The 288,358-nt window shown below is 42.6% G+C and overlaps 2 protein-coding genes across 2 annotated transcripts; both read right to left on the reverse strand.

Moving 5' to 3' along the window:
* Positions 1-81,583: 81,583 nt before the first annotated feature.
* On the reverse strand, positions 81,584-195,520 carry PRR12 (proline rich 12). Its single transcript, XM_070944435.1, has 14 exons — positions 195,435-195,520; positions 173,499-173,611; positions 172,411-172,572; positions 167,069-170,544; positions 160,438-161,044; positions 154,002-154,321; positions 153,080-153,196; positions 152,503-152,636; positions 151,105-151,532; positions 150,002-150,127; positions 148,831-148,928; positions 147,067-147,195; positions 91,923-92,018; positions 81,584-84,915 (listed from the first exon to the last, which is right to left on the reverse strand). The coding sequence occupies exons 1-14, from the start codon at positions 195,518-195,520 to the stop codon at positions 84,775-84,777; spliced, it is 6,033 nt and encodes a 2,010-aa protein (XP_070800536.1). The 3' UTR covers positions 81,584-84,774.
* LOC139317476 (uncharacterized) lies at positions 128,309-132,286 on the reverse strand. Its single transcript, XM_070944546.1, is given in 5 exon segments — positions 128,309-128,353; positions 128,593-128,846; positions 130,567-130,625; positions 130,627-131,018; positions 132,134-132,286. Coding segments are annotated over 5 exon segments (903 nt in total).
* Positions 195,521-288,358: the final 92,838 nt, after the last annotated feature.

The following is a 288,358-nucleotide window of genomic DNA, read 5'->3' on the forward strand; positions in this document are numbered from 1 at the left end:
AATATATACATGCGGATCATAACGGATTTTTACCAAAAAGACAAAGTTAAGTACCTTGGAGTATATTTAACTTCAAGATGTATAATAATAAAAGAAGTTTATTATAAATTAAAACAGCAAATTGAAAGAGATTTGGAAAAATGGAAGAATCTTCAACTATCATTCATGGGACGGATTGCACTGATAAAGATGAATATATTACCAAGATCGATGATTAAAGAAAGAGAAGACTCAGAATATTTTAAAATATGGAATATTTTTATTATTGGTTGGAGAAGAGATATAAATGAATAATTATATAAGTATGTAAAATATGTGATGAGTTGAATATTATGTTAGTGATGAATTGATATTGTGGACTGGATAAGGATCAAGATAGAAGTAATGACAACTATACAGAAGAAGAAAGAACTTTGGAAGATAACACCAAGATGTCACAGGGAAGAGAAAACTGATGTATTAAATGTTTGTTTGTCTAAAAAATAAAAAAACTTAAAAAAAAGAAACAAACACTAAAGTAGAGCCATTAAGATAAGGAGAATCAGGCTAAAAATAACTCACCAAGGCAAAACCAGAACTCCCTTTTTCCTGCCCCCTTGTCGCAGAAATAAAGGAGATGGACTTCGAAATCAAGAGAAACTTTATTTTTGGCCAAAAATAGGTTCAGACAGATAAAATCATCTGTTTGTTTCTGGACATCGTATTGATCCAGACACGCAACTTTATAGTTAACAAAAACAGGAAGTATCTAAGAACTGCCTCTTTAGCTAGCCCCCCTCCCCTAATGCCTGTGGTTTGACTTATTGAACTTTGCAAGGGTAGAATGGTGAGATAACCTGCAGTTTGGCTTCTTGAACTCTGCAACAGTAGAGTTCACTGTTCTGTTCTGTTCTGTTCTGTTCTGTTCTGTTCTGTTCTGTTCTGTTCTGTTCTGTTCTGTTCTGTTCTGTTGTTCTGTTCTGTTCTGTTCTCTATTCCATCCTATTCCATCCCATCCCATCCCATCCCATCCCATCCCATCCCATCCCATCCCATCCCATCCCATCCCATCCCATCCCATCCCATCCCATCCCATCCCATCCTATCCTATTCTATCCTATCCTATCCTATTGTGTTATCTATTTTCTGTTTTCTGTTCTATTCTGTTCTCTATTCTGTTCTGTTCTATTCTTTTCTATTATGTTTTCTGTTTTCTGTCTTCTCTTCTCTTCTCTTCTCTTCTCTTCTCTTCTCTTCTCTTCTCTTCTCTTCTCTTCTCTTCTCTTCTCTCCTCTCCTCTCCTCTCCTCTCCTCTCCTCTCCTCTCCTCTCCAATTTCTATATTGAACTCTGCAACAGTAGAATAGTGAGCTAACCTGCGGTTTGAGTAACCCTGCGGTTTGACTTTTTGAACCCAGCATTTGTCTCTTATATGTACTAATTAAAGGACCCTTAGAGATCATTTAGACTGACCCCATATTATTTCACTTTTATATTTAATTTCATTTTACGTTCTGCCTTATCCCCCCTTTAAGACTCTATTTTACTTGATTACAATTGAGTCTTCTCTATTACAAAGCTTAATCAGCAAGGCAAGCATATAATATTTGGCATAACATAATCAATGCAGGATTAGATATATAGTAATGCAAAGGAAAGACAAGTAATGCATATGAATTCCAATCTTATTCTCTAAAGCACTTTCTCTCATTACTCAGTTGAGAGTTGTACATATGTTCCTGCAACAGAAACTTCATTTTCATCAAAGAGATCAGGGTCAATGTTATGGTCAATAAGGCTTTCCATCAAAATCAACTCTTTTTCAACTCTTATCTCTTTTACTGCTCTTTTAGCTAATTGTCTGAACAGGGGAATTGCACAAGGAATAAAGGCCAGGCCTGCCACTGCACATAGCAACATGAAAAACATCTGCTAATCCAACCGGACCCAGGCAACCAAGAGAACCACACTGTGAGGGATCTCACGAAGAACGATGGTTCGTTGAGGGCGCTTCCAAGAAAAGGTCAGCACGCAAGGATGCAATCAAATTAAGTCTTTATTTAGAAGTAAAAGTGGAGTAAAATAAGGTCCCAGGCATGGAGGCATCCATGCCTGGATTGAGCCCATGGGTCAGTCCCATAGGGGACTAGAACAAGAGCAGGGAAAAAAAGGCAAAAGGGTAAAAGCAAAAGGGCAAAAAGGGAGAGAGCAGCCCCTGTGCAGGGGTTCTTATAGGGGCCCCTGGCCCCTCCCTTACAAGGTGTGTGAGGGGGCCGGAGGGCCATTAACTTTCCCCAATGGGGCTGCAGGGGCCGGAGCCCCTTGACCCACCAGTAGGATCAAAGGTGTCTCTTTGCCCCCATCTGGTGGCCTTTGAAGAGACTGCCATGGCTGGCACAAAACACCTAACAATTCCTCTTCTTGCCAGCCAATGACAGGTGACGGTGAATATGTCTGAGAGGGCAAGCAGGTGTCATAGACATACAGATGCATCGTTTACAGGACCAAACACAAATGCTTACACAGAAGGTTGTGTCGGTCAATGGGCACAGGTTTTGTAAACAGGTCAGCTAACTGGTCGGTTGTGTTACAATGTTTGATGTGTACAAACCCAGTTCTGGCAAGCTGCCTGACATTCTTGTAGCGGATGTCTATGTGGCAGGACCTAGAGCCCACCGCGTATGCCCCTGAGATCCCAATTGCGGCTGTGTTATCTTCCTGAATTTGGATGGGCAGAGTAGGAGGTGCCCAAATGCTCGTTACCAGAGCATTGAACCAAATCAAGTCATTTGCAGTGTCTGATAGGCTGGCATATTCTGCCTCGGCCGTGGAGCAAGAAACAAATTTTTGCTGCCTAACATGCCAATGGATAGGACAGCCATTTAGCAGTATGAGGAAACCAGAGGTGCTCCGTCTACTCTTGGTGTCACCAGCCCAATCTGCATCTGAGTAAACGGACAGCTGGGCTGGCTTCCCCTTCTCTGGCTCCAGCATAAGGAAGGCATCGGCAGTGCCCCTGAGGTACCTAAGTACCCTCTTGACAGCATTCCAGTGGAATTCCTTTGGGTTTTCCACGTGCCTGGACAATAGATTCACGGCTAAAGCTATGTCAGGCCTGCTCCAATTGCTAATGTATAGCAAGGAGCCAATCACAGATCTGTATAACTTATTATCTGTGAACTCAGGGCTGTCCTTGTGAGTGTGACCATAGTAGTCACTTTTTATGGGGCTACGCGTTGGGTTAGACTTCGCCATTTTGCATCCTCAATCTTTTCTTTTTGGGATAATGCAAATCCCCTTTTAGTGGCCAAGATATGTACACCCAGGTACCTGTCAACCCGCCCCAAGGACTTCAGGGTAAACTTTTTCCCCAGGGCCTTGGCAAATTCATCACACCTATCCTTGCCAGGCCCTACGTATAGGAGGTCATCCACGTAAACCAACACCCGTTCTGTATCACCTTTGGTGTCACATGTAAAAACGCACTCATCTGCATGAGATGCCCTGAAGCCAATTCGCTCTAAACCCTTTTTGAGGCAGTCGTACCAGAGTTTCCCCGACTGCTTGAGGCCATATAATCCCTTTTGGAGTAGCCATGTGTTTCCCCCCTCCTGCTGGTAACCAGGAGGGGCCCTCACATAGATCTGCCGGTCCAAGTTGGCATGGAGGTAGGCCGTCTGGATGTCAAATTGGTAGACTTCCTTCCCCAGAGTGGCTGCAGTTACAAGGGCGGCCTTGACGCTTTCTGCCCGGACAGTTGGAGAGTAGGTCTCTATGTAGTCCTCCATGTAGCGTTGGGCGAACCACTGTGCTACCAAGTGGGCCTTGTACAGATAGCGGCCATTGGCAAGTGGTTTGGCCTTGAAAACCCACCTTGTGCCAATGACCTTCTTCTCCTTGGGTGGCTGCCCAGGGGTGAAGACCTTGAGTTTTCTCAGGCTCTCCATCTCCTGTTCCATTGCGAGCTGCCACTTCTCCTGTTCTTCGATGGGCAGCTCCTGGATGTCAGAGAAAGTCTTTGGGGTGACCACGACGCTGTTGACGGATGCGACATGCCCAATGTCAATTCTCTTTGGTGGGACCCCCTTGTTGGACTGCTTTGACCTTCTGACCTCCTGCCACTCACCACCCTTTTCCTCTGCGGGTTCTTCGCCGACTGGCTGTTCACGACTGGGATGTGGAGGCCCTCGGTCCCAGGCGTTGGGCATCATGGGCCTCTGGAGCATCACTGGAGGCGAAGAGTCAGGTGAAGATGGCATGTCTTCCCCCTCAGGACTGGACGGCTCATCCTCCTCATCTGGACCAGGTAGGCTGACCTCTTCGTCCTGTTCCTCGCTCTCGTCGGTGGCAGGGTCTGTGGTTGTCTCAGGTGGTGTCATGGTTGGTGCGGCTTTGCTGGGCCGGTTGATGTATGGGCCCAGATCATTTGAGTGGATCTGGGTCCAATTGGAGTCCTCTTCGAAGGAGGCAGATTGGGAGGTCACAGTCCTGCCCCCTTCCCCCAGGAATCGATAGGCCTTGGAGCCAGGGGCATAGCCCAAGAACCTCAGTCTCTGGGAGATGGATCTCCCCTTCTTCCGCAGCTGCTTGGGGATGTGCACCCAAGCGTAGGAGCCAAACACACGCAAGTGTCCCAAATTTGGCTTCCTACCGTGGACCAGAAAATATGGGGTCTGGTTCACAAGGCTGCTCCAGGTGCGGTTCAGGGTGTAGTTGGCATAGTGTACCACCTCCGCCCAGTACGATTCCGCAACCCCAGCATCCACAATCAGGCTGCGCACCATGGTCTGCAGAATGCCGTTATGTTTTTCTGACACACCGATCTGCGCAGGAGTAAAAGGCGCTGTACAAAAATGGTGTATGCCCTTGTGCCTTATCCAGTCCTGGAATTTTCGGGACATGAACTCAGCCCCACAGTCGCTCTGCAGCTGCGCGATCTTTGTCTTGTACTGAGTTTCCACGTAGTTGTACAATGATTTTATGGCATCAAAGGCTTCAGACTTTTCTGTGAGGGTATACACATGGCCATACCTCGAGAAATCATCGACGGCAGTGAGGAAATACTGCCTTTGTCCTAGGGACGGTGTAAATGGCCCAACCAAATCAACATGTATTAATTGATATGGGTATTGAGTTTTACGCAGTGACACCTTAGGTATTGGGGCGGCCTTCCTCTTTGCCCTCTTACAGATGGCACAGTCCAGAAACACCTCACAATCCTGGAGATGAATCCCCTCAGCGAATTCCCCCATCTTTTTAACCACTGGGAAGCTCACATGGCCTAACTGGCCCCCACGGAGAGGGTTCGCAACTTGGGTGTCCTCCTGGACTCACGGCTGTCTTTAGAAGAGCACATGACGGCCGTGGCCAGGGGGACTTTTTATCAGGTCCGCCTGATTCGCCAGTTGCGTCCCTTTCTGGATCGGGACTCGTTAAATACGGTCACTCATGCTCTCGTTACTTCCCGCTTGGACTACTGCAATGCTCTCTACATGGGGCTCCCCTTGAGGAGCACCCGGAGGCTCCAGCTGGTCCAGAATGCGGCCGCGCGGGTGGTTATGGGAGCGATGTGGCGCTCCCATGTGACCCCCCTCCTGCGCGAGCTGCACTGGCTCCCGGTGGTCTTCCGGGTGCGCTTCAAGGTTTTGGTTACCACCTTTAGAGCGCTCCATGGCATCGGACCGGGGTATCTACGAGACCGCCTTCTGCTACCAATAGCCTCTCACCGACCAGTACGCTCCCATAGAGAGGGGCTCCTCAGGGTGCCGTCGGCCAAACAGTGTCGACTGGTGGCCCCCAGGGGGAGAGCCTTCTCTGTGGGGGCACCTACCATCTGGAACGAGCTCCCCCCAGAGATACGGAAGATCCCGGACCTGTGCACGTTTCGCCGTGCTCTCAAAACTTTTCTATTTCAGCAAGCTGGCCTGGCCTAACTCCCATCTTTTAAATTTTTAAATTTTTTAATTCGTGATTTTACAAATTGGGTGTTTTAATCTGTGTTTCGGCCGAAATATTTAATAATTTTAAGGGATTTTTTAATATTTGTATTATCTGTATTTTATCTTGGCTGTTCACCGCCCTGAGTCCTTCGGGAGTAGGGCGGTATAGAAATTTGATTAATAAATAAATAAATAAATAAATAACCTCCGATGTAAGAGGTGGGCACATTTAGTATGCAGTGGCTTTCCCACTGACACCCCCTTGGCTCTGGTTGCCTTGGGCGGTGCTGGCACCTTAGGCCCTTCTTTGGGCTTACCTGCCTTAGGTGCCTGCTGAGGCTTGGGTTTCTTGCCCGCATTGGCCTTGGAAGGCCGTGGTACTGGTTGAGGCGGCGTGGGCACAACTGCCTCAGTCTTGTGCATCTTTGACAGCCTGGGAGCTGGCTGTGGAGCCTTTCTCTCTCTCTCTGCGTGCAGGCCCCTTCTGGGGTGGCACCCTGTGAGCTGTCTCCTGTGGCTGGGTACTCGGGGGAGAAATATGGCAAACCATTTATAATGGTAACATTCCCAATGACCCTTTTGTCTCGAGTGACATGACCTCCCCCTTTGCGAAACAATACCTCCACCCTGCCATCATCACATAGCTTGGTTATGCTTAACAGGTTATTGGCTATAGAGGGAGCGTGTAATACACCTTCAACATTGCCCAGCCCTGGTACAGAGACAGTGCCCTCCCCAACAACCAAAGCATTGTTACCATTTGCAACCTTAACAGAGGAGTTAATTCTTCTTAACCTCTTAAAGCCTTGCCTCAAGTTAGCAATGTGAGATGAAGCCCCAGAGTCCAGTAACCAGAGGCCAGTAGGGCCATCAGCCTTTGTGGCGGGGGTGAAATAGCTAGTATTCACAAAATTGCCCTTAGCACCACCTTTGCCCCCACCAGGCCCCCTTCTCTGCCCCCTGCCCCTTCCTTGATTGGAGCCACACTTAGGTCCTTGCTGGTAATGGGGGCAGTCCTTCTTCAGATGCTCCTCAGAGCCACAGATGAAACACTTGGGTAGAGCATTAACCTGCTCTGAACTCTGGTGCCTTCTGTTGATGCGATGAGTTGTGGCCCAGGTGTACTCTCCCGCATCTCTACGCCTCCTGTCTTCCTCATTGAGCCTCCCTGTGAGGTAGGACAGAGTCATGGCTTCCTTTCTGGTTCCCTCTAGTGAGACAATAAAATTGCCCCAACTTTTGTCCAGGGATGCCAGAATGACAGCGATCATGTTGGCCTCAGTCACGGGGTAGTCCCTGAGCACCAGTTCTGCCCTGAGTGCCTTCAACTTTCCCAGGTGCTCAGCCATGCTAGCCCCAAATTTTAGCTTGGTGTTATAGAACTCCATTGTGAGTCTTGTGGTGGAGCCCAAGCTATCACTATTAAATAAGCTATATAACAACCCCCAAATTTCACCAGCTGTGAGCCCATCTGGTATGCTAGGGTACAATTTAGCATCCAGTGAGCTCAGTAGAGTGGTTTAGGCTCTCCTGTGGTACCACTCTTCTTGAGGTCCCCAAGGGAAAGGTGGGGGGTCTAAAACCATTTCTAGGGTCCCCTCTTTTAAGAGACACACCTGAATCTCTTTGTTCCATATATTATAATTTTCCCCTGCCAGATGTAATTTCTGAAAATTATTTGGAAGAACAGACACAGCTGGGGCAGAAAATGCTGATCCCACTTGCTGTCCAAGGTAACTGCTTTGGTTCCATTGAAGTAAATGGGAGAGGGATCCCTCTGCTGGCCGGTGTAGGTATTTTTCTCTGATTATTCTTTTCTTTTTCGGGTGGAGCGAACTGAGCATGTGCGAACTGCTGAGCATGCTCAGATCTCATTCCAGCCCAGGAGCCGATGGAGGCGGACCTCTCCCTCTGTGCTTCAGAGCCAGGCCTGGGCCCAGGCCTGTGGGGCTCTGAAGAGTCTTCTGGAAGCCCCCCTGGTACTGGAACACTTACCAGGGGGCGAAGGCTGCAGGATGGGGCCAGAAAAGCCCGAAAATGCTGAGGATCGCCTGGAGGGGCCCACCGCTGGTCCTGAAGACTCCGGAGGAGGCATCCATCTTGGGAGGCGGGAGGCTCGGCTGGAGGCCCCCTGAAGTCATCCAGGTGAGTCCTCCATTGCCTCGGGGGGGTGTTGGGAAGGCTGGAGCCCCCAGGGGTTCTTCTGGGGCTCTCTGGAGGCCTGGGCCCTGGCTGGGGGGCTCCAGACTGGACGCCCCCCCTCGCTGGTCCCCTGGGGGTGTTGAGGGAGGCTGGCTGCCCCCGAGGTTGAGGCCTCGGTCATTCTGGCCTCCAGGGCTGCGACGAGGACTTGGATTGCAGCCCTGATGCCCGCTGCAGCAGGAGCGGCTGGGCAGACTTCAAGGCTTGCCTGTGGGGGGGGAGCAGTTTGCATGCTGCTTCAGCTGGCTGCCATCCATTGCTGGGCCTTGTGGCCTAGCTGAGGCCTACCAAGCCTCGCTGGAGTAGGTGGCCTGGGGGCCGCCATGTTGCTTCCGGTTGGCCCCGGAAGCTGCAGGTCACGATTTGGCGGGAATTTTCCTGCCAAAAGCTCCGGGTCCCCGGGGTCCCCCAGGGTGGCCGGCGCCATGTTGGGGAGCCTCCTGGGCGCTGGGGAAGGACTTACCCGGTGTCCAGAGGCCCCCTGTGCTGGTGTCCCACGTGGCTGGGCTCCTGGCGTCCCTCGGGTTGCTAGGAGCGATCGTAGCAGCTCTCTGCATTCCTCACCAGTGAGCTGGTCTACGCTGGGGGTGGCCTGGTCCCTGGCCGCATCCCTTGTGTCCTGGCAGTCCTGGGTGGACTGCTGGTCTTCCATGCCTTCCTCTGTGGCTTGCAGCTGCAAGGAAGCATGCGAAGGGGTCCCTTGCATTCCGCTGGGTCCTCTGGGGGCATAGAGATCATCTGTACCCTCCTCTGGATCGAAGCTCGCATCAGGGACTGGATGCAGGGCTGCCAACCTTGCTTGGAGACTCCTGGTCATGACCGGGGAAGTCCTGCCATCCATCTCTTGGGGGTTCTTGCTGGAACCTCCTGGCATCTTGCTTCTGCTGGCTTGGAAGCGTTGCCTCAAACCATCCTCGGCTACCACTTTGTGAGGGATCTCACGAAGAACGATGGTTCTTTGAGGGCGCTTCCAAGAAAAGGTCAGCACGCAAGGATGCAATCAAATTAAGTCTTTATTTAGAAGTAAAAGTGGAGTAAAATAAGGTCCCAGGCATGGAGGCATCCATGCCTGGATTGAGCCCATGGGTCAGTCCCATAGGAGACTAGAACAAGAGCAGGGAAAAATAGGCAAAAGGGTAAAAAAGGGAAGAAGCAGCCCCTGTGCAGGGGTTCTTATAGGGGCCCCTGGCCCCTCCCTTACAAGGTGTGTGAGGGGGCCGGAGGGCCATTAACTTTCCCCAATGGGGCTGCAGGGGCCGGAGCCCCTTGACCCACCAGTAGGATCAAAGGTGTCTCTTTGCCCCCATCTGGTGGCCTTTGAAGAGACTGCCATGGCTGGCACAAAACACCTAACAAATTATGAATTTTTTGTGGCTTTGGCTGTTATTGGCAAAGGGACTAATGAGTAATAACACCCTGAACAGTAGTTCCCAATGTTGTGAGAATGCCCAAGTGACCCCCCTTACCCTTAAGGAAGGATCTGGGGAAGTTGGAAACCCCAAAGAACAAGACAAGAACGGATTACAAGGTGTGGACACTTTGGAACAGGTCCACTCCCGCCAATGACGTATCATCAATAGGTGGGGTTGGTACCCTGAACCTAAACCAACCCCAAAACCTAAAGACAAGCGTCTGTCAATCCCAGAACAGAGTGGGGTAGAACAAAGGGAAAATGGGCCCCTGCAACAACTGAGAAAAGGGAACTACTGTACATGTTAAGAATACTGGAATTAAGTCAAAGCTTAGTTAATCTTACTTACTTACTTTATTTGATTTATATACCGCCCTACTCCCGAAGGACTCAGGGCGGTGAACAGCCAAACAGTAAAAATACATAGATACAAAATTTAAAAACAAAGTAAAATCGAATTAAACAATTTGGCCCAGACAGATTAAAACACCCCAATCATTTAAAAACCGATTAAAATTTGCATAATTAAAAAGAGGGAAAAGATTAAGCCAGGCCCGCCTAGTGGAATAAAAAGGTCTTAAGAGCGCGGCAGAAGGTGCAGATCCGGGATCCTCCGTATCTCTGGGGGGAGCTCGTTCCAGATAGTAGGTGCCCCCACAGTCTGGACTCTTTTGACCCTGCTCTAGGTCAAAAATGCTGGTTGTGTTTGTCTGCTGGACCTTCATCTTACAATGCTGTTCCAGTTGAGCCAGATCTGTGGGTCAAGACCAGGGCCACAATATTCCTTGAAAAGGAAATTAGATGGAGAACCAAAGCAGCAGTAGCCAAATTGCAAGGAGACTTTTATAATGCCTTCAAAAAGCTGGGGATGAGCTGCCTCCCCATTGTTGGTCCTATAGCCACTGGTGTGGAAATCATAGGGGCACTCTCTCTGTGTATAAAGCAACATCAGAAACCAGGTATACCTGTAGGATCCCTGAAGGGAGAACAATGTCCATCAGAAATACACCTTGCTCCTAGAATGACACTTATGGATGTAAAACTAACTCGTGGTATTTCTCCTTCTGCCCACCACTTATTTCAGCAAAAGGTCACCTTCTCAATACCACTATGTTTCCATTAAAAAATGGGGAGAATGGAATGTGTCTCAGGAAAAGTGTCCGAGACCATTTCAGCCACCCCGATTTACAATCTGGCTCTCCATTAGGTCCAACACAGGCTTAGGTGTCCTATTTCCCCCTGGAAATACAAGCTCTCATTACCTTTTTGAAGGCCCAATTCTCAGAGAAAAGCAAAAGGACCCTACACTAGAAGTCCCATTGCAGCCTCTAACTGGCATGCTAGTGGCAGGGACTTTAGGGGTCTGGACTAATGAGAAAAACCAACGGGCCCATGCATTTTCCATGAACATAGGTGTGTGTGTAGGGAAAAATGGAGTTTTCTTCTTATGTGGGAGAAATGCGTATTTGTGTTTACCTACAAACTGGACTGGAACATGCACACTGGTACACCTTTTCCCCAAAATAGGTGTTGTCAGTGGAGAGCACACTATCCCTGTTCCCCTTATGGGGCATGTTCAAAAAAGGGTGCCACTCTTGGTCCCACTATTAGCAATCCTGGGGATAGGGACAGCTGTTGGAACAGGTGTAGGTGGAATGGCACACTCCATAACACAGTTCAGGCAATTGTCAGAGGAGTTCCAAGAAAGCCTGAACCAAATTTCTGGGACCTTAGTTAAGGTCCAAGACCAAATAGATTCTTTGGCAGCAGTGGTCTTACAAAATCGCCGTGCCATAGACCTTTTAACCGCAGAGAAAGGAGGGTTGTGTGTGTTCTTGGGAGAAGACTGTTGTTTTTACATGAATAAGTCAGGAGTGGTCAGAGAAATTGCCAAGGATTTGCAGGACCGGGCATTCAAAATGGGTCAGAAGTTACAAGCTACAGAAATGTGTGTTAGGTGTTTTGTGCCAGCCATGGCAGTCTCTTCAAAGGCCACCAGATGGGGGCAAAGAGACACCTTTGATCCCACTGGTGGGTCAAGGGGCTCCGGCCCCTGCAGCCCCATTGGGGAAAGTTAATGGCCCTCCGGCCCCCTCACACACCTTGTAAGGGAGGGGCCAGGGGCCCCTATAAGAACCCCTGCACAGGGGCTGCTCTCTCCCTTTTTGCCCTTTTGCTTTTACCCTTTTGCCTTTTTTTCCCTGCTCTTGTTCTAGTCCCCTATGGGACTGACCCATGGGCTCAATCCAGGCATGGATGCCTCCATGCCTGGGACCTTATTTTACTCCACTTTTACTTCTAAATAAAGACTTAATTTGATTGCATCCTTGCGTGCAGACCTTTTCTTGGAAGCGCCCTCAACGAACCATCGTTCTTCGTGAGATCCCTCACATAATTGTCTCCTACACAACTTATCCAATCACAATTCCTTTAATAACCACATCAGGAAGAAGGTTAGGGTTATATGTGACTTGGGAAAAGGCAATATTAGTTTTAGGTATCCCACGGAACCACCTCTTATTTGTTAAATACAATATCCACAGTCCTAGAGCTAGAGCAGTACCACAGAGAGCCCACTCTCAGGCTTCTTCAAACATAAGTACTTACAGGAGTTTTGTATTGCTCCCTGTCACAGTCAATGATTTTAGATTCAGTACCTGTCTTTTTGGGGGAGAGGTGATTCTGGCATATCAGATACAGGAAATCACAGCTAATCACAATAACAGCAAGCACGCTTATTAAAAAGAGAGTTAGTACAGCTATGACTATATATGTTAGACCTCCCATTCCCTAACAAGTGTCAGGGTGGGTTTTTTTTTTAAAAAAAACTATGGAATGTTAACCTTTTCTCCAATCTTCAGCTGTACGTAGAGGGTCAGCTTCCGGTGTGACACCAGTAAGGCCTCTTCTGCCCCGTATGTAGCCTGTCCGTTGCCGGTAGGACAGTTATAGGGGGCGCTTCCTCAACCGTACCACTAGAGGTCGGGCCTGGTCCTGGCTTGCTTCCCAATACTCCTCAGCAGCTGGCTTAACCCGTGTCCAGTGAATCCAAGACTTGGATTCCAGTACTTTTACTGCAAGTGGAGAACACATGACCACAGTATACGGGCCCTTCCATCTGGGTTTTAAACTTTCTTCCTTCCAGTGTTTTACCCATACTCTGTCCCCCACCTGAATATTACGACTAAAGGTGGTCAGAAATGGTGGGCTAAGGGACACACAGTACTGTTGGATTTCTTGTATTTGCTTATTTAATTCTCCCACCATTTGATTCTCCCATGAGGTTCCTATCTGGCTTAGGTTCCCTATATGATCTTTCAAGTTAGCATTGATAATTGGTGGCCTTCCATACATCATTTCAAAAGGAGATAATTTAATTCCTTTTCAAGGAGTACATCTCACAGACCAAAGTGCTAGTGGTAATGCATCTATCCATTTAAGATGAGTTTCAAGACACACCTTTGTCACCTTTTCTTTGATAGTCCTGTTAAATTTTTCAACGCGACCAGCACTTTCAGGTCTTAGAGCACAATGAAGTCTCCAGTGGGTCCCTAAGGATTTTGCTAGTTTTTGGATTACTTGGTGTATAAACTCAGGACCATTGTCTGATGATATGAATGAGGGAACTCCATATCGGGGCACAATTTCTTTGAGTAGGATTCTAGCCACCTCACGTGCCTGTTTTGTCCAGTATAATTGCATACCATGACTAGCATTGCCTTATAAAGTCCACAGTTGGGCATGTCTGTGAAATCAACAACTAATGAATCCATAGGATAATATCCCTTGGGCTGACTTCCAGGTGGGAGTCTAGGTCCTTGCCTTGAATTAACTTGAGCACATGTATTACATCTTTCACTTGCATGAGCACATAGTGAGTGAAGGCGATTGATGTAAGTTATGCGCTGAAGTGCTTCTGCTAACGCAGTCTTGCCCATATGTGTTGTTGAATGGGAATCTTTTACTACTGGCCAGGCTAAATTGGCAGGCACAAAAATTCTTCCGTCTGGGAGTACATACCACTCTCCCTGCTTATGTCCTTTCAAGTCTACAGTTGCCTGGAGTTCCTCTGCTTTAGAATATCTGGGGCTCAGTCCCCTTGGCAATTCCAATGCTACACAAGCTATCATGTCAGGGAGGGCCTGATCATTTCGGGTTGCTGACAGTCTTGCTTCTCTATCAGCAGCTCTGTTTCCTCTGGCTATTTCACCTTGCCCCTTCTGATGTCCTTTGCAATGCATTACTGCTACTTTCTTTGGCATTTTAACAGCGGCTATGAGTCTCTCAATTAGAAGGGGATGTTTAATTTCCTTTCCTGAGGCTGTTAAGAGCCCTCTCTCCTTGTAAACGGCTGCATGGACATGTAAAGTGAGGAAAGCATATTTAGAATCAGTCCAAATATTTACACTTTCATTCTTTGTCCTTTCAAGTGCCCTGATCAAAGCCCACAATTCTGCTGCTTGGGCACTAGTGCCTTTTGGAAGTGGTCCACTTTCTATGACTTGGACAAGTGAGACTACTGCCTATCTTGCATAGCGTTCTCCTATTGAGATGAAACTTGACCCATCTGTAAATAAATTATAGTCTGCTGCTTTCAGGGGAACATCAGTTAGATCAGGCCTGCATGAGAATTGACTTTCAATGACTTGCATACAGTTGTGTTCAATTTCTGGACCTGGTGCTGGCAATAACGTGGCTGGGTTGAGAGCATTTGTTTGTTTTAGTGTCACTTGTGGGGGTTTTTTTTCTTCTATTTTTTTTTATTAAAAAGTTTTATCAAATATTACAACAATTTTTCCCCTGCTGTTGTTATTAAATTTAAAATCAACTTAGTCTCTATAACAGTACAATCTGTAATTATACCTAAAAAGAAGAACTGTGTAGTAAATTTTATCTTCTTTTTGAGAATATTTTGAATAATCCACCATATTTTTATCCAAAATGCCTTAATTTTTTTACATGTCCACCATATATGATAATACGTGGCATCATCACATTCACATCTCCAACACTTGGGTTGCACACTTGGATACATACAGGCTAGCTTTTTAGGATCTAGATGCCATCTATAAAACATTTTATAAAAATTCTCTCTTAAGTTTTGGGCTTGCGTAAACTTCACATTTCTAACCCATATTTTTTCCCACGTTTCCATCATTATTGGTTCTTCAATATTTTGTGCCCACTTTATCATACAGTCCTTAACTAACTCCGTTTCTGAATCTATTTCTACCAATGCATTATACAACCTTTTTATATGCATTTGACTTTGATCTCTAATCTGTTTTACCAAGTTCTCCTCATTTTGCAAAATACCAATTTTCTGATCTTCTCTCCATCTAGCTTGCAACTGTACATATTGAAACCATGTTTGAATTATCCTTTCTTCTCTTAGTTGATTCAAAGATTTTAGTTTTAGTATACCTCTTTCCTTGTTAAGAAGCTCTTTGTATGTAATCACATCTTGTTTTTGCTCTACACTTATATTCTCTTGTTGGAATCATCCTGGTGGGCTTCTCATGAGTCAGATTAGGAAAAACACAAGGACAGGTGTTTTCTCGGGATGAGAGAGCCTCGAGCTGACTCCAGACCTCTCTTTTATTAATCATCAAAATATAGCGTCATCAGAAGGCGTTATTATGGCTACACATCTCATATTACATACAAGAGATAGAAAAACATCCATATAAGTTTCACATTCTTACCAATTACAGTAAATCACGTGAATTCTAGGAAAGCGATACTAAAGGTAAAACAAAACTTAACTCTGGTTATTTGGTGCCAGTTACTACCAGGCGAGAGGCCCATCTTCTGATTACTTCACTCCTCAGGAATGTAGCACAAGAAGATAGGAGATGTCTCTGCCTTTGCAGGCACAGCCTATGTTATTAACAAAGAGAGAACGAATAGGGCCCTTCAGAGAGTATCCATATGAACCCGCTTTTCATAGTCAGAATATTTCGGTGCTAAGCTCCATACACGTGTCCAACCAGTTAAACTGGTCTATACATGTACTATGGCCACCGCATTCCCACATTCTCTATCGCGTGTCTGGGTATTGCCCACATTGGTAACTTCTCATTTAGTTTATACTTATACTTTTTCCAGACACGCAATAAAGCATTCCTTAATATGTGACTTTTAAAAGTCTTATCCACTTTCTTATCATATAGTAAATAAGCATGCCACCCGTAAACCAAATCATATCCCTCAATATTCAATATTCTTTCTTCTGTTGAGTTCATCGAATCACTCATTGTTGATAGGGCAGCTGCCTCATAATATAGTCTTAAATTGGGCATTTTGAGACCTCCTCTTTCACGTATATCCTGCATTATTTTTTGTTTTATTCTCGGTCTCTTCCCTGCCCAGACAAAATTATTAATACCCTTCTGCCATATCTTCAAATTTTCATCTTTTTTAAGTATTGGTATCATTTGAAAAAGAAACAAAAACTTAGGCAAAACATTCATTTTTACAGCTGCTATTCTTCCTAACAAGGATAATTGTAATTTTTTCCAATTTTCCATCTCTCTCTGTATTTTTTGCCACAACGGATCATAGTTATGCGTGAATAATTTTGCATTTGATGTCATAATATAAACCCCCAAATACTTAACTTTTACTATTTCAAATCCTGTTAATCTTTCTAATTCATCTTTTTGATTTGTAGTCATGTTTTTAGTTATTATCTTCATTTTCCCTGAATTTATTTTAAATCCAGATACTTGCCCATATTGCTTAATTATATCCATTAAACCTACAACCGACTGTAATGGTTGGGTTAAAGTAACAACCAAATCATCTGCGAATGCTCGTACTCTGTAATCATACTGCCTAATTTTAATTCCATTTATTTTGTCTGACCCACGTATCTTACTCAACAAAAATTCCAAAGTCAAGATGAACAATAATGAAGACAAGGGACATCCTTGTCTTGTTCCTTTTTCTATATTAAAAGTATCTGTTCAACTACCATTAATTATTAATTGCGCTGTTTGTTTCTGATATATTGCCTTAATAGATTGTGTAAAATATTCTCCAAACTGCATCTTTTCTATTATTTTCAATAAGAAATGCCAATTCAATCGATCAAATGCTTTCTCCGCATCAAGAAATATTAGCATCGCAGGGATTTGGTTGTTCTTCCCCAAATACTCTAATAGGTTAACCACTTGCCTTACATTACTCTTCATTTGTCTACCATTTATAAAACCAGTTTGATCATTATGAATCATTTGTTGCATGACTGTCATTAACCTATTTGCTAGTATTTTAGCAAAAATCTTGTAATCTGTATTTAAAAGTGATATAGGCCTATAATTTTTTGGCTGAGTGTGGTCTTGCTCCTCCTTTGGAATTAGAGAAATAAAAGCTGTCCTCCAGGATGAGGGTACATCTCCTCCAGATTGTATGTTAGTAAATAACTCTTTGAGTGGTCCTACCATTTCTAACTGCAAGTGTTTATAATAAGCAGCTGTCAAACCATCCGTCCCAGGGGCTTTACCCATTTTCAACTACTTAATTGCAAGCATGATCTCTTCGGAAGTTATTGGTTGATTTAAACCCTCCCTTTGCTCTCTTGTAATTATAGGAATATTCTCTTTCTGTAAGTATCTATCTACATCTATACTTCGAATTTTATCACTAGCATACAACCTCGTATAAAATTCTAAAAATGGTTTTTTAATCATGTTTTGCTGATAAACCTCTTTACCTTTATATTCTATTTTCTCTATGGTCCGTGACTTTTGTTTTTTCCTTAACAGATATGCTAACCATCTCCCTGGTTTATTAGCATTGCAAAAAGTATTATGTTTAGCATATTGCAAATTAGTTGCGACCTGATCTGCCATTAGCATATTAAATTGCCCTCGAAGTAAGTTAATTGCCTCTTTTATTTTCTTGTCTGCTGGGTTCAATATCAAAGCTTGTTCTTTTTTTTTTAATTTCCTCTTCTAAGTCCTTCCTTTTTTTTTCCTGTTTACGTCTATGTTTATTATTCAGATATATCAAAATACCTCTCATATATGCTTTACTTGCATACCAAACCATTTCCATAGATGTACCCTTATGCATATTTATAATAAAAAATTATTTCATAAATTTTTTACATTCTTTTACATTTTCCTCATATCTAAACAGATTTTCATTTAACCTCCAAGACCTCTTAAATCCCATTCCATACTCTAATTCCATCCAAACTGGACTATGATCCGTTAAAACTCTTGGGCAGATCTTCATCTTCTTCACCCTGGAAAAAAGATCATTAGTAATTAATATGAAATCAATCCTAGAGAAAGATAGATGTCTATCAGAGAAAAAAGTAAAGTCTTTTTCTTCAGGGTTCCTCTCTCGCCAGATATCTCTCAACTCCATATCATCCATCATTTCAAAAAACGATTTTGGCAATCTGGCATGCGTTGAGATATTTTGCAAGAGCCCCTTCTTATCTTTTTTAGTGTCCAAAACTCCATTCCAATCGCCCAATAAAATGCATGATTTGTAATCCCATTGTAGTAACTTGGAATGTAAAAGCTTGTAAAATTTTTCCTGTTGTTGGTTCGGTGCATATACTCCAATTAAAAGTATTTTTTCTCCTTTTATTAAAAGTTCAATTGCTATAAATCTTTCTTGATCATCTGCTTCAATTAATTTGGCAATTAAGTCTTTTTTTAGGTATATAACTATACCATTCTTCTTCTCAGGAGCAGATGCAACAAAATGTATACCTAACCTTGCATTTATTAAATATTTTTGATCTTTACTTCTAATGTGAGTCTCTTGTAAACAGATTACATCATTTTTAAACTGTTTCAAATAATGAAATATTTTTCTCCTCTTTTGTGGTGAATTTAGGCCATTAACATTCCAAGTCAGAAATCTAGTTGCCATTCTTGGCCACCTGAAGCTTTTGGAGCATCTGCTGGAAATCTCCATGCATTTTACTTTTTGGTCTTGCTCCTCCCACTGCTTCTGTTTTTGTAGTGTCTTGAATCATCTGTAGTTGCTGCAATCTTAATTCTTCTTGACGCTTGGCTGCCGCTCGGGTCTGTCTTTGATCTTTAGGTTCTTCTATTTTGTCGAATACCTCCAAAGCTTGAGCAGTAGTTGAAAGTTGTATTCAATCTTCTTGAGTAATCAAAGCTCCCCTTTGGGCCTGTGCCAACGATTCTTCCTTCTCCCCCTTTCTTGCCCCCTCTGCTTCTGTCTTCCTTCTAGCTTCTGGGGACTGTGGGCATCCAGCCTTTAGTACATTGGTGTAAAAATCTCTTGCCTTCCACACTGAGTTAAGACGATATCTTTCTCCTGAATAGTTCACCACTAGTCCGGCTGGAACCTCCCATCTGTACTGTATCTGACAGTTTCTCAGTTCTTCCACCAGAAAGGCGTAATCCCTTCTGGCTCTCTACATTTTGGGGGGGATTTCTTTCAGTATTAAAACCTCCTGCCCCTGCACTTGAAGTTTATTTTTAAAAGTGACTTGTAGGATTTCTTTGCGTATTCTCCTTGTTGTAAAATAGACTACAATGTCTCTTGGTAGATGTTTCTGTCTGGCAACCCATGAATTGACACGGTAAATTTTGTCAATTTGCCATTCAAGATTTGCTTTTTGATCTCCCATTATCTGTGCAAATGCTTATGAAAAGATCTCTCTCAAATTCACTTGCTTATTTTCTTTGAGGCCTCTTATTCTCAAAGCAAATTCCATATCTCTATATTGTATCATTATCACATCGGCCTCTGCTCTTTCCATCTTATTCTGGACCTCTCCCATTTTATTTTCCAAGTTCTCATTAGACTGCTTAATTTCTTCCACTTTTTCATCTATTGCTTCAATATGGCCTGCCAGACCTTGAACTGCCATGATAATATCTTCTCTGATTTCTTGATTCCGTTTTTGAATAATCTCTTTAATTTGAACTGTCTCCTCAGCAACATCTCGAATTTTATCCTCAAACACCAAAGTAATTTTTTTTTTCTGTAACAGAGGCTTGTGTTTTAAGGGCTTCCTGCAACATTTCAAGTGTTAATATTGGTGATTCCGTTGGAACAGAGAGAGATTGCAATTTGGATGTTTGAGCTGGCGAGGTCCCAGCACTTTTGGGGACAATAGTCTTTACTTGTTTTGAAGCCATTTTTAGTTTCCAATTTGAATTTATTTAGCAGCCAGAACAACAAATCCACCAAATCCAAAAATTCCCAGTCTTTAAATAATATCAATCCTTTTTTTGAAAAATCACTGCTGTAGTCTTTTTAGCCTTTAATCTTTTTTTTTTTTTGAAGCAAAAATCTCTAATTTTGAACAGGGGCTTCCAGCGCTAAACGAAACTTTCCTCTTTAACTTTTGCTTTCACGCCCCATTAAGGCTCAATCGCCATCTTGGTTTCACTTTCTCCCCTTAATGAGTCAGAAGGAAGTAATACACATTTGGAGTTAAAGTTCAGTACTTGCAAATCTGATCTCTCCTGAGTTTGCTCAGCCTGCTTCCGAATGATGTTTATTCCAGGCATTGTTTGCAGGGGTGGTCGCGGCGTCTTCTTCTGCTTAAAACAGAAACGTCCCGGATCCGGAGCTCTGTCGGGTTTCCAGGGAGCTCTCACCCTTCGAGCCCCAGAATTGTTCCTGGGGTCCTTGGGGAGCTCTACCTACGCCCGTCTGCTCTCTTCCTCCCCTTTTCCCAGGGAGAAAGTTTTCAAGCCGCTAGACAGCTGATTTGCACTGTTCTAGCGGCTTTACGAGATCGCAGGGCTGGCACTCACAAAAGGAGCGTCTTCGGCGCCTGCGGTGCCACCGGAAGTCCTCACTTGCGAGTTTTGAGTAAGGAGAGCTTGATACTTATAGATTCTGGGGTTTGTCAGCCATAAATGGCCTTTTGTCTCTAAAACTCCTTGAATCGCATGACTAGTGTGAACGGTAGTTGGCTGTCCAAAAGTTAATTTATTAGCTTCCTCTATCAGAAGAGCAGTGACAGCTAATATTTTTAAGCAATGTGGCCAGCCCTTTGCTACTCCGTCAAGCTGCTTTGATAGATAAGCGATCGGCTGTTGCCAGCTTCCTCTTTCTTGTGTTAAGACTCTGAGGGCTGTATTATTCTTTGTATCCACATATAAATTAAAAGGCTTCTCTAAATTAGGGAGTCCCATGACAGGAGCCTGTAATAGTTTTGATTTTAAGGTTTCAAATGCCTGTTTTTGCTCCAGATCCCAGACAAAGGGTGCTTTTTCTCCCCGCTTTATGACTTCATAAAGTGGTTTAGCCAGCAGAGCAAAGTTTGGAATCCATATTCTACAATAGCCTGCTGCTCCTAAGAATCCCCGTAACTCTTTTCTATTGGTTGGTTCTGCAATTCGACAGACAGCTTCCTTTCTTTCATGTCCAATTGATCTCTGTCCTTTGCTTACAATGTAACCTAGGTATTTAACCTGGGGCTTCACCAACTGGGCTTTCTGCCTTGAGGCACGATATCCCTTGTTCATTAACAGATGAAGCAGTTGGTTGGTATTGTCCCAACACGTTTCCTTCGTTTGCTCAGTTACTAATACATCATCTACATATTGGAGTAATACATCTCCATCTTTGTAAGGCTGGAAATCTTCTAGATCTGAGGCTAAGGCTTCGCCAAACAGGGTAGGTGAATTTTTAAATCCTTGGGGAAGCCTGGTCCAAGCATACTGCCTTTTCCGACCTGTTACTGGGTCTTCCCATTCAAAAGCAAACAGCTTCTGACTGTCTCTATGTATTGAGATGGTAAAGAAGGCATTCTTCAAATCTACCACTGAGAACCAACTGGCTGAGGCTGGAATCAAACTCAAAAGAGTATATGGGTTGGGCATACTAGTATGGATAGTGTCCGTGCAGTCGTTCAGAATTCTAAGATCTTGAACTGGTCTGAGAGAACCATCAGGTTTTGGAATGGGCAGTATGCGGGTGTTCCAAGGGGATTGTATTGTTCTTAGAATGCCTGATCTCTTAAGTATTTGGTAATATGATCTTGTATTGCCTTTGTAATGTGGCGTGGATAGCTTTTCTGCTTAAGACGAACAGGCACTGCTAGAGATTTCAATTGAACAATTATGGGAACATGATGAGCAGCGTGTCCTGGTGGGTTATCTTCTGCCCATAACTCTGGTACATCAAACTCCTGCCAGGTATTGGGAATTTGAGCTTCTTGAGCTAACATTACTCACCACAATTCATCTGGGGGGTGCCTCATTATTAATGACATCTTATTTTCAGCAAAGAACAGAATAGCTCCCATTTTACATAGAATGTCACGACCCAAGAGGGAAATTGGACACTCAGGAATATAGAGAAACTGGTGTTCTATTTTTCTTCCATTTAAGGAACATTTCAGGGGTTTCAGCATGGGGTGACGATTTATAAAGCCATTAACCCCTTGGATATTTATTACTTCATTAGAAATGGGAGCCAATGGCTTTGTAATTACAGATCTGGATGCCCCTGTATCTACTAGGAAGGTTACATTATTGCCCCCTATTTCCATTCGGACCAAGGGTTCATGGGGGGCTTGACTGAGCCCTGGTCCCCTTCAGTCTTCAGGCCTCTCATCTATTGCGGCCATGTAAGGATCGCCTCTCCTTCCAACTTAAGAAAGTACAAAGTCTTGAAACGTAGTTGTTCAAAAGGATTCTTTTATTAAGCAGAAGTGAAAGCCATCCAGCTAAAGCACAATCTGAATACCCTTAGGCAAAGCAGTAGGATTAAAGTGGTAGAGACCCCTCCCTTTAAGTCAGAATGCAGATTTTAGCCAATACACAAGTGTGAAGATGTTTTCTTTACTATTTCCTTTGAGAACCCAAACAAACATGCATTCCCACCACTACCCTTTAAAGTGAGACAACCCACATGGCTATCATAAAAATTCCTGCAGGTAAAGGGAATCTCAGGCTTCCTTGGCGCCAGGATATAGGTTGTAAAATATCTGATGACACAGGCCATGCTAGTAAATCGAATCCAAGTCCCCCCTTCCTCCACTTCAATGGCAGTATCACTTTTAGGGATCTGACAGGCCAGGCCTATGGCTTCCGTCCTTTCTTGGAAACGACTTTGCCCTCTGCCTTGGAACCCACAGGGACGCATTCCTCTCCCTCTTCCTCTTCTCTGAAAATCATAGATTTTGACCTCTCAAGTCAATTGACCACGTCCTCTTCCTCTATTTGGTCCACGTTCTCTATTTAATTCGACCTCAAGTCTTTTGGGACACTCTTGTTGCCAGTGACCCTTTTCCTTACACCAATTACACCTGTCTTTTTCCCAGGCTTTGGAATTGTTTGATAAAGCAACTGCCAACAATTCAGCCTTGCGTTGCATTCTCACTTCCTTCTTCTTTTCCTCTACTTTGTCTCTATTCACATAGACTTTTCATGCTATTTCCATTAATTGACTAATGCTCATTCCCAAGGCTCCCTCTTGCCTCTGGAGTTTCCGCTTTATGTCCGGGGCACTCTGGGATATGAAGGCTAGGGCTAACATGTGGGCATTCTCGGGATCCAGGGGATTGATTGGAGTGTAAGTCTTATAGGTCTCAACAAGCCTTTGAAAGAAAGCTTCAGGGCTTTCCTCAGTCTTTTGTATTACTAAGGAGGGCATGGACATGTTCACTGGAGGTTTAGCAGCCTGTTCTAAACCTTTTAGGATTAATGCCTGATAATCTTGGAGGTAAACCTTGTCATTATAGGGGTCCCACTGTGGGTCTTGTCTTGGAAACCGTTGGGCTAATATAGCCTGGAGGCCTCCTCCATCCATGGGTTTTAAAATCTCACTAATGGCATTACTTAATCTCTCTCTCTCTTCACCATTAAGGAGAGTGGTCATCAATTGTTCCAAGTCCTGCCAGGTAGGATTGTGGGTTTTTACAATGATTTTAAACAGTTCCACAACCTCTTGAGGTTTAGCTGACAGTGGCCCATAATGTTGTTTCCAATTTAGTAGGTCTGTTGTTGTAAACGGGACATACTGAAACAGAGACTGAATCTCTGCCTGGCCCTGTCCATCTATAATTCTTTGATCTAATTGACAGAGTGGGGCCAAGAACTGGCTTCTGGTTTGGGCAGCAATGGAAGAAGTCCACTGAGGCGACAGAGAAGGGAATTTACAAGAAGCCCTTTCCGTCTTAGGTGTCTCCTTCTGCTCTTCATGCCCTACTGTCTCTTGGACTTGGCCACTAGGTGTCTCCCTCTGCGTTCCATGTTCTACTGCTTTTTGGTTTTGGCTATTATCATCATTATCAGTTGTTTGTTTTCCTTGCAGAAGAAGGGGGGGGGTGTATGGAGGGGGCTTTTCCTCTTCATAGGGTGCAGTTTTTAAGATAGGTTTCCTTTCAGGGTCACTCTTCCTAACCTGACATTTGGGATTTCCTTTCACTCGAGCCATGCAGACTCGCATGACTTCTACTTTGCATTTACGAAGCCAATCAGGATTCTGTTTCACTACTATTTGCCACTGGTCAATATATTGGTACTGGTCTGGGTGGCCACTTTCTGGGTCTGTTACTATCTGATGTACTTTTGAAATGATGTCAGGGTTAAAGCTTCACTCAGGCTTCCAATTTACATTAAATGCTGGCCAATCATTTTCACAGAATTTCTTTAAATCATCTGGATTGGCCTTGGGGTCTCCATAATCTCCACTAAAACCTTTCTTAAAATTCTTCAACATACATTGAAGAGGTGTTCGTGGAACACTCTCTTTTCCACCCATTTTCTAAACACTGCCACTGACCCAAGATGCCGGACACTCAACGGTCATCAATGGGAACTGCAATGGCTTAACCACCCACACAATTCTAGAGTCTCATTAAGATACGCCAGTTCCGTTAGGAAGGGACGTTCTCAGACCCAAGGAGGTGATCAAACTCCCTCTTCTACTCTCAAGGAGTAGGTCTTACAATTCCCACAATACTTGCCTGCAGGCGTCTTCTTTTCCTTTGCCGGCTTTATTAGTTAGTTTCTCTAGATTTCGTGAGGTTCTTGGACCGGTGGAGGCCAACGGGTGTCCAGAGGGTCGTCTGCTTCCTTCCAGAGAAAAAATTCTCAGTGGCGCCTGAAGGGTGGGCAAGACGGTCCCCCGTCCACCAGGTGCTCCGCTCCGTCCGTAGCGAAAAATCGCTTCCTATCTCCTGGCTGGCTCACCAAATGTCGCAGAAATAAAGGAGATGGACTTCGAAATCAAGAGAAACTTTATTTTTGGCCAAAAATAGGTTCAGACAGATAAAATCATCTGTTTGTTTCTGAACATCGTATTGATCCAGACATGCAACTTTATAGTTAACAAAAACAGGAAGTATCTAAGAACTGCCTCTTTAGCTAGTCCCCCTCCCCTAATGCCTGTGGTTTGACTTATTGAACTTTGCAACGGTAGAATGGTGAGCTAACCTGCGGTTTGGCTTCTTGAACTCTGCAACAGTAGAATAGTGAGCTAACCTGTGGTTTGAGTAACCCTGCGGTTTGACTTTTTGAACCCAGCATTTGTCTCTTATATTTACTAATTAAAGGACCCTTCGAGATCATTTAGACTGACCCCGTATTATTTCACTTTTATATTTAATTTCATTTTACGTTCTGCCTTACCCTGACAAGATTAACCCCCAGGATAGGAAAGACAAAGGATTAACCCATTAAGGCAAGAAGACAGGATCCAGGGCAATCACTTTAACTAGAGGCACACAAATAAACCCATCAAGTTGCAGGAGCTTCAAAGGGGAATTAAGCATAAAAGACAGAGTCACACCCCCAATCTGCTTGCAAGCCAGGAACGCTCAAACTGTGTCACTACTTTTCTTGCCTTCCTACATTAAAAGAATTCCACTTTCTGGCAGCTGCTTCTGCATCCATTTCTTCTCAGCGTCTGTGGTGTGTCCCAGCTGGGAACAAACCAGGGAAATTTCTTCCAACAGGCTCAATTGTGGTTGTAAGTCGAGGACTACCTGTATAAGCTAGTTTATTACAGATATAAGAAAGATCATTTTTAGAGTAAATTATGAGAGTAAGTTCCTGAATCCTTATCAGTTGGGGAACTGAACATTATTACAATAGACTTCAGTTCCCAGAATTATCAACAATGACCATGCAGGATAAGGGATTCTGGGACTCAGTTTCATGCATCTGATCTACTTAAATTGGGAAAGATTGGAGTACAGTAGAATGTTCTTGTATTAATTATCAACTTGTTTTAGATATATTTATCCAAAGCAGATAGGCAGAATTGCCTAAGTTGATCTCCAAAATTACAAGAAATAAGAAAAATAAACTTGATTAGGGAAAGAAGTATTTGAAGGAAAAATATGCTGACCAGAATACATCATGGATCCCTATCTCCCTCCCCACATCCCTTTTTTCTTTTACTTCTCATATTTACGTTTCATGTTAGCTCACCAAATAAGGGTCTAGATTAGAACCATGCATTTGATGATCGTAACATCTAGTCTGGCTGTGAATCAACTCTGAGATTGACTTAGGTCATTGCTTGAAAAAAATTCATACTACAGTAAATATTTCTTATTTTTCATCCTCATACTGCTACATCTCATATATTTTTGTATTAAGAACTTTTCTTACTGGTACTTATATTGGCAGGTACCTGAAAAGGAGGCCCTTTGCTTGGGAGAACCAAATCCCCTATATGGAAGTCTCTGCAAAGATCCCATTCAATGTGGATGAGTCTTTTCATGAGTTGGTCCGAGCCATCAGGTAAGAGGGAGGCAGTTGTGGTTGAAGCAAATGCTCTGAAAGAACTAAAACTCCCCCAAATTGAAGAAAACTCTTTTCTATGACAACATCCCTCAGCATGAAAGTTTTTTTCTGATTAGATATTTGCTGATTACTTTCTTTCTTTAGGAAGTTTATATTCTGTCTTTCTGTTTATTTATTTATTTATTTATTGGTTCACTTTATATGCCGCCCTTCTCCGGAGACTCAGGGCAGCTTACAATGCGTTAAGCAATCGCCTTCATACTTTTGTATATACCTGCTTAGTAGGGCTTTCGGCCCCCCCAAGTGGTGTTCTTTTTTTATACAAAGTCAGCTTATTGCCCCCACAATCCGGGTCCTCATTTTACCTACCTCGAAAGGATGGAAGGCTGAGTCAACCTTGAGCCTGGTGAGATTTGAACTTGCAGTAATTACAGGCAGCATACCTTGCTGTTCTCAAGGTAGTTTACATTAATTAAAATTAAAAACAATAAAACATCAGCATAAAAACAATGCAGTTAAAATCAAGCCAAAATTACAATGATACTGCTAAAACAAAATCAGTTTATTAGCTAAAAGCTAGGTGAAATAAATAGATTTTCAATCTTCTCCTAAATCCCGGAGGAGATGGGCTGAAGCGCACTCTTTGGGAAATGAATTCCATAGCCTGGGGTCTATGGAGAAAAAGGCCTTTCTTTTTCCCTTCATCTAACATTGTCTTCTCTGACTCTTCCCATGTCTCTCACTTTCCATTTAGCAGCCAGAAAGAGATTGATTGGATCAGAAACCTGGTTGGTTTGCTTGCTTGGTTGCTTATAAGAGTTTTTGAAATGTCAGGTTGAAGGCCTCATGAAATTAATCTCAAGGCCATTAAGTGGCCTGATGTATGTAGGTTGTCTGCCCAATATTAGCTATTCCATATATTTTTATAAAATAGGGTGGTGGTGGTGGCGATAATGATCCATAAACTTTCTTGTGTGATGCAACTTCCTCTCTGAAAATGTGTGTTTCAGACTGTGGCAACATTTCAGTTGCAGCTAAGCAGCTGTGTCCAATATCCCACTTTGGGCCTGGGAAGCTGATGTGGCTACTCAGTAAAGATTCCAAAACAAGGGGGAAGGATGGAGCTAGAAGGCCAAAGCACTAAATTGAAGGGTTGCACTGACTTTGGTGGACCGCTCATTTTGCAGGGTTCACCATAGAGATTTCTGGTATGAAAGCATGTTGGGTTCTGCTTTCTACAAGTAGTCCTTAACTTATGATCAGTTGAAGTTACAATGGTCCCAAAAAAGGTACTTATGATGATTCAAAGTTCTGACAGCTAGATGATATATCCATACTGTACCCTCAATCCATAATTATATTGCTTGGAGATTTTAATGCTAAATTAGGTCCATCTTTGCATGATTTTGCTCAAAAGAAAGGATTCCCAAAGGAATTTCTTGATAATCATTCTCAGTGGCTTTCTAGAGACAACAAAAGTAATACTGCTGGTCTCTTTAATTTTTAAAGGTAATCTTCAAATCTTGGGAGGTAAGGATAACAACTATATATACCCTTACAGATACCACTCAGCCCACTCAAGTAGCGTGCTAGATCTCTTCTGTGTATCAAGAGATAAAGTTGACCTCTTTTCAGAGGTTACCGTACATTTAGGTGATGAAAGTGATCATCAGCCTGTGACTGTGACATTACGAGGTCACTCAGATTTAAGATTATATAACATGGCTGACAGATGGCTCACTAAAAACTTAGAGGTGACCCAAAATAAAAGGTTAATTTGAGGTAAAGTTGATACAAAGGCAATATCAGACAGTCTTAAAACAGAGAATACTGCTAACTGGGCCAGAAGAATCCAGTCATCTACTACCGACTGGCTGTCAGCCTCCAAAGCATTCTTTAATCTCTGCAATACGTGGTGTAGGGTTTCCTGCCTGGGCAGGGGGTTGGACTAGAAGACCTCCAAGGTCCCTTCCAACTCTGCTATTCTATTCTATTCTATTCTATTCTATTCTATTCTATTCTATTCTATTCTATTCTATTCTATTCTATTCTATTCTATTCTATTCTATTCTATTCTATTCTATTCTATTCTATTCTCTGAAGAAACATTTAATAACTAACCCCCCTGCCAAAAGTTTTCAAGTGGGTAGATCTCACTGGTTTGATTTTGAATGCCGGTTGTTGAAAAAGAAATTGAAGGCAGCCATGAGATGCGCTCAGAGGAGTCCTACTGCTCATATACAAGCTGAGATGCTGCATATAAGAAGAGAATACAAAAGAATTCGTAAAATTAAAGAAAAAAAGTTTTGCCATTTCAATTGGGTTAGAACTCGAGCTGGCTGCCAGAAGTCATAACTCAGTAATATTCTGGCACTCTGTAGAAGGAGTCCTAAAGCAGGCTGTTCTGGATTGAGAACGGCGGATAAGAGACCAAGATAAGCAACACGGTTTATTCACAGCAACAAGCACAAGGGTTAAAATGTAACCTAACATCGGTCGTGCGCAGCCGCTATTTATATTGCAGCTGGGCTCGCACGGCCAATAAAACACTTTAAAACATTCACACCTCCCGCCGGCTGAGCTATCAGCTCAGCCGATCAGGAAGCCTCCCGTTGCTGGGCGGCCGCTCATCAGATCGTAACACTCCTCCCCCTTTAGATAGTACAATAATCGTCCAGATAACCCGGGCGCCTACATATATGCCCGGACCAGCGCAAATCGCCGTCCAAGCGATCAGGGGGTAACGCCGTCTCTGGTACTTCCTGAGATGTCATAGACGGAGGTAGCTGGTCTGAAGACGGTGGAACATTTGATGATCGTGCAAGAACATCTATGGGTACCTCTGGCAATGAAGGAGCTGTAATTACAACAGGTGAACGTGAAGACCCCAACGACGGAGCCTCTAGAGTACTATCGTCCACCGGATCAGCCGTTGGAAGTGCACCAAACATATCCGGCTCCTCGTTACCCCGGGTCCGAGCCGTAATGCGACTCCTTAGCTGGTTTATATGGCGCCGCCAGGTCCGGCCATCCTCAAGTTCGACCCTGTAAGAACGGGGTCCCGTGACTAAAATAATACGTCCAGGAAGCCACAAAGGATCACCCCCATAATTCCTGGCATAAACGCCATCACCAACCCCGAACACCCGGGGCCGGCTAGAGGAATCCACGGGTGCCTCAGGTGTATAGTCCAGATGTAGCCTATCTAACACAGTCCTTAGTCGCCGGCCCATAAGAAGTTCGGCCGGGCTACGATTGGATACCGGGCACGGGGTCGAGTGCTGCGCCAAAAGGTACCGCTCCACCTTCTCTTGCCAATCACCGGGGCCGAAACGGGCCAAAGCGTCCTTGGCCGAGCGGACGGCCCTCTCCGCCCGGCCGTTACTGGACGGATGATAAGGTGCCACTAAGGCGTGACGAATACCCAACCCCATCAAAAACATCTGAAATGCTGCCGAAACAAATTGGGGTCCATTGTCCGAGACAATTACATCGGGAAGTCCATGTGTGGCAAATATGTTACGGAGAGCCTTGCTCACAGCGTCCGACGTGGTTGATGCCATACGAACAACCTCCACCCATTTAGAATACGCATCAACCACGATTAGAAAAGTCTGGCCCTGAACCGGCCCTGCTAGATCTATATGCAGCCTGGACCACGGATTCCTGGGTATCTCCCATTCCTTAGGTGTGGCAGCCAGGGGCCCTGGCCGGGATGACTGACAAACTTGACACCTTGCTACCCAATCTATGATGGCCTGATCAAGCTTAGGCCACCAAACATAAGTACGGCCTAAGGCCTTCATTATCTCGATACCAGGATGGCTATCGTGCAGCCGTTTCAGAATAGTTGGCCGCAATACAGGGGGAACCACCACTCGGCAGCCCCATAAAAGGCACCCCTGGGAAATAGAAAGCTCGTGTTGGCGGATGGAATATGGCTTAACCTCCGTGGGTAACGGCCCACGCGGCCATCCCCTACGCACCCAATCCATGACCTGTACAAGGGTAGGGTCCTTAGCGGAGTGTTTAGCTACATCCGCAGCCGTCACAAGGGAAGGAACATCATCTATCAAAAGAACCAGCTGGTCCAGAATGGGATCCTCTACGGCCAAAGGAAGGGGGCAGCAGCTAAGGCCGTCCGCATTTCCCAAGGCGCTCCCGGGGCGATAAATTAACTGATAGTTAATTAAGAAAACAGACCACCGCACCAAACGCGGGGAGATAATCTGGGGAGTAGGCTTATCTCCGGCCAGCAAGCCCAAAAGTGGCTTGTGGTCCGTAACTAATTGAAAGGAACGGCCGTAAATATAATCGTGGAACCGCTTTACGGCGGCCACGAGTGCCAACACTTCTTTATTCAGTTGACTATAATTCCTCGCTGTCATCGACAGAGTTCTGGAATAATAGGCAACTGGAGCTTCGGACCCATTGGGTAAAACATGATTCAGCACAGCGCCGATGCCATATGGGGAGGCATCGCAAACCACGGTGAGGGGTATATGGTCACTATACTGGACCAACACGGCATCAGAAGTAAGTAAATCTTTAACAGCCCTGAAAGCAGTAGCTTGGGCTTGCCCCCACTTCCAGGGGGCCGTTCTGTCCAATAGCCGATGGAGTGGTTCCGCCACAGACGCCTTATGCGGCAAAAATATGCTATAGAAATTAAGCAGGCCCAGAAAAGCCTGAAGCTCAGCCCTACATGATGGCGTTGGAGCATTCTTTATGGCATCGACCTTAGAAGGTGTAGGATGAATGCCAAACTTATCAACAAGGAACCCTAAAAATTCGACCTGGGGAACGCCAAACTTACACTTAGAGTTTTTAAGTTTCAGGCCCTTTTGTTGAAATCTGCGTAGCACCTGGCGAACACGTTCGATGAGGTCGTGTTTGGTGGTAGCCGAGATCAAAACATCATCGAAATAAGGAACGACACCAGGGATTCCCTGGAGCAACCGCTCCATAAGGCTCTGAAAAATGCCGGGAGCTACGCAGACCCCAAATTGTAATTGGCGGCACTTAAAAGCGCCCCGATGCATGACAATTGTTTGGGCAGCGGCCGTGGCGTCATCAACAGGAAGCTGTTGATATGCCTGGGACATATCCAATTTAGCAAAAATAGACCCTTGACCCAAAGAATGTAAGAGGTGTTGAACTACCGGGACCAGATACGGGTGGGCCTGCAAGGCCCGATTAAGGGTACACTTAAAGTCACCACAAATACGGATGAAACCATCCGCCTTAGTGGGGATAACAATAGGGGTCTCCCATCGAGAATGATCCGTAGGCTCAAGTACACCCTGAGCCAGCAACTTATCTATCTCCACATCCACCTTAGGGCGAAGGGCAAAAGGGACCCGTCGGGGCTTAAGGCGTATAGGTGGCACCTGGGGGTCTAAATTAAGAGATATGGGGGGTACCCTTATATTTACCCAAGGTGCCATCGAAAACCTCAGCGAATTCTGTCGTCAAAGTTTCGAAATCATCACTAGACGTGGTATGGATGCCGTCAATGGAAAGCCCCAACGCCCCGAACCAGTCTAAACCCAAAAGGCTAGGGAGCCTGCCCTTGACTACCAAAAGTGGGAGGGGACCTGCAAACTCCCCCCACTCCACCATAAACTGGCTGCAACCCAAAATGGGAATGCCATTTCCTTGGTAGTCGTGGAGACGAGTAGAACAGGGTTGCAAACGGTCACAAGCGAAGGACGGCACCAGCTCTTTAAGGGTCTGCCAGGCGATGATGGACTTAGATGAACCAGTATCCACTTCCATCCTGCACGGTTTTCCTTCGATACGAACAGTCAGAAAGATCTTCTTGTGACCCGAGACAGCATGGCTGCCAGACGAGAGAAGATCACAGCGGGAAATAGCGAAACAAGAGTCCTGAGGACCGTTGAACCCTTCCCGGCCTAATTTAATGGAAGATGGTACGCCCGTGACGTCCGCGGAGGATCTCGAACGGCAAACCTTTGCCAGGTGACCTTTCTTTCCACAGTGGCGGCAAACGGCATTTCGAAAACGGCAAAAAGTACGAGGATGTGAATCCCCACAACCCAAACAAAACGCTGGAGCCCGTCCTTTGGAAGGTGGGCGTCGATTGAAGACCGACGCCTTGAGGTGGTCCACCTCCTCTTCGCTATCAGCAACGGTATCAGAGCGTTCGTAAGACTCCCCTAGCTGTATGGCTGCACAATGAGAGGCCGGTGGAACATGCGGGAAGTTTCGAATTTCCGCCGCAGACCGGTCAGACATCTCAAACGCAGCCGCTTCCTCAACAGCAGTCTCCAAATTGATGACAGATTTGGCCAAAAGGCGGCGCTGCAACCGCAAATCGCGCACGCCGCAAACTAGTTGCTCGAGGAGGGAGTCATCAAGGTTTTCAAACTCACAATTTATCGCCTCAGTCCGAAGGGCGGCGAGATAGTCATTGATGGACTCCCCTTCCTTTTGCACCCGTTGTCGAAACATGAAACGGCGAAAAATGCGGGAAGGTGCGGGTGCATAATGGCCCTTCAATTTAGCCAGCAAAGTAGGCCAAGAAACGGTGGACAGCTGTTGGGGCGCTACAAGCGCCCGCGCCGTTGCAAAAATCTGCGGCCCACACGCGTTGAGAAAATGGGCTCGCTTCCGGTCATTGGAAAAGTCAGTATAGTCATTTGCCTGCAAAAAACACTCGAAATGCTCAATATAAGCGTCCCAAGTTTCTGCGCTGGGCACAAAAGGCGTAAAGATAGCCAAATTACTCATTAGAAAGAGTTGCAGGCCCACAAGGAACGAGAGAGAAGAGAAAAAAAATGTTTGCCTCACGTAGTTACCTTCCGAAATGCCAACAACAAAACAATTCTTCTCTCATGGCCGTACTCAGTGGGAGTCATCCATCCTCGTCGCCAGTGTTCTGGATTGAGAACGGCGGATAAGAGACCAAGATAAGCAACACGGTTTATTCACAGCAACAAGCACAAGGGTTAAAATGTAACCTAACATCGGTCGTGCGCAGCCGCTATTTATATTGCAGCTGGGCTCGCACGGCCAATAAAACACTTTAAAACATTCACACCTCCCGCCGGCCGAGCTATCAGCTCAGCCGATCAGGAAGCCTCCCGTTGCTGGGCGGCCGCTCATCAGATCGTAACACAGGCGTCCTCAAATTTTTTAAACAGGGGGACAATTCATGGTCCCTCAGACTGTTGGGGGGCCGGACCGGCTGGGTGGGCATGGCTAGGTGGTCATGTGACTGGGTGGGCGTGGCCAATTTATTGATATGGCTTTTTATGTTTTACATCTATAGTTTTTATATAGTTTTATCTCACTGTTGTGTGCCACCCAGAGTCACCTTTGGTGAACTGCTCTCATCAGGAACTAAGGCAAAAATATTCAGAAGGACCCAAAAGCTAATGCAGCTTCTATAAAAGCATTTGCAGGACTGAACTATTCATATAAAAACCTGGGCGAGATTGCATCATTGCAGATATTCAAATACCTGGGAAGGGAGTGGAGATAAAACCTCCCACAGCAAAGCCCATAAAAATCCTGATCTTGAGTGAGACATAGACTGGATCACCTTATTTCAGGAGTTTAGTGGCATCTTTTATTTTATTGAAAGCCGAAAGGCTTTGTGATTAGCACAGTCCTCAATAAACCCCTTCCTCGTAATATGAACTCACTGGTTCTGAAACATGAAGCAAATCTGTTTGTTCTTTAAAGACTTGAAGAGAAAGATTCCATTGCTTCTTATTGTCCCTTCTCCTGGCTCAGGGGTCTGCAACCTTAAACACTCCCTCTCATCTCTCTTTCTCTCATCTTTTTCTCTGTCTCCCTCTCCCTCCCTCCCTCCCTCCCTCCCTCCTCTTTCTCTTTTTCTCTCTCCCTCTCCCCCCTTTCTTTCTCCCCTCCCCCCGTCTGTGTGTGTGTGTGTGTGTGTCTCACTCTCTCTCTCGCTCCCTGTCTCTGTGTCTCTTCCCACTTTCTAGGAATGCCCTGCCTGCTTTCCTTGGGGCTTTTCGCTACCCGTTTTTCTTCCTTTTGGAAATCTGGGCTTGCTGAGGAATGAGCGGCGGAAGCTTCCCTCCTCCTCTTGTGACCCCCCTGGCTGGCTGTGGCAGAGGGAGACTGGATGATGGGTGAGTGTCTTTAGCGAGGGCCAAATCAAGCTGAGTCTGTCTCTCCCCTCCCCCCCTCTCTCTCTCTGCCTGACTGGCGGGAAACGGCGGGCGGCTACTTCCGGGTTTGCTCTCCGCCCAGAGAGAGAGAGAGCACTGCCAGGGGCAAGTGGGGCAGGGAATGGGCTCCTAGAGGAGGAGGGGATCCAGTCTCGCCCATTGTGAAGTGTGCTAGCTTTCGCTGTGCTGTGCAAAGCACTGCGAGAGCAGCAGGCAGGCATGGAGGGGGTATTGGGTCATCCCCCTGCCCCACGCCAAAGGAAAGACAGCCGGGCTTCTCCTTCCCTCCTTCCCTTCCCCCTGCTCCCTTCCACTCAATCCTACTTTGGGACAGAGGAGCGTGTTGGGGCGACTGAAGATAAGGGCGACGGCTGGGAAGGGCGGGGCTTAATCACCACTGCTCACGGGCTGGATAGATTGTGTCGACAAGCCGTTTCTGTCCCGCGGGCCGTAGTTTGAGGATGCCTGTCCTAAAGGAACAGAGATTTGCATTTTTTTAAAATAATTTTTTTTTTATTTTTAAAACAAAAACATAAAACACATCTTTTCAAAACGAAGCTTTTGCTCCGGACACATATTAAAGCAAATCATTAACAAATCTTATTTTTCAATTAACACAACTAAATATTTTAAAACAAGTATTTCCTTCAAATCTATATAACTATGCCATTATCCCCAAAAACCCGTTACTTAAATCTTAAATCCTAACCAATTATTGATCCATTTTCTCTTTCATTTGCTTAGATGGATATATTTTAACAATGTAAATCATACAATTATATTAAACATTCCAAAAATTTTAAATTTCAACATACCCATTTTTTTTCTAACTATTAAATTCAAAATTTATACTTTTTATTTCTATTATTAAACCTATCTTATTCATTTTATCTAAACTATCACTCTCAACATACATCCCCTCACTTTAATTATCCCACCTCATTTTATATTTTCCTAAAATAAACACCCAACATTATTATCTTTGTTGTTAAACCAATCATTTTTATTTCTTGGTTATTAAACACAGCATAACCATTTATTTTGGCTGTTGAACACAGCATATCCTTTTTTATTTTTTGGCTGTTACACAGCATGCCCTTTGTTTGGCTGTTAAACACAGCATATTAATTTTTGTTTTTCGGCTGTTATTCAGTTTGGTTTGGCTGTTACACAGCATAATCATTTTGTTTGGCTGTTCAACACAGCATATTATGACTTTTTGGCTGTTAAACACAGCATATTCATAGTTGGTTTAACTATCAATCTCTACTTAAACCTTTCTTTGTTGTTTCCATCCATCTATGCATTGCTTTTTCACAGAATCTTATTTTTCTGTATCCTTTTTCATGACATTCATGACATTTTAACATTGAGACATGGTTCTTGCTTAATACATATCTTTAACTGTATTTATAAATTCCTTTTAACATTTTCAATTAATCATATTTATCCTTGTTCTTTTCCTTAGCATTTTGACATTAAAACATAGTTCTTGCATCAAGCATATCTTTACATGTATTAATTAATTTCTTTTAACATTCTTAATTTCTATAAAAACCTCCATTTTATTATTACAATCCATCTTTACTTTATTTTATTTTTAATCACATTATCTTCATTTCCTCGCATGCAAATGTATATTTCCTTCCATTTTCCAAATTTTTAATTTTTTTCTCCATAAATCACATTAAATCTCTTTTCTTATTTTTATTCCAGATATGATGTATCAAGTCTTTTTCTTTTGAGGCTGCGCTTAATCCTTCTTCTATTCCTGCGCCAACATTTAAATTGTTATTATTTCAACTGTAGGAGTTCCATTGTAAATTTCTTTTCTTTTCACCATAATCAACTGCCTGCATACAGGAAAGAAAAATCCTCCTCCACAGAATTCGGTAATTTTTATCTATAAAACTCAGAGTTTCCCATAACAAAGGAAAGTTACAAAATTCCTCTTTACGCCAGATGGTGTCTCTCTATAATCCACATTTTCCATTAGTCATGCAAGACTCCATTTTATTTATTATTATATAACCATCCAATTTATTTCTTCTTATTTCTTCTTTTAATTAAAAAAAATATCAAATCTTCTTTTTTAAAATCCAGTTCAAATTTTAAAGTGTTTAGTCTTTTAACCATATCTCCAGATTAATTCTCTTAGTTCTGTTCCAAAATTAGTTGTTTCTCGGGTCTTTGTCTCTTTAAAGTTGTAGTTTTAAAATGTTTTTCCAAAGCCCCTTTGTTGCATAGCCGCTGTTTTAGGCTAGGGGTCTTCTAATTATTAGTGATGTTCCAAACGTTGTTACAAGCCTGGGCTGTTGTCACTCACCTGGCTTCAAAGAGCTCCGTTTTTCTCTGCTTTCCTCCAGCACTTTTCTTGCCCGGTTGTCACAGCTTCATGGCAGCCGCCATGGCTGCCGCCCCCTGCTGCTGACTCACAGAGGGTTCCCTCCGACCTCCAAGGAACTTGCCTGTTCCTCTCGGTCGTCCGAGGCACCCCTCTTCTTCCCCCGTCCCTGCAGGACGGGTTCGGTACGAAGATCCATTGGCGGCGGTTCGGCAGCCGGGGTTTTCGTGGGGCTCATCAGAGCCGCTATTTCCCTGACTGTCTCGCTGCGACGCCAAACCGGAAGTCTGGAGATTTGCATTTGATATACCAATCTCTGCTGAGGACTGGGAGAACTACTATCAATGTTTCTTTGCTTCCACGGAACCTGTAGAGAAACCGTCTTTAAGCAGTGGTTTAGCAATCCCTGGAACTCCTCCCCCTTGGCCACCAGTCTCGGTAAGAGATAAAATCCATCATTAAAAGTCTAAAGAGTAATAAAGCCCCAGGTGAGATGGCAATAGTTGTCCCCTGTTATGAAATGGGGTTGAGGGGTACCCCGGACTGTGAACCAGCTCATGAGCAAACACACTGAGACTGAAATAATTCTGACACAGGCGTCTTGTGTAAAAATATAATTTACTTTAAAACATTTAAAAAGCACTATGTCTTTAAGAAAGCACATTAAAAACAAAGTCTTATCTGGGTATGTGAAGCAAGGCTATCTCCCTAGATCCCTCTCCACAATACCGAAACAGTTCACAAGAGAATAAAGCTAGCATGAAGGTAAGCAGCTTCGGCGTCGATACATCATCAAGGCAATCAAAATGGGGGCAGCACAAACTTCACAGCTGAAAGTCGCCTGAAGTAAAAACAGTTCAAACAGCAAACATTGCTTGAAGCTTGTGGGAGGAAAAAGGTCCAGCAGCAGTCCCGATGATAGCTTGCGTGCTTCAAAACAGCAAAAGGCAAGCATCCGTGGGAGTTTCTCTGCAACGGCGTCTGGAGTCCTTATCTGCATTCTTCTCCCATCTGCGGCATTGCACTGAGCTTCCTGCAGGAGCTGTGCATTTAGGCCTAAACCAGAAGTCTAGGCCCGAGTAGCAAGCAAAAGGTCCTTGCTTATATGGGGAGTTAACCTGCAATTAACTAGGGCAGGGAAGGCTTGCAGGTAATTGCCAACAGGAGATGGCTTGATTGAAACCATACTGTTTGTGAGTAGGCAGGTAGCCACAGCAATCCTGGAAACACTCGTGACAATCCCCTTCTCTGCGGCTATTTGACTGGTTAACAAACATACATTCTACATTGGGTACATGTACACATCAATGGTAAGTACATTCACATAGTCATCGACATTTTACCCAGAAGATAGAGGTGTTGGTCACGGGGCAGCGGTTTGGTAAACACGTCCGCTACCTGTTCCTTGGTTTCACAATACACAGTCTTAATGAAACCTGTTTTCACCAATTGCCTCACATGTTTGTTTTGTATATCAATATGGCGCAATCTCTGGCCTACAGCATCGGCTTCCAATATGTTAATGGCAGCCATGTTGTCCTCATAGACTTTTATAGGTTGCATGGGCTGCCTCCATAAGCTTACCAGAAGATCATCAAACCAAACTAGGTTATTGGAAGCTTTGGACAAACTCACATACTCAGCTTCTGCTGTGGAGGTTGCAATTAGCTCCTGCTTCCCAGAGTACCAATACACGGGGCTACTATTTAGGTATACAATGTACCCCGAGGTACTTTTTCTAGATCTAACATCCCCTGCCCAATCGGCATCTGAAAAACAACTCAATCTTAATTCTCTAGTTGCTTCTGGTTCCAATAACAATGAATAGTTCACAGTACCCTTTAAGTATCTCAGGAGTCGTTTAATTCCGCTCCAATGGTACTGTGTGGGATGTTCAGAATGTCTAGATAACACATTTACACTTAGACTGATGTCCGGTCTAGTCCAATTTGCAATGTACAACAACGACCCAATCACGGACTTGTAAAGGGTCTTATCTTCAAACTCCGTGCTCTCAGTGTACATATTCTTAAGGAAGTCTGTTGCCATAGGGGTATCGCATGGCTTCGCCTCTACCATGCTACACTTTTTAAGCAATTCCTGAATTTTATCTTCCTGAGAGAGCCGAAACCCCTTCTCGGTTTTTACGAATTGCACCCCTAAAAACCTTCTTAAAGGTTTTTCCTTTTTGTGAAAAGTCGCCCTGCATTTTCGCAAGTTATCTTCAGCAATCAGTCTGCCAGATAACACTTCTAAAGATAAGTTATTACAATCAACATTATCCAGTTGCGATATAAAATTATCCCAGCTAGGATCAAGGGAATTGAGTATAACAGTAATGAGGGTTTGTTCAGACACTGTTTCCCCCCTCAACATCAATTCCTGCCTTAACCTGTTTAACTCACATAAGTGTTCATTAATATCTACTCCTGCCTTCAACATTGCGGAATAGAACTCCCTATAAACTCTGTTTGTAACATGGGAGCTTTTTGAACAAAATAGCTTATGCAGTTTCACCCAAACTTCTGTTACGGTCAGGTTACAAGGTATACTGGGATATAGTGCAGGGTTAATAGACATCAATAAAATACAAAAGGCCTTATGATGTAAAAGATCAACTGCTAAGGACCATGGTCTAGGTGGGGGTTTTAACAACAACGATAAAACATTCTCTTTCATTAAAATTACTTGAATACTCTTAACCCATTCCTTAAAATTTCCTCCACCCACACTTAAACTTTTAAAATTAGGAGGAAGGACCTGTACATTATTAAACATGGAAACAGACATTAATTGATGTTCAAAATGTGGTCCATCCTGGAACGGGCAATAAGGCATTGGAATGGAAGCACACAGCACAGTGTCTTCCATCTGGCATTCTGACAATCGTTCCTCCCCAATGGGAGGGATTAAAACTTCAGGTTGTGCGGATGCAAAGCTCATCCTGGTTTGATCACAAAAGCTCGAGGGTCCTCTCTGGTGCACATCTCTAGGAATTTTTGGACGCGCTCCCAAATTCCTATCTTCTGTTGAGGCAGCCTCCGGAACCGTCCTGGATGTCGATGTCATCACGGATGGATATATCCCACTCGTGGCGTGCGCTGAATTAGTCGCAGACATCAGGGGTACTTTGGTATGTGCAGATACTATTTGTTGAGCCGATGGCACCTGCAAACCATCGCCTAAAATGGTTGCCAAAGTTTCTATCACACTTGCAACCTTGCGCTCAACATGAGAGTCTCTTAAATTTTTAGCAGAAGTCACTGACGTCATCAAGGGAGCTAAAGTCTTTATGGCCTGATCTATGATGGCTTCAACAGCAGGTGGCGCAATATCAACTTGGCCATGCTGGTTTAACAAAGAAGCAGGAACATTCAAATCAGGCAGTCTGTTATCCCCCATTCTCCACTTATGGTCTGAGGTAGGGGTTTTAGGAAAAGATTGAAAGTCTCTTACCAATCCGGTGTTTTCTAGGACTTCGATCTTCTTTCCTTTCATGGCTGGATTCTTTAATAATCTGCTAGAATCAGCAGTCGGGTTCTGACTTACTGTGGGCAAACCTAAAAACTGAAGGATTGCCTTCCTAAATTCATCATCTACCTCTGTATTTGTTTTCAAGACCTGAAGTGGCGTTCTTCCAGTCTCTACTTCTTTAGGTGATGATGGTTTACTCACTATTTTAGGCCCTTCAGAAGTTAAGGCCTCTGCTCCAAAACTTACAGCTCCACTATTCTCTAAATCAATTAGAGTTTGGGGTTTTTCAGCCAAAACATTTTTGGCCTGAGCCCCAGACAGTCCAGTTTGTGACTTCATACTTTTTGCTGCTGCTGCTGCTGCCCTAGTCAACATCTATTCAACTGCAGACATTCCAGTCTAGCGCGTTACCACTTGAGCGTAAGTTCGTTAAACCATCCTCTGCTACCAACTGTTATGAAATGGGGTTGAGGGGTACCCCGGACCGTGAACCAGCTCATGTTCAGACAAATGTTCTTCCGGCTTGTCCCAAGATGGCGGCGGTCGGCTGAGCTCCGCGAGGAGATGGAGAGGTCGCTGGTGTCAGGGGGTCTTCGGGAGCCGCTTTAACAATCTCCGGCTCCAGTCCCAATGAGGGGAATGCCCACCCTGCCTGCTGAGGGCTTTTTCGCCCTCCGGAATATCAGGGCAGGGCGGGACGCGCTGTTTGAAGCCGCCGCGGGAGATGGGGCGGCGGCCTGCTAAAAACAGCTGTTTCCGGCTTGTCAGTGCCGGGAGGAGTGGAAGCCGGAGCGTTTCGGCGGCGGGCGGCGTTACTATGCGGCGGCGGCAGCTTGGAGGTGCCCTTCATCCCCTCGCCCCTCACGGATCTCTGGGACGCTCTCCAGACGTTTTTCAGGGGTCCTGGAGGTGCCATGGGGAGCCCAGGGTGCCGGTTACGAGCCGGCCGTGGCGGTGGTGGCGGCGGCGCCGGCGGAAGGCAATGGCAGCCACGGATCATCCAGCTGTGGAAAGAACTTGTAGCAGGTGGATGGGGGAATACGGACAGCCTTGCCTTGCCCTCAGGATTACCATCTGCTCTTTTTCGAGCCTTGACCCCTGTTATCCGGGGTTTGTTTGTCATCAGAGCTGAGACTGGGGATTTGGGGAGTTTTGGGACAGGAGAGGCGGGAGGCTGACCAGGGCTCTATTGGTCGCCTCGGGTGGCTTCTCTCCCCCCCCCTTCTTCCCTCAGGTATGTGTGGGTGTTGGCCTTTGATGGCCACCCACCCTGGACTTGGACTGGGTTTTTTTGTCTGCTATCCCTACTTTCGCCCCAGAGAAGAACTTGTGCCTGTGGGATTATCAACATTGTTTCTAATAACTTTACAAATTGCTGGCTTCTTGTGCGACCCCAAACTGGAGGAGAACTGGGCAAAATGGTGTGCAGGTGCTGAGGGGGCTGTTTGTCATCCGCCAGATGAAAGGATGGACTATTGTGACTTTATTGTCGGTGTCATCTGCCCCAGTCACTGTGAGAGGGTGACTGGGATAATTATCCTCCAGACGTGGGGGGATGTCACTGGCCCCTTTCACTGTCGTGAGAGGGCAGTGAACCAGCTCCTGATATGAAGATCTACTTTGACCCAGTATTATTGGACGATCTGGTGAAGCCCTGACCAGTTGACTCTCCATCTCTGTTTTTGTGCGATGTTTACGGCTGCTGACCTGCTTGCGCTGCGAGACTCCCCCCTCTCGCAGGTTTGGCCCTCCTCACTATCGAGGGCCTACCTTGATGACGGATTTTGGAATCCCGAGAGGTGGCATGCGGCGAGGAGGGGGTTGTGGGGTTTTTTAGGGAAATTTTTAGATAAGGTTTTAAAGGTTTCTGGGAGGGGGGTGGGTTCGGTGGGTTTGGGGGAGAACCTGTCGGGGAGGAGGCCAGAGCCGGCTGAAGAGCATGGCACTAGAGATGCGGGAACCGGGGTCAAGGTGGGGGTTAGAGCTTGTGTTATGGATGGTCATTACATCAGTACGGTGGGTGGGAGGGGCAGATATGGCGGGAGCAGGGGGCCACATCAGGTTGTGGGAGCACGCGCCCGCTGGCTCCAAGCGGTGGCGCGCTCCGGCCTCCAATGCTCCTCTCGTTCCCCAGGTTGCACAGACCCTCAGGCCCTGGGCCTTCGGCTGATGCTGTGCAACGCCCGGTCCGTGGTAAATAAAGCCCCCCTCATTTGTGATCTTGTTCAGGAGGGGGGAGCGGACCTGGCGGGTATTACGGAGACCTGGTTGGGCCAGGAGGGGGGGGGTTCCCCTCGTTGAGATGTGCCCACCCGGTTTCCGCGCATTCCATCAGCCGAGGACACAGGGGAGGGGCGGGGGGGGTGGCGGTTGTCATAAGAGAAGGTCTTGGTTCGAGGGAGGTCACTGTTCCTCAGACGGCTGGTTGTGAGTCCCTCCTTGTGAAGTGGGGTCATGGGGTGCAGATGGGTGTGCTGGTTACGTACCTGGCTCCCTGCCACGTGACGGCAGCCCTGCCCGAGCTGCTCAACGTTATAGCCGCGGTGGCGGTTGACACCCCCAGGCTTATGGTCATGGGGGATTTTAACCTGCCATCCGTCGGTGAGGCGTCTGAGGTGGCTCGGGAGTTCATGGCTTCCATGACGGCCATGGACCTGACCCAGTTAGTTCATGGCCCTACTCACACGGGGGGAAACACGCTAGACCTGGTTTTTGTCTCTGGTCAGTGGTTGAGTGATCTTGAGATAGGGGATATAGTGATCGAGCCCTTGTCATGGTCAGATCACTCCCTCCTTCGCTTTGACCTTCGAACCGCCGCACCCCGCCGCAGGGAGGCGGAACCACTGAGGTGGTACCGCCCCAGGCGCCTGATGGATCCTGATAGGTTCCAGACGGAGCTTGGGCCATTTCCTGAGGCTCTGGCACACGGCTCGACTGAGGAGCTGGTGGCCGCCTGGGATAGGGCGGCCACTGGAGCTTTGGATCGGGTCGTGCCGTTGCGGCCTCTGACCCGGCGTCGATCTCGCCTGGCTCCTTGGTTCACCGAGGAGCTGAGGGAGATGAAGCGCCGGAAAAGACGCCTGGAGAGTGGTTGGAGGGCCAGCCATTCTGAATCTGACCGAACACTGGTAAGGTCTCATATTAGGACCTACCTGGTGGCGATAAAAGTGGCGAAATATAACTATTTTGCCACTCTTATTGCGTCATCAGATAATTGCCCGGCTGCCCTGTTTAGGGTGACCCGCTCCCTGCTCCACCAGGAAGCGCGGGAGGACCCCTTGGAGGGTAGAGCCGAGGATTTTGTACAGTATCTGTATGACAAAATCGCTCAGATTCGGGAACATCTGGACTCTGACTGGGTAGATTCAGCGGGGAGGACAGAGGCAGGTCTTGTGAGTATTATCTGGGAAGAGTTTGATTCTGTGACGCCCGAAGACGTGGACAGGATACTGGGCAGACTGAGCGCAGCCACATGTTTACTGGACCCGTGTCCCTCCTGGTTGGTGCTGGCCTCTCGGGAGGTTACACGAGGCTGGCTCCAGGGGATTATAAATGCTTCCTTGAGTGAGGGTGTCTTCCCTGCTGCCTTGAAAGAGGCGGTGGTGAGGCCTCTCCTCAAGAAACCTTCCCTGGACCCGGCAGTGTTGGCAAATTACCGTCCGGTCTCCAACCTTCGCTTCATTGCGAAGGTTGTTGAGAGTGTGGTAGCGCGACAGCTCCCCCAGTACCTGGATGAATCGTCGTATCTGGATCCGTTCCAGTCGGGCTTCAGGCCTGGGTACAGCACGGAAACGGCATTGGTCGCGTTGGTTGATGATCTCTGGAGGGCTCGGGACAGGGGTTGTTCCTCTGTCCTGGTCCTATTAGACCTCTCAGCGGCTTTTGATACCATCGACCATGGTATCATGCTGCACCGGCTAGAGGAGTTAGGGGTGGGGGGCACCGTCCTACGGTGGTTCTCCTCCTTTCTCTCTGACCGGTCGCAGTCTGTGTTGACAGGGGGGCAGAGGTCGACCCCGAGGCCCCTTGTATGTGGGGTGCCACAAGGGTCGGTCCTCTCGCCCCTTCTGTTCAACATTTATGTGAAGCCGCTGGGTGAGATCATCCGTGGTTTCGGGGTGAAGTACCACCAGTACGCTGACGATACTCAGCTGTACATCTCCACCCCGGACCACCCCAATGATGCCCTTGAAGTGATGTCCCGGTGCCTGGAGGCCGTGCGGATCTGGATGGGGAGAAACAGACTCAGGCTCAACCCATCCAAGACCGAGTGGCTGTGGTTTCCGACATCCCGATATAGTCAGTTGGTGCCATCACTGACTATTGGGGGCGAGTCACTGGCCCCCACGGAGAGGGCTCGCAACTTGGGTGTCCTCCTGGACTCACGGCTGTCTTTAGAAGAGCATATGACGGCCGTGGCCAGGGGGACTTTTTATCAGGTCCGCCTGATTCGCCAGTTGCGTCCCTTTCTGGATCGGGACTCGTTAAATACGGTCACTCATGCTCTTGTCACTTCCCGCTTGGACTACTGCAATGCTCTCTACATGGGGCTCCCCTTGAGGAGCACCCGGAGGCTCCAGCTGGTCCAGAATGCAGCCGCGCGGGTGGTTATGGGAGCGACGTGGCGCTCCCATGTGACCCCCCTCCTGCGCGAGCTGCACTGGCTCCCGGTGGTCTTCCGAGTGCGCTTCAAGGTTCTGGTTACCACCTTTAGAGCGCTCCATGGCATCGGACCGGGGTATCTACGAGACCGCCTTCTGCTACCAATAGCCTCTCACCGACCAGTACGCTCCCATAGAGAGGGGCTCCTCAGGGTGCCGTCGGCCAAACAGTGTCGACTGGCGGCCCCCAGGGGGAGAGCCTTCTCTGTGGGGGCACCTACCATCTGGAACGAGCTCCCCCCAGAGATACGGAAGATCCCGGACCTGCGCACGTTTCGCCATGCTCTCAAAACTTTTCTATTTCAGCAAGCTGGCCTGGCCTAACTCCCCTCTTTTAAATTCTTAAATTTTAAATTTTTTAATTCGTGATTTTATAAATTGGGTGTTTTAATCTGTGTTTCGGCCGAAATATTTAATAATTTTAAGGGATTTTTAATATTTGTATTGTCTGTATTTTATCTTGGCTGTTCACCGCCCTGAGTCCTTCGGGAGTAGGGCGGTATAGAAATTTGATTAATAAATAAATAATAAATAAATAATCATGAGCAAACACACTGAGACTGAAATAATTCTGACAGAGGCGTCTTGTGTAAAAATATAATTTACTTTAAAACATTTAAAAAGCACTATGTCTTTAAGAAAGCACATTAAAAACAAAGTCTTATCTGGGTATGTGAAGCAAGGCTATCTCCCTAGATCCCTCTCCACAATACCGAAACAGTTCACAAGAGAATAAAGCTAGCATGAAGGTAAGCAGCTTCGGCGTCGATACATCATCAAGGCAATCAAAATGGGGGCAGCACAAACTTCACAGCTGAAAGTCACCTGAAGTAAAAACAGTTCAAACAGCAAACATTGCTTGAAGCTTGTGGGAGGAAAAAGGTCCAGCAGCAGTCCCGATGATAGCTTGCGTGCTTCAAAACAGCAAAAGGCAAGCATCCGTGGGAGTTTCTCTGCAACGGCGTCTGGAGTCCTTATCTGCATTCTTCTCCCATCTGCGGCGTTGCACTGAGCTTCCTGCAGGAGCTGTGCATTTAGGCCTAAACCAGAAGTCTAGGCCCGAGTAGCAAGCAAAAGGTCCTTGCTTATATGGGGAGTTAACCTGCAATTAACTAGGGCGGGGAAGGCTTGCAGGTAATTGCCAACAGGAGATGGCTTGATTGAAACCATACTGTTTGTGAGTAGGCAGGTAGCCACAGCAATCCTGGAAACACTCGTGACATCCCCATATACAAAAAAGGGAATAAAAAGAATCCTGGTAATTATAGGCCCATCAGTCTGATTGACATTGTAGCCAAAATATATGCTAAATTCCTTTTGAATAGAATTGAAACCTGGGTAGAGGAAAATCATATCCTCGCAGAAAAACAAGCAGGTTTTAGACAAAGCTGATCTACCATCGATAACTGCTTTGTCTTGAACCATCTAATTGCCAAATTTGCCTATAAGAGGAGACCCGTCTGCTGCTTTTATAGACCTCATAGCTGCATTTGATATGATAAACAGAGAAGTACTATGGAATAAATTAACAGCTCTTAAAATAGAACCTAGACTTTGATTAAAGCCCTGTAGAAAGTTAGCACCCACCCCTCTCCTAGAAGAATTAAATATTTTAGGAAATATTAAAAAGGCAGAATATATTTCCCTGGAGGAGAACTGGAGAAACATGTTTTTTTAGAGGCAGGAAGCAGACTCACTCTTAATAGCCCACACCTTTCTTAATAGTCCACAGCAGATGTCAGCACTTAAGAGATAAAGAGATAGATAGCTCTATTCATAAGCAAATTCCCTGCAGCAAGGTCTGAACAAAGGTAGGGTTAGCCCTCAGCTACAATAGGAATTGCCCAACAAGCCCCTTCATTGCATCAGCCCAAACATCAACCAAATTTAGCTCAGACAAACTCCTAGGATTTGTACATGGCACCATGGGAGTCTGACAACAGCCAATAGAATACATGTTCTTGCACAGGAACAGGAAGCTCAAGTGCAAAGCCCAAGAGAAGGTATAAATACCCCCCACTCTCAACTCCAGGTGGTCAGCTGCACCAGAACCATGTGCTTGGTGGTTCTGCTTTATCATTCAACCATCTTTCCAATCAGCCTCCATGTTTCCAGTGTCTTTCTCCTGGCTTGGAATTGAACCAGATGGATATTTCTTCCCACAGCCGTTTACACTGTAGGAAGTTAGCACCCACCCACTCCTAGAAAAATGAAATATTCTAGAAAACTTTAAAAAGGCAGAATATTATATTTCCCTGGATGAGAAATGGAGAAACATGTTTTTAGGCAGGAAACAGACTCACTCTTAATAGGACATTTCTTCCAACAACACAAGTACCTGTTTGAAAGTGCAGTATGGGGATTAATGGGGCTCTGAGTAACAGGATTCACACAAATCCTGAGTGATTCACAAAGCAGAGTGAAACTTGTCTTCATTACATTTTCACTTCACAGGAGATAGGGGGAGGAGCAACTGCCTGTGAGGGGGGATCTGAGAGTGAGTACAGAGGAGAAAGGTAGCGGCCCGTGCGCCTAACGTCGTGCGAATCATATAACTATAAACCAAAAATAGCAATAATATATTCAGGGTTAGTGCACTTGAGACTGTGATTTTATTCTATTTCAAAATGGCCGGCTTAGTTCAGTGTAATACTTGTTTTGCAGCCGTCTTTCACAGTACTCTTTTCAAATTTGGGTACTGTCCTCTTTGTAAACAAATTAGTAGTCTACGTGGACAGATTACCTATCTAGAATCACTAATCTGTGCTCTCCAAGCAGAAATTAGGTGCCCAATTCAGCCATTCCACTCTATTGAGCTGCCGCGCCATTAGTCCCCTCTACCACAAAGATTCTGCAGGAGAAGGGCAGTATGGACAACCGTGGGATCTGGCAGGGTGAGAGCTGTGAACCATAAACACAAAGCTTTTGCTGTGTCCCAGCATAACAGATACAGTGCCCTTGCTGACCTTAATAGGGACACTAACGTGACAAGTCTAGGTAGTTGTGATACTGATAACTCAAATAAGCAGGGGATCATGGTCCGAGATGAACTTACTTTGGAAAGGGGAAAGTGTGAACCAGGTATTACATATCGGTCACACAAGAAGAGCACGGTATCCAAAAAGAGAAGCCACCTTCTGGTTGGTGATTCAATTGTAAGGGATGTAAATTTAGGAAAAGATATGGAGGTTTTGAAAGAGCTCAGGTGTCTGCCAGGTGCTACTGCCAGCAGAGACAAGAGGCATATTCTTAAGATAGTCAAGAATGCCAGTAAGGACTGTGATGTTGATGCTATTATACAACTTGGCACAAATGATCTCTCCCAAAAGGATGTACTTTCTGTGCAGAATGATTTCCAGAGCTTGGGGTATGAACTTAGTAGTATAGGTTGTAGGCTTATCTTTTCAGAGGTTTTACCAGTATATAAGGAACAAAAAGGGAAAGGCCAGCGTGTAGCAGAGTTTAATGTGTGGCTAAAGGAGTGGTGTAGAAGGGAAGGCTTTGGTTTTATCAGTCATGATGTCTGCAACTGGTCCAATGAAGAACTGTACAAAAGAGATGGATTGCATCCATCAAAGAAAGGGACTGAGTTACTTAGCAATGAATTCACAGATTTTCTGGATAAACATTTAAACTGAACAGTGGGGACAGAGAATTAATTGATACAGAACGTTTCTGTCCCCAGTAATCCAAAATTAATAGGGCTATCAGTGCATGTAACATAGATGTCTGTGCGAATAAGATTATCACCCCTGCTGTCAACCAAAACCAAGCATTTAATAGCGAGTGCCATACCATGTGCATTAATCAAACAGGTGGCAAGAAAGCAGGGACAGTCAGGTACAACACAGGTTATGTAGACAGTAAACATAGGGTCAATCAAAATGGACTCAAATGTCTATACATCAATGCACAGAGTATGAGGAATAAACAGGGTGAATTAGAAATTCAAGTAAAGGAGGGCAGATGTGATATTGTTGCCATTACGGAAACTTGGTGGGATGAAACCCACAAATGGAACATATAGCTAGAGGAATATAAATTATTTAAAAGAAATAGACCAAATAAAAGAGGAGGTGGAGTTGCACTATATATAAGAAATAACTACATCTCTACAGAAATAGAGCACAACAATGATGAAAATTATCTTGAATGCATTTGGGTCAATATTAAGGGGGGGGGGGAATGACATTGCCATAGGTCTATACTATAGGCCACCCAACCAAACAGAGGAAGTAGATGAACTTTTTGCTAGTCAGCTAACTAAGGTATGTAGGAAGCACATCACAATAGTAATGGGGGATTTTAACTACCCTGACATCAACTGGGAGACAAACTCTGCACCAAGTGGAAGATCCAACAGGTTCCTAACAAACCTAGCAGACAACTTTGTTTCCCAAAAAGTAGAGAAGGGAACAAGGGGATCAGCCATATTGGACTTAATTCTCACTAACAGAGACGAAATGATAGAAGGTGTTGAAGCTACAGGAACCTTGGGGGCAAGTGATCATGCGATATTGGAATTCAACATTATGCAAACACAAGTAGTAGAACAAAGTCAAACTAGAGTCTTAGACTTTAAGAGAGCTAATTTCAATAAACTTAGAGAGAGCTTGAGAAGGATTCCATGGATGAGAATCCTCAAGGGGAAAACAACTCAAGAAGCTTGGGAAATTTTGAAAAGTGAGATTATAAAAGCCCAGTCTAGCACAATACCAATGAAGAAGAAAAATAATACATCTCAAAAGAAACCAGCATGGCTGCATAAAGAACTCTCTAACAAATTGAAAGACAAAAAGGACAAGTATAAAAAGTGGAAAGAGGGGCAAATAACTAAGGCAGAATATCAGCAAATAGCCTGAGCCTGTAAAGATGAAGTGAGGAAAGCTAAGGCTCACAATGAACAAAGGTTTGCGACTAAAGTAAAAAATAACAAAAAAAGCTTCTTCCAACATATTAAAAACCAGAAAAAATCAAGGAAACAATTGGCCCATTGCTGGGAGAAAGTGGCAAGAAGGTGACAAGCAACAGGGAGAAAGCAGAACTACTTAACTCATTTTATGCATCTGTCTTTACACAAAAGGAAAAAACAGTCCAACCTATCAAAAACAGCACCACAAAAAACAGATTAGGAACACAAGTTAAAATAGGGAAGAAAATGGTAAGTGAACACCTGTCTACCCTAGACGAGTTTAAATCACCAGGACCAGATAGCTTACACCCCAAGGTTCTGAAGGAACTGGCAGACGAGATTTCAGAATCACTGAACTATATCTTTCAAAGATCCTGGAGCACAGGGGAACTGCCAGAGGATTGGAAAAGATCTGATGTAGTTCCCATCTTCAAAAAAGGAAAAAAAATAGATCCAGGAAACTACAGACCTATCAGCCTGACCTCAATACCACAGAAGATTCTGGAAAAGATAATCAAACAACGAATCACCGAACACCTAGAAGCAAACCAAGTAATAACCAAAAGCCAACATGGGTTTATAAAAAACAGATGACAGACTAATCTTATTGCATTCTTTGACAAAGTGACAAAATTAGTGGAGCAGAGGAATGCTGTCGATATAATTTACTTGGACTTTAGTAAAGCATTCGATAAAGTAGACCATAACTTACTACTAGATAAAGTAGAAAAAATGTGGGTTAGACAGCATCACCACCAGATGGATTCATAACTGGCTGACCAACCGCACTCAATGTGTAGTCCTCAATGGAACTGCATCTACGTGGAGGGAAGTATGCAGTGGAGTACCCCAGAGCTCTGTTTTAGGCCTAAGATGTACTCCACTGCATACTTCCCTCCATGTAGATGCAAGATGTTGAAGGATAGATGGGGAACTCATCAAATTTGCCGATGACACCAAGCTGGCAGGAATAGCCAACACTCCAGAAGATAGGCTCAAGATACAGAAGGATCTTGACAGACTTGAACATTGGGCACTATCTAACAAAATGAAATTCAACAGTGAAAAAAGCAAGGTTCTACATTTAAGGGAAAAAGACCAAAATGCACAGGTACCATGTATGTGGTACCTTGCTCAATAGTAGTAACTGTGAGAGGGATTTTGGAGTCCTAGTGGAGAACCATTTAGATATGAGCCAGCAGTGTGCAGCAGCTGCCAAAAAAGCCAACACAGTTCTGGGCTGCATAAACAGAGGGATAGAATCAAGATCACGTGAAGTGTTAATACCACTTTATAAGTGGTATTTTTTGAGTTCTGTTAATAAGTTTTCTCTTCTTTGTTGTTTGTCTCTATTTTTCTTTGCTTTGTAAGCAATTGTTAAGCCTCTTATATAAGCTTTAGTTGTGTCCCATAAATTTTGAAGTGAAGTTTGTTCTTTCATATTAATTTGGAAGAATATATTCATTTCTTTCTCAATCATTTCTACATACTCTTTATCTTTTATAATTTCTTTATCCATCATCCATCTCTTTCGTCTTTGGTGGCCTTTCCATGTTACTATTATTGGGCTATGATCTGCTCATGTATTTACTGCTATTTCAATTTCTTTTATATCTTTCCTGAGTTCTGTGGTCATCCAGGCCATATCTATTCTGGACCATGACTGGTGTGGACTAGAATAAGATGTGTATTGTTTCTTACTTTTATTCATCTCCCTCCATACATCTTGTAGTTGCAATTCCTGGGCCATGTCTTTAAATGTTTCTGGGAGTGTTTTTTTCCTGGTTTTATTCTTTTTGCTGCTCTGATAGTCCTTTTCTGTATTGGTGATTGCGTTATAGTCTCCTATAATGCATATATTTTCGTATTGTAAATCTTTGACTATATTATGTATTTTTTTGAAATATTGATTTTGGTTTCCATTTGGTGCATAAATTGATATTAGTAGTATATTTTTTGCTTCCATCTTAATATCTATCATCAAAATTTTTCCATTTTCATCTGTATATACTTGTTTTGCTGGTAGGTGTTTTTTAATGTATATTGCGATCCCCCTCTTTTTTTGTTCTGCTAGCAAAGTGAATAATGTTCCTAATCGTTTATTTTCTAGTACTTTTTGATGTTGCTTTTTGATGTGAACTTCTTGCAGGTTTATGATATCCATATTTAATTTCTGTAATTTTTTTAATGTATGTGTTCTTTTTTCTGGTATGTTTAATCCATTTATATTAATTGAAATCAGCCTTAATTCCTGTTCCATTCTTCTTCTTTATCTGTTCATTGTCCTGAGCCTTCTTGTGTTTCTTGTTATGATTTGTGTTTTTTCCCTCGCTCCCTCTCTTTCAATCTTCTCTCTTTCCGTTCTTCTCCTTTCTTCTTGTTCTCTTTCTGTTTCTTCTATGAAATGTTCCTGGGTCTTGTTGTCTGGTTCTGCTCTGATTTCCTGTTCTTCTTCTAGTACAAAGTGTTGGTCAAAAAAATCTTGTGCTTTCTCTAATGTATCAATTTTATGTTTTTTATCTTGCCAAGAGATCAGAATCCCTTCTGGCATCAACCAGCGAAACATTATTTTGTACTTATTTAATTGTGTTGTTAAGAAATTATAATTTTTCCTCTGTTCTCTTATCCTTCTTGGGATCTGTTTTAACATTATTTCCTTCCCCTTATACATAATTGATTCTTCCCTCATTATTTTATAGATCTCTTCTTTCACGGTTTTTCTTGCGAATCTGATGTGGACCTCCTTGGGTAACTTACAGTTGCAAGAAAAAGTATGTGAACCCCTTGAGATTACGTGGAGTTTTGCATGAATTGGTCATAAAATGTGCTCTGAACTTCATCTAAGTCACAACAATAGAAAAACACAGTCTGCTTAAAATAATACTACACAAACATTAGATGTTGCCATGGTTTAATGGAACATAACATGTAAACATTCACAGTGCAGGGAGGAAAAAGTATGTGAACCTTTGGATTTAATAACTGGTTGACCCTCCTTTGGCAGCAATAACCTCAACCAAATGTTTCCTGTAGTTGCAGATCAGACCTGCACAACGATCTGGAGTAATTTTGGACCACTCCTCTTCACAAAACTGTTTCAGTGTCGCAATATTCTTGGGATGTCTGGTGTGAATCGCTCTCTTAAGGTCATGCCACAGCATTTCAATCGGGTTGAGGTCAGGACTCTGACTGGGCCACTCCAGAAGGTGTATTCTGTGCTGTTGAAGCCATTTTTTTTGTTGAATTACTTGTATGCTTTGGGTCATTGTCCTGTTGCATCACCCATCCTCTGCGGAGCTTCAGTTGGCGGACAGATGGTCGTACGTGTTCCTGCAAAATGTCTTGATAAACTCTGGAATTCATTTTCCCATCAATGACAACAATCCGTCCAGGCCCTGAGGCAGCAAAGCAGCCCCAAACCATGATGCTCCCTCCGCCATGTTTTACAGTGGGGATGAGGTTTTGATGTTGGTGTGCTGTGCCTTTTTTTCTCCACACATAGTGTTGTTTGTTCTTCCCAAACAACTCAATTTTGGTTTCATCTGTCCACAGTATATTTTGCCAGTAGTGCTGTGGAATATCCAGGTGCTCTTTTGCAAACTTCAAACGTGCTGCAATATTTTTTTTGGACAGCAATGGCTTCCTCCGTGGTGTCCTCCCATGTACTCCATTCTTGTTTAATGTTTTTCTTATTGTAGATGTGTCAACAAAAATGTTAGCATGTGCCAGAGATTTCTGTAGGTCTTTAGCTGACACTCTAGGATTCTTCTTTACCTCATGAAGCATTCTGCGCTGTGCAACAATTCTTGATCGTAGGTCTTCTGAGAGCTCTTTTCTGCGAGGCATGGTTCACATCAGACAGTGCTTCTTGAAACCAGTAACCCCAAAAACATGTTTTTAAAGGGCAGGACAGCTGTCAGCAACACATCCAATATCATCACACTGATTGGAGTCAAGGTTGGCTTACTCCTGGCTCCAATTAGCTCTTGGAGAAGTCATTAGGCTAGGGGCTCACATACTTTTTCCTCCCTGCACTGTGAATGTTTACATGTTATGTTCCATGGCAACATCTAATGTTTGTGTAGTATTATTTTAAGCAGACTGTGTTTTTCTATTGTTGTGACTTAGATGAAGTTTAGAGCACATTTTATGACCAATTTATGCAAAACTTCACGTAATCCCAAGGGGTTCACATACTTTTTCTTGCAACTGTATGCCTGCGGGCGTAGTTTGTATGGACCCGGTAAATCTCGTCCATTTCTCTTCTAATCTCTTCTTTCTCTTTCTGGGTAGCTTCCGCTAGGATTCCCGCCATCAGTTCTCCTAAGTCTTCCTCTTTATTTTCAGCTATATTTTGGAACCTGAGATAGAAAGATACTTTTTCCATCTCTAAGTATGTGATTGAGTCCTCTAGTTCTTTATTTAATATTGCTTGATTTCGCTCCATGCTATCCATTTTCTTATCTGTTTGATCCATTTTCGCCTCTTTGTTCTGAATCCATTGTTCATTTCTCACGATATTCTGTTGTATTTTCTCAATCTTATCGTCCATTTTTTAAATATTATCTTTTATTTCTCCTACATCTGTTTTCAATTCTTCGTGGTTCCTTCTAGTTTCTTCATGATTATTTGCTATGGACTCTTGTGTTTTATTCATCCCTTCTTGAATCATGGCTAGAACTGATTGGATATTTTGTATGTTAAATGTGGAGGGGGTCTTTTCTTTTTCTGTGGTTAGCATTGTATCAATTGTTTTTTGTTGCGCAGGTGATGCTATGAGTGATGTCTGAATTGAGATTACCTTTTTGCTTGTCTTGATTATCGCTGTTGGGCCTGTTGTTGTCATCTTTATTTTCTGTTTCACACTTTCCCAAATTCTCATACACTTATCTATCTTATAAGATCGATGTATTTCTACTTCTGTATTGATTTTTAACTTATTTGATATGTGTAGGTTAGGTTATAAATTGCTGTGTAGAGTATCAAATGGTTTCAGTTGTTCAGGCTTCTATACAGTTCTTAAATTCCACTTTTCAATATCGTTATATAAGGGGTAGTAAAGTCAGTTAGGGAGAAGAGGGAAAAATCTGGTATTTCAGCAATTCATTAATCTGTTCTTATTTTTATTAAATGTATTACTGATTTAATACTTATATATAGAATATTAAAACCAATGGATGTCAATATATGTTATAGGTAATAAAGTATATGTAATCACTCTAAACACACTAGAATATTAAATAGGGTTAATCTGAAATTGTAACTTCTAAACAATATCAGTATACAAAGTCACTAATTGGGTATATAAATAAATATATTAAATATAATCAGAACTATTTCAATCTATCGATATGTCAATGTATAAATCTATATAATCACTTTAAAGGAAAAAGAAAAAGGGATTAAGATAATAGGTATAATTAATATGAAATTCTACTTTTTAAGCAATATCAGTACTTGGAATCAATAATCAATAGTTAACCATGTAAGAAAGTTTAATAAGTATAGTCAATAATATATCAATCTCTCAATATCTAAGTCTATATGCACCTAAATATAATATACAATATAATAATAATATAATAATATAATATAATATAATACTAATTTAATTATTTATATTTACCACGATCAAATCTTATGTCTCAAAATTTCTCTGAAAAGTACTTATGTTTTATATTAGGTCAATTAATGTTCGTTGTCTCTCTGCCCTGCAGCTTTCTTTCACTCTTGCATCATCTGCTTTGTTGTATCTGTCAATTTGTTTCCAAAGTCTCTGCAGCTAATTGTCTTAGTTTTTCAAAATTCAAAGTATCTACCAATTTATAATCCGTTGACTTTTCAGGTTTGTTAATTTGCCAAGCTGTCTTTTTTTAGTTTTCTGTGTATTAACACTCACTGCTCCATCTTCACTAGGGATTGGTCTGCTGTTTCTTCTCTCCGATATTCTTCTTTTTCTGTTGGTAAGGATTTAATTGAAATTATAGAGTTTTTAAGTCTGTTTAAGGTCCAGGGTCTGGATACAAGTAACAGATATTGGTGCAGTGGATACAAAAGATCCAAATGTTATAATTATCTCTGATGCCTGACAGTCGTCATCTTCACTCCTCCCGATGTTCCACGTTCTCCTATTTCTCCAGATCCCCCGATTTCTCTTTCGTTGTTCCTCGCTCTGTGTTCCGTCAGTTCTGCTTGGTTTGTAAATTTTTACCTTCTGCAGTCCTTTTCTCAATAAATCCTCTGGAGTTTCTTCGTTCCACCGTTCTTCTATTTTGTGCTGTCACTGTCAATTCAAAATGGATTTCCGCTCTTCTCTCCGCTTCCTCGCCGCTCGCCTGGCTGTTGTTCGCCACTAGTTTAGAGTCTCACTTTCTCCGCTCACTTTCACTTTCCTCTCCGTGTAGCTGTACCTTTTTCAAAGCTTTGTTCTCTCGTTTGATCTTTTACTGATGTGCTTTCTTTACTTCAAATCTTCGCTTCCCGCTCTTCGGTTTATCAGCGTTTCAGGCCAGCCAAAATGGCTGGTTTTTCCCTGATTGGAATTAAGGGGTTCTCCTGAACCTTTGGGGGAATTGCTTTGTTCCCCGAGGTCCTTGAAGAATCCCCTTTTTCTATTGATCTCTACATGATCAATAGCGCCTAAAACGGCTTCCAAATCAGGGATTTTGGAATTCTAAGAACGGAGCCCCATTCTCTTCGTTCCAGCCACGTTGACGTCACTGCTGGAAGATTTACTCCACCCAAACAGCAAAAATATGGATAAACGGAGAGATGATAGAACAATTCCAAATAGCCAAAGGAGTGAGACAGGGATGCTGCCTATCCCCTCTACTGTTTATATTATCATTAGAAATACTATTAAATGAGGTTAGGAAAGACAAAGAAATAAAGGGACTAAAAATCAAGAATGAGGAATATAAACTACAAGCATTCGCCGACGATGTAGTATTCATTATAGAACAACCAGCACAAACAGGAATGAAATTATTGGCAAAAATAGAACAATATGGGAAAGTAGCCGGACTTAAAATCAATAAACAAAAAACAAAAGTATTAATGAAGAATCTCACGAATACACAAGGCAAAGAATTGGAGAACAAATTAGGAATACAAGTAGTAAAAAAAGTAAAATATCTAGGAATCTGGCTCACCAATAAAGTATCAACACTTAAGGAGGACAATTACAACAAATTGGCTAAACAGATAAAAAGAGACCTAGAAATATGGAGTAAATTACAGCTATCACTTCTAGGCAAGATCGCTTCCATCAAGATGAATGTCCTACCAAGAATATTATACCTATGCCAAGTAATCCCGATAAACCCAGGAAGAGCTTTCTTTAAGGATTTTAACAAAATGATAGCGGACTACATTTGGCAAGGAAAGAGGGCAAGAATTAAACTAAAGCATCTTCAGGACACACGAGAGAAAGGCGGACTAGGACTACCAGACTGGCAAATATACCATAAAGCAACATCACTTATCTGGATAAGGGACTGGATAGAGCTTAAAAATAAATGGATACTGACATTAGAAGGCTTTGATTTATTGAAAGGGTGGCACACATTCTTATGGGGGGACAGAGACAGACAGCATGAATACTTCCGGAGACACATCATTAGAGAAACACTTTTAAAGATCTGGCTAGAAATCAGAAAAAAACATTATGATAAAATTCCAGAATGGCTCTCAACGATGGAAGCCCAAATATACCCCAACGCAATAGATATGAATAAAATGAGAACCTACAAAGAGCTGTTGAACAGTAGAGGAGAACTAAGAACATGAGAAGAACTGAAAGAACAGGGTACAGACATTGATTGGTGGCCATATCTACAAATAAAATCTAGATATAGGATGGATTTGACACAATTTGGATTCCAAAAAGAACCGAACGAATTAGACAAAATATTATTGGGAACAATCAACAAATTAATAACTAAAATTTATAATTATTTATTAAAATATAAATTAGAAGAGGAGGTGGTCAAGGAAAATATGATTACATGGGCGAAAAATTTTAGTTATAGTATTGAATTAGATAAATGGGAAAAATTATGTAAACAGTAAACTAACAATGTCTGTACCCTTTAAGGAAAACATTTACAAAATGTTCTACAGGTGGCACCTTCCTCCTGCGTGCCTAGCAAAAATGTTCCCCAACACCTCTCCAGACTGTTGGAAATGTAAAACACAAAAAGGAACATACTACCACATGTGGTGGTCATGCCAAAAAGCGAAACAGTTCTGGAAAATGGTTAAAAACCAAATAGAAGAAATTACAAGTCAGAAAATACCAATGAAACCAGAAACTTATCTATTAGGAATATTCACAACCCACTATGAAAAAGAAATAAAATATTTAATCATCCACATCTTAACAGCAGCAAGAATTGTTTTCGCACAAAGCTGGAAATTGGAAGACACACCACCAGAAGACAAAATAATACTAAAAGTGATGGAGTGCGCAGAGATGGATAAACTCACGAAAGAAATACAAGAAAAAGAGGAAACAGATTACTACCTGGTATGATAAAGATGGTACGATTGGATAGAAAAAAGGAAAATAAAACAAAAATAGGAACACACTAAAGAAAATGGATTAGTTAGATAGAAATTGAGTACCGACTAAGAAAACAACAAATCAAAAAGAGAACTTAAAATATCATTATATAACTAAAGGTGTAGAAATATAAATAGAGAAATATAGTTTACCGATGTGACTATCTAAAATACAAGTCGTAAGACTTGATCTACGTTTACCTGTTGTGTATGTTGTGTATTGTCATAATTGTACTTGTTTGTTTTTCTTTTTAATTAAAATATTATTTTTTTAAAAAAATTAAAGAATAATGGTTACCCAGGGTCCCTAGCCCCATTAATTAAACTATATAAAGCTAAGGTTACCCCTATGCTCTTGTATGGAGCAGAAGTTTGGGGTCTGTATTCTACTACAGTATTAGAAGAAACACAGTGTAAGGAACTGCCTCAGCTAGTCCCTGAGGAAAGCAAGACTCTTAATCCATTACGTTGAATCAAAATAACTTTTACTGAGAGAGAATTGATTGCAGGAGAACAAGGGGAAATCTGAAAAAGCCCATGCAATGCAAACAGCATTCTTTCCTTTCCCCAAGCCCAACCCCCCTAACCAATCCACCAGCAGCCAATGTGATGCTGCAAGGTTGTTTTGAGAATCTCTGAGGTGCAAAGAGATAACAGTTCACCCTCAGGGCATGACGGCCTTGGAGACCAGCTGAAACTGGCTGGGAGAGACGCTCCCCCTCCTTTCTGTCTCTGAAGATGCTCCCCCTCCCTAATTCCCAAGCAGTTACAGCAAAAGCAAGAAGCAAGCTAGAATTGCCAACAAGCCTCCACCCCCTTCCAACAGAATGGCAGGATACGATGGTGGATCTGACACACAGTCCCAGCGATGAGATGTATTTTGTGTGTAGATCTAAGGACATCTGCTGCAGCAGTTAGAGCTGAATTGGTAATTTATACAATTCATGCACTGTCTAAAATCAGAGCATATAACTACTGGCACAAAATCAACGAAATGGAGATGGATAGACTCCCCAAGTTATGTTTATTAGATCAGATAAAATCACACCTACTTTTTATGTTTTTAATTTATTTGTCAAGCATATATAAGATAACAGATAAAAGTATAAACATGAATTATGAATACATGAAATGGATATGAATAAAAAGGGACATTAGGACAGGGATGGTAGGCACATTGGTGCGCTTATGCACACCCCTTACAGACCTCTTAGGAATGGGGTGAGGTCAACAGTAAATAGTCTAAGGTTAAAGTTTTGGGGGTTTGGGGAAGAAACCACAGAGTCAGGTAGTGCATTTTGACCACTCTGTTGCTGAAGTCGTATTTTCTGCAATCGAGTTTGGAGCTGTTTACCTTAAGTTTGTATCTATTGTGTGCTTGTGTATTGTTGTGGTTGAAGCTGAAGTAGTCATTGACAGGTAGGAGATTGTAGCAGATAATTTTATGTACTACGCTTAGGTCAGACCAAAGGTGGCATAGTTCTAAGTTGTCTAAGCCCAAAATTTCAAGTCTGGTGGCATAAGGAATTTTATTGCGAGCAGAGGAGTGGAGGACTCTTCTCATGAAATATCTCTGGACTCTCTCAATTGTATTAATGTCTGATATGCAGTGCGGGTTCCAGACAGATGAGCTGTATTCGAGAATTGGTCTAGCAAATGTTTTGTATGCTTTAGTTAGTAGTACAATATTACCAGAGAAAAAGCTACACAAGATTAGGTTAACAACTCTTAATGTCTTTTTGGCAATGTTGTTACAGTGGGCTCTGGCACTTAGATCTTTAGAAATGAGTACTCCAAGGTCCTTGACAGAGTGAGGGTCGTCTACAAGGTCATGTCCATCTAGCTTGTATTTTATGTTCTGATTTTTTTTGCCAATGTGTAAGACAGAGCATTTGTTGGTTGAGATTCGAAGTTGCCACTTATTTGACCAATCTGACACATAGTCAATAGCATAGCATAGCATAGCATAGCATAGCATAGCATAGCATAGCATAGCATAGCATAGCATAGCATAGCATAGCATAGCATACAGAACAGAACAGAACAGAATTCTTTATTGGCCAAGTGTGATTGGACACACAAGGAATTTGTCTTGGTGCATACACTCTCAGTGGACATAAAAGAAAAGATACATTCGTCAAGAATCATAAGGTACAACACTTAATGATAGTCATAGGGAACAAATAAGCAATCAAATCATATTAGGAAACAGTCAATATAAATCATAAGGATACCAGCAACAAGGTTACAGTCATGATGTCAGCGTTCCAAATTAGGCTCTCTTCCAGTTCTGACATGAACGAGATGAAGCAAAGACCAGAAGCGTTGATTTATTGCTGAGATGAACTTTTACCTAGTTTTCTGTATGCAACAGATAGGGTTTCCTGGGGGACGAGGGTGGGGGCCACATTCCTGTGAAAAGAACGTGCCGGGACGTAGAGATGGATCTGCATGATGGCCAATGGGACATTGGGTTGGAGAGCGGAAGAGGAGGGGGTTGGAAGGAGGAGCCAGTTTGGCTGCAACTTGAATCAGGAATGTCGGTTTTTTTTCTGTTCTTAAATAAAAATGATTCATTAGAGATTTTGCGCTTGAAAATGAAACTTATTTAAGATAGCACCAAAACCTGACAGACAGCCAAACTCTCTCAAAGCCAGGCTGGCTGAGTTTAAATCATCCCGTTCCCTCCCAGACGTATGGTCGGATTGGAGGTTATCCCCCGACACTATGGCTGAAGCGAAGCTCTCGGAGGAAAGCCTGCTTCAAGCAACGAGTGGAGGAGAAGCGGTCGTGACTCCAGCCAGTTTGGAAACTACGAAGGCTCAACTCTCCCCGCCTTCCTTCTCGGAAAAACTTCAAACAGAGAAGCCTGAATCAGATAAGTACCCGGGGACTGTGCCAAAAGCTTCAGAGGCGGAATTTCCCTTTCCTAACGTGAGAGACAAGGGAAAACCCCTAAGTGAATTGGGCAGAGCCTCCTGGCTATGGGAGTGGGAACAAGCCAGAAAACAAAGTAAGCGCCAAGAAATTCTAAGGAAGCCACTCGAAAGCCCCATAGATGAGTTGAAAGAGAAATTTGACTGTGCCACCCTTCAGGGGGAGGAACCATCCTGCAGACCCAAAGAAAAGAGAGAACCAGTCTGGGCTGTTGACCCGAGAGGACGTAGGCCAAGGCGCAGCCCTTCCCCCCTTCACAGCAGGAGGAGAAGGAGCCCAACGATGCATCCATGGGTCCCCCCCACTCCCAGAAAGCAGCAAAGCCTAGATGAGGCAGCACCTCCATACCCCAGGATGAGAGGCGAGGCAGAGGACTATCAACACCGAGACCGGCCCTACACAGCTCAGCACAGAGAGGAGAGGGCAGAGAGGGAGGAGCCACCCCAATTCAGAGGGAAGTTCGACGGTGACCCAGACAACCTCGCCCAATTCCTCGATTCAGCTGAGATATACATAGAGCGTTTTGGACACCTTTATCCTTTCCCCAGAGCCCTAGTGAATGCCATTTCGGAAGGGCTGGAGGGAGAAGCAAAGAGGTGGTCAGCATCCCTCTATAAAAACAGGGCCCCCCAGCTGCAAGATGCGGATGGGTTCTTGCAACTATTGAGAGCCCGTTATGAGGAGGAGGAGGACGACCCCTATGTGGAAGACGAGCTCAGAAACCTAATGCAGAAGGGGAAGCCCATCAAAGAGCATATCCGTGAATTCAGGAGAGTCGTTGGGACATTGCCTCCCCTACCTGAGCGATTGCTGGTGTACTTTTTTAGAACAAGCCTAGATAAGAGAATTTCCCAAGTGACTGCTTATCGTGACATCCCAAACCGACTCTCTGAATGGTTCCGGGTAGCGATGAAAGTCGACAGAGGGTTGCGGGCGAGCGACACGCCGAAACCACCAGAGGGAAAGGAGAGAGGTCGACCAGACCAAGGGCCACCCAACAGATGGGAAACCCCAACATCACAGCCCTCCCACAGACCAACTGCCCCACGGAGCTCACTGAAATGCTACCGATGTGGGGGGTGCACAGCCAAGGAGGGACTAATGAGATTTATCTTGTTGTGTTTTTTCCCTATGGGATAGGTGATGTCGCAGAAGTGAAGGGAGAGGGGCCGGATGTCAGCGTTCCAAATTAGGCTCTCTTCCAGTTCTGACATGAACGAGATGAAGCAAAGACCAGAAGCGTTGATTTATTGCTGAGATGAACTTTTACCTAGTTTTCTGTATGCAACAGATAGGGTTTCCTGGGGGACGAGGGTGGGGGCCACATTCCTGTGAAAAGAACGTGCCGGGACGTAGAGATGGATCTGCATGATGGCCAATGGGACATTGGGTTGGAGAGCGGAAGAGGAGGGGGTTGGAAGGAGGAGCCAGTTTGGCTGCAACTTGAATCAGGAATGTCATTTTTTTTTCTGTTCTTAAATAAAAATGATTCATTAGAGATTTTGCGCTTGAAAATGAAACTTATTTAAGATAGCACCGAAACCTGACACATACAGTCATAAGTGGGAGGAGATGGGTGATAGGAACGATGAGAAGATTAATAGTAAGGCAGACTTAATAACTAGTTTGACAGTGTTGAGGGAATTATTTGTTTAGCAGAGTGATGGCATTGGGGAAAAAACTGTTCTTGTGTCTAGTTGTTCTGGTGTGCAGTGCTCTATAGCATCGTTTTGAGGGTAGTAGTTGAAACAGTTTATGTCCAGGATGCGAGGGGTCTGTAAATATTTTCACAGCCCTCTTTTTGACTCGTACAGTATACAGGTCATCAATGGAAGGCAGGTTGGTAGTAATTGTTTTTTCTGCAGTCAAGGTCTTTTTGAAGGGTAGCAGCATTGTCGGTGGTGTCGAATAGTTTTACATCATCAACGAAGAGAATGCAGTTGCTTTTAATATGATCGCAAAGGTCATTTATGTAAAGTATAAAGAGCATTGGTCCTAAAACCCTGCCTTGGGGAACACCGCTGTTGACAGGTACAGGATTTGATAGAGCGCTTCCTATATTGACCACTTGTTGCCTGTTTGACAGGAAAGCAGCTATCCATTTATGCAGGAGTCCAGAAATGTCATAAGATTTTAGTTTTAGTAGTTTGTCATGTACCACTGAATCAAAGGCTTTACAGAAGTCTATGTAAATTGCGTCTATTGCTTTGCCCTGATCAAGATGTGTAGTCCATATGTTTTTGCAGTGTAGTAGTTGCAGATTATAGGATATTTTTTTTCTGAAACCAAATTGTTTGTTGGAGAGTAGGTTGTTTGTCTCTAGGTGGAGGGTAATGGATTGGTTAATGATTGATTCCATGACTTTGCAGGTGATGCAACATAAAGGGATTGGTCTGTAATTTTCAACTAGGCTGGGGCCTCCCTTTTTGAAGATAGGGATGACTGTGGCTAGTGACCATTGGTTGGGCAAGGAGCTGGTCCTGAAAGATTTTTCAAAGATTATGCTTAGAGGCTTTTTTTAAGTAGGCACATAGTCCATCAGGTCCAATAGATAGAGATGGTTTTAGACTGCATAGTGCCTTTTCAACGTTGTCTTCTGTAAAATCAATAATTTAATTTAATTTAATTTAATTTAATTAATTAAATTTATATGCCGCCCCTCTCCGAAGACTCATATGTATTAGATCATTGTAATCATTGTAATTATTTGTGGTACGACTGGGAAATATTGGGTATGTGCTGTTGCTGTTTACAAAGACTGAGCCGAAGAATGTGTTAAAGAGGTTGGCTTTAACAGTTTCATCATTACAGTCTTTATCATTTGGTCCTTTTAGGGGTGGGATGGATCTCGAGTCTTTAAGTTTGTTGTTTACAAAATTATAGAAGGCACGGGTGGATTTTGTGTGCAGAAGGTTTTCATCTTGTTTGATGTGATAATTGGTGCATTCAGTCTTTATCTGGTGGCATAAGTTTTTGTAGCGGCTTTTAAAGTGAGCTACATAGTTAGTTTTGTTTTTTCGCCAAAGAGATTTTTTTTTTGGATTGGAGCTTCCTTATTGTTATGGGTAATTTGTTTTTTCTGGTTTTGGGGGTTATTAGTGGTATGTATAGATTAATGATCCTTTTGAGTTCGAACAAAAAAGTGTTATAATGGTCTTCAGCAGTATTACAGTCAGTGAATAGAGTTTGCCAATCAAGAGATGAGAGTTCATTGTCTATGAGATCATAGTTGGCTTTTTTAAAGTTATAACTGGGGATCCCATCATTATGATGATTTTTGTGAGGACGTATGTTGAGACAAAAGTCAATCATGCTGTGGTCACTGTTGGAAAAGGGTTCTTTTATTTGTAGTCCATAAATTGAGTTTAAACTGTTGCAGAAGATGAGATCAAGGCAGTTGTTGAGTCTAGTGCTGTTAGTTACTAATTGATCAAGTCCCAGATTAGTTACAGCATTGTACAGGGTTGCATGTATGGGTTCAGTTGTACATTCATTTAGGGTCCAATTAATAAGAGGTAGATTGAGGTCACCAAGAAAGATAAGAGGGTGTGGGCAGGAGGCTGCCCATGTTAGTAGTGAAGTTAACTTATTTGCATGTTCGATGTCGTAATCAGGGGCTCTGTAACAAAGTATGAAGTGAATTGTGGTATTTATGGACAGCTCGCAGACGATGGTCTCAGGAAGAGCAAGCTCCTGTGTAACTTGAATATTTTTTAGATGTAGGGACTTTTTATAGAAGATAGCAACGCCACCTCCTCTACGGATTTCACGATCGGACCGGTAAACATGATAGTCTCTTACTGTGGTAATGGAGTCAGGGAGGGATGCATTCAGCCACGTTTCACAGACCAATATAATGTCGAATATAGCCGTATTTAGTAAGAGGAGGAATTCAGGTATTTTATTTACAAGGCTCCTTGTGTTAAGTAGCTTGCATTTAAGGTCAGTAGCAGTTGGTATTGAGGAAGTTAGGGGCGTGCGTGCCTAGTTTTGGATGATGCGGGGTTGGTTGATGGAGGGTTGGATGTTAGTTGGTTGCAGGACTTACTTTTGATACAGTCAGCACGGTAGTCAATGTATAAGTCAGTATCTCCTTGGTCTTGACGTCTTTTAAGTTCTGATCAGAGTTCATGGGAACGGACTCTTTGCAGTATGGATAAGTCAGGCCGTGAGCGAAGTTTGTTATGGTTGATGTTGGTTTTAGCGATGGAGTTTATTGTATGAATGAATATGCGTTTGCTGGACTCATTTTTGCAAATGACTACAAAATCGTGGGGCCACTGAGCCATCATTGTACTTGTACTCAGGGTCATCTCTGGAAATTTCGATGATGTCTTCAGGGGAGATGTTTGGTATATGGGAGTTGCTTATGATGTTGTGAACCTTAGTGATATCATCAGATTCATTGGTTTCATCCAGGCCAAATAAAATAGCGTTTGGACGTTTCTGTTCACGTTCAATGGCGTCTTTGATGAGTAAGGAGATATTATTTGTTGAGTTGGTATTATTTGCTGGGTTGGTGGTCATTTGTGGTTGTGGTTGTGGTTGTGGTAGTTGAATTGAGATAGGATTTTTGAGCTGGTAGGTATTTACCAGCTGTATTTTTTTTTCCAAGAGATGTTAGAAATGCTTGTAATCTTGACTTCCGGCGGTGACGTCAACGTGTTAGGGACGAAAGGAACGGTGCTCCGTTTCCAAAGCCCCTAATATCCTCGCTGCGGGCGCTGATTTCGGCGCTACCGACCCCGTAGAGGTCGGTAGAAGAAGGGGAAATTTCTGAGGACCTCGGGGAGGGCGGCAATCCCCCCGAAGGTTCAGGATAACTCCTCTAACTCGGAACGAGGAAGAACCAGCCATCCGGCTGGCCAGAAACGCTGACAGCTGTTAAGAGGGAAGCGAAGATTGAAAAAGAAAAGCATCGGTGAAAACAGAAGTGAGGATTAAAGATTGAAAAGGTATATCTGCATTTTCTAACGGTTGGGAGAAAGCGGGCGGAAGGAACCCTTGAGTAAAGAGGAGAAAGAGAAGCGGCGACCGATAAGTGGAGTGAAGGGGAGGAATCCATATTGAAAGTGACAGCGCGTAATCTGGTAGTCAGTGGAATCCAAAAGAATCCAGAGGGAATACGGTTGAACGAAGTGTGTGACTGATAACCAGAGCTTCATAACAAAAAGCTGCGAGAGCGAAGGTCTCTGAAAACTTAAAAGACTTAACGGGAGGACTTTTAGAGCCCCGGATATCCATAGAAGAAAGGACGGTGAAGCCATATTGAGCAACGGCAGGGAGAACACAGTCAACTTAGAACTTATAACATTGTTGCCGATACTTACTGGACAATCCAGATAAAGGCTTCCTTAACAGGATCGAGTTTATTGATCGAGTTAATTGGATAATTGGATAATAAAGTAACGGGACTATTGGATTGAGTTATTTGGGGAAGCAGACGCTTGATACTTTTGGCGCACGATAGGTGTGTATTGGACAAAAAGTAAAGTAAAGGGAGGAAAAAGTACGATCGGATGTGAAATACATTGGATTTATAATTTTTGTTTCTGCCACGGCTTATCCCGGTGAGGACTTGAACTGAGGATTACGGAACAAGTGGATAATACATGGATATATTATATTGAAACTATTGACAGTTGAAAGGAAGTGGACTTGAACTATAATTGGATATTTGATATAAAGATTGCCAGAATACAAGATACTACCAAGACCAACTACTAATTACCAACAGTGACTAAGAAGTAATATTTGGTGTATATATACTCACTGCTTTGGAAATCTATACTTATATGACTGCATAACATTACCTTATACTTATCTTGTACCCATTAAGTGAATTATTGCCTTATTAATTTGTTTTTATATATTTATATATTTAGAATCAGAGATATAGACTTTATTATAGCTAAATATAATTTTTATTAATTTGTCTTTATATAGTTAGAATCTCAATGATTTGTTAATTTGTCTTAATACAACTAGAATCAAAGATCCGGATTATATTATACTTATCATAGCTATATTATAATTACAAAAGTATATCCATATACATATGTTATATAAATTAAAATAAATTGGATAAATTAGATAAATAAGTAAGATAAATATTTAGACAATTGCTTAAGGAATCTACGTTTGACATTTGATTGCATAGTATGACCTTATTTATAAGAAGTGTATATTAATAGATTAAGTGATATATTAATTTGATCTATATATAGTTAGTGTTAAAGATTTAGTCCATAGTATATAAGATACATTTATATTAACTACATCCCTTTACCTTCTGAGAGAAATCATATTGCACTTACTCCCTACTTACTAATATACCACTTACTTAAATACTTAATACCAGGGAGAATTAGCTGATGGATTGCTAGAACGTTACATTTTTCCCTCGACCCTCCCACTTAGCTTCCCATGCTGATTGATTTATAAGTACAAAGGAGCCTGGAAAAAAGCGAAAAATAAATTTGGGTGAAATTTTAAAACAGACCTAGAAATATTGACCAGTATATGAAAATCTGGGAAAGAATAAAAAAAGAGATAATAATGGCGACCACAAGTATAACAACAACAGCGAAAATAAGTAAGAAAACACCATCGGGCCAAATGATACTTATGACCTCACCAGCTCAACAGAAAGTAATTGAAACCACAGAAAAGGAGAAGATGAGCCCTGCCCTACAGAACATCCACTCCGCATTAGCAATGATCCAGGAAGGCATGAATAGAATGCAGGAAACCATGGCACATAATCATGAAGAGACCAAGAAAAATCATGAAGAATTGAGGTCAGATGTGAGTGAAATTAAAGATAACATCAAAAATATGGATGAGAAGATAGAACAAATTCAGCAAAACATAACAGAAAACGAGCAGAGGATCCAAAAGGTGGAAGAAAGAGTAGAATATGCGACCAACAGAATGGAAAGAATGGAACAAGATCAAGGGGCATTTAATAAGGAAACTGAGGACACGTTAACCTATCTGGAAATGGAAAAGGCATCATTCTACTTACGGTTTCAAAATGTAGAAGAGCAGAAGGATGAGGATCTAAGTGAAATAATGATTGAGATACTGGCAAAGGCAACCCAGGTGGATAAGGATGAACTGCGAAATGGAATGGATGAAATATATAGGGTGTACACGAACTACGCAAGAAGAAACAAATTACCCAAAGAAATTCACATAAGATTCACGAAAAAATCTATTAAGGAAGAGATCTACAGGAAGATGAGGGAAGAGACAATCATGCACAAGGGAAGAGAAATCATAACTCTCAAACAAATACCAAGAACGAGAGATCAAAGAAGAAATTATAATTTCCTGACCACCCAGCTAAATAAATTTAAAATAAAATTCCACTGGCTACTACCGGAAGGCCTACTTATCTCCTGGGATGAAAGAAAGTACAAGATTGATAATCTGGAAAAGGCTCAAGAATTCTTTGACCAGCACTTTACAATGGAAGAGGAACAGGAGACAAGGAGAGAAGCGGAACCCGGGACACGGCGGATGGAGAAGGAAGAAAAAGATCTGGAAGAGGCAAAAAGATTGGAGAGAGAAAGAATGGAGAGAGAGGGAGCGAGGGAAAAGACTCAAAGAGTTACCAGAAACACAACAAAGTTGAAAATCACAAATAGATAAACTCGATAGAGATGGAAGGAGAAATAAAAATTATATCAATTAATATAAACGGACTCAACTCCCCAAGGAAAAGGAAATATATATTTACAAAATTGCAAAAATTGGACTTAGATGTGATAACTTTACAAGAAGTACACATTAAAAGACAGCAACAAATATTGTTGGAGAATCAAAAATTAGGAAAATTATTCACATCCCTAGGAGATAATAAGAAGAGAGGAGTGGCAACTTATGTCAAAAACCATTTAAAAGCTAAACAGATATATACAGATTCGGAAGGACGTATTTTAATAACTGAAATACAAACAGAAACAAAGAAAATATTGTTAGCTTCTATCTATGCACCTAATGGAAACCAGAGAGAATTTTACAAGAAACTACATGATACAATTAAAGATTTGGAGTACGAAAATATCTGTGTTGTTGGAGACTTCAACGCAATCGTGAATATACAAGATGACTATCGAAGTAATAAACAAAGTAAGACTCGAAAAAGAATCTTACCGGATACATTTAAGGATATGACTGAAGAATTGCAATTACATGATGGATGGAGAGAGGCCAACAAACAAACCAAACAATATACCTTCTACTCAAACCCACACCAGTCATGGTCTCGGATTGACATGGCCTGGATGACGCCAGACCTCAGGAAGGATCTACAAGACATCGAAATTATACCGAATACATGGGCCGACCATAATCCTATAAAAATAATATGGAGAGGACAGCGAAAGCAGAAGAGGTGGATGATGGACACCGGAATAATAAAAGATAGAGATTATGTGCAGATGATGGAGAACGAACTTAGAATATTTTATCAAATAAACACAAAGGAGCAGACTTCAGTACAGAATCTGTGGGACACTACTAAGGCCTATATAAGAGGCCTCACAATAGCATACCCAGCAAAAAAAAATAAAGATAAACAACAAAAGAGGAAAAAATTAATGGAAGAACTCAACATATATGAGTCACAATTACAGAAACAGCCTGACGACAAAACAACAAGGGAAAAATTGAATCGTACTAAACATGAGTTGAACTTAATTACACAAGCAGAAATCGCACAGAAAATGAAAATGGCCAAGCAGAAATACTTTGAATATGCAAACAAAACAGCTGGCTGGCATACAGACTGAAGAAAGAGAGGGAAAAAAGAATAATATACCAATTGCAGGATGAAACAGGACAACTATATAGTATGAATTTAGATAAAAAACGTATAGTAAGGGAATTCTATCAAAACCTCTACACACAAGAAGAGACTCAAGACCAAGATATTATGGAATACCTACAAAAAGCAAATATCCAGAAATTAGAGGAATCCCACAGAGAAATACTGAATAAACCAATAACAATGATGGAGTTGATGGAAGCCCAAAAGAAACAGAAGAACAACAAAGTCCCAGGTCCGGACGGAATTCCAACGGAATTTTATAAAAACTGCCAGTCTGCAATAGACGAACTACTACTACAAGTTCTCAATGAGGCACTGCTGGAAGCAGAAACACCTAAATCTTGGGCCGAAACAATCATCTCACTCATCCACAAAGAAGATACAGATCCGACTAAAGTCCAAAATTATAGACCCATCTCGCTGTTAAATGTAGATTATAAACTATTCACGACAATTATAGCACAGAGGCTGAAAACAATTATACATAATTATATACACCCCGACCAAAATGGTTTTGTCCCAAGGAGACAAATAAAAAACAACATGAGGACAATAATAAACGTTCTCGAATACTACGAGCAAAACATCAATAATCAGGTAGCGCTAATCTTTCTCGACGCGCAAAAGGTGTTCGACAATTGGAAATTCCTTATAGCACAACTGGAGATTATGAATTTCGGCGACAAATTCCTGAAAATGATTAAGAAAATATATTCTTCCCAGACAGCGAGAATTATAATTAATGGAGATATGACCGAAAAAATAAGCATCCAAAAGGGGGTAAGACAAGGATGCCCGATATCGCCTCTACTGTTTATAATCTCACTGGAAGTCCTTCTAAAGGAAGTAAGAAAGGAAGAAGAAATAAAAGGACTGAAGATAAGGAATGAGGAGTATAAACTACAGGCTTTCGCGGATGATGTGGTCTTCATAGTGGAACAACCGGAAGTAGCGGGAGTCAAATTATTAGAGAAGATAGAGGAGTATGGCAAAGTGGCGGGGCTTAAGATCAATAAACAAAAAACCAAAGTCTTGACCAAAAATATGACAATGACACAAGAGGAAAAATTAGAAGAAGAATTAGGAATGCAAATTGCGAAGAAAGTAAAATATTTGGGAATTTGGCTTACTACAAAAGCAACAACTATTAGAGAGGACAATTACATTAAATTGATGAAGCAAATTAGAAAAGACTTGGAAAGATGGAATAAGGTACAACTATCATTTCTTGGCAGAATAGCGTCTGTAAAGATGAACATATTACCAAGACTCCTATATCTCTTCCAAGTGATACCAATTGGTCCGGGAAAAGATTTCTTTAAGGATCTCAACAAGACAATAATGAAATACAAGGAAAGAAAGCTAGAATTAAAATAAGATGCTTACAGGACACAAAGGAGAAGGGAGGCCTAGGTCTACCAGACTGGGAGCTATATTACAAGGTGGCGGCGTTGAATTGGATCAGAGAATGGATAGATCTATCAAATAGGAGAACGCTATACTTGGAGGGATTTGATCTGAGTCGAGGTTGGCATGCCTTTCTGTGGGAAGGCACAGACAAGCAACATCCGTACTTCCAGAGACATGTAATAAGAGGTGCACTATATAAAACATGGCAAGATATCAGAAGGCAACACTATAGTAAAATCCCACGATGGTTGTCGCCTATGGAGGCGCTAATTTATCCAAACACTATAGAAATAGGAAAGATGCGGAAATATCAAGAATTGTTGAGTAGTGAGGGAGACCTACTTACGAGACAAAAACTGGAAAGACGAGGCATTATGATTGATTTGTGGCCATATCTTCAAATTGAGTCAAAATATACAGCAGACCAAAGACATTATGATTTTCAAAGCCAACCAAGTGAACTAGATAAAATTTTAAAAGGCACAGATGAGAAAATAATATCTAAAATTTATGGATATTTAATAAGGTATAAATTAGAGGAGGAAACAGTGAAAGAAAACATGGTAAGCTGGGCAAGAAATATAGGTCACAATATAGAGTTGGACAGATGGGACAAGCTATGGGCAGAAAATTATAAGATGACACTGTCGATTCCATACAAAGAAAATTTATACAAGATATTTTATAGATGGCACCTTCCTCCGGCACGTTTGGCTAAAATGTTTCCAAACACATCACCAATGTGTTGGAAGTGCAAGACACAAATGGGGACATATTACCATCTCTGGTGGTCTTGCAGGAAGGCACAACGCTACTGGCAAGAGATTAAGAGAATAATCGAAGAAACAACGAGGCAAAGTGTAGAAATGAAACCAGAATTCTTTCTATTTGGAATGACTACACCACAGTGTACCAAGGAGATAAAATATCTTACCATCCACATATTGACAGCGGCACGTATAGTGTACGCTCAGAATTGGAAATCCGAGATAATACCAACAGAAGAAAAAATAATAACAAAAATAAATGAATGCGCAGAGATGGATAGGCTCACAAAAGAGCTCCAAGATAAAGAGAACACTGACTTTTATTTAGTTTGGCAAAAATGGTACACATGGTTAGAAAGAAGGATAGGGCCAACAACATAGGACATTAGGAGAACATAACTCAAGAATTGTAGAAATAGATACATGAGATGAGCCGTAGGATTGTATAAATAAATGGTTAATATGTTTGTAGAAAGATACTGCTGAACTTCAATGAATATATTAAGGTATAAGCAAGTAAATTTGTAAATAGTATGATTAAGGAAAATTGGTTAAATGGACATTAATCACCGATGCGAAGGTTTTCTAGAAGTTAGTCGATTGACTCTTTGTTAATGTATAAGTGTTTACATGTATTTGTGTTTTACGTTTGTTTATGTTAATAAAATTAAAAAAAAAAAAAAGAAATGCTTGTAATCTTGCTTCAAAACGTGCTACTAAGCGTGCTTCTATGGAGTTAATGGATGTTTCAATGGTTTCGACTCTATCAGACAAGACACTTGGATTGTCCAGCTTAGGTAAACATGATGGACAGAGACAAGGAAATGTAGCTGATGCTTGTAGATTTGCTATGTGTTTGGTTAATTTTAAGCAGAAGAGGTGGGTGTAATTGTCACACAGGTGGCATTTAATGATATCCTTGTTATTATTGATAGTTTCAGAACATTTAAAGCATGTGCAGGAGTCGTTTGGGTCATCATTAGTTTTTTTTTTTTTAAATTAAGTTTTTGATTTAAAGACAAAACACAAAACGACACCCAGTGTATAATACAAAATAGGGAGAAGCGGAGGAATTTTTTCTTCATCTTCAGGTCTTCCAAAATTCTCTTTGCATTGGCACTGGCATTATTTCTTCCAAGTTCCCGATTGCGTAGTCCACAAATGGTTGCCATATCCTCCAAAATATATTTTCTTTAAATAGTCCTTTTTTTAATTTTATATCACACGTTAACTTATCATTAAGAGCAATTTTCCAAACTTCTCTGAACCATTCATTTATTTTGTATTCAATAGTCAATTTCCAGTATCTTGCAATCACAATTCGTCCCATAATGACCAATATCCTTACAAGCCCTCTTTCATCAATTGTTAACACCTTATCATTCAACTTTAGTATGAGGATGGTATCTACTCCCAACTTTACCTTCTTTTTAATTATTTTACTAGATTCTTCTTCTATTCGTAACCAAAAATTCTTCACTTTATGACATCCATACCACATGTGTTCATATGTCCCATTCTCCACTTTACATCACCAACATAACTTGCTAGCACTTTTATTCATTTTATATAATCTTATTGGGAACAGGTACCATTTCCAGATAACTTTATAACTATGCTCCTTTATTCTTATTGATAAGGTCCTCATTATTCTACTATTCCAATTCAAAATCCATTCCTGTTCTGTAATATCTGTTTCTAAATCTTTTACCCAATTATCTTTCATCACCATTTGTAAGTTACTATCCAAATTAATAATTTTATATACCTTACTAACCAATCCCTTAATTCCAATTTCTTCCATTCCTAATTGGGATACTATTTCTTCAAATTCCGTTTTTAAACTTTCTACCCTCGTTCTGTCCTTATATTTCTTATTCCAATTATTAACCTGTATCTTCTCCCACCAATTCAACTTCCACTTTTCATATATTTCCTCTTTTTTAAAATCATCTCTTACCACATTTATCCATTCTTTTATTCCTTCCAGATTTTCCTCTTTTAACACCTGTTTCCTCTCCCTATTTAAATTTATGGGAAAATCCCCATCTTCCAAATTCCCCAATTGTAATCTGTCTGGAATCAATTTTCTGTCAAATTTACTCCAAGTTTTCAACAAACTATTTAACAAATCATTTCTAACTTTAATTTTTTCCGCTATATTCTCCATAAAATATATTCTTCCCCATTTTTCAATTTCTCCCAACTCCAATTTTCCCCATAATTCGTTTCAACCAACAATTATTTTAACTACAGTCCTCACTTGAAAGGATCTATAATAATTAATCAATTTAAGTATCCCAAGACCTCCTTCCTTTTGATTTTGATACCATAATTTTTTAACTATCCTAGCCCTTTTATCACCATTACAAAATTTGTCAATTTTCTTTTGATATAATTCCATATCCTTTTCAGAGATATATATTGGGAGCATTTCAAATAGGAAATTGAATTTCGGTAATAACATCATTTTACTTAATGCCACTCTCCCAAACCAAGAGAAATTTAATTTCTTATACTTCCCGATTTTCTCATCAATTTCTCTTATTGGTCTGTCATAATTTAACTTTTTCATTTCATTCATCTTTGTTGATAATATTATTCCTAAGTATCTTATATTTTCTTTAACTTTTATTCCAAATTGGTTTTTAAATTTCTCTTTTCCTTTTTTTATATCCCAATTTAATAACATTTCTGATTTAGCCCAATTTATAGATAATCCAGTAAACTCTTCAAATTCCTCTAAATGCATCTTAATCTTTTCAATATCTTTTTCTGGATTTTTCATTACAATCAGGGTGTCATCGGCATACAAATTAATTTTAACACCTTTATATCCAATAATATCTTCGTCTTCTTCTATTTTTACTGCTAAGATCTCCATAGCTAGTAAAAACAATACTGGGGATAGAGGACACCCTTGTCTTGTACCCGCTTCCAAAATTATCTCTTTTGTTAAGATCCCATTCACTTTTACTCTGGCAACCCCCTTTTGATATAATTTTGAAATAACTTGAGTAAATTTATCTCCAAATCCATAAGCCTTAATCAATTCTATAATCGTTTCCCACTGAATTGAATCAAATGCTTTAAATATATCCAATGCTAATATTCCTATTCTATCCTTATTATACTCTGCAATATTTATAATATTCAAAACTCTCCTAACTATGTCTGACTTATATCTACCTTTCACAAAACCTACTTGATTACCATTTATATATTTGTCTATAAAGCTATTTAATCTATTCGCTAAAATAGCTGTAAATATTTTTGCATCCTGATTTATTAGGGAAATAGGTCTATACGATTCTACCAATTCTAAATCTTTTCCTGGTTTGGGAATCAAAGAAATCAGTGATCTATTCCAAGACGCTGGAATATCCACACCATGCAAAATTTTGTTATACAATTTTTCTAATTTTGGCACTATTATGTCTTTAAATTCCTTATAAAATTCTGCTGGCAACCCATCCTCGCCTGGTGCCTTCCCCAATTTTAATTTTTGGATCGTTTCTATAATTTCTTGCTGGGTTATACTTCCCTCCATTTTTTCCTTATATTCCATTTCTATTTTTCTATGTTCATATTTTTTCAAAAAGTCCTTCAATTTCTTACTATCTATTTCCTTTTTAGAGTAAAGTTTTTGAAAAAAAATTCTAACAATCTCACATTTATCTTTTTTCTTATTACATCTTTTACCTTTTTCATCTATTAATATTCCAATTTCTCTTCTACATTTCTTATCTTTAGCCATCCTTGCCAATAATTTAGAATTCTTATTACCAAATTCAAAAAATTCTTTTCAAATACATTGTTTCTAACAACTTCAATATCTTCAATTACCTGCTTATCTTTTAATTGTCTCAATTCTTCCCCAATTTTTTTATTTTTAGTTCTTGAAAATTTGTTTTCTAATTCTTGTATTCTTTTCCCTTCCATTTCCATATTTTTTATAATCTTTATATTTTTTACATGACAATTTTATACTTTCACCCCGAAAAATCGCCTTCATTGTATCCCATACCACATTATAATTCACTTCATCATTATCATTCCATTTCCAATTTTCCTCCCAAATTTCAATCATTCTTTTTTTATCTTCTTCATTTTTATACAATTTAGCATCATACCTCCAATTATTTTCTTTTTTCTCAGTGTATACATTCAACTCCATAATTACATTTGCATGATCTGATTCTTTAAATATCCCTACATCAACTTTTCCAACTCTATTAAGTAAATCTCTTGACACCATAATATAATCAATCCTTGAATATGGGTCATCATTGGTAGAGATAATTTTCTTTTGTGGGTGTTTGGTAGTGGAGTTTTTGCCTGGCATGGTAGATTTGTTGTGTAGATGTATAGTTGAGTACTTCTTATTTGTTGGTATTCTTATTTGTTAGTGTTCGATGTTGAATTAATTAATCTCTTATTTGATGGTATGGCTTAATTAATCTCTTAATCTATGCCACACTAATCAATAACACTAAATATTCAATATGATAGACAATCAATTAATTAAATTAATTAGTTAGACAATAAATCAGCAATTGATGTCACTCTAATCAATTAAGATAAACTATTAATCTAGTAGGCAATCAATCAGCTAGACAATCAACTAGACAATCAATGATACTGTAATCAATTACAATCAAATAGTTAATTAACCAATCAATTAGTTAATAAATCAAACAATTAGTTAATTAATTAATGCTATAATTGTTTATATTATATTGTATTAGACAAAATATGAATTAATGTTATAAGTATTGAGGTAATGAAGCAGTATTGAAGATGCTGGATGCAGGGTGAAAAACAGGCTCTGATGGGGGAAAACAAGGTCTGACGGAGGAAACTATATTAAGAGGAAACAGGCTCCTTTCTTTCCTTTCTTTCCGATCTTTGGAGGGGATCAGGTTTCAGGTTTCACCTGCCTGGGGATCACGCTCCCCAGCTTTCGATGGGGGAAACACGTTTTATTTTACGCTGAAACAGGCTTCTTTCTTTCCCCAGGTTTCGATGGGGGAAACACATTCTATTTTATGCTGAAACAGGCTCCTTTCTTTCCTTTCTTTCTGGGGAAATACGTCTGGGGATCGCGCTCTGCTCCAACTGTCTTCCGACTCTTCCACTTGGGGCTCTGCTCCGACAGTGGGAATGGCGCTCCTACAATCTCTTACGCTCCTACAAGCTCCTACGGATGCGGTGGGAACTCTCATAGTAATTCACAATTACTATGATAGGTGTGGCCAGTTACAAAATACAGTGTTTCCTCATTTAGCAGCCGCAAGTTGTTCCAGTGAGATGGTCACTAAGTAAACCACATGACACAGAGAAATGCTGCCAAGATCACTGGGTGCTGCCATCTCATTCAGATAACATTTTCTCGTACAGCACTGTGAGTGTTAGTCTCACTCTAGTGCAGAGGTGTCAAACTCATGCAGCCCTCCCGAGCTCCGTTTTTGCTGGCTGAGAGTTGTAGGAGGCCACTGCAGCCGAAAATGGAGCTCAGGAGCCTGTTTTTGCTGGCAGAGTACTTGGGCCACCACAGGTGCCCCTGACACAAGTGATGTTGAGCTGGCCACACCCACCGCAGCCACGCCCACCCTGGCCCCCCAAGGTCAAACACAACACTGATGCGGCCCTCAATGAATTTGAGTTTGACACCCCTGCTCTAGTGTGTGTTGTCAGGTGCAGAAATTTGGTCTTATATAAGCGTGCACATTGGTCAGAAAATTATTTTTTTACTACTGTTTACTACTGTTGTATTTGTAAGCAGTCACGAACTGAGGTAGTCGCTAAGTAAGAACTGGCTGTTTCCATAAGGCAAATAAGTGGTGATGCTTACTGCAGAACCATTTAGTTAGGTCCTCAACATTCTACCAACCCAGCTTACTGTTTTAAGATGGTGAATGTTTGAAACCTTGAATGCTTAATTACTAGGATCAAGTTTCAGTGCTAGACTTCTTTGTAAATTGCTCTGTTCAGGAACAGTTATTATATACTTTGAAGACAAAGCCAGCTTTTGTTAAATTCATCCTTTGTTCCCCATTTCTGTAATGCTCTTGTAAGGGTAAGGAAAGTGATGACAAGCAACCTTTTTAAAAAGAAATTAGCAGCTCTTTGTGTAATTTTTCCTCTTAGCAGGCTTTCCCAGCATCTTCAGAGGTGCTATCATGTTGAAGTATACTATCATTACTCAAGTATCAGTACTTGCACTCATATTTAACTAGATGATTTTTATCTGGATCCTTACACTCATTTTCCAAAGTTTGCATGCCATTCAACACTTCCATCTATTAGTTCCATTATCCATCACCTTCCTCAGACCTCAGATGTGTTTAGATTACAATTCTCAGATTATATTATGATGGGGTAGTGGTTAACATGTTCAATCTAAATCTCTTTGATCATGGTTATAGAAGCTTGCTGTGGGGTACTTGGTGCTCTCTGACCTTGGTGGTTTTCTTGCAGACGTTTCATTACCAAACTAGGTAACATCAATGCTAGTAGGGAGTGGGATTTGCTCTCATTTTATATTCTAGTGGCTTGCCACTAGATATTCTAGAAGCTTGCTGGGCCAGTTGCTGTTGCCCAGTCAAACTTACCTTACAGGACTAATACAGGAAAAATGAAGAAGAAAGTGTTAGCCCTTGGACAACATACAAGATATAGACAATATTCTCAGCAGCAATGACCATATGCATAACTAGGGAAGGTTATCCTACTACAACAACCTACTGATGCTCCCAGCAGTTAAAGATCTGCAGTTTATAAAGTAAATGGATATATTGAACATGCAAGTTTGAACTATGAGCCACGGTGGCGCAGTGGTTAGAGTGCAATACTGAAGGCTACTTCTGCTGACTGTCGGCTGCCTGCAATTTGGCAGTTCAAATCTCACCAGGCTCAAGGTTGACTCAGCCTTCCATCCTTCCGAGGTGAGTAAAATGAGGACCCAGATTGTTGGGGGCAATATGCTGACTCTGTAAACCGCTTAGAGAGAGCTGTAAAGCACTGTAAAGCGGTATATAAGTCTAAGTGCTATTGCTATCAAAAGTATGTGTGTGGTTTGAGTTTCCTATCAGCCTTCTACCATGCTAGAATTGCATTCCAGCTGTAAATGGTCTCTTACACAAAGACACAAAGATTACACAGTAAAGTCTTGTGGTTCCCCCCTTAAATGAAAACTGATTGTGGTGTATGCCCTCATGGACTAGAGACTGTTTATTGTAAAAAGCTACATTTACCAAACTCTGCTGTAACACCAAACTCGCAAGGCACCATGGATATTTTACATTTCCAAGAGAAGCAGCAATACTCCACATCTGACAGCACTGTCATGTAATTTAAAATATCCCTTGGTATTCCTGGAAGTTTACTATTTCTGTTAAGCCCGTGGTTCTGAAATGGCTCCATGAACAAAGAAAGTTTGGGAACTTCTGGTACAGTGTTATTCTAAGGCTAAAAGGAGCATGCATATATATGTACATACAGGCACGAAAAGACAACAGTGAAACTAAAAACCTATTGAATGATAAAATGGCCATAGGTTTTGAATGTATGACTTAACCATGATTTTAATAAAAGGGAAACATTCCCATTACCAGTGTGTAATTTTACTGTGGTGGTACATAACAAGCAGATATTGGCTGGCTCTGCCCAACACATTAGGTTAAGGAAGCTGACATACTAAGCCATATGGTTTATTTGCTCAACCAGTCTATTCTGTGGAACAAAGTGCATGTTGTGTGAACTCAGCCACTCTTGTAGTGTTAACTCCATAAAGGCAGCTAACTTTTCTAAGTAGGAATCTATTCTAAAAAGGTGTGTGTGTGTGTGTGTGGGGGGGGAGTCTTCTGAAAATTCTGGCCCTGTCCCCTTTGTGTTACTGTTCCTATTGGTGCAACTGAAGCTTATGGCCAGTGGAAGGTGGTAATTCCTCACACGCATCAACTTTTATGTGATACTTCTACAAATTCCCTTTAACAGAATAAATTTTCCCATCTACTAATAAAAATGGGTTGGGATGCCTTTTTCAAAAATGCATACTTCTGTATCACATGCTACATATATGTGTATGTTTGAGCATATGGAGAATGCTATACATTTTATAATTGCCTGTTAATGAGAACTTTAATATACCAGTATATTAAAAGGTATAGTGGATAAGCATAAGCACTCAGTTTGAATTGATGTGGAAAATTAAATGTGTTCTTTACTAATTACTCTAGAATTCAGTATTAAATCTTAGTATTCAGCAATTTATGAAAGTCCTGGAGAAATAATGATAAAAACAGTGCAACTTGTTCCAGATGAAGAATGCTTTCTCCGACTTATAGATTTCTTACAAATCTATAGGAATAGCACTTTTGTCAGTATGAGTAATGTGCAATTGGCATCTTACTACTAAAGTTGTGCAAAAGCTACATACAGGTAGTCCTTGACTGATTTATTTATTTGTTAAATTTATTTGCTACCTATCTTGCTGTGGGGCTACTCTAGGCAGTTTACAACAATAAAAAGAAAATAATGAAAAGAGTGTAAACAGAACAGAAGATAAAAGAACAACAAAATAAACAACGAAAAAGAACACAAGATTACATCGATATAACCAAAAAAGATGGACGGGTGAACAGTAAAAAGCAACGGGGGGGGGGGGGGGAGGTGGAGACTGCCATCAATCCAGCAGCTACCTCCAGCATGGAACTCCCCCATTTGGACCCCAGGCCAACCGGCTGAGCCAGGTCTTTAGGCTCTTGCAGAAGGATGGGGGGGGGTGGGGGCAGATCTTACCCTAGAGGGTAAGATTTTCCAAAGGGCAGGTGCTGCAGCAGAGAAGGCTCTTCTTCTGGATCCTGATAGCCTCAGTTCTTTGACTGGTGGGATCTGAAGTAGGCCCTCTCTGTCAGCACGACTCAGATGGGCTTGTCCTAGTGGGACGAGGTGGTTCATGAGGTAGCCTGGTGATATGTATAAACTTCCACCTGATAGGAAATCCCAGTGAATAAAAAGGACCAGGAATATTTCTAGTACCAAATGGCCTTCAGAATTGCACAGAAAGAAAATGTTAAGAGATTATGTAAACTTCAGAATATGGCTCAAACCACCAAGATGTTTAGATCAAAAGCCAGAGCATCATGCTTCAATGGGAAAAATAGATCTAGGCAGGTTTTCCCCATTATTATCCTAGCCCACTTTTGTCCGCCTTTTTCCCATGGCCAACCCAGTCTCAACAAAATGAACAAAGCTGTGTTTCAGGCATTTGATTTTTGCAAAGAAAGGTGTTTTTTGTCATTTTGTTGTGTACACAGTATACAATGTGAGTTGTACATATTGAGAGAAAAAACATCTCAGACACTAATAATGAACAATAAAAATATATAGGAACATTCAGTAATACAGAACACAAATCTCACACCTTGAGGCGTGAACAAGATACACAGAAATACACGTTGTAAAAAAGGGGGCCTTTCAAGATCCAAATACAAGGGTGGGTGGCGGAGGAGGAATGTCTCTTTTTGTCACAGGGAACTGGGTTGTGCATGTGTGTGTGTTGTGCTTGTCCTTGTCCTTGTTCAGCTCAGAGCTGGGTCTGTCCAATTCTGGGTGCTCAAGTTTGGCTACTCTGTCCCTCCAACTGGGAGCAATGGTTTAGCAAGGCTCTCCATGGGATTGGTGGTGCAAGTCTATTGTCCCAAGAACTGCCAAGGCTTTAGGTCCCTCTAAAATTAACCCTATACTATAAAAGATTCCCCTCAACTCATTCTTCTCATTTCCCCAAACCCATGTTCAGCTAACCCCACTTCCACACACAGCTATCTGTTACAATCCATCACTTCTAAGGCCAAACAGCTATCAGTAACCTGGTTTATTAAGTAAAGCTGTTTTTTAAAAAGTCTAAGTTGTAAGTTTTAAAAATACTCAAAAGAAACCAGGCCACTCTTCCCTTTAAAACCATTCTCTTTGATTAGGGCTCATTCACCAAATTCCACCCCCCCCCCCCCGCACACTCACATACACACTTGCCAACCCCTATTCATCCACAATAAATAAGGGGAGAAAATGAGATTCACCAGTATCTCTGTGCATACATTAGGGACACTAACCTAAGTAACCAAACAGGTTTTAACATATTTCCGTGCCCTTCAGAGATTTGTTTGAACTAGTTCTCTATGTTGAGACCACCAATTATGAGGTGGGATTTATTTTCCCACCATCCCTGAAGTACCTTTTCACATCTCCCTCCCCACTACCCAAAATCTGAAAAGTACATTGGGGAAACTCCTGTAAATCCTGTTGATTTGGACAGATGGAAAGAAATCAGAAGCCTTGGAAAAACCAAAGTTATAAGAGCAGAAGGAAAATTCAAATGGAGGAATGGTTATGGTTAGTGAGGAAGGAAGAACAAGGTTCTAGAGGAGATGGGCCAGGAATAAAGGATGACTTGATGGGGGAGAGAAATCAAATTTATGTATTCATTCATTCAATTTATATAGCCACCCATCTCAAACAAGTGACTCTGGGTGGTGACTATGGAAAAGGGAGAAATAGCAATGGAGGAAGAATGAGGTAGACTTTGGCATGGAGATGGGAATCTGACATAGGAAGATCTACATTCAAGTAAGGGATTGCTTTGGGAGGTCAGTAGAAGATCTGGGGTGAGGAATGATGATAGTCGGCCAAAGCGTATGACTGACGTAATTGGGAAGGTTACTGGGCGGGGGGATGCAGACACACACTAGATAATGGCTAGCTGGATAAGGGGTGGAGAGCCCACCTGAGAATCGAAGAAGACCAGGTCTTCATCCTCTAGCTCATCAGTTTATCATTTCAGTTTAGGGTTGGAGAGGGAGCTTTGTTTAGGAGGCAGGATGGGGTAGGAGCAGTGGTGGGATTCAGCCAGTTCGCACCACTTCGGGAGAACCGGTTGTTAACTTTCTGAGCAGTTTGGTGAACTGGTTGTTGGAAGAAATCATTAGGGCAGAGAACCGGTTGTTAAATTAGTTGAATCCCACCACTGGGTAGGAGACACAAAGTCTCCCTTCTCACCTCAATAACAATGATAAAAAAATTAACCTAATAAAAATTTCAGTCAAAACCAAAGAACGTCACAGCTACAGATGAAAGGAGAGAGAGAGAGCAACTCCTGCACGTCATGAATTTCAAGTTAGTCAAATACAATATGATAGACTTTTTATGCTATACAGTATATACAGCTTCAGGGAGGGGGGAGCAGAATCCTGCCTTGTTAGACACCATAATACGTGGAGAATGGGGAAAAAAAATTCCTCCCTCATAGAAGTGCAGATCTACCACTGGGGAAGGCTTATCTAAAGCCCTCTATACATTCCTCACATGATCCAGGGGTGGGGGTGGGGGGCAATTGTGAAATCTGGGGGAGGAGAGGGGAATTTCAGGAAGTCTTGCTATAGTCTTGGCAGAGATGTCACTAGGCTCTCCCCTGCTCATTTACTGCTATCTATTCAGAAAGAAAATGTTCCACATAGCCAAATGTGCTAGAATCACCCAATTCAATGGCAATAAAAGCGAATCCTCCAGCAGCAATTGCCTCATGAAAACACAAGGGGAGGGAGGGAGGGACAGAAAGAAAGGGAAGTTTTTCCAGAAAGGGAGAAAATCGGTGCTACCAGATATGATTAGGAACAACAAGCTTGGCAATAAATATTCTTGTTGGAAGCAAAAATAGAAGTGATTGCCATTAGCGTATGGATGGATGGCTTCCCTTCACTCCAAACATTTATTTGGCAAATATGGGATCAGAGATGTTGGAGAGCAGGGGTCATATTTCCTGATCAGACTATGAATAAAAGGAGCTAGACACTGTATAAAGAGTGGCCAATGCACCATCCCCCCTGCTCAATTCTCAGATCTCCCTAAGGAGAAGTAAAGGTTCCTGATGGAAGAGATGTAGGGTAGAACCTCAGAAGACCCTGGTCCTTCTCTTTTCACCAATCTCACTACTATCAACTCACTCCATGGTGAGAAATCAAGAAGCCTTTTGGCTCTAAATCACACACCGTCATTTCTCTGACTTTCCAATGGGTTCCCCTGTTCTCAACCCCCACCCTGAGCAAGAGGCAAGTCTGTTCAATTAGATATTTATACATTTATATATAAATAATATTTCTCTGTACAGCCAGGGCAAAAGGGAAAGGGGTGTTCCAACCATCCAATTATTTGATGAGAACCCTCCTCAAAATGTCCTGCCATTGCAAACCTCCACCCTCCACCACGACACAGGCTTGTCCCATGTCCTGTTTAAGGAAAAAGAGAAACCCCCAAGGAGAAGGGGTGGTGGTGGTGGTGAGCTGAGTCTGGACTCGTTGCCTGTATTAGTACCTCTCAACTTTCCTCTTCCCACTTCTTGATCTGGCTCTGCAGAGGGGCAGGCATTAGGCAGCCCCTCCTGGGGTGTGGCTCTGATGATGGTGTTACACACATTTGCTTTGAGCCTGAGTCAGCAATTTGCTGAAGGAGTCAAACAGTTTCTCCAGCCATGGCTGGTTGCGCATGCACTGCTGCACCACCTCCTCCTGGCCCAAGTCTTCGTTTTGACCCACAATTGCCATTGTCTAGAAAAAAAGGAAATGAAAAGGTTGAAATATTAGCCATGAAGCCACACAGGTGGCTCAAGAAATCCACAAGTAGCCAGAATTAATTAGTCTGTATTTGGGGCCAAAGCTAAAAAAATCATCACTAAAAGTCCTGAGACTTTTTAAACATGACACCATTCTGTATTTTTAATGAGCTTCAAAAACTGCAGCTTATTTACAACTCTACTTGTACATATTAGTGATGTAGGTGTAGATGAAGATCTCTTAATTTAAGAAAACCCATAGTTATTTTTTAGTAATTTGTGTACTTATCTTGGTCTTTTTTGTATTTTATTTCATTGCTGTGTGGTGGAATCTCCAGCTAGAGGGAAAGGTCAAGAGGGCGCCAGGTTTAGAGTCATTGCACTGCAGTAAGCAGCACAGCCAGACCTCCCCCAGAATCTTTGAAGCCTTATCTTGTTCCCAAGGGAATACAGTCAGTCTTGCATTCAAGTTAAATTTTGGCATAGATGGCTTCTTTAACCCCTCTTTCAAACCAGCGGTCCTCTCTGTCCAAAATGTGGACTTTGTTGTCTTCAAAAGAGTGGCCTGTCTCTTTTAAATGCAGACGGACTGCTGAATCTAGTCCTGATGTGTTTGTTCTCCTACATCAGGACTAGATTCAGCAGTCCATCTCCAATCTACAACACAGTCCTTTCAACAGTTCCAAGAAGGCTCCACACCCATTTGCACAACTCAGGTGACCCTGACAACACAGATAATCAGGTGACCTTAACGACTCGCAAAAAGAATGCAAATGACCAGCTGTCTGCAAGGAGTATAAATCCTTCCATTCCCCACCACCCAGTCAGAGCTAAAGAAGCTTCTTGGATGAGAAGTGAAACGTCTTCAAAGAAAAACCAGAAAGTCCAGTTGCCTCTTGGAAAAAAGCACCTTTGGGATGTGCTGTACATTAGTTTGTTTGTTTCTTGCAGTGAGTTGGTGCTTATACAGGTAGTCCGTGACTTATGACTGTTTTTCACACTTATGACCATTGCAGCATCCCCATGGTCACATGATCAAAATTCAGATAGCAATAGCGCTTAGACTTATATACCGCTTCATAGTGCTTTTACAGCCCTCTAAGCGGTTTACAGAGTCAGCATATTGCCCCCAACAATCTGGGTCCTCATTTTACCCACCTCGGAAGGATGGAAGGCTGAGTCAACCTTGAGCCAGTGAGATTTGATCTGCTGAACTGCAGCTAACAGTCAGCAGAAGTAGCCTGCAGTACTGCACTCTAACTACTGCGCCATCTCGGCTCAGTTGCTTGGCAACTGGTTCATATTTATGACAGTTGCAGTGTCCTGGGGTCAAGTGATCACCTTTTGAGACCTTCTGACAAGCAAAGTCAATGGGGAATCCAGATTCACTTAACCATGTTACTAACTTAAATGCTATGATTCACTTAACACCTGTGGCAAGAAAAGTTGTAGCTTGTGCTAGCTGTTTCTTTGGAACAAGCTTCAACACAGGCAGCCTTATTCTGATGTTTTTGTGCTGTTTTCGATGGTCAGTTATTCTTTGTTTCAATTCTTTTACTTCTTTAGTTAGAGGGCTTTGTTCTTCCTGAGGCAGAGGAGTGGGTGCCTGGTTTCCAAATGAAAACAATTGTATATCTCTGCTGGATTCCTCTACTGCCAACTCCCCCTGGTTTGCCTCTACATTCTGAGTGACTTCTGGCAAGGCTTTGATTTTATTGCCCTGGGTAAACCTTTGCAGTTCTTCCAAGTCTGCTTCTGTGAATATTTTATTTCATATCATAAATCGACATTGATCTGCTAGCCTCTGTTCTGTTATTTCTGATTCTGGATGTTGTTCTTTCCAGAACTGGTGCATTCGTTTCAAGTATCTTCTTCTTGTTGGACTTGATCTGTAATAACAGATCATTATTTCTTTGTTTTCAATCACTGTATATTTGCAATGGGTAAACACCTTTTCTTCCAGTAGTTCTGCAGCTGCTGGCCTTGGTTCCTCAGCCAACAGTCCTAAGTCCTGTAGGTCATTTTTCACCTGATAATGATGATATTAATTGCACAGTCAGCCAGATGTTCAGACTGGATCAGATGTTCAGAGTGGATTTGGCATTTTTGTCTACTTATTGAGTCCTTTCCAAGGACCTGGAATAGGCAGATCTGGATGTTTGATGTTGTTATAGATATCATTGCAAGATGTAAGCCGTTCCGAGTAAAGCCACCTTTTGCAATTGACTGATGGTGAATTTGTCAATGCCAATAGTGTTTAAGTGGTCCTCCAGTTTCTTTTAAATAATAATAATAATAATAATAATAATAATAATAATAATAATAATAATAATAATTTGGTTCAAAGATGGCCTGAATGATGACCTCTACCATGCCTGCCTGGCTCAAGGGGCCCCAGACCGCCTGCACGACTGGTACATCCTGGCTGAAGAAGTGGAGATTGACATGGCCTGAAACCAGTACTGAGGGGGAAGAGCCTGGAAGAGATCCCCACCCCAGGGGAAGCGAGAGCCATTCAAGCTGCAATTCCCCCTGACACCAAGATCATCTGCCTGCTTCAAATGCGGGAAGGAGGGGCACCATGCAGCTGAGTGTCATTCAAAAACTCCTGCTCGAAAGCCAGAACACCTGACTGGAGGAAAGCCTGCAAAAACAACCCCCCGAGGAAAAGACACCGCACTGAGAAGTGGAGAGGCCATGGAGTTTTGCTCCCTCGCAAAATCGGGGGAAGGAACTCCGGTATCACCTGGGGAGGAATCGGGCCCTTCTGAGAGTGATCCTGAAGACGACCCGCTGGTAAGCAAACCAATTGAGCCACTCACCCTGCCCCTAAGACTATTCGTCCCCAGCCGGGGGAAAAGAGTGAAAATCTCAGTCCTCTTGGACTCAGGGTGCACCTGGTGTCTGATTACCCCAACCCTGGTGGGAAAATTGGGCATACACTTGCGGAAACTAAAAATCCCCATCACGTTCTGCCAGTTAGATGGGTCAGAATTTCTGGACATAGCAATGGGGACTCATGATGAGAGACTCACTTTCATTGTGGCACCTGGAATGGAATGGCCGCTTAAACCCACGCGACCAAAAATTGCCACCCCGGTGCTATTCCGAGAGAAGAAAGATGGGTCTTTGCACCTTTGTGTAGATTATAGAAAGTTAAACACTGTGAGTGTGGAGAATGTGTATCCTCTCCCCCTCATGAAGCACATGTTAGCCCACCTCTCCAAAGGAATTTTTTTTCCAAAACTGGACTTAAGAGAGGCTTACTACCGAATCAGGATTAGGGAAGGCGACGAACGGAAAACAGCTTTTAACACTCCTTTGGGGTGTTACCAATTCAAAGTGCTCCCATTTGGATTACAAGGCGCCCCTGCCATGTTTATACAACTGATATACGAGGTGCTTCATAAGCACCTGTACAAAGGGGTTCTGGTGTACTTAGATGACATTTTAATATACACAGAGACAGAAGCCAAGCACGTAAAGCTTGTCCGAGTGATCCTAAACAAACGTCGCGCTGCGAAACTTTACGCAAAATTTTCCAAATGTGAATTCCACAACGATAGAATTGACTACCTGGGATATAGGATTTCCCACGAGGGCATGGAAATGGACCCAGGGAAGTGCAAATAGTGATCGACTGGACTCCCCCTCCCGCACCCGCAAACAACTACAAAGCTGTTCTGCCCCAACTACGGACCCCAAAGAACGCAGCACACACAAAGTCCGTTCAAACCTTAGTTTACTAAATAAACCAGTTTTTTACAACAACGGCTGTTAATTAACTGCATTAACAGCCACCAAGAATTCAAAGAATAATACTGAAAGCTTACTGTGGTTGGCAGAATGCCCAGAAGCAATTTGCAGGAAGCTGATAAGATAAGCAAGACAAGACACGAAGGTATGTGAACGAAGTTGTTCCCTGCAAATTGCTTCAGTCGGCGTTCCTCCTTAAATAGGCTAAGGGAGTGGCCAATTAGCCCCAAGCCTTACTCTCGAGGAGACCTCCTCCTGAGGAGCCACTCCTGCCTTTTGGCAGCTCTGCGCACCCGTGCATCGAGAAGAGGCTCCTCCTCTTCGTCCTCTTCACTTAAGGGAGCTTCTGGAGCTTCTGAAGGCCCTGGCTGAATCCCCGCCTCTGGCACCACATCTTCTCCAGCCTCCTCATTGTCTGACTCGAGTGCCAGCTGCATAGGCTGCTGGCGCAGCACCACACCAGCCTCCTCGCTGTCAGAATCAGCTACTAGCTGCACAGGCCGCTGACAGGCCACAACAAAAGCTTCCTGGGGTTTGCACATTTTTACTGGCAATTTATCCCAGCATTTGCACAAATTGCGCTCCCAATCACTAACCTACTGAAAACAAAAGGGGGTGGGGGGACAAATCAAAACCAAAGCAGCCCATAAACTGGACCATGGAATGCCAGGCAGCATTCAATAGACTGAAACAATTGTTCTCAGCCAAACCAGTCCTAAAACACCCAGATCCAGAACAGCCGTTCATCATACAGGCAGACGCCAGTGATGTAGCAGTCGGAACCGTCCTACTCCAAGAAAACGAGCAGGGCCAACTGCAGACCTGTGCATACACGTCTAAAAAATTGACGACACTGAACAGAGATGGGCTATCTGGGAGAAGGAGGCTTTTGCAGTACGGTGGGCTCTCCTTACTTGGAGGCATTTCCTAGAGGGGAATAAAATCCCTTTCAAAGTCTGGACTGATCAAAAAAACCTAGAGGCCCTAAAAACCCCACGGAAACTCTCCCCAAAACAAGTTTGCTGGGCTCAACATTTCAAACGGTTCAATTTCAACCTAAAATACTTCCCTGGGGGGAAATACATTTTAGCAGATGCACTATCCAGAAAGCCTCAGTTTAATAGTGGGAAACCTGAAATGATCAAACCCCTGCTGCTGGCCTCTCAACTGGCAGCCAAAGTGATGACCAGGGCGCAAGCTAAACAAGAACCATTAATGGACAATGCTACCACTCAGGTGTTTAGAAAAGCCCCACAAACTGATGACTGGTTCCTAGCCCATAAAAACACCTGTTTAATTAAAGATGACTTAGCTTGGGTGGGAGGAAAATTATATGTCCCAGCTAGTCAGAGAATTCCTCTCATGCAAACATGCCACAACTCCAAACTGGCTGGTCACTTCGGCTTCATGAAAACCCTACACCTTATCAAAAGGCAATTCTGGTGGCCATCTCTTAAGAAAGACATTGAAAGCTATGTTGCCAGTTGCCCTATCTGTGCAGCAGCAAAGAGGAGACAAGGGAAAACCCCTGGTCTTTTACAGACGGTAGCCGAGCCTTCAGCACCCTGGAGAGAGATCTCTTATGAATTTTATTGTAGAGTTACCTGAAAGTGGGGGGAATACTGTTATTTAACAGACCTCTTCTCCAAGCAGGCCCACTTTGTTCGCTGCCAAAAAATCCCCACTGCTAAGGCACTCGCCAAACTGTTCCTGCAAAATATCTATCGACTACATGGGGCCCCACAAAGGATAATATCTGATTGGGGGGTCCAATTCACTTCAAAGTTTTGGAAGGCCTTTTTGGATCTTCTCGGAACTGGCCAGGGCCTAAATTCTACTCATCATCCTCAGAGTAACAGATCGACAGAAAGACTGAACTTGGTTCTAGAACAATATTTAAGATGCTTTATTAACTATCAACAAGATAACTGGACTGACCTCCTGCCTTTTGCAGAAGTTGCCCTTTTAAGGCCCCAAGAAAACACTCCTCCGACTCCTGTTATGGTCGAAGGGGAACAACACTTTGAAATCAAAAAGATCCTTGACTCCCGTACCCACCCGGGTTCAACTCAATACCTAGTCTCCTGGAGACATTTACCTGCCTCACAAAATGAGTGGGTAGCTAAGAAACATGTTAGGGCCTCTGCATTGCTGAAAAAGTTTCACTTGAAGTATCCTAACAAACCGAACTAACTCTCTATGATGTTCATCTTTCTGTTCTCTCTTACAGGTAATCCCCTCATTTTTTTGAAGGGGGGCAGCATGTCAGATCCCTATCGTGATACTGTCATTCAAGTGGGGAGGGGACCCCGGATTCTTTTACTCACTTATTGCTCTCATCCTGTTTTCCTATGTATCCTGTAATTCCCTAGTTTATAACTTTTACCCTGTCACCTATTCTGCCCTGTGCTTTGATTTACCTTGGGGGATGTACAAGGGGGGAGAGGGCCATCTGTTTTCTCTCAGTTTGGAAGCCTCACAGAAGAAGCGCATAGGAATGACTCATGTCTTTTTCAGGACGACTGTTTCCACAACTTCACACCTGTGGATTGGCTCATTCAAAATCAAACTGAGAGGAGGGGTTTCTAACCACTTTATCCTAATGGAATTGCCTGGGGGGAACTCAGACCCTGATTTGCACTGTCTTGCATTCACTTCCTTTCAATAAAAGTTTTCTTTTGAAATACTAAAGTTTCAAGTGTCCATGCTTTCTTGAACAGGCGGGAGAGGCAGGACCTTACAGTCAGTACTGATCACATGACCCCAGGACACTGCAACCATTATAAATATGAGTCAGTTGCCAAGCATCTAAATTTTGATCATGTGACCATGGGGATGCTGCAACGGTTGTGTGAAAAACAGTCATAAATTATTTTTTTCAGTGTCGTTGTAACTTTGGTCACTAACTGTTGTAAGTTGAGGACTACCTGTATCAATCAATTGCAAAAGGCGGCTTCACTTGGAACAGCTTACATCCTGTGGCAATATCTTTAAAACACTTATCCCAGGTCCTTGGGAAGGACTCGACAGGTGGAGTGATGCAGGTTCAAGTCCACAGAAACTCACACTGGATAACCTTTGGTCATTCACTCTCCCTCAGCAAAACCTCCCAAAGTTGTTTTGGAAAAAAAAAAGAGAGGAAACAATCCTATGCATGCTGCCTTGAGCTCCTGAATGAAAGATAGGATATAAATCTAACAAACAACCTGGAAACTCAAATGGGGTTTACTCAGGGCCTTTACTTACCTCATTCTTACAACGCAGAAAGGTGTGGTACTTGTAGTGGTGAAGGGAATGGTAGAGGGTGTAGAAAAGGGACTTCTCTGCTTCCACACTGAATTCCTGTCAGCAATAAGGACAAAGAGTGAAGTGAAACCTCACTGCATGTTACATTTCCATACAACTTTACAACAGCCATGAACTTCTAAAATCTTATATTTAATATTCCCTCTGAGTGATTAATTTAAAAAAAACCTAGGAAGTTTTCACCTGCCCATATCTTCTCATTTAAGCCTTTGTTAAACTGATTAACAAAGTTAAAACTCTTTCCTTCCTGTTACATGGAGCCATCCCCACCTCAATACCTGGAATTTCAATTACGGCAATTAATGGGCCTGGTCATGCAGGAGAATGAGGTGCAGGGATGAAGCCACATAATCAGGTGTCTGATGGACAATGCTGTTTCAGAATGCCAGAGGTGGAGGTGGGGATGAAAGATGCCATTGTAAAGTCCATTTTACAATTTACAAGAGGCATATTTTTTTTCTCCAAGTTAAAAGAGAAAACATAAATGAGCGTCCACACAGTGGAATGGAGTATTCAAAAATATGACATGAAAAGGTAGATTTTCTTACCCCTCACTTTCATGTCCATCACTAAGATTCCACTCTTAACTTACCTTCTTTTACTCCCCTTTCCTGCCAAAATCTACTACACAGCTTTCCAAAAGTGATTTCCTTCTGAAGGGATAGGCTTGAACTTCCATAACTGCTACATCTGTTGGCTGAGAAATCTATTACTATCATTCTTCCATCTACAATAGTTTACTTCACAAGTCTTGCATTGGTTAAGCCTTTTATCTCCACAGCTGTTGATGGCAATAGAGACTTACAGTATCTCTCTTTTCCTTTCTTCTGCCCATTTTTCTTAGGACACAGTGCATTTCAAGCCAGTGTAAAAAGCAGGGAGAAAAAAAATTCCAGAGATATTGCTAATAAATAGAAATTTGTAAATCCTAATGGTTTCTTAGACTATCAAGATCTGAGTATTTTCTTCCCTTAAAGACATACAGGTCCTCACTTAACGACCCCTTGTTCAACGACCATTCAAAGTTACAATGGTGCCAAACCAATGGTAGTAATGGCCAGTCCTTGAGGCTACAGCTGTTGCAGTGCCCTTGTGGTCACGTTAAAAAATTGGGTGCTTGGCAGCCTGCCTGAATTTGTAACCATAGTGTGTGCTTCAATTCCCCCCACCTGCCAATTTCCCCCATCTCTGATCTTTTGGACATCCTGCACTCCACTGCCACCTACTCCTGCTGCCTCCCACTGATCTCAGCTGACCTTTGCCGCCTTCTTCCTGCTGCTGCTGAGGCATGCCCAGAGGCCTCATAGTCTTGTGGAGGTCTCACAAAGGGCCAGATACTGTTTTGGCTGAGTGCACCTCATTAATAGTGGGAGGAAGAAGACAGCAAAGGTCAGCTGGGGCTGGTGGGGGCAGCAGGGGTAGGAAGTGGTGGTGGAGTGCAAGGCAGCCAAAAGGCCAGAGATGGGGGGAAAAGACAGGTGGGTGGGGGGAGTTGGACCAGAGGTGACTCTGACAGGGCAAGAGAAGCGTGAGGTTTTCACCTAATGTTGGCAACTGAGACTACAGGTTATTTTATATACTCAGAATTCCCAAGGGAAAATATTAAAAATGGCATTTATTTAAGGTATTCCCATTTGTAATACTTCAAATAGTTTAAAGCAGTGTTTTTCAAACTTGGCAACTTCAAGATTCTGGCTGGGGAATTATGGGAGTTGAAGTCCGTACATCTTACAGTTGCCATGTTTGAAAAACACTGGTTTAAAAGATTTTTTAAAATTCTGATTACCCTAGATATTTGGGCATGCACGCAGATATACACACACACGTTTTTCTCCTCCACATCCCCCAAACTGGTGTCTGCAGAGTTTTAAAACCTCTTTATAAGTATTTTTATGGCTACTAAAAAGTTGCTTAACAACTTTTGAGCCTTAATTTTTAAGGCGATTTAACAGAGTGTGCAAACTATCATACAATATCCTTAATTTCACATGCTAGTAAAATAATGCTTAGGAACATCTAACACAGATTAGAACCCTATATGGAAAAAGAGTTGTCAGATGTTCAAATTGCCTTTAGAAAAGGCAAAGGAACACAAGACATTGCTGATGCGCGCTGGACAATTGAGAAAGCCAGAGAATACCAAAAAGAAGTAAGTCTTTATTTTTATTTATTTATATCCCTACTTTATTTTTATAAATAATTCAACGTGGTGAACATACCTAATGCTACTTCCTCCTCCTCTGTTCCCCACAACAGCTACCCTGTAAAGTGGGTTGGGCTAGTATGTGCTTCATCAATTATACTGTAGAAAAGCCTTTGACTAAATTGATCATGTCAAGCTGTGGAAAGTGCTCAAAAAATGGGAATTCCAGAACATCTAACTGTCCTGAAAAACTTATATATACGTCAGGAAGCCAAAGTACAGACAGAATTGGAGTAAGAAATATCAATAACCTGCACTATACCAATGACACAACTCTGATAGCTAAAATTGCAAAGGATCTGCAAGCCCTAGTAAAAAATAGTCAAAGAGCACAGTGGAAAATGGGACTAAAATTAAATATAAAAAAGACAAAACTAATGACAACAGGTAGAACAACCAGCCTCAGAATTGACAATGAAGATATCAAAGTGGTGGATAGCTTCTGCCTTTTAGGATCAATTATTGACAGTAAAGGAAAAGCAATCAAGAAATACAATGCAGAACTTCCCCCAAGATGGCGTGCTGAGCGGCGGGCAACTCTTTTTCTCCCACTGACAAACAGCTGATTTCGCTGCCAAAGCTTATTTGGTGGCTTTGTTCCCTGTTTTTTGAAGGGAAGACTAGGAAAGACCCAAGACAACCTTCAGACGATTGTGCATCGACAGAGAAGAGGGGATCCTGAAGACTGCAATTCTTGGTAAGGAGTGATCGGAAGGTTGGGTCTCTTACCATCTTTTCCCTTCAGCTGTTTGGTTTTTTAAAGCATGCCTGGGTTTTAATTGCACCCTTTAAATCTTTTCTATCTTCTGATTTACCACTAGTTGACTGCTGATCTATTTTATACCCCCTTGCTGGACTTTTACAACTTTTTTTCCTGATCTTTCATTGTTTACTATTGAACTCTAAACCACTTTCACTTTCCCCATAAAGGAAGTCCATGGTGAAAATACATTTTCTGGCAGTGAAAGTCATCAGATTGGATTTATACAGGATATTACACATTTTGTACTTTCTAGCTCTTTAAAAAAAAGAGCTCTGACCTTTACTTTTTAACTTTTGATGGGAAAATTCTCCCCTTTTTTAATCACTTTATTTTGAGGTGAAAAAAACTGACCTCAACTTTTCTCTATGGACACTGGGTTATGATTTAACTGCTTCTCTTGTCCTTGTCCTTTTCAAAATGTCTCTAAAAGGAGATAAAGTTTTCTGGGAAGCATTTGGAAAAAGAATGCTCTCCAACTTATAGGTTTTATTTGAAAATATAGATAAAAAAGCTGATGGGTCAACAACAGCTTTGAACCAAACACAGGACAATATCCAAAAGCAGGGAATAACAGTTCAACTTAATTTGCAGAAAGTTCTTGGTTTGAAAACTATAGATGTCCCAAAAAGATTGAAAGGAATATGAATACAAGAAATTCTGAGATAATGGTATTGATAAATGATGGACTAGACTTTCTTGGCAAGATGAATGTTCTGTTTTTAAAGATAATTTTTCAACAATGGATGCTGCAGAGATATTTACAACAGGGACTTACAAACTTTGGAAATGAGGTGTAATTTCTGTTCCCAATTAAAATCCTTAGGAAAGGTTTTATTATTAACAGCCAAAGGTGGATATTTAATCCTGCATGGGTCAGAGATAATGATTGGGATGATCTGTGGTAAATAAACTGTTGTAGACTTTCTACAAGTAAATTACAGTAACAGATTGTTAACAGAGGGCCCTGAACTTTAACTTTGCTGTTGATTAACCTGTTAACTATTTTTTCTTGATATACAGTAAACAATGTATGACAGGTCAAATTAGGTTGCAAATAGATGTAGAAATTTATAAATTTTGGACCTGTTTTGCAAGGGGGGAAGCTATTATTGTTGCAATATATTTGTCAGCGTTCAACTAGAGGGGATATGTGTTTTTGTTCTTTGTCTTTTTAACTCACATTTTTAAGATTTTTGTCTAGTTTTGTCTTTAATTTTTTTCCTTTGGATTTTGCATGTTAATCTTTTGAATAAAACAAAAAAATGTTTATATATATATATATATATATATATGCATATATATATATATATAAAGAAATTTTAACGAAGCAGGATAAGAAGAATATTGATGGTTGTAAACTTTGATGTTGGAGAAGACTCCTGAAAATATTGTGTACAGCCAAGAAAACAAACTGATGGTTCATTGAACAAATCAACCCAGAGTTCTTACTCGAGGCACAAATAATCAGAGTCAAATTATCCTTCTTCAAACACATTATGTGAAGACCCAGCTCTCTGGAAAAGGCTCTAATGGTGGGAAAGGTGGAAGGAAAGAGAAGAAAACAACCAGCAAGATGGATAGACTCAGTTGCAGTGGTGATGAGTGTATCATTGAGAGACGTGAAAGAACAGGTTAGGGATAGATTGTCATGGAGAAGATCTATGTAGTCACTAGGAGCTGAAAATTATTTGATGGCACATAATCAATCAATCACTCAATCAAAAAGTTGCTAAAATATGTCTAACAGTAAAAAAAATGACTTAATTTTCTCATGTCCCTAGTTTCAATCAGGTTTTTAGTTAGGATACAGAACGGAGACCTTTGTGGTCATCTAAGGGAATGATTTACCCCAGGAACTAGGAAGGGAGGGGAGTTACAGCAATTCCTTTTTGTTCTCTTGGTGGATTTTGATCTCATGGACCATCTGATGTGGTTGAGCCTTGAGAAGATTCTTTTACAATAGTTCCAGTCTTTCTTCTTAAGTCAAGTCCAGAAAAGTGTTAGGATTAGTGATCAGCACTTGGACCACTGTCATGTGACAGAGTTCCATTTTTTCACAAACTGTTAGAAGAGATAATCCATTTTTGTAATGAAGAACTTTCAACATGTTTTCTCCTTTCTTGCTATTCACGCACCAGAAAAATAGCTGACTGCCTAAATTGAACATCAGTCCGAGTGAAGGTAAACAAGTTAAACATGTTAACATGTAAACATGTTAAATCCAGATATGGCAGGGTTGGTTATTAAAAAGCCAAAGGTTAAGTCTACTCTGGAAGATGTTGCACTCCTGAAAAGTGCAGGGAATCCAGTACATGAATATAACATACTGTATTTGTCAGGACCAATGGACTAACAAATGAAGATATTTTATAGAAAATGGACAGCCCTGGAGGGGAACTATTTTTTTTATTTTTCTGCCAACAACTTTTACTTCTTAAGTAGCTTAGACAGTTAAATAGCCACATTATTACGTATAAGAACTGTTTTGAATTTTTGAAATATATCTTGGGGATGGACAAATCTATACCAATTCCAGCAGTAAGGGCAGAGTTGGATATACCCCCTATACAAAATCATCTAGTAATTAAAGTATTCAAGCATTGGTTGAAGATCTTATTTATGGACCCAGATAATTACCCAAGCTGTAATTTGAAAGAGGAGATGCTTAATATGCCTCTTCGCACTTGGGCTGCCCAACTTTCAAATGACATTTCACAATATGGATTATTTATCCAATTCCCAGTCCATACAAATCTGCTTCCCAGACAGAAAAGTATTTAACAACTTATATGCTTCAACACCTTAGAAGAGCTTTGTAATAGTGTCGAATATCTGTAGCTCAGGTGTAGGGTGAGGGTTCATTCTCCAAGCTTGTGGGTTGGTTTCCAAACGTTTCATTACCAGGCTAGGTCAAGTCTTCAGCAGAATTTAGGGGATGTCAGTGTTCTTCTGTTTATAAGGGCTTCAGGTGTGGGTGTGTCAAGTGAGGGTCTTGTGATGGGTCAGCTGTGAGTCATCAATGAGTCTTGTGATGGGTCTTGTGATAACAAGATTACATCAGGTCAGGGTCATTGGGAGGTGAACTGCTGGTGGGGGGGCTTGTTTGTGTTGGTTGAGGGTCGGTGATGTCTCTGGTTGGCTGTGTGGTTGATTTGGATTCTGAGGGGCTCATAGGCTGGTTGTAGGTCAATGTGTCTGTTGATGTGATGACCCGGGGATGGGCATGAAAGCAACACAGCCAGAGTGAAGGCTTAGCTCCCTTTTATTACTCCAACATTTCCCCCCAAAGTTCCCACAGTTCACTGTAAGTCCAAGAGCAACGCTCCAAACACACACATGCACCTCCACTAGTTCCTGGCTGCTGTGAGTCCAGAGGAGCAGCCAATTCTGAGAGCAGCCAGAGTTCAGGAAACTTGGTTCCAAGGAGTCTTCATCGCATGAAGGGGTCGCTGGGGGTGCAGCACAACCTGAAGCAGAGCTGTGTCACTGAGTACTTGCCCACGACCAGGCTAGGCAAAGCAAGGCAAGTCGAACCCAGGCAAAACAAGGCTAGGCAAAGTGGCAAGATGTCGGTAACTGCAAGTGTGTCTGGAAAAAGGCGACACTTGTTCCAAACAAGTGTCCTTCCTCACGACGTCTCTTTAAATCTTATTCCCCAGGTGAGCCTTGTGACGAGGGGCGGGGCGCCCTCCTCCCAAGTTGTCTGTTTGCCCTGCACTGATCCCACCTCCTCTCCATTCTCCGTGCTCGAGGATCAGGAGGCAATTGTTCTTCTCTGGACCTCCGTCACTCCTCTGCTCCACTGCCTACTCTTTCCCTCTCCTCCCCCCTCTCTCGGTCATCCTGCGCCCTCTCTCCGTCACTGGCAACCCTTTCAAGGCCCGAGGGGCCCGGGACTGCCTCGTCCTGCTCCTCTGGTCGTTCCTCCGGAGCCAGTGAGGCCACGCCATCCTCCTCCGTCGTCCCTGGCTCTGTCTTGTCCTCCTCCTCCTCGGACCCAGGCTCTGACAGTTGATAAAATAGCTTGTGGAGTGCCAGGCTTCAATGAACTCACGAGTATGGTGGGTGGTAGCGTGGCTTATGATTTTTGTGTTGCTCCAATCGAACTGGTGCTGTTTGGTGTCTGTGTGGGTAGAGACTAAGGATTTGGGATCGTGGCTTTTGACTGCCAGCTGGTGTTCGTGGATCCCGGTTTTTAATTGGCATATTTGTCCCACATAGAATTGGTTGCAATGGTCACAGTTGATTTTGTAGATTACAATGTTTCTTTCATCCTTCTGTATTTTGCCTTTGGTTCTGAATAATTCCTGGCGGAGTGTGGCTGTGGGTTTGTGGGCTATTGTTATTCCTAGGGGTTGGAGGATTCTGGCTGTCATTTCCGAAACCCCTTTTGTGTATGGTAGGGTTAGTTTTTGCGTAGTGGTTGGCTGTGTGGTGTGTTGTGGTTTGGGTGCTGTGTGTCAGAATATGAAGTTTTTTGGATAGCCGTTACAGAGAAAGAAGTCGAGCAGCCATTTCTCTTCCGCTTTTCTTAGTGTTGTGGTGCTGCAGTGTGTCCTGGCCCTTCTGAACAGGGTCTGGACACAGCTTCTTTTGTGTGCAGTGGGGTGGTTGCTTGCGAAGCTGAGGATCGGGTCCGTGTATCTGGGTTTGCGGTAAACACAGGTTTCTAGTTCTCCATTGTCTAGTTTCCTTATGTCAACGTCGAGGAATGGGAGTCTGTTGTCTGTTTCCTCTTCGTGTGTGAATTTGATCCCAGGGAATACGTTATTGAGTAGGTGGTGTGTTTCTTCAATTTGAGAGCGTTGGATGATGACAAATGTGTCATCGATGTAGTGTGTCCAGAATTTTGGGTGGATGGTGGGTAGAGCTATGGATTCGAGTCACTGCATGACTATTAGGCCTGATATGGGTGATCCCATCGGGGTACCTTGTATTTGCTTATAGATATTCCCATTGAACTTGAAGTATGTGTTGAGGCATGGATCCAGGAGTTTCATGATGGAAGAGCTTTCTGTAGAGCACATTTTGAACAAGTAGATTATATGGTAAGATATAGGAGGTTCCATGGAGCTCCATTTGAAGAAAGACTGTGTATCAGGGGTGAAATTCAGCAAGTTCTGACAGGTTCTGGAGAACCGGTAGCAGAAATTTTGAGTAGTTTGGAGAACCGGCAAATACCACCTCTGGCTGGCCCCAGAGTGGGGTGGGAATGGAGATTTTGCAATATCCTTCCCCCAGGAGTGGGGAGGGAATGGGGATTTTGCAATATCCTTCCCCCAGGAGTGGGGTGGGAATGGAGATTTTGCAGTATCCTTCCCCTGCCACGCCCACCAAGCCACACCACGCCCACAGAACCGGTAGTAAAAAAATTTGAATTCCACCACTGCTGTGTACCTGTGATGTACTAGCTGTTGAAGACATTGCACATCTCCTGTTTGATTGCAAACTATATTCTGCAGAAAGGACTGTTTAATTTAGATCCTTATTTAAAAACTAAAAAATACTGGGATACCTTATATCTTGCAGGGAAAAATGTGCATATATATTGCTAGCAAGGGTGCAATTTTTATATCAAAGGCCATTTCAAAGAGAACAGACAACCTAGAACAGATTGGGGTTAACTGTATGAGTAATTTGTTATGAATACAGTATAATATATAAATTCTGTGATGAAAACTTAAAAGAGTCTTTACTTATCAACTGTAAACCATTTTACTGTCCACGCGAGTTCTCATTTCTACTAGTTGCTGTTTATGTCCCTCCACAACCCTGTGTAAACAAGGCATTACGAACTCTAGCTGACCAGATTATGGAGGCTGAAGTCAAATACCCCGAATCACTGGCCATTATTTTGGGAGATCTAAACAAGGCAAACTTAAGGAAAGAGCTACCAAAATATTTTCAGCATGTCAATTGTCCCACTAGAGGCAAGAATACTTTAGACCATTGCTACACAACACTAAAAGTTGCTTATCGGTCTTTACCACGAGCAGCTGTGGGACACTCTGATCATTGCATGATTCACCTTGTACCTGCTTACAGGCAAAGACTTAAAACCACAAAACCAACAATTAAATCAGTGAGGACCTGGACTGAGGAGGCAAAGTTAAAGCTACAGGCCTGCCTTGACTGCACTGCAGACTTAGATGAACTCACAGATACTGTAACATCATATGTCAGCTTCTGTGAAGACCTATGTGTACTGACCAGGAACTTGCGAATATAGAGTAACAACAAACCTTGGTTCACAGCTAAACTTAAGCAGCTACATCGTTCCAAAGAGGAAGCCTACAGAAAAGGTGATAAAATGCTGTACAATCAGCCCAGAAATATATTAACAAGGGAGATCAGAGCAGCAAAAAGAAGTTACTCTGAAAAGCTAAAGAATCAGTTCTTAACAAATGAACCAGCAAACACGTGGAAAATGTTTAAAAATATCACTGGCTACGGCAAACCTCCTTCCCAGGCTGAAGGAAATCAGCAACTGGCAGATGACCTGAACGTGTTTTACTGCAGGTTTGAAAAGAAACTACAGCCACCTATCTCCACAACCCCCATCTCAGACACACCAACAACAGCCAAGCCTCCTACAACTGACCCCATCCCATTGGGTTCCCAACCCCTAGTGATCACAGAAAAGGAAGTGCAAGACCTATTTCACAGACAAAAGCCAGGAAAAGCTCCAGGCCCAGACAAGATAACTCCTTCTTGCTTAAAAGTCTGTGCTGACCAATTGGCCCCCATCTTCACCTGTATCTTCAATAAATCGCTAGAGATGTGCTATGTTCCTTCTTGCTTCAAACGCTCCACTATCATCCCAGTGCCAAAGAAGCCCACCATCAAGGAACTGAATGACTACAGACCAGTTGCTCTAACATCTGTAGTCATGAAAACCTTTGAAAGGCTAGTGCTGTCCCACTTGAAAACCATCACGGATCCGCTGTTAGACCCCCTGCAAATTGCATACCGAGCAAATAGATCAATAGATGATGCTGTTAATATGGCTCTGCACTACATCCTACAACATCTTGAATCTCCAAAGACCTACGCAAGGGTCCTCTTTGTAGACTTTAGTTCAGCATTCAACACCATCATTCCACACATTCTTCTAACTAAGCTAAACCAGCTAGCGGTACCTGAACACACTTGTAAGTGGATCATAAGCTTCCTAACAGACAGGAAGCAGCAGGTGAAGCTAAGCAGAATCATATTAGATACCTGTACAATTAGCACACAAGGCTGTGTGCTCTCTCCACTTCTCTTTTCTCTATATACCAATGACTGCATCTCAAACGATCCATCTGTTAAACTACTGAAGTTCGCAGATGACACAACAGTGATTGGTCTCATTTGAGACAATGATGAATCCGTATACAGAGGGGAAGTTGAACAACTAGCCTCGTGGTGCGACCAGAACAATCTGGAACTGAACACACTCAAAACCGTAGAAATGGTGATGGACTTTAGGAGAACCCCTCCCATACTACCACCTCTTACAATACTAGACAACACAGTATCAACAGTAGAGACCTTCAAATTTCTAGGTTCTACCATATCTCAAGACCTAAAATGGACACCTAACATCAAAAATGTCATCAAAAAAGCACAACAAAGAATGTTCTTTCTGCGCCAACTCAGAAAGCTCAAACTGCCCAAGGAGCTGCTGATACAGTTCTACAGAAGAATTATTGAGTCTGTCATCTGCACCTCTATAACTGTCTGGTTTGGTTCTGCAACCCAACAAGACAGACACAGACTTGAGGTTAATTAGAACTGCAGAAAAAACGATTACTACCAACCTGCCTGTATACTGAGGACCTGTATACTGCACGAGTCAAAAAGAGGGCTGTGAAAATATTTAGACCCCTCGCATCCTGGACATAAACTGTTTCAACTCCTACCCTCAAAACGACACTATAGAGCACTGCACACCAGAACAACTAGACACAAGGACAGTTTTTTCCCCAATGCCATCACTCTGCTAAACAAATAATTCCCTCAACACTGTCAAACTAGTTATTAAGTCTGCCTTACTATTAATCTTCTCATCGTTCCTATCACCCATCTCCTCCCACTTATGACTGTATGACTGTAACCTTGTTGCTGGTATCCTTACGATTTATATTGACTGTTTCCTAATATGATTTGATTGCTTATTTGTTCCCTATGACTATCATTAAGTGTTGTACCTTATGATTCTTGACGAATGTATCTTTTCTTTTATGTACACTGAGAGCGTATGCACGAAGACAAATTCCTTGTGTGTCCAATCACACTTGGCCAATAAAGAATTCAATTCAATTCAATTCAATTCAATTCAATTCAATTCAATTTTCTCTGTTCTTCTATTCTATTCTATTCTATTCTATTCTATTCTATTCTATTCTATTCTATTCTATTCTATTCTATTCTATTCTATTCTATTCTATTCTATTCTATTCTCCTCTTCCCACTTTTAGAATATTACCAAAATAAATTCACCAAAGGGTCCTCCCCCCCACCCCCCAGGCACCAGTCAGTTTCACAGTTCTTTACTATTGTAATACACAAAGTCAGTCTATAAGTTAGTCCAGGAACCCTCTTTAAGAACAGCTGTTATTTCTTCTTCTTTTAGGAAATAATATTTGTAATCCACAAGGGCCCACCAAATCCCCAATGTTTTATAAACCAGTGTCTTGCAGATCAAAAAATATTCCACTCAGTCTCAGGATAAATCCATGCTGTTTTCCAACTTCAAACTGCTTCAAACTACTCAGTATATTTATAATCCACAAAGGTTCAGAGAGTTACAATGTTTTCACTGTCTGCTTCCAACTGTCCAGTATAAACAATTTGCAGGTGTTACTTGTAACAAAAACAATCTTATCAGCAGTAGACAGTCAAGGTCTTTTCACTTTCCTGGCGTCCTTCCCCAACAGTAGGTGTCGCCATTACTCTGTTTCTTTTCTTTTGCTTCTGAGTCTCTGAAATGTCCAAATCCTCTTTTTTTTAAAGTTCCAAAACTCAAAGTTTCATTTTAAATATATTCTAGTATGTTTTTATCTCAATTAGAGTTGCTAAAGCAACCAGCCCAGTTTCCCTAGCTTTAAAGTTTATTTCTCTCAAAAAATCCTCTTCTCCCTTTTCCGGATCTGTCAGCAGCTCACAGTGTTAATTGCCGCTGTTCTTGAGGTGTGGGAGAAAACTCCACCTCCTCCTCTTTGAGTCCCACTTTCAATAAAAGAATATTACAGGGGCAAATTCCTCAACAGAAGTTGGAAAGATCTCACCCAGATCAGCCACACTGTTGTCGGATCATTTCTTCGTTGCTTCTTCAGTTGGGCTGTCACAGCCTCGGTCCAGCATGTAATGGCCTCCCCCCCTCCGCGCCGGTTTGAGAAGTTTCTCCAGATCAAACAAGGAGATTGCGGTCTCCTTGTGATTGACGGAGTGTCCCCTCTGTCTTCGCCACCCCTACAGGGTGACTTTGGCCCCGAAGGACGTCCTGGTGGGCAGAAATTGGCAGGATTTCACGGAGCCCTGTGAATCCACACCATTTCGCCGTGGCGTCATCTCCACCTCCAATTTCTTTGAAAATGCTAATAAACCAGGAAGATGGTTAGCATATAAACTAAAAAAAGAGAAAGAAAAGAAACTGATACATAGATTGGCAGATGAGAAGGGAATTCTCCATTACCAAAATGAAAATAAAAAGAAAATAATTTAGGATTTTTATGAAAATCTGTATGATCAAGAGAAAATTTCAGAAGATAAAATAAAACAATATTTGGAAAAAGCTGAATTACCTAAAGCGTCTGAAACAGTGAAAGCTATGTTAAATGAAAGGATAACGATGGAATTAACAGAGGCAATCAAGAGACAAAAGAATAATAAAACACCAGGACCAAATGGGCTACTGGCGGAATTCTATAAGTTTTTACAAGACACTCTAGGACAGTGATGGTCAGGGTGGATTTGATTTAAATCAAACTGATTTAAATCACGATTTAAATCACTAGTCAGTAAGGCTTGATTTAAATCATAGTTTTCTACATAAAGACTAATTCTTGCTGGCATAACTTTAATATGCAAGTAGATTAAGATTTTTAGAATAACAACTTTTCATATTAGTTTTTTTATCCCCAGTTTAATAGGTTAATCATTCATATTTGGACAACTTTTCTGTTGTACTTAGGAAGGAGAAAAATAATCATTACCTTAATAATAACAATTTAAATAGATTTATTCAACTGAAACAATAACATTACAGCATATGTTATTTGCTTAAACAAACATCCATGTTTGTTAACTAATTTGGCTAAACAAAATATATATATATTAAGAAACTTAGACCGTCAGCCCAGCCTACACATGAAAAACTTAAATACTGTCCTCTGTAGGTCACTCGTCATCTTCATCTTCTTTTTTGTTCATAATCTGGAAAAGAAAAACAAGCTTTCCTGCTTTATCGGGTCCCAAACGATTTCTCAATTTAGAATGAATGAGTCCAAAGGAAGAGAATATTCTTTCAACGCCTGCAGAAGAAGCTACTGCTGTTAAAAGTGAAATCATTACTTGAACAGTCTCTAAATCCAAGTGCTTAAGTGACTTCCACCAGTTCACTGGTGTGACTTTCTTTAAAATATCTTCAGCAAACATATATTTCTTGAATGGTTCCCCCTTAGCTTTGAAGTTTATTATAGTTGGCATTACAGATGGATGATTGCTGGATACCCATGTCATAGCTAACTCCTCTTCCTCAGCACTTAAGTTTTGACCCTGATACTGGATATTGACAATATTTACCAAAAAATGAGCTGGAGACAGTACTTGTCCTGTTCGTTTTTTAAATGCTTGTAATTTAATTCTGTCCATGTGTAGTTCTGTTTTTAAGTGTTCACTCAGTTCCTTCCAAATTTCAACAGCATCAGCAATAAAACAGCTATTTTTCTGTATTTTGTTTAAAGCTTCAGAGATGGGTTTCAGGATGCTCAGCATATGTTCAACATTTCTCTTAAGCCCAATGTTGAGGATTTTGGCCGTGACAGTGCCATCTATTTTATCTCGATTTTGTTCACAAACTGTCATCAGAATAGGCCAGTTCTTGATATACTGCTCAAAACAGTCCACCACAGAGTTCCATCTAACATCTTGTGGGAGCGTTAGCTTGGTTCCACCCATCCTTTTCAGAGCTGCTGCAGCAAAATGATTGTTACGGAAGTATTTAGCAATTTCAACAACATTAGTCTTTATTTCTGGAACACTTAAGTCTTTGGCTAAGAGGTGCAGCAAATGAGCACTGCAACCATATGTTATTAGCTTTGTATTCCCTTCCTGCTCTTCTAAATTTCTTCTCATCTTGGATACATTTGCAGCATTGTCTGTGACCAAACTGCGTACTAGACATTTGAATTTTTGTTCACGTTATTATAGCTTTTACTGCCACTTCTTGTAAGTATTCTGCTGTGTGTGCATTTCCTGACGTATCAATTGTTTGTGCAAGGAAGACTTTCCCTTCTTCTGTTGTTATACAAGCACATACAATAGGATCATTGTGGACATTACTCCACCCATCAATACTTAGGTTAACAATTCTACCCTCCAGAGCTGTTGCACATTGCTCCATTTCTCTGTCATACACTTTATCCAGCAGTTTCCCTGCAACATCTGCTCTGCTGGGTGGACTGTATCCTGGTCTCAGTGACTGAACCATATTAATGAAATGTGGGTTCTCAGTCAGACAGAAAGAAGAGTTCGTTGCATAAACAAACTGGGCAATTTTTTCATCAATTAACTCTTTTTCTAATCTGCTAGTTTTTATCACAAACTTATCTATGGTGGTTCCAGGAGGGAAGGGTTTTTTCTTTCTTTTAGGTGATAGTGATATGTGGCTGTGGGTGTCTGATGATGATGATGCTAATGAAGCACTATCCTGGATGGATAACTCTGAAACTGTAGAACAGGAGGATGGTGATCTTGAAGGTGGATAGTTTCCAGAATCCATGAATTCCCCTAAACAAAAAAGTCAATGCTGTTATTTTATTGTTTATACAATTTCTGCTTCTTGTACACAGCACTGCCCCAAAAGGAATATTTGCTTTTCTTCATAACTGTACCAAATGACAGTAACATGCAGTAATAATAAGAAATATAATTTTGCTCAAACATGACAGTTCAAGGCAGTCTTTAGAAATATGATTCAATAAAAATGTTTACCAACCTGAAGATCCTGCCTGTTCAAATGTGTTTCTTTGGTCAGCTTCATCACAGCACTTCTCATGATGTTGCCTCATTCGGGCCACCAGGCCTTGCATTTCTTTGTTGCAGTGTTTGCAGTTTGCACGCATGCCTGCCTTACCGATAGGTAAAGGAACTTCATTAAAATATTGCCAAACTGGGTCTCTTTTACGGCCTGCTGCCATTATAGGTTTTTTCCTCCAAGGAAAGAATGTGATAAACCTCAGGTCATACAGACAAAAAGATCCAAAGACTTGTCTGTCTGTGGCTGTGCAGTATTGTGCTCAGAAAGTTTCACTTTCATTTTGTACTGCTTGTCTGCTTGCCCCTTCCTCCTCACACTTAGTTTCACTTTCTTCTTGTGCAGATCTATTCCACTCCAAACAATCAGAAAAATATTGTTTCTATTCTATTCACTGAACTTCTTGAAACTTAGCACTGAAGGGGTTGATTCTGTATTCATAGGTTTGTAGAACAATAGGATTAAGGTCTTTTTCTCAACTCTGTTCATGTTATAAGATTTTTGCTGTGAAGAAGAGGCATGTGATCTCTGCTGAGTCAAATTCAGTTTTGAGAACTGCAAAAGTAAACCAAGCATCTGTGATAATATCTTGTAGGCAGAGAAACTGCCCCATAATCTTATAAAAACCTCTGGAAGAGCATGACATTGTGAATGGATTAATGGAATTTATTTACCAAAAAAATTAAACATATACAGCCTTATTCTACATAATTAAAAAACTAATCTTTATTTCATGATGGAATAACCTTTGGATGGTAATATATTTTCCTCAAAAAGCATTTTATTTAAAAAAATCCGATTTAAATAAAAAAAATCCGATTTAAATAAAAAAAATCTGATTTTTTTTATTTTTTTAAAAAAATCATTGATTTTTATCCACCCTGGTGATGGTTAACCTTTTTGCTGCCGAGTGCCCAAAGTGCATGCGCGCACAAATGCAAGTGCGCGTGCCTGAACCCCCAAAGGGCAATGCGAGTGCCCCCGCGCATGCGCCCCACCCTCCGCGCCCCGTTTTGGCTTCCAGGTTAGTGCAGGTTTTTCCAGGCCGAAATCGGGGCGTGGGGGGGCACGCACACGAACCCCCCAAATGCAATGCGAGCACCCCCACGTATGCGCCCTGCTCCCCCGCGCCCCGTTTTGGCTTCCAGGTTGGTGCAGGTTTTCCAGGCCCAAAATGGGGTGGGGGGGGCCTCACGCAGCGCCCTCACACCCTATTTTGGCTTCCAGGTTGGTGCAGAAGGCTTTCTAGGCCCAAAACGGTGCACGGGGGGCCTCATGCGGCGTCCCTGCGCCCTGTTTTGGCTACCAGCTTGGTGCAGGAGGCTTTCCAGGCCCAAAATGGGGCATGGTGGGGGGCACGTGCGAATCCCCAAAATGCAATGCGAGCGCCCCCCATGCATGCACCCCCCCACATATGTGCTCCGCCCCCTGTGCATGCGCGGCAGAGACCCAAAGACCATCAGGCCGGCAGGAGGCGCGCGCGCATTCATGCTGGAGCTGGGCTAGGGCAACGGCTGGTGTGCCCGCAGAGAGGGCTCTGCATGCCACCTGTGGCATGTGTGCCATAGGCTCGCCATCACGGCTCTAGGACCATCAGTGTTGGAAGTTTATAACGAAGTATTGTTAGAAGCTAAGATACCAAATACTTGGACAGAAGAAAATATTACTCTCATACCGAAAGAAGATTCAGACTTAATACAGATCAAAAATTATAGGCCAATATAATTATTAAATGTTGATTACAAAATATATGCCTCAATAATAGCAGAGAGATTAAAAATATTTTTGAATGAATTTATACATTCAGATCAGAATGGATTCTTACCTAAGAGACAAATTAAAAATAATATGAGAGTTATCTTGAACACGGAGTATTATGAAGCACATTCTAAAAAACAAATGGTGCTGATCTTCTTAGATGCACAGAAAGCATTTGACAATGTAAATTGGCAACTTGTGTTATTACAATTAAAATATAGGGACTTTGGTGAAATATTTACCAATGTGATTAAGGCAATATTTTCCAAACAGACTTCAAAGGTGATTGTAAATGGGGACATGACAGAGAATTTCAATATAAAAAAAGGCACAAGGCAAGGATACCTATTGTCCCCTCTGTATATTGACATTGGAAGTGCTAAATAGAAATATCAGACAAGATACAGAAATAAAAGGTATGGAAATAAAAAAAGAAAAATATAAATTACAGGCATTAGCAGATGACCTGATATTTATTCTAGAAGAACCACAAGAAACTGGACCCAAATTAATAAAAAAAAAAAAGAAGATTATGGCGAAGTTGCAGGATTGAAAATAAAGAAAAAACTAAAACATTAGTTAAAAATCTTACAGATAAACAGAAAAAAGACTTAATGAAGAAGACAGATATCTGGATAGTCAAGAAAATGAAATATCTAGGAATTCAACTAACAGCAAAATGTGCAACTATTAAAGAAGATAATTACATTAAATTACTGTAACAAATCAAATCAGACTTGGAGAAATGGAAAAACCTACGACTATCCTTGATAGGAAGAATAACTACTATAAAAATGAATATTTTGCCGATATTACTATATTTGTTCCAAACAATACCAATAAAGCTGGGAAAAAATATTTTGAGGAATTGAATAAAATAATGTCAAAATATATTTGGCAAGGGAAAAAAACAAGAATAAGTCTGAAAATGTTACAAGATTCAAAGGGGTTTTTGGTTTCCCAGATTGGGAGTTGTATTATCAGGCCTCTGTGGGTGAAAGAATGGATAAATTTGAGGCATAGACAATTATTAACACTGGAGGGACATGATCTGCAACTGGGATGGCACGCCTTTCTATGGTATGGGAAAAATAAAATACATGGATATTTTCAAAGGCATTATGATAGAAATGCATTATTGTTAGCGTGGGCAAAAGTCAAAGAAAAACACTATTTGAAAATACCAGTCTGGGTCTCCACGATGGAGGCACTGATACATCCGAATGTGGTTAACACAGAAAACATTATAAGATGTAAGGACATCTTGAATGAAAAAGGGGAACTTAAAACTAAGCAAGAACCGAATAGTCAAGAGATTGATTTGGCATGGTGGCCACATGTGTAAATACAATCAAGATATGAGAAAGGTGCCAAAATGTATGGTTTTTATAAAGAACCAACAGAACTGGACCAGATATTAACAGGGACAGATGAAAAACTAATTTAAAAAATGTATAACTACCTATTGAGCATTAAAATGGAAGAAGAGCAAGTAAAGGAAACAATGATAGTATGGGCCAAAAATTTTGGTTATACTGTGCTTCCCCGAAAATAAGACCCTGTCTTATTTTTTTTTGAACCCCGAAATAAGTGCTTGGCCTTATTTTCGGGGGAGGTCTTATTATTTTGGGGCGCGTGGAGCAAGACGGGGGTCCTCTTGCCGTCTTACCTGATTTCCACCTCTGTCTCCCTAACCCTAACCCTAGGAAATGGCGGGGACCGGCTGCACATGTCCTTAAATATTTTCAGGGAGGTCTTATTTTCAGGGAGGGCTTATTTTAGCGCGTGCGCTCAAAAGCCCGATTGGGCTTATTATCCGGGGAGGTCTTATTTTTGGGGAAACATGTTACTATAGAGTTACATAAATGGCAGAAATTGTGGGATAGGAATTATAAATTTAACAATGTCAACTGCATATAAAGAAAATTTATATAAAATGTTTTATAGATGGCATTTTCCACCAGCAAGCTTGGCAAAGAGGTTTAAGGATATGTCTGCTAAGTGCTGGAAATGTAATCAGATACCGGGTTCGTAATATCACATATGGTGGACATGCCCAAAGGAAAAAAAATTGGACAAAAATACACACATAGTTGGAAAAAATAGTAAATCAACACAGAGATTTAAAGCCAGAAATATTTTTGTTGGGTATTCTACCAGAAAAATATAATAATAATAATAATAATAATAATAATAATAATAATAATAATAATAATTATTATTATTATTATTATTATTATTTTATTTCTATACCGCCCTTCTCCCGAAGGACTCAGGGCGGTGTACAGCCAATTTAAAAACACAAGACAGGACTTCCGGCGGTGACGTCATCACGAACGGGTGAGGAAACGGAGGCTCCGTCTCTGAAACCCAAATTTCCTCATTAATTGCTCTTTAGGGGCATTCCCGAACTTGGAGGGATCGGGAAACGAAAGAGGAATTCGCGAAGCCCCCTGGTGTTGCGCTGTCATCAGGGAGGTCGAGCGATCAACCTCTTAAATTGGTGGAGAAGAAGTCAGCCTTATCGGCGGACAGGAGTGATGGCGCCCGCCTAGATCGAAGCAAAAAGTGGAAGCAATTCCGAGTGACTGTCAGATAGATCACCTACAATAGAGACGGCAAATGGGACGCGCGATCGAATCAGAGAAAGACAAGTGAGTTACAACAGCGGCGATACAAGAGAAGGAAAAAAGGGGAAATAACTACAGCGCGGAAGAGAGAATCCCATAGAATGACTAAGCAAAACATCAGAAAAGGAGAAATAGCGCTCGAAGCGGTCTGACTGCGGACCTTTACAGCTGATCAAAGGGAGCAGCCTGTGGACTTTGTGGATATAGAGACAAGCTGTTTGATCTTGGGAATTATAACTGATTCAAACCCCAAACATCGGAAACCGAATACAGAGACTGAAATACCGGACTAAGTGGTGAATTTCACGGATACAGAAGATCTGTCGGGATTTCGAACTCTGGATTTACAAATAACTTTGGATAAGAACTTAAGTTTAAAAAAAAAAAAGATTTGAAAATTGAATGCAGAGATCCGATTACTGGGAGAAGAAATTAAAAAAAAAAAGACTGAGACAACACAGATTGCGTTTTTCATGATTGTGAAAGAACAGACTGAGAGAGGTAAAACAAGAAGACAATAAGGACTAAAGAAAATAAAAATTAAGTGAATTATTAATTTTGAACTGTTTAATTAGTTAATAAGTTTAATATTTGAAAGAAATATATAAGTTGACAATATTTTTATAGCTATAAATTGTATTGTGGAATTGTAGTTAGACAAGGAATTATTGTTAAAGCGAAAGACTGATTTTTATATAAAATAAGAGATGAGTTGACTGTATCTCTGAGATAGACTGATTGAAAAAGGGGGTAATTGAAAAGATTGCTAATTAGGAAAATAAGAAAATTAAATTAAAATCTTGATTGATAAGTAAATAGATTTATACTGTGAACAAGAATTAATTGCTTAATCGGGATAACTGGCAATATAATATAATATAACTATATATAAGTTGTGTGGTGTATAAGTAGTATTTGGAGGGGAAAAGAGATATTAAGGAATAACTTAATAATTGATGCTAAGGTTGGAAAGCTTTACACGAATATTAAAAATGTATACAACATCCACCATAACAAAGACAGGGAAAAAACCTACAACTAGTACGTTAGTAATGACTCCCTCCCCCTCACAACAAAAAACAATAGATAGCATGATGGGGAAAGAAAAAGAAAAAGAAAAACTGGAAATGGCACCTAATGTAATACAAGATATGTTTCAAAAGATCCAGGAAACACTGTTTCAAACACAAGAAAAAATAGCTGAAAATCAGGAAGAAATGAGAACGTTCCATGCAGAGATCAGAAATGAATTAGGAGAAGTTAAGGAAGATATTAAGACCATGAAAGATAAAATTGGGGGCATTCAAAATTCTATAGCAGAAAATGAACAGAGAATTAGGAAAACGGAAACAAAAATAGATCACGTGGAATTAAAAGTAGAAGCAATGGAACAAAAAACCCTACAACTAAACAAAGAAATGTCAGACTCCTTGGCCATGCTCGAAATGGAAAAGGCCTCATACTTCCTGCGTTTTCAAAACGTTCCAGAAGAAAAAAATGAGGATTTAGAAGGAAAGATGGTGGAGATTATTGCAGGAATGATACAAAAAGAGCCAGAAGAAATAAAAGGACAATTGGAAGAAACTTATCGTGTACAAACAAATTATATAAGAAGACACAGATTGGCGAGAGAAGTCCATGTTAAATTTTTAAAAAAATCAATCCGAGATGAAGTCTATAAGAAATCTAGAGAAGAAACGGTGATCTATAATGGAAAAGAAATTATAATTTTAAAACAGATACCCCGAAGAGTAAGAAATCTACGACAACAATATCAGTTTTTAACACAACTATTGATCAAATACAAGATAATGTATAGATGGCTGCCAATAGAGGGGATCTTAATTACGTGGGAAGACAAAAGATATAAAATAGACACTCTAGAAAAGGCAAGAGAATTTCATAACACACATTTTAGACTAGAAGTAGAACAGGAAAGTAAGGAGGAAACAGATAGTAAAAGTCAAGAAGAACCAATAGAAACAAAGGAAGAAAAAGAAATAAGACAGAGGCAAGAAAAAGAGAGAGAACAGAGAGAAGGTGCAAAACCTAGAGAACGGATGGAAACAAGAAACACCAAAAAACAGATACAATAGGCAATGGATGAACAGATCAAACTCTTTTCGGTAAACATTAATGGCTTAAATGCCCCAAAGAAAAGGAATCAAATTTTCACAAAATTATGAAAATTAGAAGCAGATGTGATATGTCTGCAAGAAGTACACATTCAAAAAGATCATCAAAAAATTCTAGAAAACCCCAAATTAGGAAAACTATATTTATCTCTGGCCCCAAAAAAGAAAAAAGGAGTAGTGATTTACGTAAAAGAAAAAAATACAATCTAAACTAGTTTATACCGATGAGCAAGGTAGAGTGGTGATGGTTGAATTAGAAATAGGAAAAAGGAAAATGTTAATTGTAGGGATTTATGCACCTAACCAAAAACTACAGGTTTTTTTTAAAGACCTACATATAAAATTAGCAGAATTAGAATATGATGATATTTGTGTAATAGGAGATTATAATGCAATAGTAGATGCAAAGAAAGACTACAAAACTGGGAAAAAAAAACAAAAGAAAAAAGAAATACTTCCAAAAGAATTCTTTACTATGGCTGAAGAACTAAACTTGGCAGACGTATGGAGGGAAACACATGAAGAAGAGGCCCAATACACCTTTTACTCCCATCCGCATAACTCCTGGTCAAGACTGGACATGGCATGGATGACCCCAAGTATCAAAACAGAAGTAGAAAAAATTGAGATAGGCACAAACCAATGGGCAGACCACAATCCACTATTCATAAACTGGAAAGGGGAAAGAAGACGTAAGAGATGGACAATGAACCAAAGATTATGTAAAGAAAAAGAATTTAATTTGATGTTAGAAAAGGAAGTAAAAATATTCTTTCAGATAAATAAAATAGAGGAAACCTCTTTACAAAACACATGGGATACTTTAAAAGCATATATAAGGGGCCTAGTAATAGCATATACGAGGAAAAAGAATAAAGAGAAGAAAAAACAATTAGATAAATTAGAGAAAGACCTAAAACAAATAGAACAAAAACTCCAGGAAAAGCCCCAGAACAAAACAATAAGAGAAGAATGGGAAATGATTAAGCATAAATTGAATTTGATAAACCAAATAGAACTAGCCCAAAAAATAAAAATGGCGAAACAAAACTATTTCGAGCACGCAAATAAAACGGGCAGATGGCTAGCCTATAAACTGAAAAAAGAACAGAAAAAAAGAATGATATACCAATTGAAGGATGATAAAGGAGAAATTCAACATAGTAAAGAGGCCAAAAAAGATATTATTAAGAAATTTTATGCGAATCTATATAATCAGGGGAAAATAGAGGAAGATAAAATAAAACAGTACATAGAGAAATCAGGAATGCCAAAAAATCACAGAAGAACAAAGAATTACTCTCAATAGGCCAATAACCAAATTAGAACTAGATGAAGTACTGAAAAAGCAAAAAAACAATAAAACACCGGGTCCCGACGGGCTACCGGTAGAAATATATAAAACAATGCAAGAAGTATTGGGAGAGAATATGTTGGGATTATATAATGAAGCTATGGAGAAAGCCAAGATACCAAATTCATGGACAGAAGCCATAATAACACTCATTCCAACAGAAGACACAGATCTCCAGTTAATACAAAACTATAGACCTATTTCATTATTGAATGCCGATTACAAAATATTTGCAGCAATCTTGGCAGAAAGAATTAAATTAGTATTAAATACATATATACACCCAGACCAAAATGGATTTCTGCCGGGACGCCAAATAAAGAACAACATGAGAATAATACTTAATGCTTTAGAATACTATGAATCACACCCGGAGAAGCAGGCAGTGTTGGTTTTTCTTGACGCCCAAAAGGCCTTCGATAACCAAAATTGGAAATTTATGATTGAACAACTACAAAATATGCAAATTGGGGAAAAATTTGGGAAAATTATAGCAGAAATCTATACCAAGCAATCAGCAAGGATAATTATGAATGATGACATAACAGACAAATTTAATATAACAAAAGGAGTCAGACAAGGCTGTCCACTTTCCCCCTTACTATATATTCTATCATTGGAAACCCTGTTGAAAAAAATTAGAGAAGATCAAGGAATTGAAGGTTTAAGGATTAATAGAGAAGAATACAAAGTTCAAGCCTTTGCTGATGACTTAGTGTTTTTGACAGAAAATCCTATGGAATCTATACCTAATTTGTTCCAAAAAATAGAAGAATTTGGAGAAGTGGCTGGACTAAAAATTAATAAAAGTAAATCGAAGCTGATTGTTAAAAACCTTACGGAAATCCAAACAAAAGATTTGACAGATAATATACAAATCCAAACAACAAAAAAAATAAAATATCTAGGAATCTGCTTATCTACAAGAACATCAGCAATTAAAGAAAACAACTATGATAAATTACTAGAACAAACAAAGAAAGACTTAGAAAAATGGGAAAATTTACACATTTCATTCCTAGGAAGAATTTCGGCCATCAAAATGATTATATTACCTAAATTTTTATATTTGTTTCAGGTCACCCCAATTAAAATAGATAAACCGTTTTTTGAAAAGCTGAATAAAATAACATCTAAATTTATTTGGCAAGGGAAAAGGCCACGAATAAAATTTAAACTGCTTCAGGATACAAAAGATAGAGGAGGAGCTGCACTCCCTGACTGGGAGATATACTACCAAGCAGCAGTACTATCGTGGGTCAAAGATTGGATAGAATTAAAGGACTCTAGAACTTTAACAATTGAGGGACACGAACTTCAAACTGGCTGGCACTCCTTTATGTGGGATGAGAAATACAAAACACATTCATATTTTAAAACACATACAATAAGGAACTCATTATTACAAATTTGGCTTAAAATTAAAAAACAACATTATATGAAGATACCAAATTGGCTAGCACCGGCTGAATCAATTAGACACCCAAATTTAACAGATAAGACAAAAATAATTAGATATAAAGATATAATTGACTATCAAGGCAAACTAAAGACAAAACAACAATTGGAGAGAGATTTACACAGAGGAATAGACTGGTGGACTTACACTCAAATACAATCCAAATATAGAGAGCATATAAAAACATATGAAATTTATAATCAAAAACAAGAAATAGATAAAATTATATCAGATTCAGAAAATAAATTAATTAGTAGAATTTATAAATTTCTCCTACGCTATAAATTGGAAGAAGAGACAGTCAAAGAAACGATGATTAAGTGGGCTCAAAATATCAAACACACAATACCTTTGGAAAAATGGGAAAAGTTCTGGCAGGTAAACCTAAAGTTAACGAAAGCAACGGCGTACAAGGAAAATCAACTGAAAATGTTTTATCGGTGGCATATGTCTCCAACCAGATTGGCAAAAATACAACCTAAAAATAGCCCAATTTGTTGGAAGTGCAAAAAGGCACAAGGGACTTTCTATCATTTATGGTGGACGTGCCCGGCAGCAAAGAAATTTTGGTCTAACATCAAAAAATGGTTGGAACAAATAACAAAAACACAGATTGAAAAAGAACCAGAAACATTTTTATTAGGAATATTTAACAAATCATACCCTAAGGATATCAAATATCTTACAATTCATATATTAACTGCTGCAAGAATAACCTATGCAAGAAATTGGAAACAAGAAAAAATACCAAGTGAAACAGAAGTAATAGGGAAAATTTTAGAATGCGCTGAAATGGATAGGTTAACCAAAGAATTACAAGAAAAAGAAGAATCAGACTATTATAAAATATGGAATAATTGGTATAATTGGTTAAAAATTAGAAATATACAAAAAATATAGGGGATATATTACTGATTGATACATATATATGTAATAAAAATATTATTAGATTACAGAAAGGTGAAGGAATATATTATAAGTAGAAGTGACTCCTGATGATGTGGACAGGATTTTGGGGAGACTTAGTGCGGCCACATGTTTACTGGACCCGTGTCCCTCCTGGTTGGTACTGGCTTCCCGGGAGGTTACACGAGGCTGGCTTCAGGGTGTTATCAACGCTTCGTTGAGTGAGGGTTACTTCCCCACCGCCTTGAAAGAGGCGGTGGTGAGGCCTCTCCTCAAGAAGCCGTCCCTGGATCCGGCAATATTGGCCAACTATCGTCCTGTCTCCAACCTTCGCTTTATGGCGAAGGTTGTTGAGAGTGTGGTCGCACGACAGTTTCCGCAATTCCTGGAGGAAACATCTTATCTAGATCCGTTCCAGTCGGGTTTCAGGTCTGGGCACAGCACAGAAACGGCATTGGTCGCGTTGGTTGATGATCTCTGGAGGGCTCGGGACAGGGGTTGTTCCTCTGTTCTGGTCCTGTTAGACCTCTCAGCGGCTTTTGATACCATCGACCATGGTATCATGCTGCACCGGCTGGAAGAGTTGGGGGTGGGAGGCACCGTGTTGCGGTGGTTCTCCTCCTTTCTCTCCGACCGGTCGCAGTTTGTGTTGGCAGGGGGGCAGAGGTCGACCTCGAGGCCTCTCATTTGTGGAGTGCCGCAGGGATCGGTCCTCTCGCCTCTCCTGTTCAACATTTATGTGAAGCCGCTGGGTGAGATCATCCGTGGCTTTGGGGTGAGATACCACCAGTACGCTGATGACACCCAGCTGTACATCTCCACCCCAGGCCACCCCAATGATGCCCTTGAAGTGATGTCCCAGTGCCTGGAGGCTGTACGGATCTGGATGGGGAGGAACAGGCTCAAGCTCAACCCTTCCAAGACTGAGTGGCTGTGGCTCCCGGCATCCCGATATAGTCAGTTGACTCCATCACTGACTATTGGGGGCGAGTCATTGGCCCCCACAGAGAGGGCTCGCAATCTGGGAGTCCTCCTGGATATGCAGCTGTCCTTGGAGGAACACCTGACGGCTGTAACCAGGGGGACCTTTTGTCAGGTTCGCCTGATCCGCCAGTTGCGGCCCTTTCTTGATCGGGATTCCCTGTGCACAGTCACTCACGCCCTCGTCACCTCTCGCCTTGACTATTGCAACGCTCTCTACATGGGGCTCCCCTTGAGGAGCACCAGGAGGCTCCAGCTGGTCCAGAACGCAGCAGCGCGGGTAGTGACGGGAGCAGCATGGCGCTCCCATGTAACACCGCTCCTGCGCGAGCTGCACTGGCTCCCAGTTGTCTTCCGGGTGCGCTTCAAGGTGTTGGTTATCACCTTTAAAGCGCTCCATGGCATAGGGCCTAGCTATCTTCGAGACCGCCTGCTGCTACCAACGACCTCCCATCGACCCGTGCGCTCCCACAGAGAGGGCCTCCTCGGGGTGCCATCAGCCAGACAATGTAGGCTGGTGACCCCCAGGGGGAGAGCCTTCTCTGTGGGGGCACCTACCCTCTGGAATCAGCTCCCCCCAGAGATACGGAGAATCCAAGACCTCAGTGCCTTCCGTCGCGCCCTTAAAACCCATCTATTTAAACAAGCCGGGCTGGCTTAAGATGAAATTTTTAACTGTTTTTTAAATGTTTTAAACGTTTTTAATTGGTAATGAGTTTTAATTGGGCCAAATTTATATATCTTTTAATTGTTTTTAATATTTGTTCTGCATGTTTTTTAATCTGGCTGTACACCGCCCTGAGTCCTCAGGGAGAAGGGCGGTATAGAAATCCAATATAAAATAAAATAAATAAATAAATAAAGTGTAGAACGTCACTCTGAAAAAATGCTTAAGAAGAAATTATATTCTTTTTGTGTATATGTTGTATAAATGTTAGTTGTGTATATGTTACATATGTCTTTTTTAATATTTATATTCAATAAAAACTATTTTAAAAATAAAAAATAAAAACACAAGACACAACAATGATTAAAAATTAAAATAATTAAATAGATTTGGCTGGTTTAAAACCCCAAAAATGTAAAATACCCCAATTTAAAATCATTATGTTGATAGCCCAGCCTGGCGGAACAACAGGGTCTTCAATGCGCAACGAAACACCCGGAGGTCGGAGACCTTACGTATTTCCGGGGGCAGTTCATTCCACAGGGCTGGGGCTCCCACAGAGAAGGCCCTCCCCCTGGGTGTCGCCAGCCGACATAACTTGGCCGATGGCACCCTGAGGAGACCCTCTCTGTGGGAGCGGACTGGCCGGTGGGAGGCTACTGGTGGCAGAAGTCGGTCTCGAAGGTACCCGGGTCCTATGCCATGGAGCGCTTTAAAGGTGGTAACCAGCACCTTGAATCGCACCCGGAAGACCACTGGGAGCCAGTGCAGCTCGCGCAGGAGGGGTGTCACACGGGCACAACGAGTTGCGCCCATAACCACCCGCGCGGCCGCATTCTGGACCAGTTGGAGCCTCCGAGTGCTCTTCAAGGGGAGCCCCATGTAGAGAGCATTACAATAGTCCAGCCGGGAGGTGACAAGGGCATGAGTGACCGTGTGCAAGGGAATACATATTTAATTTTACATGTGTTAACTGCAGCTAGAATTGTGTTTGCACAACAATGGAAAAATGAAGAGATCCCTACAGATGAAAATGTTATAAAAAAAATATTAGAATGTGCAGAAATGGATAGACTAGCATTCAAAATTAAGGAGAAGGAAGAAACTGAATACTGTTTAACATGGGATTTGTTTTAGCAATGGCTAACTAGCAGAAACAGAAGTTAGAAACTTAAAAGCATAAATAAGGAAATGATTAACTATATTGAAGATATATTAAAATGGATAAGTAAATATTATGTGATTACCATTAATGTTATGTTATCATTGTTTATCATTAACGTTATGAATATTATTATTAATACTATTTCTCAAAAACAATTGTACTCAGACAACACACTGTTCATATAGACATTGATTTTTTTATGTTTAATATTAAAAATAAAATAAAAAAATATTTAAAGAAAGAGATTCCTTATTTCTTTTTTAACAAAATGACAAAGGAGTACTAACATTAAATTGTTGTTTTATTCAGTGATGGGAACGGAGGTTATACTATTATGCTTAAATTGAGATTTCCTTCACCATCAATTTTAATTAAAGCCTCGTGGGACTGCCCTTTTAAACTAACTTTCTGATTTTTTCTGTGTTCATAATCAATTGCTATTTTTTTAAAGTTTTGTGACCTTGTTAATAGAGGAAGGGAGCGTAAATGTTGCCAAATTTTCCTTACAGCATTGGAGAAATGTATTTTTCTAAGTATACTCAAATTTCCCACTAAAGCTTCTTCTCTGTATCTCATCTAACATCTACTATAATTTTCATATCTCTTATCTATTTATTTATAAATAACTATATAAATCCTATCTATTTTATCTAATATCCCCAGGATTCAACAGGAGAGGCCAAAGTTATATAGCACCACTATTATTTTTTTTAAATAATAATGGATTGAATTTTTTTGATTGGAATTTAAAATTATATTTCAAATGGAGCCCCATGAAAAACTGAATACTTTTCCCTTAAAACAAAACAAAACAAAAAGTGAATGTAATGCCAGAGTGAATGTAATCTGTATGAGAAAAAGAGTGGTCCTATTAGGGAGGACGGGGAGGATGAGTTAATATTAATCATCAATGCACAATTAAGTACAGAATTAATGGCTTCTATAATGATACATATGCTGTTTAGAGGCAGAGGCTGCACTTTCCAATTCATGTTTTTCTTTGGTCTCTGAGGATGCACTGGTGATATGGTGGGAGGCCAAAGGGCTTTTTTTTTTTTAACATTTTTTGAGACCTTAGAATTTTTGAAGGTACAAATTAGGTGCACTGAGAACTGCACTTTAGATAAAACAGAAAATCACAATTGCGGAGGGGCATGGCCAGCATTGCGGCAAAACAACGCTTTCTTCGGGGGCTCCAGAGGGATCGTCGATATCACAGCCATCTGGGGGTCTTTTTTTGACCAAAGCCATCCTGTAGGGATGGTGAATGAGGGAGGCACAGACTGGCGAGCACAGGGAAGCCGCAAATTCCCTGGCTGGTCGGAAGAAGCTTCTCAACCGGGTGGCTGAGAAAACGGCCATTGAGAGCCGCTACAAAGCTGGGGCGGCCACAACAGAAGCGCGGAAGGAAAAGGAAGTGTGGATCGTCTGGGTGAGATGCCTGCTTTTCTTTAAAAGATACGTTTCTTTTCATAACCTCCTGGAAATCGCTAAAAGAGGAGAAAACGGCAAAAAGAGAGGAGGGGAGAGTGGGTGTGTGTTGGCTTCTCCATCTCCGGCAATACAGCGGCGAAGAAAGCGGGTGGGCCCAAACAAAAGAAGAAAAAATTAAATGAATTAGCAGAATTGATTTGGAGAATAAGAAAATAAGAGCAGAAAGCCTGATTGAGTATTTTTAAACTTTTTATTTTTAATAAATGAAATTGAATTAAATTCTGAGGTGGTTCTGAGGTGGTTCTCCTCCTTCCTCTCTGACCGCTCGCAGTTCGTGTTGGCAGGGGAGCAGAAGTCGACCTCGAGGCACCTCGCATGGGGAGTGCCGCAAGGGTCGGTCCTCTCGCCCCTTCTGTTCAACATTTATGTGAAGCCGCTGGGTGAGATCATCCGTGGTTTTGGGGTGAAGTGTCATCTGTACGCTGATGATACTCAGCTGTACATCTCCACCCCAGACCACCCCAACGATGCCCTTGATGTGATGTCTCGCTGCCTGGAGGCCGTGCGGGTCTGGATGGGGAGGAACAGGCTCAGACTCAACCCATCCAAGACCGAGTGGCTGTGGCTACCGGCGTCCCGATATAGTCAGCAGGTGCCATCGCTGACTATTGGGGGTGAATCTTTGCCCCCCACAGAGAGGGCTTGCAATCTGGGTGTCCTCCTGGATGCACGGCTATCTTTAGAAGAGCATATGACGGCCGTGGCCAGGGGGGCCTTTTATCAGGTTTGCCTGATTCGCCAGTTGCAGCCCTTTCTGGACCGGGATGCCTTGTGCACGGTCACTCATGCCCTTGTCACCTCCCGGCTGGACTATTGTAATGCTCTCTACATGGGGCTCCCCTTGAAGAGCACTCGGAGGCTCCAACTGGTCCAGAATGCGGCCGCGTGGGTGGTTATGGGCGCAACTCGTTGTGCCCGTGTGACACCCCTCCTGTGCGGGCTGCACTGGCTCCCAGTGGTCTTTCGGGTGAGATTCAAGGTGTTGGTCACCACCTTTAAAGTGCTCCATGGCACAGGACCGGGGTACCTTCGAGACCGACTTCTGCCACCAATAGCCTCCCACCAGCCAGTTCGCTCCCACAAAGAGGGTCTCCTCAGGGTGCCATCAGCCAAGTTATGTCGGCTGGCGACACCCAGGGGGAGGGCCTTCTCTGTGGGAGCCCCAGCCCTGTGGAATGAACTGCCCCCGGAAATACATAAGATCTCCGACCTCCGGGTGTTTCGCTGTGCACTGAAGACCCTGTTGTTCCGCCAGGCTGGGCTATCAACATAATAATTTTAAATTGGGGTATTTTAAATTGAGCGAAATTTATTTAATTATTTTAAATTTTTAATCGATGTTTTGTCTTGTGTTTTTAAATAGGCTGTACACCGCCCTGAGTCCTTCGGGAGAAGGGCGGTATAGAAATAAAATTATTATTATTATTATTATTATTATTATTATTATTATTATTATTATTATTATTATTATTATTATTATTATTATCTGCCTTCAACAGCTTCTTCAACAACTTCTAGCCCTGCGGCTCAGAGAACATTGGATACTATGACCATGCAATTGGAATTAAAAAATATGATACAGGCATTTCATGAAGACTTCAAAGAAAGAATAGGCAAATTAGATGAGAGAATGTAAAAAGTAGAAGGGGAGTTAAAAGATGTCAAGGGGATGATTGAAAAAAATGAACAAAGAATACAAAAGGTGGAAGAAAAAGCAGAATCCACAGAAAAAAGAGTGGAAGAGTTGGACGATAGACTTACAATAACTGATAAAAATCAGGAGAAAACAATTATTTCTTTAGATTATTTTTTTGGATTGTACAGATTATTATCTAAGATTTCAAAACATAGAAGAGGAGAAGGGAGAAAATCTAGCTGAAATAATGGCAGAGTTGTTGGCAGAAGCAATGGAGGATACTAAAGAAAAGATATTAAATGAGATTGATGAGATATTTAGAGTACATACTAGATATGCAATGTGAAATAAATTACCTAGCGAGGTGCATGTAAAATTCACCAAGAAAGCAATAAAAACAGAGATATTACAGACAGCAAGAAATAGTCCAATAAAATATAAAGGTAGAGAGATAGTGGTGTTGAAACAAATACCTACAAGAGTCTGAGAAAAAGAGTACCAGTTCTTGACAAAATGCTTAATTAAGAAAGGAGTAAGCTTCAGGTGGTTAATACCAGAAGGAATATTGGTGAATTGGCAGGAGCAAAGACACAGACTAGACTCGTTAGAGAAGGCAGAATTATTTTATGACCAATACTTGGGGTTACAAGATAAGGAAAGACTGAGAGAGGAAAGAGAGATTAGATATCAGGAAGAAACTGTGTAAGAAAAAGAAGAACAAACAAGAGAGACGGCAAAGGAACGAGAAGAAAGAGTAATAAGAGAAGGAGCAAAGTTAAAAGATGTTAAAGATCAAAGAGAGACAAGAACAACAAGATCAGCAAAAGCTATTAACAAGTAAACTATGGAAAAAGAAATAAAAGTAATATCGATAAATATAAATGGACTAAATTCGGCAATAAAAAGGAAAAGAACTTTAAATAAATTGGATAAATTAAAAATGGATATAATATGTTTAGAAGAAGTTCACATTAGAAAACAACATAAAAAACTTTTGGAATACCCAAAATTGGGAGAATTATTTACTGCACTGGCACATCAAAGTAAAAGAGGTGTAGTATTATACATTAAAAAGACATTAGAACCTAAACAAATATTTGTTGACGAAGAAGGGAGGATTCTTATGGTGGAAGTAACAATGAATTATAAACAAATACTTTTAGTGGCGATATACGCCCCAAATGACAATCAAGAAGATAATGGAAAAGTACACAGGAAAATAATAGAACTGGAGTACGAAAATATCTGCATGATGGATGATTTCAATGCAATAATAGAAGTTGATTTGGACGATAAAACTACAAAGATAAATAAGAAGTCCAGGAAAACTCTTCCAAAAGCCTTCTTTACAATGGTGGAGGAACTAAGCATTCAAGACGCTTGGAGAGGAAGATACCCGAAGGAAAAGCAATACACTTTCTATTCAAACAGACATATGTCATGGTCTAGAATAGACATGATGTGGATATCAACCGATTTATTAGCTAATATACAAGATATAAGCATTGAAGCAAGCACATGGGCAGATCATAATCTGATTAGAATTATATGAAAGGGACAAAAAAAGAGATCAAGATGGACATTAAATCAAACAATATTAAATGAAAAAGAGTTTCAACAATTTATAGAGAAAGAATTGGTATTCTTTTTCAGAGAAAATAAAAAGGAAGATACCTCTTTAGAAAATGTGTGGGATGCAGCGAAAGCATATATTTGAGGATTGGCAATGACTTACTTGGGAAAAAGGAACAAAAAGAAAAGACAAACTCAAAAAAAATTGGAAGAGGAGTATAAGAAATTAGAGATGGAACTGCAGAAAGATAAACAAAATAAGAGGATTAAAACCAAATGGACCTAAAAAAGCATGAATTTAATTTAATCGAAAAAGAGGATTTGGCACTTAAAATAAAGGCTTCTAAACAAAATTTCTTTGAAAATGCAAACAAGCCAGGAAGATGGTTGGCATATAAAATGAAAAAGGAGAGAGAGAAAAAGTTAATTAATCAACTAATGGATGAGGAGGGAACTGTATGTTATCGAAATGAAGAAAATGAAGAAAAGAAAAAAATAGTACAGAATTATTATGAGAAACTCTATAAACAAGAGACAATATCAGAAGAAAAGATAAAACAATACTTAGAAAAATCTGAACTAACTAAAATACCGGAAGATTATAAAAAGGCATTAGAGGAAAGAATAACAATGATGGAACTAAAAAACAAAAGAATGGTAAAACGCCGGGCCCAGATGGATTGCCAGCAGAGTTATATAAAACATTACAAGATGTAATAAGCAACACAATGCTGGAAGTATTTAATGAACTCTTGGTAGAAGAGAAGATACCAAATTCGTGGATGGAGGCATATATTACTCTTATACCAAAAGAAGATACAGACCTGCAACAAATAAAAAATTATAGACTGATTTCCCTGTTATAAGATATTTGCATCAATTATGGCTGATAGACTAGAGAGATTGTTAAATGAATTTATACACACAGACCAAAATGGTTTTCTACCTAAGAGACAGATTAGAGACAATATGAGAATAATTTTGAACACTTTGGAATATTATGAAGCACATCCAGAAAAACAAATGGCATTGATGTTTCTTGATGCACAGAAGGTGTTTGACAATGTGAATTGTCAATTTATGATAAAACAATTACAGACTATGGATTTTGGGGGGAGATTTATAAATATGATTAAAACAATTTATTAGAAGCAATCAGCGAAGGTGATGGTAAATGGACATATGATAGAGAAGGTTAATATTATGAAAGGCACAAGGCAGGGTTGTCCTTTATCCCCTTTACCAAGGGTGAAATGCTCCCGGTTCGGACCGGATCGGCTGATCTGGTAGGGATGGCAGCTGGTGGTTCAGAGAACCGGTAGCAAAAATCCCTGCCCCCCCGCCCATGCCCACCCAATTGCCTGGTCGCCCGCTTGCCGCATCTTTTAAAAAATGCTTTTAAAAGGTAAAAAAAAAGGCTCTGATGATCACAGCTGAGCTGCGTGATCATCAGAGCCTTTTTTTACTTTTAAAAGCATTTTTTAAAAATGCTTTTAAAATAAAATGTAAACATAAAATGTAAAAAAATGCTTTTAAAAGTAAAAAAAAAGATTGTGCGCCACAGCTGATCACCCCCGCGCGCTTTTCTACTTACCACATGCCTCCTTTTGGTGTGCACTGCGCACGAGCACATCGCATTTGGTGCGTGGTGCGCACTGCACATGCCCACGCGCAGCCAGAGAACCGGTAGTAAACCGATTCAGATTTCACCACTGCCCTTTACTATTTGTGTTGACATTAGAGGTATTAAATAGAAATATAAGACAAAACGAAGAGATAAGAGGTATTAGAATTAAGAAAAAAGAATATAAACTACAGACATTTGCAGACGATTTAGTGTTTATTTTAGAGGAACCGCAAGTAGTAGGGCCAAAATTAATAGAACAAATAGAAGAATATGGAGAAGTGGCAGGGTTGAAAATCAATAAAGATAAAATGAAAATATTGGTGAAAAACATCACAGAGAAGCAGAAAAGGGAGTTAATGGAAAAATTAGATACTCAGATTATGAAAAAGGTAAGATACTTAGGAATTCAGTTAACAGCAAGATGTATAACGATGAAGGAAGATAATTATTATAAATTGAAAAGACAATTTGAGATGGACTTGGGGAGATGGAAGAATTTACAATTATTAATGGGAAGAATAGCAACAATTAAGATGAATATATTACCAAGATTGTTGTTTTTATTTCAAATAATACCGATAAAATTAGAAAAAAAATATTTTGAAAATCTTAATAAAACAATAATGAAATTTATATGGCAAGGGAAAAAAAAGTGAGAATTAACATAAAAATGTTACAAGATGCAAGACTTAGAGGAGGGTTTGGACTACCAAACTGGGAATTATATTATCAGTAACATTATCATGGATGAAAGAATGGATTGTATTAAGAAATACAAGGTTATTGACATTGGAGGGACATGTTTTACAACTGGCATGCTTTCTTATGGTATGGGAAGAATAAGATACATAGTTATTTTCAAAGACATTATGTAAGAAATGCTTTATTATCAGTATGGGAGAAAGTTAGAGAAAAACATTATCTGAAAATACCAACATGGCTTTCCACAATGGAAGCTTTAATACATCCAAATATCAATATGGGAAATATTATTAGATATAAAGATATTTTATCAGAAAAGGGGGAATTGAAAACGAAACAAGAACTAGAAGAACAAGGGATTGATATGGTGTGGTATACACAATTGTAAATACAATTGAGATATGAAAAAGATGCAAAAGGATGTTGGTCTTACCTGACACATCTCTTCTCAGTGCGCTGCGGGAGAATCAAAGCAAGGGTTAACTTCAATCCTATTGCCAGAGACTGAGTTGTAGATTTTTCTTGGCCACACCTCCCTTGTCCGGCTGAGCTTCAGTTTTTCGCTGAAGGCATGTCAGAGTAGTATACCGGCACCTGTAGAGATAGAAATGCACCCAGACCCCAGGACCAGACGGTCGGCAGGACAGGTCTTGGATTCTCCCGCAGCGCACTGAGACGTGTCAGGTAAGACCAACGTCCTTTCTCCAGTGCGCTGCTTGGAGAATCCAAGCAAGGGATATACCCAAGCTTGAGAACTAGGGGAGGGAGACCAGCTGGTCCCTGGTCCCCACGGTGGCATGTATCCTTTCAAGAACTCTACTTCCGAAGGATGCCTCAGGCGAGGCATACACATCTAGCTTATAATGTCTGATAAAGGGCGACGGAGATGACCAGGTTGCCGCCCTACAGATGTCTTCAATGGGAGCTTGTGTGGCCCAAGCAGCGGTAGTGGCTGCACTCCTGGTGGAGTGAGCCATAATCCGCCTTGGAACAGGCCGAGCCTGCATCTCATAAGCCTTGGAAATACAGGCTTTTAACCAATGGTGGAAGTCGTCACCTTCTTGCCCATGGTGGCAGGCTGAAAGAAGACAAATAAAGATTCTGTCTTCCGAAAGGAAGAAGTCCGTTTAATATACCTACCTCTCCTGACATCTAGGGTATGCCAGCATTCCTCCACGGGATGATGGGGACCCGGCAAAAATTAGGCAAAATGAGCTCCTGGGCTCGGTGAAACCAGGTGTTCACCTTTGGCAGAAAGAAAGGGTCCAAATGTAGAACCACCTTATCTGCATGAAAAATGCAAAGGTCCTCCCTCACAGATAACACTGCCAATTCAGATATCCGCCTGGCTGATGTTATCGCCACCAGGAACGCTACCTTCAGTGTTAAGTATCTGAGGCTAGAAGTCTTCAATGGCTCAAAAGGTGTTGAAGTGAGAGCCTGAAGGACCAAGACCAGATTCCAGGTGGGATAATGATGCACCACCGGAGGTCTCAAATTAGCGGCACCTTTCAGAAAGCTGCGTATACTGGGTTGGTGAGTAAGGGGTTGCCTGTTTTCACATGTCAACACTGTAGCTGTTCTGCCCCAGCTACGGACCCCAAAGAACGCAGCACACACAAAGTCCATAGAAACCTTAGTTTACTAATTAAGGACTACTAATGAGCTTTCTTAGTAGTTGTTCGAACACAAGTACAGTTTAAATCAGTCTTTTCTGAACAAGGGCTGTTAATTTAACTTCATTAACAGCCGACAAGAATCCAAAGAATAATAACTCAATTCTGAGGCACAGTATTTCAGTTACCACCTTTAAAGCGCTCCATGGCATAGGACCTAGTTATCTTCGAGACCACCTTCTGCCACCGACGACCTCCCATCGACCCGTGCGCTCCCACAGAGAGGGCCTCCTCGGGGTGCCATCAGCCAAGCAATGCAGGCTGGTGACCCCCAGGGGGTGGGCCTTCTCTGTGGGGGCTCCCACCCTCTGGAATCAACTGCCCCCAGAGATAAGGAGAATCCAAGACCTCCGTGCCTTCCGCCGTGCCCTAAAAACTTTCCTTTTCCAACAAGCCGGGCTGGCCTAACAAATCCTTTTAAATGATTTTAAATTTGTTTGTCTTTTTAAATTTTGGGCCAAATTGAGATATTTCCTTTTAATCTGTTCTTAATTTATGTATTATGTATGTCGAGCCCTATCATCCCGCTGGGTGCCAAACCGCTCGACAACTCACCTGGCTCCGCTCGCCCGCGCGGCAACACGGGCGTGGGATAGCATGGGGCTGTGCCAGCACCGAGGAGCGCCCCACTACTGCCCCGCTCCTCCGACACACTTCCTAGTTTCGCCTGGGACACGCGCACATTTACACATGGGGGGGATGCACGGAGGCACTTCGGTGTGGGGGTGTGTGGAAGCGTCGGGGCTAGGGTTTCACAGGGTCGGGTAGCTTTTGCTCGGGAAGTTTCTGACATGCAGCAGCTGGCTCCTATCACCGCCCCGCCCGTCTCCAGCCTGCTGATTCGCCACTGGCGGGGCGTTGTTCCGGGCTCCGCCTCACAGCTGACGGGCACGGGATGGATTTAAGTGCTACATGCCGTATGCATGTAGCGCCAATTTTACATCGTTACGACTGCAGCGTTTTCGGGACGGACAAGATTAAACCAGCATTACATTCCAACGTTGTTCTTGGTGGTTTGTCCTTGTTGCGCCTGAGGATTCTGAGAATGTATTTATGTGTTTTTACTTGGCTGTACACCGCCCTGAGTCCCTAGGGAGAAGGGCGGTATATAAATTTGAAGTAAAATAAATAAAAATAAATAAATAACCGTAATCTTACTGTGGTTGGCAGAATGCCCAGAAGCAATTTGCAGGAAAACTGACAAGAGATAAACAAGAGCCAAATCAAACGTTTCTGGAATCAAGATGTGAAGGAATATGAACGAAGTTGTTTCCTGCAAATTGCATCAGTCGTTGTCCTTCCTTAAATAGGCTAGGGGAGTGGTCAATTAGCCCCAAGCCTTACTCTCGAGGAGACCTCCTCCTCAGGAGCCACTCCTGCCTTTTAACAGCTCTGCACGCTCATGCATCGAGAAGAGGCTCCTCCTCTTCTTCCTCTTCACTTATGGGAGCTTCTGGAGGTTTTGAAGGCCCTGGCTGAATCCCCGCCTCTGGCACCACATCTTCTCCAGCCTCCTCATTGTCTGACTCAAGCGCCAGCTGCACAGGCTGCTGGCGCAACACCACACCAGCCTCCTCGCTGTTGGAATCAGCTACTAACTGCACAGGCCACTGACGGGCCACAACAGTAGCTAAGGCACCGACCTGTCTCCTATGGGTGTTGGGAGAGAGTCCCGTCTAGTTCGGTTTGCAGAAAATCCAAAACCTCAGGAACCGAAGTGCCTAAGGGGTCAAGGTGATGAGAGGAACACCACTGACAGAAGGCCTTCCATGTGGCGTCATAAATTTGGTTGGTTGAAGGTCTTCTAGATGCCTGTATGGTCCGGATGACCTTCCCAGACAGTTTGGCCCTCCTCAGGAGGCTCCTCTCAAGTGCCAGGCGGTCAGTTGGAGCCACTGAGGCTCCGGATGTACTATGACCCCCTGGCTGAGATAAATCCTGTCCCGGGGAATCCGCCAGGGGCGGGACACCGAGAGGCTTACCAGGTCTGCGTACCAGGGGCGTCTGGGCCAATGCAGAGCTAGAAGCAGAACTTCCACCTTCTCCTCCAACACTTTCTGAATGACCCTGGGAATGAGGGGAATTGGAGGGAAGGCGTAAAGCAGTCCCTGAGGCCAGGGACTGTGGAGAGCATTGATCCCTTCTGCCCCCGGGGTTGCAAACCTGGAGAAGAACCTCGGTAGCTGGGCCTTGGAGGGGTGAGCAAACAGATCCACCTCTGGCTGACCGAATCTCTCGCACACTTCCTTGAAGAGATCCGGGTGCAGGCGCCACTCTGAGTGGTCCAGGGTCGTCCTGCTCAGCCAGTCCGCCTGCACGTTTGTCTCTCCAGAGATGTATTCCGCCCTGATGGAGAGAACATGTCTCTCTGCTCAGAGCCCCAGCTTCTCCGCTTCTGCCATAAGGGACCTGGAGCGAGTACCCCCTTCCCGATTTATGTGGGCTTTCGTGGCCACATTGTCTGTCAGGATAAGAACATGCTGGCCTGACACTGCCTCTTGGAAGTGGTGTAGGGCAAGGTGAACCGCCCGCAGCTCCAGCCAATTGATATTGTTTTGGAGATCTGTCAGAGACCACCTGACCTGAACCACCTGAGCTTGGAGGTGGGCGCCCCAACCAAAGAGGCTTGCGTCTGATGTGATCGTGACCCGCTGGGTCACCCTGAAGGCGCAGCCCCGCCGTAACGTGGGGGATGTCCACCAATGCAGGGATCTCAGCACCCTTTGTGTAAGTCTCACTTTGATTTTTGAATTGCTCTTGCTGGCCCTCTGGTGTGGTAGCAGAAACTATTGCAGTGCTGTGGCATGCAGCTGAGCCCAAGGCACTATCGCTAGACATGAAATCATCTTCCCCAATAGCTGGGAGAGGAGATTTAGAGGCACCAATTGCAGAGCTACTACTTTTGTCACTAATGACTGCAGGCTTTCCTGACGGTCTGGTGAGAGAAAGACTTGGCCGGAGGAGGAATCTATCACTGCTCCTAGGTGAAGGAGACTGGTGGATGGAACCAGATGGCTCTTTTTGAAGTTGACCGTGAAGCCATGGTTCTGAAGGAGCTGTATTACAGTCTGGACGTCCTGTTCCACTCACAAGACTCAGCTGGACTGGATCAAAATGTCGTCGATGTAACATTGCAATTGAATGGGGATTGCTCTGATGTGGGCTGCGACCACTGCCAACACCTTAGTGAAGGCCCTGGGAGCTGACGACAGACCAAAGGGCAGGGCCTGGTACTGGAAGTGGTGCCCTGCATACGAGAACCTCAGGAACTTGCGAAGACAAGGACGAATGGGCACGTGAAGATAGGCCTCCTTGAGGTCTATGGAGGTCAACATGTCGCCCTCCCTGATGCAGTCCAAGATGGATTGAAGGGACTGCATCTTGAAGTGGCGGTGTAGTCATTTGCCACAGCGAAAGCAGTGACCTCCTGATCCCCGAAAGGGCCACTTGGTCGGAGCCTGACGCCTCCCTCTGTTGCGATAGGATGACCTATCTGGAAACCTCTCGTGACCCTGGTAGGCTGGGCGCTGAAACTGGGCAAAGCTGGACCCAGATTCTGTTGACCTGAATTGCTGCCTTTGAGAGTAGTAAGGCGCGGCTCTACGATCCACCCGTCTGTGCAAGGAGGGCAGAGTTTTCTTCTTGTTCCTGCTTTCAACAAGGATGGGATCCAAGGCCTCCCCAAACAAGTTTGACCCTTTGTAGGAGGCGGAAGCCAATCTCCATTTGGAACGCATGTCCACCTGCCAATGGTGAAGCCACAGGAGGCGGTGCGAAGTCACAGTAGAGGCTACGGCCCTGGATGCGAACTTAGTCGCATTCAAAGTCGCATCAGTGGAAAATTCAGTGGCTGCCATCATTTTATTCTAGTCCTTATGCAGTCTGGTCTCATCAGGTGGCAGTCTTGCCTGCATCTGGCGTAACCAGATCAGGGTGGCCCGAATGAAAAAGGAGGCTGCAGTGGCTGATCTGATGGCCCAGGCCGCAGCCTGATGCGTTTTGCGAAGCGCCATCTCTGCCTTTTTGTCCTCTGCCTTTATAGACCTTCCGCAATATCAGCCGGAAGGATGGACGAGGAAGTCAGTGTTGCTACAGGAGTGTCTACCAGAGGAAGTCGGAGGAGTTCCTCCAGGTCGGGACCAGCGCAATAAAGCTTTGTCGTTACCAGAAGATGCTGCAATTGCACCAGGATGTGCCCATTGGCGTTGAATAACGTCCAAAAAGAGCTTAGGCAAAGGAATTACCTCCGGTTCTGAAACGGACTCTGAAAACAGACCCTCATGAGGATCTGGAGGACCCTGGGGCTGATCCTGAGAAGTGGCTACCACTCCCATGTTAGTGGTTGTTGTTGCCTTAAACAATAAAGATTTAAACAAGGCAGATCAGAACAGGCCTGAAAAGGAAGGCTTGTCAGGGGTCATGCCTTCATCATCGGAGAATTCCTGTTCTCCTTGATCTTCCTCCCCCAGCAGGGAATCAGCACTCTGCATGGATTGTTGTGAGACAGATGGGTCAACTAATGGAGGTAAGGCCATTGAGAGTGGAGCCTGAAGATGTGGCAGGGTATGGCATAAGTGACCCTTCTGCTGTAAACCCACTGCTATGCCCTGAGAAATGGCTTCAGCAATTAAGTTTCTCATGTCCATAGACAGCCCAGATCCCTGGGTCTCCTCTGGGCGGAGCCCCGCTGCAGTAGGAGTAAAGGTGGCCTCTGGGACAGAGGTCCTAGTGGAAGCAGGTCTTGAGTGCCTGCTGGTGGAAGCTGCACTTGCAAAAGGCAGAAATTCATCCTCCTGTCCAGTAGCAAAGACAGATGGAATCCCCCCAGCTCCTTCTGGAGACCAGTCGCCATGTAGCACCTCACTTATTTGAGGAGACAAATCAGGCTGCAGGGATGCAGGGAAAACCTCCTCAGCAAAGGAAACAGTAGGTTCCCTAGCCTCCAAACCCTGCTGTTAGGCTTTAGAAATTTGTTTTTCAAGCACCTTGTGGCGTCTTTTGGCATCTCTATCTGATGCAGCAGAATCCTTTTTAGATAAATGCCTCTTAGAGCTCTCTTTTTGAGAAGCCCCTCTAGAGGAAGCCCTGGGCTGGACTCTTCAGCTCTATGGAGCCTAGGGGGTTCAGAATGCTCCATGGGTGGTGATAACTCCCTTTCTGCCATTCTGCCACCGCTCACTCGTTTTATACAGACAAGATCTAGAAGGAAACTCTATGCCAGATCAGATCAGTCTGTTGCTCCAAGGCTGTGCTGGATCCTTGTGGCAAAATCCAGGAATCTCAGTGCTCCTGCAAAGCGTTCTGCTCTGAAACTAGCACTTGCAACAATGCCCGCTCCAAAAACTAGCCACACCCCTGCATTGGACTTAAACCAGTGCTGGAATGGAAATTTTCCACTCATGAGCACCCTGTTGCGCAATTGCAACTTGCAGAGCTCCCTGCAGCTTTGTGCAAGTGCTGAGGTGCCTCTACGCCTCTCAGCTGGAAGAAAAACGGTGTGAAGGCAAAATTGCCTCTCCCAGCGCCGTGCGGGAAACTCCAAGGCTGCCAGCCTGCTAAGGAGAAACAAAGTGCGCTGAGCTCAGCAACGCCACCACTCTAAGCGCTCCGCTGCGCTACAGCTGATGAAAAGTGAAGCGCGAGAGCTGACTCCGGCTCTCCCAGCGCCTCCGCCGGCCACCAGATGGCCCAAGGCATGGAAGTAATGAGCCTGGCAATGCCGCCGCTCAAAACACTTCTAGGGGGGCGAAGGCGTGTGTTAAGGATATTGTTGTGTTACCAACCAGCAGAGTAAGTGCACAGAGAAACGGTACTGAGAGCAATGAATACAATACATACAAACTGGTTTAACAAAGCTTTTACTTTGTAGTGAAAAACAATTGCATAGTCTTTTAGTCAATCCAAGTCTTTAGCCATTCAAATCAGTCCGAAGTTACAGATATCTTCTTACTTACAGCAGTTGGTAATAAACAGCAATTCAACGCTGGTAACAAATCACGATGGTAACAGATCCATCCATGTCTTCACACACGACAGTAACAGTTCCAATCAACAGTTCCAGTCAAGCAGCAAGTCAAGCAATGATGAGAGCAGGTCCAATTAAACATAAAATGTGTTGCGAAAGCTATGGCTTGAGAATCTGAACAGGGATATATTAGCCTGTCCAAAGGGGAGAATGTTAGGATATGGTGTAAGTCTAACAAGTTGTCCAGGCAATATATGTGTTCTATCACTTTAAATGTATTCTGTAGCTTTATGTAATGCTGTAACAGATGTAATGCTGAGTAATTGTACTGATGAGTCATTGTAACTGACTGCTGACTAACTGCTGACTGCAATTATCATAATTGTACTGTTGAGTCATTGCACTGCTGACTTCACTTATCTTAAGTGGATAATTACTAGTGTAAACTGTATATAAGAAGGAAGCCGAGCTATAGTCATTGTTGGACCTGCTCTCATCATTGCTTGACTTGCTGCTTGACTGGAACTGTTGATTGGAACTGTTACTGTCGTGTGTGAAGAAGTGGATGGATCTGCTATCATCGTGATTTGTTACCAGCGTTGAATTGCTGTTTGTCTGGTAAGAAAATATCTGTAACTTCGGACTGATTTGAATGGCTAAAGACTTGGATTGACTAAAAGACTATGCAATTGTTTTTGCATAGTCGTTTTTGCATAGGGTGAGGGCCCACCCTCACCCTATGCCAACAGGTGATGGCGGTTCTACAGCTCACAACGGAGACACCAGCTCACACACCAGCGGCTAGGTGGGTAGGACTCCAGGGGCCAGCACCACAGAGGATCCCCATTGTTGGGTTGACCCCGGATTTGCTGCTTACCTATGTTGTTCCCTTCAGGGTGGTGGCGGTCAGTCCAGGCTTGCCAGAGCAGACCAGCTCACTCACCTGCAGCGTGCTGGCCCTTCCAGAAATCCGAAATTGTCCCAAGGCGATCAGAACATCTGGGATCATCCTCCACTCAACAAAAACTTCTTGAGAATCCAAGCAAAAAAATCCTATTGTCCTAGACTTGAGAAGTAGAACAATTTAATATACGTCTCTCTTGGCTGACTGAGTTGAAAAACTGAAGTTCAGGGGAGGTGTGGCCAAGATAAATCTACAACTCAGTCTCTGGCAATAGGATTAAAGTTAACCCTTGCTTGGATTCTCCAAGCAGCGCACTGGAGAAGTTATATGGTTTTTATTTGGAGATGACAGAATTGGATAAGATACTCACAGGAACAGATAAAATTGTATAGTTACTTACTGTATTTTTCAGAGTATAAGACGCACCTTTTTACCCCCAAAAAGAGGGTGAAAATCTGGGTGCATTTTATAGTCCGAATGTAGCCCCACCCACCCTCCAGCCCCCACCCTCTGCGCGTCGCATTTTCTGGTGGTTTCAGGAGGCAGTGATCCTCACATTGCCAAAAATGAGCATCACATTTTCAGTCTCTGCACGCTAGGAGATGGGCGGCGGAAACGGTTATGGTGCTGCTTGGAACCAGCTGAAAACCGCTGCTGCGTTTTCATGAGGCCATGCAGCTCTGCGAATTGCATCAGGGAATCGGGGAGGAAAACACCAGAAAGCGTGATGCATGAGCGCGGTCAGCTTCTGCTCCTGGCCTGGGAGACGGATCTGGCCAAGAGGAAAGAGAAAGTGAGACTGCGGAAGAGGAAGAGGAGGGTGCACGGCTTTGCGAATTGCTTCGGGGAATTGGGGAGAAAAACGCCAGAAAATGCGATGCCTGGAGGCAATGCTCTTTTTCCTCCCTGATTCCCCGAAGCAATTCACAAAGCCGCGCACCCTCCTCCTCCTCCTTTTCTGCAGTCTCACTTTCTCTTTCCTCCTGGCCAGATTCGTCTCCCGGGCCAGGAGCAGAATCCGATTGCCCTCAGCCTGGGTAGTCTGGAGAAGGGGCAGGCCAGGCGGCAAGCACCTTGCCTTACGCCTCTCCACGCAGAAGCGCCCGCTTTGCAAGAGCATCGCCTCCATGCATCGTATTTTTCGGTGTTTTCCTCCCCGATTCTCCAATGCAATTCACAGAGCCGCGTGCCCTCCTCCTCCTTGGTGGCTAAAGGGGAAGAAGAAAACTCTGGGCACGTTGAGAAAGCACACTCTCCTGTTGCTGGAAGAAGGTCGAAGTTGGTTTCTCCCCCCCCCCCCTGCTTGCTCTCTTAAACTGAACTGCACTGCTTTTCTGACTTGTTCATAAATGATCCTGGGAGAAAGCAGCAGCCGGCCACTGCGGAGGCAGCACTGATCCGTTTTGGGTGGTCAAAACGCCAAGTGGCTGTGGGGTGCTGAGACATTTCTCCTTCACGCTACCTCCCCCCCAGCTGCTCAGTGCAGTTCAGTTTAAGAGAACAAGAGGGGGGAACCAACCTTGACTGCGGATGGAGCCCCTCTGGGCACTAAGACCGTTTGGGAGGAGAAGGTGGCTGAGGAGGGAGGAGTGTAGGCACAAGGTGCGGGGGGGGGGGACGGACTGCAGGAGAAGCAGCCCTTCTCCCCTTCTTCCAGCAACAGGAGTGTGTGTTCTCAATGTGCCCAGAGTCTTCTTCTTCCCCTTTAGCCACCAAGAGCTCCAAGTTCTCCTAGGGTCTGCCTGGAAGCAGCTCCAGCAGTTCTGACGGCTGCCTTCACAACATGTGTGAGGACTGGAGATCCCCACTCCCTATAGCAGTAGACTTCTCCTTAACCTCCCGAGATTTCTGCCCCCATGGCTGCTGTGCGGCATAGGGTGAGGGTGGTCCGTGCAGACTACCTGCAGGCTTTGGGTGTTCTGAGTGGGCTTGCATCTTCAAGGAACTGGTGGCTTGCTGGGCGCTGCGCAGGAGGTGCAAGGCAAGGCGCTGCCACCCAAAAACTGTTGCCACAATCTCCGCTGCCTGGAACCGCCCGAAAATGCGATGCTCTTTCTTTTGTCTCTGCACGCCTAATTTTTGGAATTGGAGAGGCAGCGGAGATCTCCAGGCAGTGGAGATCGCAGCAACAGTGTTTTTGGGTGGCAGTAGCTTGCCTTATGCCCCCTGTGCAGCACCTGCTTCGCCAACCAAGTCCCAACCTCTGCACTTCCCCAGGACGCTTCCAGAATCAGGCTCTGACCAAAGCAGCAAAGGCGCAGGGGGCTTGCCGGGAAGCCCGGCACCGTGTTTATGAGATGGCAGCGTACAGGAGGACTTAAGTGCTGCGTCTCTATGGGGCCTTGCTGCAAGAAAGCCAGGCTTTCAATGCCTACAGCTATAGGTAGGAAGACGGGAGCGTCTCGAGAGTGGAGCCTTCGGTGCCAAGGCCCACTTCTGCCCCCATGAAAATCATCCCCCACCCTACCCACCAGTTAAATAGAGTGATAGGATTTGTTTTTAACTGATAAAAAGATCTGTGCTACTCATTATCAAAATCCGAATGGAAGTGAGGACGCTGCTGATCCTGATGCTGGTAGGCAGAGGCAGAATTCTTTTTTTCTTGTTTTCCTCCCCCAAAATTAAGGTGCGTCTTATACTCCGGTGCGTCTTATACTCCGAAAAATATGGTACTTTGTATTAAATTAGAAGAACAACAAGTAAAAGAAACAATGATAGCATGGGCAAAAATTTTTGGATATACAATAGAGCTAGATAAATGGCGGCAACTATGGGAAAGAAACTATAAGTTAGCAATGGCAACAGCATATAAAGAGAACTTGTATAAAATGTTTTATAGATGGCATATGTCACCGGAAAGATTGGCAAAAATGTTTAAAGATAAATCAACTAAATGTTGGAAATGCCACCAGACGCTGGGATCGTATTACCATATGTGGTGGACATGTGCAGAAGCGAGAAACTATTGGGCAAGAATTCGGATATGGCTAGAGAAAATGACTCAGCAACATATTGATTTAAAACTGGAGCTGTTTTTGTTGGGTATTTTACCTGAGAAATTTAGTAAAGAAAATGTATATTTGATTATCCATGTAATAACTGCAGCGAGAATTGTATTTGCACAAAATTGGAAAGCGGAAAAAATCCCTACAGAGGAAGAGGTAATTAAGAAAATATTAGAATGTGCAGAAATGAATAGATTAACATTGGCAATTAAAGGGAAGGAAGAATTGGAGTATTATATAACTAGGAGCCTTGGTGGTGCAGCGGACTAAGTGCTGTTATTAGCACTTAGCTGCCAGCTGCCTGCAATTAGTGCGAGTTCAAATCTCACCAGGCTCAAGGTTGACTCAGCCTTCCATCCTTCCGAGGTAGGTAAATTGAGGACCCAGATTGTGGGGGCAATAAACTGACTTTGTAGAAACACCGCTTATGGGGGGGTGTATCAGGACTTTTTTCCTCTTTGCTAAACTGGGTGTTGGTCCTACCTGATACACCCTTTTTCGGCTGGAATGAGAGACTCCAGGCATGGGTATCACTCTGTCTTCTGGCTCTATGGACTGAGTTCAATCTTAAAGAGACGCCCTCTTTTGCACACGGTCCCAGATTCAACGATGTCCCATGGGGTTCCAGGATACTGCACCTGCAAAGACACCCCTAGAACACCTCCAAGACCAGACCCCCGTGTTAGGGTGGGGCTGGAGTCTCTCGTTCCAGCCAAAAAAGGGTGTATCAGGTAGGACCAACACCCATTTTCCAGGTAGGAACTCGAGACTCCAGGCATGGGACTTACCAAAGGCAACAGTCCTCAAGGGTGGGAAGTAGTCTGGTCTTCCCCTCCAGGCGTCTCCAACACACGCTGTAGAACTCTCTGACCAAATGCTGTCTCTGCCGAGGTATAAGCATCAATCCTATAATGTCGGATGAACGGCAAACGCGTTGACCATGTTGCCGCTCTGCAGATTTCTTCAACTGATGCTCCAGTCGCCCAGGCCGTGCTGGTAGCTGCACTGCGAGTCGAATGAGCAGTTATACCCCTGGGCCGAGGCAGCGACTGAGCTTCATAAGCCCTGGCAATGGTAGCTCTGAGCAGTCTGCCCACTGCTGAACTCGTAAGCTTCAGCCCCATAGTTGATGGCAAGAAGGACACAAATAAGGCTTCCAACCTCCAAAATGACTCCGTCCTCTTAATGTAAATCTTTAATGCCCGTCTGACATCAAGCTTATGCCAGATCTTTTCTCTAGGATGAGATGGATTCGGGCAAAAATCCGGAAGGACTAACTCTTGTGCCCGATGGAACCAAGAATTAATTTTGGTCATGAAGGCCGGATCTAAACGTAAAACAACTCTATCCGCATGAAAGATACACAAGTCTTCCCTCACAGAAAGGGCCACTAGCTCTGAAATGCGTCTGACTGATGTAATGGCCACGAGGAAAAGAATCTTATGTTAAGAAACTGAGGTGAACCTGTCTAAGCGGTTCAAAGGGTGCGATAGACAAGGCTTGCAACACTTTCTGGAGATCCCAGGTGGGATAGCGGTGTACTACTGCCGGTCTCAAGTTAGTAGCCCCCCTGAGGAATCTCCTTACGTCGGGATGTTGTGCCACTGAAATTCTCCTCCCACACGATAACACTGAAGCCAAAGCAGCAACTTGCCTATGAAGGGTTGCTGGTGCCAACCCCTTCTCCAAACCTGCTTGCAGAAACTCCAGAACCTGCTCCACAGTGGCTTTGGTCACCTGAATCCTCCGCCCCGAGCACCATAAACTGAATGTTTGGCAGGTGGAGTTATAAATGCACGCCGTAGACGGGCGCCTGGCAGGCTGCATAGTCTCTATCACGCTAGCGGAGAAATTTCGCCCCTCAAGCAATCGCCGCTCAACCTCCACACAATTAAGTTAAGCCATTGTGGGTCCGGGTGACAAATGGGCCCCTGAGAGAGGGAGACCCTGTCGGGTGGAATCTTCCAGGCCTGTGCGACCGACAGACTCACCAGATCTGCAAACCACGGGCACCTCGGCCAATGAGGAGCCACCAGGATGAGGTCTGCTCTGAAGTGTAGAGTCCAACTGAAAACCCTCGGAAGCAGTGCCAGAGGAGGGAAGGCATATAACAGGCCCCTGGGCCAAGGGCAATGAAGAGCGTCTACTCCCTCTGCCCCCTGACACGGAAATCAAGCAAAAAAACGGGGTAGCTGGGCATTCATCTGTGAGGCGAAGAGGTCGATGATTGGCTGCCCGAAACGTTTCACAATCTCCTGGAATAATGCCGGGTCCAGGCGCCATTCTGACTGATCTAAGGCTTCCCTGCTCAGCCAATCCGCCCACGTGTTGTCCTGTCCTGCCAAATGTTCCACTTTGATGGACTTCAATGTGTGCTCTGCCCAACGACAGAGCCTCCCTGCCTCCTTCATGAGTGTCTGGAATCATGTACCCCCGTCTGTTGATGTGGGCTTTTACTGTAATGTTATCTGTCATGAGAAGCACATGGCGGTTCACGAGGTAGGGCTTGAATTTCCTGAGTGCCAAGCAGGCCGCTCTCACCTCTAGCCAATTGATGCACTTCTGTGACTCTGCACGTGACCAAACACCCTGCACCATCTTATTCTGGCAATGAGCCCCCCATCCTACTAAACTGGCATCTGTGGTCACTGTGACCATCTCCTGTACTAGGAAGTAACATCCCTGTGACATCTGCCTGGACATCCACCAGCTCAGAGATGCTCTGACCATCCCCGGGATCCTGACCTTGACCTGCGATGTTGCTCTTCCTAACTTCTGGAACGGTAACATGAACCATTGCAGAGGTCTGGCGTGAAACCTCACCCAAGGAACAATCTCTATGCACAAAATCATCTTGCCTAACAGAGTGGAGAGCTGTGCTAAGGTCACTCTGGGGGCAGAAAGCACCTGTTTTGTCAGACTCCTGATGTCTTCCAATCTGTCCGGAGACAGGAACACCTGGCACTGAATGGTGTCTATAACCGCCCCTAGGTGAATGAGTCAATTTATCAGGTGAAAATGGCTCTTCCCTACATTTATCGAGAAGCCGTGAGCCTGCAGACATTGGATCGTGGCGTTCAGATCCGACTCTGCCCAAGCTAGAGATGTTGACTGTACCAAAATGTCATCCAGGTAAGCCTGAATACGAATTGGTTTGGATCTGAGTACCTCCCCCAATGCTGCCAGGACCTCCCCCAATGCTGCCAGGACCCTGGGGGCAGAGGCTAGACCAAACGGCAGGGCCCAGTACTGGAGATGTCTGCTGTCGTAGTAAAACCTCAGGTACCGTCTGTACTCCCGATGAATCGGGATGTGCAGATACACATCTGTGAGGTCGATGGAGGTCAAGAAGTCCCCCCTCCGAACATTTGCCAAAATTGACCAGAGGGAGTGCATCTTGAACCTCCGATACCTCAAAAACTTGTTTAGGCCCTTCAGGTTAAGAATTGGTCATAGTCCCCCCAAAGGTTTTTGTACGACAAACAGCATTGAATAATAATCAGTCCCCTGTTCTGACAAGGGGACAGGCTCTACTGCTGCTATGTCTATCAGATGCTGGGTGGCTGTTTCCATAAACCTTCTTTTGGTTATGTATCTTGACTTTGGGCAACGAACAAAAACCTTTGGGGGACCCGCAAGAAATTCTAGTGCTAGACCTGAAGTGATGGTCTCCTTTACCCATGCATCTGTGGTGGATTTCTCCCACTGGTCTGCAAAAAGGCCGAGATGGCCACCAATGGGAGCTTCGTGCCTCCAGTCAACAGGTTCTGTGAAAGGAACGCAAGTTCCCTCCGCGAAAGAAATGCTTGGGCTGACCTGCTCTGCTCCTATCTGTTTGTCCCATCCCTGACTGCCCCGACTGACTGCCCTGGCCCTGGTAAAACCGTCTCTGACCTTTATTGAAACCTGTCCCCCCATGGGGACGAAAATAAGACTTTTGATCCTGCAAAGCAGGTCGGGCGTCCGCCTTTCGAGAGAAAGCTGGAAGAACCTTCTTCCTGTCCTTTGGTTTGGATAAAAGGGGATCTAAGGCTGATCCAAACAACTTGGACCCCCGAAAAGGAACAGAGGCCAAACGCCATCTACGCTTGCGATCTGCTTGCCAATTTTTTAACCATAAGAGTCTCCTAGCCGTCACAGTAGATGTGATGGCTCGTGCTCCAAATTTTGCTGAATTTAAGGTGGCATCAGCTGTATACTCCGCTGCCGCCACTATCTTATTGAAATCCTGATGAGCTCTGAGGTCTGAAACTGGCACCCTATCCTGCATTTGCTTAAGCCACAACAGCGATGCTCTGGTGAAGAAAGACGCTTCCATGGCTACTTTGATTCCCCAGGCCGCCGCCTGGTGAGCCCTCTTGAAAGCCCGTTCTAATTTACGGTCATCAGGTTTCAGTACCTCTTCTGGCTCTGCCAAGGTGGCTGAGGAAGAAGACAATGCTACCACCGGTTCATCCACATCCGGAATATTCAGGAGCTCCGTGAGAACGGGTGTGTTGTTATAAAATTTCCTCTCATAAGAAGAGGAATTGGCATAGGTTCCTGGCGAATCCCACTGTTTCTTAATCATATCTAAAAAAAATTGGGGAGCCGGTATAATATCTGTCTCTGTAACCGGTTCCAAAAACAGTAAATCTGCCAGATCCTGCTCTGATCTAACCCCAGTCTCTTCCGAAGTGCCCTGCTTCGTGGTGACCTTAGCCTTTGTTAAGGATATTGGTGTTGTGTTACCAACCAGCAGAGTGTAGAGCACAGAGAAACGTTGCTGAGAGCAATGAATAAGAGATGTGCAAACTGGTTTATCAAAAGCTTACTTTATAGTAGAAAAACAGTCTCATAGTCTTTAAACAAATTCCAAGTCTTTGCCAGTTAAATCAGTCCAGTAGTTACAGATATCTTCTTATCAAACAAACATTAGTTGGTTAGAATAACAAACTCACTCTGGTTCACAAACCACGATGGTAGCAGATCCATCAAACGATGATAGCATAATGAATAGCACTCCTCACACAATAGTAGCTTATCATCAACTGAATACGTTACAGTACCTTTCTTAAATACGTTCACAACCCAGTGATTATCTAATTACAGCATGACTCAGCATTACAATGAATCAGCAGTAAAACTTTAAAGTCACACAATACATATTCATATTAAAGTCACAGTACACATATATTGCCTGGACAACTTGTTAGGCTCAAACCACATCCTAACAGCCTTCATTAGTAAAGCCTTAAAACAAACCCTTGAAAACAGGTTGGTCTGGTAACAGACCTTCTTCCTCAGATAATTCCTGATCCCAATGATTAGTAGCCCCTGTTAATGAGTCCTCTGACGCTGAAGAGGAAACTGAGGCCTCAGATTCCAATTCTGACTGTGGCCTGACTGGTCTCAGCTCAGCAGAACTCTGGGTCTGTACCACCTCCACATTCCTCCGCTGTGATCTGTTGGACCTTGTCTGACCAGCTGCTAAGCCGCGCTGCACTGCCTCAGCAATCCATTGCTGAACTATCGCTGGCATCTCAGCTACCTTACCAGTGGCTTGCCCCTCTGATTGAGGTGCCACTGAAAGTGAAGGAGATACACTACATCTCTGTTCTCCTTCCTGCTCTCTTTCCAAAGGTGGAGGAGACAATTCTCTAGACACTAACAAACTGGTAGATGGCCCTGGTTCTGCTAAGTCCAAATCGGAATCTTGAATAGGCTGTGGATTATCCAAATGTCTACGCTTTGCCGCTGCCTTTTGACTCTTTTCCACTTGTTGTTCTAAGGCATTATGCAAACGTTTCTCCGCCCTTTCCTGTGCTCTGGATGGACTAGTGAGAGCCATAGCCTTAGCCTTGATATTAGCTGCTGCAGTTTTACTGCTAGACTTAGACCCATGGTCACTTTTGTTACTGCGGGTTGATCTTTTGGGAGAGTCTTCACTTCTCTCCATAATGGGGCAAGAAAAATACTTTAAATCTCTATCCCACCAGTATTACAAGGAGCAATCCCCAATTGAGGAATAGATGCAACAGCCTCACGTGATCAGATGAAAACGATTATTCGAGGCAAAATACGTAGATCAGAGCTGGAACTGAATTAAGCAATCAGTCTCTTCAGTAATTTTAAAAGAGGGGAAAAAAGGCCTGGGCAGACCGAGACCAGCTGCACTATGGCCCTCTCCCCCCCCCCACCCCGCCCCGGCCAGCAATTTGTGACCGGGTCTCCTCTTCACCTCAGGGTAATAGGACCCAGGTCCGGGCTCCCTTTGTTCCTCTCTGAGGGCTTAAGCTGCACTGGAGGGCCGAGAACCGAGCCCTATGGCAGCTGCTGCTCTGTGCCTTAAAAAAGGGGAAACCAAATGGCCGCCGTGTCCGGTGACCTCCTCAGCACTATTTTGGTGCCAAAACACAAAAACCTCCAGTCGGTGCTTCCACCCCCCTCCTTACTACTTACAGCCTCGGAGGGTAGGCGGTGCAGGCACAAAGGCAATAATGTCCACTCTGCCGAAGTCCACTGCCTTACTGGAGCCAACACGCGGCTCAGCGCTCCACAAAATGGCGGCCACTCAAGCCACCAACCAGCTGAGATCCCCCAGCCTAACGCCCTGCAAGCAGAAGCAACAAATAATAAGATTAAGGCTGGGCACGGATGCAGCAAGGGGTCCTCCGCTGAGGAACCCCCCTCCCACGGCGTTCTTGCTTTGGTGCGCGCGCCCGATGGCAGCTGCCACCAAATCGCACCGCCGCTACTCTTCTATCTTCCTAAACTCTAGTACACCAACAATAAGAAAAAAAAACAAAAACAAAAAAAAATTTAACAAGAAAAAACTATTAAATTTTTACACTAAATTTAAACCAGAGAGAACTCTAACTCCGTCCGAACGAGGTCAGGACTGAGTTGAATCTGGGACCGTGCGCAAAGGAAGGCGTCTCTTTAAGATTGAACTCAGTCCATAGAGACAGAAAACAGAGTGATACCCATGCCTGGTGTTCTGTCCCTGTCCCACACACACACCCCCACAGATGGCCCGGAGTTAATAAACCACACGACAAAGTCTTTGAAGATAAAGCTGGCAGCAACCCAGTGGCTAGCTGCCAATTCAGACTTTACTCACACAAAACAAAGATTAGACTGCAAGCATTCCGATAAAGCAGGCAAAGTTTCAGCAATACAAGGATTAGTCCAAATGCAGTCCGACAAGGCAGGCAGAAGTCCAGTAATGCAGAGATCATGGATTATTTCTAGTTTTTGCTCGTCACAAACTGAACCGGCCACCACACCCACATTTATACCCTGTGGGGTGTGGTCCAGTGAGTCAGCTAATCTCTGGCACGCCTTCCCCTCTGCTGCGCACGCTTCTCCCTGTGCCGCTGTCGAGGATCCAGCCAGCACTTATCTCCTTCGTCGCTGTCCACCTGTGGCTGAGGGGACGTGCTTGGCTCTGGGCCTATCTCTTGGCCTTCGATGTCCTCCGGAGGCATTGCCAGAGAGGAGGCTCCTGGAGAGGGAGGCCTTGCCAACTCCTCTCCCTCACTCTCAGAGTCTGCATCTGTCGATAGCCCAGGCTCAGGCAACGGAGCCACAACACCTGGAGTCTCAAGTTCCTAGCTGGAAAATGGGTGTGGGCATGGCCAGCGCGTGACGCATCTGGCCCACAGGCTGCGAGTTTGACAGCCCTGCTATAAACTATCAATTTCTGATTGCCAATAAGCTATGGAGAGCATAATACAAACCCAGAGCAGCATTTCCCAAGAGGGTACCAGGTAGTGGAAAGCTGAGGTTAGTGTATCAAAGTAGGAAAAGGTAATTGTAATGGTATGTGGGAATGACCTTGAGAGACAGGAGAAAGAACGGCAGACTAGGCAATGGTCAGACAAGCAGCAGCTGAGTCCACAGAAGGAATGGAGGTGTGGTAAATGTTTCAGAAGGGACCCTTTCTAGTGTCTTGAACTGTAAAGGCGGGGGGGGGGAGATGTACTTTCAGACTTGCAAAATTCTGTTAATGTAAACCTGACTACCTTACAAGGCTCACAATAACCCACATTCAAATCACTTCTCAGTCATGAAACTCTCATTAATGGCCTATGGCTCTATTGTTCACTCTTGCAATATGTGAGCATAAAACAGAAGATGAGTAGGAGCACAACTATTCTTACCTTGAGCTCTCTAGTGGAAAAGAGAAATAAGAGTAATCAATGTAAATGAGTAAGTTTACCACAGATCCTGGGCACCACCTTCATCCACAACACTTACCTGTGGTTTGGATACATTCTTCTTGAGTTTGTTGAGTGTCTTGCGGTTGTAAGGATCACCACCTGGGTGCAACTTAACTGTTGTATCACATGTCTCAGCATGGAGTTGGGGGAACATGTGGAGTGCTTCCTGTATGGGGAAGAAAGTAAATGTGAGAAGAAGCTTCTTTACAACCTGCAGTTGTTGGGTCAATTCATTCCACTTTCTGTTGTTACAAAGATCCCAAGATGTTAGGGACTAGACAAATCAGATATTTAAATAGAGAGAGAGATGGCAACATCCTGAAATAATAAAGTTGGGTATAGACACTGAAAAGACTCCAGAGACAACAGATTAGATATAGGAGGTGGTCTAGGGGAGAACTACCCCTGTATATAAGTAGGACCAGACTACTTATTTCCTTAAAACAGAAAAGAACATCACTACTTAACAGGAGTCTCATTGATTAGAAAAATTGAACTACAGGCTATTCAAGCAGACACCAATAGTACAAAGTCCTGAAAATCAGGTGATCCTAAAGAATCAGTTTCATACCCTTGGTCCAACATGCACTGCATGTCTAGAGCCTGGGCAATGTGACACCAAAGAAACCTCAGTTTTTCCCCTGTATTTGAAGATTTTATTTTTTCTTATTTCACAAACTGTTTTTAAGCATGATGGGGAGGAAATGGCTTTTCTTAGCTAGGAGCAGGATGCCTCATTTTAAAATATAGAAAAACGGCCTTTTTGTTTGACTTGTCTGATCATTACAATAAGGCATACAGGTAGCCCTTGTTTAGCACATCCTCTTATTGCACATTAGTGCGACCACAATTGGGACTGGCAACTTGACCATTAAGCAGAACAGTTGCTAAGTGAAACCTTGACTATGATTATATTATTTCAGCTTTCCTTTGCTTTACAGACTTGCAAAGGTCACAAATGCAATGGTTGGTTGTAAAGTTACTTTTTAATAACTGCTGTAACTGTGAATGGTCACTAAATGAGGCATTTGCTAAACAAGGACTACCTGTATAAATCCTCTTCCCAATATGATACATGCAAAGTTAAAGTTTTCACATTATATTGCTAACACAGGGGGAAAAAGGAACAACCAAGCTCTCCTGTTTATGGTGAAGATTTTGCAAAAATCTCTGGGGTTAAGAGTACACTATAAGTAGAAAATGTTAAACAAGTGGCCAGCAAAGTAGCACTTGAGATACTTCTAAATACCACCCATAGATCTTCAAACATAAAATCCCCCCCCCCCCAAAAAAAAAGACATGGCTAAAACTCATGAGATAAATTTCAGCATTTTGACTTAGATTTTGTGAGGCCTTAGGAATAGGGTCACTGAAACCTTGTGCAATGTAGTGATCAAGTTAAATTTCATTCTCATTTAAAATGCCAATTTAAATTTCTGGCATTCCTGCCACCATATATAATTAATACCAACACCATACAAAAAAGATGCTGACTCATGAACTGAAGGGTGACAGTGCAGAGCCATTTACAAGCAAGATACATGACTAGAGGAACTGAAACATCAAAGGCAACATGGAGTTAAGGCTTGGGTTCTTAGCCTATGTAAACTATGATTCTGTTATAAACCTTTTGGTCTTCAGGGCCTCTCCTTGCTCCCCAACTGTTCTTGTGAAGGTGAATGAGAAGAAAACGCTTGAGCCAAATCTTGGCAACAAAGCAAAGTCTATACTTAGAATAAATACCCTTTTCCAAAATCAGTCTGTGGGGGAATAGCATATTCTACTCGCCCTCTTTCCATACCTGTAGCGATGGATTCAGTGACACTCTCTTCAGCACCTTTTTCTTATGATCGTTCAAAATCCCATCAATTTTCCTCATGGGCGGGAGATACAGTTCATCTGGGATAGGATTGTCAAAACAGATGGCAAAGGTCACAAAAAAAACCATCCAGGATGGGCAGGGACAGGAAACCTGCAATGCAGGACATGGGCAGCCAGCATCCTGCACTAAGGAAACCTGGCTGCAGTGGACTGAATTCTAGACAAGCAAGTGAAAGGAACAAAGCAAGGTTTCAAAGGTCACATTTCTTTTTTGGCAAGACCAGATTTTTCAAAATACTATGTGTTCCAAATAAGTGCTTGCTTAAGGACCACTCTACTCCAGGTGTTCTCAAATGGTGGGTCCCCTAAGAAAACAATTTAGAGGAGGCACACTTTTTCGGGGGAGGGGAGTTCATTGGGCTTAGGCAGGCAAAACTGAAGCACTGTTAAAGCTCACACCTGCTTTGCCGGGAGAAGCCTACAGCAAGTTTACATATGCAAAGCAACAAACAAAATCCAGGCAGCACTCTGAACAATGGTTAAACCCATGGGTTTAACAAATTTGACATTTGTCAAAATATCTGCCAACAACAATCAGAGTTTTATTTATTATTTAGTTTTTATTTAGTTTTATGCAGAATTTCACTGATAATTTTAAAGGGCTGTGGGATTGCAACTTTTGAGAACCTTTCCTCCAACCAGCCCTTCATATCTTTATCTAATACAGATTACTGCTACAAAGGAGTACATTGAAACATTCAGTTGTATTCTCTAGTCACAAGAGATCAAAGTTGGGGGATTTATAGTGCATTTTGCAACATTAGGCATCTTAGGAAGAATATGGAGATGTCTATACTTTTTTTAAAAATAGCATATTTATAGTTCTTACTATGGCAACATAGAACAAGAATGTATATGTTCAGTCTGTTCTGGCCCCAGGAATTTCCTAAGCAAGTATAGCTAGGGAACAAAAAGCTTCTGTATCTCCAGAAGGCCAACCACAACAAAGCAAATATGAGTGATCAGAGCAAAGCAGAGAGCAAACAGGAGGGCTACATGGTTCCCGAAGAATGGCCCATGGACACAAAAGCCAGTGGCTTTTCAAACTGGCCTATGAGCCCATCTAATCACCTCTACACAAAAATGCACACCGTTTGTATCCTCAAGAGCTTGGATCATATCTGGATCAAGGGCAGTGCTGACCAGCATTTCCACGTAACTGCGGTACATCTCCTTCATGGCTCGTGTATTGAGAATGCGACCTGTGGGCACATATTCTGAATGGGAAATGGAGCATTATTTTATTATGGAAGACAGCTATAGCCCTGCTTTTCAAAAAGGTTCAATACAGGTTAACAAACAAATGCAAAACACAGTAAGCTTATACCAGTGTTTCTCAACTTTGACAACTTTAATATGTATGGACTTCAACTTCCAGAATTCCCCAGCTAGTGTGCTGGCTGGAGAATTCTGGGAGTGGAAGGCTGCATATCTTAAAGTTTCCAAGGTTGAGAAATGCTGATTATACATACAGCACAACCAAATATTAGAGGAAAGGAGAGAGAGAGACCAGTCTTGCGCTCTCCTTGACTCATCTGGAGTTTCTTCTCATTTTACACTTTAAAAGCCCCCCACTGTAGACAGGGCTTCTTCTTTCTATTCCCTATTGTCAGCCTTCTATAATTTCTCTCAGTCTAGCTTTTAATGATAAGATCCTTTCCTAAGGCTTTTCAGAGAATCAGTGGCATTTAAAAAATGGCTGGATCACAACTCCCAGGATTCTTTTCTCTTTGTGGGCTAGAACTGCTGGGATTTCTAATCTGGATCATGTGGAGAGCTCCAGATTCCCCCCACCTTTGTAAAATCAGTTTCTCCTTAATCTAGTTCACACATACGACAGTGAGCCACAGTATGATCTGTTAAATAAACCCCAATGGCTAGGTTCATACAACACACCAAACTACCAACAAGCACATAACAATGTAATGCAGTGTTTCTCAACCATGGCAACTTTAAGATGTATGGACTTGAACTACCAGAATTCCCCAGCCAGCCTGCTGGAGTTGAAGTCCACACATCTTAAAGTTGCCAAGATTGAAAAACACTGGTATAATGTGTGATGCCTGCCTTTGGATCAAGTAGCTCTGTCACATTTCTTCTCTTCCCAAGACTACAGAGGTCCTTGGTATCCTTTCTAAACTGCCTGTTTCTGATGCCCACCACCTGGGTGGAATTTCTTCCCCCTTCTACTCACCCTCCTCACTCTGCTGGTCAGGGCTGGAATCTGAGTCTGAAGAAGATGCTGCTTCCTTGAGCCATTTTTTCCTCTTCTTGGGGGGTGGCTCAGCTTTCACTTTGGCTGGCTTTGGCTTGGGTTTAGAAGCTCCAATGCCTGGGGCATCTTTTGTGAGCATGGTCACAGGAGTATCTGCTTTTTCCACTCTGGGGGGCTTCTCTGCCTTGATTAATTTCTCTGCCTTGGGGGGCTTTTCTGGCTTAGGTCCTTTCTCCACTTTGGGAAGATTCTCTGTTTTGTCCATTTTTTCAGCCTTGGGGAGCTTCTCAACCTTAATAGGCTTTTTGGGTTTCTCAGCTCTCTCTGGGACTTCCAGCTTCTCTGATTTTTCAACTTTGGGTGTCACTGGAACCTTGGGGGTAGAAGCCTTGGGCTGACTTTGTCTCCTGTACCAGAAAAAGAGAGCACTGAGAGCCAAAACCATGTGCCTTGGGCTGTGAAAGGAGGGAGCTGACTTGAGAGGTCAGTTTTACTGCAGCAGGAGAGTTTGAGTGCGAAGAAAGCCATAATAGAAAAATCAGTGAAACAGTGAGGCCCTGGGAATCCTTTTATCCCAACAGCCAGCAAGCACAACAAAAGTTCAGGCAGTCTACAATCTAATTTGTAGAAAACCCTGGTGGCGCAGTGGTTAGAATGCAGTATTGCAGGCAAATTGCCCACAGCCTGGAGTTCAATCCTGATGGGGCTCGAGGTTGACTCAGCTTTCCTTCCTTCCTTCCAAGGTCAGTAAAATGAGGACCCAGATTGTTGGGGGCAATATGCTGACATGTAAACCGCCCAGAGAGTGCCCAGAGAGTGCTGGGGTGGCATATAAGTCTAAGTACTATTGCTATTGCTAATTTGCAGTTCAAGATGAATCAGAGGCAATGACCCAAGGGAAAGGATGCCAGAAAAGCAAGAGCCAGTGAGGGAAGTAAAGGCACCCTTGACCTTAGAAGCTGCTCCACAATTAAGCAGAACAGAAAAAAAAAAAGGCTGAGCTCTGCACCCCTTAAACGGGAAGAGTGAAAGGGCAGTGACAGGAGCCAATCACCCTCATGTGTGAGGTGACGTAACTAAGGATGAAAAAACTGAAGGCAAAGAGCAACTGCTAAGGGGAGTTTTAAAAAATGAGAAGTTTCTTGTATGGAAGTCATCTAGACAATTCTAATTCAGCTTGAATTGGAGGGATATGGAGATGAAATAAATGCATGTATGTACTGTACGTATGTCCCAAGGCAACTCTGGAGAAAAGAACAATTTAAAAACAGCCACTCTAGAATGAAATCTGCGTAAGTAAGCAATTACCCAGAGGTATTACTGTTTCTCAGCTAGAACTGGACTCTCTTACATGTACCCACCTTCCTAATCCTTTACCTGACAGCTTGCAGAGGCCGGTGCCATGGTTTCTTGGAACAGACACGGACATAATCTTTCTTGTTGATATTCTCCAAGAATTTAACATAGAGTCGTTGGTAACGGTTCTTGGCATCACCAAAATAGCCCAGATACTGAGGGGTGAAGCAGGAAAAGAAAGAATTGAATACAGAAAGAAAAGGGAGGGGGAGACCATCCCATTCATAACTTCTCTTCTTCCAGAAGTAATGAGGGAACAAATGGAACTGAAATTGCAATCCTTTGCCCAATACAATAGATCAAGCTAATTGTTCAATTGGACTATCCCAAGTGCAAAAGGGGGGGGGGGAGGTAATTCTTTTATTAACAGGCTAACAAAAGAAAATAAGTATTTCTATACTTGGCTTGGCCCTGTGCTACCTTTATGGTAGTATCACACTGAAGGGGGTGGGAGCAAAAGGAGGAATAGGAACAGAGCTTAATACTTTAATATAATTTGCTGATTTCATATCTAACATGTTGGTGAGATCCCTCATCTCTGAAGTTCTGGCTTCCCTGAGAGTATGATAGTATTTAAACAAATGGTGTTGACACTCACATTGCTGGTTGCACAGAATTGACGCTGCCCATCCTTGATTTCTGGTGTAAACTTTTGAAGCAAAGCTTTCTGTACTCGCCAGATTGGAGGTGGTTCCCGCCCAGTCTGAAGTGCAAGCTAGAGAAGGGCAAAGGATTAGTTACAATGATAGCATTAGATAGCTAATAAGCTCAACTACTATCCTCTAACAAAAGATTTTAGCAGAAGAGAATTGCATGAAATGACAACAAAGAGCTCCCAGATATGCTGCATTTCTCCAGTTTGTCCTTCTGTATGAAACTATTAATGATAAGCTAACCCAATTCTTCATATGCCTATAAGTATTAATAAAGATATAATAGCTTGTCAACAATCGCCTAATACAATTTTAAAAGGGAAGTAACATTTTGGGGGAATAAATGGACTCTATAGGTTGCTTCTAGAACTAAACCAGTCATATGTAGGACTCACTGAATTTATATTATACTTCACCTATGGTCATTTTTTAATCCTGATCTCAATGGGAACTAAATGCAATTAAATTTAGTTTGGACTACAAAGCCTATAATTTATAACTGCCCCATTTTAATTACACAATTCCCCCCCCCAAGTATTTTCTGAAGTTTTCTTTAAAGTTTAGAATGTCAAAGCTTAATTGTTGAGAAATTCTGAAATCAATTTTTGAGCTGCAACACTAAATGTAGTGTTTGAGAACACTAAGAGTTTCTAGTTTGAAAAAAGCTCAGCTAGCATGCTCCAGGTATTCTGCATTACAATTCCCACAATCTTTTGCACAGGCTGCAGCTAGCAACAGAGGAAGTCAAAAACATGCAGAGAGAATCAAGTCACCTATTTCACCTATTGTTCAGCATTTGAACAATACCTTTCAATTGTAATATTTAAAATGTGTCTTTAATGTCAACGCTCAAGACTCATTACATACCTTGAGAGCCTGAACATCCTCAACACGTATGACAAACTCATCCCGCTCTCGGAAGATCCCCTCACCACCACTCTCCACCTCCTCTTCATCTGTCTCTCCACAAATGGCTGCAGTCTCCTGCTTTTTAGCAAGGTGAAGAGGCCGTGTGTCCTCAGTCTTTTCTGGTTCAGGAGATCCCTGTGGTGGTGGCTCTTCTAGCACTGGGGAAGGCCCCTTCAGTGTGGGGGCTGGGGACATGGGTGGGGGTGGTTGTTCTTGCTGGGCATCATCCTCCACCAAAGGAGTGGGGCTAGGGGCCTTCACCACAATCGGTGGCACATCTACAGGAGGAAAACATAGAGAACAGAAGGGGTCATCCAACAAGGTAATTCATTCTTTGACTCTGGAACCCTTTTGGATTTAAGGATGTATCCATTTGATAATTAGTACACCATATTTACCAATGCATACTGCAGAGGGCGACCATATGCTGCTTATAATGAAGGAACTGGTTTTTTAATATTATCACATATTTACACTAGTATACCTTCAACTTTTCCTGCATTTAATGTGTTTAATTTTTAGGTTGTTCAGTAATTTAGATTTTAACTGTGCTGTCAGGTGCAATTAAATACAGGGGCTTCTCACATGTAACAGTTAAGCTAAGAATTCTCACCTAAAAAATCATAAACATAAATAAACTACAATTTTATTGTACTTGGTTTATTTGCTCCAGTTCTGTTCCTTACTTTGAGCTAGTCGATAAATTATATAGATACCAGTTTTATGTGATATATACCTTGGCTAAATAAGCCATAATTTAGAAACCAACTGCAAAGTCTACTGCAAAATGGGCTAATGAATCCCAGCTTGAGAGAATTTTAACCATAACCTCAGGTTGATCTTCATGCAAATTAGTCCAGCTCCTATTTACTTGTTTGTGTAATAGCAATAGCACTTAGACTTATATACCGCTTCACAGTGCTTTACAGACCTCTCTAAGTGGTTTACAGAGTCAGCATATTGCCCCCAACAATCTGGGTCCTCATTTTAAGAGGTAATAAGGCTAAACAGGAGTAAACAAAAATGCATTACAGTAGCATGCCATCCGGTTCAGATTTGTTAAATTAGAAATCCAAGTTTATCATTATGTCCATCTACTATATCTGTACATGTATGTGTGTGTATTTGGTATGGATAATCACTTGAAAACCAGATCATTATACCATGAGAGTTACTAAAACATAGTAGTTCTCATGGTATAATCATCTGGTTTTTAGTGAATCATACTACAGTATATTCACTATGCTATTAATTTAATGAGAAAAACAGCACTTTAAAATTATTTACATACCTGAGACAATTTAATAATGATATAATTTGCTTACAAGAAACTCATGTAAGAACACAAGATCAAAAATATTTGATAAATTCAAGATTAGGAACACATTTTATAGCCTCAAATTTGGAAAAAAAGAATGGTGTGGTTATTTATATAAACAAAAGACTGTCAGCTAAAATTATAGAAGCAGATGAAGGTGGTAGGTTTATAGCAATTGAACTGCACACAGCAAGTGGCCTAATTCTAGTGATTGGAATTTATGCTCCTAATCAACAACAGGATAATTTTTACAAAACTTTACATTCTAAAATATTGCAATGGGACTATAGATCTATTTTAATCATGGGAGATTGGAATGGAGTAATTGACTCTAAAATAGACAAAAAGAGTTCGGCGAAGTCAAGGATTAGACTACCACAGACTTTTTTTGATATGAAAGAAGATTTGGAATTAAAAGACATCTGGAGAATACATAACCCAAAAGAATTGGACTTTACTTTTTTTTCAGATAGACACAGATCCTTTTCTAGGATTGATTTTATTTTACTATCAGCTGACTTACTTGTAAAAACAAAAAGAACAAAGATTTTTCCAAGGACTTTAACCGACCACAGCCCGGTATGGATAGAAATTGAGATGGGAAAGACTGAGAGAAGATCATGGAGATTAAATGAAAATCTGTTTAGATATGAAAAAAATATAATAGAACTTAAAAAGCAGATGAAAGAATTTTTTGAAATGAATTTGAATAAGGGTACCCCGATTGAAATCGTGTGGGATGCGAGTAAAGCGTATATGAGAGGGGTACTCATTCATATGAATTCTAAGCACAAATTGAACCGACAAAAGAAAAGATCTGAAATGGAAGCAGAAATAAAGAATAAAGAACAATTACTTATAAAAAACCCAACAGATGAAAGAATACGAGGAGCTATAAAACTTTTGAAAGATCAATTTCAAATGCTTATGGCGGAACAAACAGCAACAAATTTACAATTTGCGAAACACAACACATTTTGCAACGCTAATAAACCGGGCAGATGGTTGGCTTACACACTAAGGAAGAAGCAGAGTACACGGATTATTGATAGTATTGATACTGGAGGGAAGGAAATTTCTCAACAAAAATTAATTAAAGAAGTTTTTGTAGATTATTATACCAAACTATATGCCAAAGATGATACACAGAATGGACTTATAGAGAAATATCTAGAGAATAAAAGAGTTACAAAAATTACCAGTCAACAAAAGGAGAGAATGAATTATCCTATAACAGTTGAGGAGATTATTGCCACAATTAAACAATTGAAAACAGCTAAAGCTCCTGGGATGGATGGTTTAACTGCGGTGTACTATAAAACCTTACAAGCAGAAATGATTGAACATCTTAAAGACTTATTTTGTAACATACAACAAGGGGGTAAAATACCCCCATCATGGAAAACAGCTTATATTTCATTGATACCGAAAGAGCAAATAGGTCCTAAAAAACCTGAGAATTTTAGACCAATATCTCTTCTGAATAATGATTATAAAATATTTGCAAAAGTATTAGCCAACAGGTTGATACCAGTTATTCAAGAGGTGATTCATTGTGACCAAGCGGGATTTATAGAAGGCAGATACATGAAGGACAATGTAAGGCAAGTTATAGATTTACTGGAATATCTTGACAAGAATAAACAGATCCCTGCAGTGCTGGTCTCTTTGGATGCAGAGGCGGCCTTTGATAGAGTGGACTGGAATTTTCTACTAAAGACTTTAAAAAAGATGGACTTTGGGGACCAATTTATACAGGCGGTTTCAGCAATTTATCAAGAACAAAAGGCACAGATTATTATTAATGGAAGTTTGACAACAGACTTTAATATTGAAAAAGGAACAAGACAGGGTTGTCCGTTATCCCCATTGTTATTTATTTTAACATTAGAAGTCTTGTTGAATATAATACGGGACTCGAGCACTTTGAAAGGAATAGTGATAAGGCAAGAGGACTACAGAATAAGGGCATTTGCAGATGATCTGGTAGTTACCCTAACACAGCCGATGGAATCAATAATCCAGATGAAAGACATTATAGAACAATATGGTACAGTATCAGGATTTAGATTGAACCAGAAAAAAACTAAGATGATAGTTAAAAATATGACACAAGATCGAAAACAGGAACTTGAAAGCAAGGCAGGTTTTGAGATAGTACCAAAGGTCAAATATCTAGGAGTTCAAGTTGCAGAATCAAATATGAAATTGTTCCAAAATAATTATGAGGTGTTGTGGCGAGACGTACAGAAAGATATGGAGACTTGGAAAAAACTGCAGCTGTCTTTACTTGGAAGAATAGCAGCAATTAAGATGAACATTTTGCCAAGATTTCTTTTTTTGTTTCAAATGATTCCGGTGCTTAAAAGTGATAAACAACTGAGAGAATGGCAAAGAGGACTGAATAAGTTTGTCTGGAATGAGAAAAAGCCGAGAGTTAAACTGAAAATTATGCAAGATGTTCCAGAAAGGGGAGGCCTTAAACTTCCAAACCTACAATTATATTATGAAGCAGCAGCTTTGACGCAAGCGATTGGTTTGGAAGGAAAAAGACTGGAATATTGAATATAGAAAGTTTTGATCTTGAATTTGGTTGGCATGCTTACTTATTTTATGAGAATGAAGTGGATAAAGTATTTAAAAGCCACATACTTAGAGACTCTTTGATGAGAGTTTGGAAGAAGCACCGACTCAAATGGGATTATAAAATACCGTTATGGCTGGATCTTGGTCATATCATGTGGAATACAAATATAATGTCACTCGGAGGGTTTTTATATAAAGAAGTTCTTTTTGCAGATGCGGGCAGATGGCAACTGAAGACCTTAGAAACGCTGTTGGAAGAAGGGATTAATTTAACTTGGCTACAGTATAATCAACTTCAATTGAGATGGAAAGAGGACCAAAAAACTGGTATAATGATGCATGAGGAAGAATTGGTTAGACATATAAAAGAGAAAGGTCCAATGCATTATTAAAAGGGTTTATAATGTTTTGTTAGAAAGGGATTCAGAAACTGAATTGGTTAAAGATTGCATGATAAAGTGGGCACAAAATTTTGCAGAACCAGTGATGTTGGAAACATGGGAAAAAATATGGGTTCAGAATGTTAAATTTACACAGTCGCAGAATTTGAGCGAAAATTTTTATAAAATGTTTTATAGATGGCATTTAGATCCTAAGAAATTGTCGTGCATGTACTCTAATGTTCAACCAAAATGCTGGAGATGTGATTACCTAGATGACACATATTATCATGTGTGGTGGACTTGTAAGAAAGTGAAGGCTTTTTGGATAAAAATTTGGTGGGTTATGCAGAATGTTTTGAAGAAAAAAAATCAGTTTTCTCCACAATTGTTTTTATTGGGTATAGTTAAAGGTTTTACATTGGGTGAAACAAAGTTGATATTGTATATGATAACAGCAGCGAGATTACTGATAGGTCAATATTGGAAAAATGAAGCTATGCCTACTATTGATGAATGGACTTTGAAGATGGCCAGCTTTGCAGAGATGGCGAAGATTTCAGCATATTTAAAAGATCGCTCACAAGAGACTTATGTATGGGAGTGGAAAAAGTGGATAGATTATGTGCAGAATAAATATCAAACTAGGAAATATCAGATAGATTTTAACTGAAAGTATTATATAGAGATAGAATAATTGAATTTTGTGAAGATGTGAAAAATATACAGGGAGTGGAGGGGTTCAAGTTTTATAAAAAGGGGATTTTGATTTGGATTATATTTTGTGAAAGTCCGGGGGGGAGGGGGGCTAGGGGGGGCTAGGGAGGGTTAGGGAGGGTTGGGGGGGGAAACTGGGGAGAAAATGTAATTGTAAAACTTTTTCAATAAAAAAAAAAATATTTTCCACAAGTAAAATATAATGAAAAGTTTTCCAAAAAGTGTTAACTAGCTGTGAGTAAGCAAGCATATTTCTCTGAACGAAGAGTACATCTTTTCATAATTTTATATCAGGACTATAAAGCTTTAAATAAGTCAAGGGTTACATTCAACCCTTGAGTGACAAGGAAGGGAACACACTACAAAAAGTGAGTATGTCTAAGACAACAAAAATTGGCAATCAAAATCAGTAAAATAGGATAATTATTTCCATCACTTTCATCGTTTTCTCCTGCAAAATTAATAGTTGCAATCTGCCAGCAATTTGGGAGGGACTCTGAGGACATCACCCAAGACTTCTTGAGCTGGATACAGTGATAACTGTGGAGTCCTTGGTGTTCTCTGAGCTTGGTTGTTTGCTTGCAGATGTTTCGTTACCAGAGTAGGTAACATTTTCACTGCTAGAGGGGAGTGGGGTTTGCTCTAGCACTCCCTTCTAGCACTGAAGATGTTACCTAGTCTGATAACGAAATGTCTGCAAGCAAACAACCAAGCTCAGAGAGCACAAAGAACTCTACCATTCAACCCTAAGCTACATATATTCTCTTCTATTGGTACAGTATTGTAAATGATCTAAAATCTAAATTGAATGCTGGGTAGAAAAGGGTAAGAAAGTTTACAGGAAACAACGTGTGTATACTCTGATCAAATTAGGTAAATTATAGTATTAAGGCAATCTATTTGGAAAAGAGGGGAGCTTTTAAGCGCTACAGAAAGATGTTCACAATTTTACATGAAGGATGCAAAACATATTACAAGTAGGAATAAGGAATATAGTAATAGTAGAACTGTGACCTCTTCTGTATCTAGAAGAGGCCTCCTAGCTTCCCCAAATTAAATCCAAAATATTTTTTTTGAAAGGCTGACTACTCCTAAGGCTGCCATTTGCTTGAGGGGAGGGTACCTTTGTTTTTAACTATGTTTTAAGGATTGTTGTGAGCTGCCTAGAGAGAGTGTATGAGAATAGGCGGCCGTATAAGTCCTGTGAGTAAATAAAATAATTTCTGCCCAAGATGTCATGGTGATTGTGCGATGTGGGCCAAATCCTAGAAACATTGCTAACTTATTGTTAAAAGGAAATATTATACCATTAACATTATCATGTAGTGATAGAGACAGAAGTCACAAAAATTAAGGGTATGGCATGATCAGAACAGGTGGTCCTGGTACTCACCACTGAGTTCTCCTTCCTTACGATCAGTGGGATCATAGAGCGCTGAGATGGCTGAGGAGATGCTCTTCTGCAGGTCCTGGTTCTTGCTAACAGAGTCTTCCTCATCTGATGAGAATGAGGGCAACGTCTCCAGGTTACGCTTCAGCTCCTCGTCAAGCCGTTTGCAGGGGCTGGTACAGCTCATGACAAGCCCAGTTGGATCTCCTTCTGACCCATCCAAACCACCAGGCAGCATTGGGGGTGCCATGCTAAAGGGGGCTGGGGGCTGGGAGGACGAGGATGTAGCCAATGGAGGGCGAGATGTCTTGGATGGGCTGCCTGCAGAACAGTCCACGGGAGCTGCTGCATTGGAGGTTCCAACTGTGGCTGCCAAGGAGGTGGCAGATGAAGGCAGTGTCTGGCGCTTGCCTGACTTCAAGAAGTCCAGGAAGGAGGCCATGAACCCTGACTTCATCTCAGGCTGCTTGTCTTCCACCTCCTTGATCTTCTGCTTGATCTTCTCTCTTGTCTGGTTGCTATCCAAGCTGCTCTCTTGGGTGGACTGGTGAGATGGGGTAGGAGCCTCCAAATTAGATCCCTCCAAACCTTTGGGGACTGGCAGTTTAATCTGGGGAAAAAGAAGGGACAGGAATTGGGGGAAGGGAGGCGATGGAGAGCAATTTCCTGGCCTGCTGCTCCCATATGCTGGCTAGTGATCTTGACTTAAGGGCCCTTTTTTCTTCTAAGACTTTTGTTTTTACTATCTACTAGCTTTCCTGTGGACCGTCAATCAAATCCAGGTATATGCAAATGAAATGCATTGTACATATATCTTTATTTCTTATTTCTGTTTCCAAAATGATAAGCCTTTTGAAGAAGCTGGGCATTTTTTTCCACCTCCAAGCAACTGGGTGACAAATGGAAAGAGCGTAAGAGCAGCATAGTATTGCTTGTGTATTAAAGGAATAAACCACAAAGATAGAGCCCTGTGGTGCATTATTAACAGCCTGTATTTAACTGAAAATCTTGCTTGGTTCAATTTCACTTTTGCCCTTCCTCTAGACACACTCATTTTCTCCACTATCTTGAGGATTAGAGACATTTCTAATTTTAAAAAAAATCAGAAATGGTGCAGATATTAAAGTGTACACCAGTGACAAAGTTTTGCAAAACCTGAGTTATACACCACAAAGGTCTAGTGACCAGTAAACCCATCCCATTCATTCACTGTCCTCAAGTAATCACATTATCTTAGTTACTCACATATAAATTAATAAATTAAATAAATAATAATAATAATACAAGAACCACGCAAACCATTAGTCCATCATCTACAGATTCTGCCAGGACTGAACTGTATGCTAAGGGGGAAAAAACAGCTAATGCTAAAAATACACAAACACTAAGCTTTGCACATCTTACTTTTGATCTCTGCTTAAAGTTTCTTTTTGAACTGCCAAATTAAACATTGTTTTAGAACAGCAGTTTTCAAAGTGTGATCTCAGGACCACTGAGTGTCAAGACCCTTTCAAGGGGTCTGCAAAGTCAAATAAATAGTTTTAAATTTCTGTTTTAATTTCTGATACAGTACATACCAGTAGATATAACCCACAAACTAAAGCTCTTTGGGGTCCTCTAGCATTTTTAAGAATGTAAAGGGGTCCTGAAACCAGAACATTTGGGAACTGCTTTTTTAGAACATGTTTGAAAGAGGATACACAGAAAGGTCTCCCACATAGTGAAACTTTTGATATGGAAATCACTGAATGTGGCTGGACTCAAGAGCCATCAGGAACCCAGTGACACCATTTGATTTTCTCACACTCCCACTGGAGGGACAAAAATGAGAAAAAAATGGCCCTGAACCAATTTCTGTTGTCTTGTGAATGAATGGAAAGAGGTAGGCAAACAGAAGCATAATCTGGGCAAGACAGAAGCACTATTGATTATCACTTTTGCGGATCTAGAATGAGATGTATCACCCCTTAAAATGAAACACAAAGCTTTGGAGGAACAAATACTAGTCCTGAATTTCCATATGTCCATGTGGTACACAAACACAGAAGTGCTTTTCAGCAGCTTCTGCAGTTGCATCAGCTGGATCCTTTCTTGAAGAATCATACCTAAAAATGGTCAAACAAGCCTTAATTGTGTAACAAGTAACCTTACATTAAGTCAGATCTCCGGATGTTTCTGGTCAATACTAATCAATATGCTGACTGCTAATAAGGTTGATTATCTCCATGTACTATCTCCAGCTGTTACATAGGAATGTCTCTATCCCTTTCTGTTGATGCCAAGAACTAAACCTGTGACTTTGTGCCTTAACAAATGTGTTCTATCACCAAATTACAGTCCTTCTTTAGGACCCATATGGATTATTGTAAATCAAAGTAAAGTTTCAACAGCCAAACTGCTGCCACATGTAAGCTATTCTGGTGTTATCCTATCAGTCAACTTGGCTGCCAGTCTCTTGGAGACCATTTCAAAGTAGAGATTTTAATCTTTAAGGTCCTCAAACAAGCTTGGCATGGGGTCCCCACAGCCCCTCAAAAATTTTCAATTTAATGGAACAAAAAGGGAAAACCAATCCAATACATGTGAAGTAAACATATGAACAATGTTTGATTTTAAAAAACTAAATTTGGTCTTAGTTTAATGTAAATGTACATCAGGGACAATGGTAAAAGTGCAGCCCAGGGAGCTACTCCAGTGAACAGACCCAAAAATAGTATTTTTTTTCATATTTGGGGGACAAAGCACATGCCTTAAACCAGTGGTGAAATCTAAAATTTGTTACTACCGGTTCTGTGGCTTGGTGGGGGGGGGGGGGGGAGTGTAATGTGACTGGGTGGGCATGGCCAATTTTTTTTTTTTTTACTTTTAAAAGCACTTTTTCTACAACCTCTTCAGCGAAGAGGTTGTAAAAAAATGCTTTCAAAAGGCTCTGACGATCCCAGCTGAGTCGCCTGATCGGCAGAGACTTTTTTTCTTTTAAATGCCTCTGACGATCAGGCAACTCAGAGGCTTTTTTTTTTACACTTTTAAAAGCATTTTTTCGGCCGAAGAGGTTGTAGAAAAAAATGCTTTTAAAAGTAAAAAAAAAAGCCTCTGATGATTGTGTGGCTCAGCTGGGCATGGGGGGCAGGGGGCAGGGATTTTTGCTACCGGTTCTCTGAACCACCCACCTCCATCGCTACCGGATCAGGCGATCCATTCCGAACCGGGAGCATTTCACCCCTGCCTTAAACCTTGCAGATTTACAATACACACTTCACCTCTGAAAAGTCTCCCTCAAAATCTTGACCCTAGCTAGTCTAGTTCTTCAACTTCTTATGCAAGGTCTACTGTGGCTGACCAAATGTGTGTACTTTTTATGTAAATTAAAATTAAAATGAATTTAGCATTTGCTCGGGTCCTATCCATTTTATGAAGTAGGCTCTCAGGACACCATTCAAAGGCCAAAGCAGCCTTTGGTCTAAAAGGTTTGAACACTGTTGAACACACTGGCAACTGTAAGATGTGTGGACTTCAACTCCCAGGATTCCCTAGGAAGCATATTGGCTGATGAATTCTGGGAGTTCAAGTCCACACATCTTAAAAGTTGCAAAGTTTGAAAAACAGTCCTAATAACCCTCTGAGACCAGGCTATCTTTAGCACTGCTTCATTCTGTATGTACCTATTCACATAATCAATCAAAATTTATTGGCTGGCCATCTTACCACAAGGTACGTCTGGATGGCTTACAATTATAAAATATAATATATATTAAAAACAAATACCCGCAAACGTTATGGTCCAAGTACAAGTGGAGGCAGAGTGGGGGCGAGGTGGGATCTGTTGTTAATCGATCAACCACCTCGACTGTAATGCTCCCCCATTGGGGCCCCAAGCAAACTGGCAGAGCCAGGTCTTTAGGCTTTTACGAAAGGTCAGGAGGGCTGGGACCGACCACACTTTGGGGGACAAGATTTTCCAGAGGGCAGGTGCAATGGCAGAGAAGGCCTTTATCCTGGACCCTGCTAGCCGGAATTGAGCCAACTGGGCCCGCAGCATGTCTCTTCTGCCTGCACAGGTGGAATAGGCCAATCCCAGTGGGATTAGACAATCCCTCAAGTAGCCTGGACCCATGCCATTAAGGGCTTTAAAGGTGATTACCAACACCTTGAATTGCACCTGGAAGCAGACTGGCAGCCAATGCAGCTCACGGAGCAGTGGTCTTACCTGGACCATTCTTTGGGCCCCAAGAACTGCCTGCGCCGCTGCACTTTGCACCAGCTGTAGCTTCTGAATGCTCTTCAAGGGTAGCCCCATGTAGAGCACATTACAATAGTCCAACCGTAAGATGACTAGGGCCTGAATGACTGAGCGCAGGGACTCCTGATCCAGGAAAGGCTGCAACTGGTGCACAACCTGAAGTTCAACATCCAAGCCACTGTCTCCCTTCTGTTTCTGAACCATGACAGATGGATACATGAGACAGGGCCTTTTCTGCTATAGCATTCAGAGCATAGAATGTCCTTTTCAATACCCTCTTTGAAGTAAGTGGCCCCAAACCTGACTTGTCTCTCCTATTAGTTGTTTATTAGATACTGTTGTTGGTTTTTCTTTTGATTATTTCCAATATTGCAAGCTGCTTTATGAGTGGTTCATGGAAAAGCAGACGATAATTGTTTTAATAAATAAAACATGAACCCCCTTACAATTATAATTTTACAAAGAAGTGAAAGGCACCTCACATACAATTATTTTTTACATTAAAGTGCAGCTAGGGAACTCAGACATTCAACAATCAAAATAAGCTACTAATTTGTTTGCCTTAGCTATACTGTTAGCAATTTTTCATCACATCTCTCAAGGAGTGACAGCAATATGATGGCAGGAAGAAAAGGCACAAACCAGGAAATTGTGGCAAAATTCAAACAGCCCAGCTGGGTGTGAACACACAAAATCCTAGCCCACCTACTGGAATCCTGGTGCCCTCACACAGGTCTAGGACAACTTGGCGTGCACAACTTGCTGCAGCCAACTCGCCACAGGACAACTTGCTGCAGGACAAGAGTTACACTAATATCAGGGAAATGGTGGAATAGAATCTTTAAAGAATGGATGCAAAAGGAGGGACAAAATGAAATGTGACTGACAAAATTTAAAATATTTTTTAAATTATTTTAAATACTTCAATTGAATTATTAAATTGTCCCGCGGCGAGTTGGCTGCACCAAGTTGTCCCATTCCACTCTCACACAAACTACTGCTGGAATCTATCTTGTCTCCCCAACCCAATGAATCACAGAAAGCCTCTAGTGGGTGTTCTAAGATTGCCATTATAACTGTGCTTAATGCACTCAATACAGTGTTACTCCATGACACTGATCTATTGCTCTGCATGGTGCTCTCTGAAACATTGCTGCTCCCAAAATTAGACAAAGCTGTTGGGTGGGGGAAAAACCTGTCTCAGAACAGAGCATAAGTTGGCAAAACCTATGCTTAGCCCCCATTAAAAAGCCCTGATTCTTGTGAGATTGTGGCAGTCTTGTTCATGATGCCAGTATCCTTAACTCATGCCAACCTATCTTTGCAACAATAAAGAGCAGGATGGAAATAAATGAACCCAAATATTGAACAAAGAAATGAATTTTTAGCAGTGCTGTATCAGCAAAATGACTATAACCCTGGATATACTCTCACCTTAAGCACTGAACCTGAATTCTGACATGACTGTTGCCTCCCTTCAAAAGCCAGCTTTTGTGCCAATGGTATTAGAAATACAGGTACTCCTCAAATTACAAAGGTAATAGAGTCCAGAATTTCCATCATAAGTCACAATCATTGTAAGTCAAGGCATCTACGTGACCAGACCCAATTTTATGACTTTTTTTGTGGCAGTCATTACATGTATTAATGTATTCCTATGGTGTTTTTTGTTGGAAACCAGCTGAAAAGGCTGGAAACTGGCAAAAAACATTGAAAATTGCAGTCATGTGACTGCAGTGTGTTTGTGTGTGTGTAGCCATCAGAACTCCAGAACTAGGTCATAAGTAGCTTTTGGGGGGGGAAAGAAGGACCATTGTAACATTGAATGGTCACTAAGCAACTGGCTGTTAAGTGAGGACCACCTGTACAAGCATCTGTATAATAACTCTATGAAAACTATCTGTACTAATTCAGTTCCTGGGGAAACAGTCCTGAGCCATTATTATACCACTATGGTCATGTACAAATTACCCTCCAACTTCACTGGTACATCACCACAGATAACCTCAGAAGCCTAAAATATCTACTCTTTTTTGCAGGTAGAGGCTATAGTTCAGCAGTAGAGCACCACCTTTGCAAACAAAAGCGTAGATTAAATCCCTACTATCTCTAGGGACAAAGGCTCAGGTACAAGTAATGGAAGAGATTCATATTTGAGACTCATCAATACAGAGTTGTTCAAAGAGTGCAACAGTGGTTTACATGGATACATGTCATCTGCTCTAAGAGAGCTTCCATGTTCCCCTTTCATTGCACTCTCCATTTAAATCACTTTACTAAGCCAGTCTTCTATTTCTATTCATTCTACCCTATGCTCTTTCCAAAATTTCCTTTCTTACACCTAGGCATTGCAACCTGACAAGCACATCTCACCTCTTTGCATTCCGATCTTACCTTGAGTGGTTTGAGGGATTCCAAGTCTGCACCTGGCTCAACCCCCTCCTCCCTGGCTTTCTTGCCCTTCCCTCTTCCCCGGCCACGGGGCTTCTTGGTGTCATCATGAGCCACACCGTGGGGTGGTTCAGTCAGGGGCCGGATGCGTGGCCTCCCACGAGGGCGGGGTGGGCCCTCCCGCTTAGGCTTGGTGGGCTTGCGGCCTCGCCGCTTGGGCCCGTCCATGAGACTGCTGTTTGGTAGGCAAAAGTCTATGTCGCCCATGGGGCTAAGGCTGGTCCGGTTTGTCCGGCAGCTGGAAATGAGGTCAGGTAGCAGATCAGGCAGGCGGCGACTATTAAGGCGGATGTCAGCTGGAACATCCTCCTTGTCCTCATCATCTTCAAATTCATACTCCTGAGCATAGTTCTTTTTGGGAGGTTGGAAAGGTGGTTCCCGTTTTTTCAGCAAATGGAAGGAGGAAGTCTTCAGCAGCTTCTTGGGCTTGGAAGAACAGAAGATTGGTGAGGTCAGGCCTGACTTGGATTCTGAAACCGGAGCTGTCCCAGTTTGCTGAATCAGTCCCAGTTGTTCTGTGTTGACTGTAGAAGGCAACTCGTGTTTCACTGACACTGTATCTAACCCCAAGTGCTGTCCATCCCCACTTTCTGATTGGCAGTAACTCTGGTAGCCTTGTCCACCAGGCATTATATCATAGCCTCCTCCTTTCATTCCTTCACCCCTCTCCATACCCTGTGTGCCATCGTCTGGCTTAGGGAACTCATCCCCGGCACAGGGAGGGGGCCCAAACATGTCATCCATGCCTGGGAAGAAGCTACGGTCTTCATCTTGTAACAAAGAGTCTGGGAAGCAAATGGAGGTGAGGGGAACAAATCGCTGCTTGGCTCCTTGAGGGCTGGGACTCTCAAACTGGTCCTTGCCTTCAAGTTGGCCTTGAGGAACTTGCTGAGAGGAGTCGGGGTCCAAACTGGAATCGGGAAGGAGATGCTGTTGACTCTGCACTGTCCCACTTTGTCCCAGGTGGGATTCCAAACTCAGCTCGGGCTCTAAGAAGTCCTGGATCTCTTGGGACTGGGAAAGGTTGCCTTGGGACATCACCTCCATGCCCTCAGACTGCATCCTTTCTGGCTGCAGCTGGCCTTGGAGCTGAGGGGACTGCTGTGGCTCAAGAAGCTGTGCTTCCATGCTCTGAGAACGAACATGGGCCTGGTGGAGGTGGGCTTCCAATGCTTGCATCTGAAGCTGCGGCGAGGGTGCTTCAGCCTGATGCATGCGCTGAGGCTCCATAAGATGGACATCCAGTGAGGTGTGAACCTTCCCATGAGACTGCATCTGGGTTTGGGTGTGGGTGAGCACTGACTGGAGCAGCTGGGACTGCTGTTGTTGCTGCTGCTGGGAAAGGGAAAGAGGTGGCAAATCAGGAGGGGAGTCCAACATCAGGGTAGCACCCTGCTGGCCAGCCATCAATCCATGGGACTCCATGGGATGTGGCTGGGAGGCATGCTCAGGAGTCTTCTGCAAATAAGAATGGGCCTGAGATATTTCCTTACTGCCAGAATCCATGTGGCCACCCTGGAGGTGCTGCTCCACCGACTTCTTTATGTCTTGTCCATAAGAGTCTATAGACCCAGTTTGATGGCTGTAATGGACCACAGATGTGGCCAAAGACTCTGGAGTTGAGCGTGTATGTGGGTACTCTTTGGACCTCTCTCCTTTCTTTTTGTCCTTTAAGCTTTGCAAGGACATCTCCAGGCTTTGGTTGTCCAGATTAGAATTGGTCCGAATTACACTCTGCAAGTGATAACGCTCTTCAGTCTTGCTCAACTCATAGCCCATCCCTTTCCCTGCCCTCTCCTCACACTCTACCATGCCTTCTGTGGGCACCCTTGGTGGGCTCTGCGACTGCAGCAAGTGCTGGATTAAAAACTCTTCATCTTCAGTCCGCTCAGATGACAGAAGGTCCGAGTCGGCCTTGGCTTTACTGTAAGGTGATCCCCTCTCTAACCCACCCTGGGAACCCTGGTAGCTTTGTGTGTGAGCCGTCTGCATGAATGAAGGGGACAATACAGAAGTGAGATACTTCTGGGACTGGCCAGGTGATGCTACACTCTGGGGCCTGTTAGTGGTAGGTGACTGGAGAGGCCGGATGATCTGGGAAGGACTTGAATCTGGAAGGTTCTGCCCATGGGAGTAACCAATAGACTGGCTGTGCCCTGGTATAGCTGGAGAATGGCCAGTGCTGTAACTCAATGATGGGCTAGCTGTGGGCATCCTTTGAGAATGAGCCGGTACATAGGTCGGTGTCTGGCTGACAGAAACATGGGGCTCAGCCTGAACACTGTACCCAACAGATGACAAGCCTTGCAGCTGCTCAGGAGAGTAAGTCTGATTTTGACAAGTCTGCAGTCCTTGTCCTCCCTGCCCAGCTTGGCCCTGCTGAGCTTGCCCATTGGTCGAATAACTCTGAGTTTTACTAACACTTGTGAGATCCTGGGCCTGGTTGCTGCTGAAGCCCTGTGAGGCCTGGCTAACTGAAGAGAGATTTTGTGGCTGACTGACAGAGTAACTCTGTGTTTGGCTCATGGAAAGGAGACTCTGAGTCTGACCAGGCGAATAGGACTGTGACTGGCTTGCAATGACAGAGCTGGGCTTGGGCGTGGATGAACTGTAGTTGCTTTGGCACTTGGGTGTGGCTGTAGAACGGGGTGGTTGGCGGGAGGCAGAGTAACTCTTGGATTTTGAAGAGGTGGTACTAGAATAGCTGGAAGATTGAATAATGGGATGGTAGCTTTGAGAGGGCTCTTGTCGTGTGGCCTGGGGGGTCTTCTGCTGTTGAGAGCCTTCACTGCTGGCAGGAGACTGCTCACCCAAGGGACTACATGAAAGGCTGGAGCGGTGGGGCATCTGCTGGTAGCTGCCCCCGCAGCTCAGATAATGCTGGAGAGAATGGGCAGCAGACAGCTGTGGCTGGGCACTGGAAGGTCTCTGGTAATGTTTGATCACACTATCTTGCCGGGGGATGGCCCGCTCAATGGAGGAGGCAGCAGAACTGGAAAAGACTGAGGTGTTGTAAAGTTGGGATGTCTGGTCAGATGGACCCAGTGTAGATGACAAAAGGTTGAACTGGGAGGGGAGGTGACGGGAAGCCGATTCTTGAGCACTACGATATGCTGAGCTCTGAGAGGGTAAACCCGTACCCAATACCGCACTGCCCAGCCGGTCAAAGCTAAGGGATGAAGGAACACTGGGCTGAGAGGATTTGATGTGAAGCAGAGGATCATGGGGGGATAGCAGGCCATTGGACGTTGGGCTGAAAGTAGCATCCTGGAGGGTAAGAGATGAAGTGACTGGGAAGCTGCGCCCGCTGAAAGAGGCTGGATGCTGGTAAGCAGAGAGTGCTGATGAGGAAGGGAAAGTGCCAGAGCCTGGGAGGGCCCCTGAGATGAAGAGTTCAGTGGGTGCTGGAGTGTGCATGGCTGTAAAGAAAAAACAGAGTATCTGTTTAGGTACAGTACAATGTACCAAATTAAAAACTCATCCAAAAACATAATGTCAAACTCACACCAGACAGTACTGAGGAAGCACAGCACACTTAACCTAGCTGCAGGTCAACAAATTAAACTGCTGTTTTGTTTCACATGTTACAATCAAATAAATTATATTATGGCTTAATGTAGTAATCAGGTTTATACAACACAGGAAGATGATGGTTGAATTCCTGTGCTGAATCACAAGCTACTTAATGCCACTTTAGACTTGTCTACTATGAAATTCACCCACTGCATGCCAAAGAGTCAATAAAGCCTATTTCCTAATGTCATGTCATTACAAATATGTTCCCTCACCCCCAAGCCGAATATCTAGCCAGGACACCTATGATCAGGCTGTACCTTAGTAATAAAGCACACAGTTTTCATACATATCTGTATCTATTTCATGCATATTCTATATCTAATTCTGAGCAAATTCCATTAAATAAGGGAGCAGAGGATGCTGGAAAGCTGTGGCCAATTATTTTTAATTGTGTGGCCGCTGCATTAATTCAGGTCACGACCAAATCAGGTTGTGATCAAAGTTATGGAACAAATTATGGTCGTGACCAGAGGTTCTACTGTACACCTTATGATTCAATAGCTTGTAGAACCACCTTTAGCAGCAATAACTTGAAGTTATTGTTTTCTGTATGACTTTATCAGTCTCTCACATCATTGTGGAGGAATTTTGGCCCACTCTTCTTTACAACATTGCTTCAGTTCATTGAGGTTTGTGGGCATTTGTTTATGCAAAGCTCTCTTGAAGTCTCACCACAGCTTTCAATCAGGTTGAGGTCTGAACTTTGACCGGGCCACTGCAACACCTTAATTCTTTTCTTTTTCAGCCATTCTGGTGTAGATTTGCTGGTGTGCTTGGTATTGTATTTAGTTTTTCACACATGGCTTCTCCATTTTGGCTTCCTTTTTGTAAAATAAATGATGTCATGGTGTAATATGTCATGTGTTGCTGTTCATCTGGGGTTGTGTTTACCTACTTTGAAGAACTGCTAAGGACCAGGTGATTTTTACTGTGTCCTGATATGTATAACCATAGAACTCAAAGAGGGTGTACTTTCTTTTTCACATGACTGTACTTCGGATTACAAGTCGTAAAAAGCTTGTCACTGGCTATACTGCCTGGGAATGAGATAACCCAAAATATAAAGACGGCAACAGACTGTTTCTGAGTTAGGTGGATCAAGGGTCTGACTTAATGCCTGGGTTTGCACAGCACATTTAAGTAAGTGAATTAAAGACTCAGCAGCTGAATTTTCACTGCATGCTAACTTTGGTGACCTTTAATCTTAGATTTTTAGCATGTTACATGAACCAAATCAAATTGATTATTTTATGATTCACTGCATTATACAAACCCAGCAAATGGTTTAATTCAATAATGTGGATTGAAAGCAGTCAGTATTTCATTCAATTCATTTATTTACTTGTTTATGAACTTTGCTTCAATCACAATATAATAAACTCTAAGTGATGTATAAAATAACTTGACAGAAGTATCAATAAAGTGTTATTTCCCAGGAAGTTAAGCTACTCCCGCCCAAACACATTACACATACATGTCAGATCTTCGCCATAAAGATATAGAATAAGGCTTCCTATAAAAGACAGGGGTGTCAAACTTGAGGTCCATGGGCCGAATGTGTCACGTGCTGGCCACGCCCACCCCCAGTTTAGCAAAGGGGGAAAAAGTTGCGATATGTCACTTGACGACGTGACAACTGAGTTTGACACCCCTGAATTAAGACGTCCACTCTTCCTTCTGTGATGCTGGCAGAACTCCAGAGGTATTACCTGTTTGCCAGGATGGGGTGCGGAACTGGGACAGCAGGGAGGAAGCAGAAGGGCCTGGTTGTGGTGCCCGTGACTCCAGAGCAGAGATGAGGTTCATGACAGAGGCATCGGGGGTGGCACTGCTGGCATGATGGAGCCCAGTCTCAAATAAGCCAGAAAGACCTAAAGAACGAAATGAAAAAGAAGAAATAAAGGATATGAAGTGCTGAGAATCAGTGATGGGATGACAGATATAGCAAAAGGAAACAGGAAGAGGTTCATCACAGGGGAGAGGCAAGGGAGCCTACAAGCAGACAAGCATTATGCCTCTCAAAGGAACCACGGAGAGACAAGACAAACATTGGAAATCAAAAGACACACCAACGATAATATACTTGTTTTAGTGCAGAAGGGAGGGTTTCAATTAGTCAAAAGTCAGGCACATGCAGACAAAACAGAAGAAATGAGAAGCTGTTGACCTAACAGATGTCTAGTAAAGGAGAGGGAAGAGTCAGACAAGCCAGAAATGAAGAACATGTGAGGAACTGGGAAACCTGAGGTTGTGTGACAGAAAAACCAACTCTGGCTGAAGAACGGAGGACGAAAGGATTTTCTATCTCAACAGTATGTTACTTTTTACTTTTCACATCTTAAATATGAGATACAGTTTTGGTTAACCAATACCAGCTGCCAATCAGAAAGAGAACCACACAGAAGGAAATAGAAATGCCAAGAGTAAACAGTGGCTCTAGGTGGGGAACAGAAGAATTAAAGCATGAAAGAAGGGGTTAACCTTCCTTAATTTTCCCTATGCCACTGTTCTAGTCACCAGCCCAACCCATGTTCTAGTTAAGAAAAGGTATGTTAAGCATATTTTTAAAAAGTAACATATCTTGGTAATACAGAGATTAGTCTTGGAATAAAAGAAGGAGAGAGAAGACAAAGTAAGTAAAATGAAGATGAAACTAATGCAAAACAATATCAGTGTATCCAGACCTGCACAGAGGGGACATATGAACAAGTGAGCAGAAGAGGCAAGGAAGAGAAGACATGGTTAAAAACATTTCTCTTTCCAGACTTCAAGGAGAATGGCAAGACCACCACCATACCTGCTGGGTGATGGTTTGTGGCATAGCCCTGCAGAGGATGGGGAGCAGCATATGCTTGGCGGTGTAAAATATCTGTGTCTGGATGCGAGCTTCGGGATCCACCATACACCAAGCTGAATGAGAGAGAAACAAGGTTTCAAACATGGTAAGAGAGCTGAGATCTTTTAATATATGCCACATTCAATATCCCAATTGAATACACCAGAAGAGTTCCTTCAAAGATCATCAAGAGCAGGCTTGTTTTCCTGTTACTCTGATCTGTGAACTGAACCAAGAGCAGGGGAACTAAGAGGCAATCATTTTGGAAGCATTGACTTTGAGTGCAAAGGAGTATCTAGTACTTGTCTACTTCTGAAGTTCAGATCTTCTGTTCATCTATGTCCTCTCTAGAAAATAAACGGCTTAACAATGCCGTTTATTTTCAAGATGAAAATCATGACTTTGACTGAGACAGACCGCAAGCTTTGAAGTGTATTATGGGAATTAAATCAGAAGCATACAAACTCATGAAGCAACTTTCTTTCACTGTTTTTGATGCTCAGAGGAATAACCTGCCTTGGACAGACTTCTCTGCTCAACCCAAGAGGAATCCACATACGCAGGACAGTAGACTGGAATGTATAATCACCAATGATGCATGATGGGAAATATGGTTCCCAGGCCTTGGTTTCCCAAAACCTCAGTATCTGACCTGTATCACTCCTCCCCCTACTCCCCTTGTGCAGGAAGACCCACTTGCCTAGCCCAGCAGCCAAACACAGCTGATGGAAGAATGTCCTCAAGCTTAATCTCTTTCCTGAGCCACAGGTACCACTGAAATCTTGTTTTAACTGCAGTTCAATCAGCTCAGACCTGCTCTGACTATTGTACATAACCTGCCATTCTTCTCAATCCTCTACCAGTCAAATATTCCCGAGTAAACTTCCCAAATATTTCCCCATTTAGTGTTATTAAAACAAACAGACACAAACTTAATTCCTAGATCAATTATGCAGCCCACTGTCAGAAAAAGATACACCCAGGAGGCCTTGTATTCTTTCTTACATTAAGATACAAATATCTGCTTTTCAGGCCATATGGTTTCTAAGATGTTCCATGCCCTGGTCCTTGGCACCCTAGCACCACCTTCTCCCCTATGAAAACACATACATGTGTGTCCTAACATCCATGGTACAATCTGATAACTCTACTCACATATGTCTCACTGAATTCAGTGCTCTGTCCCCCATATATGAGTATATCAGCCTTCTCTAACCTGGTGCCCTCTAATGGGCTGAGAATACAACTTCCAGAATTTCCAACCATAATTCCCTCCTCACGTCAGGGAAGGCTAGAATAGAGGATTACAGCCACAGTCAAGTCTACAGCTATCCATTTGGACAGCAATTTCTTTACAAGTACATCAGGTGATTTTGTATGGGTCTCTCTTTTTAAATATATTTCTTTAAAATAGGACATCATATTCTCCAGCTCTTAAACATGTAGAAGGTTTTGATCCTACACAACAGGCTATGTTCTTTTCTTCTAGACTCCCTTTGGGAACTGTGTATATAATTTATATGTAGTGCCACCCTCCCATCCTTCCAGCACTGAACCCACCAGACACCATTACTTATTATCTGTGTGTTGTGGTATGTGCCACAATTATGCATGTGCCATACAAGAAGTGCAAGAAGAGCCCTGGGACAAGGGAAGTAGCATGGGGTGACATGCCTCTCTGTAAAGGGCAATAGAGGAAGGCATGACTTGCAGATCACTCACTGAAAGTAAGTGTGTCTGTCTCAGGAATGCAACTACCTGCAGGAAAGTTTTTTTTAAAAAAACTTTCCTGTTCCCATTATTTCTCAAGAGGAAAAACCTTCTAAGTTAATGCAGATGACAAAGCAAGCATCTGAATGTTTGATAGTAGAGGACAGTGCAGATGCTTGTTTCGGTACCTGACATTTTCTTACAAAATACTGTAGTGTAGCCTGTATCCAGGGATCTATAGAAGGAAAAACAGTTTTATTTCCATTTTTTTGTATTGCAATTTTTAAAATAGTATTTATTCAATTTTCCAACATTTAAAACACATAACACAAAACACAAATTTACACTTATAACAGCTTTTCCATATTGGTATCCATATCTTTCGTAACAATCATATTAACAAAAAATTATATTTCTATATATCACTATCCTATGTTATATCCCTATTTAAACTATAATAACATCTACTCACAAATCAGTATCATATATTTCTTATAAATTTTATACACTATATATTATACTTTTACAGCTTATACCTTAAGTTTTACGTTTACTCTCAAGCCAGGAATACCATCTATTCCAAATTAAATAATACTCAGTTTCTTCCCTCTCCATTTCCATAGACAGTCTATCCATTTCTGCACATTCATAGATTTTCCTTATTATAATTTGGTCTGGAGGAGTATCTGTTTGTTTCCAATTCTGTGCTAAAACGAGTCTACTTATGGTTAATATATGTAACATTATGTATTGTAAATTTTTCCCCATTTTCCCATCAAAAATACCCAGGAGAAACAGTTCTGGCTTCAACTCTATCCTATGTTCAATTATCTTTTCCAGCCACTTTCTTATTTTACGCCAATATTTTCTAACCTTGGGGCAGGTCCACCACATGTGGTAGTACGTTCCCTGCTTGTAGCCACACCTCTAACACTCAGGCGATCTGTTTAAGAACATCTTGGCCAATCTGGCTGGTGGTAGATGCCACCGGTAGAACGTTTTATAAAGGTTCTCCTTATAAGCAGCTGACATCGTTAGTTTGTAGTTTCTCTCCCATAATTTATCCCAATGATCTAATTGAATACTATGTCCAAAATTTCTCGCCCAACTAATCATTGTCTCTTTCACATTTTTTTCTTCCATTTTAAATCTTAATAGAAAATTATATATTTTAGTAATCATTTTCTCCCGTTCCTAATAATATTTTGTCAAGTTCCAATTGTTCCCCGTAAATGCTGTATTGTTCTCGATCTTTTTTATATTTGGTTCTAATTTGCAGGTATGGCCACCAGTCAATTTTTATTCCTTGATTTTTTAACTCTTGCTCCGATTTTAAATTCCCTTGTTCATCTAATAATTACGAATACTTTACCACTTTATTTATGGATAAATTATTGCCTCCATTGTTGATATCCAAATTGGAAGTTTCATATAGTGATTTTTCTTAATTTTGTCCCAAATATTTATCAAAGCATTTCGCACTAGTTGTCTCTGAAAATATGTATTTTATTTTTTCCTTCCCACAGGAACGTGTGCCATCCCAATTGAAGATTGTGACCCTCTAGTGTTAATACCCTCTTGTTTAATTGGACCCAATCTTTAAGCCATGTTACTGCCGCCACTTGATAGTATAATTCCCAATCAGGGAGGCCAAAGCCTCCTTTTGTTCTAGAGTCCTGTAAAAGCTTAAGCTTTATTCGGGCTTTTTTTCCCAACAAAATGAATTTACCTATTATTTTATTTAATTGTTCAAAGAATGTTTTCCCCAATCTTATTGGTATTGTATGGAAGAGGTATAACAATTTGGGTAATACGTTCATTTTTATTGTGGCGATTCTACCAATTAGAGATATTTGTAGTTTTGCCCAATTATCTAAATCTTTTTGTATCTGTTGTACCAATTTGTCATAATTGTCCTCTTTTATTGTAGAGCATTTCGCCGTTAACCATATTCCCAAATATTTCACTTTTTTTACAATTTGAATCCCCAATTTCTCTTCCAATTCCTCATTTTGCCTTTTTGTAAAATTCTTGGTCAGTATTTTAGTCTTTTCTTTATTTATTTTGAGCCCGGCCACTTTACCAAATTCTTCAATTTCATGCACCAGGATGGTTCCTGTCTCCAAAGGATCCTCCATAATAAAAGCCAGATCATCCACGAAAGCTTGGAGTTTGTATTCTTCCTGTTTGATTTTCAATCCTTTTATTGCTCGGTTTTGTCTAATTTGTATCAGTAGTATTTCCAATGATAGTATAAATAAGAGGGGACAAGGGACATCCCTGTCTTACCCCTTTAGTTATACTAATCTCCTCCGTTGTTTCCCCATTTATTATTATTTTGGCCAATTGATTTGAATAAATTGCTCTAATCGCACCTGTAAATTTTTCCCCAAAGTTCATAATCAAAGTTCATTTGTCTTTTTTCAATTTATAAGGCAGCCACCTCCCTGGTTTATTGGCATGTTCAAAATGCACCTGTTTCATCGCTCTAAGCTTTTGGGCCATCCCTTCCTGGAAAATCAGATTTATTTTATGTTTGATCAAGTCTTTTTCCTCTCTAATTTTCTCATTTGGGGATTCCTGCATCTTAAGTTCCAATTCTTCAAATTTCTCCTGTAGCTTTAAATGTTGTTTCTTTTTTTCTTTGTTCCTCCTCACTCCATATGCTATTGTTAGGCCTCTAATATAGGCTTTGGTCGTATCCCAAAGGTTCGGTAGGGTTGTATCTTCATTTAAGTTTTCCTTTAGAAAAAAATCCAATTCTTTTTCCATCCATTGTATATACTTTTTCTCTTTTAATACCCTCTGGTTCATGGTCCACCTCCCTCTCATTTTTACTCTTCCTTTCCATTTCAATATCAGCGGATTATGGTCCACCCATTTATTTGGTGTTCTCTCTACCTCCTCTATATTTTTACTTAGTTCCAGATCCATCCATACCATGTCTATCCTGGACCATGAATCATGTGGGTTAGAGAAAAAGGTATACTGTCTTTTTTGTGGATTTAATTCTCTCCAAACATCCTTTAAATTCAGCTCTTGCATCATATCAAAAAAAAGTAGTCAGTAATATTTTCCTCTTCTTATTTTCCCCCCCCCCCCCGATGTATAGTCTTTTTTTGAATCTACGACCGCATTAAAATCTCCTAATAAGCAAATATTTTCTGGTTCTAAGTCTACGATTTTCCCATGTAAATTATGATAGAATTCCCCCTGGTTAGTATTCGGTGCGTAGATAACTGCCAATAGAATTCGTTTTTGTCTGATTATTATTTCAATTAATAAAATTCTCACTTCGTCTGCATAAATTTGTCTCACTTGTAGCCAATCTTTTATATATACTGCTACCTCTCTCTCTCTCTTTTTTTTTTTTTGATGCAAGAGCTGAATAATTTGGCCCCTAATTTGGGGGCTTGTAAAATGTGTCCTTGCTGTCTTTTAATATGGACTTCTTGCAGACATGTAATGTCCATGTTTTGTATTGCAATTTTTAATATGTTAAATGGTTGTGCAATTGTTATATTTACCTCCACAGTCCTTTCTTATGAGATAAATCAGTTATTCCTGATCTGTAGTGGGGAAAAAAACCTGATTTTTCTTTCTAGCTTCACAACACCCAGACTTCTGCAATCAAACCTCTTCCTGTTGTGCCTTGGCTACAACTCCTGCCATCTTTTGTATCTTTTATACCAGGGGTGTCAAACTCATGTTGTCACGATGGCATCACATATCAGGACTTTTTCACCCTTCGCTAAATCAGGCGTGGGCATGGCCAGTGTGTGACACATCCGGCCCACGGGCTGGGAGTTTGACAGCCCTGTTTTATACCTATGGTCCCCACTAGCTGGAGATGATGGGAGCTGTAATTAAAAGCTTTGTGGCGAAGGTTGTTGAGTGTGTGGTGGCGCGACAGCTTCCCCAGTACCTGGATGAAACGGTTTATCTAGATCCGTTCCAGTCGGGTTTCAGACCTGGGTACAGCACGGAAACGGCATTGGTCACGTTGGTTGATGATCTCTGGAGGGCTCGGGACAGGGGTTGTTCCTCTGTCCTGGTCCTATTAGACCTCTCAGCGGCTTTTGATACCATCGACCATGGTATCATGCTGCGCCGGTTGGAAGAGTTGGGGGTGGGAGGCACCGTGTTGCGGTGGTTCTCCTCCTCTCTGACCGATCACAGTCTGTGTTGACAGGGGGGCAGAGGTTGACCCCGAGGCGCCTTGTGTGCGGGGTGCCACAAGGGTCGGTCCTCTCGCCCCTTCTGTTCAACATTTATGTGAAGCCGCTGGGTGAGATCATCCGTGGTTTCGGGGTGAAGTACCACCAGTACGCTGATGACACTCAGCTGTACATCTCCACTCCGGGCCACCCCAATGATGCCCTTGAAGTGATGTCCCGGTGCCTGGAGGCTGTGCGGATCTGGATGGGGAGAAACAGACTCAGGCTCAACCCGTCCAGGACCGAGTGGCTGTGGTTTCCGGCGTCCCGATATAGCCAGTTGGTGCCATCACTGACTATTGGGGGTGAGTCGTTGGCCCCCATGGAGAGGGCTCACAACTTGGGTGTCCTCCTGGATACACCGTTGTCTTTAGAAGAACATCTGATGGCTGTGGCCAGGAGGACTTTCTATCAGGTTCGCCTGATTCGTCAGTTGCGTCCCTTTCTGGATCGGGACTCCTTATGCACAGTCACTCATGCCCTCGTCACTTCCCGCCTGGACTACTGTAATGCTCTCTACATGGGGCTCCCCTTGAGGAGCACCCGGAGGCTCCATCTGGTCCAGAATGCGACCGCACAGGTGGTTATGGGAGCGACATGGCACTCTCATGTAACACCTCTCCTGCGCGAGCTGCACTGACTCCCGGTGGTCTTCCAGGTGCGCTTCAAGGTATTGGTTACCACCTTTAGAGCGCTCCATGGCTTAGGACCTGGGTACCTACGAGACCGCCTTCTGCCACCGGTAGCCTCTCACCGGCCAGTACGCTCCCACAGGGAGGGGCTCTTCAGGGTGCCGTCGGTCAAACAGTGTCGACTGGGGGCCCCCAGGGGGAGAGCCTTCTCTGTGGGGACACCTGCCCTTTGGAACGAGCTCCCCCTGGAGATACGGAGGGTCCCGGATTTACGCACTTTCCGCCGTGTCCTCAAGACTTTTTTATTCCAACAGGCTGGGCTGGCCTAACTCTTTTTAATTGCTTAATTTTAATTTGCTTTTAAAAAAGGGGTGTTTTAATTAGTATGGGCCAAATTTGTTTAATATGTTTTAAATTGTTTTTTAAACTTTATATTGTATGTGTTTTATCTTTGGCTGTTCACTGCCCTGAGTCCTTTGGGAGAAGGGCGGTATATAAATCCAAATAAACCTTAAACCTTAAACACATTTGTAGTACATCAGATTGAAAAATGTTGCCCTAAATCTTGGATCCCACACACAAAGAATAGATTCACACATAACACTAAGCCATAGAGCTTTTAAACCAGAATCTGGTTTATACATAGTTTTAAGAAATAGATCATGGATTGCAAACCACAAAACACACCATCACACAACACAAATAACCATACTAAGTTAAATCCAAACAAACTACATTCTGACTTAATTGTAATGTGTGAGAGAAATCAGATTCTTCTCCTACCACACATGAATACAAGTAAATTCTGAATTAACATTGACATTTAACTATCTGTGTAACTTGGAGGTGAAAAATGACAGTCACATCTTACTACCGAGGTGGAGAGGGCTATAAATCTTAACACCATCATAATAAACATTATCTAAGCACCATGTTCCCAAAACAACACTACAGCATTCCAAACTAAGGAAGTATTAATGTACTTGTGCGCCTTTTCTATGATGATTCAAGAGCAGATTAATAATTGAAGTCCTTCCCCAGAGGAGCAGTCCTCTGTTTGCAAGCATTTGGTTTCTCTGCTGGTCTCAGTAAAGCATCCTCCCTTTTATATTTCTTCCTTCTGTTTTTTCCTGCTTCTAGGACAAGGCTGCCCAACAATGATCCATCTTTATTAGTCTTTTCAGTTACATCTGTAGTTTTGAACAATTGGCATGGCAAACATTTGAGGCTTTGTGGGCTAGTGGATTATTAAAACACACACTTTCATTGTCCAACTCATAGCTCTACTGTATGCAAAGGTGGGTTTCAGCAGGTTCTGACCAGTTCTGGAGAACCGGTAGCGGAAATTTTGAGTAGTTCAGAGAACCGGTAGTAAAAATTCTGACTGGCCCCGCCCCCATCTATTCTCTGCCACCCAAGTCCCAGCTGATCGGGAGGAAATGGGGATTTTGCAGTAACCTTCCCCTGGATTGGGGTGGGAGTGGACCTTTTACAGTATCCTTCCCCTGCCACGCCCACCAAGCCATGCCATGCCACCAAGCTACACCCACAGAACCAGTACTAAAAATTTTTGAAACTGACTGTATGTGTATCCTTCTCTTTGTTGGCGAAGAGGTGATCTTGAATTTGACTGAGATGCCTTTTTCCCCTTTCAAAATACAGGTATAGGTGTGGATGCAGTGCACTCTCTATTGCCTGTATTGCAGATTTTATATAAAAAGGTACATCAGAGCATGTGCAGAGTACATATTTTGACAAGTCTTTGTTCTTCTTCATCTTCCATACAGCAAGACTTCATCAGTCTAAGGTTGACAGTTAAGCCAAAGGGCACACTTTTCAGGGAGCCTTAAGGACTGATTTTTTTTTCTTTACTTCTGAGTAAAAGGTAAGTTGGCTCTATCATTGGGTCAACAAATGGCTTTTGAGGTAGCCTTGGAAGTAAGTCTCAGTAGTCCACAGCATTTGTATTCACCCACATGCACTAAAATGTAATAATTTAAATACCAACAGCCTTAGAAAAATGCTTCTCCCCCCTTCAGTTTGTGAAACATTTCTGGTGTAGGAACCTAAAGGTAAACCTTTTAACAGATTTAACAGTGGAACAGCTGTTAGTAAGTTTAATTTGAAGAGTCACAGAATGAGCTGGTGTGAGACAACTATGTGATAGGCTAGTTTTACATGTCCTCTCTTTGAAGCTGAGAGGACCATGATATAAAGTCCCTTGTTTTCTTTCTAAATTAACTTGGCCTCCTCGGTCTAAATTGGTCCTCATTCATGTCTTCTGATTTTTCCATCTTTTGCTTGACCTTTAAGGGTCAAATCTCATGCTTTCCTTCCCAGATTTACTGGAAAATTGTAGTACCCTTAGGATGTAGAGCTATTGATGACAGCATGCATGCTTTGCTTGTAGTGTATATTACATGTAGGTCTTGGATCCTCCAAAGTGAATATTTCTTCCCTTATAAATCACAGTATACTATGATATCTCATATGCATACAGAATACAATTAGATCTGATACTATACATTACTGAGACATATATTCCATCTAAGATTGTACTGGTCTGTTGCTTGGATTTTTGCAATTAGTACCTTTTCTTTAACACTAAGATTACTCAAATATTGACTAAAAACATCTATAAGTAGTTTAAATAATACAGATGTGCATGTATTTTGCATAGTTTCCATAATGTGTATTGTTTTAAAGAATGAAGAGAAAGTGCAGTAAACTAGACAAGTCAATCAACTGATTCCAAAACTTAGATTGTCTTTTTTTTTGACAAGTTTTATTGGTTCCCCCCATACACACCCACATATTTTTTGAAACAGAGTATTGACCATATCATATCATATCATACTCAATTTATCATATCAAGTATATTTTACTTAATTACAGTTTCTGCCAAGGTTTTTTTTCCCATATTTGAATCCAATCTTAATTTTTCTATTTTTATTTCTATAAACAGTATCTTCTTTCACCCTCAAGTTCTATTTTTTCCATTCTTAATCATATACATTCTCCTTTGATTTTTTAATAATTCATTATCTTAATATATTTAAACATGTCCAGGGATGCCTTTCTTCCATTTCATCTTTTTTGTTTTACAGCAATCTTTCTTCTCTTTCTCTTCCTCTCCCTCCCTTCTTTTATCCTTTCTACCTTCTTCTTCCCTCCTCTCCTATTCCTTCTCTACTTCCCCTTCCTTTCTCCCCCTCCTCCTTTCCTCCCCATCTAACCTTCTCTCCTACTCTTATTCCCCTTTCCTTTCTTCCTCTCTTCCCTTTCTTCTGTTCCTCTCTCTCCTTCTCCCTTCCTTCAGTCTCCCTACTCCTTCTTCTGTCTCTCTCTATTGCTGTATTCATTTTCAATTCAGTGCTTTTTTTTTTCTATGGTGTCCAGGCATCCCCTTTATTCTCTCCCTTTATTGCATATATTCCTCAAAATTCCCATATTTTAAAATTCTTAACATTGTATTTCAACTTATTTTATCTTTACCTTAAAATCTTTCAACTTAGTTAACTTTCCACCTCTTATTTCCATTTCAATAGTTATTTTTCTCTTTTCCTAATATTTCAATTACTTCCAGCTATTTTTACATATAAACCATTCTGTATCTGCTGGTCTACTTACAACATTTTCTTACATCATTTATTTTACATTTCAAATTCATTTCTTACTTTCAATTTCCTTTGTTTTTTTCAATATTTAGCACACATTTCTTTACTTTCATTTCAATTTTATGTCTTAATTTCAATTAAGTATTCCCTTTTACAGTAATCTATATATTTATTTCAGTTTATTTCTTACATACAACTTTTACTACTAATGCCATTCCCTTAAATCAACATATTACTGCTTTGATTCCTTTCTACTACATTTTTTTCTTTCCCCTTTTAACCATTTTCTTTTAAGTTCTCCTGAATTCCACTTAATATTTTCTCCCCTTTCTCCCATTCACTTATTTCTTTCTTCCTCTTCTTCTTTTTGTGTTTATTGTATCCTCCTTCCTGCATCTTTTCTCTAATTTTTAACTTTATTACCCTTTTAGTTCTCCCCCTTACTCTTTTCCCATTTCCTTCTCTTTTCTTCTTTTTTGATATTCCCCCCTATTTTTATTTTATCACTGTTAATCTCAGTGTGATCATCTATATTTTTTCCTTCAATTATTTTCTTTCCAACATTATATTCTTGCTTCTCATTTATCTTTTCTCTTTCTTTCTTTTTATATTCTATCCAATCTTCCGCTTCTCTGTTTCCCTTAAATGCTTCTCACACCTTTTGCAACATCTCCCTCAACTCCCCATACTCATGCTCCCAATTTTCTATATTTTCAATTTAAGAAGAAATAGTTTTTATTTTAACTTATTATATAGTTCGAATTCAAGTCCATTTGATGTCTTTTTTTTCTTTTCTTTCTTCTTTCCAAATAATATCCAATTCAGATAGTCCTTTAAGCCTTCCCAGTTCAAGATTTTATTCTTTCAACTTCTTTTTGTAATCTTACTTCAGCTGTTTAAACAAATACTCCTCATGCGGCTTCTCACGCTGATTTAAGTGCAATATTTCTTTTCCACCAGCAGATGACTCTCTCCAATCCACAAATCCCCAGGAAAAAGAATCAATTGTAAATCCACAAAAGTAGTGTTTCCTGTTCTTCAATTAGTTCCTTTTGTTATTAAATAAATGCTTTCTCTCAATTTCCTTTTCTTTATATTATTCTTAATTTCTTCCAAGTCCAATTTAAATCCAGGTGGTTAGTTCTCCTTTTAGGGCTTTCGTTTTTAAAGTTCCTCTTTAATTTTTTTTTCCTTCGCTTTAAATTCCTGGATGCCAATTAGCTGCTTATTTCAGGTTGGGACCTCTTTTAAAGTTTAAAAAAAAATTTTCTTCTTACCTATGAGTTGGCCAATCACTCATTTGGTAACAATACTCCTTTTCATCACCGCTCCTGCTCAATTCTTAATCCAGTTGCCCCAGTTTGTAGCGGCCATTTCAATGGCGGCCGCCCCCACCGCCGGGTCAAAGAGCTGCCTCCGACCTTTCGAGTAAACTTTGCCTGTTCCTCTTGGCCTTCCGAGGCACCTCTCTCCCCCCCGTCCCTACAAGACGGATCCTGTCCGAAGACCCCCCGACAGCGGTTTGTCAGTTTGGGGTTTCGCGAAGCTCACAGAGCTTTGCTATTCCCCAACCAGTATCACCGCAATGCTTCTGGTTTCTCCCAAAACTTAGATTGTCAAGTCATTGTCATCTACCTGCTGAAATTTTGCTAGGAACTGATGCCTGACTTCACATTAGTAAGAATTCAATGATGCTGTGTTCTGCATCCACTATGATATACATGTTTGCATGGCAGCCCAAGTGACTGAAGTAAAGACTAAGCACTACTAGCTTATAATGTTGCATGTTGAAAGGCTGGAAATCTGGTTGGTTGGCTGCTTTGTGTGGAAGGTAGGTTCTTTGTATAACAGTTGTACTTTGTGATGCTGCATGCATTTTTTTTTGCACTCACCCATCCTTTTATAGCTTGCAGTCCTTATTTCATATGCTTCTAGCATCTGTGAGCTGCTTATTGGTAGCTGTGGAAATTGGGATCGTAGAAACACCCAGGAGCATAGAAGAGTCCAAAGGCAGATGCATGAATAAATGTGATAAATGTATTTATTCATATAACAAAACATATTAACTATATACAAAGGCTGTCTTAATATCCATTAGGATAGGGGGCACACAGCGTGTGTGACTACCCTTATCAAAGATCATGTCTCATGGAGAACAAACGTAAAAGAGAGCATGGTGGAACGGTTAGAGGGGGTTTTATACTCAGTGTAAGCCCCTCCTCTCCACATAGGGGTGGGGGCACTTTCTGCCTCCACTAGTGTCTGTATGATACATGTGCCAATGGCTTGCAAATACTTGACAGTTCCCCTCCTTGCGAGCCAATGGCATGCAAACATACAAATGCAATGCACAACAGATTTTACCCTGTGAGACATAACTTTTTACACAGATCTTTGTGCCTATCTGCTGGTTGCCTAACATTTTGATAGCGGATATCAATATGTCTGGACCTTTTTCCCACCGCATAGGCTTTGGCAATGCCTATGGCCCCGGTGTTGTCTTCTATAATTCGGATGGGCAAAGTCGGTGGTGTCCAGATGCTAGAAATTAAGGCATCAAACCATATCAGATCGTTCCCTGCCTCTGATAGGCATGCATATTCGGCCTCAGCGGTGGAGCACGAAACAAATTTCTGTTGCCCCACATGCCAATGGATGGGTGCCTCATTTAATAGTACCAAGAAGCCCGAAGTACTCCTACGTGTCTTGGTATCTCCGGCCCAGTCCGCATCCGTGAAGCATTTTAATTGGGCCTTGTCTCTATTCTCAGGTTCCAAGCAAAGCACGTAATCTGCTGTGGTCTTGAGATACCTTAATAGCTTTTTAATGGCCAACCAGTGGAACTGGGTAGGATGTTCCACTTGTCTAGATAGCAGGTTTACGGCCAGGGCAATATCTGGACGGCTCCAGTTACTTATATATAGTAATGAGCCGATCACTGACCTAAATAGAGTATTATTTTGGAACTCTGGGCTATCCTTGTGTGCCAATCCATAATAGTCGGTCTGCATTGGGATAGCCGTTGGTTTGCTATCTTCCATTTTACATTTCACCAAGAGTTCCTCTATCTTTTCCTTTTGGGAGAGAGCAAAACCTTTTGGTGTAGTGATGATTTGTACGCCTAGGTACTTGTCCACATATCCTAAAGACTTTAGAGTGAACTTTTTTTTGTAGGGTCCTGGCAAATATAATACATCCCCCCTTGTCAGGCCCTATATATAAAAGGTCATCGACATACACTAGGACTTTCTCCAGCCCCCCTTTGGTATCCCTTGTGAAGGTACATTTATCAGCTGGAGATGGATGGAAACCCAGTGATTTGAGAGTTTTAGTCAGGCATTTGTACCACAGTCTGCCTGATTGTTTGAGGCCGTACAAACTTTTCTTCAGAAGCCAGGTGTGGCCTTCCTGCCGTTGAAATCCGGGGGCACCTCTGACGTAAATTTCTTGTTTTAGATGTGCGTGTAAATAAGCAGTTTGCACATCAAATTGAAAAATGTGTTCCCTATGTGCTGCTGCAGTGACCAAAGCAGCCCTCACACTTTCCGCTCTCACGGTGGGGGAGTATGTTTCATCAAAGTCCTGCAAGTAGCGCTGTGCGTAGCCTTGTGCTACCAGCCGGGCCTTATAGAGGAGTTTGTTGTTGGGCATTGGCTTGACCTTGTAGACCCAACGGGTGCCAATTGCTTTCCTCTTTTTGGGGACTTCCATGGGGATGAAGACTTTCAATTTTTTGAGACTGTCCATTTCCCGCTCCATTGCCACCCTCCACCTGTGCTGTTCTTCCTCGGGAAGCTGGAGGACATCTGAGTACGTTTTAGGGGCCATGGTAACGCTGTTGACCGAGGCAACACAGCCAATGTCCAACCTTTTGGGTGGCACCCCTTTATTGGAGCGTTTTGACCGTCTGGGAAATTGCCACTCACCATCATCATTGTCATCCGGAGCATCGGTGTCAGAATTGGAGCTGCCGGAGGTATCTTTCCAATCAAAATGGGGCGGGCCTCTGTCCCAGGCGCTGCGAAGATATGGTCGTTTAGGTGAGGCAGGAGGTGTGAAGTCACCCAGGGATTCCTTGTCTGAATCGTCAGAGTCAGGTAGGGATTCATCACCATCCGGATCTTTGCTGGTCAGTTGTTTGGAGTTTGTTGGTTCATCCTCTTCAGGTGGTGCTGCTTGTTCAGTGTCGCTTCTAATAGGGGAATAACCGGGTTCATTGGAATGAATTTTTGACCAATTTGACCCCTCCTCAAAGGAAGCTGATCTAGAGACAATGACAAGGTTATTTTTGTCTACAAACCTAGAGGCCTTGCTGCCGGTTGCATAACCTATAAATCTGAGCCTCCTTGATGCCTTGCCCCCCTTTCTTCTGAGGTGCTTGGGAATATGGACCCAGGCATAGGAACCAAAAATTCTCAGGTGTGAGAGGCTAGGTTTCCTTCCATGGACCAGGAAGTATGGGGTTTGGTTAATGGCACTACTCCACGTCCTGTTGACTAGATAATTAGCCATTTTGACCGCTTCTGCCCAAAAAACATGGCTCATGTCAGCATCTGCAAGTAGGCAGTTCATGACATTCTGCAGTACGCCATTTCTCCTTTCTACAATGCCATTCTCGGACGGAGTTTGAGGGGATGATTTAAAATGGAGGATACCTCTCTCCATCCACTTTTCGAAAGTCTTGGATGTAAACTCAGTCCCCCTATCACTCTGCACCTGAGCGATGCACACCTTGTGTTGCGTTTGGATCTGGTTGTAAAGATATTTGAAGTTGGTAAAGACTTCAGTTTTGTCCTTTAAAATAAATACATGGCCATAACGAGAGTAATCATCTACTACTGTTAAAAAATAACGCCCCCTACCAAGGGAGGGTCTAAAAGGACCAACCAAATCCATGTGTACCAGCTGATAAGGGTACCTTGCACAACGGGAAGAGACCTTAGGTATAGCAGCAGTTTTAGATTTTGCTGCCTTACAGATGGCACATTCCAAATAGGTATTACAATTCTTTATCTTAAGCCCATCAGAAAAATCTTGCATTTTCTTAATAACCGGGAAGCTGGCATGGCCGAGCCTGCGGTGTAATATATGAGCACAATCCAAATGTAAAGGTTTACCCATGCATACTTTGTCAACCTTATGTATCTTACCATTACAAGCCTTGGTCTGTTCAGTAATGAGAGTAGGCACTGGATTAATGGTCACCTTAGAGTTCCTCAGGGTTGGCTGAGGAGTTGTGACCTTAATGGGCTCAGCCTTAATGGCTTTGGATGTCCTAGGAGCTGGTTCAAAAGCTTCATTGGTTTTAGGTCCAGGGTCCTTGAGTTTGGACAACCTGGGGGCTGGCACAGAAGCTTTCTGCTCTATCTGGGCGTTAGCTCCCTGAGCCCTCTTGTTAGGTTTCTTGTGCCTTTTGACCTTTGCTTTTGGGGAAAAATAAGGCAAATTGTTGATTTTTACAATATCGCCAACAACACCCCCATTTTCGAAAACATAACCTCCACCCTTCTCAAAAACCAGTTTTACATTTTTATCCTCAGTCAATTTTAAGATGCTTAAAAGGTTGTTCTTGATTGAGGGAACATACAGTGCCCCTGTGACATCTCCTATACCAGGCACATTGATCACGCTTTCCCCAGTTACCTCTGCCTTGTCCCCAGTGGCAACTTTTACTGAGGACTTGAGTGGGTGTAAAACCTTAAATCGTTGCTTCGTGTTGGCGTTGATGCACCTGAATCAAGAAGCCACAGCCCCTCAGCATCCTTTACCTGGGAGGTGTGATTGTCACTAGTGACACTACAGAATTGGTATCCTTTATGACCACCTCCCCCTCTTCCACGGCCTCTTTTATTTTTATTGTGCTTAAGTCCAGCCGTGTTGGCCCTAGAGCGAGGGCACTCCCTTTTAAAGTGACCTTGTATGCCACAGTCAAAGCAGGTGGGAAGGGTATTAATCCTTTCACTTGTGTCCTGGCGCCTCCTCTGAGGCCTAGGTCTGTGATATGCCTCCTTCATTTCTTGTTGTTCCTCATCTCTGCGCCTTAAATCTTCCTCAATAAAGCGGCCAGAAAAGTATTCTATATTTCTTTGTTCCCTAGAAACCCCTTCTAGAGAAATAATAAAGGGACTCCAGGATTTGTCTAGGGAGTTCAACATCACGCTAATTAAAGTGGATTCAGAAACAGGCTCCCCCCTCTGTATAAGCTCATCCCTCATGGCTTTAAGCGTTGCCAAATGTTCCCCCATTTTGACACCAGGTTTGAGTTTATAGTTGTGGAAAATTCTTGACAATCTGCTGGTTGCAGCCATACTGTCACTATGGAACAAATTATATAGGGCAGTCCAAACTTCCTGAGCTGTGAGGCCGTCTGAAAGACTGGCATACAGAGCTGTGTCTATAGAACTTAACAGGGTTGTGTAAGCTCTTTTATGCAGGAACTCAATTTCAGGGCTCCAAGGTAAAGGGGGTGGTCTTTTGATCATGTCCAGAGTATTTTCTCTTAAGAGAATTATCTGAATCTCTTTACACCATTTTTTAAAATTCTGACCACTTAAATGTAATTTTTCAAAATTATTTGGCAAAGTTACAAAATTATTGCCATTAAACTGCATGGGGAGTTGTTCAAATGGCTGAAAAGAGCCTGTTGTGAATGGCATTGGGATCCCTAAGCCTGGGATCGATTGCTTAGGTCTGGCTCCTTTTTGTAGTCCTTCTGTAGTTTGAAGCAACTGGGCACGTGCAGGAAATGGAGCATGCTCCAAAGCCTTTTCTTGTTGGAGCTCCGATCTCCCTCTCTGAGCTCTGAAGTCAAGTCTGGCTGGAGCTTCAGCATAGGCCCGGACATCAGCAGTGTGGCGGGGAAATCTTGGAGGAGTGGGAAGAAGGCCTGGAGATCTTTCTGGAGACTGGAGGCCCATCAGATGAGATCTATGGGCTGGGTAGGCCTGGAAATGTCTCTGGATCTCCTCTTCTCCATCAGAGGAGCAGGATTGCAGCTCCAGATCATCCCAGCAGGACCGGAAAGGTGCGGAGGCCTCAGCCTGGGCCTCCGTGGAGCATTCAGTGAATGGTGAGCGCCTCTGCAGTGGGGGGTGGGAGGCTGCAGGTCCATCTGGGTTCCTCCAGGGGTGGGAGGTTGGATTTGGGGCCCTCCTTGAGTGGGCAGCTGGGTCTGGGACCTCGGGGCGGCCAGTGGGTGGTTGCTCCATAAGTTCCAGGCAGCGACCAGGGCCTCTATGGCCTCTTTGATGTTTGCCGTGGCAGGCGGGGCCTGGCAAGGGGCTTGTGGGTTCAGAGTGGTCCTCTGGGCCGCTGGAATGCTGAACTGACTGGCTGGCGTTGTAGGCCTGGGCTGTGGAGCTGGGGATGGCCTGGCTCGTGGTTCTGGCAAAGTGCCCAGGGGAGCAGCCATCTTGGAGGAAGTTGCCTCCGGAAGTGGCCTGGCGGCCATTTTGTTTGGCGGGAAACTGGGTGGGGGGGAGTCTCTCTGGCGGCAGGCGCCATCTTGGAGAGATCAGGCAGGGGAGTCCTTACCGGGATGGCAGGCATCTCTGGTGCTGCCTCCTCAGGCCTCTTTCTGGCTGCTGCCCTTGTCCTCAGGAGGAAGGTGAGCGCTGCTCGGCACTCCTCTTCTGACATCTCAGCCACTTGCCTGTCCAGGCTTTCATCTGGTCCTTCTGCCCCCTCTTCGTCAGTGCTGAAGAAGCTTTCTCCAACATTGCCTGGCTCGGCCCCTGGGATCTCTTGCTGCATCTGGGTGGCCTCTGGCTGCCAGGGTGTAGCTGGATGGAAACCCCCTTCAATGTTTTCCATCGTTGATTCAGACTGGGGCTGCTGTGAAGTTCTCCTCCGTTGAAGGCCTCTGGTCACAACAGGGGAGCTTCTCTCACAGGTTATTTTGGAGGGCATCTCGCCTTTTCAACAGCTCCTGGAGTGGAGTTCTGCTACCATTCCCTCTGCTACCATTCTGTGGAAATTGGGATCGTAGAAACACCCAGGAGCATAGAAGAGTCCAAAGGCAGATGCATGAATAAATGTGATAAATGTATTTATTCATATAACAAAACATATTAACTATATACAAAGGCTGTCTTAATATCCATTAGGATAGGGGGCACACAGCGTGTGTGACTACCCTTATCAAAGATCATGTCTCATGGAGAACAAACGTAAAAGAGAGCATGGTGGAACGGTTAGAGGGGGTTTTATACTCAGTGTAAGCCCCTCCTCTCCACATAGGGGTGGGGGCACTTTCTGCCTCCACTAGTGTCTGTATGATACATGTGCCAATGGCTTGCAAATACTTGACAGTAGCACTCTGACTGCTGTATAGTTTGGCATAGGCTTTACTGTATTAGCAACTGTTATAACTTGATGCATTCATTTATGCAGACAGTTGTATCAAGGAAAATAGTATGGCTGCCCATAGACAGCAGAGTACAGAAGGCATATTTCTTTCAGAACTGAATGTGCATTTGTTCCTAGTCCTCATGACATCAGAGATTATTTGAATAGGGCTCAGATAAAGTTTTGTCAAACTCCTGGAATGTTTCCTAGTACCTTTCTTCCTCCATCCCTGCTTTCCTTTGTTTCTTTTCTTGGCTCTTATTCTAATTCCAGAATTTGGGGGAAAATTGCAAAACATATCAAATTTGTCTATGTTATTTGCATATTGCTGCTAAAATTTGCGGATGCACAATTCTGCAGGCAACTGACTGCATACTTTCAAAGCCTACTCTGACTTTGTTGTTTGAATGCCCACATCTTTTAAACCTCAGTGGTCACCACTCCATTCCTATGTTAGAAACAAGCATAACAAAAAAAATTATTTCAACAGCGGAAGAAGCCAGTTTATCATTTTAGGCCAAGGTACCCTAGGACAGAGTAGAGAAGGGTATACTGAAGTAGCTTTTTTTCCTTTTTAAAAATTACAGTAGATTGTCTTACTCCAATTCTCATTTCAGCTAGATGTACATTTTAAATTCATGTCCAATACTAAGATCAGTGTGGCTGAACTCTGCTTGTAAGCCCAGGGTCTTTGTGCTAGCTCATCAATCTAAGACTCCACTTCTCAGCATATTTTGACCTCAGCTTCAGTTCCAAGAAAAACTGAGGAGTCTGATCCTCAAAACTCTGTAAGCTAAGCCACTAGACCACGAGTCTCAAACTCACGACATCACGTGATGTATTGTGACTTTTTCCCCTTCACTAAACCAGGGGTGGACGTGACCAGCACGTGACGCATCCGGCTTGCGGGCCGTGAGTTTGACACCCCTGCACTAGACTCACACCCATCAGCGCTGGGTCCCAACTTTCCCTTTCCTAAAATACCAATTATTTCAAAAGAAAGCCACTATGCCAGTCTTCTTCATCATGGTACCTTTCAGATACAGAGGAACCACAACACCTAGAATTCCCAATCTACTCATCTGTTGGCTGAGCTGGCTAGCAATTCTAAGCGTTCAGGTCTCAACACATCTGAACGGGTCCATGTAATGAATGCTGCACTATGCATTCCATTGGCACCACAAACTCTTTTAAATGTGCATGTGCAAACGCAGCTGTGCCATGTTAGCCTACCAGTGCTATTAGTACTCTAGTTCTCTCACCCATCGGACAAATTGTTGGCATCATAGTGCTACATACATGGATGCTAAAATAACAATAAGATGCATGGCAGATGCCTGGTATTACAGTCATATGTCCCTGAGGCTAGTGCCACATTTAAATCAAAACTTGTTACTCCTTTCTTACCAAACACAACATAACACAACACAACATCAACAAAATCCATACAGCTTTGGGGGAAAGGATCAGTTCGTTTTTACATGAATGCAACTGTGTTTAGGACAGCTGTCCCTGACCTGGCACCCTCCAGATATATTGGATCGCAGCTACTATAATCTCCATTTGTGGTCCAACACACCTGAAGGGAAGGCTAGAGGAGGAGATGAACAAGATATATACACGAAAACCCCTCTCAAACATAGTACATCAATTCATATAAGGTGATGTCGCTGTATTTCCTCACCTATCAAGACTGAGGTGAAGATGCAAATTAGCCACACATGTCAAAATATTAAGTGATAGACATTACAGAAACAGATTAGTGTTGGACCTTAAGGAACATCTTATTCTCATAGATTTTTAAAATGTGATACTGAGGATTTAGGACTTGCCTTATTTGAGAAGTGAGCCAAAGTTAATAAGATCCCAAATTCTTGGGTCATCTAGGATGGAAGCAAGGATGAGCATATCAAAGCAAAGATTCAGATGAGTGTATGGATCCAGACAGTTATTCAAGAGGGGTAAATAGCTACTAAGCTAAGGAGCTGTTCTTTGGAAAAACTGAAACAACAACTGTGTCTAGCAAACAACAACAAATGAAACATTCATGTCTGGTCAAAAGAGCTTTTGACCTCTCACATTTCTATAGGAATGGGGAGATCAGATTTCTATCTAGAGGAACCCTTAAAAAGTACAGTATCTCATTTCTTATAAATGGAAAGTAATACTCCAGCCACAAAAATTTAGAATTTTACATCCAAGTCTCACCCCCTCCCTTCTTAAACCCATAGGATTCTTGGGACCAACTCTTACCTTCTGCTGCTTTCCTCTGCAAAAGATGTTCTTACAGGCATAAACCTCACAAACTGTGAACAAGTGTCCCAGTTTACAGGAAAAATATAGAGTTGCAGGGCCTGCAACTACCTATCTGTATTTTATTTGACATGCACACAAGGAATGGGAATACCTAGGGTTCCCAAAATCAAGGATTTCCTTTTTACATTTAGCAAAAAATGACTTTCCTGTAACCATCACTATCTGCAAAAGCTGAGCTTATATTTGGCAATTTTGAGACTGTCTACCAAAAAACTGAACTACAATTTTCTATTCCCATGTACTGGGGGACATAGGTGCATGTTAGGTGCATAAACAGGGGGTGGGGGGAAATCTTCCAAAATAATGCTGATTGTTTTCCCTCCCAGAATAATGTTCCTTACCCCAAAACATGGAGACCAAATTGTATTGCTTTGTCTCATATAGTGACAGGAAATGCAATAAAATGTCCTTCATGCCATAAAGAGGGCAGAGGGCAGGAGAGTTGTCCTCCACAGGGCATCTCACTAATCATCCCACTACTCTCACTCACCCTTCTTCACATGCAGGGAATTAAAGCACTTTCCCCCTGCAGGGCTTACAGGGTTGCCCTGCATGAGAAGTGAACATCAGCCACCTTTTCTTCCTCCTTTGCCCTTTGTACACACACATCTGTCCCACGTCCCTACTACCTTCCCGTCTTACAGCGCCCAAGGGGCTACGCACCTCAGTCAGGTCCCCCATGACACCATAGGGCCTAGACGCTCCGGCGCGGGCCGTCTCCTCTCCCACCCTCTCCTCTACAAAAGACGGCCCTTCCAGCGCATGGACGGTCCTAAAATTGCACCCCAGTGCCACGCCGTTGGCGAAGGAGCCAGAAGCAGGTTGCCACCCACCCACCCCGGCATTCCTTTCCCTGAGGGGCCTCTCGGGTTCTGCCCTCCACTCCCCCACCCACCCACTTCCAGGCCCAGAGAAGGAGGCCCGTGAAGAAGCCGAGGAGGGGCTGGAAGGAGAGGTGGTGGCATGCTTGATCCCCGCCAAGACTGGTCTCTCCGGCATTGGCCGGGAAAGGAGTAAAAGCTCCCTTTCCTTCCCCTCCACCACCCCCGGCGGCCTAACCTGGCCTTGGCCGAGCGCTCGTAGCTCCATCCCGGGCCGGTGCCCAGCGGATCCCCGAAGCCGGCGCTGGGATAGTTCCTATCCATGGGGAGCGGGCGCACGGGGCCAGCCGCGGTCTGTCGGTCCGTTCCTCGGCTCAGTTGGGGGGCGCCTGCGCCTCCTCCCGCAGCTACGGTCGAGGGGGGGTGCAATCGGGGAGGAGATCGGGGACAGCTGTCCCTCCTCCTCCTCTTTTTCCCCCCCTCGGCCGCTGTGCTCCCCCGCTCGGCCTTGGCTCAAGCCGCAGGCAGGCGCTAGAGGAGGAGGAGGAGGCAGCGGCGGTGGAGGCGAGCCTCTTGGAGGCAGCTCACGGTGCAGCCATGTTCGTTGGGCGTCTATCTCCGCTCCGCTCCACTCCGTTTCCTCCCACAATCCCATGCTGGAAATAGGAGGAGGAGGAGGGAGCGAGCCAGCGATGGAGGGATGGTGGACAAACGGAGGGACGGCGGAAGGAAGGAAGGAAGGAAAAGCCAGCAAAGTAGAAAGAGAAATACAGTGGCAGAGAAAGATGCAGGAAATGGAGCATGGAGGAGAAGGGAAGGAAGCGAGCAAGAGGAGAAGAAGCGAAGAAAGAATGAATGAATGAATGAATGAATGAATGAATGAATGAATGAATGAATGATGGGTGGGTGGGTGGGTAGATGGATGGACGGCTTGGGCAAGAAGACGGGAAAAGCACAAAGGAGTACGCGGAGAGATGGGGTGGCAGGAATGAGACCAAGTGGACCTGACAGGGTGGGGGAGAGGGAGAGAAGTGGGAGTGTTTGTTTTGGCATGACTACGTTTTACTTGTCCTTTGTACAGGTGTTCAAAGGTGTGGGAAAATGTTATACTGGCATGTGTTGGGTGCTTGGGTTGACTATGTCTGCACTGATTTCACAGGCTGTAATTTTTAAAAGGTAGCATCCCCATAGGAAGTTTGAATTCTATGTACACACTAAAATGCATCCTTTTTTGTTTAGAAGATACTTTGTTAATAGTGTACTGTGTATACATGCTCACACTGAAATATATTAAATGTCTGTGGGTTGGACTAAGTAATACATTACTCATGGTGCATCACATTAAGCCATAAATTATGGTTGATAAGCCACAAACAAAGTGCATTTAGGCTTAGCACAGCCATAATAAAAGAACAATACCCATGCCTTTGGTGGTGGGGATTTATTTTGACAGCAGCGGGGCTTGGGGGATGGTCAATCCCCGTTCGTGGCACGGCGGCGCAGGTAGAATACAAGGCCCCCCATCAGACCAGACCGGCCTGGCGTAGGTGTGGTGGGAAACCGAGCGGCGCCGAAAGCAGCTGAAGGGCTTCAACACCACTTCAGCTGCTTTCGGCGCCATTCGGTTTCCCACCTCACCCCCATCAGGCCGGTCTGGTCTGGTGGGGGGCATTGCCTTCTGCCTTTAGCGCTGTGCCACGAACGGGGATTGACTATCCTCCAAGCCCCGCTGCTGTCAAAATAAATCCCGGGCGCTACGCTGCAATGGGCAGACGAAAAGCACAGCTTTTGTCTGAAGGAGGAGGAGGAAAGGGGAGAAGAAGGAAAGCGGTCGAGTGAGAAGCGCCCCGCCGGCCAGGCACTGAAGCGCCGCCACTGCCACAGCGAGAGAGAGTGAAAGCAAGAGAGCGATCCGATCTAATGTCTGTGTCTCTCTCTCTCACACACACACACACTCCAACCCCCACCGCCTCTCTTCATTCGTCTTTGTTCTTCGCCACTTCTTGCTTGCCACCGTAACGGAGTAGGAGGCTGAGCAACACACTGGTGCGGCGGCCTCAAAGCAAGGCGGTGGGTGGAGGACGAAGCAAGGCGGGAGGTGCAGAGTTGCTCCCCACGCCCCGCACTGGCTTACGTGAGCGCCCTGCAGCCAGGCCATCAACATCCTGACAGCTGCCTCATCTTGCAAAGGCTCCAGCAGCCCCGTCCAGGACTCCACGTGCATCGCTCAGCCTCCTGCTACGTTGCAGAGGCAAGCAAGGAGAAGCGGGCTGGCGGCCGCATGGCATCCTGGACAGGGTTTCTGGAGCGGCCGCCCGAAGCCCAGGCAGTTGTCAGGACCTTGATGGCCGGGGTGCGGGGCCCTCAAGCCAGTGCACCCCCCCTGCCTCGTTTCGTCCTCTACCCCCCTCACCACCTTGTTTCGTCCTCCACCCCCCCACCCCTGCCCTAGCTTGATTTTTACAGCTGTGCCTCGCCCCTTGTACAACCAGATGGTGGACGGGGCTTAACTAGGCCTTATTTTGGGGGCAGGGCTTATTTTAGGCACAGGGGTGAAAATAGGGCTATGGCTTGTTTTTGGTGTAGGTTGTATTTTCGGGGAAACACAGTAGTTACAACTTTATTTGTTTTTAGATTAAGGTGACCAGATTTTAACATTGGTAAAGAGGGACATTGTGGGTGTGGCTTATTGTGTGGGCGTGGCTTGGAGGCCATTTGACTGGGTGGGCGTGGCTACCTGGTCATGTGACCGGGTGGCCATGGCTATGTGTATAGGGACTACTCAGAGGGCTGAAAAGTCATTTCTGACAGGTCCTCGCACTTTTGACTGGTCCTCACACTTATGACCATCCTCACATTTATGCCCGTGCAGCATTCTTAACAACCATGTCATTCATTTCACAACTGCTTCTCTTCACCATGATGACAAGATAGGGCAAAAATGTAAAATGTGAGGACAGTCATAAGTTCGAGGACTGGTCAAAAGTGTGAGGACCAGTCAAAAATAACTTTTTCAGCCCTCTGAGTAGTCCATATGCATTAAAGGATTACAGCAATAGAGAGGGATGAAGGAATGGAAATTAGAGTAGGAGTGAGGGTAAGAGAGGGAGGAAGAGAGGAGGAGAAGGAGAAAGAAAGAGGAAGTAGGGAGGAGAAAAAGAGGGTGGGGGGAAGAGAAAGTAAGAAGGAAAGAAAAGAGAGAGGTGGTAGGTTTGAGGAGAAAGATTGCTGTACAATAAAAAAGATGAAAGGGAAGAAAGCCAACCCCAAGCAAATATAAAGATATTAAGATAAAGAATGAATTGTTAAACTTTAAAGAATAAAAGAGAACAAATATGAATAAATAGCAATAATTAGAAACACACATACAAACATACAATGTATTTTCTTTGAACAGAATATTTGGCTGGTTCACAAATTTAAACAGCGTTTAGTCATTTCAATTAAATTTACAATTTCTATATTTCCTTTTTGCCATATTTATTCCTCATCTATTTTTTTAAAAAAACCAATATTACCCTTCATCCTCATCTCTAATCTTAATCAAATTCAATTTTTCCCTTCTATTCTATATTATACCCCTTCCCATTGTCATCTATTTTTATATCCATCCTCACATTGTTTAATTATGTAATTATGTAATAGTTGTTTAATACAAATTCAACATTTTAATATAAATCAATTAGTTATAAAACTATCTTTTTTGTATATTAATCAATATGAACATGAATATTCCAATTATTTCCATGCAATCCAATTTCTTACAAATCAATTAACTATATTTACCAATAATAATAAACCAAATAATTTCTCCCATATATTCCTCCGAACCACAACTTAACCATTTCTGCTTTCAACACAATATACAATTAATAGTATCTCAATTATTACAATTCCCTAGTTAAATACAGCTTTTTTTCCTTTGTGTTTTAAAATCTTGAACTCTCCTCCTAAATTTCCCATTGTTTGCAGTTTTTCACCTACCTTTTTTGGGGAGGAAAAATAAAAATAAAAATAAATCTCTCTCTGCCTCATTTTGTCACGCTGCACCAAAGACCCTGGTTTCGGTTTCGTTTCTGAAGCTTAGCTAGGGGAAAAAAAAACTGCTTTACACTGATTGCCTGTAGGGCGGCCCTTTGAAGCCCCGGGCAAGAGTTTAAACAGTTTTTTTTTCTTCTAGCCATTAGCTGGGGCTCAAGAAAAATCGGGACTTTTTTGAAATGCCGCGGGACGCGGGACAAATTGCTCAAAAGCGGGACTGTCCTGCCAAAAGCGGGACGTCTGGTCACCTTATTTTAGATCTTTGCAGATCTGTTTTTCATTATCTTTTCCAGTATCTTTCCAGGTATTGATGTCAGACCGATTGGTTTGTAGTTTCCTGGGTCTGGTTTTTTCCCTTTTTTGAAGATGGGAACCACATCAGCTCTTTTCCAAATCCTCAGGTACTTCCCCGGTGTGCCAGGATTTTTGAAAGATATGGTACAATGGTTCTGAGATAACATCTGCCAGCTCCTTCAGAACTCTGTGATGTAATCCATCAGGTCCCAATGATTATATTCGTCAAGTTCAGATAGGTGTTCTCTAACCATTTTCTTATTTTAATTTTTAGTCTGTCTTTTACAGTTAGGTTTTTGGTAAATTGGGTTATAGTTTCTTTTTGCATGAAGACTGATGCAAAGAATGAGTTAAGCAGTTCTGTTTCTCTCTACTGCCTGTTACTTCCTTGCCATCTTCTCTCCTTAGTGGACCATCTGTTTCCTTGACTCTCTCCTTGTTATTTATATGTTGAAAGAAACTTTAAAATTATCTTTGACTTATGTTGCAAGTCATTGTTCGTTCTGAGCCTTTGCTTTCCTGACTTGGTCTTTGCAGATTCGGGCTATCTGCTGATACTCTGCCTTAGTTATGTGTCCCTCTTTCCATTTTTTGTACTTGTCCTTTTTGTCTTTCAATTTCTCAGAGAGATCTTTGTGCAGCCATGCTGGTTTCTTCTTGGATTTCTTGTTTTTCTTTCTCGGTGGTATTGTGCTGGCATGGGCTTTTATGATCGTACTTTTCAGAGTTTCCCAAGATTCTTGAGTTATTTTCCCCTTTAGGATTTTCATCCATGGAATTTTTCTTAGGCTTTCTCTGAGTTTTTTAAAATCCGCTCTTTTAAAGTTTAAGACACTGGCTGGATTATGTTCTATTGCTTGTGTTTGCATTGTATTGAATTCCAATATAACGTCACTCTCACCCAAAGTTCTGGCAGTTTCAACTCTTATCATTTCTTCTCTATTAGTAAGAATTATGGTAGGTCCAGTATAGCTTTTCTTCTAGTTCCCTCCTCTACCTTTTGGATGACAAAATTGTCAGCTAAGTTGGTTAGGAATGTTTGATCTCCCACTTGCTGCAGAGTTTGTCTCCCAGTTGATATCAGGGTAGTTAAAGGATCCCATTACTACTGTGGTATATTTCCTACATATATTTGTTAGTTGTTTAGTAAAAAGATCATCTATTTCTTCTCCTTGGTTGGGTGGCCTGTTATAGAAATGTCATTTTTCCCCCTTTTATATTGACCCATATGGATTCTAGGAGGTTTTCATCCTTGGTTTTCTGTATTTCTGTAGAGATTTAGTGATACTTTATATATTGAATTTGAATTGAATTGAATTTATTAAATTTTTATACCGCCCCCTCTCCCGAAGGACTCGGGGCAGTGAACAGCCAAAATTAAAAACACACAATACAAATATTAAAATACATTAAAATGAAATTAAATTATCTTTGGCTTCTCCAATTTAAAACCCCTTGCCCATAAAATTCCCCAATTAAAAGATTTTTAACCCAGCCCGGCTTGCTGAAATAAAAAAGTCTTCAGGGCCCGGCGGAAGGTACGGAGGTCCGGGATCAGTTGTATCCCTGGGGGTAGCTCATTCCAGAGGGCGGGTGCCCCCACAGAGAAGGCTCTTCCCCGGGGGGTCGCCAGCCAACATTGCCTGACAGACGGCACCCTGAGGAGGCCCTCTCTGTGGGAGCGTGTTGGCCGGTGGGAGGTTATCGGAGGCAGAAGGTGGTCTCGTAAGTAACCGGGTCCTAAGCCATGGAGCGCTTTGAAGATGAGAACCAACACCTTGAAGCGCACTCGGAAGACCACTGGAAGCCAATGCAGCTCGCGCAGAAGAGGTGTCACATGGGAGCGCCATGTCGCCCCCATAAGTACCCGCGCGGCCGCATTCTGCACCAGTTGGAGCCTCCGAGTGCTCCTCAAGGGGAGCCCCATGTAGAGAGTGTTGCAGTAGTCCAGGCGGGAAGTAACGAGGGCATGAGTGACCATGCATAAGGAGTCCCGATCCAGAAAGGGGCGCAACTGGCGTATCAAGCGAACCTGATAGAAAGCCCCCCTGGCCACGGCCGTCATATGCTCTTCTAAAGACAGCTGTGCGTCCAGGAGGACACTCAAGTTACGCGCCCTCTCCGTGGGGGCCAATGTCTCACCCCCAATAGTCAGAGATGGCACCAGATGACTATATAGGGACGCCGGCAGCCACAGCCACTCAGTCTTGGAGGGGTTGAGTCGGAGCCTGTTCCTCCCCATCCAGACCCGCACGGCCTCCAGGCACCGGGACATCACTTCAAGGGCATCGTTGTGGTGGTCTGGGGTGGAGATGTACAGCTGGGTGTCATCAGCGTACAGATTGTCAGGGCATTTATTAATCCCATGTTTGGCTCTGGGACTAATTACCCTGGTTTAGAGGAGGAGATGAATCGAGGCTTATTCCTTGTTGCAATATTCCGAAAAGAAACGCGAGGAAGGTTTCTAATAAAACTCATTTATTTGTTATAAAGAAAATAAAACACCTCACTAACTAAGAAAAGTTAATTGTTACATTTTTGAAAGTAATTCTTGCCGGCTATGTCAGCCGGACCTTGGCAAGAGAACAAAGGAAAGAGTGTGTGAAGCAAGTGAAGGAATGTGGGTGGATACGGAAACACGTAGCTTACTGATAAGAAGTTGGCAAAGCTACGGAGAGTCTGATAGTCCAGAAATAATGAGCTCAGCTGGTAAATAAAATAACGCAGTGACATTCCCCTTCTTTGCCAGTTGAGCGAATATCAGTACATCATCAAATAAGGCACATCTTCTCACGCAGATACTCATGTTGAGCTGCTGGAAGTGGTTTGTTGAGCATATCAGCAATTTGATCATGTGTAGATACATATTGCATTTTGACAAAACCTTTTTTCACTAAATGTTTTATGTTTTGATAACGAATGTCAATGTGTCTGGACCTGGAACCTGTAAAATGTGATTCAGAAATATAAACCACCGATTCATTGTCTTCCATCACGGTGATCGGTCGGATCGGGTGTGTCCAGATATCTGTGACTAAAGCATCAAACCAAGTTAGGGAATTACATGCATCTGAAACACAAGCATATTCAGCTTCAGTAGATGAACAAGAAACAAAATTCTGTTTACGTACTTGCCAATAAACAGGACATCCATTTAAGAACATCATATAACCTGAAGTACTTTTACGTGATTTCTTATCACTTGCCCAATCAGAATCTGCATAACAACATAATTCTGCATAATCAGTATGTGTTGGTTCTAACAATAACTTCATGTGTTTGGTGTATTTTAGGTATCTCAATAATTTCTTAATACATGGCCAATGAAACTGTTTTGCCTTACCTACGTGTCGAGATAAGAGATTAACACTAAGTGCAATGTCGGGTCTGGTCCAACTACTGATGTATAATAGTGACCCAATGACTGAACGATAAAGTGTTTGATCCTCGAACTCAGGACTTTCTTCTTGTGTCAAGTTGTGAAAATCTGTTTGCATGGGTGTCTTTGTTGTGTTAGCATCTTTCATGTTGCAATGATGCAAAACTTGTTCAATTTTATCTTCTTGTGAAAGACTAAACCCCTTCTGTGTTTTTTCAATCTGAACACCTAAATAAGTGCTAATGTGACCTAATGATTTCAATGTGAAGTATCTCTGCAAAGCTTTGGCAAAAATTTCACTCATTTGCTTATTTGGACCAATATAAACAATATCATCAACATAAACAAGAACTATCTCATATGCATTGTTAGATCTTTTTGTGAACACGCACTCATCAGTTTCGGACTTAATAAAGCCCATTGAATTTAGTTTGTCAGTAAGACATAAGTACCACATTAAACCAGATTGTTTCAGACCATAGAGACTTTTGTTTAGGAACCAGGTATCCCCTTCTTGCTGTCGGAATCCTGGAGGACTTCTCACGTAGATCTCTTCGTCTAGGTCTGCATGTAGATAAGCCGTGTCAACATCAAACTGGAAAACTTCTAAACCAAGGATAGTTGCAGTTGCTAAAGCAATTTTTACACTCTCAGTTCTGACTGTCGGTGAGTAAGTATTTGTGTAGTCCTCAGGATAACGTTGAGCGAAACCCTGAGCTACAAGTCTGGCCTTGTACAGTGACTCACCATTTGGTTTCTTTTTGATTCTGTAGACCCATCGAGTGCCAATGACCTTTTTGTTTGCTGGAGGTTTTGCAGGTGTAAATACTTTAAGTTTCTTTAGACTGTCCATTTCAACCTACATTGCTTCATACCATTTGTCTTGCTCTGAATCAGGGAGCTGCTTGATTTGTGTGAAATTATCAGGTGGAAGTGTAACATTGCAAATCAAAGGCAAGGGTGCTTTTGTCAGTTGCCAAGAATATCGTTGTGGAGGGATCCCTTTTGTGGCCCTCTTGGAACGTCTCGGAACAACTGTCCAGTCTTCTTCTGCTTCGTCCTCGTCCTCACTTTCGTCGCTAGCGTCAGCGTCCACGGCTTGCGAAGACGGAACATCGGGTTGAGAAGAACCAGTGGAATCTTGATCATCAATCTGCGTAGGATCAGCAGTATCATCTATGGGAAAATAAACTCCAGGATCATTGGAATGAATCCTGGACCAGTCAATATCTTCTTCAAAATTAGCAGATTGGGAAATCACAATTACATGTTTAGAGTCAATAAATTTGCTCCACTTTGAGTTATCATCAATACCCATAAATCTCAGTCTTTTTGCTGCTGGACTTCCTTTTCTTCTTTGAGCTAAGGGAATGTTCACCATAGCATATGAACCAAAAATATGAATGTTTTTAAGATCGGGCTTGTAGCCATACAACATGAAGAAAGGAGTCTGATTTGTTACACTGCTCCAAGTACGGTTGACAATGTAATTTGCATACTTGATAGCTTCACCCCAGTATATCTTATCAAGGTTGGCGTCTTCTAGGAGACAACGCATCATGGTTTGCAGTACCTCTCCGTTGTGAGCCGATGTGTCAGGGGCTGAAGTCTGATGAATAATTCCATTCTTACGCATCCAGTCCTGGAAACGCTGAGACATGAACTCGGCACCACGATCACTTTGGATTCTGGCGATGCGAACTTGGTGTTGGGTAGAAACAAGGGTTGCAAAGTCTTTAAAGATCTGAAAGGTCTCTGATTTTTCTTTCATAGGATATACATATCCATATCTAGAATAATTATCAACAATTGTTAGAAAATATTTTCTACCACCAAATGATGGCGGGAATGGACCAACTATGTCAATGTGAACCAAATCAAAAATGCATGTTGACAGGCGTGTAGCGCGTTTGGGAATGGCTGCTGCTTTGGATTTGGCCTTTTTGCATACAGCACAATCCAAAAACACCTTACACCCCTTTAGATCCAAACCTTTTGCGAACTCCGGCATCTTCCTAAGAACACGGAAACTGGCATGCCCCAATCTTCTATGCCATTTATGGATACACCTGGAATGCAAAGGTTTACCAGTTAGTGAATTCTCAACATTAACATTTTTATGCGGAACCTCAGGCTTGCTCTGAGCAACCTGTTTACCAATTCTATTTTTGTTGGCTTTAGGAGCCTTAGGGGTAGCAACAGGATCTCTCTCTGGAGCATCTCTCTCTGGGCCTGTGCTCTCCCTTTTTGGAGTTTGCATACTTGCCTGTGTTTGTGGTTTAGGCTTTGGCTTTAAGTAATAAACACCACCAATTAATATGGTTTCAGCAACAATATCTCCATCTTTAACTATGTAACTTGCTTTTTCAAGGTGGTGAACTTGGAACTTTAACATTCTAGACAAGTGACACTGACTAAGCAAATTACTGGTTGCTGTTGGTATGTAATAAACATCAGGAATGAATGCATCGAGCTCTTCAACATAAACAGTTCCTTTTCCTTTGACCTGACAAGGATGATTTGAAAAAGAATAAAGTTCACGTAGTTCTGGTTCAGGCTCGTGCATCTCTGTGAAAAGTTCCTTTCTGTAGGTAACATGCAATGCTGCACCACTGTCCAAAGTCCACAGGAGTCGTCTGTCGTACTCTGGTTGAGGTTGTGGATCATTGGTTAAAGCCAATGTGGCGAGTGGAGTTTGTGGATCACGCCGGGGACCACGACGACCTTGTCTTCCGCCTCTGCCTCTGCCTCTGGAATCTGTTCCTCTGGGCTGGTACGTGACGGGAGCTGGAACTCGTTGGGGACAATCCCGGGTGGCATGTCCCACACGGTTGCAGGTGTAGCATCTTGGCATCCTTGGAGCGTAGGTCCTTCCTCGGAAGGGGCGCCTAGCTGGAGCTTTTGATGCGGGTGGTCCTCTCAGGTGTGGCGTGGCCAACATGAATGCCTCTTCTTCAATTAAAAGTCTACAGACATTGTCCACTGTGCGTTGAGCAATTGGGACTTGGTTAATTTTTGTAACAGCATCTTTCCATTCATAATTCAAAGAGTTAATAATGATGCTGATCATTTGAATATCTTCAATGTTATGGCCTCTTTCTCTCAATTCTGTTCTCAGTCCTTTCAGTTTGGTTAAATGTCCTCCAATTTGTTCACCAGGTTTCAATCTCGAACCGTGGAGTTCAGACATGAGTAAACATGAAGATTCAATTGAGATAGGCCTGTAGCAATTTTCCAATTCAGCCCAAATTTGTTGGGCCGTTGTATTTGGTGGAAAAGTGACCTGCAGTTCAGTATCCATGGACATCAATAATGTTGTGCGAGCCCTTATCTCTAAATCTCTTATTGCATAGTCCCATGGTTGTGCAGGAGGGTTAAATACCATACAGTGCGTGCCTTCTCTAAGAAGCAATAGTGTAATCTCACTGACCCAGGCTTTGTAATTGTGTCCTGACATTTTTAGTTTTGACTCACCAGTTAGTGGAGAGACAGAGAATGCCTGGTAAGGAGCCTGCACTTGATATGCTGGCTGTGCTGGCAGAAATGCCTGTGGTATTTGCTGTGCCTGTTGTGGACCTAAAAATGGTCTTGGTTGTGCCATTGGAGGTGGCCCAGGAGGTGGCCCTATTTGCACTTGTGGCTGGGGCACATATGCAGGCATTTGTAGCTGCTGTGGCTGATGCACTGGAATCTGTTGTATTCCAGTTGCCATTTGTGCTTGAGCTGCAATATTGGCATGACCTGCTGGAGATGCAGTCATTTGCCTTTGCTGTGTTCCATCTAAAAGGACACCAACACCAGGGGGTGTTTGAGTTTGGGCCTGTGGAAACACTTGTGGCATTTCAGCTTCCTGTAGTAAATTACTTTTGCCAGCAGATGGTGCTGCACCTTTGGGCAGCTTTGCATACGGGGCATTGTATGCTTTAGAGTAGGAGTGGTTATGTAAGACATGTGTAACTTGATCAGGGAGACTTTCATGTGACGTATGCAGTGCTCTTTGCCTTAATTGGCCTGACACAGGATCCACCAGGGGGAGTGTCTTTGGCTCCGGAGAAGAAGGCAATATGGCGCTTTTTGAAAATCTTAAGTTATCTTCCTTATCTTGCTCAAGCATAGATATAGCCATTTTTGCCTGGGATAGCTGCTGTTCATAGAGTTTTATACGGTAGGCTTTCATGGCCAGCTCATCCAGGGTGAGCTTAGAGCTTCGAGGAGAATAATGAATTGTTTCTCTCTCTGCGTGGGAGGAATTTTGCTCAGCAGTTAGCTTTAGCCTTGCATCGAGCGTTACAAATTCAGAAGGTTCTGGGAAGACTTTTTCAGAGCTTGGAAGATCAGAAGAAAATGTTACTGACCTCAGTCGTAAATCATCATCTTCAAAAACAGCTTCTGTCTTATCTGTCTCCATTTCTGTTCCCACGGCTTCTTCTCGTTCCAGGCGTGTGGCTGTAGTTAGGGGCTGGAAATCTGGAAACCTCCTTTCTGCCACCTTCTCAGCAAAATACATTTTGTATTTGTTTTACTTCTGTTTCGGCATCTCAGCAATATAATTAGCGTACCTCAGTAGCTAAAAACTAATTGCCTATGCGCTCTTATCAGAAGTAACAAAAACAAGGAAAAAGCCATAAATCAGACCATCCTCGTGCTATCAGAATGTCAGGGCATTTATTAATCCCATGTTTGGCTCTGGGACTAATTACCCTGGTTTAGAGGAGGAGATGAATCGAGGCTTATTCCTTGTTGCAATATTCCGAAAAGAAACGCGAGGAAGGTTTCTAATAAAACTCACAGATGGCACTGCACTCCAAAACCACGGATGATCTCGCCCAGCAGCTTCACATAAATGTTGAACAGGAGAGGCGAGAGGACCGACCCTTGTGGCACCCCACAAACCAAGTGCCTTGAGGTCGACCTCTGCCCTCCAGCCAACACAAACTGCGACCGGTCGGAGAGATAGGAGGAGAACCACCATAAGACAGTGCCTCCCACTCCCAACCCTTCCAACCGGCGCAGCATGATACCATGGTCGATGGTATCAAAAGCCGCTGAGAGGTCTAACAGGACCAGGACAGAGGAACAACCCCTGTCCCGAGCCCTCCAGAGATCATCAACCAATGCGACCAATGCCGTTTCCATGCTGTACCTGGGCCTGAAGACGGACTGGAACGGATCTAGATAGACGGTTTCATCCAGGTACTGCGGGAGCTGTCGCGCAACCACACACTCAACAACCTTCGCCAAGAAGCGAAGGTTGGAAACTAGATGATAGTTTGCCAAAACAGCTGGGTCCAGAGAGGGCTTCTTGAGGAGGGGCCTCACCACCGCCTCTTTCAAGGCGGAAGGCAAGAAACCCTCACTCAAGGAAGCGTTTATAATCCTCTGGAGCCAGCCTCGTGTAACCTCCCGGGTAGCCAGCACCATCCAGGAGGGACATGGGTCCAATAAACATGTGGTTGCGTTCAAGCTCCCCAGCATCCTGTCCACGTCCTCGGGGGTCACAGGGTCAAACTCATCCCAGGTAACAGTCTCAAGACACACCTCGGACAACCCGCCTGTACCTACCCAGTCAGAGTCCAAGCCTTCCCGAATTTGAGCGACTTTATCGTGCAGATAATGCGCAAAATCCTCAGCACGACCTTGCAAGGGGTCTTCCCGCACTCCCAGATGGAGAAGGGAGCGGGTCACCCTAAACAAGGCAGCTGGGCGATTTTCTGCCGACACGATAAGAGCGGAAAAGTAATTACACTTCGCCGCCTTTATCGCCACTAAGTAGGTCTTGATATAAGACCTCACTAGTGTACGGTCAGATTCGGAGCGACTGGCCCTCCAACTACTCTCTAGGCGTCTTTTCCGGCGTTTCATCCCCCTCAGCTCCTCGGAGAACCAAGGAGCTGGGCAGATTCGGCGCCGGGTCAGAGGCCACAAAGGCACGACCCGATCTAAAGCACCGGCGGCTGCCCTATCCCAGACGGCCACCAGGTCTTCCATTGAGTCGCGAGCCAGAGTCTCAGGAAATGGCCCAAGCTCCATTCGGTACCTATCAGGATCCATCAGGCGCCTGGGGCGGAACCACCTGGTCAGTTCCGCCTCCCTGCGGTGGGGCGTAGTGGTCAGGAAGTCAAGTCTGAGGAGAGAATGGTCTGACCATGACAAGGGTTCAATAACTATATCCCCTGTATCTAAGCCATTCAACCACTGACCAGAGACGAAAACCAGGTCCAGCGTGTTTCCTCCTGTGTGAGGGGGGCCCTGAATTAACTGGGTCAGGTCCATGGCCGTCATGGAAGCCATGAACTCCCGAGCCACCTCAGATGCTTCACCGATGGACGGCAGGTTGAAATCCCCCATGACTAAAAGCCTGGGGGTCTCAACCGCCACCCCGGCTATAACATTGAGGAGCTTGGGCAGGGTCGCTGCCACGCAGCAAGGAGCCAGGTACGCAACCAGCAGGCCCATCTGCCTCCCATGGCCCCACTTCACAAGGAGAGACTCACAGCCGGCTATCTGAGGTACAGTGGCCTCCCTAGGATCAAGACCTTCCTTTACAATAACCGCCACCCCCCCACCCCTACTCTGTAATACCTGCCAGGTCCGCTCCCCCCTCCTGAATCAGCTCACAAATGAGGGGGGCTTTATTAACCACGGACCTGGCGTTGCACAACATCAGCCTAAGACCCTGGCTCTGAGACTCTGGACAACCCAGGGAACGAGAAGAGCATTGGGAGCCGGAGCACGTCACCGCTTGGAGACAGCGGGTGCGTGCCCCCACAACATAATATGGCCCCCTGCTCCCACCATACCTGCCCCTCCCACCCACGGTCCTAATGCAACTCCACCTCCTTTTTTGTCATGTCTGTTTCTTTTGAATAATTTGTATTCTTCCACCAGTACATTCCAGTCATGAGTTTCATCCCATCATGTTTCAGTAATGGCAACTATATCATATCTGCCTTCATGTCTTTTACAGGTACCCAGGATGCTTCACTATCAGGATACCCTGTCCAGCGAACCAAATAGTATAACTGGCCTCTACGTAGCTTGGAATCGATGATGTCTTGTATTTCATAGTGGGCACCGGTTACCGGGCCAGGAGGTGGTTTTGGTGTTGTAGTGGGTGTAGTGGCCGGTTTTAACAAACTAGAGTGGAATACCGGATGGGTCTTTCCCAATAAGGGGGGTAGTTTTAGCATGAATGTTACGGGGTTAATTACTCTAATGATAGGAAATGGGCCTATATATTTGGGTCCTAGCTTTTTACTTGGTAATCGTAGCTTTAAGTATTTTGTTGACAAATAAACCAGGTCTCCGATCTGAAAAGGTGGACATGTAGCCCTCCTTTTGTCTGCCTGGAGCTTGTATTCATCGGCTGCCCGTGTCAAAGCGGTTTTCACGTGAGGCCACACAGCATTCACGTTAGTAGCCCAGTCGTTGGGAGTCATAGGTTTTTGGAGGGAAAGGTCTAACTCCGGGATAGCAGGGAAGTCCCTCCCCATGACTACCCGGAATGGTGTAAATCCGGTACTCCGATGTACTGCGTTATTGTATGCCGTTTCAGCAAATAGAAGGTAATCAACCCAATCGTTTTGTTGGTAGGTAACGTAGGAGCGTAAGTATCGTTCTACCATGGCATTCGTGCGTTCAACAACACCGTTCGTACTAGGGTGATAGGCTGAACTAAGGCCCTGGGTTGACCCTATATCATGGAGAAACCGTCTCCAGAATCGGGCGGTGAATTGTACCCCTCTGTCTGATATTATCCTCTTAGGCACTCCATGCAAACGGTAAATATGTTGTAGGAATAAACGTACCAGGCGTCGGGCAGAGGGTAAGCCTTTACATGGAATAAAGTGGGCTTGCTTTGAGAAAAGATCGACTACTGTCCAAATAACGGTATAACCTCTGCTACTGGGAAGGTCTACAATGAAATCCATGGCTATTTCCTCCCATGGTCTGCTTGGTTCAGCTACGGTTTGTAATAAGCCCAGTGGCTTCCCTGGTTGTGGCTTGGATACCGCACATGTGTGGCATCCCTGGACGTATTGGTCAATGTCTTTCCTCATTTTAGGCCACCAGAATTGTCTGCGCGTCAGATGTAGGGTTTTAAGGAACCCGAAGTGTCCGGCGGTTTTCCTATCATGGCACTGGAGTAACACTCGTTGTCTCAATGTTGCTGGAATATAGAGTTTATCTCCCCACCACGCTAGGCCATCATGGTGGGTTAGGGATGCTGCATTGTTTTGTGCCCATGCGTCCGTCCGAATGGCTTTCCGTAAAAGCGTCAGCCAATCCTCGGTCTGCGGGGCTGTCAATACATACGCTTTTAGGGGTGAGATTACTGCTTGTAAACCCTCATCTCGTTTACTGTGATATTGCGGCATCCGTGACAACGCATCCGCTAAAAACATTCCTCTAGCTGGCTTATACACGAGGGCAAAACGGAACCGCTGAAAATATTGTGCCCATCTCACCTGTTTTGGGGACAGTTTCCGAGGCGTTTGGAGGGCCTGTAGATTCTTGTGATCCGTCCAGACCTCGAACGGTATGGGATTACCCTCCAGTAGGTGCCGCCATGTCTGTAACGCCCATTTTACGGCATAGGCCTCTTTCTCCCACACTGCCCAGTTCCTTTCTGCGGTTGTAAATTTTCGGGAGGTGTATGCACAAGGCCTTAACATACCGTTCGCATCTTTCTAGATTAGAATAGCTCCTACTGCCACGTCACTAGCATCCGCTTGTATTACGAACGGTTGTGACGTGTTAGGGTGTATCAATACGGGTTCAGTGGCAAAAGCCCATTTAAGATTTTCAAAGGCTTGTTGGCATTCAGATGACCATTGTAGTTTGTATCCCGGCCTAGGCTTTTTCCCAGGGGCCACCACACCTTTTGTTCGCAATAGCTCCGTTAATGGTAATGCTGTTGTTGCAAAGGATGGAATGAAATGTCGATAAAAGTTTGCAAAACCTAAAAAACTCTGCAGTTGTTTACGGGTTTGCGGAGCTTTCCACTCTAAAACCGCAGCTACTTTTTTCGGGTCCATCTGGATACCAGTACGACTAATTCGAAAACCTAGATAATCGATCTCCTCCCGGTGGAACTCACATTTTGAGAGTTTTACAAAAAGATGTGCATCCAGCAACTTGGTCAGGACCTGTCTAACCAGCTGGACGTGTTCTTCCATTGTATCAGAGTAAATCAAAATGTCGTCCAGATAGACTAAGATGCCCCGATATAGGTGTTCATGTAAAATACCGTTTATAAGCTGCATAAACACCGCTGGTGCCCCTTGTAGACCGAAAGGCATCACCAGGAACTGGTAGCTGCCGAGGGGAGTGTTAAATGTGGTTTTCCACTCGTCTCCCTGACGTATCCGTACCCGATAATAGGCTTCACGGAGGTCCAATTTCGTGAAGATTTTCCCTGACGCCAGGGTAGCCAACAAATCAGTTATCAGCGGCAGGGGGTACAACGGTTCTACGCAGACAGCATTCAATCCCCGGTAGTCAACACATAAACGTAAGCCGCCATCCTTCTTACCTCGAAAGAGGACGGGTGCCGCTAAATGCGAACGACTGGGACGAATAAATCCCCGGGCCAGGTTTTTATCTATATACGTTCGCAATTCCTTCAGTTCCTGTGGTGTCATCGAGTACATACGGGGTTTTGGCAACCAGGCTCCGGGAAGTATTTCGATACCACAATCCGTGTCCCGATGGGGGGGCAGGATGTCACATTCTTCCTCGCTAAATACTCGGGCGAGGTCATTATATGCTTGGGGGTATGTACCTTGCCTTGTTGTTTCTTGCTGGAGAGCCACCCTCTCTTTTGTACATGGCAGTCTGAGCCTACGATAACCCCCCTCCCACCAAATGTGTGGTTCCCACCTGTCCAACCACGCGAGCCCAAGAATGATGGGTTCGATCATCTGGGTTACTACAATGAACCGGATCATTTCCTGATGGGCTCCTATTTGCAGGAATACGGGTTCTGTAACACTGGCGGTAGGTGTGCCTCCCAGGATGGACCCATCCATCTGCTCGAATTTAATGGGGGTACGAAGAGTCAGGATCCGAAGGCCCAAGCCCTCAGCTACCGACTGCCGCATAAGGCATCGAGTACAGCCTGTATCAATTAAGGCTTTTTGTTCACACTCCTTCTTAGTAACAGGATGTCTAAGGGTCACCGGTATCAGGAAGGGGTGTACTGGGTCACTTACCATAGGATCCTGCAACTCGTCTCCGTTGTCGCTTTCTTCGGATGCGTCGGGGACACGAGCCGTCCCTGGCATGGTATTGCTGGACCGGGTTGTCGGTTCTAACGAGGGCGTCTGTGTGGCCGCCCTAGAGCGTTCTGGTGTTCGTAGGGGTCGGTCACGTGGCGTGGTAGTCGGAACGGATGGCCGGGGAGTTGACAGTCGCGGGGCTGCGACGGGGCAGTCCGCAGCTCTATGACCCTCTTGGTTGCACCGAAAGCACTGGAACGGGCGTCTGTTCGCCTCAGTAGCGGTCGGCCCGAATGCCGGGGTTCCTCTAAACGCCCCGCGGTCACTGGATCTGCCACCTGGACCACGACGGGACTGGAGCTGTGGTGTGTTCCGAGGCCTGAATTCTCGTAAACCAACGTCTAGGCTCACCGCTGCCTTGTACCATTCGGACAATCGTGGGCCTAGACCCCGGTATACACAGGCCTGTTTTATTTCTCTATCTAGCCCTGCCTGGAATTGGTGGATAAGTAAGCGCTCTGGCCACGAATGGAGTTTCCCTGCCAGATTACGGAACTCCTTGACATAATCCTTGGCAGGGCGACCACGCTGTCGTAGGTTGACCAATTCACCTTCGATGACCTGGGTCCGAGTTTCATCCTCGAACCTATTGCGTAATGCTTCAAGGAACAGGCCCAGATCCGTTAACTCGCGGGCGTGTTCACTATGTAAATCGGCAACCCATTCAGCTGCCTCCCCCGTTAGCACTGCTGTGACCGCCACGACCATGGACCACTGCGAAGGATATAATCTGCCATAAAGGTCCATATGGCTTATTACCTGACTCAGGAACAGTGCCACCTTTCCTGCAGTTCCATCAAATGCAGCCTGCACAGGCGGTAATCCCCAGGGATGTTGCTGGAGGGGGGGTGCCCAGGGACCGTGGCCCCATGCCGGCAGCGGGTCTCTGTAACGCTGTTGCGGTGGCCTATTTCCTGTGCCGGGTAGCTGTCGAGGGGCGTCTCTCACGGGATCTACTCTCCTCTCTCTCCCGGGCTGTGTAGCGGCACCGGGAGTTGCGTGGCTGCCCTCGCCCCCACCGTATGAATGTACAGCCTGTCTCCGCTCTCCACTCACCCAGCGTTGTTCACGCCCCTCCAACTTCAGCTTCGGGCTGGCAAGGCGGAATTTGCTGTCAGAACTCCCACCCGCTGTACCGCCTCCCGACCAGGAGGTGGCTCCCTCCATGCTGGGCGCCCATGGCTGCCAGGAGGGCGCGTCGCGAAAGCTCGCCTCGCCAAAACGGTCGCGTAGGATCTCTAGGGTGGAAGCCCCCAGGCCAGTGGAGTGGCTCCAGTCCCCTTCCTCGTCTTCCAGCCATCGCCGTTCCCTCCAATCCTGGAACTGGGAACCGGCATGAGGCGGGGTTTGAAGACGCATCCCACCTGTCTCTGGGCCGGGCGTCTCCTGGGCGTTGCGTTCGCGTTCCTTTCGTTCACTAGGGGCGCCGTTGACCCCGGGCTCATGCTGTTTCGGCCGCACCACCGGCGGGTTGGCCGCCCCATCCATCCCGGCGTCAACCTCCTCCTCCGCTTCGCCCACGGTCTCCGCTGTATCCTCCGGCAGCACGTCGGCTGCTACGCCCTCCGCCATCCCGTTCCTTCACGGGGGGGGCGGCTCCAAAATGGCTTGTGAAAAGGGAGAGCTGCGTCTTCCTCTCGGCTCCCATAGGACTGTGTCCACGCTCAAAGAACACGCTTAAAGCCAAGCTGGTGTATCTTCATTTAATCGTGGCAATCAGCGCTTACAGAAACCGGAATGCAAACCATAGCAAAACAAAGACGCAGCTGTCACGCCCTTGCAAGCGAGTCCTTATATAGTTCCTTCCAGATTACATTCAGCTGGAAGGTCTCGTACTTCCTCATTTCCTTCGGACGTACTGGGATGCCGTCACTTTTCTAGAGTGTTCTCAGAGTGGTAAGCTAATCCCACGCGACCCCATAAGGCACCCGTGCACATAAACGCCTACTCGGAAGCCTATTCCACCACCATCACCCATGTGGCTCAACCGCCCCCCTTCCAGCCGGGTATCCATGTTCTGCCGGTGCATGGACACGATGTCGAGTGCTTCTTGACGCTCGACACTAGTACTTCAAGTTCACCCTGTTTGTTACCTAAACTTTGAGCGTTCGTGTATAGGCATCTGAGTCCTTTATGGGTCTTGGATATGTTTCTTATATCTCCTACTTTGTATCTGGGTTTTCCATCCTTTCCATCACTCTCTACTTCATTGGATTTTTCCTTCTTCTTTCTCTTTACTCCCTACCTCCTTATATGATTGGTTATCTAGTGGTTTTTGCTTGGAATTAGGTTCTAATTTAAAGGTTTATTAGGTTTATATTAGGTTTAAACCTAGGATATTAGGTTTAATTTAAAGCCCTTCTGATAAGATGAGCCAGTCGTTTTCCAAATATATTCTTTCCAGTTCTTGTCTTTCAAAGATCCTGAAGCACCGGGGAACTACCAGAGGACTGGAAAAGAGCTGATGTGGTTCCCATTTTCAAAAAAGGAAAAAAAAAACAGATGCAGGGAACTACAGACCAATCAGCCTGACATCAATACCTGGGAAGATACTGGGAAAGATAATCAATCAACAGATCTGCGAACACTTAGAAGCAAGCAAGGTTATAACCAGAAGCCAGCATGGGTTTGTCAAAAACAGATCATACCAAACCAATCTTATTTCATTCTTTGACAAAGTGACTAAATTAGACCAGCAAAATGCTATGGACATAGTATACTTGGATTTCAGTAAGGCATTTAACAAAGTAAACCACAACCTACTTCTTGGTAAGTTAGAAAAATGTGGGATAGACAGCATCACCACCAGATGGATTTGTAACTAGCTGACAAACTGCACACAACATGTAGTCCTTAATGGAACTACATATACAGTACATGGAGGGAAGTATGCAGCGGGGTACCCCAAGGTTCTGTCTTAGGCCCAGTACTCTTCAACATCTTCATAAATGATTTAGATGAAGGGATAGAAGGGGAACTCATCAAATTTGTAGACAACACCAAGCTGGCAGGAATAGCCAACACTCCAGAAGATAGGCTCAAGATCCAGAAGTATCTAGGGCTTCCTGTCTGGTTTCCGGCGCCGCCAGACGGTCCTCTGTGACCGCCGCCCCGTTGCCTGTAAAAGAGCCGCCTTTACATCTGAAAGGCGGCTCGAAAAACTCCATTTCCCGACGGAAATGTGAGTCTGAGCGGGCGGGGGTAGGTAGAGCCCTCTGCGAAGTCCCCAGAGTCTTTTTTAACTCTTGGGGACGAGCAGGTTGGAGCTCCCTATTTCCCCTCGCCGTCGCTCCGGGCATCGGGTGCACTCTGCCTTTTTGCAGAGCCAGGCGCTGGAACCGGATCAATTAACGAAACTAACAGATGGATTTATCAAAAAGAGACTTGGACTTGGGACCCTAAATCGCAAGTATCCTTAATGAACTTATAAGCATTTCAAAGTGAAAGGGAGAAAAAAAAAACTTTAAAATGGCGACCGCTGAGGCTTGGGATGTAGAAGAAAGCTGAAAGTGAGAGTCCTTCCATAACAGATACAAAGTAGCGGAATAAATAGTGCTGGCTACAATTTGGAAGAAAATTAGTTATTTTAAGTTCCTCTCTCCTTGGAGATTTGTACTTGATCTTGTTTGGGGGGGAAAAAAAAAGAAGAGCTTGCTGGAAGGATGGCGTTACTAATAAAGTCTGATAAACAAGAAGGGGGGGTGCTCCCCCACCCACAACTGTTTGAAGAAGCTCTGAGCCTACAGACTCTGCAGAATGGTTTTAATTTAAAAGAATTTATTCAGGAGGAAATGGCAAAATATTATGAGACTGTGAACCAGAAATTTGAAAAATTAAGGCAGGAAATTAAAGAAATGATACAACTAAAGTATGATAATTTGCAACAAAAGATTGTAACAGTGACTAATGGTTTTTCAGAAGTTGTTATAAAGTTGGACACAAATATTAAATTGCTAGAGTCTAAAATGGAGAAAATTGATAATTTGGACAATAAAATATTAAGAATTGAAAAGGATTTAATAAATATTTGAGACAATGGTTTAGAAGTAAAGTCTAAAGAGGAAGCTGGTCACGAGACTTATAATGCAGAAGATATAAAGCAAGGAATTGAAAGAGAAGTTGTAATGTTGCAATACAGGATTACAGAATTTGCGATCAGAATCAGAGGTTTACAGGAAAATAACAGCGATGACTTAAGAAAAACATCTGCTCAAGTTCTGGCTGGGGTCTTAAAGGTTCGTCCTGAGGAGGTATTCAGTAAAATTGATAAGGCTTATAGAGTTAATTCCTGGATTGCAAAGCAAAGGCAATTGCCTAGAGATGTGGTGATTTACTTTACAGATAAAGATATAAGAAATGATATTGTGCAAAAATCTTTTAATTCTACTCTACAACTGTATGGGAGAAAAATTTGGATATATAAAGAATTGCCGCCTAAGATCTTAAGAGATAGAAAGAAATTTGGCTTTTTGGTGACTGAGTTAAGAAGACAAAATATTTTATTCAGGTGGGATGTACCAGTGGGTATAATATTGAGATATCAAGGAGTAAGATATCAGTTAAATACTGCTGAAAAAGCGGAAGAATTTTACTATAAGGTACTTAAAAAGCAAAATCAACAAGAGACAGAAATTCAAGAAAAGCAGAAGGAGATGGAAATAATGAAGAAACAACAAGTTAAAGAGGCCTCCACAGATGAATCGCTTTTGGATTCTTATTCAGAGGTTTTAGCTGGATTATTTAATATAAGAGAGGCGGTTCCGGACTCTAATGCAATGATTTATCAAGCCACAAACCAGCATGGAAGTCAATCAGATGATATACAATTTACAGAACCAGAAAGATTTCAGCCACAAAAGCAAACCCAACAGGATCAAGTTATAGATCAGTACGAAAACCAAATAGTCGATACACAATCTACAGAAAGGAATTTAGGATGGAGATCCAACCCACAAAAAGTCAAGAAAAGAAGTAGGCCTCACAAAAACAAAAACTTTTAAACTAAACAACAGTGTAATGCCAGTTACCTATGAGAGGACTGAATATACGAAAAGATAATGGGCAAAGTATTGGTTTATTTTATCCTGAGGATAAAGCAGATCTCTGCAGTGCTGAATTTTTTGGGATGTGAAAAAGGCCTTAAATTGAATGGTTGGAAATATCTTGTTTGTTTTTTGGATTTTTTGATAAATATATTACGTGTACGCTGAGTTATATGGCAAGAGATCTACTGGATTGGGGCACGCAGAAGATCTGGTTGTTACCCTATTATGGTGGTTGGAATTAATAATCTGGATAAAAGACACCTCTATAGACATTATATGGAATATAAATATAAAGTCACTCGGGTGGTTGTCGGGGTTTTTTTTTTTTTCTTTTTCCAATATGAAGATATTTGTTACTGATGGGGGCAGATGGTACTTGAAGATACTGAAAATACTGTTGGAATTAGGATGCGATGTTACCCTAATGTGGGTGATGGAGTTTATCATCCAGTTGAAAGACATGACAGAAGATATTATGTGGATTACAAGCCTAAAGTTTTTTTTTCTTTTAGGATTTTATTTATACAAGGGAATATTTTTCTAGTAGAGTGGGTAGAATAAAGATATTAAGAATAATTATGGTAATTTTGTAGGAAAGTGGGTGGAGATAGGTTAGGTTATTGATTGTTTAGTTTAAAGAAAAGGGATATTATGTTTAGATGTGAATATATGTAAAAGATTTGAGTTAAGAGGCATAATGATGGGGGGAAGGAAATGGGTAGTTGAATAAATGTTAAATTAGGATTTATTGAATAGTCTTAAAGCGGAAGTATGTTTTGAAAGGTTATACCGTATGGGGGGTAGTAAAAGGGTAGATTATGAGCAGAAATTGTTAAATTGGGAGATATAATAATATTATTATGTTAAATTAGGAGTTATTAGATAATGTTATAATAGAATGTCACTTTGAAATGTATATTATAGTATAGTATAAGGGGGATATGATAATTTTATTAGAAAGAAAGGGTCAGCATATGGAGATGGAGTAAGTGGATAGCAAAGTATGATATAATCTGTTATGTATTTAGGTTTTATTATGAAGAAGTCAAAGGGGAAGGGGGGGGTGAGGGGGGCTAGGGAGGAGGGGGGAAAAAAGGGGGGAAAAATTTGTATTTGAAAAACTTTTTCAATAAAAAAAAAAGATCCAGAAGTATCTTGACAGACTTGAACACTGGGCCCTATCTAACAAAATGAAATTCAGCCATGAGAAAAGTAAAATTTTACACTTAGGCAGGACAAACCAAATGCACAGGTATAGAATAGGTGGAACCTGGCTCAATAGCAGTAACTGCGAGAGAGATTTAGGAGTCCTACTAGACAACCATTTAAATATGAGCCAGCATTGTGTTGCAGTTGCCAAAAAAGCCAATGCAGTTCTAGGCTACATTAACAAAGGGATAGAATCAAGACCACGTGAAATGTTAGTACCAGTTTATGATTCCTTGGTAAGACCACAACTGGAGTGCTGCATCCAGTTTTGGTTGCCACAATATAAAAAAGATTTTGATACTCTAGAACAGTGGTCTCCAACCTTTTTATCGCCGCGGCCCGCTGAGCGCGCGCAGGGGTGGGGGCACGGCCCAGGAGCTTTTGCGCACGGCCCATTGCGCACGGCCCAGGAGCCTTTGCGCTGCAGCGTTCATGTCCCCCGGCCGCTGCGCGGCCCGGTGCCAGGTACTCCACGGCCCGGCACCGGTCCGCGGACCGGGGGTTGGGGACCACTGCTCTAGAAAGAGTGCAGAGAAGAGCAACAAAGATGATTAGGGGACTGGAGGCTAAAACATATAAAGAACGGTTGCTGGAATTGGGTATGTCTAGTCTAGTTAAAATAAGAACTAGGGGTGACATGATAGCAGTGTTCCAATATTTGAGGGGTTGCCACAAAGGAGGGGGTCAACCTATTCTCCAAAGCACCTGAAGGCAACACAAGAAGCAATGGATGGAAACTAATCAAGGAGAGAACCAACCTAGAACTAAGAAATGTCCTGACAGAACATTTAACCAGTGGAACGGCTTGCCTTCAGAAGTTGTGGGTTCTCCATCACTGGAGGTTTTGAAGAAGAGATTGGACAGCCATTTGTCTGAAATAGTATAGTGTTTCCTGCTTGGGTGATGGGTTGGACTGGAGGACCTCCAGGGTTCCTTCCAACTCTGTTATTCTGTTCTGTTATTCTGTTAATCTTTCTGTGATCACGTGTATCCATCCCATCAAGCCCAAAGGAAGTTCAGAAACGTATATGTTCTCCTGCCATGGGCATGGGGTTGGACTAGAAGACTTCTAAGGTATCTTCCAAACCTATTTTATGTTCTATGTTCTATTCCTCAAAGTTCAACAGCATCTGCAGTTCCCTACCCTGCATTGGAGGCTAACATAAGCTCTGATGGTGATTCTGAACTTCCTGTTGACTCCAGTACTGCCTTTTTTCTTGAGAACAAATGTCTTTGGCCTACTGTAGGTTCATGCAGATCTTCCATGGGAGGGAGTAGGGTTTTATGCATAATACAACACTTCTTCCTTGAAAAGGATTTTCCAAGGTCCAATTCAGATAGGAACTTGATCTTTATTCCACACTGACTTTAGGCAGCATTACTCTCAAAGCTTCCTCTCCCCCTATATCCAATTCCCAATCTCTAGATACTGTTAGAATTTTGAGGATCAGCGGTGTATTTTTAACAGCTGTGTAATAGCATCAATTTCAAAAGGGCATACACTTTAGAAAATATGCACACAGCTAATAATTATTGGATTTATAGTTCAATTCCTCTAGAGCAGACGTCAAATTCAAGACCTGTGGTTAGATCTGGCCTGTGGGGCCACCCTGGAAATGGTGAGGGACTGGCCCCTCCTGCCTCGGCCCAGCCTGGTGCTCCCTCTGGGCGTGCATACAGGTGGTGTTGTGGCCTATCGGCCACCGGCCCCTCCGGCTGCTGAATCAGATGAGGCGGAGTGGGAGTCGGGGCCAGCATCAAGGCAATTGGAGAGCTCTGAGGGGGAAGAAGGAATGGAGCTGTCAGAGATAGAGACAGAGGTGGACCTTGGTCCGTCCATGCTGACCTAGATGAGGAGATCTACGTAAAAGGTCCTCCAGGGTTCCAACAGCAAGAAGGGGATACCTGGTTTCTACACAAAAGTCTTTATGGTCTAAAACAGTCTGGTTTAATGTGGTACTTATGTCTTACTGGCAAACTAAGTTCAATGGGCTTTATTAAGACCGAAACCAATGAATGCGTGTTTACAAAAAGATCTGACAATATATATGAGATAGTTCTTGTTTATGTTGATGATATTGTTTATATTGGTCCAAATGAGCAGATGAGTGTGCATTTTGCTAAAGATTTGCAGAGATATTTCACCTTGAAATCTTTAGGTTAACACTTATTTAGGTGTTAAGGTTGCCAAAATTCAGAAGGGGTTTAGAGGATAAAATTGAGCAACTTTTGCATCAGTGCAACATGAAGGATGCTAATGCAGTAAGTATACCCTTGCAAACAGATTTTCACAACTTGGCACATGAACCAAGTCCTGAGTTCAAGGATCAAACACTTTATCGTTCAGTTATTGGGTCACTGCTGTATATTAGTAGTTGGACTAGACCTGATATTGCACTTAGTGTTAATCTCTTGTCTCGACACGTAGGTAAGGCAAAACAGTTTCATTGGACATGTGTTAAGAAATTATTGAAATACCTAAAGCACACTAAAAATATGAGCTTATTGTTGGAACCGACACATACTGATTATGCAGACTTATGTTGTTATACAGATTCCGATTGGGCGAGTGATAAGAAATCACGTAAAAGTACTTCAGATTATATGATGTTTTTAAATGGATGTCCTGTTTACTGGTATGTGCGTAAACAGAATTTTATTTCTTGTTCATCTACTGAAGCGGAATATGCTTGTGTTTCAGATGCATGTAATTCTTTAACGTGGTTTGATGCTTTAGTCACAGATATCTGGACACACCCGATCCGACTGATCACCGTGATGGAAGACAACGAATCTGTGGTTTATATTTCTGAAACCTGTTTCACGGGTTCTAGGTCCAGACACATTAACAACTCCCTGTCAGTCAGCCACTGATATTCTGAACTTCTGAATACTGTCGGGAACTTTATCGGAATTCTTTCTTGGAATCTGTGGCACTGAGAGTCAGGTGCGCCTTCTGAGCGTGTGTTTGTGTGTCTCTGCTGCTGGATAAGAGCGAGCGCACCTTCCAGGACTTTATGAGTGTGGGTAGAGAGAGAGACTCCTGATGTGTTGGGGCCATTTCAGGGGGAAAGGGAACGAGCTTCGCTTTCCACAGGGACTTAGAGACTTTGTTAACTGGCTGTGAGAGAGACAGAGACTCTTGGCCGGGGCTGCTGGCGCTCCTAATAAAGGGAATGTTTAGTTAAAAACAGTGTGCTTGTCATGTTTGGGAGCTGGGTCAGAACAGGCGGTGCCCAGCAGCAGCTGCAGCTTGTTCGCCTTGTCCTGCCTCATCCCACCTGGCCTCGCCCAGTCCCGCCCTGCCTCACCTTGCCACGTGGGGCCTCTCCTCACTACACCCGGCCTCTCCTTGCCCAGCCTCGCTTGGTCTCACCTCGCTTTGTCTTGTGGCGGCAACGGCAGCAGAAGGCTCGAGGAGGAGGTAAGCGTGCCTGAGCGCCCCCTCAGGGAAGCAGGGCTGGGCTGGGCTGGGCTGGGCTGGGCTGGGCTGGGCTGGGCTGGGCTGGGTTGTGGTGGCCCAGGAGCTCGAGGGCCGGGCTGGCAGGGCATTGGTGCTTGTGTGCTGCTGGGAAGGCTGCCTGGGGAGGTGGCAGGCAAAGACTGTGCACGGCTGATTCTGATGCCTGGGGGGGGAGGGGGCTGGTAGGGCATTGGTGCTTGTGTGCGGCTGTGGAGGGTGCCTGGGGAGGTGGCAGGCAAAGGCTACTTGTGCACGGCTGTTTCTGATGTCTGGGGGCCCCCAACGGCATTGGTGCTTGTGCACGGCTGGGAAGGCTGCCTGGAGAGGTGCCAGGCAAAGGTTGCTTGTGTGTGGCTGTTTCTTTGTATATAGTTTTTTTATTAGTTTATAATATGACATACAAAGAGAATACAAATGTAAGTATTAGGGAAATTAGGGAAGGAAAAGGGAAGTGGATAGTGGGGGAAAGCAAGGGGAAAAGGAAAAAAAGGCATTGACTTCCGACTCCTTTGGTGCACTAAAATAAGGCATTGACATGTACCCTCAACTTTTTACTTTTACATAATAATATAAACTAGCTATTTCTATGACAACAAATCAATCTAATCGGTAAAACCCAAAATCAAAGTTTCATTTTTTTCCACCTCAAGCACAAAGTCCAGAAGTGGTTTCCAAGTAGAAATAAAGGTATTTGTATTTTTCTTTAATCAAAACAGTCAATTTAGCCATCTCTGCTAACTCCATCAGTTTTTGTAGCCATTCTTCCATTGTGGGGATCGAGGTGACCTTCCATTTCTGTGCATAAAGTAGTCTTGCTGCCGTCAACACAGTGGTGAAATCCAATTTTTTTTACTACCGGTTCTGTGGGCGTGGCTTGGTGGGTGTGGCAGGGGAAGGAAACTGCAAAATCCCCATTCCCACCCCACTCCTGGGGGAAGGATATTGCAAAATCTCCATTCCCACCCCACTCTGGGGCCAGCCAGAGGTGGTATTTGCCAGTTCTCTGAACTACTCAAAATTTCCACTACTGGTTCTCCAGAACCTGTCAGAACCTGCTGGATTTCACCCCTGCGTCAACATATATAACATCAGAATTCCATTCCCCCCCCCCAAAAGTCTTTTCTAAGTCTTTCCCCATTAAATCCAAAATAAAAGCTTCTGGTTTAATCTTTATCTTCACTTTAAGTATTTTCTGTATTAAGATATAAATCCTACTCCAATATTTCTTTGCTTTATCACACGTCCACCATAAATGATAAAAAGTCCCCCCTTTACATTTACATTTCCAACATTCATTTGAAGTACCTTTGTACATTCTTGACAACTTATCTGGAGTTAAAATACCAACGATACATCAACTTATAAAATTTTTCTTTTAAATTATAGTTTAATGTGAATTTTAAACCTTTATTCCACATATTCTCCCACTGTTCAAGCATTACATTATATCCAAAATTCCTTGCCCACTGAATCATACAATGCTTTACTTGTTCATTTTCCAGATTTAAATTCAATAACACTTTATAGACTTTAACAATAATATGTTCATCGCTACCACACAGTAGAGTTTCCAATTCATTTTTAACAAAGTTAAACCATGATTCTTTTTATCTAATTTAAATCTTTCTTGCAGTTGTAGATATAAATTGAATAAATAAATAAATAAATAAATAAACCAATGACAAACATGACCTTCTGATTCTAGCTCCTTAGATTTGAGGGTAGGGTCACCCAAGTTAAATATATTATTTTGCCATAAGTCCATCAGTTCGGCCTCATCGCCATTTCTTTTCTTAAAAAAAGCTTCCTGTGGGGAAACCAAAAAAGAGGCACCTTCATGGAAAACTGTGTTTTATATTTATTCCAAACTCTCAAAATAGCACGTCTGACAAAATGGTTGTTGAAGTCAACATTTACTTTAACTTTATCATACCATACAGTAGGTAGCCATGCCAACCAAATCTTAATTCATGGCCTTCTAAATCCAGTAGCCTCTTATTCTGAAGGTTCATCCATTCTTTTAACCAGACCAAACAGCAGGCTGCAGGTGTTATGTATGTATCTATTTTGTGCGGGAAATTAAAATGTACAGTGAATTCTGATTGGTTCTTGGTTGCCCCTGAAAAGTATATAAAGAGGGCTGTTGCCTGTGTTCCTTTGCTGAAGTCTCACCCTGAATTAAAGAGCTGTTGTTACTAGCCTGCTTGTGCCTCTCGTTATTCCCGCGCTACAACATTGGTGACGAAGGTGGGATAGAGGCCACAAGAGGCAAATCAAAAAGAGCTTGGAGTTTCAGCCAGGGTGATTAGTGAACACGGAGACACGGCATGTCTGCCTACGTTCTGCCAAAACCCTTCGACCCGACCCGAGAGAAGTGGGGATCGTATCTGACCAGGTTCGAGTGCTCCCTGGAAGCGAGCGAAATGCAAGGGCTCTCTGCGAATAGAAAAAGGGCCCTGTTCTTAAGCCACTGTGGGCCAGACGTATTCGAGATGGCCGAATCCCTCTGCGAGCCAACCCCAGTCCAGACGGTTCCCTGGGATGTCCTTCAGGCCAACCTGAGAGCCTACTACGCTCCAGTTCCGTCTAAATTCGTTCAGCGCTATGAACTCCGGCAACGAGTTCAAAAAGAAGGAGAACCGGTCAGTGCTTATGTGGCCGCGCTTCGAAAAGCCGCAACGCATTGTGACTACAGAGACTTAGACGACGCGTTGCTTGAACAACTGATTTGCGGGGTTCGAGATACCTGGTTACAAAGGCGTCTTCTAGCCAAGCCAGACCTAACGCTAGCCGGCGCGCTAGACGAAGCCCGAGCACACGAGGCATCAACGAAAGCTTCGGAAGCGCTGCAGCGACCCAGTTCAAGCAAAGACGGGCCGAAAACAGCCCCCGTCCACAGAGAAGAGGTGCGAACCAGCACAGAGGAAGAGTCGGACGAGGACGTCTTCCATACAGAAAAGAAATCGAGCGAACAAACCCGCCGCCACGAGAACTGCTCTAGCTGTGGCGGGGATCACGAGAGACATTCGTGTAAATACAGAGAAGCCATTTGCAGGCGTTACGATAGAAAAGGCCACCTAGCACGAGTTTGCAGAGCTCAATTTCCGCGTAGTCGAAAGCCACGTGACTACCGCGACCAACCAGAACCGGCTTGTTCAAAACAGCCAATCAAAGATGATGGCGCGAGAAAATGGTGCGAACCTCAAAAGCGGGAGACCTACAGCACGAGAATCAGCCAAGCCAGCACAACCGACGAGGAAAAAGTCTACACAAAAGTAGAAATCGATGGCAAATCGTGCGAAATGGAAATCGACACCGGGTCTACGTTATCGATCATGTCCTGGTCAACACTCAAGGCACTCCTGCCCAAGCTTCAGAAGAACCAGCTGTCCCATCAGAAAATCCGCCTACTCGACTACCAGGGAAACCGAGTTCCCGTTGAAGACGTGGGCACGTTCCGGGTCACCTACGGCGAGTTCCAGAAAGAGCTGCCCCTGACCGTCGTTAGCAAGCCCCTACCAAGTCTACTGGGCATGAAATGGTTCCGGGCCCTCGGCATGGGCTTCACGGGCGTTCACAGCATCAGCGGATCATCACTTAAAGAAACCCTGCTCCACGAGTTTCGGGATGTTTTCGAAGAGACTCTAGGCAAGTACGTGGGGACCCCTATATCCTTTAATTTAGACCCCAACGTAGCGCCAATCAGACTGACAAGCTCATTAAGCAAGGGGTGCTAGTTCCCGTAGATCACGCTAAGTGGGAAACCCCAATAGTCACGCCCGTAAAATCTGATGGCTCAATTAGAATTTGCGCTGACTATAAATGTTCGATTAACAAGGCGTTGCAGCAGAGCGCCTATCCGGTTCCGATAGTCCACCATCTACTACATTCCCTGGGGCCTGGCAAGCTATTCGCAAAACTAGACCTTGCGCAGGCGTACCAGCAACTGCCAGTAGATGACGCTACGGCAGAATCACAGACAATAGTAACTCACAGAGGTGCCTTTAAATGCACCAGGCTTCAGTTTGGGGTCAGCATCACCCCAGGACTCTTTCAAAGCACAATGGAGAGCCTTCTATAGGGCCTCCCAGGTGTCGTCCCGTATTTCAACGATGTTTTGATTAGTGGCCAAGACGAGATTCAGTTAGGTCAGAGGGTTAGACAAGTCCTAACGAGGTTCAGAGAAGCGGGACTTAAACTCAAGCGAACAAAATGCAAGATAGCGGTTCCATCAGTGGAATTCTTAGGCTACAGAATCGACGGCACGGGCATTCACCCCACAGAAAGCAAAGTTAGGGCCATCCAAGGCGCGCCCACCCCCAAGTCGAAATCCGAACTGCAGGCTTTCCTGGGCCTTCTAAATTTCTATACGATGTTTCTGAAACACAAAGCCACCGTTGCGGAGCCTCTGCACAGGCTCCTTGGAAAAAACATTCCGTGGGTTTGGGGCAAGTGAGAAGCGGCTGCATTCAGCGCTGTAAAAAGACTTTTGTCTGAGGACAGTTTCCTCATCCAATACAATTCAGAACTACCTCTAGTATTGGTCTGTGACGCTTCCCCCTTTGGTGTAGGTGCGGTTTTAAGCCATAGACTGCCGAACGGGTTAGAGGCGCCCATCGCCTATTACTCTCGCACTTTGTCTAGTGCTGAAAGAAACTATAGCCAACTAGATAGGGAGGCACTAGCGGCTGTAGCTGGGGTCAAGAAGTTTCACGAGTATTTGTTTGGCCGCACTTTTGAACTTATTACGGACCACCAGCCTCTTTTGGGACTTTTGGCTGGAGATAAACCGACCCCGGCTGCTCTTTCCCCCCGGATGACCAGATGGTCCATTTTCTTAGCCGCGTACTTGTACAGACTGCTCCACCGGCCGTGCAAAACCTTGGGCCATGCTGACGCCCTCAGCCGATGCCCTTTGCCTGAATTGTTGGACAATCCGACCCCGGAAGCCCCGGTTTTACTGCTTGACATTGTTTCCCCGGGCCCCATTTCTTCAAACGAGGTGGCGAGGGTTTCTGCCAGAGACTCTGTTTTGCGCACTGTAATGGGCTGGGTTACGAGGGGTTGGCCTACCAAGGTGGACGGTGGTGACTTTCAATTGTACTTTAACAAAAAAAATGAACTGTCAATGTTGGGGGGTTGCTTGTTGTGGGGAGACAGGGTGGTCATTCCTTCGCGGTTAAGGCACAGAGTTCTGGAAATGTTGCATGAGGGACACCCTGGAATTGTTCGCATGAAAGGCCTAGCTCGTAGTTATGTTTGGTGGCCACATCTCGACCAAGATGTCACTGAGTGGGTGGGGAAGTGCAGGCCCTGCCAGGAGTCCCACCCAGATCCACCCATAGCTCCCGTTCGGGAATGGGAAAAACCAAAAGGGCCATGGGGGAGGATTCACATTGATTTCGCTGGCCCATTCCACAGCCAGAACTTTCTTATTATTGTAGATGCATATTCGAAGTGGCTCGAAATTGCCCTAATGCCATCTACCACTTCTGAGGCCGTAATCAAAGTACTCAGAAAACTATTCGCAACACACGGGTTGCTGGACACCCTGGTATCCGACAATGGGCCCCAATTCACGGCAACTCAATTTGAAGGCTACCTAGCCGAATTAGGCATTAGACATGCATTATCCGCTCCTTTTCATCCGGCTTCTAATGGCCTTGCAGAGAGATTTGTAAGAACGGCCAAAGAAGCTCTTTCCCGGCTTAATGCAGGGGACTGGCAGGCTAGAATAGATGAGTTCTTAGCAGTACAGCACGCCACCCCATGCCCCACCTCGGGCCGAAACCCAGCCGAGCTCTTAATGGGCTGAAAGCTAAGATGCGTTCTCGACCGACTGCATCCCAATTACTCCCCCGATAGCTTCAGGGGGGAAGGGGGAGGACTAAGACAGTTCCAAGAAGGAACACCAGTTTTTGCTAGAAGTTACACCAATGGGCCCTTATGGGTAGAGGGAACCATCGTAGGAATTACCGGCCCAAAGTCATATACAGTCGATATAGGGCATGGTAAAATCTGGAGGAGGCATATAGACCAATTGCGTAAACGTTTGCAAAATGAAAACTCATGTCCTAACTTTCAAGGTCTTCCTGACACAGCTACCTCAAGCCCGAGTAAGCCGGAATACTTATCTGGCAACCCTGAGTTCCAGCGCCGCCCCAGCGAGCCAACACTCCCAGCCAGAGATAGCCACATCTCCAGAGAAATCCAGGAGGTTCCATTGGCGGAGCCGGGAGAGACGGGAGGTCCCTCCGACTGGCTCGACGCCTCGCCAACAACTGAACTGCGCAGGTCAACCAGGATTAAGACACGCCCTGGTCACCTGCGTGATTTTGTATGTAAATATGTAAATAGATAGAATAAGTGCCTTCTGGGAGTGGAGGGGTGTTATGTATGTATCTATTTTGTGCAGGAAATTCAAATGTACAGTGAATTCTGATTGGTTCTTGGTTGCCCCTGAAAAGTATATAAAGAGGGCTGTTGCCTGTGTTCCTTTGCTGAAGTCTCACCCTGAATTAAAGAGCTGTTGTTACTTGCCTGCTTGTGCCTCTCGTTATTCCCGCGCTACAACAGCAGGCATCAAAATACAATTTCTGTCACATGTAAATGCCTTATTCTCTAATATGTAAATAGTATATGAACGGGATATCAGGGGTTAATTTATTCTTCACTTCTTAATGTATTCATATTTCACCACTCCCATACCTAGCTCCACCCATTGTATATATAAGGAGCTGCACACACTCTCTTCTTTGCTTCTATCTGTGAATATTCAGTGAATATAGAATGCCTTATGTAAATAAAAGAAAATATATTTGAACTCTTAACTCTTATATAATTTATTGAGTCTGATCCTGAAAATATTGCAACAAGCTGGTAGCAGAGGATGGTTGAATTGACTCAATAAAAACTTAAATATGTCTAAGAGAGATAGGCCCAACACCAGGGCATACAGCAAAGAAATGGAAACGGATCAAGAAATAATAGATGAGTCCACAAATGCAATTTCGAGAGAATCCGAAGAATACACAACTGAAGACGAAGAAATAATAGATGAAGATGATGACCGAGAGGAAATTAAAATAGAAAACAACGAACTCAGGTCAGAAATATTAAAACTGTTAAAGAGCCAGAAAAATGATGAAAGCCTCATCGCGAACCTCCAAGACATGTTGAAAAACAGCGGAGCAGCGAGAGAGAAGCACATCGCTACCGAAAAGTCAAAAGACTCAAAAATAGTAAGTGATACGACTACAGAAAAGAACGCTATAAAGAAGAAAAACGGTGATCCCGCGCAAAATTTTGAATGGCAGCCATCTTGGTTTCAACAGACCTCCAGAGTGAGCGAAGCAGAGCCAATCAGAAAACTTGATTCAAAACTTCTGGCGCGAAAGGCACTACTAAATAATGAAAACGAAAAAGAAAAATCAAACACCTCAGAAGAATCAGAATCAGAAAGTGAAGGTGATTCAACAGATACTCAAATAAAGTCAGCAATGAAGACGCTTTTTGCTGCATTTGGACCAAAACTAAAAATTACCAAAAAGTCAACCAGAAAACGAACGAGCAAGCCAACGTCTCAAAATCTACCCGCTCCCATCCTGACGACGAGAGCACCGACGCCTGAACCAAGAGAGCCCTGCAAATACCGTCCCACACCGCAGACCGATGCAAGCACCAACGCTCTCAAGAGAAGAAAAAGAACAAACGCCATCGTCAGAACCCCTAAGATCGAGCCGGAGACCGATTCATCTGAGGAGGAGCTGAACGAGCGAGCCGCAACGACGAGAACCTCTCACGACGACTCCAGGAACGAAATGAGCAACGCGCATGCGCGAGACTACGCAGACGGCCCGGGAAGACATGAGTTGCTGAAAGGACCCTGCAGACTCGTCGCGAGCATTCCCACGCCGTTTTGTAATTTCCACCATTTACAAGACCACGGACTACCTCCGGTTGTAAGTAATGGACCTAATAATGTCGGAAACTTGCCCAGTGACTTCCCAAAGCTGAGAATAGATGGCATTAATTTACAAGAATGGTATCAGCAGCTCCAGGTTGTCTTTATGAAAGAAAACTTACTGTTTTTCATCACTAATCCCCCAAAAAGACCTTGGACTTTAAAGTTAGACTGCTTACACCATAGAGCATTTTTCTTATTAATTTCTAGTGTATCTCCTGCCATGTATCACAGCATTAAGCAAAATCTGACTGTCTCAGAAATTATTCAATGCATGTTCAATTTGTTTCACAGTGATAGTGTAGCTACTACCACAAGAATGTCTAAAGATTTCTTTTCTTCTAGGATAAAACCAGGGGTTTCCATAAGTGAACATCTAATATCTTTAAACAAAATAAGAGCTGAACTGCATTTAAGGGGGGAGGTGATTTCAGACCAAACAATGAAAAGTGTTATCATCAACTCACTTGACCCATCATGGAACAATTATATGTCACATTTAGACACAATCAATCTAGGATACTTATCCATAGAAAGTCTATCCAATAAGTTAATAGCTGAAGACAATTCAAGGAAGAGTCGCTCTAACAATCACATAGAACACAAACCATATAGAAAAGTAGCTTTCCAAGAAAGATATAATGAAACATTCAGATGCCACAATTGTGGATCCAGGGAACACAATAGAAGAGATTGTCCCAAAATTACAAAAGAAAGACATAGGTCAGAACACAGAAACAAATACACCTATAGACAGTCTTCCATTGATAGACATAGATATAGAAGCCCACCAAATTACAAAGAGTATAGAGGGGGCAGAGATAATTCAAAGGACAGAAAATCTGGTTCACTAAATGGACTAAACAAGCAAGACAACACTAACATCTACAGTCAATGCGCATGTCCAAGATGGCGGCGTCTGCCTGAGCCGCGGCGTGAGGATGGGGGCTTTTGCCCCATGGGTCCGTTTCGGGGGTCCCTGAGCAATTTTGACCCCCCGCCCTGTCATGGGAGCTCCCCACCAGTCGGCTGAGGGGTTTGTCTCCCCGGAAGATCGAGGCTGGGGGGGATGACGGCGTCGGCGAGATCCGGCGTTCGGGCACACCAGCTGGGCGGCGGCGGCGTTTTTCTGGGCCGGAGCCAGCTCGGAAGTCGGAGCAGCGGCGGCGACGGGCCTGTGGAGGTCGTCGGTGGTCCTGGAGATGGCCCCAGGCCCAGGGATCTCCCCAGTTGCCTTGGGGCCGTCAGACTCCCTGGTGAGCTCGGGGACGCTGCCAGAGACTTTTCTTTGGCAGCGGCAGTGAAAACGACGTTAGCGGCGGCTGCGGCTGCAATGGCGGCCGTCTGGCGGCGGTGGGAAGGAGAGCGTCAGCCATCAACCCTGCTGTGGTGCTTGACGGACTTACGGCAAACTATAACATCGTCCATCCGGGACAGGTTATGACCAGCGGGGGGGGGCTGCCCAGCTGATGGGTTAGTCCCTCACGTTGTTGGGAGGCCTCCACTGACTTTTGGGGGCTGGGAGATTTCCCCCTTTATTTTCCATCGTTCCCCTTGGCATTATACCTGTCTCGGTCTGGTTGCCGTCTATGGACTCGCTGGCACTGAAATCCAGCTCATATTCATCAGAGCCCTTCCCCCTGCGGTGGAGGGGGACCGTAAATTGTGTTGGGAGCTTATGGGAGCCGGTTCACTTCTTCCATCCCATCGGCAGAGGGGACTGTCCATCATACCAGCCACCGTGAGAGGGTGGTTTTGGTTTTTTGTGCCCCTCGAGCGGTGTCGGTATGGTATCATCTGCATTTCTCCAGCAGAGGGGACTGACCATCAGACCAACCACCGTGAGAGGGTGGTTGCGGACTATTAGACCAGCCACTGTGAGAGGGTGGCTATGGACTTTAACCCCTGCTGAACTGATATTACAAAGGTTCACTACTTCCATCTCACTAGTAGAGGGGACTGACCATCAGACCAATCACCGTGAGAGGGTGGTTGGATTGTATCCCCCTTGAACTGTGTCGACTTGGCAAGAGATCCTTCCCACTGTGGTGAGGGGACAGTGGACTTTGGACCTCGGATTTTGGATGCCCCCACTTTATTTGCTCCCTTTTGGACCTCTTATTTTCCATCTGACCCTTGGGACATGGGCACTTATCCTCTGTATACGGCAAGATGTATACGGCAGCTGACCTTCTTGTTCTGCGAGACTCCCCCCTCTCGCAGGATTGGCCCTCCACTCTATCGAGGGCCTACCTCGATGACGGATTTTGGAATCCCGAGAGGTGGCATGCGGCGAAGAGGGGGTTGAGGGGTTTTTTAAAATTGTCATTTGCCAATCTTTTAAGGGGTTTTGGGAGGGGGGAGGGTTGTTTGGCAAAGGATAGGGAGGGTGATTTGTTGGGGAGGGGACCAGGCCCGGCACAGGGTCGCGCTAGGGGAGGTGCGGAGCGGGGATCGGAGGGGGTTGGTGCTGGTAGGGAGGAGGGCGATGTCATCAGGACCGTAGGTGGGAGGGGCAGGTATGGTGGGAGCAGGGGGCCATATCATGTTGTGGGGGCACATATCCGCTGTCTTCAAGCGGTGACATGCTCCGGCCCCCAGTGCTCTTCTCGTTCCCTGGGTTGTCCGGAGTCTCAGAGCCTGGGTCTTAGGCTGATGCTGTGCAATGCCAGGTCCGTGGCTAATAAAGCCCCCCTCATCTGTGAGCTGGTTCAGGAGGGGGGAGCGGACCTGGCGGGTATTACTGAGACCTGGTTGGGCCTGGAGGGGGGGGGGTCCCCCTCGTAGAAATGTGCCCACCGGGTTTCCGCGCATTCCATCAGCCAAGGGCCCAGGGTAGGGGTGGGGGGGGTGGCGGTTATTGTAAAGGAAGGTCTTGATCCTAGGGAGGCCACTGTACCTCAGATAGCCGGTTGTGAGTCTCTCCTTGTGAAGTGGGGCCATGGGAGGCAGATGGGCCTGCTGGTTACGTACCTGGCTCCTTGCTGCGTGGCAGCGACCCTGCCCGAGCTCCTCAATGTTATAGCCGGGGTGGTGGTTGATACCCCCAGGCTTTTAGTCATGGGGGATTTCAACCTGCCGTCCATCGGTGAAGCATCTGAGGTGGCTCGGGAGTTCATGGCTTCCATGACGGCCATGGACCTGACCCAGTTAATTCAGGGCCCCACTCACATAGGAGGAAACACGCTGGACTTGGTTTTCGTCTCTGGTCAGTGGTTGAATGGCTTAGATACAGGGGATATAGTTATTGAACCCTTGTCATGGTCAGACCATTCTCTCCTTAGACTTGACTTCCTGACCGCTATGCCCCACCGCAGGGAGGCGGAACCAATTAGGTGGTTCCGCCCCAGGCGCCTGATGGATCCTGATAGGTTCCGAATGGAGCTTGGGCCATTTCCTGAGACTCGGGCACGCGACTCGACTGAGGACCTGGTGGCCGCCTGGGATAGGGCGGCCGCTGGTGCTTTAGATCGGGTCGTGCCTTTGCGGCCTCTGACCCGGCGCCGAATCTGCCCAGCTCCTTGGTTCTCCGAGGAGCTGAGGGGGATGAAACGCCGGAAAAGACGCCTAGAGAGTAGTTGGAGGGCCAGTCGCTCCGAATCTGACCGTACACTAGTGAGGTCTTATATCAAGACCTACTTAGTGGCGATAAAGGCGGCGAAGTGTAATTACTTTTCCGCTCTTATCGCGTCGGCAGAAAATCGCCCAGCTGCCTTGTTTAGGGTGACTCGCTCCCTTCTCCATCTGGGAGCGCGGGAAGACCCCTTGCAAGGTCGTGCTGAGGATTTTGCGCATTATCTGCACGATAAAGTCGCTCAAATTCGGGAAGGCTTGGACTCCGACTGGGTAGGTACAGGCGGGTTGTCCGAGGTCTGTCTTGAGACGGTTATCTGGGATGAGTTTGACCCTGTGACTCCCGAGGACGTGGACAGGATGCTGGGGAGGTTGAACGCAACCACATGTTTATTGGACCCGTGTCCCTCCTGGTTGGTGCTGGCTACCCGGGAGGTTACACGAGGCTGGCTCCAGAGGATTATAAATGCTTCCTTGAGTGAGGGGTTCTTGCCTCCCGCCTTGAAAGAGGCGGTGGTGAGGCCCCTCCTCAAGAAGCCCTCTCTGGACCCAGCTGTTTTAGCAAACTATCGTCCAGTTTCCAACCTTCGCTTCTTGGCGAAGGTTGTTGAGAGTGTGGTTGCGCGACAGCTCCCGCAGTACCTGGAGGAAACCGTCTATCTAGATCCGTTCCAGTCCGGCTTCAGGCCCGGGTACAGCACGGAAACGGCATTGGTCGCGTTGGTTGATGATCTCTGGAGGGCTCGGGACAGAGGTTGCTCCTCTGTTCTGGTCCTATTAGACCTCTCAGCGGCTTTTGATACCATCGACCATGGTATCATGCTGCGCCGGTTGGAGGGGTTGGGAGTGGGAGGCACTGTTTTACGGTGGTTCTCCTCCTATCTCTCCGACAGGTCGCAGTCTGTGTTGGCTGGAGGGCAGAGGTCGACCTCAAGGCACTTGGTTTGTGGGGTGCCACAAGGGTCAGTCCTCTCGCCTCTCCTGTTCAACATTTATGTGAAGCCGCTGGGTGAGATCATCCGTGGTTTCGGGGTGCAGTGCCATCTGTACGCTGATGACACTCAGCTGTACATCTCCACCCCAGACCACCCCAACGATGCCCTTGAAGTGATGTCCCGGTGCCTGGAGGCGGTGCGGGTCTGGATGGGGAGGAACAGGCTCCGACTCAATCCCTCCAAGACTGAGTGGCTGTGGCTGCCGGCGTCCCGATATAGTCAGCTGGTGCCATCGCTGACTATTGGGGGCGAGACATTGGCCCCCACGGAGAGGGCGCGTAACTTGGGTGTCCTCCTGGACGCACGGCTGTCCTTAGAAGAGCATTTGACGGCCGTGGCCAGGGGGGCTTTCTATCAGGTTCGCCTGATACGCCAGTTGCGCCCCTTTCTGGATCGGGACTCCCTATGCACGGTCACTCATGCCCTCGTTACTTCCCGCCTTGACTACTGTAATGCTCTCTGCATGGGGCTCCCCTTGAGGAGCACTCGGAGGCTCCAACTGGTGCAGAATGCGGCCGCGCGGGTACTTATGGGGGCGGCATGGCGCTCCCACGTGACACCTCTCCTGCGCGAGCTGCATTGGCTTCCAGTGGTCTTCCGAGTGCGCTTCAAGGTGTTGGTTCTCATCTTCAAAGCGCTCCATGGCTTAGGACCCAGTTATTTACGAGACCACCTTCTGCCTCCGATAACCTCCCACCGGCCAACACGCTCCCACAGAGAGGGTCTCCTCAGGGTGCCGTCTGTCAGGCAATGTCGGCTGGCGACCCCCCGGGGAAGAGCCTTCTCTGTGGGGGCACCCGCCCTCTGGAATGAGCTGCCTCCAGGGATACGACTAATCCCGGACCTCCGGACCTTCCGCCGGGCCCTGAAGACTTTTTTATTTCAGCAAGCCGGGCTGGGTTAAAAAAAATTTTTAATTGGTGAATTTTATGGGTAACGGGGTTTTAAATTGGAGAAGCCTAAGATAATTTAATTTTGTTTTAATGTATTTTAATATTTGTATTGTGTGTTTTTAATTTTGGCTGTTCACCGCCCCGAGTCCTTCGGGAGAGGGGGCGGTATAAAAATTTAATAAATAAATAAAAATAAATAAATAAACATACAGCAAACTGAGGATAATAATTGGCTTATTGATTCTGGAGCAACCAATCATACCACTAATAATAAAAATATATTATCTTCATTTATAGAAGATAAATTTGTAATAAAGGTAGCTAACCAAGAAAAGGTCCAAGTATTAGGTAGAGGGAATGTAACCTTACCTGGTCTAGGAAAAATAGAGGGGGTATTACTGATACCTGAGATACCTCATAACATATTAAGTGCCATAAAACTAAGCAGAGATTCTGATATTAATATTGTGTTTTCAAAAGGAAAAGCAACTTTGGAGAAAAATAAAACAGATATAGGTACAGTAATGATTAAAGGAGGCCTACCTTATTTAATAACTAAGGAGAAATGGTTACACAACATTGATTCAAATATGGAAGATTGTATTGAACCAGATAATGGAAACATTAGCAACAGTGACAATGATGAATGTAAAATAGCTCATGATAACAAGGATGCACATAATGAGAAAAAACCTAAAATAGGTAAGCCAATTCATGATGAGTGTGCTCATGTCTTACATAGGAAGTTAGGACATGCCAGTTTTCCTGTAGTACAGAAAATGACTGAACACGCAGAAGGTGTTAAAATAAAAAATTGTGAAAACTATTTGGAATGCTCAGTATGTAAATCTACAAAACTAAAAACTAGTCCCAGGCCTAGAAAATCAACAAGGTCAACTAACAAAATTTTTGATTTAGTACACATGGACCTGGTTGGTCCACTAACTCCATCAATCATTTATAAAAAACGTTACTTCTTAACTATTGTGGATGACTATAGTCGCTATGGATTTGTTTACACATTAAAACACAAAGATGAAACCTTTCAGAAATTTAAAGAGTTTTACAAACGCGTAGAAACACAACACAATATCAAAATAAAACAAATAATGACAGATAGGGGATGTGAATTCATGTCTAAGGAATTCTCCCAATGGCTGAAGGACAAAGGAATGTTACATTACACATCTAGCCCATTTTCCGCGTTCCAGAACGGAATTGTAGAGAGGAAGAACTCAACATTACAAACCATGATTAGATGCACATTGGAAGATGCTGGCTTAAGCAAACAATTCTGGTCAGAAGCCCTACAATATTCCTGTTGCAATATTTTCAGGATCAGACTCAATAAAATTAGTGAGAGTTAAAGGTTTAAAATATACTTCCTTTTATTTACAATAGGCATTCTATATTCACTGAATATTCACAGATAGAAGCAAGGAAAAGGGTGTAGGTGGCTCCTTATATATACAATGGGTGGAGCTATAAGTGGGAGTGGTGAATTATGAATACATTAAGAAGTGAAGAATAAGTTAACCCCTGATACCCCATTCATATACTATTTACACATTAGAGAATAAGGCATTTACATCTGACAAATCCCCCTCTAAATGCCGATTCGTTATACAACACCAATTACATTCTGATTCAGGACAATACAAGACATACAATTTAGATGTTAAATATTTGTGTTGCTTAGAAGGTAAAGGCTTTGTCAATATGTCAGCTAATTGTTCTGAAGTATCACAATGCACTGCTTTAATAAATCCATCCTGAGATAATTGCCTCACATGTTTAAATTTTATATCTATATGCCTGGACCTTTGTCCAATGGCATCAGATCTAGATATTTCAATGGCCGCTTTATTGTCTTCATGCATAACAAAAGGCAAAGCAGGTTTTTTCCAAACATCTGAAATTAAATCATTAAACCATACAAGGTTATTTGCAGCTTTGGATAAACAAACATATTCCGCTTCTGTCGTTGAAGTGGCTACTAGTTCTTGTTTACCAGTATACCAGTAAACTGGACAGTCATTTAAGAGAAAAATATAACCAGATGTACTTTTTCTGCATGATGTGTCTCCAGCCCAGTCCGCATCTGCATAACATGCAAGCTTTGGTTCTTTATTATCACTAGGTTCTAATACTAAGCAAAAATCTAGTGTACTTTTCAGATATCTTAAAATTCTTTTAACAGCCTCCCAGTGATACATTGTTGGTTTGCTGACGTGTCTGGATAATAAATTGAGTGGTAAGGCGATATCTGGTCTAGTCCAATTAGATATATAAAGAAGTGAACCTATGATTGATCTATAAAACGTGTTATCCTTGAATTCAGGGGAAGATTCATCAGTATTTCTAAGAAAATCAGTTTGCATAGGAGTATCACAGGGTTTGGCATTGTTTAAATTGCATTTATTTAAAAGTTCTATAATCTTATCTCTCTGAGTAAGTTTGAATCCCCTTCTAGTCTTATTAATTTGAACACCAAGATATTTGTTCACTTTACCTAGAGATTTCAACGAGAAATGTTCATTTAACTTATTTACAAAAGTTTCTCTTCTCTCTTTGTGTTTTCCTATATATAAAATGTCATCTACATAAATCAACACAAATTCAATGTGATCATCACCCTTTTTGACAAAGAAACAGTTATCAGCAGTGGTAGCGTTGAAATCCATGGTCTTAAGTACTTTTACTAAACAATCATACCATCTTTTACCAGATTGTTTTAATCCGTATAAACTCTTGTTCAACAGCCAAATTTCATTTTTGTTGGTGTATTGACTGTGAGGTGCTCTTACGTATATTTCCTTATCTAGTTTTGCGTGTAGATACGCAGTCTGTATGTCATATTGAAATACATCAAGATTGAGTGCTGATGCTACCACTAGAGCTGTTTTGACACTCTCTGTTCTTACAGTGGGGGAATACGTGTCAGTATAGTCCTCCGGATATTTCTGTGCATAACCTTGTGCAACTAATCTAGCTTTATATAGAGTATTGCCTCCTTCTAAGTTCTTAATTTTATATATCCACCTGGTACCAATAATTGTTTTATCTTTAGGTGCAATTGCAGGTGTAAATACATTTAATCCTTGTAAACTTTCCATCTCTTTTTTCATAGCTAATTCCCATTTTTCTTTTTCTTCACGAGGGAGTTTTAACACTTCCTCATAAGTATTAGGTGTTATTGGCTCACCATCCATATGCATTATGTAATCTCTGTATTTATTTGGCATTTGATTTCTGTTGTTTCTAATGACTCTTTCAGGTTTGCTATTGTTATCATGCAAATAACTTGCTTCTTTTTTTGTTAGTGTGTCTGTCTTTATTTTGTGTTGGCTATTTGTCCAAGTTTTGGTTTTGCTTTTATATTTGTTGATATCCTGTTTTTCTATGGTCCCTTTCTCATGAGATTTTGTATCTTCACATTTATTTGGAAATATTTCATTAAGATGTAATTTAGACCAGTTGGCCTGTTCATGGAACACAGCTGTTCTGGAAACTATAAATTTGTTATTATTATCAATGAATCTGTACCCTTTGGTGCCAGTTTCATATCCCATAAATCTGAGTCTTCTGGATACGTTTTCTCCCTTTCTTCTCAACTGCTTAGGTATGTGTACGTCTGCAGTGACTCCAAATATGTGCATGTGTGCTAATTTTGGTTTCCTATTGTACATTACTTCATATGGTGTCTTATTTACAATACTGGACCAGGTTCTATTTTGTGTGTAATTTGAATAATGTAAGGCTTCTGACCAAAATTGTTTGCTTAAGCCAGCATCCTCCAATGTGCATCTAATCATGGTTTGTAATGTGGAATTCTTTCTCTCTACAATCCCGTTCTGAAACGCAGAAAATGGACTAGACGTGTAATGTAGCATTCCTCTATCCTTTAACCATTGGGAGAATTCTTTAGACATGAATTCACATCCCCTATCTGTCATAATTTGTTTTATTCTGATATTGTGTTGTGTTTCTATGCGTTTGTAAAATTCCTTAAATTTTTGAAAGGTTTCATCTTTGTGTTTTAATGTATAAACAAACCCATAACGGCTATAATCGTCTACTATTGTCAGGAAGTAACGTTTTCTATAGGTGATTGATGGAGTTAATGGGCCAACTAAGTCCATGTGTACTAAGTCAAAAATTTTGTTAGTTGATCTAGTAGATTTTCTTGGCCTGGGACTAGTTTTTAGTTTTGTAGATTTACATACTGAGCATTCCAAATAGTTTTCACAATTTTTTATTTTGACACCTTCTGCGTGTTCAGTCATTTTTTGTACTACAGGAAAACTGGCATGTCCTAACTTCCTATGTAAGATGTGAGCACACTCATCATGAATTGGTTTACCTATTTTTGGTTTTTTTTCATTGTGTGCATCTGCGTGATCATGAGATATTTTACATTCATCATTGTCACTGTTACTAATATTTTCATCATCTGCTTCAATACAATCTTCCATATTTGAATCAATGTTATGCAACCATTTTTCCTTCGTTATCAGATAAGGTAGGCCTCCTTTAATCATCACAGTGCCTATATTTATTTTATTCTTCTCCAAAGTCGCTTTTCCCTTTGAGAAAACTATATTAATGTCAGAATCTCTACTTAGTTTTATGGCACTTAGTATGTTGTGAGGTATTTCAGGTATTAACAATACCCCCTCTATTTTTCCTAGACCAGGCAAGGTTACATTTCCTCTGCCTAATACTTGAACCTTTTCTTGGTTAGCTACCTTTATTACAAATTTATCTTCTGTAAATGAAGACAATATATTTTTGTTATTAGTGGTGTGATTAGTTGCTCCAGAATCAATAAGCCAATTATTGTTCTCATTTTGCTGTATTTTAGTGTTGTCTTGTTTATTTAATCCATTCAGTGAACCAGATTTTCTATCCTTTGAATTATCTCTGCCCCCTCTATTCTCTTTGTAATTTGGTGGGCTTCTATATCTATGTCTATCTATGGAAGACTGTCTATAATTGTATTTGTTCCTATATTCTGACCTATGTCTTTCCTTTGAAATTTTGGGACAATCTCTTCTATTGTGTTCCCTGGATCCACAATTGTGACATTTAAATGTTTCATTATATTTTTCTTGGAAAGCTACTTTCCTATAAGGTTTGTGTTCTGTGTGATTGCTAAAACGATTTCTTCTTGAATTGTCTTCTGCTATCAATTTATTGGATAGACTTTCTATGGATAAATATCCTAGATTGATAGTGTCTAAATGTGACATAAAACTGTCCCATGATGAATCAAGTGAGTTGATAATAACACTTTTCATTGTTTGGTCTGAAATCACCTCCCCCCTCAAATGCAGCTCAGCTCTTATTTTGTTTAAAGATATTAAATGCTCACTTATGGAAACCCCTGGTTTCACTCTAGATGAAAAGAAATCCTTAGACATTCTTGTGGTGGTAGCCACACTATCGCTGTGAAACAAATTAAACATGCATTGAATAATTTCTGAAACAGTCAGATTAGGTTTGATGCTATGATACATTGCAGGAGACACACTAGATATTATTAAGAAAAATGCTCTATGGTGTAAACAATCTATTTTTAAAGTCCAAGGTCTTTTTGGGGGACTAGTGATAAAAAATAGTAAATTTTCCTTCATAAAGATAACCTGGAGCTGTTGATACCATTCTTGCAAATTAATGCCATCAACCCTTAGTTTTGGGAAGTCACTGGGTAAATTTCCGACATTATTTTGTCCATTACTTACGACCTGAGGTAGTCCGTGGTCTCGCAAGTGTAGAAAATTGCAAAACGGCATGGGGATGCTCGCAACGAGTCTGCGTGGTTCTCTCGCCAGTTCATGTCTTCCCGGACCGTCTGCGTAGTTTCGCGCATGCGCGTTGTCCATTTCTTCTTTGGAGTCGTCGTGGAAGGTTCTCTCCATTGCGGCTCGCTCGCTCTGCTCTGCTTCAGACGAGTCGGTCTCTGGTTCGACCTTGGGAGTTCTGACGACGGCGGCTGCTCTTCTTTTTCTTTTGGGGGCGTTGGCACTTGCTTCGGTCTGTGGTGTAGGGCGGAATCGACAAGGCTCTCTGGGTTCGGGCGTCGTCGCTCTCGAAGTCAGGATGGGAGCGGGCAGGTCTTTTTTTTTTTTTTTTTTTTATTGCAAAAGTTTTACAATTACATTTTCATCCCCTTTTTCACCCCCCACCTCCCACCCCAAACTTCCCATCCTCCCTAACCCTCCCTAACCCTCCCCCCCCAGACTTCCCTATTACATACTCATAACTAATGACACTAATATATAAGCCTGAACCCGTCCCTCCCCCCTGTATAATTTTTCCTCTTTATCTCTTTACATTAAAATATTTCTAATACATTATTTTCAAATAAAAACTATTTGATACTTTCTAGTTTGGTATTTGTTCTGAACATATTCTATCCACCTTTTCCATTCCCATTCATAAGTCTCTTGTGAACAATCTTTTAAATACGCTGAAATCTTCGCCATCTCTGCAAAACTAGCCATCTTCAAAGTCCATTCCTCGATAGTAGGCAAAGCTTCATTCTTCCAATATTTACCTATCAACAATCTTGCTGCTGTTATCATATACAATATTAGTTTTATTTCACCCCGTGTAAAACCCTTAACTATACCCAATAAGAACAATTGTGGAGAAAATTGAATTTTTTTCTTCAAAACATTCTGCATGACCCACCAAATTTTTATCCAAAAAGCCTTAACTTTCCTACAGGTCCACCAAACATGATAATACGTAGCATCCAAACATTCGCATCTCCAACATTTTGGCTGAACATTAGGGTACATACATGACAACTTTTTGGGATCTAAATGCCATCTATAAAACATTTTATAGAAATTTTCCCTCAAGTTCTGGGACTGTGTAAATTTAACATTCTGAACCCAAATATTTTCCCATGTTTCCAGCATCACTGGTTCTTCAAAATTTTGTGCCCACTTAATCATACAATCTTTAACTAATTCAGTTTCTGAATCCCTTTCTAGCAAAACATTATAAAGCCTTTTAACATGCATTGGGCCTTTCTCTCTTATATGTCTAACCAATTCTTCCTCATGCAACATAATACCAGTTTTTTGGTCCTCTTTCCATCTCAGTTGTAATTGATTATATTGTAACCAAGTTAGATTAAGCCCTTCATCCAACAGTGTCTGTAATGTCTTCAGCTGCCATCTGCCCGCATCTGTAAAAAGAACCTCTTTGTATAAAAACCCCCCGAGTGACATTATATTTGTATTCCACAAAGTATGACCAAGATCCAGCCATAGCGGTATTTTGTAATCCCATTTGAGTCGGTGCTTCTTCCAAACTCTCATCAAGGAATCTCTAAGTATATGACTTTTAAATACTTTATCAACTTTATCATCATAAAATAAATAAGCATGCCATCCAAATTCGAGATCAAAACTTTCTGCGTTCAGTATTCCAGTCTTTTTACTTCCAAACCAATCACTTGTTCAAGTTAAAGCTGCAGCATCATAGTATAACTGTAGGTTTGGGAGTTTAAGGCCTCCTCTTTCTGGAACATCTTGCATAATTTTCAATTTCACTCTCGGCTTCTTCTCGTTCCAGACAAACTTATTCACACCAGACTGCCAAACTTTCAATTGTTTATCACTTTTAAGCACCGGAATCATTTGAAACAAAAACAGAAGTCTTGGCAAAATGTTCATCTTAACTGCTGCTATTCTTCCAAGTAAAGACAGTTGCAGCTTTTTCCAAGTCTCCATATCTTTCTGGACCTCTCGCCACAACACCTCATAATTATTTTGAAACAGTTTCAAATTTGATTCTGCAACCTGAACTCCAAGATATTTTACCTTAGGTACAATTTCAAAACCTGCCCTCCTTTCAAGCTCATATTTACGATCTTGTGTCATATTTTTAACTATCATTTTAGTCTTTTTTGAATTCAATCTAAAACCTGAAACTCTACCATAGTCTTGTATAATGTCATTCATCAAGATTATTGATTCCATTGGTTGTGATAGGGTAACCACCAGATCATCTGCAAATGCCTTTATTCTATAATCCTCTTGCCTTATCATTATGCCTTTCAAAATTTTAGAATCCCGTATTGTGTTTAACAAGACTTCCAATGTTAAAATAAATAAAAGTGGGGACAACGGACATCCCTGTCTTGTTCCTTTTTCAATTTTAAACTCTGTCGTCAAACTTCCATTAATAATAATCTGTGCCTTTTGCTCTTGATAAATTGCTGAGATTGCCTGTATAAATTGGTCCCCAAAGTCCATCTTTTTTAAAGTCTTTAATAGAAAATTCCAATCCACTCTATCAAAGGCCTTCTCTGCGTCCAAAAAAGCCAGCACTGCAGGAATCTGTTTATTCTTGTCAAGATATTCCAATAAGTCTATTACTTGCCTTACATTGTCCTTCATATATCTGCCTTCAATAAATCCCGCTTGGTCCTCATGAATCACCTTTTGAATTACTGGCATCAACCTGTTGGCTAATACCTTCGCATAAATTTTATAGTCTGTATTCAAAAGAGATATTGGTCTATAATTCTCTGGTTTTTTAGGACCAACTTGTTCTTTTGGTATCAAAGATATATAAGCAGTTGTCCAAGATGGGGGTATTTTACCCCCTTGTTGAATGTTACAAAATAAATCTCTAAGTTGTCCCACCATTTCAGCTTGCAAAGTTTTATAATACACTGCAGTCAAACCATCCGTGCCAGGAGCTTTGGCTGTTTTTAACTGTTTAATTGCTGCTGTTATCTCCTCCTCTGTTATGGGATAGTTCATTCTTTCCTTTTGTTGATCAGTAATTTTTGTAACTCTCTTATCATTTAAATATTTTTCTATAAGTCCATTCTGCACCTCTTCTTTAGCATATAATTTAGTATAATAGTCCACAAAAGCTTCTTTAATTAATTTTTGTTGAAAGATTTCTTTCCCGCCAATATCAATACTATCAATAGTCCGTATACTTTGTTTTTTCCTCAATGTGTAAGCCAACCATCTGCCCGGTTTGTTAGCGTTGCAAAATGTATTATGCTTCGCATATTGTAGGCTTGTTGCAACTTGTTCCGCCATAAGCATTTGAAATTGGTCTTTCAGAAGTTTTATAGCACTTCGAATTCTTTCATCTGTTGGATTTTTAATAAGTAACTGTTCTTTATTCTTTATTTCCATTTCCAACTCAATTCTTTTCTTTTGTCGGAACTGTCTATGTTTAGAGTTCATATAGATAAGTACCCCTCTCATATAAGCTTTACTTGCATCCCAAACAATTTCAATTGGAGTACCTTTATTCAAATTTATTTCAAAAAATTCTTTCAAATGCTTTTTAAGTTCTATTGTATTTTTTTCATATCTAAACAAGTTCTCATTTAATCTCCAGGAACGTCTCTCAACCTTATCCATCTCAATTTCTATCCATACAGGGCTATGGTCAGTCAAAGTTCTTGGAAAAATCTTTGTTCTTTTGGTCTTAACAAGTAGATCATTTGACAACAGGATAAAATCAATCCTAGAGAAAGATCTATGTCTATCAGAAAAAAAAGTGTAATCCAATACGTTTGAATTATGTATTCTCCAAACATCTTTTAATTCCATATCTTCTTTCATATCAAAAAAAGTCTGTGGTAGTCTAATTCTAGACTTTGCCAAGCTCTTTTTATCTAGTTTAGAATCAATTACTCCATTCCAGTCTCCCATAATTAAAATAGATCTATAGTCCCATTGCAATATTTTAGTATGTAATATCTTATAAAAATAATCCTGTTGTTGGTTGGGAGCATAAATTCCAATCAGAAGAATTGGTCCATTTGCTGTGAACAATTCAATTGCTACAAACCTACCATCTTGATCTGCTTCTATAACTTTCGCTGTTAATTTTTTATTTACATAAATAACCACACCATTCTTTTTCTGCGAAGTCGAAGATATAAAATGTGCTCCTAATTTTGAATTTATCAAATATTTTTGATCTTGAGTAGTTATATGCGTTTCTTGTAAACATATTATATCATTATTAAATTGTTTCAAATATGTAAATAATTTCTTCCTTTTCTGTGCTGAATTCAACCCATTGACATTCCAAGATAGACACTTAAAGGTCATCAGCCTCTTTCTGGAGCGCGGAGCAATATCTTTGAAGTTCATCCGAAAGCTTCGATCTCGCTCCTCCCATAGCGCCACTCTCTTGTACGGTGCTCTTAACTGCCTTCTTGTCTTGTCTTTCCTGTTGTTGTTGTTGCTGTTGTTTAAATAGCTTAGATTGAGCTCTAGTTATACGTTGATCTTTCACTTCAGCCAACTGAATCAAATCCAAAATTGGAGAAGAATCCAGCAAGGGCTCACTCAGAAAACCTCCTTCTGCACCTTGCACTGTTTCTAATTCCTGCTTAGACTGTTCTTCCAATTGCCTCTCTTCACTCTCCTTAATCTCCAAAACTGTAGATGTACGTGGAGATGGAGTTCTTTCCTTAAGTATAGTACTATAAAAATGTTGTGCCTTCTCCACGGTATTCAACCGATATCCTTCTCCCTTGTATCTAAAAATTATCCCAGCTGGTGCGTCCCACCGGAAGGGTATCTGTAAATTTTTCAATTCCTTAACAAGAAAACCAAATTCTTTTCTAGCTTTCAGCATTTTAGGAGGTAATTCTTTAAAAATTTCAAGTCGTGAACCCCCCACTTGTACAGAGGTGTGAAAAGATTTTTGCAGGATATGATTTCTAATTTCTCTATCAGTGAAATATATCACCACATCTCTAGGCAGTTGTCTTTGTCTGGCCACCCAAGAGTTGACTCTGTAGATTTTATCTATTTTATGAAATACCAAATCAGGATTAGCTTGTAAAATCTTGGCCAAGGCTTCAGAGCAAACTTGTCTCAAGTCCTGTCTCTCCTCCTCTCGAATTCCCCGAAGCCGTATAGCAAATTCCATCGCCCGAAATTGTATCATAACAATCTCATCTTCAATTCTCTGCATTTTATTGTCAACTTCATCAATTTTATAATCATTGTCTTTCATCTTAACATTAACTTCTGATCTAAATTCTTCAACTTTAAAATCAACTTTCCCAATAAATTCTACCAGGCCAGACGCCACTTCTGATATTTTTTTGGTCACCTTTTTTTGATTCTGATTCACCATGTCTTTAACTTCATTAATTTCCTGCATAAATTCCTGATGTGATTTTTGAAGTTTATCATCTATCTCCTGTTGGGATTTTTGAAATTTATCATCCAAAGTTTTAGAAATAAATTCTTTTAAATCTCCCACATCAAATTCTTTTTTCTGAGTTTGTAACTGTTGAGCAGGGGGAGGTTGCTTTTCATGTTTGTGTGTGGGGGATCCCCCCCCTGATGCCTTCCCTTCCTGCTTCTTTGAAGCCATCCTGGCTCGTGATCTAGTTTTTCTAAAGAGGGAGGTTCCTTTTCCTTTCCCTCCTGCACAAAAACTTCTAAAAAAGTCCCCCAGATTTAATCAAATAAAGGCTAGAATAAAGCAAAGTCCAGTATTAAAAAGGGAGAAATTGTTGTTTCTCTTATGACAAGCAAGGCAACTTTGTAGCAACTTGGAAACTTTGTAACAAAACAAGATAACTTCACCAATCCACATTCACTGGCTCGTTAACTCTGATGCTAGGCGCCATGTTTTTTTCTTTTCAAAGCACTTTCACTCAGTCGCATTTCTCAAATTGAAAGTCAATAAAGTGCTGATACTTGCGTTTCCAAGTTTCAGGATTCAGGTTGTTTCGCTGTTTATTAAAGCCGGTTCTTTCGCTTTAAGTTTCCTGCAGCCGGCTTGTTCTGCAAAAGCAGAATCGTCCCACGTCGCCCGGAGTTTCAGCAGGCTGGAAGGGAGCCACGCCTGTTCTCTCCCCAGAAACTTCCCTGGGGGGTCACAGGGGCTCAACCAGTGCCCTGCGGTCTCTCTTCTTCAATCCTTTAGGATTTAGAAGTTTTCGAGCCGCTTCTTCGTTTCGAAGCGGCTCTACAGGCGGCGGTGCTGGCGGAGCTTCAAAGAGCGCCGCCGACGCCGAAGACAAGGAAACCGGAAGTCCTCCGGGCAGGTCTTGAGGTATCGGCTTGCTCGTTCGCTTCTTCGGTGGTTCTTTGGTAATTTTTAGTTTTGGCCCAAATGCAGCAAAAAGTGTTTTCATTGCTGATTTTATTTGGGATTTTGTTGAGTCATCTTCACTTTCTGATTCTGATTCTTCTGAGGAGTTCGAATCTTCTTTTTCATTTTCGTTGTCTGATAACGTTTTTCGCGCCAGAAATTTTGAATTGAGCATTTTGATTGGCTCTGCTTCGCTCACCTTGGAGGCCTGTTGAAACCAAGATGGCTGCCATTCAAAATTTCGCGCGGGATCACTGTTTTTCTTCTTCGTAATGACTTTCTCTGCAGTCATATCACTCACTATTTTTGGGTCTTTAGACTTCTCATTAGTGATGTTTTTCTCTCTCGCTGCTCCGCTGTTCTTCAGCATTTCTTGGAGGTTCGCGATGAGGCTTTCATCATTCTTCTGGCTTTTTAATAGTTTTAATATCTCTGACCTGAGTTCGTTATTCTCTATTTCGATTTCCTCCTGGTCATCATTTTCGTCTATTATTTCTTCGTCTTCAGTGGTGTATTCTTCGGATTCTCTCGAAATTGCGTTTGTGTATTCGTTGATTATTTCTTGTTCTGTTTCCATTTCTTTGCTGTAGGCCCTGGTGTTGGGCCTATCTTTCTTAGACATTTTTTAAGTTTTTTTATTGAGTCAATTAACCATCCTCTGCTACCAGCTTGTTGCAATATTTTCAGGATCAGACTCAATAAAATTAGTGAGAGTTAAAGGTTTAAAATATACTTCCTTTTATTTACAATAGGCATTCTATATTCACTGAATATTCACAGATAGAAGCAAGGAAAAGGGTGTAGGTGGCTCCTTATATATACAATGGGTGGAGCTATAAGTGGGAGTGGTGAATTATGAATACATTAAGAAGTGAAGAATAAGTTAACCCCTGATACCCCATTCATATACTATTTACACATTAGAGAATAAGGCATTTACATCTGACAATTCCAATTACACACAAAATAGAACTTGGTCCAGCATTGTAAATAAGACACCATATGAAGTGATGTATAATAGGAAACCAAAATTAGCACACATGCACATATTTGGAGTCACCGCAGACGTACACATACCTAAACAATTAAGAAGAAAGGGAGAAAATGTGTCTAGAAGACTTAGATTTATGGGATATGAGACAGGTACAAAAGGATACAGATTCATTGATAATAATAACAAATTTATAGTTTCCAGAACAGCTGTGTTTCATGAACAGGCCAACTGGTCTAAAATACATCTTAATGAAATATTCCCAAGCAACAACACAGATACAAAATCCCAAGAGAAAAGAACTGTAGAAAAGCAAAATGACAACAAATATAGAAACAAAACTAAAACATGGACAAACAGTCAACACAAAATGAAGACAGATACATTAACAAAAAAGGAAGCAAGATATTTGCATGACAATAATAGTAAACCTGAGAAAACAATTAGAAACACTAGAAACCAAATGCCAAACAAATACAAAGATTATATAATGCATATGGATGGAGAAACTACGACACCTAGCACATATGAGGAAGTGTTAAAACTTCCTCCTAAAGAAAAAGAAAAGTGGGAATTAGCAATGGCAAAAGAGATGGAAAGTTTACAAGGGTTAAATGTATTTACACCTGCAATTGCACCAAAGGACAAAACAATTATTGGCACTAGGTGGATATATAAAATTAAAAATTTAGAGGGAGGCAATACTCTATACAAGGCTAGATTAGTTGCACAAGGTTATGCACAGAAATATCCAGAGGACTATACTGACACATACTCCCCCACAGTAAGAACTGAAAGTGTCAAAACGGCTCTAGTTGTAGCATCAGCACTCAATCTCGATGTATTCCAGTATGACATACAGACTGCGTATTTACACGCAAAATTAGATAAGGAAATATATGTAAGAGCACCTCACAGTCAATACACAAATAAGAATGAGATTTGGTTATTAAACAAAAGTCTATATGGGTTAAAACAATCTGGTAAACAATGGTATGATTGTTTAGTGAAAGTACTTAAAACTATGGAATTCAATGCTACTACTGCTGATAATTGTTTCTTTGTTAAAAAGGGTAATGATTACATAGAATTTGTATTGATCTATGTGGACGACATTTTATATATAGGTAAACATAAAGAAAGAAGAGAAACATTTGTAACAAAGTTAAATGAACATTTCTCATTGAAATCTTTAGGTAAAGTAAATAAGTATCTTGGTGTTCAAATTAGTAAAACTAGAAGGGGATTCAAGCTTTCTCAGAAAGATAAGATCATAGAACTTTTGAACAAATGTAATCTAAATGATGCAAAACCCTGTGACACTCCAATGCAAACTGATTTCCTAAGAAATGCTGATGAATCATCCCCTGAATTCAAAGATAACACGTTCTATAGATCAATCATAGGTTCACTTCTTTACATTTCTAATTGGACAAGACCTGATATCGCTTTACCCCTCAATTTATTGTCTAGACATGTCAGCAAACCAACAATGTATCATTGGGAAGCTGTTAAAAGAATATTAAGATATTTAAAAAATACTTTAGATTTTTGCTTAATGTTAGAACCTAATAATGTCAAGGAACCGAAACTCACATGTTACGCAGATGCAGATTGGGCTGGAGACACTTCATGCAGAAAAAGTACATCTGGTTACTTATTTCTCCTAAACGGTTGTCCAGTTTACTGGTACACTGGCAAACAAGATTTAGTGGCCACTTCAACGACAGAAGCGGAATATGTTTGTTTATCTAAAGCAGCAAATAACCTTGTATGGTTTAATGATCTAATTTCTGATGTTTGGAAAAAACCTGCCCTACCTTTTGTCATGCATGAAGACAATAAAGCAGCCATTGAAATATCTAGATCTGACGCCATTGGACAGAGATCTAGACATATAGACATAAAATTTAAACATGTGAGACAATTATCTCAAGATGGATTTATTAAAGCAGTGCATTGTGAGACATCAGAACAATTAGCTGACATATTGACAAAGCCTTTGCCATCTAAACAACATAAATACTTGACTTCCAAATTATATGTATTATATTGTTCTGAATCTGAATGTAATAAATGTAGCATATCGAATCGGCATTTAGAGGGGGATTTGTCACATGTAAATGCCTTATTCTCTAATATGTAAATAGTATATGAACGGGATATCAGGGGTTAATTTATTCTTCACTTCTTAATGTATTCATATTTCACCACTCCCATACCTAGCTCCACCCATTGTATATATAAGGAGCTGCACACACTCTCTTCTTTGCTTCTATCTGTGAATATTCAGTGAATATAGAATGCCTTATGTAAATAAAAGAAAATATATTTGAACTCTTAACTCTTATATAATTTATTGAGTCTGATCCTGAAAATATTGCAACAATTTCAAATCTGGTAGACCCAGACCCCCTCTTTCCTTTGCATCTTGCAGTAATCTGTATCTAATTCTTAGTTTTTTTCCTTGCCATATAAACTCTGAGATAACCCTCTGCCATTGTTTAAATGGAATATCAGTTGCAAGTATTGGTAGTGTCTGAAACAAAAAAAGCATTTTTGGTAAGATATTCATCTTAATTACAGAGATTCTACCCAATAGTGATAACAGCAATTTATCCCATCTTAATAATTCTTTTTTAATGTCATTCCAGAGAGGTACATAATTGTTTTGGAACAGTTTTGTATTTGTGTTTGTTAACATAACCCCCAAATAGTTCACCTTTTTCTCAACCCTAAAACCAGACTTTTTAATCAATATATCTGTTTTCTGCTTATTTGAAACCTGCTAAAGACCCAAACTCCTTTAATTTCCCCATCAAATATTCTATATTGTTTTTTGGGTCTTGCAGAAATATCACCAAATCATCAGCAAAAGCCCTCAGTTTATAAACTTCCTTCTTAATGTTTATACCTCTTATTTTCTCATCTTGCCTGATATCTCTATTCAAAATTTCCAACACCAGGATAAAAAGCAAAGGAGACAAAGGACATCCTTGTCTAGTACCCTTTCGGATTTCTCATGCATTAGTTAAGTCACCATTAATAATAATTTTTGCTTGGGGTGATGTATAAACAGCTTTGACCCCTTGAAAAAAATTCCTACCAAAATCAATTTCTTCCAGGACTTTAAACATAAAGGCCCAATTTAAGTTGTCAAAGGCTTTCTCTGCTTCTAAGAATATTGAAGCTGCCTGTTGTTCATTATGATACTGTAAGTATTCTATAATATTCAAGACAGTTCTCATGTTATTCCTTAACTGTCTTTATGGCAGAAATCCAGATTGATCATCATGAATATATGCCTATAAAACTTTCAATTCAAAATTCAATTCAATTCAAATCTTTATTGTCAGTGCACAACATATGTACAATGAGATTGGTTGAGCTCCCTCAGTGCACCCCCCCCAACACAATACAACTCACAGTGAAGACAGAAAATCCCTAACCCAATAAATCATATTAACAACCACCCAGTCTTATTGCACCAGTGTGAACATGTTACACATTGCGCCAGCCCTGCAAGTCCGTCATACTACATAGTTATGATGTTATTTCGCATTCAGGAGTCTGACAGCCCACGGATAAAAACTGTTTTTCAGCCTCTTTGTGCGGCTGGCTATGCTTCTATATCTCCTTCCTGATGGTAGGAGGATAAAGAAGTGGTGACCAGGGTGTGAGTCATCCCTGAGGATTTTCCTCACTCTTCTAAGGCAGCAAGCCCTAGCGATCTCATCTAGTGGTATCAGGGGACAGCCCACGATGTTTTGTGCTGTGCTCACCACCCTCTGTAATGTTTTTTTTTTTGTAAACAAACATACATATACAAACATAGACATTAAAACAAACTATACATAAACTAATTATACAGAAAAGTCAAGTCTTACAGCTTGAACTTTAAAAGTAGAGCTACTTCAGTAATTATATATCTATGTATCTATGTATATTTATCTTTCATCATGTACCAATATTTATACAACGATATTTCATTTTATTTCCTTATTTTTGTGTCATTGGGTGGTATTCCCTTATTTCGTGTTCTTTTTATCTAACCAGTTATACCATTCCTGCCAAATTAAATAATACTCTGAATCTTCTTTTCCCTGTATCTCTTTGGTAAGTTTGTCCATTTCCGCACATTCCATTGTTTTTTGTATTATTTTTTCCTCTGATGGCGTGTCCTCTAGCTTCCACATTTGTGCGAAAGTGATTCTGGCTGCGGTCAGGATATGTATTATCAAGTATTGTGTCTCTTTTTTATAGTCCTTTGTCAGTATTCCTAGTAGATATGTTTCCGGTCTAAGGGGCACTTTTTGGGTGGTGATTTCTTCCAGCTGATTCTGAATTGTTTTCCAAAATTTTTTGGCCTTTGGGCATGACCACCACATATGGTAGTAGGTCCCCTTCTGTGTTTTGCACTTCCAACAGTTCTGATTCGCATTAGGGAACATCCTTGCCAAGCGTGCGGGGGGAAGATGCCACCTATAAAACATCTTGTATGTATTTTCTTTATAGGGCACGGACATTGTCAGCTTAGTATTTACCTTCCACATTTTCTCCCAATTTTCTAAGTTGATATTATATCCAAAATTTTTAGCCCAAATAATCATATTTTCCTTCACAACTTCTTCTTCCAATTTGTATTTTAATAGATAATTATATATTTTAGTTATGAATTTATTATCTGATTGCATTATGATTTTATCTAATTCATTCCTTTCTTTTTGGATTCCAAATTTTTTTATGTCGATTTTGTATCTTGATTTTATCTGTAAATACGGCCACCAATCAATGTCCGTGCCCTGTTGTCTCAGTTCGTCTCTTGTTTTCATTTCTCCCTCGGTGTTCAACAATTCGTCATAGGTTTTCATCTTGTCTATATCCATTGTGTTCGGATAAATTTGGGCCTCCATAGTTGATAACCATCTTGGGATTTTATCGTAGTGTTTTCTCCTTATTTCAGTCCAAATTTTTGCCAGTGCTCCTCTGATATCGTGTCTCCTGAAGTGTTCATGTTGCCTTGGTTTTTCCTCCCATAAGAATGCGTGCCAGCCTTTCGACAGGTCAAATCCTTCTAATGCTAACGTTCGTTTATCTTCAAGTGTTATCCAATCTTTGATCCAAGTTAAAGCTGTTGCAGTGTAGTAGGTTTGCCAATCTGGGAGTCCCAGACCACCCTTTTCTCTAGAGTCCTGTAGGTGCTTCAGTTTAATCCTGGCTCTTTTCCCTTGCCATATATATTTTAAAGTCATTTTATCAAGGTCTTTGAAATATGATTTCCCTGGATTTATCGGTATTGTTCTAAATAGGTATAATAATTTCGGTAAGATTGTCATTTTGATTGAAGCAATTTTGCCTAATAGCGATAATCTCAATTTACTCCATGCCTCTAGGTCCTTTTGGATTTATTTGGCCAATTTATTATAATTGTCTTCTTTAAGGGATGATACCTTATTGGTAAGCCAAATTCCTAGGTATTTTATTTTTGTTGTTGTTTGTATTCCTAGCGTCTCTTCCAATTCTTTCTCCTGGGTTTTTGTCAAATTTTTGGTTAGTAGTTTTGTTTTTTGTCTATTAATTTTCAATCCAGCGACTTCACCATATTGTTCTATCTTCCTTAGTAAATTCAATCCTGATTGTTTTGGTCTTTCTAAAATAAATACTACATCGTCCGCGAATGCTTGTAGTTTATACTCCTGGTTTTTTGTTCTTAATCCTTTTATTTCATTGTCATTCCTAATTTCATTTAACAGTGGTTCCAATGCTAATATATATAGTATAGGAGAGAGGGGACATCCTTGTCTCACCCCCTTGGATATTTTAAATTGGTCTGTTGTCTCTCCATTTATCCATATCTTTGCGGTTTGGTCGGAGTATATTGTTTTGATCATATTTAGGAATTTATCGCCGGTTCCCATCTTTTCTAATTGTAATATTAAGAATCCCCAATTAAGATTATCGAATGCCTTCTGTGCGTCGAGAAAAAGTAAGGCCATTTTTTCATCCGATTTTTGCTCATAGTATTCCAGGATATTAATTATTGTTCTTGTGTTCTTATTGATTTGCCTATTTGGAATAAATCCATTTTGATCTGGATGGATATAATTCACGATAATTTTCTTCATTCTCTGGGCCATAATTGATGTAAATAATTTATAGTCTGCGTTTAGAAGCGATATGGGTCTGTAATTTTTGGTTTGGGTGAGATCTGAGTCTTCTTTGGGTATCAATGTAATAATTGTCTCTGTCCATGATTTGGGAGTTTTGGCTTCTAGAATTGCTTCATTCAGGACTTGTAGTAAAACATCATCTATTGGCTGGTGCTCAATTTTGTAAAATTCCGCCGGGATGCCATCTGGACCTGGTGTTTTATTGTTGTTCTGTTTCTTCTTTGCTTCAATTAATTCTGACATCGATATTGGTCTGTTCAAGAGTTCTCTTTGAGTTTCCTTTATTTCCTGAATGTTGGTTTTATTTATATACTCTTTAACTTTTTCCAATTGGACTTCTTCTTGTGTATATAATTCCTGATAGAAGTTCCTTACGATTCGCTTTTTTTCCTCATCCATATGCTGCAATTGCCCTTGTTCATCTTGTAGTTGATGTATTAATCTTTTGTCCTTTTCTTTCTTTAATTTATAGGCCAACCAACGTCCTGTTTTATTTGCGAATTCAAATTGGTTTTGTTTTGCCATCTTGATTTTCCTTGCTATTTCTGTTGTTGTTATTAAGTTTATTTCATGTTTAATAAAGTTTATTTTTTCCTTGATCTCTTTCCTGTCGGGTCTATTCTGTAATTCTGCTTCATGTTTTGCAAGGTTAATCAATAAATTGTTTCTTCTTTGCTGTTTCTCTCTATTTTTCTTCGCCTTAAATGAAATTGTTAGTCCTCTTATATATGCTTTTGTGGTATCCCATAGAACTTGCAATGATGTTTGTTCCCTATTGTTGATTTGGAAGAATATCTCCATCTCTTTCTTTATCATCTCAATGTATTCTTTATCTTTGATGATCTCTCTGTCCATCATCCATCTTCCTCTTTTTTGCTGGCCTTTCCAGACTATTGTTATAGGACTATGGTCTGCCCATACATTCGGTGTAATTTCGATTTCTTTTATGTTTTCTCTTAATTCTGCAGTCATCCAGGCCATGTCTAGCCTGGACCAGGACTGATGGGGATTTGAGTAATATGTATATTGTTTTTTAGTTTTATTCAATTCTCTCCATGCATCTTTCAGTTGTAACTCTTGAATCATCTCCTTAAAGGTGTCAGGTAGTGTCTTTTTCCTAGATTTATTTTTTTTATTACTTTGGTAATCATAATCCGTATCCACGATTGCATTATAGTCCCCTATTATACATATATGTTCATAATCTAATTCTTTAATTTTATTATGTATTTTTTTGAAGTATTCTTTTTGGTTCCCATTTGGAGCATATATTGATATCAGTAGCATATTTCGGGCCTCCATCTTAATGTCTATCATTAGTATCCTGCCATCTCCATCTGTGTAGATTTGTTTTGCCTGAATATGGCTTTTAATGTATATTGCAATACCTCTTTTTTTTTGATCTGATAGTGAGGTGAATAATGTTCCAAGTCTTCTATTTTCTAGTAGCTGTTGATGTTGTTTTTTGATATGTACTTCTTGTAAATTGATAATATCTATATCTAATTTTTGTAATTTTTTGAAAGTGTGTGTTCTTTTAGTTGGTAGGTTAAGGCAGTTTATATTGATTGAAATTAATTTCACTTCTCGTCCCATTTCCCTTAATTTTTCTTTGTTAGTCTAAGTCTACTTGTGTTTCTTGTTACCATTTGTGTTTTCCCCCTAGCCCCTTCTCTCTCCATCTTCTCCCTTTCCCTAGACTCCTTCTCTTCCTTTTCTTTTTTTGTTTCCCCCATGGAGTGTTCCTGATTTGTGTTTTCTGAGTCACGTCTAGTTTCATGTTCTTCTTCTATTATAAAGTGAGTGTCAAGAAATTCTTGTGCCTTCTCTATCGTGTCGATTTTATATTTTTTGTCGTCCCAAGATATTAGAATTCCCTCTGGCACCAGCCAGCGGAACATTATTTTATGTTGATTCAGTAGGGTTGTCAAGAAATTATAATTTTTTCTGTATTCTCTTATTCTTCTTGGAACTTGTTTTAGGGTTATTATTTCTTTTCCTTTATAACAGGGTTTTCCCTCTCTCATTAATGTGTAGATCTCTTCTTTTACAGTTTTGCGTGCGAATCTAACATGTATTTCTTTTGGTAGTTTGTTCCTACGAGCGTAGTTCGTATGAACTCTATAGATTTCGTCAATCTCCCTACTAATATCGTTTTTTTCCTTCTGGGTAGCCTCTACTAATATATCTGTCATCAGGTCCCTTAGATCTTCTCCTTTTGTTTCTGCAATATTTTGAAACCGTAAAAAAAATGACGCCTTTTCTAATTCTAGATGGGTAATTGACTCTTCGAGTTCTCTATTTAACTCCATTTGATTTTGTTCAATGTTATCCATCTTTTTCTCAGTTAAGACCATTTTTGCTTCCATGTTTTGAATTCGTTCTTCGTTTTTAACTATGTTTTGCTGTATTCTCTCAATCTTGTCGTCCATTTTTTTTATATTATCATTTATTTGTCCTACTTCTGATTTCAGTTCCTCGTGGTTCTTTTTTGTTTCTTCATGATTATTCGCTATTGTTTCTTGGGTCTTGTTCATCCCCTCCTGGATCATAGCTAATATAGACTGTATATTCTGTATGTTGTGTGCAGTAGCAGCTTTTTCCTTGTCTGTAGTTAGCATCGTGTCTATGGTTTTTTGTTGTGCAGGTGAAGATTGTGTAGGTGTTAATTTTTTCCCTGTTTTAGTTATTGTTATTGAGGATGTTGCCATCGTTTTTTGTGTTATTTTTCCCCAAATTTTCATACACTGATTTGGTTGGGGGTAGATGAAATATCGTTATATAGGAATCTGGTTAATTAATTCAGAGGGGTTAGGGGGAAAATACAGTGTTTTAGCAATTCATTTTTCTATTCTTGCTCCTATGCAATATAATACAATTAATATTTAAATACCAAGTTATATTAATGATAAATCACATTTATATTTTAACTTTCCTGGTTTCACAGTACTTAAGTTCACTTTAATACTAAACAATTTCTATATAACCTTTATGTAATAAATCAATGGGATTTAGGATTCTCTATAGATCGTCTAAGATATTCTATTAAATTATATCACAATTACCAGTATACAATGTCTATATTAATATCTAACTTTCTAATCAATATACAATATAATTCCCCTTAATCAATATATTACTGTAAAATCTATAAACTTATTTCAATGGGGTGGGAAACCATAAAACAATAAAAAGAAAGATAATATTAAATCAATTCTTTAGTATATATTATAATAGCTTCAAAATTCAATATTAATATTATTTAAGCAAAGTTAAGTAAGTTTTAAGTTTGAATTTTATAAAATAAATGAAATAACTATATTTTAATAATTTAATATTTAAAGTTCTCCACTATATCACTTTCAGATCAATTAGGATTACTTCCTTCTCCTTCTTCCTTTGTTCCTCAGTTCGCCTTCTTTTCAGCCAGCTTTCACAGTTCTTTTGCAATAGCTTCTGTTAAATCCGTGAGTCAATTGTTCCAATTTTCCTGTGTAGCAAATTGTATCTCCTTTACCAACAGCGTCAATTTGTCTAGTGTCTCGTTGCAAATCCCGTGTCTGTGGTTTGGGTTTGTTGATTGCCGCTGGATACAAAGTAAAAGTTTCCTTCTCCGAATCCACAATCCTCAATCCGCCATTCACTACCGTTCAGCTGATTTCCTTCCGCCCACGACAGTCTGAAATAGTCTCGGTTCTTTGAGTTTCACTTTCTACAGTCACTCTCTTAATTAATGTTTTTTTCCTTGTTAAATCAAGATATATTGTTGTAAAATTATAGTCCACCGCTTACTTATAATCCTTTTCCTTCTGTCGCCTGTTCCTTTCGCCAGTCAAATCTGCATTGTCACTTTGGGTATTAAGCTTCGCTCCGGTCACTGTCTCTCGCCGCTTGCCTGACGATCTAGCCGCCGCTTTTTGGAGTCCTATTCTCGCCAATATCTTTAAATCCTTATGATTATACCTTTGTATTCGATTAGCTTAGTCCATTACCGATGTTTCTCTTTACAATCTTCGCTTCCACACTTGTCGGTTGACAGCGCTCCGGCCAGCCAAGATGGCTGGTTTTTTCCCGGCTGGAGTTAGGAGGTTTTTCTTCTGAACCTTCGGAGTGATTGCTGTCACACCGAGGTCCTAGAGAATCCTCCTTTTTCTATCGACCTCTCTGCGGTCGATAGTGCCAAAATCGGCTTCCAATCAAGAAATTTGGAACTTCGGGGACGGAGCCTCGTTCCCCTCGTTCCTTACACACTGACGTCACCGCCGGAAGTCCTCTGTAATGTTTTTCTATCCGCGGCTGTCAAACTTTCATGCCATACCGTGATGCAATAAGTGAGGACGTTTTCTATTGTGGACCGGTAAAAGGAGGTCATCAGTTGTTCCACCCTGTTTTTACGCAAGACCCTAAGGAAATGGAGTCTCTGTTGGGCCTTCCTGGCCACCTGGATCGTGTTGTTTTTCCAGGTGAGATCTTCGCTGAGATGGACTCCCAGGAATTTAAAGTGTGTCAGGTTCCTCTCTCTTCCTCCAGAAGTCCAACACCATCTCCTTGGTCTTGCTGATGTTCAGGTGCAGGTTGGTTTTTAAGCACCATGTGAATAGTTTTTGAACCTCCCCCCTGTACACTGTTTCATCTCCACCTGTAATAAGACCCATTATGGTGGTGTCATCTGCGAACTTGATGATCACAGTGGATGGGTCAGATGATACACAATCGTGTGTACAGTGAATACAGGTAGGGACTAAGCACCCAGCTCTGTGGGGAGCCAGTGCTAAACTTCAGAGAGGTGGATACGACAGACCCAACCCTCACTGTTTGTGGCCAGTCCCTCAGAAAGTCTTTGATCCAGTTGCAGATGGAAGAGGGAAAATCCAAGTCAGTCAGCTTTTCAATAAGGATCCTCAGCAGACTGGTATTGAAGGCCAAGCTATAGTCTATGAAAAGCATCCTGACATAGTTCCCAGGTTTCTCCAGATGGCTCTCTACAGAATGTAAAGCAGTAGCTATGGCATCGTTTGTCGACCTGTTCCCCCTGTAGGCAAACTGATGTTTGTCAAAGTCTGGTGGGAGGCATGTCCTAAGGTGTTGGAGAATCAATCTCTTGAAGCATTTCATCACTACAGACGTTAATGTGATTGGTCTGTAGTCATTTAGGCAGTTACTGTATTTTTCGGAGTATAAGACGGGTGAAAATTTAGGTGCGTCTTATACACCGAATGTAGTCCCGCCCACCCACTGGCCCCCACCCTTTGGTATGTGCCTCGCAGCAGTTACCTCCTTGCAAGCAAACAGCAAGAAAAAACAGCTCCTTTCAGCTTCAACACAGTCTAATTAGCACAAGTTGATTCCATCCGCCTCCCGACTCTCAGCTGATTTGCTCTCAGCTGTTTGGCTCAGGGCTCTGCTGCTTGCTGCAAAGAGGTAAATTGCTGGAGCAGATTTTTTTTCCTTGTGCTAATCAAGCTATGCTGAAAATGAAAATGAAAGTAAAGCAGGCTGTTTGCTGTTTGCTGCAACGTCACAAAATTAGGCAGAGGGAGATTTCTTTTTCTTCTTTTTCCTCACCAAAAAAGGTAGGTGCAAACAATGGGAAATTTAGGGCAAAAGAGGAGAGTTCAAGATTTTAAAACACAAAAGAAAAAAGGAGAAAGAAAAAGGCAAAAATAAAAATGGGAAGGGAGAAAAAGAAATGAAAGAGAAAGATGTTATACATATTTAGAATTGAAATATGAATAGTAGGAAGAAATAAATGGGAAATCATGATTGTAAAAATGAAATGAATAATAATTGGAATATTTGTCTTTGTATTTTTGAAATCTAGACAATGCTAAGTTTTTATTTTTTTATTTTTTTTAGAAATATGAATAAGTATAAACTGTAACAATTGAAAAACCTTTAATGGTATATGGTGGTGAAAGTAAAAAGGATTAAGTTATAGCTTGGATAACAGCTAGAACATTTTAAAATTTAATTAGGGAAATTGTAACGATTGAAATATTTTTAATTATATATTGTGATGAAAGTAGAAATGATTAAGTTGTGATTTGGAGGATTATATGAGCAAAACTATTTGGGTTATTGGGAGAGTTTAAGATGTGAAAATGAGTAACATAAGGGGAAAGCTCTATTTAAGTAGGGAATTGTAATAATTGAGATACTATTAATTGTATATTGTGTTGAAAGCAGAAATGGTTAAATTGTGGTTTGGAGGAATATATTGGGAAAATTATTTGGTTTATTATTATTGGTAAATATAATTAATTGATTTGTAAGAAATTGGATTGCATGGAAATAATTGGAATATTCGTGTTCATATTAATATACAAAAAAAGATAGTTATATAACTGATTTATATTAAAATGTTCAATTTGTATTAAACTATTGTAATATTACATAATTAACCAATGTGAGGATGGATATAAAAATAGATGACAATGGGAAGGGGTATAATATAGAATAAAAGGGGAAAATTGAATTTGAATAAGATTAGGGATGAGGATGAAGGGTAATATTGGTTTTTTTAAAAAAATAGATGAGAAATAAATATGGCAAAAAGGAAATATAGAAATTGTAAATTTAATTGAAATGACTAAACACTGTTTAAATTTGTGAACTGGCCAAATACTCTGTTCAAAGAAAATACATTGTATGTTTGTATGTGTGTTTGTCTAAAAAATAAAAAAAAAACTTTTTATAAAACAAAACAAAACAAAAAAGGTAGGTGCATCTTATACTCTGGTGCGTTTTATACTCCGAAAAATACAGTAATTGCTGTTTTCTTCGGGACTGGGACAATAGTGGCTGGTTTCAAGCATGATGGAACACAGGCCGTTTGCAGGGGAATGTTAAAGATCCTTGTCAGGTCCCCTGCTAATTGATCGGCACAATTCTTTACCACTATCCCCAGCACCCTATCTGGGCCTGCAGCTTTGCTCGGATTCACAGCCTTCAATACAGCTCTCACTTGGTGTTCGTAGAGAGTGAGTGGCTGGGAATCAGAAGGCCAGTGGGCAGCGGCTACAAGATCTGGTCTTTTCACCTTGTAGCAGGCAAAGAAGGTGTTCAACTCCTCCACCAATGAGGCATCAACGTTGACCGTGTTCCTCATGTTGCCCTTATAGTTAGTTAGGTGCTGCAGTCCCTGCCACACATGCTTCAGGTTGTTATCTGCCAGATGGTTCTCCACCTTATGTTTGTATTGTTGCTTTGCCATCTTAATGCCTCTTCTAAGGTTTGCCCTGGTCTCTCTCTATATATCACTGTCCCCTGCCTTAAAGGCAGAATCTCGGGCTCTCAGAAGCGTCCGTACCTCTGCAGTCATCCAGGGTTTACAATTCCCATAGATTTTGATGCACTTATTCATTGTTACGCTGTCAGTGCACGCTTTGATGTAAGAGAGTATGGCATCAGTGTATTCATGCAGATCATGATGCTCAAATACACTCCACTCAGTAGTTTCAAAACAGTCCTGCAGCTGACTGAGAGCACCCTCTGGCCAAGTTTTAATCATTTTCATGGCTGGCTGAGTTCCTGAGAGGGACATACTTCGGGCATAAGAGGAGTGAAAGTTGGTCGGATGTACCCAGGTGGGGGAGGGGGATTGCTCTGTATGCCTGTGCCAGGTTAGAGTATACACGGACTAAAGTGTTCTTCCCTCTGGTTGAGAACTGCACATACTGCACAAACTTAGGGAGAACTGTCTTTAGACATGCTTGATTGAAGTCCCCAGCCATGACAAAAGCGCCCTCTGGATGAGTTTGCTGCTGCCTGGAGATGACATCATATAGCTTAGAAAGTGCCATGCTGACATTGGCATCAGGTGGAATATAAACAGCTATAACAATTATCACAGTGATTTCTCTAGGCAGATAAAATGGCCTACATGTGGGGACTTCCGGTTGGTGATTTGCAGCGACAGGGTGTTGAGTGAGAGCTCGCTGCTCCTCAACACCTTTTAACATCGCGTTTTGGGGATCCCCATGGGGGACGCGGGACCCGGAGAGCCCTGCGGGCAAAAGAGGAAGCCAGGCAAGCGGGAAGTGGGTGCGATCACCTCTCGCTGGACCAGGCGGCTCTGCCTAGCCAACGCGGTGAGCCGGCCATTGATGGCGGGCGCGAAGCAGCAATAGCCAACAAAGACGGGAAGCTAAGAAGAAGATCGGAGGTGCGGTGACAGATTCAAGCCTATTCCCCTATACCTACGACCGTGCGGCAGAGAGGGGATCGGTGGTGTCGGGAGAGGAGTGCTCGGAGCGGCGAGAGGCAGAGACGGAAAAGGTGGAGCAGCTTGTACTCCCGGCGATCCGACAAGCCGAAGAGCAGACGAGAAAACGGGGAGAGTGGATTGCGTCTGTAAGGAGCTTTGGAGAGTGCGGTGTGGTGAGAGAGTAAAAGAAAAAGGAAAGACCATCGGTGTGGTTGGCTTTTGGTATTGGGATTGAGTGGAAGAAAGCAGAAGAAATACAGTGATTAGCTGTTTGAGGCTTTCAGCAAACAGGAAGTGCTTCCATTGAATCGGAAGAGTGGAACAGCAGCGGTTGAACAAGAAGACGCTCTGGCAGAGACTATTACCATCGAGTTTGGTTGGAGCCCAGCAAAGTGGGAAATTGAAGATCTCCTATTTGTACTCTAAAACTCCGTAAATACTATAAACACTATAAAACAATATACTTATACCCATATATTTATATGTTTATATCTTTCCTATCCTTCTCTTGAGTATCTGTGATATTAATAAGTGAACTCTGTTTTCCTCTCTAACTTTATAATTTTATAATTAACATTATTTAGATCTCTTAAGCCATTTTATAGATATATACAAAAAAAAAAAAAGGTTGATTATATATGAGAATTTAGATTTCTATAATTATTACTAGTTAAGGGAAAAAAGGGTTGGATTTGTATCTTACTAATTAAATTATTATATAGGATTTTATATTTATTATATTTATTTATATTTATTGTAATTTATTTATACCTATTTATACTTATTTATATCTATTATATCTATTTATATCCAACCTTTATTAAGATCTGAACTTAGAATTTATTAGTTCATTAACTTATTGTGGTCAACTTATACAATTTAGAATATCTATCTGTATTTATCTATATCAATACTACCCATTAGGAACTGAACTTAGAATTTATTAACTTAAAATAATTACTTGTATTGCTAGCCTTTAACAATTTATATATATTACTTACTCTTTTCTAAGATTGAATTTAGATTTTATTAAGTGATTAATTGATTTGTATCGATATTTGTCTATCTATTTGGAGGAGAACTTACTTATTGAGAGTGCAGAGAGGACCAATAAAGGAGCGAAATAAAGGTCTAAGAAAGCTCCTCAGGGAAAACGTGGCAAGTGCCACTGGATGAGAATTTGGAGAAAGATAGAGGAGATAATAAGAGACCAAAAATCGGTTCTGAAAGAAATGGCAAGTCTGACCTCCACAATTGCAAAAACTGCTAAAAAAGCGACATCTATACCTACCTTAGCGATGTCTTCCCCAGCCACCCAGAAATCAGTAGAAGGTCTCCAGAAACTAGACAAACCCCCTATAACTCCTACACTGCAAACGGTACAAACATCCCTTCAGTCAATCCAAGAAACAATGCTTGCGATGCAAGAAAAACTTTTGAATAGTCACTCCGAATTAAAATCAGACATCCATGCTCTTGATTTTAAAATGAATGAGATTCAAACGGCTATTGCTAGTAACGAAAATAGAATTTTAAAAGCAGAACAAAGAATTGAAAAAAACGAGAAAAAACTGGACACAGTAGACCAAACTTTGTCGGCACAAAACAAAGAAACGGAAGACGCGCTGATCCAACTTGAGATGGACAAGGCCTCGTTTTTTTTGCGTTTCCAGAACATCCTGGAAGATAAAGATGAGGATTTAGGTGATAAGATAGCGGAGTTGATTTCAGAAACTCTGCAGCAAGACAAGCAGGAAATAATTCGTGAGATTGATGAGGTGTACAGGGTCCAGACAAATTACGTAAGAAGAAACAGACTCCCCAGAGAGGTCCATGTGCGCTTTGCTAGAAAAAAAGTTAGGGATATCCTGTATAACATAGCTCGGGAGGAAAAAATTACCTACGGGGGAAAAGAAATTAATATTCTGAAACAAATTCCGAGAAGAGTGAGGGAAAGGAGGAGAAACTATAGGTTTTTGACAAATCATCTAAACAGGAGAAATATAATTTTTAGGTGGCTTTTGCCAGAAGGACTGCAAATTTCCTGGCAAGGGAGGAAAATAAGAATTGATTGTCTAAGTGATGCTCAAGACTTTTTAGAACAACTAAGGGGAGGAGAGGAGGAACAAACCAGTAAGGAGGATAACGAGATAGTAAATACGGAAGAAGAGATATCCCAAGAGCAAATTACTAGGGAAGACATAGAAGAGGAGAAGAAAAAGGAGGATATTGAGGAAAGAGGGAAAAAATCAAGACCAGTGAGAGCAGTAACTTTAAAAGGTAAATAAGAACAAGAGACTAGAAACTAATTTCAGGAATGAACGATACCAAGATCATATCGGTAAATGTGAATGGATTAAACGATTACAAAAAAAGAAGGATAATATTGTCGAAATTGGTGAAACAAAATCCCGATATTATCTGCATCCAAGAGGTCCATATAAAAAAAGATGAAGCTGAATATTTAAATTACTGTAAATTTGGTAAAGTATTTTCCTCACTCGCTGAGAAAAGGAAAAGGGGGGTTGCTATCTATGTTAAGAAAGGAATAATGGCAGAATGTAAATATAAAGATGAAAAAGGGAGAATACTCATAGTTGAAATAATGAGAGGTAACTCTAGACTGCTATTAGTAGGGGTTTATGCACCGAATAAAAAACAAGGGAAATTCTATAGGAAACTGCAGGAACAGTTGGCAAATTGGGCACATCTTGAAATATGTATGCTAGGGGATTTTAATGGAATTGTAGATCCAAAGCTTGATTATAAGTGCGATATAACCAAAAAGAATAAAAGATCTCCCTTACCAAAGTTTTTTTTTGATTTGGTGGATGAGATAAATTTAATTGACATGTGGCGTACCTTACACCCCCAGGACAGACAATATACATTTTACTCCATCCCACAGAACTCCTGGTCCAGAATTGATATGGTTTGGGTTACTAGAAAATTGGCATTAGAAATTAAGAAAGTTAACATGGGCATCAATACTTGGGCAGATCATAAGCTCCTTGAAATCAGTTGGTCCCATGGTACGAAGAAAATACAACAGAGATGGAGCTTGAGGACCAATCTCCTAAATGAAAAAGAGTTCACACTCAAATTGAATGAAGAAATCAAACGCTTCTTCTTAGAAAATGGAAATCGAGGGACAGCCAAAGAAATTGTGTGGGACACTATGAAGGCCTATGTCAGAGGAGTAGCCATCTCATATACTGCCTTTAAAAATAAGGAAAAAAGAAAGAGTAGAGAAGAACTTACTCAAAAATTATTACAAACTGAGGCTGAATTACAGCAACGACCGGGAGATGAGGCGACGAAACAACAGTGGTTGATGATGAGACATAGACTGAATCTATTGGACCAGGAGGAGGTAGCTCATAAAATAAGAAGATCTAAGCACTATTGTTTCGAGAATGCTAACAAGTCGGGGAGATGGCTGGCATATAAATTAAAAAAAGAGAAGGAAAAAAACCAAATACTAGCTTTAGAAGATCCACAGGGCATCCTGTTGATGAAGGAAGAAGACAAATTAGAAAACATAAGAAAATTTTATGAATGTCTTTACAAAAATGAAGGAATTGAGTTAAACAAGGTAGAACAGTATTTGTTGGAAGCCAACCTTCCTCAAATTCCGGAAGAAGAAAAGGAAATGTTAAATGAAAAGATCACCATAGGGGAGTTAAGAACCGCCTTATCCAAAATAAAGAAGAACAAAACCCCAGGCCCTGATGGTCTCCCCGGAGAATTATATCAAAAATTTGATGATGCTCTGAAACTGGAATTGTTAGAAATTCTAAATGATGTTATTGCTGGCATAACAATCCCAGACTCCTGGAGGGAAGCGTACCTGACAATCATTCTGAAAGAAGGTGCCGACCCGAAGCAGATCTCCAACTATAGACCTATCTCACTGCTTAACGCAGATTACAAATTATTTATGACTATAATAGCGGAGAGATTCAAGAAAATTTTAAACCGATGGATACATAAGGATCAAAATGGTTTTCTCCCAGGGAGACAGATTAGAGACAATTTGAGAACAGTCCTAAATACCATTGAATATTATGAACAACACCCTGGAAAACAGATGGCTTTAATGTTTGTCGATGCCCAAAAGGCATTCGACAATCTGAATTGGACCTTCATGATAAACCAAATAGATCTAATGGGATTCGGGACTAACTTTAGGAGGATGATAGAGAATATTTACCAAAATCAGAGGGCAAATATATTAGTTAACGGAGGCAGAACCCAGACATTTCAGATCCAAAGAGGAGTCAGGCAGGGATGTCCCCTATCCCCCTTACTTTACATTCTAGCATTAGAGGTCTTACTCAGAAGGATTAGAACTAATGAAAGTATCAAAGGCTTGAAGATTAGGAAGGAAATATTTAAAACACAGGCTTTTGCGGACGACGTTGCCTTCATAATAGAAGACCCATTAGATACCGGCTCAAAATTAATGCAGGAAGTTCAGAATTATGGAGAAGTCGCGGGCCTTAAACTTAATAAGAACAAAACCAAAATAATTGTGAAAAATATGACAAACCTACAAACGAAAGAATTAGAAGATATATTAGGCCTCCAGGTAGTTAAGAAGATAAAATATCTGGGAATATGGATTACGGCGAGACTCTCTTCATTAAAAGATGATAACTATATCCCTTTATTGCAGAAAACTAATCAAGACCTTGATAGGTGGAGGAGGCTTAAATTGTCCCTGACTGGTAAAATTGCGGCGATCAAAATGAATATTTTACCGAAATTTCTATTTCTATTTCAAAATATACCGATATCACTAGATAAAAATTTTTTTTCGGATCTGAATAAACATATCAGGAATTTTTTGTGGGAGGGTAAGAAATTGAGGATTTCTCTCAAGACACTTCAAGGGAAAAGAAATTTGGGAGGGTTCGGGCTCCCTGACTGGGAGTTATATCAAAAGGCGGCAAAAATAATTTGGATAAAGGAGTGGATCAAATTACAAGAAGGTAGAATTTTGACACTAGAAGGACATGATCTCCTTGAAGGATGGCACGCTTACCTCTGGGACATAAAGGATAGGAAGAAAACTCATTTCTATAAACATAAAATTAGAGAGACATTGATTCGTACGTGGCTGGAAATTAGACAGAAGATATATACCAAGGTTTCTAGCTGGTTGTCGATTATGGATGCTCTAGTGGCCCCAAATAGAAGAGGGAACTATAAAATGGGCACATATAAGGATATCTTGGATGAAGAAGGGAAGCTCAAACCCTTGGAAGTACTGAGGGACCAGGGGTTTATTCTGGATTGGTGGAAATATCTTCAGATTAAGTCTAGATTTCAAGAAGATAGAGATAAATGTGGTATTGAAATGAAATATGGATATTTTGACAAAATTATTTGGGGACCAGATAAGAAAATGCTATCGAAAATCTATAACTTTATATTAGATGAGGATAGAGCCGAGAAGATAGCTAAAAATCAGCTAAGCATTTGGGAGAAAAATTTAGGATATGGCCTTAATTTCAATGATTGGGAGATAGCTTGGAACAGAAATCTCAAAATAACGAAATCCGTAACATTCAGGGAAAATCACTACAAAATGTTGCATAGGTGGTACCTAGCCCCGGACAGGCTGGCCAAAATATTTCCAAATTCCTCTGCTTTATGTTGGAAATGTGGAAAGACGGTCGGCACCTTTTATCATCTGTGGTGGACTTGCCCTGAGACCAAAAAGTTTTGGTTAAAGATCCGACTCTGGCTCTCGGAAATAATGGGACAAGAGATAGCCCTGGCCCCGGAATCCTTCCTCTTAGGTATGATTGAAGATGGTCTCGACAACAATAAAACCCAACTGGCAATTCAAATTATTACTGCGGCTAGATTAGCCTTTGCGAAACTCTGGAAATCCAACTCTACCCCCTCTGAAGAAACATTAATAAATAAAATTCTAGAGTGCGCAGAGATGGCCAAATTGACGAGCGAGCTAAAAAACGAAGAGAACTTTAAGTACCACGAAGTATGGGGAATTTGGTATAACTGGTTAAAGAATAGGATAAAAATATGATAATAGGCTACGATTTGTTAGACACTCGAAATGGACTTAATTGTATAGAAATGTAGAGAATTGTATAGAACTGCATATTGTATAGCTATGGATGGAATTCATTTAATGTTTGATCTATGAAATGCGTAAACATTGCACCTCGGATCAAGATTGTGATTGTACATTGTCTTTTTAAAAATTAGAAAATTCAATAAAGTATTTAAAAAAAAAAAAAAGTGGCCTACATGTGACAGTCATAATTTCCACATCTGGGGAGTAATACGTATAAACTACTCTGCTGTTAACACACCAGTCACTGTGTATATAGATACAGAGTCCTCTTCCCTTGCTCTTATCGGAGTCGCCATTTCTGTCGGAGCGATAAGTGACATGGCTTGTCAGCCCCACTGCCGCATCGGGTACAGGTAGATGTAGCCAGGTCCCCGTGACAACCATCACACAGCTTTCACAGAGAAGCTTGTTTGCTGCCATCTGCAGCTCTAATTTGTCAATTTTTTGGACAAGAGATCTGGCATTCGTCAAAAAGACACTAGGCAGTGCTAGTCTGTGGGGCTAATGTTAAGATATGGTGTAAGCCTAACAAGTTGTCCAGGCAATATATGTGTGCTATCACTTTAAATGTATTCTGTAACTTTAAGATGTAATGCTGAGTAATTGTACTGATGAGTCATTGTAACTGACTGCTGACTAACTGCTGACTGCAATTATCCTAATTGTACTGTTGAGTCATTGCACTGCTGACTCCACTTATCCTAAGTGGATAATTACTAGTGTAAACTGTATATAAGGAGGGAGCTGAGCTATAGTCATTGTTGGACCTGCTCTCATCGTTGTTGGACCTGCTCTCATCGTGTATGAAGGAGTTCTCATCGTGGATGGATATGCTACCATCGTGATTTGTTACCAGCGTTGAATTGCTGTTTATTATCTACTGCTGTTTGTATGGTAAGAAGATATCTGTAACTTCGGACTGATTTGAATGGCTAAAGACTTGGATTGATTAAAAGACTATGCACTTGTTTTTCACTACAAAGTAAAAGCTTTGTTAAACCAGTTTGTATGTATTGTATTCATTGCTCTCAGTACCGTTTCTCTGTGCACTTACTCTGCTGGTTGGTAACACAACAATATTCTTAACATTGGTTATGGGCCCAGAGCCAACCAGAATTAACTAGGATTGTTCAGAGCAAAACTGAGAGTTAATGTGAATAATACAGAAAACTGTGTTTGTGATATATAATCCAAGTGAAGATGGCACAAGAACAGTTATCGAATATTTCCATGATAACCCAGCTGGATGGAACAAACTATGTATCCTGGTCTACAAAATGTAATCTACTTCTGCGTAGAGAAGGACTTTGGGACGTAGTAATTAATCCACCGGATGTAACAACATGGAATCCTGATGATGAAGAAGATGCGAAGAAATTAGCCAAGTTTGCCAGAGACAACAAACGAGCTCTTTGCATAATTGGACTGACACTGAGTGACCAGCAACTTGTCCATATTCGTGGCAAAGAGTCTGCTGCTAGGTGTTGGACCAAGTTAAAGAGACTATGTCAGCGCTGAAAGAGACCTGACAGACTATATGTTCGTGACACTGTGAGTGCTCATATAAATCTCACACGGAAATTGTTTAAGAAACATCTTCTTAAAGGAGGAGATATGATGGCTCATTTGGAATCCATGACCAGAATTTTCCAGGAGCTGCACGAAAAGGAACTTGTTTTCTCGGAACTACAGCAAGTCTATATAATTCTTTCTTCTTTGGACAATAGTTATGACGACTATGTTTCTTCACTGGAGGTTTTGACCAGAGATGACCTCACATTGGCTGGTGTAACCGGTAGGTTGTTGGAAGAATCCAGAAGAAGACAAGAAAGGGATCAGTTGAGAGTAAACCAACCAAAAGAAGACAAAATGTACTCAACTGCCTATGTTGTAAAACGATGTTTTGCTTGTGGGGCTAAAGGGCATATAGCTAAGTATTGTAAGAATAAGAAAATGTCTGTTAGGGACAGTACTAGACCCAAGAAGGGTTGTAATTTAGCTATATCCAGTTCAACAACTAATGTTAACCAGGATTGGTGGGTTGTTGATAGTGGTGCTTCTCAATCTATTACTAAGAATAGAAACAACTTTGTAAAAATGGATAAGAGTAACCAACATGTTAGATTAGCAAATGGTTGGAAGGTTAAGGTAGCTGGAGAGGGTGTTGCACGTTGGTCATTTAGTAATGAACCATTGCCTATGTTATATATTCCTGGGTTAAAGTATAATTTGCTATCTGTTAAATCATTATTGCAAGTTGGGTTTACAGTAACGTTTAAAAACGATAAATGTATAATCGAAAAAGATGGAAAGGTTGTTACTGCAATATTAGAAAATGATTTATTTATTTTAAGAGATAACCCAGCTGTCGAGCGTCAAGAAGCACTCGACATCATGTCCATGCACCGGCAGAACATGGATACCCGGCTGGAAGGGGGGGGGTTGAGCCACATGGGTGATGGTGGTGGAATAGGCTTCCGAGTAGGCGTTTATGTGCACGGGTGCCTTATGGGGTCGCGTGGGGTTAGCTTACTACTCTGAGAACACTCTAGAAAAGTGACGGCATCCCAGTACGTCCGAAGGAAATGAGGAAGTACGAGACCTTCCAGCTGAATGTAATCTGGAAGGAACTATATAAGGACTCGCTTGCAAGGGCGTGACAGCTGCGTCTTTGTTTTGCTAGCTTTGCATTCCGGTTTCTGTAAGCGCTGATTGCCACGATTAAATGAAGATACACCAGCTTGGCTTTAAGCGTGTTCTTTGAGCGTGGACACGGTCCTAGGGGAGCCGAGAGGAAGACGCAGCTCTCCCTTTTCACAAGCCGTTTTGGAGCCCCCCCCCCCCCCCCCGTGAAGGAAGGAACGGGATGGCAGAGGGCGTAGCGGCCGACATGCTGCCGGAGGATACAGCGGAGACCATGGGTGAAGCGGAGGAGGAGGTTGACGCCGGGATGGATGGGGCGGCCAGCCCGCCGGTGGTGCGGCCGAAACAGCATGAGCCCGGGGTCGACGGCGCCCCTAGTGAACGAAAGGAACGCGAACGCAACGCCCGGGAGACGCCCGGCCCAGAGACAGGTGGGATGCGTCTTCAAACCCCGCCCTATGCCGGTTCCCAGTTCCAGGATTGGAGGGAACGGCGATGGCTGGAAGACGAGGAAGGGGACTGGAGCCACTCCACTGGCCTGGGGCCTTCCACCCTAGAGATCCTACGCGACCGTTTTGGCGAGGCGAGCTTTCGCGACGCGCCCTCCTGGCAGCCATGGGCGCCCAGCATGGAGGGAGCCACCTCCTGGTCGGGAGGCGGTACGGCGGGTGGGAGTTCTGACAGCAAATTCCGCCTTGCCAGCCCGAAGCTGAAGTTGGAGGGGCGTGAACAACGCTGGGTGAGTGGAGAGCGGAGACAGGCTGTACATTCATACGGTGGGGGCGAGGGCAGCCACGCAACTTCCGGTGCCGCTACACAGCCCGGGAGAGAGAGGAGAGTAGATCCCGTGAGAGACGCCCCTCGACAGCTACCCGGCACAGGAGATAGGCCACCACAACAGCGTTACAGAGACCCGCTACCGGCATGGGGCCACGGTCCCTGGGCACCCCCCCTCCAGCAACATCCCTGGGGATTACCGCCTGTGCAGGCTGCATTTGATGGAACTGCAGGAAAGGTGGCACTGTTCCTGAGTCAGGTAATAAGCCATATGGACCTTTATGGCAGATTATATCCTTCGCAGTGGTCCATGGTCGTGGCGGTCACAGCAGTGCTCACGGGGGAGGCAGCTGAATGGGTTGCCGATTTACATAGTGAACACGCCCGCGAGTTAACAGATCTGGGCCTGTTCCTTGAAGCATTACGCAATAGGTTCGAGGATGAAACTCGGACCCAGGTCATCGAAGGTGAATTGGTCAACCTACGACAGCGTGGTCGCCCTGCCAAGGATTATGTCAAGGAGTTCCGTAATCTGGCAGGAAAACTCCATTCGTGGCCAGAGCAATTACTTATCCACCAATTCCAGGCAGGGCTAGATAGAGAAATAAAACAGGCCTGTGTATACCGGGGTCTAGGCCCACGATTGTCCGAATGGTACAAGGCAGCGGTGAGCCTAGACGTTGGTCTACGAGAATTCAGGCCTCGGAACACACCACCGTTCCAGTCCCGTCGTGGTCCAAGTGGCAGATCCAGTGACCGCGGGGCGTTTAGAGGAACCCCGGCATTCGGGCCGACCGCTACCGAGGCGAACAGACGCCCGTTCCGGTGCTTTCGATGCAACCAAGAGGGTCATAGAGCTGCGGACTGCCCCGTCGCAGCCCCGCGACTGTCAACTTCCCGGCCATCCGTTCCGACTACCACGCCACGTGACCGACCCCTACGAACACCAGAACGCTCTAGGGCGGCCACGCAGACGCCCTCGTTAGAACCGACAACCCGGTCCAGTAATACCATGCCAGGGATGGCTCGTGTCCCCGACGCATCCGAAGAAAGCGACAACGGAGATGAGTTGCAGGATCCTATGGTAAGTGACCCTGTACACCCCTTCCTGATACCAGTGACCCTTAGACATCCTGTCACTAAGAAGGAGTGTGAACAAAAAGCCTTAATTGATACAGGCTGTACTCGATGCCTTATGCGGCAGTCGGTAGCTGAGGGCTTGGGCCTTCGGATCCTGACTCTTCGTACCCCCATTAAATTCGAGCAGATGGATGGGTCCATCCTGGGAGGCACACCTACTGCCAGTGTTACAGAACCCGTATTCCTGCAAATAGGAGCCCATCAGGAAATGATCCGGTTCATTGTAGTAACCCAGATGATCGAACCCATCATTCTTGGGCTCGCGTGGTTGGACAGGTGGGAACCACACATATGGTGGGAGGGGGGTTATCGTAGGCTCAGACTGCCATGTACAAAAGAGAGGGTGGCTCTCTAGCAAGAAACAACAAGACAAGGTACATACCCCCAAGCATATAATGACCTCGCCCGAGTATTTAGCGAGGAAGAATGTGACATCCTGCCCCCCCATCGGGATACGGATTGTGGTATCGAAATACTTCCCGGAGCCCGGTTGCCAAAACCCCGTATGTACTCGATGACACCACAGGAACTGAAGGAATTGCGAACGTATATAGATAAAAACCTGGCCCGGGGATTTATTCGTCCCAGTCGTTCGCATTTAGCGGCACCCGTCCTCTTTCGAGGTAAGAAGGATGGCGGCTTACGTTTATGTGTTGACTACCGGGGATTGAATGCTGTCTGCGTAGAACCGTTGTACCCCCTGCCGCTGATAACTGATTTGTTGGCTACCCTGGCGTCAGGGAAAATCTTCACGAAATTGGACCTCCGCGAAGCCTATTATCGGGTACGGATACGTCAGGGAGACGAGTGGAAAACCACATTTAACACTCCCCTCGGCAGCTACCAGTTCCTGGTGATGCCTTTCGGTCTACAAGGGGCACCAGCGGTGTTTATGCAGCTTATAAACGGTATTTTACATGAACACCTATATCGGGGCGTCTTAGTCTATCTGGACGACATTTTGATCTACTCTGACACAATGGAAGAACACGTCCAGCTGGTTAGACAGGTCCTGACCAAGTTGCTGGACGCACATCTTTTTGTAAAACTCTCAAAATGTGAGTTCCACCGGGAGGAGATCGATTATCTAGGTTTTCGAATTAGTCGTACTGGTATCCAGATGGACCCGAAGAAAGTAGCTGCGGTCTTAGAGTGGAAAGCTCTGCAAACCCGTAAACAACTGCAAAGTTTTTTAGGTTTTGCAAACTTTTATCGACATTTCATTCCGTCCTTTGCAACAACAGCATTACCATTAACGGAGCTATTGCGAACAAAAGGTGTGGTGGCCCCTGGGAAAAAGCCTAGGCCGGGATACAAACTACAATGGTCATCTGAATGCCAACAAGCCTTTGAAAATCTTAAACGGGCTTTTGCCACTGAACCCGTATTAATACACCCTAACACGTCACAACCGTTCGTAATACAAGCGGATGCTAGTGACGTGGCAGTAGGAGCTATTCTAATGCAGAAAGATGCGAACGGTATGTTAAGGCCTTGTGCATACACCTCCCGAAAATTTACAACCGCAGAAAGGAACTGGGCAGTGTGGGAGAAAGAGGCCTATGCCGTAAAATGGGCGTTACAGACATGGCGGCACCTACTGGAGGGTAATCCCATACCGTTCGAGGTCTGGACAGATCACAAGAATCTACAGGCCCTCCAAACACCTCGGAAACTGTCCCCAAAACAGGTGAGATGGGCACAATATTTTCAGCGGTTCCGTTTTGCCCTCGTGTATAAGCCAGCTAGAGGAATGTTTTTAGCGGATGCGTTGTCACGGATGCCGCAATATCACAGTAAACGAGATGAGGGTTTACAAGCTGTAATCTCACCGCGAAAAACGTATATATTGACAGCCCCGCAGACCGAGGATTGGCTCACGCTTTTACGGAAAGCCATTCGGACGGACGCATGGGCACAAAACAATGCAGCATCCCTAACCCACCATGATGGCCTAGCGTGGTGGGGAGATAAACTCTATATTCCAGCAACATTGAGACAACGAGTGTTACTCCAGTGCCATGATAGGAAAACCGCCGGACACTTCGGGTTCCTTAAAACCCTACATCTGACGCGCAGACAATTCTGGTGGCCTAAAATGAGGAAAGACATTGACCAATACGTCCGGGGATGCCACACATGCGCGGTATCCAAGCCACAACCAGGGAAGCCACTGGGCTTATTACAAACCGTAGCCGAACCAAACAGACCATGGGAGGAAATAGCCATGGATTTCATTGTAGACCTTCCCAATAGCAGAGGTTATACCGTTATTTGGACAGTAGTCGATCTTTTCTCAAAGCAAGCCCACTTTATTCCATGTAAAGGCTTACCCTCTGCCCGACGCCTGGTACGTTTATTCCTACAACATATTTACCGTTTGCATGGAGTGCCTAAGAGGATAATATCAGACAGAGGGGTACAATTCACCGCCCGATTCTGGAGAGGGTTTCTCCGTGATATAGGGTCAACCCAGGGCCTTAGTTCAGCCTATCACCCTAGTACGAACGGTGTTGCTGAACGCACGAATGCCATGATAGAACGATACTTACGCTCCTACATTACCTACCAACAAAACGATTGGGTTGATTACCTTCTATTTGCTGAAACGGCATACAATAACGCAGTACATCGGAGTACCGGATTTACTCCGTTCCGGGTAGTCATGGGGAGGGACTTCCCTGCTATCCCGGAGTTAGACCTTTCCCTCCAAAACCCTATGACTCCCAACGACTGGGCTACTAACATGAATGCTGTGTGGCCTCACGTAAAAACCGCTTTGACACGGGCAGCCGATGAATACAAGCTCCAGGCAGACAAAAGGAGGGCTACATGTCCATCTTTTCAGATCGGAGACCTGGTTTATTTGTCAACAAAATACTTAAAGCTACGATTACCAAGTAAAAAACTAGGACCCAAATATATAGGCCCATTTCCTATCATTAGAGTAATTAACCCCGTAACATTCATGCTAAAACTACCCCCCTTATTGGGAAAGACCCATCCAGTTTTCCACTCTAGCTTGTTAAAACCGGCCACTACACCCACTACAACACCAAAACCACCTCCTGGCCCGGTAACCGGTGCCCACTATGAAATACAAGACATCATCGATTCCAAACTACGTAGAGGCCAGTTATACTATTTAGTCCGCTGGACAGGGTATCCTGATAGTGAAGCATCCTGGGTACCTGTAAAAGACATAAACGCCCCCAGATTACTGAGAAAGTTCCACAAAGCAAACCCCCAGAAACCACATCCCTTACCTGACCCTTAATATCATCTCTTTTTGTCTCCTCCTCTTAGACGGACGCCTGGTAGGGGGAGCCGCCTGTCGAGCGTCAAGAAGCACTCGACATCATGTCCATGCACCGGCAGAACATGGATACCCGGCTGGAAGGGGGGGGGGTTGAGCCACATGGGTGATGGTGGTGGAATAGGCTTCCGAGTAGGCGTTTATGTGCACGGGTGCCTTATGGGGTCGCGTGGGGTTAGCTTACTACTCTGAGAACACTCTAGAAAAGTGACGGCATCCCAGTACGTCCGAAGGAAATGAGGAAGTACGAGACCTTCCAGCTGAATGTAATCTGGAAGGAACTATATAAGGACTCGCTTGCAAGGGCGTGACAGCTGCGTCTTTGTTTTGCTAGCTTTGCATTCCGGTTTCTGTAAGCGCTGATTGCCACGATTAAATGAAGATACACCAGCTTGGCTTTAAGCGTGTTCTTTGAGCGTGGACACGGTCCTAGGGGAGCCGAGACCAGCATTAGTGGCAAATTCTAAGTCGGTGTACAGGAATGATAAACCACATGATGAATGTATTCATCTGTTACATCGGAGACTAGGGCATATAAATTTCAGGACGTTAAAGAAAACAGTTCAGCTATCTGAAGGGATAAAACTACAATCATGTAGTAAGTATTTGAATTGCAACGTCTGTAATCAGCAAAAGAGTAAGGTAACACCAGCAAATCGTTATAATGGTTTTAAAACCAAAAAGCCATTAGAAGTCGTGTTTGTAGATTTGATTGGACCCAAGAAACCCAGTATTGGAGGTTCCTGCTATATTCTGAGCATAGTAGACCATTACTCTAGGTACGGATTCTGTTATTTTATGAAAACGAAATGTGAAACATTCCAGCATATTAATAACTGGCTGAGATTTGTTGAAAGGAAACAGAAGTATAAAGTAATGTGCTTAGTAACAGATAACGGTACAGAATTCACTAACTAAAGGTGAGAGAAGTTTTTGCAAGAGGCGGGTATACAGCATAAACGGACTGCTCCGTATAGACCACAACACAACGCTTATGTTGAGAGAAGGGGTCAAACATTACAAGCCATGACTAGAACAATGTTGGTAGATTCTGGTTTGCCTGAAACTTTATGGGGTGAGGCTGTTATGTGTGCTAACCATGTATTAAACAACGTGGTACATTCATCTACTGGTGAAATACCATTTACATTATGGCATGGGAGGAAACCAAATCTTAGTTACCTACACACATTTGGAGCCCCAGCTTGGGTGCATATTCCATCTACTGTGAGAAGGAAGGAACAACAAAGAGCCAGAAAAATGTTTTTCATAGGCTATGATTCAAACCATAGGTCTTTTAGATTTTGGGCACAGGGAACTACTAGTTTTTACTGTAGTGGTAATGCAAAATTTCTAGAGCACGAAGGATGGGAGAAACTTGAGCGTGCAGATTATAGACAGGATGACAATAATGTTAGCATTGAGCATCAAATGAGTAACGATACTCCTGATGAGGATATAGATAATGTAGAATCTTCTATTAAGGTTGAAGAAGAGGAGGTAGTTTTAGGGGAGGATGAAATTGAATCACCTGCAATGAGTCCTGTATTGCCTAGGAGATCCAGTAGGGAAAGACATCCACCTGATAGGTATAAAGCAACTAGTTTGTCAGGTTAACATAGAACCTTCAAGTTATGAGGATATTAGGATGTATCCTGAAAAAGAGCAAAATGCTTGGAAGGAGGCAATGAGTAGATAAATAAACTCATTAACTAAATTAGGTGTTTATGAGGATGTGAAATTACCACCTGGAGAGAAATTGATTGGTTGTCGATGGGTGTATAAAGTAAAGAAAGGAATAGATAGGACAGTAACCCATAAAGCTCGCCTTGTAGCTCAAGGTTTCGCTCAAACGGAGAAGGATTTCGATGAGGTGTTTGCTCCAAGTTTAAGAGCTAGCACGTTAAGAACTATGCTAGTGTGGGCGGAAAAGAATAAGTATATTATTAATCATATAGATGTGGAGATGGCATACTTGCATGCTCCATTAAGACATACCATTTATATGAGGAAGCCGTTAGGAGTGAAAACAAACAATCAAACTGATTGTTGGGAATTAAATAAAAGCCTATACGGTTTAAAACAATCAGGGTTTGAATGGAATCAATGTACAGTTAAAGAACTGAATAATATTGGTTTTCAGGAAGGTGTAGCAGACAAATGTCTCTTTAGAAGAGACAATAATGGTGTAGTATCATTTTTGCTATTGTTCACGGATGATATAGCAATTGGAACCAAAAATGACAAGGAAGCAATGGATATTGTTAGACAGTTACAAGAGAAATTCAAAATTAGAAATTTAGGACATATTAGACACTATTTAGGTCTTGATATTGTTCAAACAGCTAGAGGGTATAAACTGTCACAGTCCAGCAAAATAAGTCAGATGTTGAAACGCTATAGCATGGAGCTATGTAAGCCAGCTAAAACGCCAATGGCACAGGATTTTCAACATGAAGAAATCCAAAGTCCTGGATTTAGTACGGAGATCTATCAATCACTGATAGGGAGTCTATCGTATCTTAGAAATTAGTCGAGACCTGATATTTCATATAGCGTAAACCAATTAGCAAGGTATAATGTAGAGCCAACAGATAGGCATTGGCAAGCCGCAAAGCGGATATTAAGATATTTAAAGATGACAATGTATTATGCATTATATTTAGAACCTAACCGTGATCTTACACTGAGTGCATATGCTGATGCTAGTTTCACTACTGATTTGACCACCAGAAAGTCTACATCAGGTATTGCGATAATGTTAGGTAATTGTTTAATAGGATGGAAGTCAATAAGGCAGAAACATATTAGTTTATCCACTATGGAAGCAGAATTTTCCTGCTTGTCACTAGTATGTACTGATTTATTAGCCTGTCCAAAGGGGAGAATGTTAGGATATGGTGTAAGCCTAACAAGTTGTCCAGGCAATATATGTGTGCTATAACTTTAAATGTATTCTGTAACTTTAAGATGTAATGCTGAGTAATTGTACTGATGAGTCATTGTAACTGACTGCTGACTAACTGCTGACTGCAATTATCCTAATTGTACTGTTGAGTCATTGCACTGCTGTCTCCACTTATCCTAAGAGGATAATTACTAGTGTAAACTGTATATAAGGAGGGAGCTGAGCTATAGTCATTGTTGGACCTGCTCTCATCGTTGTTGGACCTGCTCTCATCGTGTATGAAGGAGTTCTCATCGTGGATGGATATGCTACCATCGTGATTTGTTACCAGCGTTGAATTGCTGTTTATTATCTACTGCTGTTTGTATGGTAAGAAGATATCTGTAACTTCGGACTGATTTGAATGGCTAAAGACTTGGATTGATTAAAAGACTATGCACTTGTTTTTCACTACAAAGTAAAAGCTTTGTTAAACCAGTTTGTATGTATTGTATTCATTGCTCTCAGTACCGTTTCTCTGTGCACTTACTCTGCTGGTTGGTAACACAACAATATCCTTAACAGTTACTTTCTGAACATGCCACCTGAAAAACTGGCAAAAATGTTTAAAGATAAATCAGCTAGATGCTGGAAATGTCATCAGATACCAGGATCGTATTATCATATGTGGTGGACATGTCCAGAAGCAAAAAACTATTGGATTAACGTTAAAATATGGTTGGAAGAAATGATACAACAACATATACTGTAGATTTAAAACCTGAACTGTTCCTATTGGTTATCCTACCAGATAAATTTAGTAAAGAAAATATATATCTGATTATTCATATAATAACTGCAGTGAGGATAGTATTTGCACAAAGATGGAAAGCAGAGAAAATTCCTACAGAGGGTGAAGTAATTAAGAAAATATTGGATTCTGCAGAAATGAATAGATCGACTTTGACAATTAAAGAAAGCGAGGAATCTGAATATTATAATATCTGGAGACAATTTTACCATTGGTTAGAGAAGTAATATACATAGAGTAATGTTGTAATGAAACATGGGAAGAAAAAAGAGGCGAGAGAAGATAAATGTATTAATAGCAAAGTAAGAAATGTGGGAGAAATATTACAATAAATGAAATGATGATATTATGAAATGATTAACATTGGAGAACAAGAAGAAGACACAAAAGATGTACTCAGATGAAGCACTGAATGATTGATTATGTATTGTATGTTTGTTTGTTTATAAAATTTAAAAAAAAATAAAAAAAAATCCATGGAGATCCTGGAGGCCTCGCCATGCAGTTCGGTATATTGTGGGATTGCTGAAAATCCCTGGTAATTCTGGATTTACTTGCAAGCCCGATATTTAGTAGCTCTACGCTGGTGTGGGCAAATTTTGCCCCTTGCACTACACTGTGCACACACATCTATACACACATTATCCCAAGCACCACACACCAATATCGGGAGCTCGGGGCCACTGCGTGTGAACGCGCTACCATGTTGTGACCAAAACCACAAGATTTCTTTAATCTTTCTGCCAAAACTGCAGCAAATAATTTATAATCCTAATTTAATAGTGAAATTGGTCTATAATTATTTATCATCATGACATCCTAACCCTCCTTTGGGAGCAACACAATATTAGCTTCTTTCCAAGTTGAGGGTATCCTTCCCCCCTGTAAAATATTCATTATATCCTTTAATGGCTGAAGAAGTTCATCTTCAAAACATTTATAATATTGAGTTGTAACTCCGCCTGGGCCAGGAGCTTTACCTGATTTCATTTTTCTTTTTTTTTTCTTTTTTTATAATATTTTTTTTTATTTAAAAATACAAACAAAACAGAACGAGTAACAACAAAACGTACAAAACATGTAAACAAAAATTCAAATATACATCTTGTCAAAGTTATCGCAACTGTAATGTATGTTCTTATTTGTGTTTTTGACTCCTCCTTGTTTGGTCTTTCTCTTATGTCTATCTTTATAATTCACTGTTAACCTGCGTTAGTGGTTTATGTTCCTATTTCTCTATTGGATCACTCCAATTACTTCCTAGTCTTTTTTCCCTTTTCTATCTTCCAACCAAGTGTACCACTTTTCCCATACTAGATAGTAATCGTGTTCCTCTTTATCCTGTAGTTCCTTTGTGAGTCTGTCCATTTCTGCACATTCCAGGATTTTACTAATTACTCTATCTTCTGTTGGTATGTCACCGCTCTTCCAATTTTGTGCAAAGATTATTCGTGCTGCTGTTGTTATATGTGTCAGGTTTCGATATCGTCTTCAAATAAAATAAATTGCATTTCCAAACAGATAGTCTTTGAAGAAATCTTTCATTTTATTAAGCACGACAATCTGGCCCCGATTGTGGCGTAGCCAGCTCTGGCTTCCTGACCCCAAACCCTCCCTTTCCGTTCCCCAAATCTCTGCGTCTCATTGGCCTTCTTCCAAATCACTCTCCCCATATCTACTACCTAAGCTCCCAGGAATGCCCCCCCCCCTCTCATCTCCTAGGGGATATTATCTTCAAGGGAAATAAGTAGGTGAAGTGTCAAGCGTCCTCTTGCCAGCTGGCCCCTCTTCTCCTTCTTATGTCAGCACTAGAGTAAATGCAGGTTAAAGTGCTGACATCCGGCCCCTCCCCCTTCATTTTTCCAGGGTGGCCAGTGTAAGACAAACAACAAGTTAAGTACCATTACCCCGTCTGGGGGTATGTGCCCCGCCCCCTCCCGCCTTGCCCGGGTGATCTGCATGGAAATTGGCTATAAGGTGGTCAGCTTGGATGTTTCTGCTTTTCACCCAGGAAGCCTCTGACAAGGGGTAACCCTTCCACTTGATTAAGTATTGGAGGTGACCCCTGTGCCACCTTGAATCGAGAATTTGCTGTACCTCATAGTGAGTATGGCCCCCAATGACTAGGGGCCCGGGGGGGGTCACGTGGCACCGGCCTTAAAGTTGACCCCCACCACAGGTTTCAGGAGGCTACTGTGGAAAACGGGGTGTATCCTCCTTAGTAGTTGGGGCAGCTGCAGTTGTACTGTAACCGGGTTGATTACTTTTACTATAGGGAATGGTCCTATAAATTTCGGGCCCAGTTTCCTACTCGGGAGTCTGAGTCTCAAATACTTGGTGGAGAGGTAGACCTTTTCTCCCACTCGGAATGGTCTTTGGGGAGTTCGGTGCTTATCTGCTTGCTTCTTATAGGATTGTGTCACCTTGGCTAATGCCTTCTTGACGTTCTCCCAGGTTTCTTTCAACATTTCCATCCAATCGGTCAAACTGACTGAGGAAGGGGGCTCTCTTGGGTACTCTGGCATGGGGACGAAATCCATACCAATCACTACCTTAAATGGGGTTAGTCCTGTGTTACTGTGGACAGCATTATTATACGCGACCTCCGCAAAAGATAGGAGGTCCGCCCAATTAGACTGTTGGTAGTCGACGTAGCACCTCAGGTATTGTTCTATCATGGCATTCAGTCTCTCCACCCCCCCATTGGTGCTCGGGTGAAACGCTGAGCTGAGGCCTTGGGATGATCCTATGGACTTTAGGAATTCTCTCCAGAATTTTGCTGTGAACTGGACACCTCGATTGGAGATGATTCTTTTGGGTACTCCATGCAGGCGATAGATGTGTTTCAGGAACAGTTTGGACAACTGGCGGGCTGAGGGTAGTCCACTGCAGGGTATGAAGTGTGCCTGTTTGGAGAATAAGTCTATTACAGTCCAGATCACTGTGTTTCCACCACTCCTCGGTAGTTCTACTATAAAGTCCATTGCAATCTCCTCCCATGGCCTTGTCGGTTCAGCTACTGGCTGCAGCAGCCCAGGAGGTCTTCCCAGTCGTTTTTTCATCGTGGCACAGATGGTACAACTTTTCACATAACTGTCCACATCTTTTCTCATGTGGGGCCACCAAAACTGTCTTCGTACTAAGTGCAGAGTCTTTAGGAAACCAAAATGTCCCGCTGGTTTAACGTCGTGGCTTCTCTTGAGGATCAGGGTGCGTAGAGTCTCTGGGACATAGAGTTTTGTTCCCTTCCATGCTAGGTCATCCCTTTTTGTCAAGAGATGTTGGTTGTCTTGGAACCAGGGGTCCACCGATGTTTCAGTTTTGAGTCTTGTCGTTAAGTCACTTGCAGGTTGGCCTTGCTGGTCGCAACGTTGCCGTCTGGTGGTTACTTGACCTACTCCTTGGGCAGAGGGGATGATGGCATTCACTACCTGCTCCCGCTCGCTGTTGTATTGAGGCATTCGGGAGAGGGCATCGGCCAGAAAGTTTTTCCCCCCTGGGATGTGTTTCAGCTCAAAGTTGAAACGATTGAAGTATTGGGCCCACCGGACTTGCCTGGGCGACAACTTCCGTGGGGTCTTGAGGGCCTCCAGATTCTTATGGTCAGTCCAAATTTCAAACGGTCTCTGGCCTCCTTCTAGCAGGTGTCGCCAGGTCAACAGCGCCCATCTCACTGCGAACGCTTCCTTTTCCCACGCCGCCCATCGTCTTTCTGTGTTGGTGAGTTTGCGGGATGTGTAGCCACAAGGTTGTAGATTCCCTTGGCTGTTCTTTTGGAGTAGCACAGCCCCCACTGCCACATTGCTGGCATCTGCTTGGATGATGAAGGGTTGTTCGGGGTCAGGATGCTTTAGGACCGGTTCTTTTGCAAACATTTCTTTTAGTGTTTCGAATGCTTGTTGGCAGGTTAGGTCCCACTGTAGAGGTTGTCCTGGGCGGGGTTTTGTTGCTGGACTCCCTGTTTTTAGGAGGTCCGTCAGAGGTTTGGCAATTCTTGCAAAAGAGGGGATGAATTGTCTGTAGAAGTTCGCGAACCCCAGGAAGCTTTGCAATTGTCTGCGGGTGCGAGGGGGTTGCCAGTTTAAAACTGATTGTACTTTGGCTGGGTCCATTTCTATCCCCTCGTTCGACACTTGGTAGCCTAAGTAGTCTAGTCGTGACTGGTGGAACTCGCATTTTGATAGTTTGACATATAGGTTCGCCCCCAGCAGTTTTTCCAGCACTTGGCGGACGAGGGATATGTGTTTGTCTATGGTTTCCGTGTAAATGAGAATGTCATCTAGGTAGACGAGGACCCCCTTATAGAGGTGATCATGCAGAACCTCATTTATTAATTGCATAAACACCGCTGGGGCTCCCTGCAGTCCGAATGGCATCACCTTAAATTGGAAACTCCCTAGGGGGCAGTTGAATGCTGTTTTCCACTCATCTCCTTCCTTGATGCGTACCCGGTAGTCGGCTTCGCGGAGGTCTAGTTTGGTGAAAACTTTCCCTTTGGCCAGGTGAGCTAGCATGTCTTTCATGAGGGGAAGGGGATATAAGTTGTGTACGCAGACAGTGTTGATAACTCTAAAATCAACCATCAGGTGCATAGAGCCGTCTTTCTTCTCTTTGAAGAGGACCGGTGCCGTGACCCGTGGTTTGGCTGGTTCAATGAAACCCCTTTGTAGGTTCTTGTCTATGTAGTTCCGCATTTCTTGCATTTCACGGGGCATCATGGCATACAGTTTGGGTTTAGGTAGTTTTGCCCCAGGGATGATCTCGATGGCGCAATTGGCCTCACGGTGGGGGGGCAGAACGTCACACTCGGCCTCGCTAAACACCTCTGCAAGGTCTTGGTACTCCTCTGAGATTTGTTCTGTCTCATGGGAGGTGTTGGATGCGGCCGCCAGGTGCTCTGGTGTACCCTTAGGGAGGGACCCTTGTTGCGGCGGGAGGAATTGGGGCCCCTGCGTGGGGGGCGTCTCACCTGGTTGGAGCGGCAGGGGTTGGGGGCCCTTTGCTATCCTCAGTCTGCGGGTTCCCTCTTGCCACCAGATGATGGGGCCCCATTTGTCTAGCCAAGAGAGTCCCAGTATGACTGGATCTGTCATTTTGGGGGCTATTATGAACCAAATCGTTTCCCAGTGATCTGCTAGCTCCAGCTTCACTGGTTCAGTCAGGTGTGTGGCGTAAGTTCCCCCCACTAGAGATCCATCAACTTGTTCAAATTGAATCGGGTGGTTGAGCTTTTTGACTCGGATCCCTAATTTTAGGACTGTGGGTAGGTTAATCAGGCACCTCGTGCAGCCCGAATCTATTAGGGCTTGGAAAGTCCCTTGGGTCCCTGTTTTTGGGGCCGTTAGGCATATAGGGAAAAGAAAAGGGTGGATGGGTCCACTCACCATTGGGTCGTCTTCACCCTCGTCCTCGCTGTCATACAATTTGGGGGATTGATTTCCATCATCTGGGATCCCCCTGGTTTTGGTTAGCTGGGCGAAGACCTCTGGACCCTGGGGGATTCTCCGTGGCACATTGGTGGCACGCTTGGGCCCTCGTTCTGGTCGTGCCTTGGGCGGTGGGTCTGATCTCGGCCTCGGGGTTCCACACGCTGCGGCCAGGTGACCAATCCCCCCACACCTGTAGCACCTCAGTGGGCTCCGTGGGACAACAGGCCTCTGGGTGGGCTGTGGTGCTGTGGTTTCTCATCTAATGGGTGGTCCCTGGTCTGGTTGGCCCCTCTGTTTGCCATCTGGTTGCTTTGACATGTCGTTGGCTCGCAACTCTCTGTCGACTTTTATCGTTACTCAGAACCATTTGGAGAGCCGGTTCGGGATGTCCCGATAAGCGGTCACTTGGACGATTCGCTTGTCTAGGCTTGTTCTAAAGAAATACACCAGTAGTCACTCTGGTAAGGGAGGTAAGGTCCCAATGACTCTCCTGAATTCACGGATATGCTCTCTGATGGGCCTCTCCTTTTGCATTAGGTTCCTGAGCTCGTCCTCCACATAGGGGTCCTCCTCTGCCTCCTCGAACCGGGCTCGTAGTAGTTGTAAGAACCCATCTGCGTCTTGCAGTTGGGAGGGGGGCTGCTGACCACCTCCTTGCTTCTCCCTCCAACCCTTCTGAAATGGCACTCACTAGGGCTCTGGGAAATGGGTAGAGGTGTCCATAGCGCTCGATGTAGATCTCAGCTGTGTCGAGGAATTGGGCTAGCTGGTCTGGATCGCCATCAAACTTTCCTCTGAAACGGGGTGGGTCCTCCCTCGCTGCCCTCTCCTCCCAGTGCGGGGCTCTGTAAGCCTGGCCTCGGTGCTGCTGGTCCTCTTCCTCATCTCTCATTCTAGGGTGGGGAGGGGATGTCCTATCCAGACTGCTCTGCTTGCTGTGTAAGGGAGGAACCCATGGATGCATCTTTGGGCTTCTTCTCCTTCTGCTGGGGGGGGAAAGGGCTATGCTTCAGTCTATGGCCTCTTGGTTCATCAGCCCAGATGTTGTGGCTCCGATCCCCGAGCCCATCTTATCGGAGGAAGAAGGCTCCGAACATGAAAGAGAGGAGCCAGCCAGGCCTCCCTCTCCAGGCCCCTCCTCTCTGGCTATGCCTCAGGTGTCTGCCGAGGGAGAGGAGATTGGCCAGGAGCCAGGTGTCTCCGATGACAGCGATGACGGTGATACGTCGTTCCTGGATCCACGCCAACGAAGGCGAGATAAACGTTTGCAGCAGATGAGGAGGCGTGCCAGTTATTAAGCTGAGTCACTGGACCACACCCCACAGGCTATATAAGAGAGTGTGGTGTCCATTTAGACTCTGTGACGGACAAAGCTAACTTCTGGCTAGTCACTTTGTACAACGCCTGAATCTGCTGAAGGTTTCTGTCTGAGCT

This window comes from Pituophis catenifer, unplaced genomic scaffold (assembly GCF_029215685.1).
Source record: "Pituophis catenifer annectens isolate HBS135680 unplaced genomic scaffold, rPitCat1.0.hap2 SCAF_5, whole genome shotgun sequence".
NCBI lineage: Eukaryota > Metazoa > Chordata > Lepidosauria > Squamata > Colubridae > Pituophis > Pituophis catenifer.

Excerpts from the sequence above, each read along its gene's own strand:
- PRR12 (XM_070944435.1), bottom strand. The coding sequence starts at position 195,520 with ATGGATAGGAACTATCCCAGCGCCGGCTTCGGGGATCCGCTGGGCACC. Across the intron at positions 173,612-195,434 it reads GAGCGCTCGGCCAAGGCCAG|CTTGGTGTATGGTGGATCCC; the intron begins GTTAGGCCGCCG and ends TCTCTCATTCAG. Across the intron at positions 170,545-172,410 it reads CACCCCATCCTGGCAAACAG|CCATGCACACTCCAGCACCC; the intron begins GTAATACCTCTG and ends TTTTCTTTACAG.